Consider the following 262301-nt stretch of genomic DNA (forward strand, 5'->3'; position numbering starts at 1 on the left):
AAGCAGGTGCCATTAAATCAAGGAGGAGATGTTATGTTGTATGCATGTATGTGTAAATTACAGTGTGATTGAGGGCCCAGGCAGAGAGAGGTGTCTGAATTTAGTTTGCACGTGGGAGATGTTACTGGCCATTACATTCTTGTGCTGGTCCAGCCCCTTGAAATTCCTTTCTGTTTTAATATGCAACTTTACATTTACCTCCATAATTCAGTATTATTATTGCAAATATGTTAGAAATGTAGAGGTACTCAGCTCCATTTTCCAGTAAAGTGGGCAAATGGAAAACAAATAAGGGCTTAAAAATATGGAATGCTCCTTGATCCTCACAGAAGGAGTGAAATGGGGAGCCAAAGGATAATATCCCACCCCTGCTGTTATAACTGCCAGTAAATCTTTTGTACTTCTCCCATTCCTATTGTGTGGCACTCCTGTCTGTGCTACACTTGCCTCTGATTATGTTCTTGTGGAGAAATAATTCACAAATTATGTATGCAGCCAGTTTAAGGAGGAACAAAGTGGGGGTCCTAGGGGCTCCCATTACGCTGTTAGAAATGACGCAAATGTTCTGATGTGTGAGGGGAAACAAGAGGTCAAAGCTTCCCTCCTGCCTAGCATCCCCATAATATATCCTGCAATACACACTACCAGCATTTGTTCTGCTGTCTGGGCTCAGCCAGGGGATGCAAAAATGCAATCAACTTCAAAAAAACAAACAAAACCCCAAACACAAAGGAGCGTTCCTAGCATTCATTTAGTGTTTGCCACACGGTTAGGAGCGATCTATCAGCCCAGTGCTCTGACTGGCTGCAGGTCCCGCTGAGGACTCCCTTTCACCCTCCTCCTGCCTGGTCAGGGGGTACCATTACTCTTTCTGGAGCTGCCGAGAAGATGTGTTTCTTTTTCTGAGAGAAAGCTTCTGTTCTCCGTCACCCTCCATAATGCTTACTGGGGTTCCCCAGGAAGCAGAATTTGGAGTACAGATCTCTTTCTAGCCAGCGTTCCTCAGGGCTGCAGGAAGAAGCAGGGCCAGAGTGATACCTTGCCAGCTCTCAGTGGGGTTTGCAAGTTTGGAAATGAGCTGTGAGAAACTGAGAAGCAATAATGTGGTTCTCTCTGCCCATTCTCTTGGTGGCATGGAAGCTATACAGCAGATCTCAGGAACAGGCTTTGCCCTCAACCTTCTCTGATCTCTGCAAGCAAAAGGCAAGTGTTTTCCAAGCTGGCAGGAATGAATGTGACAGCAAAGGAGAGATGAGAAAGGAAAGAGAACAAAGGGCTCTGTACAGAGGTAACACCCTCGAGGGTAGAGCTGGCTAGCTGAGACCTTGGCCTGTTTGCAAAAGCATGTGCTATTTGTGAGTGGATGCAGGCAGCAGTCAGGCAGTAAAAAGGTTTTTAATTTAGGGTGCTGACACTTCATGAGAAAATGAGAAAAAGAGAGGTGCTAAAAGATAAATACATTGCTTTTCATTCTTTTGTCCTCTCACTTCTTCCTTAAATTTTATGGGATGAACTGGCTTAATTTAAGCACTTGTCAGCAAAGGTCTGACAGGACAATCAAGAGCCATCCACAGTGCCTGCTGGGAAAACCGCCTGGAGGCCAAGCACTGGCAGCTACCTCGGCACTGCCTAGGGTAGAGCGCTGCTCCTCTCTGCCTTCTTCCCTCTCTCTATGCATATCAAGCAGTGAACCAGGTGCATGACCTCCTGCACTGTCATTATCGAGTTCTGCAATCCCCCAGGTCCCAGGAGCACACTGTGTTCAGGAACAGATGAGCACATTACTAATAAATACATGGCTCAGATCTACCTCTGCAGAGAATTCAGGGGCTGGTGGAAATTAATTTGTTGTTACTGGCAAAATGGCAAAAAGGTGGCTCTGGGACTGTTTTAAACAAACTGAGACTATGCCACCTGGCAACATTTGTATCAACACTCCCTCTGTAGCCTTCACAGAAAGCTCTTGCAGATGTTAGACCGTCCCTGTTCATGGGTGAGCAATGACAGGCAGGTGGGTTGCAAGGTTTCCTGCAAGGTCATTCAGGACAGCACTATTACAGCTGGAAGAAAGAGGAAAGCCTGGCTGACAGCCCATCCTGAGACACAGCTTACCTCAGGGCATCTTCCTTCTCCAGAAACGTTTCAGCTTGACAGGTTTAGCTTGGGAGCACTCAGATCCAGCTTCAGACAATGTGGATCTCCACTCCTATCATGAATGTTTCCATGTCATCCTCCCTGGTGGGCTTCTCTTCAGGACTCAGACCCAGAGGAAAGATCTTGCCAATGGCAGAGCCTCCCAGCTGAGACAAAGAGCTGACATGATGCACCTTTGGCAGGAACATCAATGGCAGCTGTGAGGATGGGCAAAGGTGTGGCCCAGGACACAGAGCTGCTGCTGCCACCTGTGTCCACTACCTTGGCTGAGCCTCCTGGGAAAACTGCATCTTCATGGAAAAAGCTGAGGTCTGAACATAACATTTTTGGCTTGCTTTCCTAAGGAAGTGAAGATTCTGTCACCTCAAGTCTGCCCATCTGTCCCCATCAACCTTTGAATCTGCTGGCCCTTTGAAAATGAGTTTGATGGAGCATTAGAAGTCTCAAAAATATTTACATTTCCAATTATGAAAATTGGTAGCTGGGAAGAGATGAGAAGTGCAAGGTAATGCATGAATCTCCCTCTGACAGAAGGGAGGGAAGGAAGGACTCAGCAGTTACCCAATCTGTTCAAAAGCTCCTTATAAACACCAGCACAGGGTGCATCTTGCCACAAACATGGCAGGTAAAGAATTCCCAAAGGAAGTGAGCTAGGTTAAACGAAGCAGAAACTGCAGCTTGTCAGAGGCACCCCAAATGTGAAGCTGAAAAGTCAAGGCTTTGTTCAACATGTGAAGCAACTTTTTTCACTGCCAGCCTCCTTTTCGCTGACAGGTTTGCAGAAAGCCTGTACGGAAACATAATAGCAAAGGAGGAAATCTGCCTTGCTGTGAGGATGGATATTTGGGTTTGTTTCATGTTTTCACCTTCCAGTTGAGGGTGCCCATGTGTCTTCATGTGTCCATGCATAGATGTGCTCATTTAAAGTCTATTTAGCCATTAGAAGGCATTGAAATAACAAATGGTTTTCTGGGTGTAGTGGTTTCATATATATATAGCCAGCTACAAGTGCTGAGTGTTGCTATGAAGACTTTGCCTGTGTATTTTATTCCCTTCTCTCACCCTTTGGCTATCTCTGCTTTTCCAAATGACACACTCCTTATGGCAGAGTTTATTTCTCCCTTTATGTTCCTGGCATGCATTTTGGATATTGCTGTGAACAAAGCCAAAGCAAGATCCCTAATGCCTCCAGTTCTCCTATGTAATACCTTCCAAAATAGCCACTACCACCTTTGAGTGAAAGGGTTTTCTCTGAAGAGTGGAACAGGGGGGTGGATGATGGCCCAAAGCTTAGACTCTATCTCTGTATCTCCAGCTGCTGGCAGCACAGCTCTCACAGCACTGGCCTTCCCTTGGGCCACCAGCTCACTTCCTGGTAAACAGCCAATGGCCAACACAGGCTTAACTCTGAGCTGCAAGCTCCATTTGAGGTCCTTGTTCCTGGTGATGGGCATTTTGAATTTCAGAACTGAGAAGACCAAGGGTTTACCTGAGGATAGGAAAAAACAGCAGAGAATTAAGCATTCAAAGGGAAAGTGCAGTTTCTTACAAAGAAGTGGTCAGTGATCAACCTTTTCAAGTCAACAGCAGATGCGAGAGAGCAGAGGGAGGGTGGCTGAGGCATGCTGTGGACTCTGGAGCAAGCATGGGCCCTGAATGGTGACCTTTGGTGTGGCAGCAGCCTCTGCCACTCCTGTCTGGGGACAAGCTGGCTGCTCTGTCTGGCATAGGTTAGCAGATTGATAAAATTGTAGCTGAGCTGGCATAGTTCTAATACTTCTGCCTGATGCAGGTGAACAGGGACCACACTCCCTCTGAGTAGGGAGGGAGCGAAAATTTGAGTAAATGTAGCTTGTTAGGTGGTCTGGTTTTGGTCTCTGCAGGAAAAGAGCTCAGCTGTGACTCTTTAGAGGGCCCCTGGGGAAGAGCCCACTAATGTAGTGGAATAATGAATGTCAAGCTATGAAAGCATTTCATTACCAGCATCTTCACCCCATGCAGCCCCAGTCTGCTGCAGTTATCGTGCTTCTGACAAGAAAGGTCACCGTGAGACTATCCTGCCTCTGAAGTAGAGCAATTGCATTTCAGTTATAGGGTCTCTGCTCCTGTGTAGGACCAAAGCATTAGCAGATTCCCCAAAGCAAAGGGAAAGCTGCTCTTTGGGGTGCTGTTGAGGGGCAGAGCAAGGAATTTCACTGCTTTGAAGATCTGCAGTTGTTGCCTCCTATTCCTCCATTTAACCTGCTGAGGCCTTATGGTGTTGCAGAGGAAGGTGACAGGTGGATTTCTCTCTCTTAAACCTAATTCTCAAAATATTCACTACTTTGGTTGCTAAGTCAGTAGTTACTTCCCTTCACAACCAGGTGGAGTCTTGAATAGATGGAGGTATTTTTGAAGGCGATGGTGCTAATTTGAAGCAGGAGTTGGAGCATCAGAGTGCTCCTGATGAAATTTCCCAACTGAGATGCGAAGCAAGGGTGCACAACATGGAGGCAGTGTCTGTTTAAGGCTGCCTCAGCCCTTGCCTTTCCAACTGAGACAGCCTAAAATGGGCACAGCAAGACCCTGCTCTGCCACAGGTGGCTTGTGTGATGCTGAGCTATTCAAATCCTTCCCTTCTCCATTTTCTCTCTTGTGAGCTGCAGTTAATGAGTCTTCCCTTCTCTTTCTTGCTGCCTGCTTTGTCTACCTGCATGGAAGGCTCCTGTGTGGTGCTCAGCATTACCCAGTGTCTCCCTTCATGCCAAACAGCTGGACCCCAGAAAGTGAACAGCAGCCTGCAAAGTACCATGGAGCCTGCATCAGGAATGGGCAGCTCAGGTGCTGCAGGGAGCAAAAGTGCACTGGAAGGTTAAAATTCAACCCTCGCATGGCTAATGCAAACCTGGAGTTTTATGCACAAATCTTTCCTGAAGTCAGGCCACTCTTTCTCTGTAGTGCAGGCCCTTCCACAATGGCATTTCTATCTCACCCTTCAAGGAGCAGTCAGCTCCTTCAATTCATGTTCTTCCCCTTTCCCCGTACAAGGACTGAGTGGTTGAGCCCTCTGCCCTGGCAGCTATGCTCCTGAGGTTTTCCTCAGCATTGCTGCCACAAGAAAGGGCACCTGCTTTCTGCACTGCCACAAAGCAAGCCCTGAAGACTTCCATTTTTAGCACTGATGAATCACATTGCCTCAACTGATGGCAGAGAGCAAAGACCCGAGCAGTCCCTACCACCGGTATTGGCTGCTAAATCAGGGGGGGGTTCACTAAGCAGAAGAAGATGGCAGGGTGGACAGCTCTTCCTGTCAGCAGCGACAGGATTAGACAAGAAGAGGAAACTGTTAATTGAAATGGTTTTAATCCCCTGTGCTGCTGAACATGCCACTGTACAGCCTTCGTTCCCTTCAATTGCACTGGGTGGGGTTGGCAGCCTCTGCACTCCCTGGACAGCCCTTTCTTCCTCCTGCTCTCTGCATCATCCTGCAGACGTCATTCACAGGAGCAGGCAGGTCATAAGCATTGGTAGTGCAAGTGATTTCACTCAAGAAGTTGCAAAAATAGGCGCATTCTCCAAGTCCTGACTTTAGCATATCAGCAAATTTTCTCACTTCCTCAGTTATCAGTGACAAGGAAGAGGTCAAGGAATTTAAGCAAATACCAGTAAAGATTATGACAGAGAATTTCCTTTTATGCTCCTCAGGTCAGACCCTTCATTTGATTTGCTACTGTGGTTGATATTTTAGGCAGCAGGTGTCTGGGGGCAGGAAGGACTCCATCCTGTGAACTGCAGGACTGTGTTGTTGCTACAACCCAAAGTCTGTTGCTAAAAAACAGTTTAGGAAGAATCATCAGCTAGAAGAACTGTGCCACCTGCCAGGAGGCTTTTCATATTTGACTGTCAGATCTTGACAGGTACAACTGCTACATAAGGTAAAAACAGTCAGCACAGACAATTTAAATATTTAACATTATTCCCAACAAAATAAGCAAGGGTTTAAAAATACCTTGCCTGCATTTTTTGTAACAGTAGTTTTATGTTAATTAATTGCAAACTCTTTGATTAAAATATTTAGAAGGTGTGATTTTTCTCTTTGTTCTACTTTTTAGCTTTTCTTCTGCTGGGACAGTTGAAAGCATTTTTATCCATTCCCTTTCACTTCCATTTCTACATTTGGAGTATTTTTTATACCTTTACATTTGTTAGGAATAGCCTGATCCTTGGGTGTTCAGGCTGGAACACCTACAGCTTGACTCCAGTTGCACACTCAGAGATGTATAGAAAATATATGTCTCATTGTTGGCCTGAGGAAAGACGTGCAATGAGGAAGCACCAACATCAGCACAGCCTTGTGCCTGCCAGGTTTCCCAAGGCCTTTTCAGCTGAGCACTGAAGACCCAAAAGGCTGTATTTCATATTCAGCTTTGTTTGTTTATTTGCTGGAGGAAGGTAGGGGCTAAACTACTGCAATGCCTCTCTACAATTCAGTCAAATCACAGACTTCTACACATAAAGTGGCTCCAGAAAGAGATTAATGGTCTTGGAGTACATGCAGTTCTCAAGGTTCCAGCAGGAATCAATCCCTTCTGTGACAGGCAGAAAAACCGCCTCATAAATAGCCAGGCTGTGATACTGGTTGTGTTCCTCAGTGTAGGAAGGATGTTGACTTGCTGGAGCGTGTCCAGAGAAGGGCAACAAAGTTGCTGAGGGGCTTGGAACACAAGCCCTATGAGGAGAGACTGAGGGAGCTGGGGCTGCTTAGCCTGGAGAAGAGGAGCCTCAGGGGTGACCTTATTGCTCTCTACAACTACCTTAAGGGGGGTTGTAGACAGGCAGAGGTTGGTCTCTTCTCCCAGGCAACCAGTACCAGACCAAGAGGACACAGTCTCAGGCTGTGCCAGGGGAGGTTCAGGCTGGAGGTCAGGAGGAAATTTTACACAGAGAGAGTGATTGCCCATTGGAATGGGCTGCCCGAGGAGGTGGTGGAGTCACCATCAGTGGAGGTGTTCAGGAGGAGACTTGACAGGGTGCTTGGTGCCATGGGTTAGTTGATTAGGTGGTGTTGGATGATAGGTTGGACGTGATGATCTTGAAGGTGTCTTCCGACCTGGTCTTATTCTATTCTATTCTATTCTATTCTATTCTATTCTATTCTATTCTATTCTATTCTATTCTATTCTATTCTATTCTATTCTATTCTATTCTATTCTATTCTATTCTATTCTATTCTATTTGATTATATAGCCATCCAGTCATTATTTTTACTGGTTTTAAAAGAGCATTTCCAGTGTGCTATAGCTCAGAGGCCACCCACCTTCCAGTTCTGCTCTTTGTCCTTTGTCCTCAGCTGGGGATGGGGATGCTGAGAGCCATCCAGCCCCTCTCCTGACACAAGCAGACACAGCCACTTAAAACACACAACATGATTTCTTTTTTATTTGTTTAATCAGTTTACATTCCACAACTGACAGTTTACTTATTTATTTGTTTTTTTAATTTTCCATGAACAAGTTGTTTAGTTAGTTACCAGACAAGATTGTAATCGATGGAAATATAGTATTCTGTGCCAATCTGGAGGAAATAAAACTGAACAAAACCCAAACAAAACCAAACCAAAAACTAAAATTGTAAGATGTGGACATTTTTGTTCAGCAAAATCTTGCGACGCTTTCTGTGACTTTTGTCTTTCAGAGGTGCAGGGGTTTGCTCCTTCCCCCTGCTCTTTCCCTGATCTCAACCCTGCCAGTAAAACGATCCTCCCTTCGGGGCCATGTTCTTGCCAACATGAATACACGTACACAAACACCTGTGTGCCTGCAGATTAGCACCTTGGAGTAACAGAACAACACGTCTGAGTTTGTTTCATGTTTAAACAACTTCTGTTCACCTCTTCTGCAACAGATTACAGGAAGAAATGGAAAACTACAACACACTTAGAAGATGTCACATTGCTTGTGAAATTAGCCACCACACACATCTTACCAGAACGACCTAATGCAATAGTCAGTTGCTGTTGATGTATTGTTAGCACCAATGGCCACAGGAGATACTTTGCCTCTTTCAGCAGCACAGAGTTCTGAACCTCGCAGGATGTGCCACCCTTAATTGCTTCTGACAACTGGATGCTGCTACCTAAAACTCATTAAACTCTGTGCAGATTGGCTTGGTTGAGCAGCTGCAGGCTGATACACAGTTCAGACATCCTCGACAATGCCAGAAACGTGGTCAAAAGTTGACAAGTTTTCAGAGTTTCAAAATATGCAGAAGTTTAATCTATTTTAATGTAATTCCCACCCTAGCAGAGCAATTAGGCATGTGCCTAGCTTGAAGCATGGTGATGGCATCATTCATGGGACATTCATGCTTGAAATTAGGCAAGTGCTTACACGCTTTGTGGGATCAAAGCTCTGTAGCAGTGTTCTGATGAAGTCAGGATCCTGAGTGTCCTAATCCTGGCTTTCACATTCACAACCACTGCAGATTTAGATAAGCCAGCTACAGGCTGGATTTTCAAAAGTGCTGAAAACAGAAGGCTCCTCCTGCAGCTAGTTGCAAGTTGTGAGGGGGCACCAAAGCGCTAAATACCAGACTCTTGGCTTCCCATCTCTAAAATGGCTGTAATACCCCCCTGCCTCGGGCAGGTGTGATGTTGCTCATACTGTAAAATTTTCTGAGGATAAAATACACCAGGTAAATGCAATGTCACAATGCATTTCTCTGAATGTGCTGGAGCATTGTGGTATTCTCTGTCCTTTCTTAGTCAGCTTTGATACTCACATACTGCACTTAAAGGAAACATAAACATCTGGCCAAGATGCATCCACATAACAAATGTCTTGTACCAGGCACGTTGTTTTACTTGGGAGCATCCTGGAAAAGTGCTGACATACTTCAATTCACAGGCATTTAAGTGAATTATTATTCTAAGCATCCCAAACTGTCGATTAGAGACAGTGGTGATTGCAAAACTTTTGTCATCACCGCAGGATGCTTATGGGAGTTGTTTCATTCCTTCTGAGCAAAAAGATGCTTTTCTTAAGGGAAAAAAAAAAAAGATAAATGAGGGAGTCAAGGAAGGGGAACCCTTCCAAAACTTTTGGCCAGTGTGGTAGCTCATGGCTAGGGCAAATACTACTTGTGGCAGAAGAAATACTGAAGAAAAATGTATGCACCTACTGTGGACGAAGGAGATCCCAGCAAGTCTGATTTCTCACTGACACTTGTGCAAAACAATAGTGCCTTCACACAGGCATCTTTTGTCATACCTGCACGTATTTGCCACAGAAGTGTGTGATGGCACAAGTGTGAGACAGTGAGGAATTGGACCCACACTCTGAACTGGCTTGCAAGGCAAGGTGGTGCTTCTGCTCTATTGTGAAATGGCCCTGTGAGCTCTGCTTGTCCTCCTGCCTACCCCCTAGGACTGCCCCAGTGCCAGGCATTCCTGCTGCCCTAAGAGAGACTGTGCATTCGCTCCCTGCTGCAGGCTCACAGGGGTGGTTATGGCTTTTGTTTGGAGATGGGACAGGGTTTTTTAAGAGAAACTGGAAAATTATCCAAGAAGACAGTCCCAAGTGCAGCATAGGGTTGGGGGGCAGGCAGGCCCCTCATGGCAAGCTATACCCTCAGCAAAGTCAGCCCCAGAGGGAGGACAGTGAGCATGTCTGGACATGCAGGGTTATTGTAAAGAATGAGAGAGAAAGATAAACTGGGACAGAGTCATCCTTTAGAGCCTCCTCCCATGTGATGTTACACACTGGCTTTATCACCTTTTAAAAGGTTTCTTTTGACAGAAAAACTCTGAAAAGTCCACAAAATCCATGTGGGACACAGTGAGTCAACAGCTAAAAGAGCAACCTTTGATAGTCCCACATCCCAGGACTCTCCCCACCCCTATCACAGAGAGGGAGGGCAGGAGGGTGAGGATAAGAATTTAGGAACGTTCTGAAAAATCTTGCAGAAAATGGTGCTGCATCCTGGAATTTGATTTACTCTCAGGCTCTTCCTCATTTCCAGAGTTCACTCTTAAAGCCTTTATTTCTTTTTCACAGACATCTCAAATAACAAAACAGTCACATATGCAACAATTGGTATGGAATGGGATTTAGAGGAAAATGTCATTAAGGAAGCATCTCTACATTCTCACACAGTGGGAGGATAAGGAAGGCAAGTAGAGATTACATAGCTGACTCCTCAAAAAAGGGACAAGGAGAGCAGGAGAAGAATGTCAGGATGAAACAGAACACCTTGGTCAATGTGGCAACATGCTGAAAAGTAGGGTTTGATCCCTGGAACTTGGCATTACCTTTTACTTTCTAGCTCAAGTCCTTCTTAAGTACACAGTCTTGAATCCTTACTTTGCAAGTCTCTGCATGCCAGCTGAAGTCTCTCTTGTCATAACCTTAACAGAGATTTTAATATGAACTTGTTCAGAGAGGTGGGTGAAAATTGTCAATTCACTGACTTCAATTTAGCTGCATAAACAAACAGTTCCATACATTGGCATAACATCCAAAACTCACTTAGCCCTGGAATTTTCAGAAATCAATTTCATTCTCCCACTCCTCTGGCTGTGTTTGTTTTATTTGGGTAAAATCTGGGAATATGTAAGAGCTCCAAAGTTCTTCTATTGGATTAAATTGCTGGTCCTCCCAGAAAGATGCTGTCAATATGTGATTCCAAATCTGGGCTCTGAGATGCTCACTGTGAGATGGAGATATATGTTCAGCCTTGTCAGAACAGCTCTCTAAATAATACAGTCACAGTTCATTCTCGTGTTGAGTCCTCAGTTTAGTTTTTCTGAGGACAACTATAATCCCAACAATAAGGGATGAAATTGCAATCTCTCTAATCTCCATGTAAGATGTTTGTAAAGCTATTATTAACATTTTATTAAAAACCTATCCAAATTGTACCTTGCAGGAGAATTTTTTTGTTATCACTACCAGCTAGATTATTTTTTTCAGGGTAGTTTGAAGATGGAGCAAGAAAATAACCTTTGGACAGCTCAGCCATTCAAACATTTAGGATGCAAATTCACTCTTTGAACTGCTTCAGCAATGCCTGGAACTGGCAGAGAAAGGTGAAGAGTTCAGGCCAAAGATCTGTGACCTCCATCACTCTGATCACCCAGTAATCTGTGCCTGGAGATCATCATAAGGAACTCTCCTCAAATGCAATTTCCAAGAGTTAGGACAAGTCCTATCCTTTGCAGTCATTGCAGTTTGGAAGGGGAAGGCTGCCATGAATATCTCCTTTTGCTCCAGCAGTCTTCTACAGTTAACACCTGTGCTTTGCATAGCAAGCCAGGCCATGCACCTAAAGCACTAGGCCACGGCTGATCTCCGCATGCATGCTCTTCTGCACTAGGTCCCTGATTCCTCTTACTGGGATTTAAGATCTCTTAAGATCTTGAGACCACCCAAGATAGATGAGTGGTCACTTTATGGAGCAAGATGAATGTCTTAGATGTCAGCTTGACTGGTTCACCATCTAAAAGCTACTGTCTCTCTTCATCAATTATACAAGAAACCAAGGGAGATGAGCCTATTACCATATAGAGCCTGCTTAGTTGCCTAAGGTTTAGCTTGACTTCATCCACAAGACACTCCTCACAAACATACACCTAGGGCAGAAAAAGAGCAGCCATTCAAAGGGTCTCTTAATAAAGGAGAAGTTAACCTACTGGGAGAGCTACTGTGGAATAGAAATTCTGCCATGGCTTTTCCCTATTCCTTTCCCTTAAAAAAGCCCTTGAGACTCAGTCCTGTGATTGGATATACCTGTGTGGATGTGCATGCTGCTGCCTTTGGTGTGGTACCCCTCCTCAACTGGCACACTGGCAAAATGAGAATGTTCCTGGGAGATAGTACTGTTTTGCTTTAAATATGAGATACTTGAGGATTATGAGAAAGAAACCATCCTTTGCCTGAAATTCTGTACATCAGCTTCAGGTTATTTCAGGCAATCATGAAGCTATGGACACTTTTCATAAATTTACAAATATATATATATATATATACATATACATATATACACATATCTACATGTACAGGTGGGCATGCCTAGGGGCTAGGTTTACCACTGCGTTATCCCAGCCACACGCAACTACAAAAAGAGATTGGTATAAAGTTGGAATGACTTAGCAGTGACTATTCCTGTGTCTATGCAAAATATCCTTAAGTGGGCTGACATGTAAGCATGGCCCACTTACCCAAGTCCCTTCATCACATATATACATAAATAGGACCCAGCCTCCCAGGCGGTAATTTCCCATTGCTTCCAATGACCTGTAATCAGAGGGAATTTTACTTGAGAAAGAACTGAAAGTTCAAGTCCATTTCAGGCACAGTTTACAGCCTTGAAACTTGCAATGTCTGTCATACTAGGCCTCAAATTGCTTTAAAATAATTTAAGCTGCTGCAGAAAAACATCTTCAAAAGTCCCCAAATATGGTTCTCTGTGTAAGCAGGGGAAATTTTGTCCTGCAGAAGATCAAAGAACAAATATATGAATATAAACACTCTAAGTGATGGAAATTGCTGAGTGAAAATAGTAACAGTTTAAATTAGAAGTGTGTGATTGTTGGTGGTGCCCAGGAGTTATAAATAATTCAGTACACTCTAACTGAACCGTCAAAGGCTGCTCTCCTATTCTATTTTATTGTTCTGATTACTCTAACCTTTTCCTTATGATTGATATTGTTAACGAATAACCCCTCATAAAAAAATGCATCCTTATGCTCCCCAGTCAGATGAAAACTATTAATGAGATTAAATATCACCAGAACTTAAGAAAATTGGGAGTGTGTATTTTAAAAAATATATAAATGTAGACACCAAAGCCATTTAGTGTTTACTCCTGTTCGCTGTCTAAGGAGGAACTGCATGCTGAGGCTCTTTTTTATAGCTGGCCCCAGAAGACCAAGCCTTATCTGATTCATGCTCCTTAGTGTCTACATCACTTTAAAACTGGGCCAAAACTCAGAGGTCATCCAGCTTTTTGAACACTTGACTGTTTATCTCATCTACTGCAGAACTGCTGGTACTGTTTGGCTATTTCTGACCAGCTGGCAAAATAACAAAGCTACCTGGAGGAACTGCCTTTCCAGTGATTTTCCTGTGCTCTGCTGCCATAGGTAGGGCTCAGAGCCACAGGGAAGTGAAGCTCCCTGCTGTGCCAAGCAGCATTAACTGTGGTCTTTGTGCCACTTGTATGTATCACACGTAAGTGGTTAGTACCAGCGTCTGTGGCACTAGAATGTAACAAGGACTTGTTGAAGGCAAAATAGGCAGAAAGAAACATGTATATGTGCCTGCAATCAGGACAACATTGGGAGCTCTATCTCACATATCTGAATGTATTTTGATGGTGAATACCCTTTTTGTCCCAGTTGTGTTTCCCCATATCTCTTCTGCGTTATTTGCATGCACAACTTAACACAGATGCAGACAGCATCTGAATTGCATTGCAGCTCTGGAGTTCAGTGTAAAATAATGGGAAACAAACTGTTAAGCTGCCTTTTGCCATGTATTTTCTCTGTATCCTCATGTAATTCTACCAATGCTCATCGATTTTAACCTATAGCAACTGCTGTTAGGTTTCCTTTTTTCCACTCCTCCGCCTTCTCCTGGAGATAACCTATTTGAGCCCTCTGTTATTTCCATTGCGAGTCTTCTCTGAGCAAGGAAGGACAACTGATCTGTGATTCTGGAGTGCTTTACTAGAGATGACCTGCATTTCATTCCCCTCTTGGGGCCTACATTGAGGCAGTGGTCTAGGCTCCTTAAGCACATCAAATGCTCAACAGGTGCAAGACATACTGCGTTTAACTTGGCAACATAGCAGCAGGCTCCAGTTCTCCCACTGATGTCAACAGGGAGCTTCTCTGAGGCCCTTGGCCATCGACAGTAGGTCTTTTTATGTGTGTGTATTTTATTGTGGGTTTTGGTTGGTTTGGTTTGTTTGTGTTTTTTTGGTTGTTTTTTTTTTTTTTCTTTTTCTTTTTCTTTTTTTAAATAAAAAGTGTTTCAGTCCATACCTATGGCTCTGAAGAAGGCTGTAGGATTGGGGCATTGGTGGGCCAGACACAAGGGGAACCCTAAAACAAGGGAGGAAAGAAGTTAACATCTCACGACTGTTTCTTTCTAAAGCCAAAGATTAGATATTGTGAATGTGTAGGCACACATTCAGTGTTAACCAAGATAGAACTAATTTTTCTTCTATAGCACTTGATCCAAAACACACTGGAGCCAAGGGGAAGCTTTTTGTGGACTTCAACAGACTATGAAACAGGTACATTATATTCCTGACTGGAAACAGTGGGCTGCTTTGAGCTGAGCCCTGGTTTTATGTGCTTTCAGTCTAGGCTGGCAGAATCAAAATGTTATGGATCTGGCCTGGAGTTTGTAATCAAACTGTAGGGTGTTTTGAAGCTCAGTTCCTGACCTTGGAAATTCATCCATTACTAATCTTTACATGTCTTTGTGCTTCGTGCATACTTTTTACTCTTTGTCCCTCAGTGATGCCTTGCAGTTGTTCAGAGCTGTCTCAGTTTTTCACCTTGAGTCTTCCCTTGCTGGCTGGATGAGCACAGCAGTATGGGCCATGAAAGAGTGCAAAACCTGGGGGCAAGGCAATGCAGTGTTGGTTTGTGTGAATGTACCTGAGCACATAGCCCTTCTAGGTCTATGTAGAGACATAGAAGAAAGATCGTGGATAATGTATGTCTTTCTTTAAGCTATACTTGGTAACATATTATTTCCTCTCCATTTCACTGCTGGCAGTTAGCTTGGCACTCAAGAATTAAGGACAGATTACAGTGATTTTCTTCTGAGCTCTGCTTATCAGTGGGGCTCCAGGGATGAGCCTGATTTGGCAGCGCTGCATGGTGGGTAAATGGACAGCCATGGAGACAGAGTCTTGCAGGAACACTTGGGAATCTGAGATACTCCCTGCATATCAATCCCTTTCCTCACCAGCCATCCAGTGAACTGCACAGCTAATATGCCATAGCTAAAAGTGGTCCCAAATGACTCTCATCTACAAGAAAGCAGAATACCTACACTCTCATGGTTCTCTCCTGGGAGGATGAGTACCCTCTGTTTAGAGGACTCTGAGGCTTGGTGGTTTTTTTTTCCCCCTTCATTTGTTACTGCAGCTGGAATAACATTTTTTAAAGTAATGGCAATTTTTCAAAAGCAATATTTCAAAGAAATTGCAATGGTCACTGGTGGTTTGCAATCCACTTGCAACAGTCCCTGGGGTAGAATGAAAGGCAAAAAAGCCCAACTAGAAATATAACTGAAGGGACTGTACCATTCAGATCAGGGAATATCAGTTGTGTCTGTAGAGAGGGAGAAGAAAGAGATGATATATACAGGTGGCCAATATGAATCAGGAATTTTAACACACAAACAGCCTGGCTTGTAGAAGAAGGTGTCCTACACAGTACATAAGATACAGAGCACATGGACTCCTGCCATATAGCCCCCTCACATATACAGTGACCTCAGCAGGGACAGACAACAGAACTCCATGTAGCTAACTCACTGAGGTCGCAGAACAACTTCACTGTACAATAACTGAGAGTCACTATACACAAAACCTCAGCCTGCAGATCTCAGTGGGTTGAGCCACTTTGTCCTGCATCCCTAGGACCGGCATTTTGTGACACCTATGTTCACTGCAGTCAAGTTCCTCTGTGGTTTCTGGAGCATGAAGACATGTTGACCCAGCAGTGCAACATGAAAGATAATGTGCAGGAAAGAGCTACGGACCCCACCTGACCACCTTATGGAAAGGGGGACCAAATACCCACTGGTACATCAGGCTAGGACAACAGTGTCATTTTATCAACAAGGAGGGATAGAAGAAGAAGAACAGGGGCTGGACTCTGCAGGAGGCTGAACATCATCCAAGAAAACACATCCTTAACTTTAGGCATATGAATAGCCTAACAAGTTTAAGGGGATTAGTCACATGCTTTCAGTAAAGCACATGCTTAGGTGCTTCTACAGGGCAGATTGGAGGGATGTGGGCAAGCCCTTTAATGATGGCATCACAGCTAACAGATTTCTAATTAACTATTTCTTCAGTTAGAAAACCACACACTCGTGAAAAAGCTTCGATCTCTGTTTGGAAAGATATTTCAAAGCCTCCCAAAGATGCAGAAATTCAGACTAGATGGGAGTGTGCTTTGGCTCAGGATAGATGGAGTCACTAACCACAGCAAAATTGGATTTGGATATATTTTGAGCCAACCTTGCTTTAAAGATGAGTCTGAGCCAACAGAAAGTGTGGTGGGCCTGTAAGCCCCCTTCAAGTGTATCAAAGCACATAGGGCTCCTCCCAATTCTGTGAGAGCATGGAAGGAAATTCCCAATACCCCACAGGAGCTTTACTCTTATTTGAGGGAAAGATAAGAGAATTGGAGTGTCAAGCAATGGTCCCTTTGGGTATCTAGTTTGAGATTAAGGTTATATCACCATAATCTGCTTCACACACTACTAGTTTTAAGATCCTTTGTAGCTGCATAGCCCTTAGAGAGCCTAGGCTATAGTGAGAGGAAAGATAAAGAACTGGCCCAAAGATTCAGGGTTAATACTTTTCCATTGTAAATAATAACAATTGTAAACCTCTGCCACCATTGGCACACACAAACACACAGGCTTACATACAGCTTCTAAGCCAACACTGTCAGAGATACTTCATCAAGGCAGAACTCTTATCATGCTGTATGCAGAAAGAAAGGAAAGCTTTAAGAATCCATCAAAGAGCAGAATTATTTCAATTTCTTTAAATCTTACTTCTATACCTCTTTCAGAACTGTATCTGTAAAAGAATACACCCTGTGACCTGTCACAGGTCACACAAGACTGTACATCCTCACAGGAGCTGTGCCACAGGGCCTGGTGGTGGACTCCAGCTAGATATCTGTATCCTTCGCTTTACCTGGGACACTGTATTCACACGAAACCCTTCCTATATCTTACACAGCACTGAAGAGGAGGAAGAAAGTTTGCATTCAAAACTGTTTCTAAAACATTCATCTCTTAATGAAAACTTGTTTGATTTTTTTTCCTCAAAATTGTTCATACTGTGAAATATTTCACATTTTTTTTATAGGTCTCTTGGTTTTCACTTACTGATTTTTTTGCTTTCAGTTTTTATTTAGCTTTCCAAGAGGTGTATTCACTTTTAAATGTCCTTCTTCACTGCAACAGTAACACATCAGCCTTCTTACCTAGTAGGCACTTGCACAGTCAGACGGTTTCAAAGCTTTTCAAAACCACTCTAATCGAAAACCTTGCCAGAAAAAAAGGAATTAAACCAATCTACTTAAAAAGGAAATGTCTTCAAAAGGCATTTTCAATATGAATAAATAAGTATTTTCTCCAGGCAGATCTAATGGAGAATGAAATAGCAAAACTTCAGTTGCCAAGAATGGCACTTCAGTGGCAACACACTGGCTTGGCAGCTGGCATTGGCATGCTTGGAGCATTTGTAGACCAGAGAAAGCCAAAGATAGGTAGTTGAGCAAGAATGGAAGAAACCCATATCTACCCTACTCCAAAATACCCTCCAGAAACTTCATTGCCTTGGGCACTGGTAATAAAGCAATATAATCACAAAAGGTGTAATGAGAAGGGGAAACAGGGCTATGCAATTGCATTGCATAAGAATTATTTGTTGGTTAGATTTTTTTAACCAAGCAAAATACAGTATCTTGCCAGCTGTGTGCATGGCATGACCTGGAAATAAATGCCTTAATTTCTGTGCAGTGGGCACAGTTTCAACAGGTTGCCTCCTTCTTCTGGTGTTTTTATAAATGCAGGGGATTATTTAAGGACTGATGGCATGCAGCTATCATGTAAGAAAGGATTGCTGGTACTATCCCTGAATTAAGAGAATGTTGGGTTGGAACGGTTTTGGGGAGGCCTTCATTTCTTTGCCCTGTCTCCCTTTGTACTTTTGTCAGTGGTGCCCTCTCTCCTGCATATGGCCAGTCAGTCATCACCTCTTCAGACTCCATTTGGTTACATTCTTAGTCCTTCCTACCCACCTGCCCCTCAGACACTGTTCCCCTGCAAGTAACCACTGCCCTCACAGCCAAAATGCTTTGCTTCCCCTTGATGGCATTTGCTTGCCTCTCTAGACTTTGTTATTCATTTAGCTCTTCTAGAAGCTATGACCTGAATGATGGGAAGAGCAGACTGAAGGAAAAAGGAAACAATGGGAAGAGGAATAGCAGGAGAAAGAGAAAGACCAAGAAAGAGAGAGTTCCATTTTTGGATTCACAATTATATCATACAACACTTGAGCTCAGGAAAAATGAACCTCCTTTCTCTGCATCTGACCTTTTTGCTTCCATCTGTACACAGTTCTCCCAGATGAAGAGTGGAGATCTCCAGTGAATGGGGGCAGTTTCCAAAGACAAGATGTGAGAAGGTCTTATTTGGCATACAGGAACACAACAAGAGGCGTCTCTTACTTCTCCCTTACAAAAAATAGCTTCCTTTTTCTCCTTGGTAATGGCTTTTGCCCAGTTGTCTTAAACATCCAAAACAGAAACTCGATGAAATCCTACTGCAGCAAATACCTGGGAAGAACAAGTGCCAGGGCTTCCCTCACCTCCCTTCTCCCTGGCTTGGTCGTCCCTTGGATTCAACATCCTGAACTATCAGATGCTCTGTGAGAACAAAAAAACCACATTCCCAAATCCATCAGAGAAGACATGCTGTCTCAGACCTGATGGCTTTCTTCAGGCTTCTGCAGTTGCGGTGCCTCAGTCTCGGGCCACAAACACAGCAGGGATGGTTTAGGGGACAATCACACTGCAATGTTTTACATTTTTCTTTTTCTTAAAAAAAAAATAAATAAGAGGGAAGAAAAAAGTTATGCACACATGTATCACAGCATTTTCAACAGGCCTTCTGCTGCGTTTATGTTAGCAGTTCAGCCTCAGTTGTGAGCCTGGATGTAAGGCAGCTGGAAGATTAAAACCGCATTGTTGGCAAGTCCGCTGAGATGTCCTCCATGGAGCTGTTTGTTGTTGGGGGTTTTGTTATTTTGGGGGGAGGGTTGTTGGTTTTTTGTTGGGTTTGGTGTTTGTTGGTGGTTGTTGGGGTTTTTTTGTAGCTTTCTGTGGCTTTCTGGTTTTATTTTGTTACTTTTTTTTTTTGTATTTTCAGTTGCTTGCTTCTCTCTAAGATTTGACAGGCAAAAAGAAAAGGCTTCTCTGCTTTTCCCCACACGTTCTGTCCATTTTGGGGGGGTTGAGTTTTAAGGAAGGATAAAAAAAAACCAACCCAAAAAAACCAAGCCAAAATAAACCCCACAAAAACAAACCCAAAAAATACCCCAAATGCCAAACCAAATGACAGAGCAGGCTTCTGTCATTTTGTTTTAAGAAAGAAAAAGAAAGTGGGTCGGTTTCTGATAATGGCCTTGAGGAGGTGCATTGTAGAGTAGGCTCAAATGCTTGATTTGTTCCTTTGCTGTTTGCATTTTCCCTTCTGGCTGCAATGGACAGGCTTTTTATCCTCCCAACCCCAGCCTCCATGTCCTGTACAGATTATGGTTTCACACCCCCTCACAGACTCCCTGTTCCCCTTCCCAAATGGCAGTAGGTAGGTGCAACTGTATGTTCATTCAACCTGTAAGGTATGATGCTGAAGTTAAGAGCTGGATGGAAGAGCCACGTGAGAAAAAAGCTTTCCCATTGCTGTGAGAAAGAACGAAGCAACACAGAGTCCGGTGGAGATGTGAGTGCCATGTTGGACTCAGCTCTACCTTGGCACTGGCATTAATTTGAGATTATATATATATATATAAAATTATATATACATATATATGCATGTATGGGTATACATAGACATATATATATATATATGTATATGTGTGTGTGTATTAGTTTGCTGTTTGTTTTAGCATACTGTCCCATTCTCAGGTCTAGATTTGGGGCAGTTGGTCCTGGGGACAGGCTGGACAGAAGGAGCCAGAGTGCAGAAGAAGCCAGAGATAAGAGTGAGGCCCAGGCCTCCCCACGCACAGAACATGGACCAGCCATAGCCATGGCTGATGTCGTCAGGAAGTCCGTACAGGTAGCGGGGGTAGCGGGAGAGCTCAAAGTTGATTCCAGCCACACATGTGCACAGTGAAATGATGCAGAAGGTTCCTGGAGGAGAACGGGAAAGGGGAAAGGAAAGAGGAAAAAAAGAGAGAGAAGTTAGAAGAGTGATAGACACACCACTTTCCAAGTTGCCTGAAAACAGAAGGTGCAAGCAGTAAGGAAACACCTATGGGAAGATGTTTGCATAGAAACTGGCTTAGCCTAGTGGCTCGACAGGGAAAGAACTGTATGCCACCAGAGCCTTGAATATTGATGCTGAACAGAGCTGTACAGAGAAACTTGAACTGGAACAGCTGGGAACCAGCATGCTTCATGAAACCAGTGATTTTTCTGGAATTTTGCTTTAGACAAATACAGGGTGAATTATCATGTCTCTGTATTTGGGGGCAAGGGGGGGGAGTAAAGGAGCTTGACATTTTTGTTTCATTTCAATTTTTCCATGACAGGTTTTATAGAAGAAAAGATTACAAAATGCTGGACATATTCTGGCTCTGCTGAAACACACATTTTTTAAATACTTGGGAGATTTTTTTGCAGACTTTTCTTATATCAAAATCTAAAATATTTCATGGTCTACTCCCCCTTTAAATACCACTGTCAAAATCTTAAAATCCCTTGCAAAATTCAGATTCTACACTCTGCAGGATTCCAGTCCTAATCCAGATGTCTTCTTTGGTGTTGGGGAAATTTTCAGAATATCCTGTGCTTGTTTTCCATCCCTGCAGCAATATTTCATTGCTCCCTGAGAACACTGCAAGGACAGGCTTCATAACTCTGTCAGGTGGCAAGTTTTATGGACAGACATAAGTATCAAATGAGGCTGAACCTTAGCCCATCCGGATGAGTCTAATTTTGGTCTTTGGCCTCCAGCTTCATCTAAGCTAAACTCTGAGCTCCTGAAATATCACAGCTGCCACCCACACACACCAAATAATGGATAGCTACAGACACTGCATAGAATCCCTTACTTAAAGTTCAGGTTGTTTTATTAGAAACTACACATCCCTTTCCACGTTTTACCATGTCGCTTTGCTTAACCAGTAACATCAGTGTGTCTGCAAGAATGTACTTATGGCCTGTGTGACAATGCAACGTGACTAGTACATTATTGGACCTTATGTGGGAAAAAAGGGATCCAAGAGAGCCACTGTGCTCTGAGAATCAAGCTCCAGGGCTCATTTCAAATGGCTGTGGTTATAAAATGACACAAAAGGTCTTTCTTTACTAGTAAGAACATGATCATTTCAGTTCTCTTGAAGTGTAAGATTTTTAAGGAAGGTGGGTGGGAAAATCTGTGCGGCCAGACTGGAGCTGAATTTGCTAAGCAGAAAAGGAAGGGAAAGAACTTTGGTTTTCAAATATTCCCCGTACTTTCATGCTTTGTCTTGGCAGTTTTGATCACAGGTTCTTCAAGGCATGAGTGTTGCTTACTCTTTGTGCATGAGCAGTATATTGGCGCTCTACCTTGTCAGGGGTATTCTGCCCCATAACAAATGAACAACAAGGAAGAACAAGTAACAACAATAAAGAATAGAGCTTGAGACCTCTTTAAACTCATGAGCTTGAAACTTCTTTAAAAAAAGGCTGTCCTCACTCTGCTCCTTCACTGGAGATTGTGCTCTGTGATGACAAACAATGACTGCCAGGCACAATGTTAGGGGATGCATAGTACGGCCCTCAGCCAGTCACCTCCCTGTGTTTCTGCAGGATGTTTTGTACGGCACAGGTTTATCTGCCTCCATAGTGCTACTCATTACAGACACAAAAAATTGCCATTTTATAACACCTAGAGGAATCTTTATGGCCATTACACAAATCCTATATGTTGTTTGTATTCAGCCAAGCAAGGAAGATCCCACTTGTAGGTAATCTGGTCTCTTACCACAAGGGATACTGATGAAACAGTACCTCATGATTTTGGTGGATTTTGCTCATGAACTTGCAAACAAAACACAAAGGGTTATCACAGAATCACAGAAAACATGTGGTTGGAAGACACCACAAAGATCATCCAATCCAACCCTCAACCCAGTACTGAAGGATCAACACTAAACCATGTCTCTAGTGCACATGCTGCTTAAACACCTCCAGGGATAGTGATTCCACCACTCTCCTGGGAAGACCATTCCAATGTTTGATAACCCTCTCTGTGAAGAAATAGTTCCTAATGTCTAGCTCGAACCTCCCCTGGTGCAACTTGAAAGCATTTCCTCTATTCCTGTCACTTCACACAAAGGAGAAGATGCTGGACCCCTCCTCACTCCAACCTCCTTGCAAATTTCATGATTGTTGCATACTGAAAAAGTCATGAGTGGAAGGGATGCAGAGACGGAGCTTACACTTTCAAATGTAACCTCTACTATAGTGTCTGGGTAAGACACTGCACAGAGCAGAAGGGCTGCTGCCTATAGCACTGTCTGCCCTATGAGCACAGAGTGAGCATCCTCAACTCTGGGATTCTTTGTCTGCTCTGAAAAGAAAATGAACACTTACTCACTTCCTGGTAGTTTCTTGCCATCAGTGAGGTGTCACCCTACATGTGTGCACTAATGCCCCAGATCCCCAGGCAATACAAACTTCTTATTTGTGAAAAACATGTAACTCTGGACCAAGTAGAGGACAAAGAACTGAAGGCTTATGGTCCAGCTGCAGCACTAGCACACAGAATGTGAATGACAGGTGGTAATAAGAGCTCACTAGGGATGTGCTGTTACATGAGTTGGACAGGGGAGATTAAACACTTTCTCCTTCTGCAGCTGGGAAGAGCAGAAAGTTCTTTGTGCTGGGAATCCTAAGGAAAGTGCTGATGGATGAGACAAGACAACAGTACCACTTTTGACAAAGGAAATATATGTGTCACTGCAAAATGCTTCAGTCATGTGAGAGATGAATTTTCATGTAAAGCTACGTCTGACATGTAGTCAAACCTCCACCCTGACTCCTTATTAGACAGGTGCCCTTCCTTTTGGGCTGTTTTTGCCAGTGCCTGCTAACAGACTGATGATCAACAGCTGTTTGAGCTCCTGAGACATTCCTCATGACCATCTCAGGCTTTTCCTTCTTATATGTTACAGAAGAGAGTATTAGACCTTGAATGTCTCTTCCATTTAGCCTTTAAGTTTGTTTAGGACAGAGATTAACATATTTGCTATACATGTGTTTAAGATTGGGGTCCTGCAGATGCACCCAGGAGAGGGGTAGATGGGAAAGGTAATATCATTATTGATCAGAGCTTAATTTGATGTGGATTATGAGTCAGTGTGCTTTGCTGTAGCTGGTTTTAAGCATGATTATATTAATCAAAGCTGCTGGCAGGCCTGTGCTACTATGAATTGTTGTGGGCTTTTTGGTAAATATTCCTTTTCTTTCTTATCAGCTTGGTTGTGTAAGGGGCTGCAATGCCTCAGTTTTCCGTTTCAAAGCTCATCTCCATGGGAGAGAAGAACTGCTTGTTAAGTGAAACAACTTAGACACAAACAGGCTCAAACCATCCATGCCAAATATGTTTGAATTTTGCCTCACACCAGGGCTCCCTGAACCATGGCACAAGCCACATCCTTTAGCCACAGATTTGGCTTAATTTCTCCAGCTACAAAGCCACAGGGATTTCATAAGGGCTGTGGTGTTTTGTGAGACAAGAACTGCTGCATCTCTTAGATAGCCTCCAAATGAAGGTGAGCCTTCATGATGCTGGAGCACAAACAGACCCTGCTGCCAGAAATTACATCTTAAACACCCTTGTCCCTGGTATTTGGGACAAGGTGTCTGACTGCAGCTTGAAGGAGAAGTCAGAAGAAATCCCAAAAGCCAGTAATTAAAATGATCCAGGCACCAAGACCACTACCAATTATTTTTCTCAGATTCTTTGGAAAATGTTTCTTCTGTGTCTGATTGAATGATTCTTGCTCTCTCCCTCTCTCCCACAGCAGGCAGGAATGACTCATGAACTAACTGTGATGTCAGATGTACAAAGTAAACAAAGAGATAAACCCTGTTTCTTCCTTCTTCTTCTTTTTCTTCTTTGTCTTTTTTTTTTTTCCCCCTTTTTCTCTCTGAGATAGAAATGTCAAATACTGCTTAGAAACACTAGCAGATAAAAAGTAACACAAAGGTATGGACTTTAAGGTGTTCTCTGAAACCACACAGTTCTCAAATAAATGTGAATCTCTGCCTTTTAAAGTATTTCTAGCAGCTGCAATTCATGGCAACTTGTGGCCCCTAATGCCTTTGGAAGAAGTGCTGTTTATTTAATTATCATCACTCTTTTATTATGGAGTTATGGGGGGAAATCTCATAAGTGACACGTTATTTTCTCTTTGCCCTAGTAGCTTTTACGATTTTCAAGGTACATCAAACAAACAAATAAAATGAGGTCTGATCCAGAAGTGGAGTGTGTAGCATTAGCTATTTAAATTGTATTACAATCAAATGAAATTATTAAAGAAAAAAAATGAATTCCCTCCCAACACAGTGATGACAAAAGCCTTTTGGAGGGAGCAGCTCTGCAGTAAACTCCTTCTGTGCATGGATTAAACGCCTCAGCAGCACGCAGCTCTTGAGATCATTTTATTGCTCTGTGCATACATGCATAGAATATAAATTATTGCTTAATTATGTACTCTTCCAGCAGCAGCAGCAGCTTGCAGCATCACCAGTAGGTTGCAGAATAGCAAGGGGTTTACTGGAAAATTGCCCTTATATAAAAATCCAAAATGGAAGAAGTCTGATTGGGTGATGGAGATTTAGTGCAGTGTCCTTGGGAGAGTATATATCCACCTGGGTTGGAACCTCATGCACTTTTATTTTATTCCATGAGCCTGAGTAAACTGCAGAGTCTGTAGTGGTGCTATGGAATTGCATTATAGCCATTCTCAGAATGTGGTTTGCATTTGGCCTTTGGCCTCCTACCTTAGAATACACCAGTGGCATCCACACCAGAGCTGTATGCCTGCTGTGTGTTACTTCAGCAGCAGTCCTCTATTGAATTGATGCTGCACAAGCTGTAATATGTCATGACCCAGAGGACTATGTATTCTCTGTCACAACCACAAATCCTTAATGGTTACCAACCTTATGTAAATCAGCACAGTACACAGAACAACATTACAGTTATGGGGGGTGGCTGGGGGTGTGTGTGATCTCCAGTTTGCTCTGCTGATACAAATGGCAGTCAGTCTGTACTGCACATTATAGCACTCGGCAGATTTGCATATGGTGACAGTTCTGCTACCATATCCCATGGTCATGGGACTGTACTGGGAGTGGATATCCCTGCTGTCTGCTATGAAGATACAAACTGGCATGTGAGGCAAAAGGAACATTACACAGCCAAAAGCACATGATAGGATAAAATGGAGTAGGGAGAAATACCAAAGTTGATCAAAGATTGAGCTGAATAACACCTTGATACTTCAGCAATGCCTGTTGAAAATAACCTGCCAACAAAGTGACCTGACTACAGTCATGAAGCATGCTGAGGCAGCCAGAAGGTTTCTTTCATCCCTTGCACTGTGGCCCAGGGTGGCCCAGGCAGAGGCTAAAAGGTTAAATGGAAAGGGGCGCTGGTGTTCTGAGCAAACTCAAGTGACTCCATCAGATCTCAGATTTGTAAGATGACAAGACATGTGACTTCATTGCCAAACTACTTCAGCCAGGTGCTTTCCAGCCTAGACATTTGCCAGAGCTGAAGAGAAACTTGTGGGGTCAGGTTAGGTTTGCTTTTTCACAAGACATCTCCCACAGCATGGGGAATACATGCACCACATTGCATCTGTTCTTTTAGCAACCAGGTCGTTCTGCTGCTCTCCTTGTAACATCTTTTTCTTCCAGTCAAAAAAAATCTCACAACTCTTAGAAGGAGCCTTAGGAGGAGCCTCACAGAGTTTGTGGAATCTTTCTCTTGTAAGAAACCTTAAATTGCTGAAAAGTCTTCAGACAGATGTACTTCACTGAGACTGGAGAACAAATACAGCACAAACAGATTCAGTGTAGCCTTCTTTCACATTGGCTAGTATGTACCACTGAAAATAGAGGGAGAATACTTGAAGGGCTGAAAGGGTAGTGTTACTCATGTGCCTTTATATATAATCCTTTTGTTTGCTGAAGGCACTACTAAAGAAGCCATTGAGAGCTTTGGGTGATAGTAGTGGCACCTGATTCCTATATTTTCTGTCTTAGGATGCTAGAGAGAAGCCCATCCATTCCTTTTTTCAAGTGACCATGGACTTTTTGGTTGTACAACTTTTGTACTGAGTGTGAACTGAGGATTTTTGCAGCAAAAAGGCTCTGGACTCCATTACTGTTTCCCTAAGTTGACTCGCCAGGAAGAGAAAAATCCTTTCTGTATTTGTTAAGTGTTATAGTTAATGAGATATAATAGTCAGAAATCAAAATAAAATGCAGTTGTCTTGTCAACAAGGACTACTTAGTGCAGGCCATCCCTATTATGATTACATCACTTGCGTGAATGCTTGCAAGCAACAAACTACCCTGACCCTGTACTGCCTTAAGGGACAACACGATGAAATCTTCTTTCTTGTTGCAGAGGGAATAACTCTGCAGCCTCTGTAGCCCACACAAGGATATCAGCAGGACTCCCTCTCTATGCCCTGGAAGAGCTGGGTTGCAAAAAAAGCAAGGAAGGCCTCTCTCATCTAGTTTCTGACAAGTCCAGCTGCTTTTTCTGTGGAATTTCCATGGCCAGTTGGACTCTGTCCAGGCAGATTAGACAAAGCAAGCATAGCAGTGATTTGTCCACGGGGGATGATGTTTTTCTAAGCTGACAATCTGAGGAGCCAAGAAGGTGAATCTAAACCTTGCTTCACACTCTGCATATAACAATAGGATCTGCTACACAGAGAAATTTGCTCTCCTTGCTCTCTGTAAATACTTTTGGTTTAGCAAATCATGTTAGTATCACTCTTTCTTCTGTTGCATGTGCAGTCTTCTTTCCTCTTTGATGGCAGGCATGCAAACAACTCAGTAAACTTTTTTTACAAAAACCAAACCAGTAATAAATGCCACCTCTGTTTTCATTGTCTTCCTTTGGCCTTGAAGTGTCTTGCCATTGGAATTCAGAAGCCAGCAGCAGATCAAAGACCTGGTGACATTATTAAAGTATAAGGAACAACAGCAGAATTTTAAAATACACATAACTTGTTTTCCAGGGCTGTGGGTGTGAAAGTGTTTTGTATTTTCTATCAGATCTGTCTCCTCTACTTTGCTTCTACTTTATTTCACTCTCTGTCAGGCCCCCAAAGACCTACTGATATCCCTGCGAACCAAACCAGATTGCATGCTCTTCATAGACTATGCTATGTTTTCTGTTCTTGTAACTCTAGATGGTACTGATGCTTCTGCCAATACCTCCCATCCTGGAGGGAGAGAGTACCAGTCAGTATAGCTGACTTGAAATGAACGCACACAAGAATATGAGCAGCTCTTTTTCCTGAAAACCCTGAGTGAGCTGACTCTTTAATTTACCATACATCAAGTTCAGAAGGACTGATTTAAGATTGAAAAACAATTTTTTTTTTATAGGTGCATATACACCACTTTCCCTGTCTTTTGCTCCAGACTATAAGATCTCTACACCTCATTATGAAGCCTTTCCTCTCTTTCTCCTGAATACCAGTGCTCTTCTATGATCAGGTACAAGGTTGCCAGAATTGCTTGTGTTTGTATTGCTCCCCACAGCGTGCAAGTGCACATCTAGGAGCATCAGATACAGGCCACCAGAAAAGAATTCCAACATATTTGAAGGTTGACTTTAAAGTCAGTTGATAATACTTCCATGGAGATCAAATGCTATGGACTTGACAATGAATTCTCTTGTTGTGCTTTTCCTTCCAGGAAAACCCCCCAAACACCTCTAAATGACTACTCTGCAGTACAGCTCTGTTCATGGTTTGAAAAAAGCATTTCTATATCCCACCTCTATTTTCTTTTGGAGGTGTTAACTCTTACATCCCAGCTTTTCAGGAACAAGTCTGCCAGTATTGACCTAAAGAATCAGATAAATTCTGAGGCATTAAAAAAAAGCATCTAATGAAAATAGAAGGAGGACATAACTCTGATTTTCAAGTTATGCTGTAGGAGATGCAAAGACGTGTTAAGATTCTACTTGAAGAGTACTATAACATGAAATTCTAAAAGAGTATTTCAGTGGCTGGTACATAGTGACACACAGATGCCCATACAATGAAAGTAGGCAAGCCTCCTATCTCCCTTACAAAATGGGTGCCAGCATTAATAAATAAATGCAAAATGTGTTCTTGGTGCACTAGTAAGCATAGAGAAGTATTGGAAGTAATGATGCAATATGCTACTGTTGCTCTGCCTTTAAAACATAGTGTATTGTGAGCCTTGTGGTGCTGTCAGTTGAGCAACTGCTTTCTAGCTTGGAAACACTGAACAGGGCACCCTAGCATCATACCAAAACCCCAAAAGATGGCAAGGATGGCAAGGAAGTATATGTCTGTGTGAATGACACCCCCAGTCCTATCCACATGGGCAGAGTGGACCTATGTCCATATATATGTATCTGGACATGTATCTATTGGTGTTCAGGCTGTGAAATACCTAAGAAAAGAAGGTCCAGTCTTTAGGCCTGAGAAACAGTCTAAAATAGGGCCAAGAAACATGACCCAAAACCCCATAAATGAGATATACCACAAGCTTTGCAGGAGAGAGCTGTTTAAAAAGAGGGACCAATAATGAAAAAGGCCATTTAAAAAAATCAAGCTAATGTTTACTAAGTTATAATGCATGTGCCTGGCCTTGTTATGTTACTGCCTAATGGCCACTGAGGCACACAGCTTGTATGGCCGTTCTGAGCTCTGGGTCTCATCACAGGTCCATGAAGACCTTCAACAGCTCCTTTTCTGCCTTCCACACCACCATTGTAATGTATGTAATGAAGGTTTTAAATAATCCAGAGCCTTAGAGAGGTTTAAACATTTAAACATTTAAAACCTATTAAGACTGTACATTAACTCAAGTTCATTCCAATTTTGAGGCCTTAAATCAATTCAGAGCATAATGCAAAATTTAACCAAAAGCACAAGGAGGAACAAAAGTGTACACGTGTGGTGTGGGAGTCATGGCAGTAGGGGGACTGACCTTGTTGCACTGATGCTTGTTTCAAAGACTTTCAGAGCCAGTTTATGGGCTCTCTTGATGAAATCAAGCCTTTGTCTCCATCTGGGGGTTAATCCACATAAGTTTCTACAGCAGTCTGCTAGGAGTTCTGCTGAATTCTGAAGTTCCTCTGCACTCATCAGCTCAGATCACAGCCACTTATTGTTGCTTAAAATACGTATGCATGCACTTGTGCACACTCATGTGCATCTGCACTTGCCTTTCCATATGGAAAAAAGATTTTACATAAACTTTCTAACACTATTTCCCTTTGGGGAAAGAAGCAGAAGAAACTGGATTTTCAAGGAGTAAAGTTGTGGAAAATATCTTCCATCTTCAGTGTTGTTATGAATCCTGCCACCACATGTGAACATCCTGAAGAATGGGTAGAAACCTTGATTGTTAATGAAATATAGTAAACATAGGTGCCCTGTGAGACTGGTCATATTCCCAGATGAACTCAAAAAGAATGTCTTTGATTTTGTCTTTTTGATTATCTTTCTCTTTGTTTCCTCTTGGCAGCTGCTGTGAAGGTACTTCCTAACCGCCTGGGAGATGTCAGTCACAAAGCTTTGCCTTACACTTGCTGTATTAAATTGATCCATTTTTGTTTCTTAAATTATTCAGCAGCAGGATGATTATTTTGAGACTGTAGGACCACAGCTTTTGTAGAATAAACACTCTTATTTTCTACCACTAAGTGCTATTTTCAAAGTACAGTGAGTTAAATTTGGGACTCAAATGACTCAACAGCTGGTAACGATCCATGGCTGCAAACCCACAGATGTCTTAGTTATCATCTACTAACATATGCATAGCACAGGCAAAGAAAGCACAGCACACAGGCTTGGGAATTTTGAAGACTAGACTCTCCATGGAGGTGGGGAGTAAAAGAGGATACAGACACGCAGTGCATCTGTACTGACAGCTGTGCCACAGAGGCTCCCAAGGCCTGTATTTGAAGTGCCACTTTTTGATGGGGTTTGCATCGGCATCAGCCTGGTTGTCAGCTCCTGGACAGAGTACTGCTCTGGCAGCTGCTGGGCTCTAGCAGGCACTGACACAAAACCCTGAGCACATCTCCTGCACCTTGAGACAGAGCCATATAGAATGATAAATAGTTTTGGTTGGAGAAGACTTCTAAGATCATTGAGTCCAGCTGTCAACCTCACACTACCATGTCCATTCAACCATGTCCTGAAGTGCCACATCTACATGATTTTTTAACATCTTCAAGGACAGTGATTCTACCACCTCCTTGGGCAGCTTATTTCAATGCCTGACCACTCTTTCAGTAAAGCATAGCATGGCTGGGGCAAGAGAAGGTGACCTGGTGACCCAGTGTAAATGGTCAGTTCATCCTCTGGCTGTTGGGCTAATAAAACAGTTTGTTGACTTGACCCTGGGCTAAGGGAAGGAATATTTTGGAAATATTTTTGAAAAGGAAGGAGGATGGAAATGGCTTGTCCCTGGATTAGGATATAAAAGCAGAATAGATTAATACATTCACAATTGGGTTGTTCTTTATTTCTTTACTAAGCATCCTTTCTTGTGTGTCTGAAATAAAGCATTAAATTGTGCCAGCACACCTACCTAACTTTATTTTTCCTTTCTTCTCACGTATCTTTCCTGCTTGCTTATCTCTGCCACAGCAGCCAGCAGTGGAAAGAATAGATGTTCACCTCTGCTGTGAGAAAAGGTTTGAAGTTTTTATAACCCTGACCTAAGTCCTGTAAGCATGGATGGGCCACAAAGAGCAATGTCTTTGCAGCGCTCACAGGTGGGTCACAGAAACCCTAATCAGTGGCAGAAGTGAAGCTGGCAAATGGTGCTTGAATCCCCCCGACTGGCAAACCATCACTGGAGAGGAGGGAGGAGGAGAGGGAAGAAATTCCTGATGTTTCTGAAGGCAAATTCTAGGACAGAAAATTGGAAAGACTCCTTAGCACTACTGTATGTGTACAGCGAGACTCTCAGGCCTTTCCGTGCCAGTACAAAAGGGAATTTCAGACTCCCAAGCAGAGCCCCAAGCCTAGCAAAAATGTCAGCAGGCAAAGACAAGAAATGAGCTGCTGTGTGAGGCTACAGATCATTTTATTGCAGATCTGCATGGTGAAGCTAAATCACATGAATAAGGGCATTTAGCAGCTGGAATAATTTCCAAATAGACTAATTAGAGACTGAATTATTAATGTTAACATTTATAATTGGCTCAAAGCAAGGTTACAGCAAGAAACACACTTGACTTTGCAAAGAATAATGAATATTTGCAAGGCTAGTAAAATTTTATGCTTCTCTAAGGAAATTTTAGCAAATGGGGAAAAGACCCTGAAGTGATCCTGAAATACATGTGACAAGACAAAACTGACAGCAAGCATATAGGAGTGAACTGTAAACAAATGCAGAGATGACTTCTTTTATTTATTTGCAGTAAATTTGGAGCAGAATAAGACAATGCAGAAGTCTCCCCCTGAAGGGCTGCCTTGTTAGGCATGCAATAAAACCCCTAACTATTGCACTGAAACCTGTTCTCAGTGCAAATTGCAGACTTACATAAGGAAAACACATGAATGTGCAGCTGAAGGACAGAGTTGTGCTAAGGATGATAGAATGTCATTCTTTATGGATCTTTTAACACATTTACAAAGGCAAGTAATGTACATAGCTTTGATCAGGGCTGTAGTTTGTCCAGGGATATTTTTGTGCTAAAGTACCAGAACAAGACATTAGAAGTGCCATTTTATATTTCCAGCTAGGAAAAGGGACAGCATTTCAGCAGGGAGGTGCACTAGGTAGGGAATGGGAGGATGCAACCACTGCCAGAACACTGGAGTTTGCCATCATGGTGCAGCCCTGCCACCCCTCTTTCCCCATGGCAGGCACTGATAAAGAGACAGGTTTTGGAGCATTTAGGCACAAAGTTATCCCTGCCCTCAAAACTAGAAATGGAGCAAGCTATGTGATGTTTTAAACCAGCCAGCTGAAATTAAATCAGAGTGAACTGGGAAAACAATTAAGTGCCCAATATTGTCTTTAAAAGCTGCTTTTATAATAATAACCAGATGGTGTGTTGAGGTTGGGTTTTCATGGGTGTGAAAGGTCAATCAACATAGTAGATTCTGAGATGCTGAAACAAGAAAATTCTATGAATGAATGATCTGGAGAGCAGGTGGAAACCCCAAGAGTTAGATGGAGATATAGCTTGTCAGCTTATCATGATACAGAAATATTCATAAACAACTTGAAGAAGAACTGATAGGAGAGATTCCTGAAGATTGCTGCCTTTGCTCATCTGCCAGTGTGCCAGTTCATAGACCCTCACCTCTTTGGAGCTGGAAGTAAACCTAACATCGGACTTTGGCTTGGCAATAACATTAGCTACCCTTGAGAGCCTAAAGACAACAACCAAAATAATTGACAGATTGGCCATGATAATAAAAACAAGTCAGTCAAGGATTTGAATACATTCAAAAGGGCTTTTCAAAAGCCAGAAAATGAGTACTGCTTCCTGGGAACTGATGAGGGGATCATGTCTAGACTTCAAAAAGCAAAGGCATGGTTTTGGTGCAAGTAAATATGCTTTGGCCAAAGCACAATGTACAAAATGCCCCACATGCATTTCCTCAGGTAGCTATTTAACTGCATTCCTTTTAGAACTCTACTAGGTACTTGATGACCATGAAAGCTTATGGTTTGCCACAGGACATGGACATTTGGATTACAGATGCTCCTAAGGTTCCAGAAATTATTGTAAAATTACAGCATTACTGGATGACATGCCCAGTCATCCAGGAGCACAGATTTTCAATAATTTTCATGTAGAGAAAAGGCAAGGAGATGCAAGAGGATGTGCTTGGAGTCATGTATAATTTGAGTATGACCCACTTCTGTAATAGAACTAACCAGTTTCAAATAATATGCATAAAATGAACTAATCTTAGTGAAACTTAAGTGCATGATTCCAAATGGAGAAACCCTCAAAAAGAGAAACTCTCTCACCTTGTAGGACAAAATCATACTGACAATCCTGAAATAAAGCTACGACAGATAGTGCAACCCTGGGTACAGGAGGCTGTGTAACAGTACCGTCATGCAAAATGAGGTCAAAAATACTAAACACAATTTGCAGTTCCCATCTGGCTTTGTACAAGGCAAGTGACTGAAAAAAATAATCTTACTATGGTCAGCCAAATGCTGTTAAGATAAGGAATCCAAGTATAAATTCCACAATAAATACAGAAAATTATGCAGAAGAACTTCAGAAACCATAAGAGACCTGTGATTGCTGTTGATGCATTTGGACTACACAGAAAAGATGAATTATTATGCCTTTTTGACTTGTTTCAAAACATGGTGAATAACAGTGTAAAATACACACTAAATCACAGTTCCCACATCCTGGATTCCAGATGAGCTAATACCACATAGCAACCTGCATTTCACAAATGTCTTATTGCAGTAATTTGCTTGAGAAATTAGATCAAGCACTCTAAAGCAAGCCTATCCTTATTAGGCACTGCCACATGGGCTAGCAAGAAGACTGCACAGCAAATGCAATGAAGGTTCAAGGAAAACAAGTCTGGTCTTCTTAGATTGTCACAGTGCACTTCTCAATGCTCCACTGAGATTTCCTGTTCAAATAACTGTGGCCAGTAATGCCCCACAGACAGGGCAAGAGAGGAATATTTAAGCATTACAGAAGAGCTGTTTATCTGCAACTTAAACCAGAGCAAATACTACAAGTATAGCCGAGACAAGTGGCACTGCAAACAGAAAGAAAAGTTTTCAGGCTGATTATATAGCTATTAATTTAACAGTCTCCTTTCATCTGCAGTGAGGTCAGATGTCATAAGCTTCCCAAAGCATTTTCCCCATTATTGGATCAGAATAAAAAAACAGGCAAAACTAAAAGGCACTCTGTCCCCATGCATTTTGAGGACCAATAGGATGATAAATTGACAGCATTAACATCATGACAGAAGCAACCACAGACAGGTTCAAATTAAAAGATTCACTGCTGTAGAAGGAATGACTATGTAACATATGACACAGTCTGAAAACATTGGTAGGTATTGACATTTAGATTAGATGGCTCTAGTGGTGTATTAACTGCCTACTTCACTTTGTAGATGTCACTTTATGCACACTTGCTGTTATAAGAAATTGGGAAGAGTATAGCATTTGCCACTGACTTGTGCAAAACCAGAGAGAGAGTAACCTTTTGTAACACTGATCCATGTGTCTGTGCTGGAGCAGAAATCAGGTTTGATAGCCTCCCACCATATCTTTATTAAATTTATCACATATCTTGACAGAATTTGGCAGATAAAATAATCTGTTGCCTGTCATTTCAATTAGTTTCAGATTCCAGCTGCTGGATCTTGTTATTGTTTTGCCTATGCAGTCAAAGAACAGGCTACTATCAGATGAGTTCTTCTTGCACAGGTACTTCCATACTGTGTTCAAGTTAATGATAAATATTCTGTTAAGCAGTTTCAAGCAATTGCCTTCTTGTGGCATGATGTGTTTTTCTTGTTTTTTCAGATCCTGGATGAATCCTGTAGTTCTTCTGCAAACCTCTGCCAATCTTTCCATGTCATTCTTTAACGTGGACATCAGATTAGCATGTCCAAAAATAGGTTAGCTTTGTCCAGAGGTAACCCCATCTCATACTGTTATTGCATATTCCCATCAGAACTGGCACATTTAGCAGCTGCACTGCACTGAGTGCTCCTGTGTTAGCTGAATGATCCCAGCAACCGTGGTTCCAAAGACCTTTTCAGAGCTGTTTCTTTCTGAGAGGCAGCCTCTTGTTCTGTGAGGATGATTGACACTTTTTGTTCCCAGTTGCATGACTTTGGATCTATTTCCACCAAAATGCATATTATTTGAGCATTCCAAAAGATGGCTTTGTAAGCTATGATTGACCTATCCCATTATGCATGGTTATGCTGAGTAGTGTTTCACCTGAAACTCTCATCAGCCATCTTTCAAGTCAGTGACAAGCAAGCAACATTAAGTCAGTAAGTAATCTCTGCATCTGCACTGGAAACTCTCCCATACATAGTGATCATTTACAATTAGTAAATAAGATTTAGTGAGTTTCTAATAAAGTTTTCTGTATTTGTTCAGCATAGTCCTAATGTTTTAATCTGAATGTCATGCTGTAATAAGTTAAATACCACACAACTATCTGAGCATATTGCAACAAAATAACCCCCATGCAAATTCATCTTTTAATTATATAAGAAACAGCAAGCTAATTTGGCAGACCCATTGCCCACAAACTGTTGGTACCCACAACAAACCATTGCAGACAACCTCACTTAGACCTGTGCTTGCACAAGGTACTATCAGACTTCAAATATGTTTGTGGGCAAGGAGAGAGCTAAGGTCTGTGTCACCAGCACAAATAGCACTGGGATATAAATTCTTGTTAACTTAAACACCTAACTTCTCTTCTGGGACTACAGAAGCCTTATTTCACACGCTTAGCTGTGTCACAGCACAGTACAGATAAACAGGCAACCAAATACACTGAAGTGATGATCTGCCTGAGGGGGAAACTCCTAGTCACACAACAGCCACCAGCAGAGAAAACAAGAGAGAACAGAAGTAGTGCTATTCACTGAGAGATATTCACCCAGGGCTGTATCTGGGACTTGACTCTCACACCCTTCATTTCACTTAACTGTGTGCCATGAAACCTGCTGAGGACAGAAAGCTGGATGGCATCTGTAGTAAGAAAGAGTGGAACATTACATGGGAAATGCTGAATGACCTTGAGGGCTGGTGTAGTAGAAATGGGGAAAAGCTCAAAAGCACAGAGTGCCAGGTCACATACTGGGGAGTAATAAACAGAACTTGGGAGAGCATCAGCAGGAAATTACACAGGAGGAGAAAGGCCTAGATGTGTTATCCAACTGTGGGTCTTGAGTGTGACACAGCATGAAAAAGGCAAATAATACTTCAGGTGAAGGATTTCCATCAGAGAAAGGAAACCCTCACATCTCTGATATAAGGTATTTATCAGACCTTGTTTGGGAACAGTCTCTCTCTTCTGTATTTGAGAAAGGCAAATACACACAAAACAGGTGACAGAAAAGCCTGCTGGATTAATAATTAGTCTTAGAGAGAAAAGTATACAGGAAATAGCATATGTAGAGGGGGAAAAGGAAAACAGGATACAGTTGCTTGTCATAGGTACATCAGAGAAAGCAGACACATAAACTGAAGGTTATGTTTGACTCAAGAACAACTGATGAGGAGGAATAAATATAAATGAATACTTTGAGCACAGTTTCTAGTTATCAATGTGTCCCACTATGAAATAGGGTTGTGGTGGGAATAACATCCACATTTTCTTCAGATTTTTATAACTGAGCTTATTAAGATTCTTAAGAGTGGCAGCGTTACTTGCAACAATTGGACACTGGATTAAACGACTCAGAAGGCCATTTCCAGTTCTGTGACTTATGGATGCTGTTTTGTGAAATAAAATCTAGCTATGGTTGGGTTACCCTTGGTGTACATCAGAAGGAACTCAGACTGAAACCAAATTCACATCACTAAAACAACTCTGAAAGCACGTTTTAAGTGTGCCTTAGAAAAGGTGGAACACATGGAAAGGGGGAACAAGAAAACAAGGAAAACACATTTCTTCAAACAACAACATCCTTACCTCCCATGAGGAAGAGAAGCCCTGCCACATACTGCATAAGGCCTCGATCCCAACAGCACCCCAGCACCCCAATAATCCATCCAAAGAGGATGATGGCCACAGCCATGCCCATGAAGCCAGCTGTCATCCTGCGCAGATCTGCAGTGGGGAAGACAGAAAAACAGGCATGTGAACAGCGATAAATCTGTATCACCAGAAGTTCATAACAGTCTTAATCCAAAATGCTGCTGATATACAAGATCCTCAGTATGTGTTGCCTTAGGATGATCTTGAGTAAGGAGGGTTCAGAGGCAGGACAATACAATTTAAGATAGTGCCTTGGACTGGGAAGAAAGCAGGTGACCATATAATGAAGGTCAGTGCAGATGCACCCAAGTGCCTTGAGACAACAATTTGACCAGGAATTAGAAGCCGTTAAACAGTGCAATGCTGTGTCTACTAGCTCTAGTCTCTGGGTACTAAAACAATGTCTGTTTAAATCCTGCTTTTTCATGTCAGTCTGTTACTCCACTGGATTCACTGCTCAAAGTGATAGGCAAAGTGGTCTCTTTGCCTTACTCCAGTGCAAACATGACATGGGATTCACCTCACTTTTGACTTCCTGTGTGATCTTGGGCAAGGCACTGAGCTTCTCTGGGGTGCAGCTTCCCATGTGTAAGTTGGGCCATAGTGCCTTGCTGTTCATTTGGTGGCATGTGTGAAATTTGGTACCTCCAGGATGGTGAGACACACAGATATTCTGGTGTCATAATAATTAATGCAGTGCAGATACACAGCTGGGACATAGGACACTTTATTGCCTTCTCTTTTATCTATGTGGTGACCCTGCAGATGATTTTTGTTGAGGATGTTTTGTGAGTGCTCCATGGAACACTGAGAGTAGAAGGAAGACAGAGGGCTGGATTGAAGCATGGGGACTGATATGGGTGTCTGGGGTTGACCTGCATTTATTGCACAAATAAAAGAAAAAGATCCCTGAGACCTAATGTAAGGAACCCTTAAATTAAGACCTGGCTATATCACATATTTGCCTTCTGTAAGGCAAAGGATGGGACTACTGAAATCCATCCTGCTGCATATGCTGGGAGCAAAAATCTTCACAGCTGTTTTTGATGTGAAATCTGTACAGGAAGACCACCCTGGCAACTGAAATAGCAAGGACTATGAGAGCTAAAGAGCATCTTTACACCCTCAACAGTGGAACAGATGGGGGCATCTTCACTAACATTTGATTGTTCCCTGTCTCCCATCATGCATACATAGATAACTTAAAAACTGGTATGTCAAGAGTTTGTATGTGCAGGGGAAATTCTAGTCAAGTCAGCTCTCCAAACATTTGTTGAATTATTTATTTATTTGGCACAGGAATGATTTCACTTTCTTTCAAGAAACAGAATGCTTATGGCAGGGGGAGGAAGGTTTGAAAACTGTGAATCATCCACCATTCTTTATAGCAGCATCTCTCCTGGCTGGCCTTTGACTGTTATTTTCTCCTCTTTTCCCACAGTGGATCAGAAGAAGCGCCAATATCAGCAGTGCAGCCTGAGTGAAAATTGTGAACAGCCATAAATTAGCATCGTCAGAGCTTTATAAAACTCCCTATCCAGAATGCCAAGTGTCCCCAAGGTCTATAAGTGTGTTGGAACAGAATGATTTGATTCAGTGGAAGGCAGCTCACTCAGGGCTGTGTTCATTATACCAATTCTTATTGCAAGATTGAGATGCAGAATGCAAGCTATAACTGGTTCCTGTACATTGTCACTGTTTTTTGCCTTCGGCCCACTGGTGACCAGGGCACTTTAAACAAAATATACATCTTAAAATCACTATTTTGATCTTAGGTTTTGTAACTGTTCCACCAAAAACCTAAAGAAAATCTCCCCATGAAGCATTTGGGTATGTTCAAGGAGGTTTGCTGCAGAAGAAAAAAAAGCATTTCCTGCAGAAACTATTTCCTGTAGCAATGCTAGTCTCTGCGCCCTGGGAATTTCTCAGAGTTCTTTCTTAGACAAGCAGCAAATGTTAGCGAGCATCTTTGATAGCAAAATATCTTCATACTTCTCAGTTAAGGAAGGCCTGGGCTCAATTTGAAAGGCAGACAAAACCATAAAATGTTTTCTGTTCCCTCTGTCATCTTCAATAACATCACAACACATCTCTCAGAAGTGCTGCACAGCTGTCTGTGTCAGCTCTGCCAACCCCTTCCATTTGAACTTGTGACTGCTGACTCTGGGTAACAGCACTTGCTTGTCCTAATGGAAACATACCCTAACAACTTACTTCTAATGAGCTGAAATCAAATAGCTTTATTCAAACACAAATTTCCTGGCTGATGGAGCCAGTTTTCATAGGTCCCACAAGAATCTCATAAGCATCCCATAAGCATCCCTACATCCTATATACCAAAGCAAGGAATGGCTTTTACCCCTCTAAATCAGTGTGAGTTTTCCCATTGAATGGAAAGTTCAAGTAGCAGGACTAAGATTTCTAGGCCAAATGCTGAGGTTTGTTATACTTGACCTTCCTGATAGAACCTGAAATTCCCTTTCCAACAGCAAAATCCATCAGCATCTTAACACTGGACTTAAATCATCTCTTGAAAAAAAAACCACAAAGCTTCCTTTTCAGCCAGGCAACTTTCCAGCCAGTCTACCCCAAGCCCATAGCACTGCATTGGGTTGTTGTGACCCAAGTGCAGAACTGCCCTTGGCTTTGTAAAACCTCATACAAATGACCATGGCCCATTGATCCAGCCTGTGCAGATCCCTCTACAAAGACTTGTGAGCAGATCAACACCCCTGCTCAAGTTAGTGTCATCTGCATAATATCAAGCCCATAGCACTGCATTGGGTTGTTGTGACCCAAGTGCAGAACTGCCCTTGGCTTTGTTAAACCTCATACAAATGACCATGGCCAATTGATCCAGCCTGTGCAGATCCCTCTACAAAGACTTGTGAGCAGATCAACACCCCTGCTCAAGTTAGTGTCATCTGCATAATATAACTACAGGGTGCAAAGAGGGAAGGTACTACACTGCTTGCTTTGTAAGATCTACAATACAGAAGTTGATTCTCAATGTCTTTCTTGTACAAGCAGTAGTTTCAATGACTTACTACATGGACTTAGACCTCATCATCACTTATGGGTGAAAGTGTATTATATCTTCACTCACCTTTTAGAGACATCTTTTTTAAAAAGCATATATTAACAGACCAAAAGCTATGTGTGAATATCTTCCCTTTGGGAGACCTTTCCATGCTGAGCACTACTATAGATGCTGCTGCGTATAGTAGGAAGGGAACACAATCCTCACTCAAAACCAACATGGATCATCAGACAAGGAATACAGGCATCATGTTCATGTAGGCTGGAAACAACAAATGTCTTGACTGATAACATTAGAGAAGGAACAGGGAATGAAGTAATGCAGTTCCATAGCTGAAACTGAAATGGTAGATTTGAAAGCCACGAGCTTCGTGAATAACGATGAAAAGAGAAACATTGGTATTTTAGACAATCTCCTTAAAATAGAGACAGGGTCTCATAACAACAATGTGCATTTCCTAAAAGCATTTAGCCTTTTGCTGGAGCATAGTAACTACAGTTTTTTCTGAAGACAAAGAAAGGCAGAAGAGCTGATTAAGATCCCTTTTTCTTCCAAGCAGCATGTGGTGAAAGGGTTTATTCTGTCAGTTTGCAAATGTCCCTGCCCTTCATTTCACCCTGATATCTGTCCATCTGCATTTGTTATGAGCAAGAACATAATTCATGTTGGTTGTCACGTCGTGGAAGAAGTTTCACACCCCAGCAGCTGCAGACGTAACATGTTCTGAATCAGTCTTGCTTCTTGAAAATTTCAGCATGCCTTTCTGACTTCTGATGTTCTGTCCTCTTCCTTGAAATTGCAAGTCATCTTACTAAAGCTGGGGCTCAGTCTTCCTGTCATTATCTATCTTCTTTTCCACTGAGGAGTTTAATAATGCTTTCAAAATATTAGAGATTTCTTTACTCACAACACATAAGGAAAGGAAAATGTGAGCCTCTTGTCAAAGATCATAGAACCACAGAATGATTGAGTTGAAAGGAACCTTAGAGGTCATCTAGTTCCACCCCTCCTGCCATGGGCAGGGACACCTCACACTAGATCAGGTTGCTCAAGGCCTCATCCAACCTGGCCTTGAACACCTCTGGGGAAGGGGCATTCACAACCTCCCTGGGCAACCTGTTCCAGTGTCTCACCACCCTCACTGTAAACATTTCTAATATCTAATCTCAATCTACCCTCCTCAAGCTTAAATCCACTCCCTCTTGTCCTATCACTACCAGCTCTTGTAAGGAAGTCTCTCTCCAGCTTTCTTGTAGGCTCCCTTCAGGTACTGGAAGGCTGTTCTAAGCCTCTCAAGCCTGTCCAGTTCCCTCTGGATGGCATCCCTTCCCTCCAGCATGTCAACTGGACCACACAGCTTGGCGTCATCTGCAAAACTGCTGAAAGTGCACTCAGTTCCACTGTCCATATCAATGACAAAGATGTTTCACAGCACTGGTCCCAATACCAACCCCACAGGGATGCCACTTGTCACTGGTCTCCACTTGGACATTGAGCCATTGACCACAACTCTCTCTGAGTGTGGCCATCCAGCCAAATTCCTATCCAGTGAGTGGTCGAACCCTCAAGTCTGTGCTTTTCCAATTTAGTGACCAGAATGGCATGTGGGACAGTGTCAAATGCTTTACATAAATCCAGGTAGATGATGTCAGTTGCTCTTCCCTTACCCATTCATGCTGTAGCTCCATCATAAAAGGCTACCAAGTTTGCCAGGCATGATTTGCCCTTGGTTTACATTTGGTTAACATCAATCACCTCTTCTTGATTTTTTATAAGCCTTAGCAAAGCCTTCAGGAGGATCTGCTCCATGATCTTTGTTAGAATAAACCTTTATTAGAATAAACCAAACCAGGTTGGAAGAGACCTTCAAGATCATCGCGTCCAACCCATCAACCAATCCAACCCACCCAAACAGCTAACCCATGGCACCAAGCACCCCATCATCTTGCCAGGCAAGTGGTGAGACTGGTCTGTGGTTTCCATGGTTATGTCTTTTCCAGTCAGCAGGGACTTCACCAGATTGCCATGACATCTCAAATATAATTGATTGTGGTTTGGCAACAAGATGGAGAAACAAAGACGGAGAAACCAAGACAAGATGAGTTAATCAGCTGGCCTATGGCTACATGAAAGGTTTGTGAAGGACATATAACCCAGTCTGTATTATTGGGCTTTCTGCACAGCCCTTTAACTACACAGCACCACTTTTACTTTCAAAACTGCTCATTCTCAAGTGTTTGTTACTAGATCAACCTAGAGTGCATGTCATCAGACCATCAGAAAGTGTTACACTGCTTCAAGTAGTTTTTCAGATAGTCCACCCTACATCTTCTTTCTTCTCCCAATGGGGAAAGGTCCATACAGACTAAGGACCCTGAAGCCTGTAACTAGAATATCAATACCAGCTTAGAAGGCATTGTGGTTATAGTGCCGCTCTCCTCAGATGTTGCAACAGAGAGTGTGAAACTGAAATGGAAATCAGAATTGTATTTCTCCTCCGCTCCAGGACCAAGTGTCAGAATATAGTATCACCACATGCAGAAATTGACTGAGATTGCATAATTCTTTACCACTTCTATCTATACCTTTCTGCACTAGATGCATTCTCATTTGCCTAACCAGTGTGGGATTAAAAATATTTGTGCTTTAAAGGAATCTAAACCATTCCTTTTTCACTTTTCCCCAAACAAATACATGTGCTGGAAATGGTTAAAGAACTGCATGCAGCACAAGAGCAGAGTTTAGCAGGTTTCACCAAGCTTTGCTTGAATGACTTCTCTTACAAGGAATTAGCAGCACAGACACTTTCTCTCACAGCATCCTTCCTCTTTCCTCACCTCAAAACTACAGAGGGGGCAGGTTGTAAATGGACAGATGTGTCTTTTACTGAATGCCAGCCTTGGCAGCTCCCAGCTACAATGAACAAGTGAGTATTAATGTAGGTGATTTTGAGTGGCATCACGATTCTCACTGCACAGCTTCAGACTGTATTTTGGATAGGGTTGGCAAGTAGCGAGTGAGGTTTTAATCTTTTCTTTATGCTTCAAGTATGGAGAGATAAGAACAGAAGTATGTATTTGTTTACTTGAGACAGTTAAAATCATTGGGTGTCTTTTATTGAATCATGTGACAATGCAGTCTTCAGTGTAAAAATTACTTGAACTCAATCACAACAAGTACAACCCACTTCAGCAAATGGAACAGTGAATTATGTTTACATGTAAGTACTCTGCACCAGACAGCAACTTAGAAACGCTCATGCCTCTCAAAGCTGAAAGAGCAGCAGAAAGCCCTCACAAAAAGAGAAACTGGTATGCAGTGCCAGGTGAGCCTTGGTTGCACAAGAGATGTAATGGTGTTTAGAAGTTACATGCATAACTTGTCCTAATCCAGGAAATCCCATCACCTTCTCTTGACTAGAGTTTGCCAGTTGAGTGATGAAGTACTAAGTGATTGGTTGCCAGCATGCATGAACTTGCCTATACAGAAATGCTGATAGGATGCTTCACAAACTGGCTGTGGCCTGTGCTACTCAACGTGTCCCTCAGCATGGGGTATAGAATGGGCATCCTGAAACATTTGTACTTGTCAGGACAGACCATCTATCTGGATTTCCTCACTGAGAGTTCTTCAGTGTTCTTAGCAATTATTTAAAACAGAAACAAAAGGAAGGTGCCAGATGTGCACTGCTGGCAATTCGTCTGCCTTCCCTCATAAAAAATCTCCCAGCTTCAGAGTCAAGCGAGCAGTTCATCAGAGAAAGAATGAAGCCCTGTCTACTACAAAGTTTGGAGCCTTCAGAAGTTCATACTGACAAACAGAAAACTCTCCATGACACTGGAATTTCTTGTCTTTGGTGAACCTGCAGATAAAGCTCTAGAGAGGGAAGGAGCATTCCTGATCAAGTCACCCAGTGATGTCTTACTGCCTGAAAACAATTTCTCTGGTATTTGGGAAAATTACAGGGGCCTAGGAAATTCTGTAGTGGCTGAAAGTACCATCTGGAACTTGAATTTCAAGTCCTGATTTTACTCTTGCCTTTTGTACATGTAGAGCAGAAAGAAGACAAAAGAGAATCTCCACATAATAAGGGAGAGATTTAAGGAGGTAGTGAAGAATGAAGGAAACAAAAAGCTTGTTTAATGTAGGGGGCAAATGGCAAGAAAAAGTGTCTTGTGGGCCTGAAAATATAAATTTGTCTTCAAGAGACTTTATGATATGGATATTAGAGAGATTAATGCACAAAGGATGTATTTGCACACCAGAGATTTAATACATCAGATGCAGTTCTACTATAGAAGGCAGATATATTAGGTCTTGGGAGAAAGATAGCTGTGAACAGCATTCTGTGAAAGGATTCAGCCTTTTGTTCCAACCACACTTCTCCTTCTGCTGAAAAAGAAACTTTGACCAGAGAAGGAAAAGGATTTTTTATTATCATCTCTTGTATTGCTACTCAACTCTGACAGCAAACTAAGATGGAAGCAAAAGCTTAGCCCTTTACAGCCTCTGATGTGGTGGGCCAGAGTATCTGAGCTTATGCCAAAGCAGTATTCCACTGCAGTCTAGTCCAGGCTGCTCTATCCTACCCTCTGCTACTCCAAGCCATTCTCTCTCCTTCTCTCATTCGGGAGAGGAGATCTTTTTTCTCAGAAATTACCTGAAGTTCTACTTCACTGATGTTCAAGAACTGATCTTCAACAATCTTTCTCCAGATTTACTAAGTAGGCTCTTAGAATTGCAGTATATGATCATCTATGAACATTTCCCAGCTTTGGCCTCAGCAGAGTGCATTTGTAGCTTGCCCAGTCAAATCCCCTTCCTTTCTCATTCCCTAGAAACACAGAAGAAAATCTGAGTCACCTGCATTTTTGGCCACCTTTCTTCACATTCATAGCTTTAATCCTTCCTACTGCTGCTAAGTGAGGCCACACAAAGCAAACATTTCCCACTCGTAGCCATGCCAAAAGGCTTTTAGTTACACAGCTTGTGCAGATTATGCAGGTGTTGAAGAATTTGAGGCACAAAATAAAATGGCTTCTGCTCAATTTCAGTGTGAATTTTGGGACTTCATCAGATCAGAGCTGTACTTGTAAGGTTTTTTTCCCTTTCTGTTTACTTGAAGAACTCAGGGAGTACACATTTCTTTATGCTGGTCATCTTTTTAAGTGAATTCTCCTTTGAGCCACCACACAACAACCACAGTCTTGCTGAGAACACAGTCCCTCAGCACCACATTAGCCTGAGGGATCATTCCTGGGAATGTGAGGCACTATCTCCCTGGACCTAGCACCTTCAGCCCTGGCAGCAGTGGAAGAGGTGAAATGGAAAACACAGCTTTCTAAATGGAAGTTTCCCTGAATTCTCCAACCATCTGGAAGAAAGTTGTGATGGGCTCTGGGTTTCAGGCCAAAGGTGACACCCATTGTTGCAAAATGCTTTCAGTGCTGATGGGAAGTGCTGCTCTAACACCACTGAAGGCTGAACTACTTCATTTATTACACATACACACACAAGGTAGAGTGCACAGGAGGAAATACAGTACAGAGCAGCAGTTAATTTACAAAGTCTCCTTCCACAGTGAGCAGAATCTGTGCTGTTGCACACTGCTTTTTATCTGCCAGCTACTATCTTGGTATCTTCATATCCACTAAATACATGGACATTTATTAAAATTTAATGTTCAATTAGTAGCTCTTGAATGTCTTGCAAAGGTGGTCAGGGCTCATCAGGGCCAGAATAAAGCAGAAGGAAGAACAGGAACACATTTTCCCCTTCCATTTTGCTTTAAGTAAGAAGAGAGAACAAAAACAGATGGAGTATGGAAGAGAATGATGAGGAAAATTAAAGTTGACATTAAAGATAGAGTGTGACAGGAAGCAAGTACCATAATTGTATGTAAAACCCCACTATCAGGCAGCATTAAGGTTCTTTTGTAAAGTGCAGGTTTACTCTAAGCTCCTCCTGAAGATAAATGAAATGGAGGTATGCAGGAATGGACCATAGAAGGAGCAGGAGAAGTAATGAAGACTTGTTTCACCTTTTTCCCCTCTGCATTTGACTTCCCTTCTCTGCTGCCCAGCACCAAAGCCTTATTCACATTTCAAAACAACTAAAACATTATCCTAAAGGGTTTTTTTTTCCCCTTTCAGCTCCTGCCCCAACCACAGGTGCAGGATTATGCAGTACAAGCCTGAGAATCACATTGTCACAAAGCATTTAGAGTGGCAGCTTTGATAAACGGCCGGCATGAAAAAGGCTGGAGGCGGAGGGATGGTATCTCTGCTTTATCAGTGTCCCAGTGCTCTGCTCAAACATACTCACTGCACAGACCCCAGCAGTAAACATTTCAATTCAGGAACTCTGAAAGGTGTATTCTTATTTTTAAATAAAGACCATTTCATGCAAGGCAGGCTGGGGGCTGGAGGCTGGGGGCTGGGAAGAGAGGAAGGAGGATGGGAGAAAAGGAAGAAGGAAGTGCAGAAAGCTACTTGAAGGGATGAGAAAACACTCTCCTTTATGGAGAAGTTTTGATTTTGAAGTTTACTCTTTATTAGCATTTAAATTGAAAGGCCTTTCTTCCAAGCTCCACATAGGAAACCAGAAAATCTGCATTTAAATAGATACCATTTAAAAGTGGAGGAAAATATATATCAGCATTGAATGCTTCTCCATTTGTCTGCAAAGAACTTCTCTTATAGATGATGATTATTTTTTTTTCTTGTTTCTTTTTTTTTATTCTTTGTGTGTGCTAAAAAGAGAAATTGGAAGTACATTAAAATTCTGCTTGGCATGAGAGGGAGGCAGGAGTGGGAAGGGGGCAGGAGGTAGTGGTGGCTGCTTAATTGTCCAAAACCCAGGTTTTGAGCTCAGATATTGAGGGAGGGCCTCTGGAACCTGCAGGAGCTGGTCCTGTCTGCCCCCAGGGACAAAGACAGGAGGGCCTTCTCCTGCCTGGTCCTGATGCTGCAAGCCCTGTGCCCAGGGGCTGCACATTCCCAGTGAAACACTCACTTTGCTGGGGTCATCACCAGGGACCCCAGTCCCAGCTGGAGAATCAGACCTTCTGCAGTTTTTTTAGACACCTCTGTAACTTGAGGGCACCATCAAAGGAAACGGAGTACAGCTGTTATGTGTGGTGTTAACTGGGGTCTCATAGGAGGAGCATTCACAGACAAGGAGTCAGTGAAGATTCAGAAGGCTGTGCTCAGAGCGTTTGGAGAGAAGTCCTGAGGCAAAAAGAGATGTCCAGATGTTGAACCACATTTCACATCATGCTCTTGTCTTGTGCATTGGCACCTGGGGTTCTGCATAGCCCATCACAAACCCAGAAACCTCATATGAGATTTGATTCTGGTGGTTTGAGCAGTGCTACATCCTTTCCTGCAGCAAAAGTGGTGAGAATTAGACAGAGAAGAGGAGCCTCCTGAGTGAGGGAGAGATGAAATGCCCAATGCACACACACCAAGGTGGAAAGCTGGAAATTAAAAAAGGCAAGGTCTCCCTACCTCCTGCCCTCATGTACTCATCCCTGCCTCCTCTCTGCCTGAAGTCACCACTCTGAGCCTCAGCCTTGTCACGTGCCAGGACCCCACATTCCAGATGTTGGCTGGCAGCTTGCATATGGAAGGATGGGCAGGAGCATGGTGGGGAGCAGGGATGTTCCTGACCTGTGAGAGAGGGACCTCTCACTGGCTGTATCTGACACAGAGTCCCCATTTCCTGGTTGGGATTTGGTTTATTCTGTTTCCATTTTTGTTGTTGTTGTGAACTGTGAAACTAAATTTCATCTACCAGCAACATTCAGGAAGCAACAAAGAGACACCTGTGCATGGTGCTCACTCCAATTTCAGGGCACAATAGGCTTTGTCATCAGTGAAGAATCTCCAGGACAATCCAATTATTAATATTAATTCCCCCTTTTCCACCTCATTTTCAAGCTCATTCCTACAGAAAAGGTCAGACATGCACGACCCCCCAAGCAATACATTATCAGCCACCTCAAGGGCATTTTCTGCCATGTCAAACAGGGAATAATCAGGAGCAAAGGACAGCTGGTGCCCCAAAGGCTCAGTTCCGGACTCTGGTGGCTTTCACCTTTAGGTCACTGGTCTGAATCTAGGTCAGGCTGGCACTAGCTGCAAGCTACAGCTCAAAAGCTGAGCAGTGGCTCCTGTGAAATAGCAGCTCCACGCAAACCCGAAGGACAAGCACCTAACCATGTTTTGGTTCTTTTTAAAGAGTAACAACACAAACATATTCAACTTTTTGGCAGGGTCCAGGACCTTCTCCTCCACATTCCTCTCTAATGGATGACTCCAGTGTTTCCAGTTGGATATTAGGCTGACTTTAAAAAAAAGACAGTGGAAAAGCCAAAGGAAAAATGAGAAGCATGGTTCTGTGATCCAGGTACTAGGGGAGAGGCTCTAATGAAGCAGTTACTAATCTGCACTGTCTCACGGACTACAAAAAAAAGGTAGGTTTTCTGTGCCTCAGTTCTCTGACTTTTGACGATTAATACATTACAGTTTGTGAGCCATGTTCCCTGCACTGATGATACCAGAAGCCCTAAAAATCTCTTGCACAGCCAAAAACTTTGCAGTAGGGTAAGGAATACAGTGGTGACTTTGAATTTGATCTGATTAAATCTGAAAAAGCAGAGAGATGAAAATAAGCAAAATGGTAGCTTTCATCTGGGGAGTGCAACTGAATCTCATGACTATTTCTTGGGCCAAGATGAACTCAAGGATCCACTGTCTCCCAGTTTGGCACTGGGTCCCCATCAAACCCAATTTTTGCATCATGATCCTGTCTCTCATCATCAGGTTGATAAAGATGAACCTCTCCTGCCACTCATCACCTGAACAAATCTGACAGCTTGCTCCTATTGACCCTTCATCTCATCCTCACAGCTTGCTGTGATGTTACAAGGAACAGTCTCATTCTTTCTGGGGTCTCTAGATCATCTTTTCCCTTATGCAGATGGCAACCACTTTGTGAAAATATATACATGACAATGTTTAGCAGAAGAAGCAGGTGCCTGGAAAATGGATTCCCATTTGTCCTTCCCTCCTCCTCTCCAAAAGCCAATCATTTCCCTGTTAATAAGCTCGCTGACTACATTGTGGCACTAGCCTTTCCCAACTGATGCCAGTGACACTTTGACAGTTCCACATATGGGCCTGCCGAAAGCAGAAGGAATATAAATTTGCAGTTTGGTGAAAAAGCTGGGTAAGGAGCCAAAGCAGCTTGGGGAAAGGAGGAGAAAACCACCAACCAGCCAAACAAAAGCCCACTGCACAGATGTTAAGCACAGCAAAAAGGAAAAGCACATCCACAGCTGGATGTTCCCCAGCAAACATGCACTCAGAAAAAAAGCCTTAGGCACCCATTAAGCCCAGTCTAGCCTGAGATGCCTCCCAACAGAATCTTCTCATGTGCAAATTTAGGGAATGTTTAACATTTTTCACAGAAGGGAAAGAGGACAGGGCATCCAATCTGTACAAACTATCTGGTTAACCTCAGATGTGACAGGACTCAGCAGCTGCTCTAACAAGGAATCATCGATATTTCCACCGACGCGACCAGCCGTAGGGAAATGACTATTTTCTAGCACTGTTTTGTGGAGTGTCTTTGAATTTACTGTTCAAGATATCTCTGCCCAAAACACCACTGACAGTTTACAGATTGACTCAGCTACTTGGAAGGCACATCACGCACCACACCTCTTCCCCAAACTGCATCTATACTGAATCCCATAATATTCGGCTAAAAACGAAGTGCCAGAAAGTGGCCCGATCGTCATGTGACGAGATTTAGGCAGGAACAATGTGGCACTTAGCAGTTTGCTCAGGTGGTTAATTAACCCCCACTGTTAGAAAGACAATCCTGTTGGTTCATTTGACTATGCCTGGTTGCTGCTTCCAGGCAGGGTCATTGCTGTGTGGTGGTAAGCAGTGCTGTGATCGCTCTCTTTCCCATGCCCACTGAAATAGTTTGATTTTTCTTCTGAAATCAGTGGACTGTGGCTTTTACTCTGGTTTACTTGGTGCAAAATTGGCAGTGGAGTTGCTGCGTGTGAATAAGTAAATAATCATGTGTAGTACTGTTATAGCTGCACTAAATGGTTAACCAGTGATGCAAAATTATTGTTTACATATAATGATTTGTTTGAATCTTCTTTATGACAACATGGGTCCTCCAGGCAGATCAGGCAGGGAGGCAGTACAAGAGTCCAGATAAGCATACCCCAACTTGCGACTGAGAGGCAATAGGGCATGCTCTTCATATCTCCAGAAGCACAAAGCCCAAAAGAGCTCTAACAAACTCCAAAATGCTTCCTAAGTAAAGGTAGTGGGAACTACAGCTCAGCAACTGCTGACGGAGGTGAGCCGACACTGAAAGCACGACTCCGGAAAGCTGGGTCTTTGCCTAGGCTGGGAACAGCAAGCCTGATGAAAAGGTCAGCTTTATTATTTTTGAGATATTTTGCCTGAATTGTATTTTCACTGAATAAATAATAGTAGGGTAGCTGCTGGATCAGTGTACTAACCAAACTCACTTGGAGTGTGAAGCCCAAGAACTTTGTGAAGCCAAGTCCCTTGATATGCAGGGTGCTGTGGCCAAGGCTGGACCACGTGTGGGTGTTTCATGTGATTGCAGGATACAGATGACTGCTACCAGTATGATGTTTGTAAAGGGTTATGCTTGATGGGACTGGGAGGACAATGTGGGTTGGAAGTGCAGGGTGTCCAGTAGTCCAGTAGTCATTGCAGAGAGCACACTGGATTTCACCATGGCATGCTTGTCCAAAACCATTCACCTGTCAGGCTTCAGGAAATAGCATGAAATTGCTTCAAAGGCCAGTATACCATATTTAGCTCTGGCCACTTCTGGCAACACATTGCTTCATCTAAAGTAACTGGTAGGATCCAACTTGGCATGTGAGACTACCAAGTCTCATCAGAGAAAAACAGTGGGATTTAGTCATTATTTGGCCACAGCTCTGCAGGCAGGTAGGGCTTCCACACATGGCACAGGACAGAGCAAGCTCCCGCTTTGTTCTAGCAATGTAGGTGACACAGAATAGCCCATAGATGTTCATCTGAACATTTCCCTACAAGTCAGCTCATTTCCAGTTTTGCAGAAGACATCCTCCACATCCTCCCCCTCAGAGTGCCATTAACAAGCTGTGCTGATATTCAAGTTTTTCAGGAAAGACCTATCCTTGCACAGGCTCCTCTGAAGGCAGACACAGTGAAGCACCAGTTAGTGGCAGATTTTTCAACAGCAAGTGGTAGCACTCCTGCTGGTGCTATCATTACAAAAGCCTACAGCAAACTGCTGCAACTGTGAGAGATTCCTGAGAAATGACCTCATGCTAGTGGAGGGTGGCCAGTTTAAGCAGCCTCTGTGCACTGACTGACAGGGCAGGAGGATGAAGAGTCTTGCAGTTCTGTGTTCTCATAGGACGTGTTACCTTTTTGTGGAAAGCATCCCTCAAGCTTTGGCAAGGAAAACAGTGAGTGCTGCTAATGCAGCTGAGTCCTGCAGGCAGCACTCCGCCTATTGCTTTAGGGCCTGGCAGTGTTGTGAAGCCATGTGATGTAGCTTGAGGTCACTGGAGGGACTGATCCTTGCTGAATGAACAGGATAGGAAGGCCCTGATTCCTGAGGATGCCACTATATATTCTACAAGATTATCTATCATCTAAAACCAACAAACAACTCTCTTAACACCACCAACAGGCCCCAGTGGTGGAGTTTCACACTGTGTATTTTCCCACTGCCATCCCAAATGGTGCATTATTGTTGCTGCCACGTAACCACCAACAACAGACCCTGTGCACAAAGAAGTCTGCAGGCTGCACAGCAGCACAAGGACAAAAGGTGTTATCTGACTTTGCCCTCTCTGCCTCATCAATCAGCTGGGAGCAGGGCTGGTTATGTATTTGAAGATACACAAAAAGAGAGACAGGGAAAGAGGTGGCAGTTATAAACGTTTTGCAGCCTAGATGTGACATTAATATATGTATGCAGGGTGTTCACAACACTAGGTATTTGTTCACAACCCTAATAAAATACCACGTTTGACAGCAGTTTCACAAAACCACCCAGTGATCTAGAAGAACTTGCCACAAACCAGACTGACTCCAGTTTTACTCAGGGGAACAAAAAATAAGAGAATAAAAGAGAACTAGACCTGTACTTGGTGAAAACCGTGACTTAGAGCAGCTCCAACGAGCTCCATATAAAGCTCGATTACTCACAAGCATATTGAAATGACTGGATAGTTAAGTGATCAAAACCTGCTCCATAAAATGTGTTTGAATTCTGTGCCCCAGGAGAGACATTTAGTAAGCTTCCAAGTCTAGAAATACCAATATAGGACATAAGGAGTTGCAACATCTCCACCCAAGGGAACTCTTCTTTGTGGAAGGTACAGCTATCACGTTCCTCTCACTGGGTGATGGTCTGGTGGCTGCACTTGGAAGTCAGGAAACTCACCAATCTACCTGGATTTTTCTTTCTGCATTCACCTTAAGGACTGAGTCTCTGACACTGACATAGATCAGAGATATTTTTAATGCAAGTTGGAAGCTGACTGCCAAACTACCTTGACATTTTCCTCATACTGCTCAGGTGCTATGGTCCTGCATGTGGAGACATGCACATACATGCTATAGGTGGTCTGTTCCTTCCTGCACAGCTGGGAGGCTGTTTTTATTGATACAGGGCTCAGCCATAGCCCCAGGATGGTAACATGCAAGTCAGAATGGGCTGAAGCCAAATTGCCTATTTGGCCAGATGTAGCATCTACTGCACCTCATGACAAAAACTTTATTAAAAACTAGGGGAAGAAAAGGTTCTATGTTAAAGCCACATGACCAACTCAGAAACAGTCCAGCTGATGGGGGTGGTGAGCAGGGAGATGCTCACCAGGGCTCAGCCCTTGCCCTCATGAGCTGCTTTCACCAAGGGTGACAGCCCCAGCCCACAACTGCTATGGACTCTTCAGATTACAGCATGGCTTAGGCCTGGCCAAGGACAACTTAAATGTCACAGATTCACAGATTCCATCAGGCTGGAGGGGATTCTTAAAGGTCATCCAGTCCATCACCCCTGCAGTGAGCAGAGACACCTACAACTATATCAGGCTGCCCATGGCCACATCAAGTCAGATCATGAATCTTTCCAGAGACGGGCCTCAACCACATCCCTGGGCAACCTGTTCTAGTGTTTTACCACTCCCACTGTTGAGAACTTCCTCTTTATGTCTCAATGTCAGTCCAGGCTCTTCCTCTGACTTCCCAGCTGGGAACTTTCTGGCCACTGTAGGCCTGTTTGGATTCTGTCCTCCCTGATGGGCAGAGAGCCCCCATGGTTTCCTACCGGGTTTGATATGTTGCACAAGAGGGAAATTCAGAAATGCTGATGTGCTCCATATAAAACCCACAAATGTCTCATACATGCATTTTCTTATAACAGTACTTCTGACTTTCCATTTTAAACAGCAATTTTAAAAATTACACTTACATTAAAAAGCAAAAGGAGAAAATATTCAAAAGGGTTAAGTGATACAACTGAAGAATCTCAATTCAGACAAGATTTTCTTGGCTGCTCTAAAATAGATTGTCAGTCAGTTTGCCGCAAATCTTTTTCAGGCCACCTGCAGTTCTTCCACCATGCTGTTTTAGCCTTTCCAAACAGAAAGCCCTTTCAGCAGCTCTGTCCACCAGTGTGGTCCCTGAGGGCTAATAATATCACTGCCAAGAATGAGAAGGCTAAATTTGTAAGCCAAACTTTGACAGGCGCGTAAAACCGGAATAATTATCAACTATTTTGTTTCAGAGATGACATATGGTTTAATTTTTTGCCTATCTACAAGTGACTTAATTGATTTGGGATGTGAAATGCTTGTAGCACATTTGCTCACTTAGAAGAAGCTTTTAGTTCGCCTCTATTGGCTGCTTTGCTCACTTCCTAATGGGTCTCTCCAGATCTGATGCAGCGTTTGAAGCTATGATAGGTACATATGTGAAGGAGGGGGAACAAATGGAGGGAAAGGCCCACTGTGCATTACTCACAGTCACACATTTCTGAAAAGCTGTGGTTAGGAGATTCCTAATGCAGTTATCCTCTTTGATCTCATCATGCAGCATGAAATACTGAAAGGTAATGAAAAGATTGTAGGCCGGTCTGCTGCGTTTGCATATCAAAACACATTCCTCAGCTCAGTACAGAGCAGGAGACAGATGCACTAAGAACACTTGTGATAGGTGGAAAAAGCATGCTTTGAGTGAAAAAGAACAGCTTTCTTGCTGGTCATGTAGTGTTCATGCACGAGCAGTAAGAAAAACAACCCAGAAAAATCATGCTGTATCAGGAAGTGATGCATACTGAGGCCAGAATTCACTTCGGCTGCACTCCACTAGGCTCCAGGCACAATTTGTCTCCATTTCCTCTCAAGGCACATGTGCAGTGCATGCAAAGATCTGTATTTGAAGAAATTATATCCCCCTCTCCCTTACAGCTGCCAACCTGCCCCCTTCAGCTATCTCCCTGCCTTTCCTTCTATCTATCCCTCTATCCCCATCTCTGGTTCAGATCTCCTTTTCTCTACATGCTCTTCTCTGCCATGTAGTGCTCTGGTTTGTCATCATCTTTCAGCTCCTTTCCCTATCTAATGTTCCCCTATAAATGTCTTCTACCTCATAGAAATATAGAATGCCACGTTGGAAGGGACCCCAAGGATCATCTGGTCCAAGCTTTCTAGGTGATAGTGTAGATTAAATGAGACAGCCTAACACCCTGTCAAGCTGAGTCCTAAAACTCACCAGTGAGGGGAATCCAAAGGGGAATCCCTTTGGAAGACTATTCCAAAGTCTAACTGTTCTCATTGAGAAAAAAATTCCCCTGGATTCCAGTCAGAATCTCCCCAGGAGTAACTTGTACCCATTGCCCCTTGTGTTTTCCACGTGATTCCTCATAAAAAGGAAGTCTTCATTGTTCTGGTAGCCACCTCTACGTACTGGTATGTGGCAATCAGGTCTCCCTTGAGCCCTCTCTTTTCAAGGCTGAAAACCCCAATTCTCTCAGCCTTACCTCGTATGGCAGCTCTTCCAGTCCTCTGATCGTTCTTGTGGCCCTTCTCTGGACACTTTTCAGCTTGTCTGCATCTTGTTTGTATGGTGGGGACCACAACTGTGCACAGTACTCCAGGTGTGGTCTGACAAGTGCTGAGTACAGTGGGATAATGACTTCTTTATCTCTGCTGGTAAGGCCCTTGTTGATGCAACCCATCATGAGTCTATGATTCTCTCCCTTTCTAGGTTGACACATCTTAACACCCTCCCAGTGACTTTTAAGACATCTGAAAAGTTGCAGCCAGGTATCAGATTCCTTATCAGGTCAAAAGAAAATATGAGGGAAGTCAGTGGCCATATGCAATGATTACAGTTCAGTGCACACAAGAGTGGCATCAGTCTTTATGGTTCCAGATGAGATTTAAATTGTTGATAAAATGCAACATCATTGATTTTCCATGTTCTCCCTTTGTGGTATCTCTCCAGAGCTGAGGTAAGAAAGCCTGGGTGCCTTATCTCTGCATTTCTTATCTTAATGTAGTTACTTCCTCTTATGCATAAGTTCAGCTATGATTCTCCTGTATTCCTGCTGTTTGATATTGTCCTCTACTACTTTTTCTCATCAGTTACTGATACTCTTAACTGTCACAGCAGTTGATATTTCACTTAGCAATCTTCTTACCTGGCTTTTAAATTTGTTTATTATTGTTTTTTTAATCACAAACACCAAGCTCCATAGGAAAGCCAAAGAGAATCCTACCTTCTGATATTTCCAATATAACCTTTTTTTAGAACACCTTCACTCTGTTGCTGTGATGTCACACACATAAAGCACAGTAGTGACTTTGGCCCTTCACCTTCACTCACCATTTCTGGCTAGGGCCTCTATAAATGAGCCTAATAGTGAGGGGTGCAGAAGATGCTCAGCTGAGCCTCAGTGTCTCTGTATTCCCAGCTCCATTCTTGAAGCAGCCATGAGGCTCCATCCCCATGCCATGGTGGATTTCTGAGTCATGTCACACCTCTGCCAACAAGACCTCTTTCTTCAGGGGAGGGACACCCTTACTGCCATGAAGTCCCTGCAGCCCAAAGTCTTTCTGCATTCAACAACCCATAGAGGAAATGTAGTGACTGCTTGGGCTCCTTTGTCTGCACCTCCAAGTGACCTGAGTCTGGCATAGATCCTGATAACCACAGCATCTGGACAACTTAGCTTAATTACATCCTAATTTCTTTATGTAGAGTCTATGAGGAAGATTTCAAGATTAACTTTAACAACATATAAGTTTGATGTGTCTCTATCATTCCATCAAGACAATGTGGGTCAAGACAAAGATAAACATAGATGTTAAACGTTCTATAAAGTATGAGATGTTTAATTCATTTTTAATAAATTAATTATCCAGTTATTCATACAAGTTCATGAAATTTATTTTCTGGTCACCAAATATACTTTCTGTATGTTTGGGATAGGTTTGTTCTGTCTTTCAAACTAAACAGAGATCTTGAACCTCTTTTGATCTAACCTGATTTTCCCATGGAGTCATAATTAGCAATTCTTTTTATGAGAGCTTTGGAATCCTCACACTGAAGACCCATCTAAGTACAAAGTCCTATTAGGGTTTTCAGTGAACATTTTGTTAGCACATGAAGAGGTAAATAAGGTCTAGCTCAGGCTGTAGCCTGTTTGACTGAACCAAAACTCTCCTGGCTGGAAGTAACAGCTGGAAATATTCCAGACTCTTAAAATGAAGCCCCTTTAAAGTCAAGCTCTGCTATGGTGATTACAAAGCCACCACATCCCCAAGACAGGGTTGGAAGCTCTGCTGGCACAAAATTAAGTAGTTATTTTCAGGTGAAGAATGCCTTATGATAAAAGTGTAGAAGAGGATGCATCTTGAGTGGAGATTTGAGTTCACTTATTAATCAGGCAGCTCAGCTTCAGGAAATGCTGGGTCAAGGTTTGCTAGCCATTAAAGCTCCACTGTTTGCTGGCTTTCTCTAATTTTAAGCATGACTGCATAAGCAGCCAACAGTCTCCCACATACTGTAGCACTACCTGCCACCGTTCAGCTAGCAGCCAGGTTTGCTGGTCACAGAGCTCTTACTTGGAGAAATGTTAAGAGCTTGAGGGTGTCACCTTGTGGGTCCCACACAAGGACAGCTATTGCCCACACCTAGGGCAGTCTGATTGATTCCATGTGCATTTACATTTGCAGGGACGTTTCTCAAACCATGGACATGCCTGTTAGCCCCTGATATCTCTTCACAGATGGTCTTGAAAATGCCTGAAGGCTTTGCTCCAGACAAGTCAGACTTCCCTATACAGTGCATGGCAAATGCACTCATGCCACTGGGGTTGATGCACTGAGAAGCCCCATCCCTGAACCTTCTTCATCCCCTGAGACAGGCACTGTGATAGAGAGGAAGGACTGGGCTCTTGGGTCAGAGGCTGGGTGCTGCCTCACGGCAACCATGCTAGCTGCCATCCCTGTAATTAGTGCTGTTAGCAGGTTGCTATGGAAGTTTTTTCTCCCTGGAGAAGGTGTCAGGGCACAGCTCAGAGGAGAGAGGAAATTAAGGAGGAGGAAGGGAAAGTGCAGATGACTGAAGGAAAAATAACATTGCCCATCAAAACTCTCCCTGGAGCATTATCTCCTTGGCCAGAGCAGACCACACACTTTAAAATCAGGACTCATCAAATGTATATTTTATCTCCAGAGAAATGTTTGCCTTGGCATGACTAATACAGCAAGCAAACCCAGCACAGCAGAAATGTCACCAGAGTCCCTCTCACACAGGACCTGTGATTACCATAAGTGAGCACTCTTAACCTGCTTCATCTTTAACTGATAGCTTTAAAAAAACTGGAAAGGAGGAGAAAACTATGCTGAGTTTTGCTGATTTCTTGACTCTCAGTAAAAACATGGCTTCTGAAAAGAAGAAAATAACACCAGGCAAGATCAGTTCCCTTTGTGGTACTGATTCTCAGCTTCCAAGAGCCAGAGAGAAACAGAGCAAATCCCTTGCATGATCCTACCTCCTGATTCGGAGGAGAGTACAAACAAGACCGAGGGAGAGATTTAGTTCCCAGCCCACACCAAGTGCTGCACTGATAGGGAGAAGCAGCTGAGGGAAGACACTGGGAACTAAAAGACTTTAAATGCTTTTTGTTTCTCCAGAGTCGCAGGGGGCAGGAAGGCATAGTCTAGGTAAATCCGGATGTAAAATGAGCAGGGACCCAGCTGGAATCAGTTTAGTGATATAAAGACACATAGTCTTAATTAAGGGAATTGTGATTTGCCAATGAAATCCCAGCAGGACGTCTGTCTGCCTGATCAAAGACTCGACTTTCTGATGGAATCTTAAGTGCATGAGCCATGAAATTACTTTTTGAAAAGGGAACATGCAGCACAAAGTGGCAAAGCAAGAGCAGACGAGGGAGGGAGGGATAGGGAGTGAAGCAGAGCTCCAAGTGATGCTACTGGGAGCCTCTACTCCCTCCCTCCACACAACGCCAGAGTGGGGCAGGCTGAAGAAAAAACACTGCCAAAATGCCAGGAAAGTCAGCATCCAAAATCATTACCCAGCCCTCTGAATAAAGACACATCCCTAATTTGCTCTTCAAAGCTATTTTTCAAGTGCTTAGCAGAATTTTGGGGGGGGGGGGGGAAGGGGGGAAATTCATCCTTTTCTTTCTCAGTAAATTCTTTTTCCCACCCCCATGCCCCTCCTTGTTTGCCACAGACCAGACAGAAGCACCTGCTGTCTCTGCTCTGAGGCTGATTTTCTAACTACTTCCACTTTTCTTTTTAAAAAAAAGCTTTCTCAAAACATTTTTTTTTCAGCAGCACAACAGATTTTCCTCAATTTTCTTGCAAAGGAGTGAATCAATAAGAAATGCTTCAAACTATATGCTCCCAAAGATATCAAGCTTCTCAGTGTACACGGGAAGAGTTTTGGATCAAATCCCAAAGCAGGCCAATTCTGCACGATCTGGAATTATATATAATGCTGTGAGGCTCTAAAACATTGAAAGCTCTGTAAATCAAGACACAAAGCTGACAGAAGAGACACAATCTACAAGCTTCATTTATCATGTCTCTATTGCATGAGCATTCCCACAGCACTCAATAAACTTCTCAAACCCCATCTCCTCACGTAGCGGACTCAGCACAAAGCTACATGGGATTAACCAGCACAGCCTCAGCTCTGTTGCTGAAGGTCTGCTGAGGCATCCAGAGGTCATCACATTTCCAAACATTTTACACAGGTCTTCTCTTCCCTGGCATTTAAATGTGTGTTTTTTCAAAAAGCTCTCTCCTTGCCAGATTAAAAACCAATGTAGTGATTATGGAAACTCTTATAGCAGAAAAAGCCACCTCTCACCTTGCCGTGCCACTGTCCTCAAAGGTGACTAGATTAAGTACCTCAAATGAAGAAAAAAGCACCCATATGCACATGGGGCAAGATTCCATTTAATGGAGGAATATTCCCAAGCACACTGGGCTGTCTTACTGGTCAGGCAACAGTATGGACCTAATCAGGCTGGACGTGAGGAGGAGGTTCTTCACCATGAGAGTGGTGAAGCCCTGGAATGGGTTGACCAGGGAGGTGGTTGAGGCCATGTCCCTGGAGGTGTTTAAGACCAGGCTGGATGAGGCTCTGGCCAGCCTGATCTAGTGTGAGGTGTCCCTGCCCATGGCAGGGGGGTTGGAACTAGATGATCCTTGTGGTCCCTTCCAACTCTGACTGATTCTATGATACTATAATAAATCGCAATTATTGCACCGATGCCAGGCCAGGATTTAAAGTAAAGAAGAAACTAAACAACTGAGACCTATAAATTTCTAGCTGTGCTCAAAACATCTGGAGGAAAGCAATGGATGTGGTAAAATAAAAATAATAAACTAAAGACTAAACCAATGTGGGAAAACACTCCATTTTCAAGCGTTTCCAACAATTTTTGTAGCAAAAAGCCTAAGGGTTTCTGACAAGAGGCTGCACAGCTCAGAAAGCAGCTCTGATCCTAGCCAGTGGCATAAGGAACATGGTGCCTCCAACGCTTCCCTCTTTGATTGGTTCTTCCTAATGTTGCTAGATGTAAAAAGAAAACAAATCTCAGCATCATTCAGTGAGTCAGACATAAAGCTCTGCTTCAGGACAGTGTAGCTCTCGAACAAAGCTGCATGTTGAACAAACAAATAAGTGGGCCAGAGAACTCCAACATGTACCTTAACTACCCTATTGCGACATGTGGGTGTCCCCGCTTCACGCCACATTCCAGGAGTGTCAGTCACTGGATGTATTCAGTAGGCTATGGTTAGCTGTGCAAACAGCTGCACACTACCCACTTCTTGAACCTACTGAAGGCTCCCCTGAGTCAGAAGCAGGCCTGCTGGGCACAGATGCTTTGCTTTTGCTTGCAGTGGTGGAAGAACTTCTGAAAAATGCATTGGTGAAAGAAGTATTTTCCTCACTGCTTTTTCCCCCACAGCATCTGCTATCACCAGGCCCCTCTCTGCACAGCTTCACCACTGTGGGATGAAAAAGCCTGCTCCATAGCAGCTGTGGCCACCAGCTCCCTCTCACTCAACCACCTTCTCACTTCTCAATCCTTTCAGATTGCAGGGAAACAGATTTTCTCTCTTGCCTCTTTTCTCTCTCCCCTGCCACTCTTACTTCATGCTGGCTGTTCCTGTACTCTAAAATGTAGAAGTGCAAGTGTATATGAAAAACACAGCTTGAAGTATAAAGGAGGGTGTTTTCCAAAGGAGTGTAACAAAAATTGTGGGGGTTTTAAGGAGAATTAACAGCCGTTTCACATATGTGGCTTCTTCAAAACACTTTGCTTCTCACTATCAGAGCAGGCTTCACAGTGAAGCAGCAACTCATAAGCTCAGGTTTTCCAAGCAGGTTCTGCTATTGAGGGGCTAATTTGAAATACAAAACCACAGTATTAATTTGTGTATCTTGAAACATAAACTGCTGGATCTGCTGTTCACCCCCAAATATGTTTGATGTCTAGAGGAAAGTATCCCAATGTAACAACTCCACCAAGTTATTATCTCAGTTGCTCACACTTGGCTTTCCAAGTCAAAGAGCAGCAGGTGGCTGCTCAGTGTCAGGAGAAAATCTGAGTTTCAGGCTGCCTTGACAGAATTTTCTGTGCCTGGGACGTCACATCTTCTCAAGTTTTCTGACTCAGCAGCACCCAGCACCAGCTGTTGAGCCATCATATGGGCCAGGATGCTGCAAGTGACTGGCTAGACCCTGAGTAAAGACAGCATTCCACGGACTCAGCAGAGCCAGAGTGCTTCACTGCTGTGAAGCATCAGACCCATGACACACAGCTAGATATGTGTGCACATGTATGTGTACATAGCACCTGTGCACATATGGTTATTAAGGCTGAGACAGGAGGCTGCAGAGTGCCCAGTCTTTCAGAAGTTTCTTTTAAAGATTTCATTTGGGATACTCTTCTCCACTTCCCTGAATCTGATTGGCTGGAGTCTTGTAGTGCCATGCCAAGTGCCATCCATCACTGTAGGACCAGATCAGCAGGAGGATGGTTTTCTAGTTAAGGCAAGGCACAAATACTTGGGAGGGGTGAGCCCTGCTCCTGGACTTCAGGCCTCCACTCAGGAAAGTGCACTTCCCTCATTGCCTCCACCCATCCCTTCTTCTCTCCTTCCTTCCATCCTATAGTATGAAGCCTGTCTCTTTTTCAGATGCTACAGTTACACAAACCAAACCAAACCAAACCCAGGAATAAGGTGTTCCTGCCCTTCACAGTCTGAGGTTTGTTTTTTTCCTGTTTTCCCTGGCTATGTATTTCTGAGTGCTTCTATTTTCTCAAAACAACTCTATCAGTTCAGATTGCAACTTCTCTAAAGAAAAGGAGCTGCTTGTAAAGATGCGATCAGCCATTGCTCCCTAGCCATGCCTTCCATCTCTGCTGAGGTTCATACCTGTTTCTTTCATCTTTGGGGACCAACTGTGCTGCAGGTTCCCCCTTCCCTTCCTTATATAATGAAAAAGACTTAATCCATCCATTTCCTCAAACACTCTTCTTAAAATCTGTGCTCACTGTAGTTAGTCCCCAGCTCCCAAAGGGCATTAATTGCTTTGGGCTTCACCTCAGAGCTTCTGAATACTGATAATAACTGGTTTGCTTGGGCTTACTGCCTAAATAGCTGATAATTACAGACCAAGAACAGTAAGGTGCATGCTGCCTTTCTGCCACAGCTGCCTGTCTATCTGGTTTGCTGGGCATCTGTCCTCCTGTCTCTAGGCAATTGTTCCTGTTTCTACTTGACTTCCTTCTCCTTCTCCTTCTCCTCCTTCTCCTTCTCCTCTCTTCCTCTCTCATATCAATCTCTCTTATTTTCTTTTCCATAGCTCTGATGTATTTGATCTCTTGTTGACAGTGAACACAGTGTACTGGCTACACAACTCAGAGATCCAAACATTTTATCACCCCCCAGAAGCAGCTCAGGATGTGACAGGTGAAATGTCAGAAACAATTACAGAAAAAGAGAGGCTTTCCAGCCCCACAGGGGAACCATCCGGTCTGCATTCTGCACTTCACCTCCTGAGTCTGCAGGATTCTGAAAGCTGAGCTGCTGCAGCATCCATCTAAATGAATGGAAAGAAATACAAACATGCAAGCAAGATGTTGAAGCTTTCAGGGGGCTAAATGGGGGGTATCCTGCAAGTGAAACCAGCTGGAGCCTCATCTGGCTTCCTCTTTATCTGTGATAAGACGCAGACATCTCTGTGTATCCATGACAAATGTGTTCCCATCAGAGACAGTTTTCATAGAACCCTATTGTGCTATTGTGACCATCTGCTCAGCCACCCTTGTCATGCTCCCATAGGCTATGAGGATTACCATGCACTACCCAGAGTACCAGGGACTGAAACGGAAGCCAGAAGAACAATGCAGGAATTCTGTCTTTCCTGCATCTCACTACACTGGAAACCCAGAAGGGAAAAAAGAGCACAGGCAGCTATTGGGAAGGTGGGCCCAAACACAGGCTGATGTCGTGGTTTGCATATCATGGTAGGAGGCCCACAAAAGAGCAGTGGTGTGTGTAGTAGCATATATCAACAGTGCCTGAGGCCCCTATAGCTCACAAGAATAAAAGCACATGCAAAAATCAGTAGAGCCTCTGATGCCTCTACACTCTGCTGGTTACAGTTGAAAGAAAGGGTTGCCTTGACACAGCTGTCACAGGATCTGAAGAGTCACAGGCCACTTAGGACTGCTGGGATGAGTTATTCATCCAATCTGAAGGTCCCCGACTAGAACTGCCACATACTAGGGGATTTTCTAGCAAAGAAGTTTACAGAACTTTCCACCCCATCCTAGTTGCCCAAACAGTGCAGATGTGCATCAGGAGCCCTGAATGCTGTAGCTGCTGCCAGAGACATGTGTCTGTATGCTGTGAAACACAGGTAGTTTAGATGAGGAGCTGGATGGATTTTGAGGAGCCTTGGGTAGAAATCTCTCTCCCTTCCGTTATTAAGTCCCTCTTTGCAGGCCAAGAAGCTAGAGCCTGTCCCTGACAGCCCTTGCCGTTCTGCACTGCCTCCTGCCCCACTGCCTCTTCCACTGCCCTTCTGAATGCAGAGACCTTGGCAGTACTGGTATTTACTGAGGCAGTGTGTGGACTCAGCCTTGGTGTTAATGAGCAGCCTTGGGTGATAACAAGCACCCTTGACTTGAAATGTAAATAGCCCCAGGCAGATTCAACCTTGAAGGGCAGCTCTGCCTTGGATGAGGGAAGTAAACAACAACTCCGGGCAGAACATCCAGCAGTGGAAGGAGGACTCACAAGCAGGCTTCCTAATAGCTGGTGTTGTGCAGCTGCCTCAGCTCCAGAAGGATGGACAGAGACCCATTCAGGTCACCCTGTACCAAACTGGACCAAGCTATGCCCCAAAGGGTGACACTGCACAGAGGGCAAGATTAGCACTGTCCACACAGCAGAAGTGTAGTTGTACCGGTGCTTCATAACAGGGCACTGTGGGATACTGCATAACTCTGGAAGCATGATGCTGCTGCGATGCCACCCTGTCAGACTTCACCAGTGCAAGCAGAAGGGCTCCAGGCTGGGAACCTACAGGCACATCAGGGAAAGTGAAGCACCAATAGGGAGTCAGCCACCCACAGGAGTTGCACATGTTAGCTACCAAAGACCAGGAAACACAGGTATTCATTAAATGGACAAATATCAAAAGGGAAAAGCAGCTCAAATCTTCCAGAACTCTAAGAAAGTGGTCATTTAAATTCTCCAGGAAAGTTCAGCTTCTACATACTCTCCTTGCCTTTACCTCTCCCCTTCTTGCACAGCTTCTAAGTAGACAGCTGCTGGGTCCTGAAACAAGCAGCTCACCTCTGCCCTAGGAAATTGCTGCACCCAGCTCCTATTCTTGCCAATCATACTAAATGGTTTTCCTGCACCCTCTTTTCCCCTATCTTTTCCTCCAGCAAATAATCCTTTCGCTTCCTGACAAACAGCACTCTTTTCCTCCTGTGTGCATGCACACAGCCAGATGGCAGGGTGAAACAGCTATCTGCACAAGGAAATGTTCTGGCTCTCTAGGCATGGGAAAGAAGCCAAAAGGAAAAGGAAAAGCACTTTCAGATGATGTGCCTCCTGACACAGGCTGATGAAAATACAGGAGACTGGTAGTTCAGCCTCCTCGTGCTCGGCCCTCATTTATTTTTTTCCTGTGCTATGATGTATGGGAGTAGAGGCCTGCTAATCAATGGAGGCTGCAAAGGTAAAGGTCCAAGATCTTCTGAATGCACAACTAATGCCAGAGCAACATGTCTTCTGCTCTTTTCCAGCCCACAGCTGTTTTTAAAAGTGGCTGGGGGAACAGAGAGCTTTTCCCACTCTGGCTTGACAGGCCTTCTCTGTAAGTCATCCACCAATGTCCAGAGGTGTGATGAAAGCTGTGTCAGCCTGAATATTTGTTGCAGTATCATGAACAGTAACTCCTTTTCCCTAATGCCACTCAGGATATCTGGGACACGACAGATGTTTAATTACATTCTTGCCACAACACTGTGGTCCTTTGCTGCAGCTGTGATGACATAGATTGCGCTGGACTCAATGCTCTTAAAGGTCTTTTCCAATCTAAACAATTCTATGATTCTAGGTCTTCTGGTGCAAACAGCCCCAGCAGATTCTGTACCCCCATCCTATTTAATCTTACAGATTTTATTGCAGATTCAGACCTGGATCCACAGCTTGTGGGAACAGGAATTTAAGCTGATGCTGCTCAGTGTGTATACAGCAACATAACTGGTGTGGCCTAAGGGTGGGCACCTCAATAATATCCTCCCAGTGTCCTGATTTATCCAGTTCTCAGTCAGCCTGCAGGCAATATTCCATATTTTAGACCCACCTTTAAAAATAAAGTTACAGTCAGTGTATGTGTTCAGATATGACATTTCCCTGTCGTTACTAAAAGAAACTCAGCTTGAAAGTCCTCATCAGTTCACATTGTACTTAGGATGACAAGGGCAAGTTGCTTTGGAGTGCAGATCTTTGTATTCCTAGGCCATCTGGAGAATAAAAGAGCCTGGCATCTTAACATTTTGCATGATTCAACATTTAACAGCAGTGAATGCAAAACAAAATGAGCCTGACGCCATCTTCTCCAGTGCTGTGCCATGGCTTATTAGGAAGGGGTTATAAGCTGCTTTCCAGTGAACTTGTTCTCAGAGAGATAAGCTGACTAGTGGGAAATCAATCACTATGAATTTTGATAGCAGCGCCTGCTGAAGTAATTACTTGAAACATCAATAATTCTGCTCACCTGCCTGTGCAGTTTTCAGTCATGCTGAAGGTTAGATTAACGCCATGGAGCTCCTGGGGACTTTCTTTGCTTTGTTTTTGTTTTCCCTATCCTTTTCCATCTACTTCCTTAAATGATTATTTTTTTTCAAGCTGATGTAATTGAAATGTCATGTTGTCCATTCCTCTCTTTCTCTGCCTTCCCACACAAGTCATCAACACGAGTTTGCTCCTATCAGGGAAATTGTCTCTGCAATTCTGTGTGTGCAGGAGCTGCTGCTGATCCTTCCTGTCAGACTCAAAGCACTGAAAACTCATGTCACATCTCTCCTCAGCTGTTTGTGCCCATGTTTAAGTTAATATATATTTAGAGAGAAGGACAAAACAACTTTGGTGCCAAATGTTCTCGAATAGAAGACCCTCACAGTGCCCTCTGTATGGTGTGGTTTTAGTTCCCACACAGATGAGCATGCCAGTTTGGGTTTTGCCACATAGGCACAGTATCGCTAAGGTTGGAAGAGACCTCAAAGATCATCAAGTCCAACCTGTCACCCAAGACCTCATGACTAGACCATGGCACCAAATGGCATGTCCAATCCCCTCTTGAACACCTCCAGGGACGGTGACTCCACCACCTCCCTGGGCAGCCCATTCCAATGATGAATGACTCTCTCGGTTAAGAACTTTCTCACCTCGAGACTAAACTTCCCCTGGTGCAGCTTGAGACTGTGTCCTCTAGTACTGGTGCTGGTTGCCTGAGAGAAGAGACCAACTCCCTCCTGGCTATAATCCCCCTCCAGGCAGTTGTAGACAGCAATGAGGTCTCCCCCTGAGCCTCCTTTTCTCCAGGCTAAACAATCCCAGCTCCCTCAGCCTCTCCTCATAGAGCTTGTGCTCAAGGCCTCTCCCCAGCCTTGTTGCCCTTCTCTGGACACGTTCAAGTGTTTCAATGTCTTTCTTAAACTGAGGGGCCCAGAACTGGACACAGTACTCCAGGTGTGGCCTAACCAGGGCAGAGTACAGGGGTACAATGACTTCCCTAGTCAATACACACATGGGGTGCACAGGCATAATTTAAAGCACATCTCACAAATTTTTTCAAGGTGATAAAACATCAGCTAAAATGTCTCTGGCTCAATATTATTTCCCCTTGAAAGCAAAAAGAGAACTGTTGGTACATGTGTGTACATGCCTGCATGTTCAGTAGATGGTAAATTAAAGAGGTTATTACTCCACAGAGAGGCCAAATATTTCATCCAGTTACTAAACACCATGATAAATTATAACATTATCCAAAACATGTATCATTTTCATTTCAAATATAATGTATGAGCTGAGTTTTGGACTACTGTGCTTCACAGACTGCAACCTCCTCCATTTGCCACATCCCCTAAGTTCCTGAATACCTCCTGCTGCCTTATGCTAAATATGCTCCAGGTCTCCCACTGCTGCCCCTTTCATGCCCAAATTTCATGCAGCCCTAGCAGTTCTGCTCTCTCTGCTGGAGCAGCAACATATTTATTACTATATTATTATTGTATTTCAGCTCCCAGCTATAGTAAATTCCATCCTGCTGTAACCCCTACCTCCATCTACCATTAGATAGCCTGGCATTCCCACAGACTTTGCAAATTTGATAGATTTGTTTATCAGCTCATCAGAACTGATGCATGCATGGATTTACTGCCTGACTGCATTTGAAAGCTGGCAGAGATGTGCCAGAGTGTACTTTTCTCACTTTCCTTTCCTTATCTTTCTCCATCCTGTGTGGGAAGCAAACAATGGTGATATACCACAGACTATTTATTTGCATGCAGGTTCCATTCCCATAGACAGCCCACTCCTCTCAAATTAAACATTTTAAAGGTTCCTTCTCATGTCAGTTATACTGAACTGTGAGGCCTAGCTTATACACATGTCCTTTGTTTCTAACTGTGATTGACTGAATATGCATCATGGCTGTCAGCAGAGAAAGCCCTCCACAGACCCAATTTCAGACCCAAAAGGTGTCCTGCTGACAATTACCCACATAAATCCAAGCATGGAAAGAATGAAGGCTAAAAGCAAGTGCTTTCCTGTCTGAATGACAATTCACACTCCCAGCAAAGGATGACATTCATCACTCTAGCACCACTTAGCCGATCACTGCAGCTATGGTAGGAAGGAGAGGGCAGGGAAAAGCCCCATGGATCATCAGAACTTCTTCACACAGGCTTCTTACTCATTGCTTAGCTAAGGATAGCCATATGTGAGAATAAAAACTGCACATGTAGCTAAATTCTCTCAACTACCTTAATATGACTTTGTTGAAGTCAAGTAACCGAGAGCTGAATTTGGTCCATATTGTCCATAATGACAAATCAATATTTGATGACCTCCTGTGAGAATGCCTATTCAGTCTATTAACAGGAAAGTGCTCTTGGTCGATCTGACACTGTTTATCTCATTGTTATTAGAACTACTCTGAAATTTACAGTTAGGAGAAAACAGGACATCAATTCAAAGAAAAAATGAAGTGAAGAAGACAGAGGTTTTAAGTGGCTGAGGAGAAGGGGATTTTGGCACTACCCAGCAGAATGGTTCCTAACTGTGGGATTTAAAACATGGTTTACACTGCTCAGAAATAAATTTTGGAACCTTAAGCTTTTCCTTTTCTGTCTCTGAAGTTGCAATAACATTGCACAGCAAAAGAGCTCAGTTTTATGTTATTCATTTAGTGCTTTACATAAACATGCTTAGTAGAGTTCTACGAAGAGCAGTGAAGAGGGAGGTGGTTAAACCTTGAAACAATGTCATTCATTTCACTTAATGAAGGGCAAAGAAGATGGTGAAGAATTTCAACTGAGCCTGGTGGAAATACATCAATGAGCACAAAGGCAAGAAGTGAAACTCAGTGCTGAAAATTGCAAGGTACCAGAAGAATAAAACCTTTATTTAGAATAAACCAAACCAGGTTGGAAGAGACCTTCAAGATCATCGTGTCCAACCCATCAACCAATCCAACCCACCTAAACAACTAACCCATGGCACCAAGCACCCCATCAAGTCTCCTCCTGAACACCTCCAATGACGGCGACTCCACCACCTCCCCAGGCAGCCCATTCCAATGGGCAATCACTCTCTCTGTATAGAACTTTTTCCTAACATCCAACTTGAACCTCCCCTGGTGCAGCCTGAGACTGTGTCCTCTTGTTCTGAAGGAAACATTTGAACTCATTGCACATATTACTGGCTTCTAAATTATCTATGAACTCCATGGACAGTTCAGTGTGCAAAAAAGTCAATCTTCAGGCCAAATTAAATATCAAGGTACATGAAGAAAAGAGCAAAGACCACTTGAAATACTACAATTTCATTATAGTAATTTATTACATCCATGCATGGGGAAGAACTTGGTGGGAAAAAATTTTGAATGGCATGACTGGCAGAAAAAAATCAGGGGTTGGGGGGTGGATCAGTTACAGAAAGAGCAATTGTTAGAAGATTGGAAACACTGAGGGGGCAAAAAAGAGATTTTAAAGACTGAGCGAGTCTGTGCTGGGAAGAACAAACCCTGTCCCAGAGGGGAGAATAGGATGAAAACAAGAAATGATGACAAAATGTTAAATTAAGAGATTCCATTTCTCTCTTCTCCCTGTGAGAAGAATATGAATTAATCACTGGGTTGAAAAACTGACAGTTGCCTGGAAACCCACTGTCATGACCAGATTACAATCAATAAGGGCAACAAAAGGTCAGCTCCTACTAGTAATACTTATGTATACATACCCACACTCATACACATATGCCTACAAATTCTCTTGAGGCTTCAAGTGAAGGTATTGGAAGAAAATTGGAGTGAAACTGAGAGGGACCAAAAATTAGAGAGGTAACATGACTGAAAAATAGAAACATTTTATACAAGAAGAGTTAATTAACTAGTCAAAATGCTAGTCTCACAGTCAAGAAAGCTCATATCCTTGGATGAGAAAACAACACTCGATTTCATGGCAGATAAAGCAGTAATTACAAAGAAAAGCAACATATGGCAAAATATAAGGGAGCAGTTACAGGTAGCAGTCAGCAAAATTAAAGCTATGGGGCAAAAGGAACTGGTAAGGGAAGCTGGAGACATTAGGGTAAAATGCCTGACTGACAGAGTTAAGAATTACAAAATGTAGGTGTCTGAAAATACTCTGGGAACAAAAGAAATATGAAGAAAAGTGAAAATGTGCTGCTAGTTAAAAGTGGGAAAATTGTTACTGGCAAAGTAGCAAAATGCCCTATAACCATTGTGGTAGCTGTTTAAGATAACTGCTCTGAATAAGCGATTCCATTAGCAAATAATGAAGAGAGGGGAAGCAGGGACAAGGTCTGCAGGCCAGGCAGCCTATACCCACATTTTTTAAAAAGCTGGCTTGCAGAAATCCTTGGTCTCCTGATGTTTAATACATTGTAGAATATCAAGAGAGTCATTTGTCTTTGGAATGTGCTGCCCAGGGAGGTGGTGGAGTTGCCGTCCCTGGAGGTGTTCAAGAGGGGATTGGACATGGCGCTTGGTGCCATGGTCTAGTCATGAGGTCTGTGGTGACAGGTTGGATTTGATGATCTTTGAGGTCTCTTCCAACCTTAGTGATACTGTGATACTGTGATACTGAGAAACTTGATATGAGTGTGAAACTCCTAATGCTGAGTCAACATTTGCAAAAGGCAGAGAGGAAGAAGGAAGGGTCCTTAGTGTCACAATTCACCCAGGAAAGATCACAGAAACGCTGAGTCAGTATCAAATGCTTAAAGAATTAATTGGTGTCAATAAAATTCATGTCAAGACAAAGGATTATGGAGAAAAAGTAATTCAAAGACAATATGGTTTCATACTTAAATTACAAACTCAATTGACAAAGGTAAATTAACACCTACAAAAATTTGGGATTTTGTAGAGCTGATAACTTATTACCTCATAACACTGTGAGTTAAATTGCATCCCACATTAACAATAAAGTACCTATTCAATGGATTGAGGACTGTCTGAGGAATCTCAAAAAGGAACAAGGAACATGGAATCATCATTCAGTAGGAGGATTTGGATTGAGGTTTTACATCTCATTACTGCTGTGGAAATAAAAGAAAAATACTTGAGGTGATGTTTACAGAAATTGGTAGAGAGGCAGGCACATAAATCAAAGTGGATCGCTTTGGAATTATCCCTGTTCAAACGGAATATGTTTTAATTCAGCCAAATACAGAGCAATATGTCAAGGACCAGGAAACACAGACTACATCTACAAAGCAGGAGACAGCAAATGGGAAAGCAGGGACCTCAAAGAAGATTAAGGTTCACTGTGGAGAAGCAGAACTATGGGAAAATGTGTGTGTGCATGCCTGCAAAGCAAAGCAAAGCAAGATGTCTTCAAACTAGAAATGCAGGAAAAATTTCACTTCAAGTGTTTAACTACTAGAACAAACTACCAAGAGAAGCAGTAATCTTTCCATCTCTTGGTCTCCTCACATCATAGAATCATAGAATTGTTAGGGTTGGAAGATACCTCAAGGATCATCTAGTTCCAAGTACCCTGCCATGGGCAGGGACGCCTCACACTAGATCAGGTGGCTCAGAGCCACATCCAGCCTGGCCTTAAAAACCTCCAGGGATGGAGCTCCCACCACCTCCCTGGGCAACCTGTTCCAGTGTCTCACCACCCTCATGGTGAAGAACTTCTTAATATCCAATCTGAATCTACCCATTTCTATTTTTGCTCCATTCCTCCTAGTCCTATCATTGCCTGACACCCTAAGAAGTCCCTCACCAGCTTTCTTGTAGGCCCCCTTAAGATACTGGAAGGCCACAATAAGGTGTCCTAGGAGCCTTCTCTTCTCCAGACTGAACAGTCCCAACTCTCTCAGTCTGTCTCCATAGGAGAGGTGCTCCAGCCCTCTGCTCATCCTCGTGGCCCTTCTCTGGGCATGCTCCAGCACGTCCAGATCCTTCCTGTAATAGGGGTTCCAGAATTGGACACAGTACTCCAAGTGAGGTCTCACCAGAGCAGAGTAGAGGGGGAGAATCATCGCCCTTGACCCTGCTTCTCTTGATGCAGCCCAGGATGTGATTTGCTTTCTGGGCTGCAAGTGCACACTGGTGGCTCATGTTGAGCTTCTCATCCCCCAGCACTCCCAAGTCCTTTTCTTCAGGGCTGGTCTCAAGCCAGTCACTGCCCAGCCTATATCAGTGCATAGGATTGCCCCAACCCAGATGCAGAACCCTGCACTTGGTCTTGTTGAACCTCATGAGGTTGGCCTGTGCCCACCTCTCTAGCCTGTCAAGGTCACTCTGGATGGCCTCCCTTCCCTCCAGCGTGTCTGCTGCAGCACACAGCTTGGTGTCATCAGCAAACTTGCTGAGGGTGCACTCAATGCCACTGTCCATGTCGCCAACAGAGATGTTGAGCAAGACTGGTCCCAGTACTGATCCCTGAGGGACTCCACTTGTCACTAGCCTCCACTTGGACATGGACGCACTGACAGCCACCCTTTGGGTGTGGCCTTCAAGTCAGTTCTTTATCCACTGAATGGTCCATCCGTCAAACCCATACTGCACCAGCCTGGAGACCAGGATGTGATGTGGGACAGTATCAAGAGATGATGCCTTTTTGGAAGATGTGCTTTTACCAAACACAAATTATGAGCTGCCATGCAAGTGGAAGTCAATGAAACTGTGCTATACAGAAGGTCCCTCCATACAAAGTCCTGACTCTTCTGGCCCTGAGCACTTCGGCTCTGCAAAAGGAGGTTTTTCAATGAACTAAAAGGGTAGCAAATTAAAACATGCAAATAGGAGGAATTTTCAGACTCAGACTGTGGAAACCATTTTCCATGCATTCTTGCTCGATTGTAAGCTTCTGCTACCCTCAAAGTCAGCACTCCCCACAGTTCTGGTCTCTCTGTGGGCTTTCGGGAAACCTGCTGCTCTTTGCAAACCCTGACCCTCTGCAACCTGCTATGACTCAGGTCTTATGGCTGACATAATCCAAACTTTCTTGCCATATTATACCAGAGCTTGGGTTTGGTTTGGTTTTGTTTTGGTCAAGAAAGAAGTGCAGTGGGAAGGCACAGGAATAGCAGTGCCACTCTCACAACTGAATCAGTACCTTCACAGCAGCATGGCTTTTGGAAAGGTGCTGAGCACGTGGTCCACTTGAGGCAGATGAGTGGGAAACAGGAGCCTTGGGGCAGCTGTGAGAGCATATCTGTTCCCCAGCAGGAAGTTCACCATAGTTCCATAACCAGAGGAACTAATGGGACCTGGCCAGCAGTGGATGCCCCTAACAAAGTAAAGTGGCCAAGGAATGACCACAGATGTAATTTACTCTTAGAGTAAATGCCTAGAAACAGCATGTGTCTACTTACAATGAATACAATCACCTCAAATACAAATTAAGCTATCTACACACAGTTTTGACAAGTATAATTCAAGGAACAAGACACACAGAACTTCAACATGTATGCTAAAAGTATGCCTTAGTTACAGTACAGAGAATAGTTACCTCTGTTGATAGCTGTGAGGGTAAAGAAGAGGTTAATATGATGAGAGGTGGGCAAGAGGAAGGAGTGGGTCTACAGTGAATGTCTGAAGCTGGTATGGTTCATCCTGACAATTCACACTGCCCTGTCCTATTCTGCCAGATCCCTTTGACAACCTTTATGCTGCTACTGCATGCATCAGCATGGGGCAGCTGGATTTCAGGAGTGCTATCTCATGATGTTACTGCTGAGGTAGACTAAGCCATTCCCATGACTCCATCCTGCCAAATCATGGACAGTTTTTAAGCATGAAAGGACTGTCGTGAGAAGGCACTAGAGAAATGCAATCACATCTTTCAGTCTAAATCCCCACATCAAAGCAGGCAGCTCATCAGCTACTGTAAGAAGAGCACCCAGGCTTCATCTTATGCTGAAAGACAGATTAACTAGTACTGGTTTGGAATATTTTATATATATATATATATACACACATATAGAGAGAGGGAGAGGGAGAGGGAGAGGGAGAGGGAGAGGGAGAGGGAGAGGGAGAGGGAGAGGGAGAGGGAGAGGGAGAGATACACATACATTTAACATTATTATGATATGCACATATAAATACATTTTATCTATCTTTGTGTATATATAAATAAATGTAGGTGTGTGTACATCAGTGGGGCAGTGGCCATAGAAATTATCAGAGCAAGAAACTTTAATAGCTGGAGATGACAAGTCCAGGAAAAGAGCACACATGGTTAAGAAAGAGAAGTATGAGAATAAAAGGGAGTAAGTGAGAAAGGGAGACACTGATTATGTGCAGAGAGACTGTGATAATGAAAGGAGGCTATGTTAGGGGAAAAGGTTTGGAAAAGGGCTTTTGGCTGTAGCAGAACATGGGGAAACAGAGGTAAAAAAGAAATTACAGAAGGAGCTGAACACAAAGACATGCCAGGGAAGCCAGAGAAGTGAAACAACAAGTATCAGAGGGGAACAGTTGATGAAAACATAGAAAGAGGACATCTTTCCCTCTCTGCTCAGTGGTTATACATCTCCATTATATCTTGTCTTTTTTTCTCTCACATACACCTCCTTCTATTCTTACTAGTCCCTTATAGATGTTTCTTTTCAGAAGCATTAATCTGCACAGATTCCCTCACTGTGTGCCTGCCCCTCCACCTCTCTCCCACCCCAGCACACAAGCATGACAAGAAGAAAGACCTCTGACCTCTACCTGTCCCCAGTGTGAGCTTTTGTCAGCTTCTGGATCACTGCCAGGCACACGACACAGACAGAACAATTTACTTTCAAAGAGAAAGCCAAACCCAAAGTTTGTTTCCACCAGAAGATGTCCCCCAGGGGATGGAATTTAGCAAATCATACACAGTGTAATATTAATTTTTGTGTGTTATTTCAAGCTGACATGCTGTCTGTTAGATGACTGCCTTTTCCTAGCAGGACTATTCCATGGGGGTTAAAAATTAGCTCTCAACAAGCATTTCTCCTGTACTTTGTCAGGTTCACATTTTCTCTCTTCTTCAGTTTCCCATATGTACTCCCTCCATCTGCCCTCCTCATTCTCTTCCCTCATCTCTGTATCCCATTTCTGTCTCTCTTATTCCCACCTTTATTCTTTTTCTTCATGTCTCTTTTTTACTTTCTCCATCTATACTTTCCCTTCTTTTATTTTTCCCTTAGTCTTCTATTTTGCCATATCTGCCTGCTACCATGTCCTGCCTCACTCAGTCCACCCTCCACAACCTGCATCCAAAGAAGTGCTTGAGAATAATATTCAAGGTATTTCTACATCCACAGAGCCATAAAGGGAGCCAGCCAGCCTATTTAGAAACACAGCCAGCCCTATAGAGCCTCCAGTGTGGCACATTATTCTGCAGGCCAGTAATTTCAGTTCCCAGTCATAAGAGAACCAGAATAAAAAGCATCACCTTCTGGCACCTAATGTTCAGCATCTTTGGGGATCTAATGCAGGAATCTGACTGGGGCTACACAGTGCTCCAGGCTTTGAAATGGATGTGCAAAGGATAGATCGGTGCAGGATTCAATACCCCTAACTTTGGGTTGCTTTAGGATGGGTGAAGGCTCACTGCTGTACGTTTGTGCTATAGTCAAAGGGAAGACAGAGGGGAGCCTTCCAAAGTACATATTATTGCATAATAAATAGTTGTGTCACATGGGGTAGCTGTCAAGATAGCCTCAAACCCAGCTTAAATTAATAGCCTAGCTTCCAGCTAATGAAAGCAAGGTAGCATGAAACACCTGAGATAGAAGAGAAAATAGAAGGGGAAGTCTGTGTGATGGCAGAGAAATGGCAGAAACTGGAGGAAAAGCATGAAAGACGGGAAAGCTGTTGTGTTTACTAGTGGATAGACAAAAAAAACCCAAAACCAAACAACAAATATCTTTGCTAAACCAGCAGTACACTGAGGAGCAGAGCTGCAGACAAGCTGAAGCCCCACAGCTCCCATTGATTTCTCCCATGTTTTGGACTGCTCAGCATTTCTAGAAGCCGGAACACTTCTCCTGAGCTGGGGACTAATCTAACAGACTTGCCTTTTCACGGCTAATGCTCTGGACAAGTCACGCCCAAAATGCTGACTTCATTACATTTTGCACCTCACTGCTACCAAGGAAAACTCTGGAGTGAAAGAAGAGAGAATTAACACTAACAGGTCTCACAGGAAACTGGTCAATATCTGAGAGGTCTGTCTGAAGCTATTTCCCTCACACCATTTTCCAATAGTGTAATTTAATCTCCTGACAGCATGGAGTGCCAGGTCCCGGCAGGGCTGCCTGTGCACACACACGTGCCTGTGTATCTGTGTGCCTGTGTGCCTGCCTGCTGAAGCATCAGCGATTTAGCTCTGCAGAGATGTGCACAACAAACTGCCTCTTGCCAAAACTGGGAAGCAAAACATCCTTTTCTGGGGTGATTGGCGCTGCCTTCTGCAGCTGATGAGATCTGGCATCTCCGTGCACTTATCTAGTGCATATGAAGATATGGGATTTAAATCATCAAACATAGAGCAAAGCTGAGAGCAGTGCTACTTAACCAGTGGTACCAGGCAAGGTGCACAAGACATATCTAGGAGATGGGGTGACAGGCAGGAGGAGGCAAGCATAAACCTATAATATATGCTACCAACAATTCTGTGAATAGTGAAGGCTTTCTATGTGCAGCACATCCCAGAGCACTGCGAAATTGGTGGGTTTTATAAATGGTTTAAGACCAAAACTAGTGCATAGGAATGATTTGCACTTATTTTCACAGAATCACAGAATGGTAGGGATTACAAGGGACCTCTGGACATCGTCTAGTCCAAACCCCTTTCCAAAGCAGGCTTAGCTACAGCAGGCTACATAGAAATACATCCAGTTGGGTTTTGAAAGTTTCCAGAAAAGACTCTGGGCAGCCTGTTCTAGTGCTCTGTCACCCTCACAGTAAAGAAGTTCTTCCTCAAGTTGAGGTGGAATTTCCTGTGTTCCAGTTCGTACCCATTGCCCCTCATCCTGTCAATGGGCACCAGTGAAAAGAGACTAGCCCCATCTTCTTGACACCCAGCCTTAATGTAGTTGTAAACATTGCCTTCACTTTTCCAGGCTAAACAGCCCCAGGTCCCTCCACCTTTCTCATAAGAGAGGTGTTCTGTTCCCTTAATCATCCTAGTAACCCTCTGTTGGCCTCTTTCCAGTAGTTCTCTGTCTCTCTTGAACTGGGGAGCCCAGAACTGGACACAATATTCCACAGGTAGCCTCATTAGAGCAGGTAGAGGGGCAGGAGAACCTCCCTCAACCTGCTGGTTACACTCTTAATGCACCCCAGGATAGCATTGGCCTCCTTGGCCACGAGGGCACATTGTTCTCACTTTTTGAAAGTGAGGGATGAAAGACAGTGAGAGTATCATGGCATCAAAAATATTAACTCAGACTCAGAAACAGCATGCCTGCATGCTGACTGTGTCAAGCCTTTGGGATATGCACAAAATGCTTGGAGCTCATAGCCTTCAAAACTCCAGATCATAGCTTGAGGATGTCTAGGAGGAGAGCTGAATGGAGATACTCTCTTCACCTACAGAATCACAGAACCGTCAAGTCAGAAAAGACCCTCAGGATCACCAAGTCCAGCCTCTTCTGGTCTGCAGAGTGTTTGCTGCACAGTACCCAGAGTGTTAAGAATCAAACCTCTTATGAAGTACAACATGTATCTACAGAAAGAAAAGACAAGCAATTAACAGATGGAATGTTTTCAGGAAGGCCAAGGGATGTAAAGTGCAAAGGATAATTAATCAGCAGAGTGAGTGTTTGGGCTTGCTTTTTTTTTTTTTCTTTTTCACTTCACTTGTGCAAAGCAGCTGTGGGCTAGCAAATCAGTACAGCCCTTTGCCCAAGAGTGCTTTGATTTTGTTCCTGTGTTTAGCTTCTAAGTATGCTGCCTTTTTGCTGGTCTCTACAAGTGAGAATGTTAGGACTTTTAAGCTGATTTCTTTAGGACATAATTGGGGATACCTGGAGAGAGCATACCAACACCAGACCATCAGCCCTTGAGCTCATCTTCCTTGGCATTGCCCAACCTGACTTTGATCAGCATTCATTTGTATGATTTATAAGGGATTCTGGCAATCTGATTTTAGCATAATGAGGAGGTCGTTCCCATTTCTAGTACTGGCTGTTGCCTGTAGCTTTGAGCTATTCATATCACAGCCTTACTGATCAGAAACAAGTAACTTTTTTGTAGCTGTATATTAATCCCTGCTTGTGATATTATTATGGTCTCATGGGGTTCTGTCCATAAAAGAGATTTCATTAAAGATAGTTTAGAAAACAAAACAGCAAAATGAAACTATTGGAGAGTCATAGATGCCTCTAGTCTGTGCTCATATGCAGTCTGTTCAATTAACATGTAACTAACGTGGAACATTTACACATTTCCTTCTTTTAATTCAGTATTAATAAGCTTGTATAGGAAACAATAATCTTTGTTAAGAAGAACCAAGTGCCTGGAAAATATCTCAAAGGAAGGAATGAGGGTGGGACAGTAAACCTTTGCCTCATAAGCAGCGGACACATGCAAAAGCACACACACACAAGCCCAGAGACACACAGAATAATTTAGATTTGAAAAGACCATTAAGATCATCAAGTCTAGCCATTAACCTAACACTTGCCAAGTCCACCACTAAACCATGCCTCTCAGCACCACATATATATGTCTTCTAAATACCTCCAGGGATGACTCCACTACTTTGCTGGGCAGCCTGTTCCAATGCTTGACAACATTTTCAGAGAAGACCTTTTTCCTAATTACCAATTTAAACCTCCACTGGCACAACTTGAGGCTGTTTTCTTCTGTCCCAACACTTGCTGGGTAGGAAAACAGACTGACACCCATCTTGCTACCACCTCTTTCCAGATAGTTGTAGAGGGTAATGAGGTCTCCCCTCAGTCTCTTCTTCTCCAAGCTAAGCAGCACTGGTTCCCTGAGAGAGTCCCCACGAGACTTGCAAGACAACCATTCCAACTTTAACTTGTGTTTCAGAAGTAAAATAATACAAACATTAGCAGTGATTTCTCTATTAAGTGCACCTTTCTGAAAAAAAATTGGCATCAATGATGAGTAAGAATGAGAGGGAAGATCACCTTGTCAAGTGAAAGGAGCCAAACCAATTTGTAAGTGTAGATAATTCAGTGTTTCATAGCAATTTTTTCCCCCATTTTACCTTTTTTCCTCTCCATTTTAAGGTGAGGGGTGATGCATGCTCTAGCAGCTATGATGACAGACAAAGGTGGTGTCAGCAGCCAGAGAGACAAGCAAGCACCCACGCAGCCAGCAACTGCCTTCGCCGTGTCGTCACCCCTGTGCTCACCAGCCAGTTCCAGTAGATGGGGACAGCTTACTTCTACCATGTCAAGGGGCATGCTAGTTAATTAACTATGCATAATCTGTACTAGTCTGCTAATTAAAACACACCTCCATCATAACCTTTAAGAACAACATGACTCAACTCAGAACTAGCCAACTCTTGCCCTCCAACTCATCCCAGTCACCTCTAATGAAGAAGCAACACAGATCTACCGTCCCAAGTGATGTAATCTTTTTCCAGATTGGAGCTTCACAGAAGTGTTTCAGCAGCAGCAGAAGCCATCAACACAATTTTTCTTCCTTCCTCACCCATGTTGTATCCAAATATACATATACACACATGTGGTATATATAGGTAAGGGAGTAAGAGTCTCATCCCTCAAATTTCCCCACTTTGTACTCAATTATATTTCTCCTGGAGCAAAGGGAAAACAAAATGGTTACAGAACAAAGAACCCCAAAGGGCAGGGACTTTTTGATGCCTGACAGAAAGGTCAGGTGAAGGAGAGGAAAGTAGAGGTGGATGAGAAGCAGATGAGAGAGAAGGAAGCTGATTAGGTGACCCCAAGGGGCAGGAAGGAAGGATAGAGACAGGATGAAAAGAATGAAAAGCAGAGGAGAAAGCACTATTAATGGACAGGAAAACTGATGGATAAAGGAGGGCAAATAGAGAGAAAAGACAGAAAGCAACATTTGCAGGTGACTTTCAGGGGAAACACAGTGGAAGGCAGACATGGATTTACTTGGAAAAGCTGAAGGGACTGAAATCTCTTTGGTTCTACTTCCCTCTGTGCTTTTCTCTCCAGCTAAAACTAATGGTCATGGACCAGGCTCTCAAGCTTCTTGCTACAGGTGTACTGAGGTGGCTGAACAAGACCTCTCCCTGCCCTCATCCAGACTGGGGGAGGAATGTGAGGAGACAGAAAGGGAAGACACAGAAAATGTATCAGAGATGGGAAAAATGCAAAGATGGAAAACAGGAGGACAGAGTGACAAAGCTACTGTACTCAGATATAGAGCAATTCATTCTCCAGAAAGGAGGTAATTTTGGAATGTTTCATAGGATGATTAAGGAAAGAGAAGGACTATCACCCAACCTAATTTATTTAATAGGCAAACCAGAAAAATGCTATATAAGATGGCTACATAAGAAAAACCAAAAAGGCACATACATAAGATACCCTTTGTACAGCAGGATCACAGAAGATGCTAGTCAGGTAGCTAAAGGCCACTGTGCAAAATCATGAAACACAGACCTCAAAATGCTCTACACACAAGGTGACCACATAAAAAGCATGAAGGGAGTGCAAAAGGCAAGCAATGGCTGGTGGAGGATGAGAGAAATTCCCTGGGTCCCTGGGTTGACACAGCAGGTGTACTTCTGTCTGCATGGGGCTTTTATACCGAGTGCAGTTAGGCAAGTATTTAGGAACGATGAAAAAGAGCATAATAAAAGACATAGTGATTTCCATGGAAGCTGTTCTGACTCTGAAGCCTGTCTCTGACCCAGGCATGATCTCCCTTGCTTCAGTATGGATATTTAAGCTAGAATAAAGACTGCATTTGAGGAAACGAATCATGAAACATGTATTAGTTAAGGAAAAGACATGAGTGATCCACTGGCCCTTAGAGAGGAACCTCCTTGCTAGTTCAGCTCTGAGTGGCACTGTCTCCCTCTTCTCCCTCTTTCACACACAGGCTTGTGAATGATGTTGAGGCTATTAATCAGCACCAAGCCCCTGTACACCTCCTGCTCTGGAATGCCACTGATGAGCAGATGGGACTTTTGGCAAGAAGTGACCTGGCATAAAAATGAACAGAGAAGGAGAATATTAGAGGGGAGGGGAAGGGGAACTGCCTGAAGCTCACCATTTAGAAGAATGGAGAAAAAGAATTTTTTCTTCTCTGCTGATATCATGTTCCAACGTACAGGAATCTTCAGAAGCCACCTGTGCATGTCAGCACGAGCCAGTTTCTTTCCTTAAGAGGCTGGTTTATCTACATTTGTGTAGATGTATCTAACTTCACTTGGGTAATGCTAGCACCTACTCATAGTAGCTCAATATAGCTTACCTAAAAATGTTTATTCTGCTTCTTGGGTAGGCTTGCAGCTCACACTGATGTCCAGACAGATGCCATGCTAGGAAGACACCATCGAGCTATATTAAGTTAGTGTGGCCACATCTGTATGAACTGCAGCTGTAGCAGCCTAGAAAAGGAATCTGACCCAGTCTTTTGAAGCCTGTTGATCATTGCCCTTCCACATATCCTCTTGCTCAGAAGATAACAGACAGGCTTACCAGGATATTTCCAAATACAGGAGGTGTGAGCTCACAAATCTTTCAGTAATGAAATGGGCAAAACATCTCAAGAAATTTTTCCACATTAGAAATTACAGGACTTAGAGTCACGGTAGGTGTAAAGAAGATTCAGTTCTTACAGGTCAGTAGACATTCACTTTGAGCTCTGCAAATCTCACTGGCGGTAGTGGAATGTGGATGAGATACATGACAGGTTACAATCTCTACCTTTTGAGTGTTACAATGCTGAAAATCACTGTTATAGATCTTGGATTCATATGGGAATATAATACTTGAAGCAGCAACAAAGGCTATTTATCTTAGTCATATTTCTTCTTACATCTGGTTGCAGTTATCAAATTGAAAACAAAAGCAGAACATAGAGGTAGTGTGGCAACAGAACAATCTGTGTGCAGGTAGCCTAGAAGATGGAAATACTTCACCACCCCACTTCACACACATTTTGAGAGATGTGCTGCATTGTTTGATGATGCAGATGGCACAGTAATGCTTCTTTTCTAATGCTCACATCATACAAGGCTCACAGAACAGTTTACAAATAGTAGCAAATTAAGCTGTCTCTACAGCACCAGTGGTATCATCCCTCTTGGTTTTATCACATCTCACAACTTTACTTGCTCTACCTTGTTTTATGTGAAGCCCTAATTCTCAGAAGTCAACTGATATGCAAGATCTGTAGCTACATAACCAGGCAGAGACTGGCAAAAATCAAGCCTTCAGAGTAAAAAATCTGAAGGTAATTGAAAGATAGTTTCCACTTAAGTGTGTGTGTGGGGTTGGGGGGGAAAGGGTGGAAAAAGAGTTTTGCTTCTAAAGTAAATTCTCTTATTGCATGGTTGGCTTCTGACTTCTAATCCTTGGGCTGTTAAATGGGAATATTTCTCCATTAATGAGCATGGTCTCTTATCCCTAGCTGGCAGATCAGAAAATTACAAGGCAGCACTAAACCTGGCTACAGCATAAGTGAGTTTTCAATGCAGCTAAATTCCTGCTACATACTGCAGGGTTGAACTCTGCCTGTAAAAAGGGAAAACAATGCATTTAAGAACAAAGCATAGGAGAAGTCTAAGTAAAATCCAACTGTCTTACACTCAGTCCAGTGTCTCAGCTAGCAAGCATGCTTTTATCTAAACAAGGAATTTGGCAAGAGTCCTTCTATTTTTAAATAAAAATCTGCAAGTCCACCTGCAGAGTTATTTTAGGAGAGAAAAGCCTAGTGAAAAACACTGGAGTTTCTTATATCCAATTAGGGAGCTGAAGATGAAAAGGAGCACAATTTTAGAGCACTTTGAAGACATTGCCTCCTATTTAGATTGCAATAAACTAAGAACAATTTCCCAGCCTGAGCAAGAACAGCAACAGTTAGAGACCTTTCTGCTGTGAGCCAGTTCAAAGGACAGGGGCAGACGGCAGCAGGAGTAGGGAGCTGCCCAGGAGCTAAGGTATTAAGCAGATTTCATTCCAATTCATTGCACACCTTTGAAAAGTCCCTATAGACACATCTCTGGCATAACTGGGGCCTGGAGGCCTTTTGTTTAGCTTGCAGCATATGACACAAGATGGAGTCCATACCGTGTTGTCTAGTGCCCACTGAACAGGCTGATATGCACTGTTTCATGCAGTGTGAAGGCTGCACATCATTCCTGGGGAGTAGATGGCTACCAGCTCTTCACATACAGTGCCCTGCTGTACAAACAAAACAAGAATCTTACACACTCCCCTGCCTCGTCCTGCTGTTCGTCCCTGTCCCACCTTCCCCTGCATAGAACTGAAAGCTGGAGATCTGGAGGAACAGAGCAACTGGTTTATGTCATCTGAGCATGAAGGAAAAGAAACAGGAAGAAAAAAAAAAAGGGGGGGGGGGGGGGGGGGGGGGGGGATGGGAAGCAAATGCAAAGAATAAAGAAGCTTGCCCTAACAAAGTTTCCAAAGTAAAGAAGTTTTTGTAGGCAATTTAATTTCAACACCTATCTTTGGGGAGTAAGAGGAATGGATGGCATTAAGCTCCATAAAGCAGAATATAAGCAGTTACACAAGAGCAACACAATATATTGTAACATGCAACTTTATAGAGGCCTTCAAACAGAAATAAAACACTAGGTAGTTGGGTCTTTCTTCTATGCCTGCAAAAATCCAGGCTAGATTGCATCAGGAATTTATAAACTGCCAAGAAGAAAGAAGGCACAAAGGAGAAAGAGATAATAAACATTTTATTTGAAAATATCATTTTATTTGTGTCAAAATTATTTGCTGGGCTATTCCAATTTATTTCAGTGAGCTGTCTTCAAGTCATAGCTGTTAAGTAACAGTGAACACTGGCAGGAAAGAGGGAGGGATTTGAAAAAGCTAAACACGCTACAAAAATTAGTTACAAGCCATCTCCCAGATGTCTTCTTTTTTTCTTTCTAACCCTAGGGAAGCAAAGAGGTGAAGGAGATAAAGAAAACAGAAATTAAATTAGAACAATGTTTTGCCCTTCCTTGCATCTACCAAAACAGGAGTGAAAGTTTCTCTTTGAGGGTGAAGGTCAGGGGAGACAGCTACAACACACAGATTTGCAAATCCAGGAAGCTAGAGGTCTTCAGACTTCCCATGATGGAGGAGCTTGACCTTATGTACCCTGCATTGATCTGGTAGCTTTTTCACACATAAAAAATTATCAGACTGAAACCAGGCAAGCTCACCCAGGGGATCCATTCTCTAAGCCTCTTCTCTTTGCTCCCAGACTGGCAGGCAAGGTAAGCAAACTCTTCAGAGCCACAACACTGACTATGTATGGGCTCAATGCATATGACTCTTGAGCTTGCTGCTGTAGTGTCTATATAACTGGGATGTTCACAGATCTCACTTCCTCACAAACCAGGCCTGAACCCATGAGAACAAATGCTGAGTTTACACCAGATAAGTAGGACCTTGTAGAAAACGGTGTGAGCACAGAGTATCCCTCCCAAACAACCTATAGCTTACCGGGACATAACCATTATCAATCTATACTACACATCCTGGCCACTCAAAACTGTACAAAGTCACCGAGGACAGAACCCGTGCCCTTCTGATGCCAGAAGTAGCTTCTTGCAAACTGAGCTGAAGTAGTTTTCCCTAAGTGAGACCTGAAAACCACAGATAAGCAGTTTAGCCTCTCTGCAGTAGTTGGTGGCATCTACCAGCACTTCATTACAAGTGCATTACTGCCTATAAAACGGTGAGAGGCTGAGACAAGCACACACTGCTTTATTACACTGGGCTGCATGATGTTCCCATCACCAAAAGCATTAGAGAAAATGCAATGGGAGAGTCAAAAACTGGTGAGGATACAACAGGACTCCTACAACAAACAACACTATCCCCCATTGCTTCCTGAACTACTTCTTTTCCGGTTAGGTTAGTGGTGGCCACAGTGATGTGACATCAGGAGAGACCCCATCCCCACAGTGCTCCAGGAGGTGCACTGTTTGCCTTCTGGCTTTGTCTCCTCCGTGCAGTCCCAAACAGACCACTGGCATGGTGCTCAGGCTGCCCACCCTTCAGAGCAGGGGCCTTTTCTGATACCCATGTAAAGAGTCACATATGGCTATAGCACATAGATTCATAGAATGGTTTAGGTTGGAAGGGACCTTAAACATCATCTAATTCCAGCCCCACTGCAATAGGCAGGGACACCTCCCACTAGACCAGGTTGCTCAAGGCCTTATCCAACCCAGCCTTGAGCACCTCCAGGGAAGGAGCATCCACAACCTCCTTGGGAAACCTGTTCCAGTGTCTCACCACCCTCACTGTAAAGAATTTCTTCCTAATATCTAGTCTCAATCTACCCTCCTCAAGCTTAAAGCCATTCTGTCTCATCCTATTACTACAAGCCCTTGTGAAAAGTCCCTGCTGGCGTTCTTGTAGGCCCTTCCAGGTACTGAAAGGCAGTACCATGATGGTAACACTGACACTGGATGACTGGGAAAATACTAGAGACATAAAGTACTGTAACTGACTTCTGTTTGTGTGGTGCTTTCTCTCTGATGGAGTTTCATTACCTGAATATCCCAGTACTGCTGAGCTCTCCACTAGCATGGGAGAGACTGTGCAAAACTTTTCTTTCAGAACCTTTCAGGAGCAGAAACAGGAAAAGGGCATTATTTTCTAGAGGAAATGCTAACTCACACATACCTCTAAATGCAGTGAAGGAAACAAAATACAGGGCACTGACTGTGGCCATCTGGAGCATGTGAGCCAGGTTAAGAAGAGAACAGAAACCATTCATGCATACATGGATGCAAAATCTGTCCTGCAACTGAAAAGTTTAACAGAGTGAATCCTTTTTTGAGAAACTATCATTGCCCCTTCCCACAATGGGAAACAACAGTCTTTCTTCTCTCCTCTCTTGCTTTCAGCTTCTCTTTTTCCTCCTCATGAGTGGCTATTTGGTTCCCGTGTGGACCACATTCCTGTCTAGTGTAAAATCCTCTGACTGCAAAACAGAAGGCTGAAGCAGAAATACGACTGCCACTGAGTGCCAGTTCCCTCATTTCCTCCACTGTTTCTTTCTCTCCGTGAGTCAAGCTCTTGCTCCCTGCTTTCACACATGCACACAGCATGGCACAGCACACTTTTGCATAAAAGCAACACTTGGTTAAAGCAGGCTGAAATCTAAATCTGTTCCTGCTCAAGCTTTTACCCTAACACTGTTCTCTTGTCCCAAAACCTGTAGCTTTTCTCTAGGTAGTTCCAAAATGACAACACTTCCTAACTGCACCATATGGCTGACAGCCAGCCACAGGTCACACTCAGACAAATACCAGCAAAGGCTTAGTCTCTGCAAAGAAACACTTGAGAACCTTTGAACAATGCTATTTGCATTAAGCTATGAAGTCACAACTTCAAATAAAAGGAGGCATTTGCCAAGGAGGCAAAAGACAAGACCAGCAGCCCAGCTAAGGTCTAAATCCCTACTGTTTTATGGGGTTTTATGGAGCTTTATGACTTATGGTTTTGAAGCTTTCATGCTGCTTTTTTAACTAACTAGCTTTCTACACCTAGTAGCCCTGTTACTAAGATTAATTTTCCTTCTTTAATTTTAGCCACCCAGCTCAGTATTCCCAAATGCATTTATATAGGAAGAGGTAACTATGCAATGACAAATCTGTCCTTTGGTCGCTCGTGTCATTTCATCTTCCAAAGATGCCAGTCCTCGATATCATATGAAGGATAAATCATCATCTCCCAGGAGTCCATAAGAACAGAGCCAAGAAGCTTATTCACTTGAGACCTTGTTTATCTCCAGTTCTGATGATTAACACAGTGAGCAATGCATAGCAAGGAGCGACTGATGCAATCTAGGTTAAAACCAACATTCATTAGGTGACAGTAATGACCCTCACTCTTCAACAGAAGAGTACAGATGCTGTGGGTCAGAGTGCAGCTTTTCTCATGCCTTTTATTTCAGATGAGATAATGCAAGTGAAAAGTGCTATGCTGATAGCCTCAGGGATAGAAGCCCGCCATCTGCATATTACAGGTAATATAGGAAAGCAGTAGTGGAAGATCAAACATCTGTAAAATATGACTAAGAGAGTCAGAGTCGGAAGGGAATTCAGGGTGTTCATTCTCCAAGAAACTGAAAGGAGATACAGTGGTCTTCAGATGTAAAAGGTGACTGCAGAAAGACAAGCAACAATCAATTCTCCCTGTTCACAGGGGACAGGACAAGAAATGTTTGACTGTAGTGTGTGAGATGCAGGTTGGACCTTAGGAAACTGTTTCCAGTGAGAGCTCACCATGGGAACAGACTGTCTAGGCTGACTTCAGGGCTTTCAAGGCAGAATGAGTCATGCAAATGTATGGCAGAATATGTGTGAATGTGGCTGGTCCTGCCTACATGCAGGGCAATGGCCTGTGTGGCCAGTAGAGATCTGATGCAGGTCTTTTTCCTGTGACTCTCAGACACCAACGTTTATGGTCTGCCTGTGCCAGTCAGTCTCTGCCTATACTGCTCAAAGTGCTAGGAGAAATTCTAGCCAGTGCAATTTGCACTTTAGTGTGGTTGCCATCTGTCTATTTGCAAAAGAACTAAGATCAACTAATGCACAATATGGCAAGTGATCGTTAAAAAAGTCTGAACCAAACCACAAGGGAAAGGAAATACTTCCCCAAAATGGCTTATGATGCAACAAAGGACACTTGGACTCCAGGGACATTGAATCCACAGTCTGGCCCAACAAAATTGCTGGTCACAGCTGAAAGAGAGACTTGTCCAGAACTTCTCTACATTTCTCTATAGCCTTATCATAACCTTGGCATCTCCAGGTAGCTCTGAACTGCACTTGGTGGCTATGGACTGTAGTCCTTACCTTTTAGTTATGAACCCTATGCCTAACATACCTACAAGACATCAACTTAATCCCAGTTACTTGGTTACAAAATCTTGCTGTCTCCCTTTCCTCTGTGGATGTAGCTGGACAGACTTTGGTGATCACTTGCAGCTGGAGGAACAGTGGCTGGCCATGGGAAAACTGGATCCACTTGCCTATGCATTGTGGAGAACTGTAATGGAAAAAACCTGAGAGCACAAAAATCCCCAGTTTGATAGAGCTCCCATTTGATACCAGAAATGCTACCAGCCTTTATTTTCACTAGTGCCACCATCACCCCTGCTGTGACTGCCACTGGGACTAAGTGCTCCTGGAAGCAGAGTGGTAGGAATAATGTCTGTGATCTCTGCCCCAAATTTCTCTGGCTACTAGACACCACGTTCTGCCTTCTGACCATAATGTGTTGGGAGAAGCAGGAGGAAAACAGAAAAATGTTGGTGTCAGTGACAATGGTCTCTTTGCTGAGGATGATGAAAAATAAAGATGGCATTGACACATCATGACTACGGAGATGATTATATTGCCTGGAGTTAAACAGAAGAGAGAATAAATCAGTCTTCTGTCACTGACAGACATGACAAGAGGAGTTTGAAAAGCACGTGTACGTAGCACTCAATTTCCCATTTTGACTATTTCTCCTCTTCCAAGTTCCCCCACCTCTGAAGCTATCTTTGAGTGCAAAGACAAGTCATGCTCTCCACTCAAAGATAAGCTGACAGAGTTAATTTGATTTACTTGCTCCCAAATCCCTGATGCATCTGCTGCATCGTAAAAGACAGTTACTAAGCCACTGGTCCAACTAAGACGTTATTAAAGCAGAGTCTTTGGCATTGTGGTGCAAAGCAGCACAACGGCATCACACCCTGTGGGGGCATTAGAACAACTGCTTTTATCATTCTAGTTTAGGTCTTCAGAGATGGAAGCCTCTGAGAAAATGCTCTCAGAAGTCTCACTGAAGTTACTCTGCTGCGTCCTATTGGGATGAACCAAACTCCAAACACCAGATTTGTGATTTCCTTTAGATAATACTGAAAACATCCAGCATGTCCTAGTTCTCTTAATGCATTAACTCATTGACCTCGGTTTTGCAGTTCTGTCAATACATTCTATCACAAAATGATAAACTGGTTAGTTACAGTGACTTGTGTCTGCCAAAACCCCAGGAGGTAAGTGGCTGGTCCTGCACTTTTTAAACCGCCTCAAATGCAAACTGAAATTATTCTTCTACACAACTGCAAGAAAATATGTTTCTACTCAGCATCTTTTCAGTTGTTCAATGGCTATATATTATGCACACACCAGTCATCATTCATTTTTTTTGTTGCAAAGAGTAGGAATTCCCTCCTATGGGCTCATGAACGTGAGGATCCCTGCAATATAGTGAGACTGACTTACAGAACTACAGAATGATAGGGGCTGGAAGGGACCTCTGGGGATCATCTGGTCCAATCCTCTGGCTAAGGCAGGTCCATTGCACAGGAACGTGTCCAGAAGGGTTCTGAAAGTGTCTAGAGAAGGAGACTTCACAATCTCTCTGGGCAGCCTGTTACAGTGCTCTGTCACCCTTGAAGTAAATATGTGTTTCCTTATGTTTATGTGGAATTTGCTGTGTTCCAGTTTGTGCCTCTTGCCCCTTTTCCTATCACTGGCCAGCACTGAAAAGAGCCCAGCCCCATCCTCCTGACAACTGTCCTTTAGATATTTATGAACACTGATAAGATCTCCTCTCAGTCTTTTCAGGCCAAACAGCCTGGTCAAGCATAGGAGTTCACCCTGCAGGGTGAAGCCTGTCCTAATTGCTTTCCCAAGACTCACTATACTCTTTTAAACTAATTCTTCTAGTCTCACTGCTCTGGGGAGTCTTGCCCAGCAGCGGGATATCCACCAACAAGCATCCTGTTTCCCTAGGTCTGTGCATCCCTAAGCACTAGCTTGTCCCTGGGTAGCAAGTACTGAGCAGGGCAGACCAACAAGCTAGGTCAAAGACACCCAAGATTAGTCTTTTGAGAATGGAAACTTTAATATGGTCTGTGGTTTTCTGCATCTGGAATTCGTGCTAAACAAGACATTGGGGAGTTTTCAGTGTACACCTAGCACTGATGCATTGGTGCAATTAGTAGAGTAAGATTTCTGTATTGTTCCCCTGATTATTTTAGGTGTTTCCACTTCAAAACAGTTCTTTTTCAGGTCAGAACAATTCAAAGGAGAATCAGGCCCTTCAGTGTAGGGATTTCTCTTGAAGCTTGGCCCTTGTACCTTGCTGCGTTTAAGTGGTTAAGAATAGCAGCCACAGCATTTCTGACTCTAGCCTGGGGAGTCCCTTTCCAGCACTGTGCTCCACTTCTCAGTGCTAGAGTGAATATCATTTCTATTCTTGGCTTTTGAGTGAGTCTCCCAAAAATACTGAATTCCAGCTGTGACACTACCATACAGAGTGAAAAACTCAAGCACACAGATTCCCCAGAGATGTGCCACAAACCTTGCATGCCTTGCTGAGCATCAGTTCTCTGTTTGCAAAGAGCTGCCTGCTCATGGAGTGCATACACTCACACCCACTCCCCCATCTAAAAATACATTGTGAGCCCTCTTAAAATCACCCTTGGGTAGGCACTTGCTGCTGCTGTCACAAGGAAAGAATGCATTCTTCAGCATTTGAGGGAGCTTGGAAGGAGTAATCCCCAAGCCACTGTCTTTAAAATATGATTTACAGTTGTGAACAAAACTGTGAAGACATCCAGTGAGGTAGCTAAGAACTGGTCAATGCTATGAATTATAGGTAGTCCAAGATGATTAACAAGCCCTGCTGTAGCCCAGCTTAAGTGGAACACAACAGAACATGGATCACGAGCCTAAATGCCATTTCCACTCTGAGTGTTCGGATGAGAACATCATGCTGTGTGCTTTCTAAACTGGTAGGTAGGTGACACAAAGTCACTTTCATGCAGCTCCTCTGCTTTCCTTCTGCCTTCCATTTACGTAGCTGAAATACACTGTTTTCCTGGTTTGACTTAGCCAAAGAAACCAAGGGCAGTTCCAGCGGGCATGTATGGCTTGCAGCCCTAACAATTAGCCCCTAAAAGAGCTGAGAAGGCCAAGAGGCAGTATGCTCTGCCCCCTTTCTTCAGCTGTCCTGAAGATAGCCTGAGCACACCTCAGAAGCTTTCTTAAGGAACTACATCTCACAGAGTAGCAGCAGACTTACCATCCAATACTGCTAACATACCTCTGTAACCTAAAATCCGTGATCAAAACAACCAATCCTAGCCTGTGGTGTCAATTCTCCAGCTGCTGTAATGACAGCTCAGAATGAGCTGGCTCCACACACAGCCTTGAGAAGACGGTAGAATAAAATATGAGGTGTGAAGTGAGACTATCAAAAGGAAACATGAGAGGATGCTATGAAAGGCAAAGCTCTTTGAAAATATGCTGAAGGACTGTGTGTGAAATAAGAAAGGTTTTCAACTTCCCACTGTGAAACCTCTCTCTCCTGCCCTGCAATGGGGGCTCAGTAGGGACTGACCCAAGCTGGGTAATCTCCCTCCTATTGCTTGAACAGCTTTTTCCTAGAGTCTGAAAAATTATTTTTATGATAGCTTTTCAAAAACAAGGACTGATGAAAAACAACTGCAGCCCAGATGAAGCAGCAAAATGTTAATTCCTGCAAAGTGTAGTAGGCAGCACTAGCAGGGAAAAGGGCTTCGAAAAAGGGAGCCAAATAGAGGTCACAGGCAGAGAGCTGAATTAGGCATGTGAGTTGGGTGGAAAGAGCAAAGGAGAATGAAAATGAAGAAAAAAGAGCTGGGTAGGAGGCAGGAGAACCAGGGCAGGGCTGATATATATCCACACAGCCCAATTCACTTAAATTCTACACTGGCATAAACCTGAGCAGTAATGGAGTGGTGAGTCAGTTCCTTGTAAATAGCCCTAACTGGCAACATAGCTGAAGAAGGAGGGGGTAAAAATAGCAAAGCAAATTATGTCTTGTTTGCACTGATGCAAGTCCGTAATGCACACTTTAAAAATTCATCTTTTATCAGTGTTTTGTATAGGCAAAGGATGTTTTTATCCACAGGGAGAATCTTACAAGCTTACCATATTCCTTTTACAGTACAGCTATTTTGGGGGTTTCTATATTTCTTGTAGTATTGCAGAAGACATCACAAATATAAAGGAAGTTTTTTTCTCATGGCACAGCACAATCACTAAAAACAGTATCGAGATATTTTCCATTCAATACAACCTATTTACTTGACAATTTAAATGTTTCAATACAAGTTGGGAATAATACTTCTTTGAAGATAGATAGATTTTAGTGGGGAGCTTTTATGAACAGCTGTTTTACAGAAAAGAGATGGGCCGGTGAGTCAGGACACTGACCTCTGGGAACTTGAATTCACACTTGAACTGTGAACAACGAGTCTGATCATTTCATTCTCAGCCTAAGAGAACATCAATGCATCTCACAAACAGACATCCTTACCTAAGGTGAATGGCAGCTTCTCCTCGAGACCTAGGAGTGGAGCACAGAAGCAGGTACTGCAAGTGAAGTTGCCTGGCAGATTTGTTGCATTTGCAGTGGGGTCTTTCACCTGTCTGCCACATGGTAGCCTATCAGTGATACCACCTCTCTTCTCTAGCTAATTTAATGAGAACTAAATACAGTCATGATGTATTTGCCAAAGAGACACCTTTTATCCCTAATTGGTAATGAGGCCATTCAACATCTGTGATCCTTCATGGAAATTTAACAGTTAGTGTTCTTCTATCAGGAGTAACAGGGGAGATGTTGAGTTATCAAAGATAACACAAAATGACTCATATTAAATCACTCAGGACAATGATACAGACACAACCTGGGGTCTCTGTATGGAGGAAACTTAAATCCAAATAGGCTTACTAAGCTGAGGTGAACTTTATCCTTCCTGGACTAGATTACTTGCCAAACAGCCTCTGGGATGGGGTGTACCTCTGTCTTGGTTTGTAGTGTTCCTGGTGCCAGGAATCCTTCTGCCAGGCAGAGAATAGAGCCTCCCCACGCCTCCAGCAATGGCTGCATGTGCGGCCCGGCTGGAGCTTCTAAAACCAGATGGTCCTACAACTGGTCCATACAGAACTGCTCACCTGCCATTGCTCCCTTCTTTATTACCCCTAAGTCTAAGAACACCCTAGAAACACTCAAGCTATTGCACTCTTGATAGAGGCGATATGGCCCTGGATGTAACTCAGCTTCTTGCACACCACTACCATGTGCCTCACTTAATAACCTTCCTGGGTTGAGGCTGCCTCTACATCAAAATCATGGCTAACCAGCAAGTCAAGAAACACCTTCCTACATGTTCTGCCCTGCACCTTGCAGCAACAGAGGAAAGACTGGGCATTCCCAGCCACTGAACTCAAAAAGAGAAATGAGAACCTTCCAAAACCACTCCATGCATGCTTACAGACCCCAAACAACACCTGCCAACAGGCAAAGCTGAGCCCAAACTTCTCTCAAAAGTGGAAGAGAGAAGCAGAAATGAAGCTGAGGTAAAGGTGGAATTTATCTCTTGGAAAATGAAAAAAAATCAGCACAGTGTGTTCTTTGCTGTCAAGCTCATCAGTGCTGGGAATGTATCTGTTCCAGAGATGCTACCCAAAGGCATTCATCTCACAGCTATGAGTACAAGTCAGTAGCCTATCTCTGGATGACAGCTTTTTACAAAGTATGCCCCATCCTAGCAGAAGGTCAGAGGAGAGAAGTGAGGGGAAGAAAGGAATGGGAATAACAGAGCAAGGGAGGCAAATGAAGGGGCAAGGACAGGGAGCAGGAACTCATTGTTTCACTCCTCCCACACTCCACTCTTTTGTCCTTTCAAATGGGGAGGGAGGAGGTTTGGGGTTTGTTTTGTTTTGTTTTAAATTCTTCTATCTATTATTCTTTCTGATTAAAGCCTTCAAAATCAAAAATCAAAGGGGCTCAGTGGTGCAGGCCACCTGCTGAGCCCAAGAGCATCACACTAAACTGACCTCCAAATGTACAGGTTATTTACAAAGTAATGGAGGCAGCAAGCAATTCCACTGCTGCAAGGGCTCTTTCCAGTAAGAGGCAGAGCAGAAGACATTACAGGTTGATTTAAGAGTTCATCAAATGCTGGTGATTGAATTATCATGTTAGGCATCAATCTCACTCTTTGGTCAGTCTTTATTAGAGAAACAGTTATGGAAGGAACTCTGTGAAGAAGCCAGAGAAAAACCTGCATTTCAAAGTAGCAGGTGAGTCAAGGTGAAGGAATTATTCCTGTGATGTGCCAGAAAACTTCTTGCTTCACTTGGGAGGAACTACTGACCAATGGAGGCAGAAAAGGAGGCAAGAGAGTGTAGAGGGGAGCAGTCCTTAACTGCTCTTTGAGTATTTATCAGCGTCTAAATGATTTCCTTCTCCTTTGCTAAAGACCCAGCAGTATCTTTGGAAGGACTTGTAATGGTGTCTCCTGCTGGACAAAAGGGTAACTTAATTCCATTTGGAACTGGTCCTCTTTCTTTCTAATTCTCCTCATTAAAACAAGAACAGATGTCAATAACAAATGCATCTGTCTCTTAGAATTTTCTATTTCCTGCTTCAGCCCCAATCCTTGTAGACAGCAAATGTTCTCAATCACTACTGGACAGTGAAGCTCCAGGAATGGCCTTGTTGAGGATCAGACACCAAATGTCACCAGTGCTGATTATCCCCCCCTCCAACAACTGCTGCACAATGCTCACAGAGAGAAGGTTAGGACGGGGGTTCCTGGGGGTGGGTAGGAAAAGACAGATTAGGGAATGCAAAAACAAAGATCTCAAACAGATTAAGGAAATCTTTCCTCAACCCAAATACTGTATTTTGATAGGACTGCAGCTGGTCTCGTCAGAAACAGTGAAAGAAGAAAACTAGAGCCATTTGAGGGCCTGGGAAAACGGGAAACTTTAAAGACTTTGGTTTCTGGTCTATTATTTCACCTTCTTGTACAACAATTTTCTTGTCTCCTTGGTATTTTAGAGCCGGTGCTTACCAGGTGACTAAAATAATGTGCACTAATGCAGTATTAACTCTGTGCTACCAATCTGCTACCTGAAATACCCACTCAGAGATGCATAGGGTGTAGGGATCAAAAGAGGAGAAGTAGGATTTGGAGGAGTGCATTTGGCTGAAGCTGTGAGCAGGAAGACTGGGCCTGGCTCTCAGCAGAGTGCAACTGCAGGAGTGCTGAAGGCTGAGGCCATAAATCCTTTGCCACAGGATGCTGCATGCTGATAAAATGATGGCAAAGTGTGGTTCTTGTGGGGAGCCTGGTCACAAGTCAGTAACTGAGTCTTGCCATCCAGCCCTGGAATTCAAGCACAAAGGACCAACCTGGGATATTCTATGCCAAAAGAATAAATATAGAATGCCTTAACAGTATAGAAGCCTAAATGGAAAAAGAAAGCATAATTGTTACAAAACACTGAAAGGTCACTTTGCCCTTTCACCTGTTTTTGCAACTCCTACCCTGACAGCACAAGACAGAAGAGGGGTACATGAAAAATGCATGTGGTTTTAAAAGAAGCAAAACAAACCAAATTAGAACTTCTCTGGAATGACAGGAAATCCAGGATAAAGTTGAAGAAGAGACAAAGGATAAACACACTCACTACACTTCACCTCCCTCCTTCGTCTTCCCCCAAACACATCCGACAGGAAAAGGCAGGTAACAGACTTTGTCAGCTCCTGATCCACATACTCACTTTTGATGGCAAAGAGAAAAATTAGAAATTCAGGTCTCACCCACCTCCACCTACCCACTGGAGCTGAAAGCGATAGTTCCAATTAAGACGATGATATTTCCGTCCTGTCTCCAGGGGTGGGAGAGCTTTGGGGGTGGGAAGAGCAATTTCACACAGCCTTTTTTTCTTTTCTTTTTTTTTTTTCCCTTATGCACCAAGTGTGAGACAAAAAAAACAACAACAACCTGTACTTGTTTTGTTGGGTTGTGAATGATGTGGAAACAACCATTCCACAAGATAAGTAAAGAGCTGCTTCCCCCTTTCCATCAAAGCTACTGCACCCACAGCCCTTGAAGAGCAGAAACCAGCAGGAATTGGGTTATGGGAGTGCAAAGGGCAGGAATACCCTGTTTTTAATTCAGAAGTCGTGGTCTCTGGTAGTCTTTTGCCTCTCTTGTCTCTGCTGATCTCCATGGCAACAGCAGCACAGCAGAAGCATCCTTCTCTCGTTGGCTCCAACACAGACAAATGCAACACGGGGTCAAATGCAGTCCCTGCTTTCAGGAAATCAAGAAAATGTGCTGTCTTCCTACCTCCTCCTTTCCACTGCCCTCCTCTTTTCCAATTTGGTAGATTTTCTTTTGGTGCACTGGGGTAGGGGGCTAATCTACCACACTTGGTTTTCTTCAGAAAACGGCAGAGACAAACGCGGTTTCTTTCAGGCGTCTTTCCAGACAGCCTGATTGGCCATATTGCATGCACGTCAGGATGCTTCTCAGAGACACACACCAAGAGAAACCCAGACTGGGACAGTGGGCTCCAGCCTGGCTGCCAGGACACATGTGCCATGTGGCACGCTGTGGGAGGGCTGCCTAAGCAGCACCCACACTTCATTTATGAATAAAAGCGGGAGATGCACCTCCAAGCCATTAATAAGTGCTGCATTGTTATTTGCTGCTTTGTGATTTAAATATCGTATGAAAACCCAGGAAGCTCAACAGACTTTGTCTAAACTGACAACAGACATTTGTTATTCTCTAGTCTCTCTTTGCATTTCCTCCACTGAAAATGTTTCAGACACCCAGTCAAAGAACAAAAACATTACCAGAAGCCCATTCCAGGGGTGAGTCAGTCACAGAGCAGAGAGCAACAATCTTCATTGAGCAAAATGTCCCTCAGTACTTGGACAGTATTCAGAAAGAATTCATTAGCCATAATCAGAATCAGTTTGCAAGCATAAATTAACCATATTCATGGAATATTTTATCTGACACTAAAAATTCTCCCAGTGCTTTTTCTGATTTCTTTGTGTTTGAGAATAAGCTTTGCTTAAGACTGCAGAGACATAAAGATAAATAGTTAAAAGCCTCAGTGTCTTCTGAAAGCCTCTGTCACCATAGGGCACTCATGAATATAAATATATGGGAACAGCAGTAGTCCTGTGTCCAAAACACATGACCCTGTGCTGTTCAACATCTTGCTTTATCTAAAAGAGTCCTAGGAGAGATGAGGGTGGTTAAATTGCACCTTGCTTCTCTGCCCCTTCCCTCTCATTTCCCCGTTAGCTTTTATAAATTCACCAGCCCTCTAATCCCTACCAAAGCCTTTTGCAGTTTTGAGTTGGTGCTACAGAGAAGGCTTGAGCTAGAAGATGTGTCTAGGCCTGCCCTAGCTCCAAATTTGAGATGTTTTCTATCCCATTCTGGATCCTTGCAGGGGTGGGTAGGAAGAGCTGATGCTGCTGCCCAAAATCCTGAGAGCCTCAGGCCAACTAACTGTCACCCATCCGCATGACAGGGAACCACCCCCAGGCATCAGGAGACTAAAAACCGTAAAATAAACATTTTTAATGCTGTCATCACACATGATGCTGTGAGGCTCTGCTGCCAAGAAAACAGCATCCCATCCTGGTGTCTGGTTCTTTGCTGAAGAGCAAAGTATTTAAATACTTCTGAAGTGTCTGCACTCTCCCCTTTCTGGGCTGGGAGATGTCGCTAGCTGCCTTCCCTTATCATCTCATCACCAGATGTGCTCCAGAGATGACACTGCTGTCCCACCAAAAAGGGAAGAAAGCTGTCAGAAATACAAACATGGTGGTCTTCAATTGGTTGTGGACCCTAACCACTCTTACTCCATTCCCACTCATCCCACCTGTTCCAACTTGTTTTCACATGTCAAACCCACTCCTACTCTACTTCCACAGGTCCCACATAGTCTTTCTTAGCTTCCACCTGCCACCCCTTTGCTTCCTCTCTGTCTCCACTTGCCCGACCCACTCCTGTTCCACTTCCTTGCGTCATCACACTTCTGGGGTGCAGAAGGGTTGACAACTTCAATGCTGAGCTACTGCAGCCTCTCCCCGCTCCCCTCCCTTCACTTTCCTACCTTGCACATATCTATTTATATTGATGATACACTTAATCTCCCCTTAAGTACTGTCTTGATGGCCTGTTTCTCTAACAAGCATGCATAACTGATTTTGATTACCTGTCTGGTCTCTGCTTCACAAGCAACCATTATGGCAGAAACTTCGAGAACACTTTAGAGAAGTTTTAAGAGTCTTTATTTCCTTAGCCCAGAGGTCACTGCATGAAGCTCCAGGGCTACCTTTAGAGCATTCAAGACAACTCAAGAGCTAGCATGAGTTTTCAAGTTTTGGCTAAAAGCAGTGATGCTGCTTAGAAAGTAAAGTGTGAATGTTGCCCGACATCTGGCATGCCAGTTAGTAACCTCAAGAAGAGGAAAACCTTGGACATTTGGTCAGTACAACTTTCACTTCCAGGCATCTTCAAGCTGCAAGGGAAACAGATGTTAATTTATCTTGGAAAGTTTTGTTGTAATAGGCATTTGGGGATGTCCTGCAAGGGTGTGTTAAAAGACAGGAACACATAGAGTGTCACCTTTCACTTTTAAATAATCACAATGGTATGGTAGAGGTTTTTAATTGTCCTGCTGTTGAAGGGAGAGGTGAGCTGACTAGAATGAGGTTAACCCAGGACCTGAATTTAGAATTAGAAACCAAGATTAATATGTCTGTTCTTCTGATTTTGAAAGTTGAAAACAAGGTGGAGAATGAAGAAAGAGGTAGGCTGGAAGAGAAGTGGAGTATATAATTGCCTAATTAACAGGATTTTCTCCACTGATTATAATCACTTTCAAATTAAGGAGGGTTTAACTGCATCATAACTGATTTTTTTTCCTCATGATTTTCTGCATTAGAGAAATGCCAACAGTGTCACTAAGACCACTGTCAGGTTGGAGCTCCAGTGACAGAACTCTCATTAGTGACCTGGGGCCAAATTTTCACAGCTGGCCTAACTTGGCACAACTCCAGTGAAGTCAGCAGAGAAAATATGACCTCAAGACTCACTCACCTACAGTATTGTGGAAGAGAGAAAGTGGAAATGCAAATATTATCCGGGTTGTTTGGCAGCACCCATGAGCATTCCATCAAACTGCAGAAAACACTCTGCAATTGTATTGGGAAAAGATACCCAGTAAACCACAATTTGTTAAGCTGAGATGGAAGAAAGGAATCTGCTTTTCAAGGCAACAGCTCAAACTCATGAGATGAAAATTTCCTGTTATGCTTCCACTGCAGCATTTTCATGCATGTGCCTTTGCTGCAGCAAACAGGTATTTGGGCATCCAAACTCTGGGTTAATTTCACCATTTTATGCAAGTGAAAACATTCTCCAAATTTGCATGCATTACTTTTCAAGTCTAGTCTGATGTTGCTTGGTTTTATCAACCACAGGCAGGCAATACTGACAAGCCTCTTCAAAAGTATGTCTTCATGAAACTTCACCTTAATTTTGGAAAAAAAGTAAAGAGTGTTCCAAAAAACAGTCTGACATCTCTTTACACCAAATCTCTGAAGGTTTTCCAAGTGGAGAAGAGTCCTTTTGGATGCAGACAATACCCATAAGAGGGGCACTACACAAGGCTCTCTGCTTTCCCTGGTTCATTTTTTGCATATGATAGCCACAGAAAGATCCAATGCTAGCTCTTTTCCATCTGAGGAGAGGCACTGGGAACTTTAAATCAAAATCTTTATAGGTGAAATCAACTCTCATCATTTAGACGTGCAATGACCTTACGCTGCAAAATGAAGAGCCATCTTTAACTAAGCAAGTGAGGGCTCCCTGTGGAGAACACAATGCCATTCACTCTGCTACACCAGATCTCTTCCTTTGAGAAACTATCACAGACGTTATGAACTTCCCAGCAGAAAGAAAAATGAAAACCTTAGGAAAATACACGTCTCTATTTTACAGTAAAAATGTACATCTCTGTATAATGATATTTTTCCAGCTCCACAATAAATGGCATTGTGAGAAATACATGAAGACACATTAGAGTGCAATGCATAGTGTAAATAGCTATCTCCTGCATGCAACATTTTAACCCCTAACTCAGAAACCTACAAGCACAGGCTCAGATGTCTACACATCCATGACTAACATAGAACCTGTTTCTGAAATATATACCTTACTCTACCAATCGGTAAACATGACAGAAAACGTTCTGCATGCCTATACAATAACACACTGCACTCCTGTCTAACTCCTCACACACATCTCTAGCGCACCATGTTATGATGACCCTGCTGTAAGGCGAGAAAGCATCACTTTGCTGTGTGCTCCACAGCCACAAACAGACATACATGGCATTATGTTCCTACAACACCATGCAAGGATTCTATGCCCACTGCTAAAACATGCACATGCAAGCAATCCCCAGGGAGTAAAAGGAAAGTGTTACAAATAAGAAATCAATCCAGTTACCTAACCCATTCTCTACTGCTCTAGTATGACTTGTTCTAGATTACTTCCTACTTACATTGTAGAAGACCAACAGGCTCATCTGACCATACACAGAGACATGAAGCACTCCTGAGGAGCAATGGGAGCTCACAAACACCAAAAAGCCAAGAGCACCTATCAGAACTTACAGAAGGCGATATACCAAAGCACACCGCCTATTTCTCACATGCAGCATTCCCCCTGGAATAAAGACATATGATGAACACCTGACTGTGGTCTCCCTGGGGAGCTGAAATGACGTCTCTAGCTGGCCATTTAATGCCTCCGGTCCTTGACAGCATTGGCAAGGCCATCCATATTGCTGACATTTTTCTCCACCCTCCCCTCACTGCCACCCTTGCTTGCTATGGTCGGGTAGTCCTGCTAATGTTGCCATTTACAAGAACAGCTGAGACAGTAGTGCTGAGCAAGGGTTTCTACACCACCATTATCGATTCAACAGGCGTAGGAAAAGCCGAGGGGTGCTCACAATTTTTCTGTGTGCTTGCAAAATGAGGGAGAGTCACAGAGCACAGAGCAACCTCCCCCTGTGCCGATACGCCTGGCTCACTGCATCTCCTGAGCACGCACCATACCCAGACTCACCCTGGATGCTGAACACGTCTGCCAACCCCATCAGCAGCTTGGCCCTTTGCCATAAATCAATAAGATCTCTCTAGAATTCCACCTTCCAAAAATATTTACTGTACATAATTTAATATAATACTCTCCTGGATAAAGAGCTGACATGTTTAATTACCTGGCTCAAGAGTTTTCTTGCTACAGCATATTGTATGCCCAGCCAAGAACGTGGACAAACACAGAGAAGATTTTTAATCTTGGGGTGGGAGAAAATTTGGTCTAGAGACTTCTCTGACACTGTCCTCCCAGTCCACACCATCTCAAGCTGTGCCAGGGGAGGTTTTGGCTCGATGTTAGGAAGAAGTTCTTCATAGAGAGAGTGATTGCCCATTGGAATGGGCTGCCTGGGGAGGTGGTGGAGTCACCATCACTGGAGGTGTTTAGAAGGACAATTGATGGGGTGCTTGGTGCCATGGTTTAGTTGATTAGATGGTGCTGGATGATGGGTTGGACATGATGATCTCAAAGGTCTCTTCCAACCTGGTTTGGTCTATTTCTATTTCTATTTCTATTTCTATTTCTATTTCTATTTCTATTTCTATTTCTATTTCTATTTCTATTTCTATTTCTATTTCTATTTCTATTTCTATTCTAGCCCATACAGCTTCAATAGGCTCTGTCTTTGCCTTCCTGACACCTGAAGGATTTTTAGGAAAGGAGGAGGACCTGAAAAGAAAGCCCATGTCTTAACTAGCTCAGCAGATTACTGTTGCCATTGATTTTATGGTAGTACCACTTACCCTGGAGAGAGTTCTTGACCAAACAGCAGTGGCAGAGTTGTATCACCCACTACTGCTTTGTAGAGGCAAGTGTCCAGGACCTCTCTTCATACATCAACCTAACTATACAGAAGCAATTCACCACTTTTTTCCTCACAACTTTTAGACTACAGCTGTGTTTGAAAATAATTTTTGGTACCGAAACCCTCATTTACCCTCTGTTTTTATCTTCCATCTCAGTGTGTACATACTGCCATTTGTCAAATGAGCCATCCTTGCCAAATGCAATGCATCCCCTCCTGTACTTAGGACAACATCCACTCCTAACTGGGACTTTGCTTTGGCCTTTCTGCAATCTCTTTATGAATACGCAGCCCAGCCAGGGAGTTCTCATTTCAAGGTCAAGTTCTTGCATCACTTATTCCATGCTGCCTGCTTCAAATTGTATAATCTCAGTGAAAGATATGCTAGGAACCAGCTAGAGTGCTGAATACAGGTACATGAAGTGAAGGTGGCATGTGAACGTGAGGACACTCGTAGGAGTCTCAGTAAGTACAATTCATACAGATTTGTACAGACTTTGACTTTTGAATATTCCAGAGCTCTAAAACATAGAAAAATTAATCAGTGCACATGTAAACTAACTCACATTCAGATTTCTGGGAGTGAAAAGATCCCACTTTGCATACATTTCTAAGTGACTCCTGCCAATGATTTCCCTTTGATGACCAGATGAAATGGCAGCTCTGCACCTAAAGGCAGAACCAAAGTCAGCTGAAGTTTAGCCTAGGTATTTGAAAGAAATTGTCCTTTCTTCTCTGCATGAGATATGGTAGCAAAGTTTTCATGACACATGGTCTCACATTTTCACGAGGAGGCCTTAGTGATCAAGGAACATCACTGCCCTAGTTTTCATTTACAACAGCTGAAATATTTGTGGCTTTTTTAATGACAAAATATTTCTCTGAGGCTTATTAGTGTACTGAATAAGATTTTCTCTACAGTTGCCAAGAACTAGCAATCCAGGAGTACAAGCATTTGAAGTGAAAAGTTGACTGCAGATATTATCAAAGCTGTTCTTTTGTATGTTAATGACGCTTGTTTAGCAAGTCAGAATGGCAAAATATCCTGGATTGTTTGGGTTTTTTGAAAACACAGTCAATTTATTCCTTCAGCTAATCTGTTTGAAGCAGAAACCAAATTTCGTCTAGTTATCATAAGAACCCTTTTACCTAACCTTCAATGACTTCGGCTCTTACTCAGTTAAAGCCTGATAATCGCTTCCAAGTGCAAATCAAAACCTACTTCTAAAGAGGCAGATGTGTGCTTTGAGTAGAAAGGTATAAATTTAGACCCCAAAGGTTTTCACAGTAGGGGTTTTGTCAGGTTTTCAGACCTGAGAAATTTACTCATTCTCTCAATAATTCAGCAAAGTTTAATTATTTTGGTTTGGTTGCTTTAGGGTTTTTCACAGCAAGGCAGGTCTTGGTTGATCAGATTAGTCCCTAGCCTGAACATAGTCTAAACTGAATTGATAGTAAAAGTATCACAGTATCACAGTATCACCAAGGTTGGAGGAGACCTCAAGGATCATCGAGTCCAATCTGTCACCACAGACCTCATGACTGGACCAAGTCTCCCTACCTCCCTTATCTCTGAGGAAAGTAGGGTGTCTTGCACAGTACTGTGGTGGATCTGACACCTCACATGCAGCACTGTTTTGATGCTGCATTGGGTGCAATGCTGTTGTGCATGACAAGCCACGGTGATGGTAACATGTACGCCCCACAGCTCACAGTGCTGTGAATAGGAGTTGTTACTTAGCTCTTGAAATGTAAGAGATGTGGAAGAATCTGGAACTGATTCTGTTAAAAGCAGAAGTCTGAAAGATTCAGAATGGCACATCTCTGAAATGGATACAGAAGCTTACGTTACAAGCACCATACAATTTTTCTACATGTAACAGCAGCTCACTGCCAATGTACCTTAGTCTTCATCTGCACCATTTCCTGCTATTCTTGTCCCCAGTCTGTTTTACGCAGAGGCTGCCTATCACGCCAAATTTTCTGCTAGTGACAAACACCTCACAAGTAAAAATAGCCCTGAACCAAATATCCTTTCTTCTAACCAGCTCCACAGGGCTGAGAGAATACAGATTGAGAACATTTCGATTTTGCAGCTGAAGGTTAAAACAAATAAAAATGTAGATTCATATCTGTTGTCCCCAGACCATCTCCGATGATTGGGTCTACAGAGAAACTACAGATTTATTGTGCTACTGACCTACCAACCGTCACTGAAAGCAGAGTGCTTTCCTGCCATCTTCAGAGGTCTGAATCAGGCACTATATTGGATGATAAAACAGGTCTAAGATGTAGCCAATGTATTCACCACTCTGTATTCACATAATCTTGTCTCTAGTTCTTCTTTGTGAGTAGAGAGCATTGCTCCTCAGTGACGTGCTGCATACCTGCTCTGTGCTTTTCACACAGGCTAACTCCTACTCTCCCCAGGAATAGCTTATCAGAGTCGCCGGCATTGTTTAGCTGGCTATAAACCAGCAAGCAACTTCTGTCTCCATGGTGAATGATTCTTTGTCATTTTTTCCTCAAAGCTTTCTAATTAGACATCCTGTAATTTGCAGCTTTTCTGTAACATATTTGCTGTGGTCTGTATGTGCATGTGCGAGCGTGGAGAATAGAAATTGAAGTGTGGCAGTGAATCAGCAGTCTGTAAATAACTGCAATAAATAAACAAACAATTATTTTTTTTTAATGAGACATGAAGTGGATCTTCCTTTCAGGCAAGCAGCTGGTCATTTTATTGCTTCATCCTTAAATCCCCAAAGCGAAACTGCTCTACCAAAGAACCGCATCAGTTTCCACCTCTTCTCAACGTTATGGGATGACATGTCTGATTTTGGTGGTATGTCCCACAGTCTGTGGGTGGAGCAAAGAATGGATGTGGAGAAAGTGAGAGCACAATAAAATAACGTACCATTTCAGAAAAAAATTACCCCCAGTTGAGCACTTGTTCTCTAGTCAAGAGCTGAACAAAGTCTGTTAACATTCACTACACTTCTAGCATCCTTTGTGAAACGAGCTGGTTTCATCTGGTTCCTGCTGGACTGATATTTACCTCACAAAAGCAATCTTTACAGCAAGTATTACTTATCAGGCCATGGAGACATGCCAAAAATAAAAAATGAGCTAAAAAAAACCCCACTGAATGGGGGACTGGGGTGGTAGTGGGATGAAGGAGAAAAGGGAAAAACAGGACTAAGCAATTCAGATGACTGCTTTTCCTACAAAGGATCCAAACAACTAAACTGCTGATGGCTGTGTCCCTACCCTCCACACAGCTACTTGGCCACCCAAAACGTAGAGACCTGAACACAGGGGAAGTTTCCTATGATAGAGCTCCTCCAAGGGATTGAACTGTGCATGGTTTGTCATACTCCTTGTGAGTCTCCAAGCATGAAGCTACTTCAAAACCTAAACCTTCCTCATGGCAGACTCACTCCTCACAGAATGCTTTCTACTACCCAAATGAATGATTGAGGGGTATTCACCTCTTATTCAAAGCTCTCTACTCTTCCTTTCTGAGTTCCTCAGTAAAATATTCACATAAAAATAATTATTTTTTATACATTACATAGGCTTGTACATACATCAAATTTAACATTACTAAGAATACTATAAAAACACCTCAAATTTCATCAGTATCTTGCTCATTCCCTGGCTGAAGTTGTAAACCTCTGCTTCTAATAATGCGATCAGCTCCACAGAAATATTCTGTATTGTGACAAAGAGGGACTTACAATTTAAATTCAAGAATAATTAGATGTAACAGATGTGAATGTCAAGAGTATCTGTATCTGCAAATTCCTCCAATAATGCATCTGATGACCACAAAGTGTTTTATGAGGTTCAAGCGTCATCCACAGCTAATGGCTCCCAGTTAATAGAAGCAGCCAAAGGGCAAAGAAAGAAGAGAGGGGTGTTCATGAATATTTATGAAGTGAAACAAGCAGCAGAGATATTCCTTTTAACAGGCTTCATTACTTCTTCCACTCTCTGGCTGAAGCAACTGCGTTAAAATCCAAGCTCGTGCAAATTTCTCGCTCTGCCACTCATAGTCAGACTCCAAAAATCATTTGAATGTATATATAAATACATCTACAAATGGAAACAGGAAGAATCAGACATACTATTCTTTCTTTAACAATTTTGTTACTTCAGGACAGGGTAGATTGACAGACAAACCTCTTCTGTGCCTAAATCTGCAAGCTGCTGAGTGCCTCCTGAAAGCACTTGAGCCTTCTCAAAGCTATGAATGGAAGATGAGTGCATCGAGCCTCTCTGAAGAGATGTTCATCACTTTGCAAGATTGTTCTCTTCATCCTCAAGCTAAAGTCTGGGAAGGCTTTACCAACATGGCTCGTGTCTGTGCCTTTGGTCAGTGTGGCTAACTTCTAACAGGAGGGTAAGTCCTCACGAGCCTTGGTTGCTCCTTAACAGCTCTGATGAGAAACCATTCTCTGATGAGAGAACATTCTCTGATGAGAATGGACCTAAATGTCTTAGGCATGTAAAAACTTAGTAACATCGAGGCCTATCAACCCTTACTACATCTGTCTATCAATAGCATTGCCTTACTACTCCCAGCAGGTTAGAGTTGCCTGTAACTGTATTAATCTTCTTGGGGTAAGAAGTCAGCTAAACACCAGAAAACAATTCTATAGTTGGATTTTCTAAAGTTAGTCTGGTCCCTGAATGTCACAGGTTACAGGAGGACTCCTTCACCTAGGTAGGATGCCAGACAGCCATCAGCATGCTGGAAGGCAGAAAGTGATGGGTATTGAAGTAGACAGGCCCATTGTGTGATGGAGTTTCTGCACAGCACTGTCATACTTCACGACAGACTGCTGGCAGAAACTGGAAACGCATCAAATCAGGCATGAAGCTCTGAGTTCCTTCCCAGGTCTGCAATACTCACACTGCATCTCTTGCAGGCATGCCACAGATTGTCAGACAAGTGTAAATACAGAAACCATACTCCATACACCCCTACAAGACAGAGAAATGTCCCCAAATTTGAACCATAGCAGGCAGAGATTTGACATGATTGTAACTACAATGCACAGCTTTCCTCCCTACTGGTACTGATTGCATGGTCAGCAGAGGAGCAGCTCAGCAAAACCAAGCTTTTGCAAAATCTCAAAGAATAATGTTCATAAATGGTAATCAAAACAATGTGATACAGAGAACACTCTCTTGGCTGAGGCTGGCACTCAGTTACACCTACCAACTTGGTTCTGTGAAAAAAAAGGAAGAAATAAGACAGAAAAGGAGATAAAGACCATAGTATCTTGTCTATTGTCTATTTCTGTGTCTTGGTTACCATGTTGAAATCCAGGTGGGAATCAACATATTTATGCTCATTTCCCCAGAGACTACTGCCTAGGCTACGGTGTCAGTGATGCAGAAGGTTTGAAATAGCATTCTGAGAAGATGCTGATTTTCTCATAGCTTGGCAGCATATGCACACACTCTCTGCTGATACAGCCTGACAGCTCCCCCATACACCAAGCCTTCAAAAGCTCCCAAAACAATGGGGTCCCACAGACACAGTTTTTAGATCGAGGCAGAGCTCCTCACTGAGTTCTTTAGCCTTCAAGCTCTACAACATTGCAGGAGGCTGAAACATGTTTTGCTTGGGTTTTTTTTCCAATGGACACTTGTAATTACATAGCAGGGGAAAAAAAAATCTCATTAGAAACTTCTATGAGAAAATAAAGCTTAAAAATGTTTAGCTTTGGTTTAAATGCTTGTCTACATGTTTTTGCTTTGGGCTAATGACTTGTAAACATATATACATATATATATGTGCATATATTCTGGAAGCAAAACCAAAACCACAGTTTAAGGCAAAATCAAATTTGACATCAAAGAAAACCCTTGATAGAGTTTTGGGTTGTTTTTTTTTTTAGCCAGCTAGGATTTTGTGCAACAGATAAACATAGTAATAAACTGGTACATCTTTCCAACACTCCCAGGGCAGCTTCCAAGTGGGTTTCAGTGTCCACAGACATGTACCTGACTGCTCATACCTCCTGTTTGTTAATTTTTCAGACTTGATTGCTCCTAGTTTATCAGTGCATAAATGTACCCAGTACTTTACTTTTAACAGCTTCTTCACCTTTGGTCTTTACCAGCATGTGTAAAACACATTAATTCTAGAGATTTCTAGCAAAGAGTAGACTGTTAATGGATGTTTTTAATTGAGCATGGATCTGTAAGTCCTATGCCATTTTGGCCCCCTGTCATTAAATCTGCGATGCCTCGGCAGGGTGTGTACTGCCAAACACCCAACTGGAACATGCATGGTAGAACCTTTATTAGAATAAACCTTTATTAGAATAAACCAAACCAGGTTGGAAGAGACCTTCAAGATCATCCAGAAGTCTCTTTCTTGCAGCATGAAAGTGTCCCTCCCTTTAATACATCATATTTGCTAAATGGATATTTTTGATTGGAACAATGAATTTCACTTCATCTTGCATTAACATAATAGGCATGAGACTCCTGTGCTTTCCATATAGCTATTTTCAAGTTATTCTAGTAGAAAAGGCAACTAAGTTTTTCATCCTGCACTTATTTCCATACACAAGAGACTTTTTTTTCCACATATTCATCACTCCTGAAAGCCAGTTCAATTCTGAAAATCAGATTGTATCACTTATTTGTCTAACATGCAACTGTTTGCCAAGGTAGGAGGAACAAGTAGCAATCTTTGCTTCAGTATAAATGGGGATGGATTTGGCGTTCACGTACACATCTGTTACACCACATTCAATACTCCAATACTGCAAAATCTACATAAGTCATTAATCATAGAATCATAGAATCAATAAGGTTGGAAAAGACCTCAGAGATCATCAAGTCCAACCTGTCACCCAAGACCTCATGACTACTAAACCGTGGCACCAAGTGCCACATCCAATCCCCTCTTAAACACCTCCAGGGACGGTGAATGAATTCTGAAGTATATACACATGGACTACTAGAGTTCATCCATAAAGCTTTGTTCCCAATGGCTAGAAATGTTTGGAGTCAAGTACAGCTGAAGGTTATTAGTCATTTCAAAACTCTCAAACTGGAGAGTTAATTCTAGTCTACTCCCAGAAACACCAAGCTGCAAGCAGAAGCAGTTTCTCAAGTATTTGTGCAGTTGTATTGATGTAAAAAGCTGCCCAGAACCTGTTAAGTGCATTTTAAAACAGTCAAGTAAGTTCAAATGGGTGCTTTGTAAATTTTCAGTGTACAAAGAAAACATTTTGATTTCCTTGCAGTGGCATAACTATTGGGTTTTATCTACAGGTCATTCTGGAGCTTATTAGGAAACAAGCAATTTCCCAAATTAATAGTGCATTGGAAGTCACATTTCTTCTACATTGTCACTTCTGAAGGACTTCTACAATGCTCAAGCCCAACAGAACTGTTTCCATGGGGTTATATGTTAATTAAAAAAAAAGAAACACAATACTGGAGGCCTTTTAAATATAAACTAACAATCTGCTCTGGAGATTGCATCTCTGTGATGCTACACAAAATCTAAAATTGAAACCAAGCAGAAAATGGCTATACAGGCAGAAATGAAAATCACTAGCACCTCATTAACAGAGGAAACTGCATTGTGGCTAAACAATATGGGTACTGGCAAATTAAAACTATCACTTTAATCTTCAGTTTCAATCTTCTAAGGTTATTTTAAGTAACAAAGCACATACATATGTGTTATTATTACTTTTAAATACAGAGACAAATTATTTGCTGGAGCAGCTTGGTGGCACAGCAGTCGCCCCATGATTTTTACCCTTTTAACTTGCCTGCTTGCAGAGAAATTTTGTCCTTATTTTGACAGCACCCTGAAACTGTATGGGGGTTTGTGGGAGTCATGCTTGGGCATATTAAAAGCAAACCATTCTGAGTTTCAGAAACTGACTGTGAAAATTCTAAGGTCAGAAGTTTCTATCAGAGCTTACTAGATGACGAGCGCTCCCAAAAAACATGTCTGAATTTCCTTTGCGAACTTCTTTATGGGAGTTGGGTCCTCTTAGCTCCTTTAGAAGCCTGTGACATTTAGACAAACGTACAGAAGTATGTCCCTACTTAACTTTTAATTCAGAATTCCTTTTATAAACCTGGGCTGCCATATTTCAGCTCTGGAAGCTGGAAAGCATCATTGTAAGTACTTGTCATACTTCATGAAGAGGATCACAGCACCCAGAAATACTTCATGGATTAGGCCAGAGGACAGTGGCTAACCACAGATAACATTTGTGACCTCCTTCTAGCTGTGTGGGCATGGAGAAGGTATTAGATGTCTCTCCAAACAGAGATGGCTACCTGATTTAGCAACTGAAGAATCTTGTATTAACCATTAGGCAAGTGGACACTACAGAAAATACAATCCATATTAGTAAGCTTTCAAGCCACCCCTTTTCAGAGCTGAGAACCTGGCACAAGCTCACACTCATGTCAGGACACTAAGTGTTGTTTAGTCATATTTGGACCAATGCACAGGGCAAAGACAGAACCTGCTGCAGTGCAGGATGATCTCAAAGGTCTTTTCCAACCTGATCTATTCTATTCTATTCTATTCTATTCTATTCTATTCTACTCTACTCTATTACATATGAAGGGCAGGCAAAGTGCACCTCTATCCTTCTGGGTTACATTGTCCTGAGAGGCTGCAGATGTGTACAGGGCCATCCTTGAGGCAAAGTTTATAAAGAGATAATATCTTTTATTAGACCAGCTGATAAAGCTGGAAGAAATATAGAGACAACCTTTCAGCCTGAAAAACCTCTCTGTGTTTTTTTTCATCTGTAACAGTATCTAATAAAAGATATTCTCTCCCCACAAAATTTACCTTACTTATGTATTTTAGACAATCATGACCACAGAAATTCTACCAGTGTTTATTTTATCTGCTCCAAAATGGCTTAGGGTCCTTCATTACAGATCTAAACAAATAGGTACTATGGTTAATTTTTAATTCCACCTCCAACAGCCCCTTTGGGTCCATTCCTACCCAGGCTGCTAGTATTAGTAATGAAGTCATCCAGCATGAACTGTAGATTATTCCAAGCTGTATTACCTTCCTTATAATGAAAAGAAATACTATTGTTCCCACCTTTTCCAACACAGATGTAGGCTTGCAAAAGGAAGGAAACACATCAAAGACCTTTCTTCCTCTAACATTGCAAGTAGGCAAAGAGAGAGGATGCACTCCATACATCCTGCCCATGGATCACCCTGGCACTGAAAGGCCAAAGCCTCTATAGACTTATTTGACTACAGAGGGTTTGTGACCCTCAAGAACAGCAACACAGTGGTGCAGATGAGAGGCATAGTTTGAAGATACCTTTCCAAAGGAAAGTCATGCTCTGCAGAAGCTCACAGAATCAGGAAACAGGAGGATCTGCAAAGGGCAGGGGTGAAGAGCAGCAGAAGCCATCAACACAAGCAGTGATATGAGATCCTTAATTCACAGTGAAAGGAGAGCACTTGGGGCACAGGCTGGCACTTTGGCAGTGCCAGGAAAAAATTGAAACATGGAGAAGTGATGGCAGGTCCATCCATCATCTTTGGATTTCTAACTACTGCATTCAGAGTGGAGGGTGAAGGGGGCTTACCTTCCATTTTCAGGTAGAAATCTTCAATGACAATGTTCCTTACAACAGAAATTGCTGGTTCTTTCAGTCAGCATCACATCCTGACATGAAGATCAGTGAAGGGAGACACCACAGGAAAGAGTTAGTGGTTCCTTTCTAGGAAAGTTGTATAATGAACAGAGCACAGAAAGGATAGCAAGGGAAACCTCTCCAATAAAACTTTCCTGCTCCTGCCAGAACAGCTATAGGCTGGCTGTGTTTTTCAGGAATCCATTTAATCTGAATGAACTTAATGCAAATTGGCCAGATGCTCAGCTCAGCATAAACTGGTTCAGATCCCCTGACTTTTGAGTAGCCAAAGCTCTGAACAGGATATATCCAAAGTGCTAGACATTCATCATAACACATTGCTCCTTGCTGAAGTAAAGGTTTTGGCTTCAAGACCCACCCAACTACGGTACATTTATCCTTCCTTCTGTTCAGTTGTTTTCTGCTTCCTTGCAATTCCTGTGCAGATTTGTTAACCTATTGTTGTAATAACATATCCTTGCTTTATTTTGGGAGAAAATTTACACTTTGCTCATTTATCTCACAACAAACACAGACACTCAGAGTGTATACAATCAGTCTGTAAAATGTCCTGTGACCTAGCTGGCAGAAAAGTGTTCTACAAGTATCATAAATCATTCTTTATCCACCTTGGCTCTTTTTAAAAATAGCACATTTTGCCTTTGTATAGCTTAAAAGCTTTGTACCATTTCTTTTGTTTAGGGGGAAAAAACAGTGATAAGGATTTGTTTATTAACAAGGAGAGAAAGACAGGTATTCATAACTTTGTGCTGCAGCTGAAAGCATGGCCCCAACAGGGGCTGAATTTCCAATCTTTTGTGTAAAAGCCATCAACAACCTTCTTCACCAGGCTACCCAGAATGTTGTTTAAAGCTCAGTGCACACAATAAATTTCATGTAAATTAGCCACCTGAGGGTACCAACATGGACCCACGATTGTAATAGAAACCTATTGACATTGGCATAAAAAAAGGCTAATTAACAGTTTCCTTTCTGCCAGTTGCACACTAGAAGCATGCCATTGCTCAGCATCTCCTGGGCTGCTGCAAATATGTTGGCAAATACTCTTGTTGCATGGGGCTCAGCTCGATAGCTGCTTTAAAGGTCTGCACAGAAGCCTGCGGAAACAGCAATATGAAGGGATGAGTGCTCTGCAAGCAAAGGGATAGAGAGTTCAAAACGTATCCTGTTACTTCACATGGAGGAAAGCTCTCTTCATGCATACACCATTTCTGGAAAATCAGACTTGACTTCATATGATTTTCTTCCTCAGTACAAAAAGGCATTCAAATGCTGTAGTCCTATGCAGTATGTTTTGGGCTGATAAGAATAACAGCATGCAGGAAATTTAGTCCTTCATTTCACACAGAGGAAAACAGACTTGGTGGCACATTCTGGCTGAAAGACAACCCCAAAGAAGGATGTGAACTCACAGCTTTTAGACATTAAAGTCAGACAATTCATCCAGGGACTTGCACACTCTGATTAGAGGATCTTATGGTGTTAAGTAAAAACCTGTGCACTTCCATGAACACTGCTGAAATAAACTGCGAATTACTGAAGTAATTCTCAAGCAGTACAGGGCCTGATTGCCTGGTATAGTGATTTGCATCCACACATTTTGTGCATCAAGCAGGTGTAAAATGTCTGCAGTGAAGGAAAAGGGAATGCTAATTTAAGAGTATTTTATACAAACATTGCCCTGAACTTAATAGGTATGAAAGCATCTACAGGGTAAAGTAAAAAAAAATGACACTCAAGTAATTTGTGGCTACTAAGCCCTTTATACTTGCAGACGTCCTGATATTAATGTTTGCCCTTACAATGTACTAGTGAGAAGTTCACCCTATTCTAAGTTCCACAAGGAACCCATTCCTAGGCTTTGCTGTTCATCCCCATTTTTTCAGTTTATTATCTTTCCATTCTTTTGAATTTATTTATGCATTTATTTTCCTCTTCTGTTATACACAGCTGAAAATGAACTCACTCTCTGTATTTATCCTGGGACCATCCTGCATCCACAGCATCACCTCACACAAAGAAAACCACAGAGATGATGTAAGAATGAGTGACTGCACAAGTCAGGTGAGTGGTAATGGGACAGTAAGCCTTTTGGTCATCAGAAAGAATCCAAATTGTCTCAACATAACATGAAAGCAAAGTGCAAGCTGTTCCACTTCAGTGACTTTTTGGTCAACTGTGAGAAAGGAGTTAAGAATTTCATAACAGACTGAACTCCATGCCTCAGAGAATAAATACATAAAATACATAAACTGAAAACAGTGCAGTCATCTGATGCCAATGTTACCATCAATAATGAAATCAAGTGTGAAAACTAAACTAGTTTCTCACCTTTTATCTTCTAGTTGAGGATGGAGGTGCTCTGGCAGGGGGCAGAACCATGCATTTCTGCTGCCTGTGCTGTCCTCATTCTGAATAAAGCATCAGGCTCAGTGTCTGGGGATGTAAAGCCACCACTGAAGCAACCACAGAACAGGGGAAGAGACAAAGGGTGTGCAGAGTACCAGGCAGGAGCAGACAATGCTTCCCTGTAATATCAGGTCCTGCCTACTTAATATTTTCTCCCTTCCAGGTGGACATGCACAATTCTAGGGTAAAGCTCTTTACATGTCAGAGAGCACCAAAAGCCAAAAAGGGTAATTTATAAGCAGCCAGTGCCCCTACAAAGCTAGCTCATTTCACATTCTCCAAACTCATCTTAGAGATAACACTGGCTAGAAACTAAAACACCTCCCTTTTTCTCTCCCTTATATTTAATTGGTTTAATGAAAAAAGGACTTCAAGGAAGATGGATGCTGTGAGAAAATTCACACTGACAATGTGAAGAGTTAACAAAAGCACTGACTAGGAATAGGAGATAAGGTTAAGAGCACAAACCTATTTTTTCCTCCTGAAAATGTAGAAGAAAGGTTAGCTGTTCTACTAACCCTGCTCACCGTTATTTTTTGACTCCTCACAGTCCAAAGAAGGCTTCAAGGCAAAAATATTGCCTCAAATCTCATGGCCTATTTGAGGTGTGCATTCTTTGAGAAGCTCTTCCTTTCATCAGATACAAAGCAGCAGATGAATGAAGCCAGCTACCCCCCCCAGAAATGGAGAGAACACATGCACTCACTGTGCTTGGGGTGGTTGGAGCATACTGACAGCCATCAGCAATGATTAGGCAATTTATTTCTCTCCTTACATCCCTTCACGTTAACCACTGCATACCCAGTTGGACTGCTTTGAAGAAAAGGGCCAGTGCTTAATTTCATTAGCTATCACCAACTACAATTCCAATAAAAAAGGACAGGAGGATAATGCTGGAAGGCATACCAGTATGTCACTATCCTAAAAAAAATAAAGCTGTGGTTGACTACAAAATAGAAAAGGAAGCAAATCTCTCATGTGCCACTTCCCCTAGGCCTCCAGACTCATTGAGACTGGTGTGGTGTCTCTTAACTGTTTTATTAACAGCAGCAGTGACAATCCGCTTCCTGTCTCAGAGCTCTGCTTGATATTGGAGATCTGCTTTCAAACTGCAAACAGCTTTTGTGCAAGAGGCTTGCTTGCCTCTTTTCTTCTTAGATCTCTGTCTTTAAATGAAATTGTAAGCCTGGCAGGACTGGACTGAAAAAAAAAAAGAACCATTAAAGCTTGATAATTTTATGCTAGAAGAAACATTTAAGCCAAAACGACAGTTAGATCAGGAAAAAAAAACCCATCCACTTTGATAAGCTGGTAATTAAACAGCAAGCAAGCTGGTGAGGTAATGTGATCAGTCAACCATATTGGCCAAGATGTTACTGTCAAGTGGGACAGCAAGTTTCAAAGGCAAATTTTGCTTATCACCTTAAAAAGAAAAAGGCAGAACATGCCACAGATACTCCATTGCAGAGCAGAGGTCACGCACAGGAAAACAGGAAGGATTCTGGTCTTACAAAAGAGCCCAAAACACAAAGAACATGCCAAAGGAATAAGAAAATTGAGGCAGAGAAATGTTTTTAGTATTTTATTGACTTTGTCACATCTCTTGTGATGTGTGAGCTGAAGGGTAACTGACCTGAAATCCCTCAGTGTATTCAGTATTTCAAACATCCCAGGGCAATAAGTCATCAGCTGGAGTAATCACAAAGCTGAAGGTTTGGTAAAAGATGAGTTTACATGGTATATTTTGTAAGGACCACAACGGGTCCTGAAGGTCTGGAAGACTTGAAACTGATGTGTGCCAGAGGAGCTAAAGAAGAGGACAGTAAAGAAATCTATGCAAGTGAAAGGGGCTTAAATTGTATCAGTTCAGCCTGCGAAAACTAAGTAAAGGCAGGTGGAAGAGTCTGTAATATTCAGGCCTGTGAAAGCAACCACTGCACACTGGTGTTGTTTTGGCACACAGCCTGTTCAATCATGAAAGAGGCTGCCACAAAATCCTAGTGGAACAGAGGAAGAATACTGAAATCTAACCTTTCTTCTTTTTTACCTCTTTCTCTGCATGTCCAGCCCTTCCCTGCCCAAGAGAGACTATCAGAATGCACATCAAAGATTCCCTACTACTGGCAGTTTTGAGTGAAAACCAGGTGTGTGGCAATTGCAACTCCCATGACATTACAATTTCAGTATGTGGCTACCCAGATATCTCAGTCATCACCTGTCAGATAGATGGTGAGATCACCATCTTCAGCAAAAGAAAAGGACAATTTTTATGGCACAAGCTAAAAATACAAAATTCTATTCCCTATATTGGGGCTTACTAAGTCTATATGTGCAGCAAAGAGCACCACAACTGCTCTATTCTCTATTTAGTACAAGGCACAGAGGGTCCAGAACAGCTAGTTCAGAAAGTCCAAATGATGGGAAAAGTACAGAAAAAAACAGACATCCCCACACACAAACAAAACAACGAGCCCCACTGAAATCAGTAACAACATTCAGCAATGACCTCTGACATCATGGAAATTTATATTACCACCAATGGATGCTGGCTTGCAGTCTTGTAGAGTTATGTGAGTTAGTGAAAGTAAATAACTGATTTAGAGGTTTTATTTTGTTGTTGTTAATGTTATTGTTGTAAACAGACTAACTCCTGAAAATACGTTTCCCAGTCAATACTGATGGGCAAAGTTTCAGTGCCAACAAATCTGACCTAAGAAGTGCTTATTAAATGCCTTTCCTGGACAGCTGTTACACACTTATATGATTGATCATTTTATCCCCACAGAGCTGCCTCAGATCTCTCAACAAGATGAACATCAATGCTAAGTATAAACAAGAGTGTTTTAAAGACAGAAACGGAAGAGAGCGGAAAGTCTGTCATCCCTGAAGTCTGTCTACTGACAGATTGCATTGTTTTTCCATGTAAGAAAAAAAATTTGTCAACAGGTACCAAAATCATAATTGCAAGGGAAAAAAACCAAACTTGCAAAGCGTGGAAGAGGAATAAATACGAACTAAAAGAAACTTTGACAAGTTGTTCCTGAACTACCACTCAACTACTTCAGCTCATAAATTAGCAGCAACACACAAGAAAATAGCAAAGTATTTTTAAGAATATCCTTAAAATGTACCACATTTTATGCAGTACATACTTAGGGAAAGAGCATTTTAGAGTCTTTGGTCATTAACATAGCATGTTCTGATCCCTGTCATTCTAGGTTCTAACAGTTTTCCATAACAGTCAGGCAGACCTTTGCAATATCAGGGCATTAAATAGCATCCTCCCAGGTACAGTGGTGTCTCAACCAGAGTTCAAGACTGTAAAGAGAATGAAACACCAGAGAGAGTGTCTGAAAATGAAATTACAATCAGGAAAATGAAGGCTCATGACAAATCAGACAAAGCTCTCACATTCTCAGATATTAGAGTAGAAATTAATGGTGTTTGTGTGCAACCTGATGGAGGTGTACCTGTGATAGCAGGGGAGCTGGACTAGCTGGTCTCCAGAGGTCCCTTTCAAGCCCTACTATTTCATGATTCTATCATTCCATGTTCAGCTCCTCTTCCTTCATGATTTGTCATCTCTGGACAGGTAATTGGTTCCCTGAGCCTCACTGTTGAGCGATGTTTCAGACAAAGGCAATAGTTTACACATCCAACCAAAAATAAGCTGTGTTGTGGAATGGGAGCAAAAGGACATCCATACATGACCACAGTTCACAAAATAGATTAATTTGTCTCAGAGCCTTCTAACATACTTAGGTGAGACTCACCTAAGCAAATTCTCGGTGGAGAATGAGGATCAACCTAGATACCTGGTTCCCATCATCACTGTCAGTGCCCCTTTACATTTCACACATCACTAGCACAGTTTGCTACTGCGTGTCATCTGGGCTGTAACAATGGTAATTCTGACTAAGCATGGGAGCCAGGCAGTACCCAACAGTGGGGAAACAGCCTCATGAACTCCCTCTTAACATACTATCAGAAAGCCAAATGCTTTTCCAGAGCTCTTCTCAAACCTAACACAGTCCAGGACTATTGTGAGCTACACCAAACAGAGAGCAAAGCACATTACAAAGCCTGCTGCAGAACCATAGGAAAGGAAGTATCAATAGACAGGGGGTGACCTGTGTTGATGGGTGTGTGGGGCACAGGGGACAGGAAACATCTTTGCAAATGCATAAGGAAGCTTCAAAGCCCAGATTTTGGTCTCATCAAAATGCACTGGGTTTCGAATCTCTAAAATGTATCTTCAAAATCACAATCTAAACTTCTTGAAAACCTCCAAGGATTTTGAGATTTAAGGTTTGTATTTAGGCATATGAACTTCAAACTGGTAGAAGTTTCCTTGTTGCTCTGAATAGTCCAAAACATCAGCAACCACTAACGCTTTCATTATCACTACCACAATTTCTCCCTAAGCTGGGAGTAGTTTCTCATTCCTTGATCTTAGAAACCACATTGCTTCTTGAGCATTGGTTGCTAAACACTTGATTATTATACTGTGGGCTCCTTCCCACCCTACACTCACTGTGTAGCTGCACAGAAGTCAGGATATGTATTTTGCAGCTTGGTGTTCTAGCCCACAGCTCAGCATGCAGAATGCACACTCTCTAGTCTGACTGACAGGATTACCAGCACCAGGACATAGGTAAATAGCTAAGAAAATATTTATCACTGGATTTGGGTATGGGCACAGTGCTTTTAAAATCGTTTGGGTAGCTATTAAACAAACAAACACCCCAAACCCACGAAACTGACACACATCACCAAAAAACCACAAAACAAACAAACAAACAAAAACTCTCAACCATATCTAAATTATTTCTGTCTGGCTTCATCTTCACTGCAGGGAAGGTGTACTCTGAAGTGCCCCTGAAAGTTCTGGGGTCCACCTAAGTGGGGAAACCATTGCAGCCCTGTCATTCCCATCTGCCTGGGTTTGCTCCCCAAGCAAACAATGGGTTGGGAAATTATGTCAGCTGAGGCCCTGTCATGATAGTTTTAATATCTACAAAGCACTCACTGCAAAATCCTATGACAAGTTCTGGATCCTGCTGCTTAGATACATGGGACCATATCTTATCCTTTTATACTGAGCTTTTCATCTGCAGACCAGAGGCCTGAAAGCAGCCATTTCAAACTACCAACTGCACATCTTGACTCCAAAGATGCACAACTAAACACTTGAACACAGTACGTTGGAAAGCACAGGTGGAAAACAAAGGTGATAACCAGGTGTTAGGGTACACAGTGGCTGTACCACTCAAAGCTGCATCCTGATAAAAAGCCATCTCAATGTCTTTATTCCTAAACAGGAATTTACTGGCTCTTGCACTGAATTTGAGAATTTTTCATGCCCCACTGAGTAAATTTGCATGACACAGAACTAACATATTAAAGGCAGAGTGGTCCTACAGAGTATTTTCTCTTTGTGGTTTGTTTGTTATAAACCTTCTGAAGAGAGTGCAGAAACACATCACTTTCTAGACTGTGAGGCTTTTGAACTAAATTTCCATTTATTGCCACTGTGAACACTCAGACAAACACCAAGGGACAGCAGAACAGCTGTAGAGATCTTTTCAGGGTATCTAGTAGATCTAGATTGAGGGACATCTGGAAAGAACAGTTCCCAGGACAGCCCATGTTCACAGAGTGAGTGAGAAGCTAGAAAGTTCATGCTGGAAGTGCCTGCATCAGTGGGACCCACAGGTGCAGCAGCAGGGACATGGGGGCTTGAGGAATTTGTCTTCAGAAAGAGCTCTACCCAAACAGAGCCAGAGCAGAGAGCTGGCTTCTAAGAGCAAGAGATAAACAATGGCTTGGAGAAAGTCTGAAGGAACCACTTAGAGTGTCAGGGCAAGAAATTAAAACTGTGAGGAGACTGTGAAGTGATGAAAATTGCTGTGCCAGAGGCCATGTCATCAGCACCTTCTACCGCATCCCTGACAAGGAGGACTTGCCAGTGTGGGTGGGTGGCAGCGGTGGCAACTTAATCCATAGGGAGAGAGACCAAGGGAGAGGAGCCATCACTGCCTGGCACTCCTCTCTATCATAGTCAAGGCAGTGGTGCTGTCAGGGCTGTAACCAGCCCTCTGACACAAGAGCTCAGAACAGCTCTGCATTCCCAAAGGAGCTGCTGCTGCCAGTGCAGAGACAAGCCTGTGACGTGTTTAGTGAGACAGGGAACATTTTTCATACTGACACTGTCCCTACTTTTGAGCTTTTTGTCTTTTTGCTGCTGATTCCTGCCCTTGCTGAAACTAGAAGTCCCATGTTCATATAATGCTGGTTTCATTTTAGGATTTTTTAAGGGTGTTTAAATAATAAATAGTCAATAAATACCAAATCAAGAAAAATCTCCTTGAAAATGTCAAGAAGAGGTTTCAAGTCAGCAGAAGCCAATGACACATGAGCTCCCACTCAGAGTGCACTGGCCTGACAGCACCAGAACACTCAAGATTCTCTTGGCACTTCAGGATTTCTTTATGGTTTTTGTTTTGACTGCACTGTGAAGTTGATCCTTTAGCAAAACAATAAGGATAATAACAGAATCACAAATATACAAAAGGTATTTCATACTCACCCTCCACACACACACACATTCTGAGAGCATGTAGAAATAGCATGGAAGCCAATTCTTTGAACAACCAGTACTTCAGGGATGCACAGAATAAGGCAAGGCACTGCAAAGGCCAGGTTTTGCCCTATCACTACCAGTTCCTGACATGACTGTAGCACGGTAGGAGAGTTCAGGCTCTGCAGCTTGCCTGCAGGCTGTGCTCAAACTCTGCCGCCTTGAAATGGAAGTGGTCAGTACCGGACATCACTGAAAAACCGATAGCCGATGTCAAAGGATTGCCAAGTACATCATTCACTGCTGAAAGAAAAATCAGCACTTCCCATATTTCTCTGCCAGTCATGTTTAAGGTACCATGGTGCCTGCTCTTCACTGTGGCACTCTTATTGATATGGCAAAGCTACAAGCCCCTTTAAATTAGGACTTTTATTATTCATGCTATAATTGACACTTGGCTGCAGTTAGGTTTCTTTGAGAATGTCTGGGAGGCCTAGAAAGGAAAGATGCTGTATGGAAAGGTGTCACACCAGAGAAAGCTCTTCCATGAAGGCAGTTTCCTTGGCAGAAGAGTATGTTTAGCATGTAGCCTCAGCAAACTGCTGGAGATCCAAGGTGAGACACCAGTTACAGCTGCAGTCAGACCCAGTGTCGGGATGAGGAGACAGCAAAACACAAGCAAGGTCTGATTGAAACCCCAGAGGACTGACTTCAGAGGGCTTTGGCTCAGCCTGTTGCTTTGCAAACCCTTGTAGGTTTGATTTCCACATCAGCCAGGTCTGTGTGATTTAACACCGTTATGTAGCATAGCATATGAGTCAAAACACACAATAGCTGCCTAGAGGTGTTCTCTTAGGCGTCTGTAAAGCATCACATATTTAAACTGCACTCCCTAAATCATAAGCAAATAAATTTGTAAGACTTCCTGATTTATGTTCAAGGTGGGATTTTTAATGTGAAGGTCACCTTGAAAGCTGCAGTGTAAAGAGCTAAGTCATTTTATCTCTGGCGACACACTCCTGCCTCTGCAAAAGATCCTCACCACATGAAAAACTCATTTTTAACTCTTGTGCAATATTGACCCCTCACAGATTTTGAGCATGCAGCTATGATCAAAGAGCACCTGCCTGGCCACATCAAAGAGCCAGCTAGGTAGAAAAGTTCAAGATCACTTGGCAATTTGTATAATTCTGAAATTACTTTGGAGAAACAACATGGGTTTGGAGATATGGTAGTGGCCCTGGTATACCTGAGACCTGGATTCTATTTCTGGCTTTACCACTGACCCACCCAACGACTCAAGACAAATTACTTCAACCTAACTGCCAAGTTTCACAGAAAAAGTGAGAGACTTGCACTCTCACATGCCCTGCCCATCCCCACCCCCCAAGGTGTCCTTTCACACTACCTTCATCCCACATATACACAGCATAGTCATGGCCTCTCTTCATCGTCTGGATCCCTTGTACAAGCCCTCTCCTGACATGCCAGCCTCAGGTACAGCTCCAGAGCAGGAGGGAAGAAGGTGCAGTGCTACAAGACACGTTTTCCAGAAGCACCTACCTCAGCTCTGTCTCCATGCCTCAAGGCTCCACGTGTCCAGGAAGGCAATTCATTAACCATCATCAGCTGTGCTCACTCAGTATTCACCTGTGTATATCTTACAGAGATGTGGGAAGTCAAGAAATCCACTTCCATTTGTAGGCCTTCGTTTTCTCTTCTACCAGCTCCACTGACATGGAAAGTTACCTGTCATGGTAGGGCCAAACGGGCCCAGCACAAACCCAGACAGGTCCCAGTGTGCCTAGACATGGTCTGCCTCTCCCCCCTCCCTCCTGCAGGAGTCAGGGTAACACGGGAAAAGGGACAAAGGGACAGGACCTAACCTGTCTGATGAACAAGCCTGCTCCTGGGGCAAGAGCATGTGCATTGGCCACTGCTTCTTCCTGTCCGGGCCTACGTTTCTGCCTTTGATGGCCACAGCCTGGCAGAGTCCCTTTGCACTGGGTAACTGCTTGCTGGCTTCAATTGCCCTATTGGCCCAACTAAGTCTCAGGCAAGACATATACAGGCTGCTTTAATTTGCTTTGCCCTTGCCTGCTTTGGACCTGCAACAGAGGGACATATGGACTATGAATAGGAGTTACTAAGGGAGTCTCTGCTTAGCCTAGTATCAGCCTCTTCTCTGTAAACACAGACTGCCTGCAGCACACTGCTGTTTGTTTCCCTTTCACAATGGAGAGGTAGAACTCTAATGCAGCAGTTTCTTGAGTTTTCCACCAAAGGAAAAAAAAAAGAAAAAAAAAAGAGCTGTTACAAAGAAACAGAACTACCTGCACAATTTAAATCAGGCTTCTCCACAATTGACCAAAATCCAGCATTCTGGATGGGAGAGAAGAGATTCTCTCTTGCTTGGAGGGGAGAAAGTCCACAGTAAACAGTAAGATGACCAGCCCTTTCTGAAAGCAATTCCAGCCACTGCTAGCATGATACAGTAAGAGTGATATGTCTTCTTCTTAAAAATATATTTCAGTTTAAGTTACTTTATGCAACACCATAGAATCATAGAATGGTCTGGGTTGGAACAGACCTCCAAAGGTCATCTAGTCCAACCCCCTCTGCATTAATCAGTGGCATCCTCATCTAGATTAGGCTGCCCAGAGCCCTGTCGAGCCCCACTTTGAATATCTCCAGGGATGGGGCCCCAACCACCTCCCTGGGCAACCCAGGGAGATCCCCAGATTCCCCAGACCCCCAGATGGCAGCAAAATGGAGGAAAATGTGTTGCACCAGGTTATCAGCATTATAGATGGCAAAGAGTGGGTTGAAAGAACACACCTTGGGGGCAAGAAAAATCTCCATGGGAACATCAACTATCAGTGAAGAAACCCTCAGAGACTTCTCCCAGCAATATTTCTGTTTTACAAGTAATAACTGAGATGCCAGGAAAGGGAAGGATTTAACTGAGTGGGCACTATTCACGTGCAGAGAGCAAGGACAGTGAGCCTGAGAAGTCTGAAAACTACATGATGAAGAGACAAGAAAGGGAAATGGAAGGAAGGAGACATTTGACAGAAGAAAGACCGAGGCCAAGAGAACAGGTTCAACATCACAAAGGAAGCGTGCTTCAGAGGTAGGAGTTTGAGACCCAGAACAGTGCCCACTTCTAGACAGCACCCTGACACAGGAAGCACAGTGTGTCTCTGAGCATCCTGCACCAAGGGGGAAGCTGGGACAGACTGAGGAAAAAAGTTCCCTTGGTCTGTCCAAGATTGGAAACAAAGACAGCAGGAATTTTATTTCCTTTGAATGAAGGACATAATTTCAAACAAAGACTCTAAGACAAATATCTTGACAGAAAAAAAGCCAAAGAGCTATAATTGAGAGGTTGTATCAAGCACGTGCACAGGCTTCTCTTAAATCTCTGTGGAGTGATTTTTATCTCTGAGAGGAGAGAGGTTTATACCACATTTTTTACCATCTTGAATATTTTTGGTATTTGAAAATTAAAATATGTAGGTTTTGCCCCTTAGCTTTACAATAGCTAAGGGTCTATAAGAGTATTGAACAGAGACCTTTTCTCCCACTGATCTTTATTCACAGGGAAGCCAATAGCAAGAAAACAATCACCCAGGCCCAAGTCTGCTTCTTCAAGCTTGCATGCACATTTCTTTGGGAGGACTGCTCAGTCCATGCTCATGCCAGCCCAAGGAGCGAGCAGTTCCTCAAGACAAATCCTGAGGTCCCCCTCAAGCTTACTCTTACAGGAGAAGTTTGTGCCTCTGTCTGTGAAGTGTGTGTCAGCACAGATCCAGGAGCCGTTCTCAGCAGGCTCCCATCACTTACCAAGAGAATGGATCAACAGGAAAATGCCAGTCCTAGTTTCACAGCAGTCCAAGAGCTTGCAGATGAGGACCAACAAAGTGATGCTCTCCCTAGCATTCATTTAGGCATCCACACTGTTTAACCACTTCACATTCCATGTTCTTCTATTTCTATAATGCTGCAAATCCACACTCACTGCGGAATGTCCTCAGTGGACTTGAAGATTTATCTGGTGAAGCTTCTGGCTGCTCAGTGCACAAAGCTTAAACTCTGGCCTTGAGAAGGCAAAGTAGTGCCATCTTAACTCTGTCAATATTTCAGGTCACTAATATAACAGAGGTTGTGGTCTTCCTCTGGAGAGCACAGCCACAGAGCAGTGAGCGAAGGCTCCTCTAGATGGGTTACTTTGGAGGGTCAGGATACAATTATTTAGTTACAGATAAAGACTTGTAATTTGGTTAGGTGTGCACTCCTATGAGAAAAGGGAAGTGCAGGCTCCAAGGTCTAGAAAGCAAACATCATGTGTCTTTCCTAAGGAAAGCAGCATTTCCCCTGAGCAGTGAGCTCAAGGCTTCAGACTCCTTACTCAAAGGTGAGTAAAACACAAGCACTGAAGAGATGGGCATGATGGAAAGGAGAATGGAGGATTACCTGGCTCTAGCAAAGCCACAGGGAAGCCATCAGCTTGAAATATAAAATGAGTAGTTCACCAAAAAAATGTGCTGTGGATATAGGGTCTTGTTGTCAGCCCCTTCACTGCTAGCTATTGATTTTACAGTATTTGTAAGATTTATTCCCTTTTATTTTCACCAGGGGAAATTAGGCTGTCAGGATCTATTAACCCGAAACAAGCCATTATCCCTCTCATGATTATCGCCTTCCAGTGCTGGCTGCAAAGTGCCCCCAGGCTCTGTCTGGCAGGGAAGGAGACTGCCAGCTTTTACGTGCCTCTCAGCCATCCTGCCTGTCCCTCTCAGGCTGCAAGTGGATCCAGCTGACAAACCTGCAGAGGACAAAGCCATCAAGGTGTATCTGAGGAGACACAGGTGCCCCTTCCCCACTATTGCCTGATGCCAGCAATGGCACATCAAACAGCTCATGCCATCCCATCAAAAAGCACCTCCCTCTCATGTCCTTGTACCAAAGGGTGACACCCCTGGGGCAGCGTGTGTCCAAGTGACAGCAATCAGACCAGAGGTACAAGTGCATGTATGACTCAAGATGATGCATGCATTTGAACTCAAATGCAATATGTGTTTCTCCATTTACTCTCTTACACCATTTGTAACAGCTTTCTTTATAAGAAAGGAGAATATCAAAAGAGATAATCTTAAATCTGCAGGGATATAAAGCTCCAAAAATACAGAAACAAATTTGAAGAAGCCCAGAATGATGCTATTTCTCACCAAACCTTTCTAAAAAATATTTGCAGGATTGTTAGTGGCACTTCTGAGAAGATCAGGAACTTCAGTCTGCTTCTGACCTCAGCCAAGGCACTTTTGCAGAACACAGCCATCCTCAGGAGCTGTGCTAACATGCCTACTAAAACCTCTTCTCTGTGCACTCAGCATGGGATTTTCAAAACCCCTTAAACTGGTCAAATAACAATCAGTGGCCACTGGAACGGAGCCGTACACTATTCCTCAGTAGGAATTATTTCCATAATGAACAGCAGCTCTCAAATTCCAGCCACCTTGGCACCAGCCAGACACACTAAATAGGAGTTGTGGAGCACAGAAAATTATGAAGCACGGACCTGGAAATAGGATTCATGTCCTCTCAGCTCTAGAGCTGAGTGCATTTCCCCAGGCAATAGAGGCGTTTTCACTGGTGGAACAGCAGGCACTGTGAGACACAATTTTCTTACCTTAAATTTTTCAAGCCATGTGAAAAGCAGACTGTGCTTTTAAAGCCCTTTTGAGGCCTACCTAGTTGACTGCAAGAGCAAAGTTATTCACTCATGTACAGTGCCTTATTCCTGAGATGTACACTTAAGCCCAGGTAAAAGACTCTGCAGTGTGAGCTCAGTACGTGATTTTCACTGCTAATAGTGTGACAAGATCAAACCCAGCTTCCTCTGGAAAAAGGCCACACAGCTCACTTCAGTGAGGAACATTTCCACCTTAAATCAAACATCTGCTGAAAAACAGCTTAAGAAATCTACCAACACCTAAAAGATATGTTCCCCATCTTCCACTTTCATTTTCCTCAGAAGTAACTAAACTAACTTTGCTCTTATTTGAAAAGATGTGATAGCAAAAACACCAAATCACCACCACCACCAAGCAAAAAGAAAGTCAAGCTATATTTCAGACCAGAAACCAAATATGACAAACCTTTGCCAAACACTGGATACTTCCTATGGTCAAGTTTGGGAGAAAAGAAGAAGAAAAAAAAAGGTCTTTAAAATTTAAAGTACCTTGATAATCTTAAGTGTGGTTCTAACTGCACTAGCCCTTGCTACAAAACATTCATTCTCTATCATGTCTGTCACTTCAAACTCCCGTTAGAAGAAATGTGGGAAGTGCATTAAGGCATACATGTGTCAGCAAAAACCAGCCAGCTTCCTCCTAACAGCTGGCTACCAGACTTGGTGCTGCAGGCAAGAGCAGATCCAACTGGGGACTCAACCACTGCAGCCAGGCCATAACTCCTTGGGAAAGGCTGAGCTGCACCATCTGGGTTCATAAGGCCATCTGCATTCTTCTCAAGGTCAGCCTTGCTTTGCAGAGACACACACGGAGAAGTGAATACAGAGTCCTGTGGATGTGGTTTGGGTTTTCCCACCTGACAGCAAAGGGTGATTAGCCCAGGCACCCAGTACCAGAACAAGAGGACACAGTCTCAGGCTGCACCAGGGGAGGTTCAGGTTGGATGTTAGGAAGAAGTTCTATACGGAAAGAGTGATTGCGCTATGGAATGGGCTGCCCGGGGAGGTGGTGGAGTCGCCGTCATTGAAGGTATTCAGAAGGAGACTTGATGGGGTGCTTGGTGCCATGGGTTAGCTGTTTGGGTGGGTTGGATTGGTTGATGGGTTGGACACGATGATCTTGAAGGTCTCTTCCAACCTTGTTTGGTTTATTCTAATAAAGGTTTATTCTGTAAGTTCTGTCCAGGGGCAGGTATATTGCCAAGCAAGTCACTAAGACACAGTGCTTCCATGCATGTGATAGCAAGCAGTGGGGATTCTGGGTTAACAATGAAACTTCTAGAGCAAGCTCTCCTAATGCATTTGAGGCCCTGCAAGCTGTGAACATTATAGCCATGCTGATGATCAGAATTTGACTGCTTCTGCAAAGAAAATGGTGTCCTGAAGTCGCTTGTAATGAGGCACTCCCAGTGCAGCCCTAATGGCATGCATAGCATGTAAAAGCCCAGCTGAGAATCTCAGGGGTAGTCACCACCCCAAAGCTACTTTATCCTGGGGACATTTGAGCTAGGCCTAATGTACTGTGGAGTTTGTACCACTGAAGGGCTCTGGGGATACTGAAAAGGAGCTGTCTCTGACATACCATTTCTCATTTAATTCCCTCTGGAGTGGGACAGGACCAGAGCTGGCCAGAGTAATTAAGCACACCATCTGGGCCTCTGTGTCTCATGAACTCATAGAAGAAGCCCACGTCTTGTTAACCCTTCTGCACCCATAGTCATTCACTGAGATAAGTTATGCACTAGGATCAACAAACATTTGAAGCATAGGGACATGGCTGCACACCCTTCTGCAGGTCCACTCAGCACAGCTGAGTTGAGATAGACATTTTATAGTCTAGCCACAGGAAGGATCAAATGATACAAGGGTGATCTGGATGCAGTGTGAAAGGGATCAGCCACCATGTGAAAACAATGACTATAATCTTGCTGACTTGTCAGCAGAGGCAGTCAAGCCTTTTCATAGAGTGAAATTAAACCAAAAAACAACAGAAGAGACTGCATTAGCAAGAGCAGGAGACAGGCTAGATCACAGCTCGCTCTACTGAAGGGTTTCTCAGGTTCAAATGTTGCAAGTCAGGGCATAAACCAGTGTCCAGATGATGCACTGGAGATAGAACACAGTCAAAATCCTCACAAGAGAAATGCTGAGTGGAGTTAGTAAATAGGCCTCCTTAGGCACAGAGCTCATCAGAGGGAAAAACACTGGGGATTTATGATGAGGAAGCTTTGAAAACTCCCATTGTAATTTGTTTCATCCTAGCCAGAAAAAGATAATTTGTTTTAATTATCTTAAGTAGAACCTTGTTTACACCAAGACTCCTCTTGATTTATTTTACTGACTTCCCATCCTACTAGGAATAGAGTCTTAAAAGGTCAAACTTCTGGTAGCCAGTAGGAGTAGGATACCATCATGCAGATAACGCAGGTAGCCTTCATGAAAACCTCAGCTAAGAGAGCTCAGAGATGCTGGAAGTTTTATTAAAACAAATTCATTTGGTCTCACAGAAATGTTTCTGAGGTGTTCAGAATGACTGTCTGGATTCAAGAAAGGGGAGAAAGCAGTCAGAGGTGGTGTGGTTAGCAGATCACGTGAAGATTCAGGGCTGAGGATATGACAGGTCATGTTAAGAGACTATGGAAACAATGTGCTAAACTATACATAGGTAAACTATGTTATCTGTGTACTGAGTAATACATGGGTAGCACTCAGGGTTGACAAAGAAAGATTAAATTCTGGCAGAGCGCAATTTGTGTTGGACAATGTCCTTAAATGTTCAAGTACCACAGTTCATTCCAGCCATTACAGGCCAAGTCACAACAGTCTCAGGTAATAAAAATATCTCTTAAGCCTGCCTGAGTCAGGACAGCATTAAGGAACAGCCCTCTTCTTCACTATCAAAAATGCTTCACTGTAAAGTATGTAGAAGCATCTCAGCACTGCTGAAAAATACCCAAGTATCCCCGGGGAAAACAAGGTAGCACAAGATAATTACACAGAACACTTCACTAGCTGAGAAACACTGCTGTCCTTTCTGCTTGCCTTCAGACACACAGCAATGGACAGGCAGAGCAAAGGCAATCGACCAGCTAGGGGTGCCTTCATGACATCTCTAGGCTATGTCAGACAACCTCTTGGCTAATCAAATAGTCCTCAGTGATTCTGGAAAAGGAATTATAACAAAATATTGGGTTTACGTTCTGTTACCACCCCAGTAGGAAGTCAGGCAGCAGTTTCTTCCAAGATCTCCAGGAACACAGCCTCATACACGTGCAAAGGAGGTAGAACACTATCCTATTTCTTTCTACTGCATTTAATAATGCATTCCTTTATCTTAATAAGCCAAGAAGCTGCATCTTATTCCCTTAAACTCTTATTCCTTAATGTGTGCTCAGTTTTTGACATGCTTCAGTGCCTTGACAAAAGGGAAGAGTAAAGGAAGGAAACGTGGAGCTTTGAGCAATGGAACCAAGAAATGATGTGCAGTGACAGACACTGCTGAGGTTGCAAGGAAAAAGTACAGCCTAGTGGATAAAGCAAGCAGGTCAGAAATGTGCATCTTCCCAGCTTTGCTACTGGCTTATGATGTACTAATGGAGCATCCCACATTCTTCACCCATGAAAGGAGAACAACAATGCTAACTTAACACAGGAGAGCATAATGAGTGATTAGTCTTTGGAGAGTGCTTTGGGATCTTGAAATGGAAGTTATTATGAAACACAATGTCATTGTTTTCCACAGAAGATCATACAGCTGAATTTTAATGGGAACAGGTATGTATATTGCCTTTGTCTGGTACATCCATAGCATGCCAGGATCTGTTAGATCATTATTTTATCCCAGTAACATGAAAAGGGAGATTTAACAGTGGCAGCACACTAGGAACAAATTAAATCCCAAGGGCTTTTTACATTGCCAGATCTTCCCCTGAAATTCCTATTTGCATCTCCCCTGCAGCAACAAAACCACAGCAGCAGTAACTATTACTGTTCCAGTATACAAACCATATTAGTCAGCATTTACAATATTAGCTGTCAAATAATATCCTTCCCTCTACCATTCACTCCCCTTAGTATATATCCCCTGATGTGGGCATTGGGAAGGGGATACTATCTGTGGGGCATGTGAGAAAGAAACCTAGAATTGTAAACAAAAGATAAAAGGGCAAAACCTGGAGTATTTTGTGTGGAGATGACTGTGCTTTAATTTTCTGAAGTATTCTTCTGTCACACTGCTTACCAACTGCCTCTTTTAGATGATGTGGAAAGCTGTGATCTTTATTTGTATTCCTGCAAGAAAGTGAGTGCTCAATATACAGTTAAAACTTTCTTGGTTTGTTTTGCAACAAAACATACTTTTATTTACATAATAGTTTTCACCTCATCTCAAACCCATTTTCAAGTAGTAAGAAGAATTTGGCTTTAGTATCAGCACAATACAGCAAAAAGATGCAGTCCCTTTTTATCAAAAGGCCAACAGAGGCACAAAAATGTTGCGCTACTGGGTTACATGGTCACAGGATTAGTAATGGAATCAAAGTCTCCTGGCACCCAAAGCTGTGAAAAAAAATAGGACTGCATCCCACATGTGCCATGAGTTTAGCCCTAATCAATCAAATTCCCCAGCCCTGCCTGCTGCCACAAATATGCCAGCTCCATGACAGGCACAGTTCACCTTGGACATTCACACCTCAAAACATATCCCCAACTCCCCATATGCTTTCATGTACTGTGTGAACACACAGCTGCCTTTCCTCGTGCACAACCAGCTGCTGAGAGCTTCCCCATGACAACTCAATGCACAAAACAGCTACCACATCATCTGCATCAACAAGAGGGGGAAAAGACCACTTCTAGCCTTTCAGATCACACAATGAAGAAGTCTGTGAAGAAGGACTATGTGGCAAAAGAGAGACCAAGCTAGACCAATGGCCCCAGCACACTGTGGCTCTTACTGACTACTGAAAAGTGTGATCTGCGTTAATCAGCAGCTCTGCAAGCTGCAGAGCAATGCCTATGACTGAAGCCACATCTGAACACTGTTTTCTTTGGCTGGTTTCTTGTAAAGTCTCGTGGATCCCTGATGCCTTCACATGACAAAGCTTCTGCCTATGAACACACACACACAGACTCCTCCAGCTGTGCTGACAGCTTTATGCTCTTCCAAATTGCTTCTGCAAATGCAATTGCTCATCTTCTGTCAAAACACAAGAAAATGTTTGTTCTTTGGCGGCAGTATCTTAATGGGTGAGAGGGATTACCATCAGCCTTTAATACAAAATGAGGGTCCACTTCATCATCACAGTCAATTCCACCCAGGACCATGGGATCTAAGCAGCCACCTGCCTTCTGTCCATTGATCCAGTCCCTACATCTTAATGAAAAACTGAACCATGGAGGAGGAGCAGGTAGAAGGAGGGAAAGCAAAGGCATAAGGTCAGAATGTCACACAGATATTATTTCAGGGGACTCTTCCACTGTACTGACACACAAATGCCTGGGACAAGATGTTGTGGCTTAGACACAATAAGCTGGTTTGGCAACTGGAAAGCTGGTGCTGGTCCATAAAGCCTTTGTATAAGCCAGAGAGCAGAGGGAAGCACCTTGCCTTGGGTTCAAAAACTGAAGTTGGGCCTTAGGTGGCTGGTGCCATGATCCAGCCCTAGCATGGGCTGCAGATCACTCACTAATGATTCAGCTGTCTTCCCAAAAACTGGGCTTAAACTTGTTTTGTTAAAACAAATGGCTGGAACATGGCATAGGACTGTGCTTGAACCTAGACACAATAAAATGTCCTGCCTTTTAAATACAGACCTGCTTGAAGCTTTTTTCTTTTTTTCTTTTTTGTAATGTGTTCTTGCCAGTGACATCTAAAGTGGAGGGAGAGGGAAATAAGACATGAGGGTACAGCTAGAAGTCACAGCGTGGACATTGTTCCAGCCCTGGTGTGGTTACAGTCCTGGGTTGCTGAGTTTTAAGTATCTGCACTTTACATCTTCCTGGCAATAATTATTTTTATTACCTGTGTCTATTCTCCATCCCAGCAATCACAGAATCACAGAATCACCAAGATTGGAAGAGACCTCAAAGATCATCGAGTCCAACACGTCACCACAGACCTCATGACTAGACCATGGCACCAAATGCCACGTCCAGTCCCCTCTTGAACACCTCCAGGGATGGTGACTCCACCACCTCCCTGGGCAGCACATTCTAATGGCTAATGACTCGCTCAGTGAAGAACTTTCTCCTCACCTCGAGCATAAACTTCCCCTGGTGCAGCTTGAGACTGTGTCCTCTTGTTCTGGTGCTGGTTGCCTGGGAGAAGAGACCAACCCCCTCCTGGCCACATACAGAGCTTTACATCATAGCACAGCCAGCATAACAAGCCACACCAACTCCTCCCAGACAAATTCCTTGCTATTCTTTATTCCATGTACAATCCACAGATACCACAGTAATAAGTACTTTATAAAGGACAACAAATGGAATCTATGGACTTTGACACTTCCTAGCACAAAAGACACTTTTCAAAGATGAGGAACAGCAAAACATTCAGCAAATTGCCAGTATCCAAACACCTAATATAATTTTCCAAACCAGAACCTGATGTAAAAAAGACAAGGCACAGATTGTTGAGAGCCATTATCACCTGCAGATCCTTTATTGTGACCAAGAGAAAGATACTGGGCTAATGGATCTTTTACAAAATATTCTGTCACTAGCAGAATTTTTCTTGTGACAATTGCAAAGCCAGTGCAGACACATCAAAGTTGTTTCCAGAAATTACTAGTTGAGACTGAAAGACTCAATTCTTAAACTGAATTACTATTTAATAGTATTTTTAAGCACCACTGTCTCTTTGGTTAAGTACCAACAACAAAAAAGGTCAAATGCTTTATAAAATATTATAAATCTTGGAAAACCATACAACAAAAACATTTTGACTTAAGCAACAGTTAATGTCATTAAGTGACAATGAAGTATTTATTAATCCATAAAGCATGGATACCAGGGGCTGAACTTGGGACAAATGAGCAGTGATATTTTCTAAGGCATCACTCACCAAGTGTAATACTAATCTAACTTGGAACGAAACAGTCACATACTTGAGACAACAAAGCAAGAAAGCATCAGGCACAAATTATGCAGCTGCTCAAACTGCTTTCATACATGTTCTATCAGGCATCTCTTGGGAGAGATTCAGAGACAGGATTAAAATAAAGGATTATCTAAAACTGGCCTGTGAGTAGAAAAATACCTTTCTGGAGTACAAAGTGATCCTGATACAGCAGTTGAAATAAGTAACTGGCAGTCCTTGTTACAGAGGGAAAGAATAACAATGTCAGGAAAGCACCTGTTTCAGTATGCACATCCCTTCCCTGCACCACTGCACCACACACTGAGCAGCAGCACAGCAATTCATGATGTTATCACTGAAATTATAGTAACCAGACATGAGACTTGTAAGCTACCAAGTCAGCTCCTGACACGTTCACAAGCTATGGTTTCAGGCTGCATGCAGGCTCAGGTGGGTGCTGCTGACTCATTTTCATCCTTTTCTTCACAGGTAGGAAGATCAGTGACTTCCTTTTTAAAAAAAACAAAGGTGTGAAACAGGACAAATACAACCCAGCTCAATGCAAGCCCCAGGAAACACATAGCTAAGGAGCTCATAAATTGCATTGTGCCCATGCAATAAATACATTATTCTTATCAAGTGGGAAGAAAATACCTTTCATCACAGCTCAGCAACCCTGAAGGTGACCTGTAAAGGGACAACCAGTTTAGTTTGGAGACTTTTTTAATGCTTTATAAACTATGAGAAGATTTTTGTTTTTAAAATGCATTTGTATTTTACAAGGTATTTCCTTGCTGGCATATTGCATGTGAAACCTAGATATCTTCTGGATGATGAAATAATGGCTTGAAAAACTGTGAAACTTCAATTATCACAAGTCTAACACCAGGGAAGTTGTGAGAGTGATTAGTAGAAGATATTCTAATCAACCTATTTAAAAGTTTGGGGATTTGGGGGTTTGTGGTTATGATACTTGGGTTCAGATGTGCAAAGGAGGTTTCTTGCTTATTAACGTACTTCATAGCATCAGTTACATAGCATGTGAAGGAAAGCAAGCCAGTTTGAAAGATTCTGCGTGCTTCTCCATTCCGTCATATAAAACAGCTAGCACACTGCTGACCACTGGGTCACGTACGTGGTCCTGACACGGGCTGAACTCTGGACATGCACCGGTGTCTTTAGAGAAGATCAGAACTTATATTTCTCATATCTATATTTCTCACAACTGCACCAGACTACCACAGGTAAGCTTGAACACTGTTCTAAGTCAGATGAATTGCCAGAGATCCCAAAAGGTTATTAGGACAGTCAAAAAACAGCACTGCACAGGAAGAAGATGGTAACATCCATTGAGCATTTACCTCAATATTGCTGGCACCAGCAGAGATCAGAGAGGGGCTAAAAGGTTAGCATTGCTCAAGGCAACAGAGATTACGTTTTGTGCTGCAAAACTGGACTGGGTGGCAGAAGAAGCACATATGCTGAAGTATGTAATTTAGGTCATTACTACTTTTCAAATTCTTAATATTTCATAGTATCATAGTATCAGTCAGGGTTGGAAGAGACCACAAGGATTACCTAGTTCCAACCCCCCTGCCATGGGCAGGGACACCCCACACTAGATCAGGCTGGCCAGAGCCTCATCCAGTCTGGGCTTAAACACCTCCAGGGATGGGGCCCCAACCACCTCCCTGGACAACCTATTCCAGGGTTTCACCACTCTCATGGGGAAGAACCTCCTCCTCACATCCAGCCTGAATCTCCCCAACTCCAGCTTCATTCCATTCCCCCTAGTCCTATCACTACCTGAGATCCTGAGAAGTCCTTCCCCAGCCTTCCTGTAGGCCCCCTTCAGATACTGGAAGGCCACAATTAGGTCACCTCGGAGCCTTCTCTTCTGACTGAATAGCCCCAACTCCTTCAGTCTGTCCTCATAGGAGAGGTGCTCCAGCCCTCTGATCATCCTCGTGGCCCTTCTCTGGACATGTTCCAGCACCTCCATATCCCTCTTGTAATAGGGGCTATTTGTTTCCTTCTGAGCACCTACACTTTGTCTGCAATGCAGGAAACAATTTCTCAGCTCTTAACCAACTGAAGAAAGCTTTTTGGTTTCAATCTGTTTTGCACATCCAGCATTACAACCTTAGGCCTTTGCAAGGAAGAGGTTTTAAACAAAACTTGTATTTTCTAAACAGCAGTTTGCTAATGACCTTGCTTTCCCCACCAGAGACCTCACACATAGTTCAGAAGTTAGAAGAGGAAGTAAGTCCATGAGTAAAACTTTCTAAAAACCACAGCTCTGCAATATGAACCACAGAAACACAACACATAATAGAAACTATGATGAACAGGTCAGAGCTTGTTTAAAGGTCCTTGGCTTTGTAAGTAAAATTTAAATTATGAGCAGCAACAGAGCAGGTTGTGGCTTGGGGAGTGGGATGCAGTGGACAGCAGAGTAGTGAAGAGGGCAGAGAATGAGATGAAGACTCTCATGGTTGATTTAGGCAAGGAGAAGAAAAGAGCTTTAAAGGAGCTCCTTATTTGTATTCACTCTGCTCTTCCTCTTTAGCCCTCTCGTCCTAACCCCATTCTCTGGAGTACAGCACTTCCCTTAGTCTAACCTGAGACCCCTAAGGTGTTGCTTCCAATCCACTTCTGCAAAATAGTCTCCTCCTCCATTCTTTTTTCCCCACACAAAGCTCTTTTTACTGTCCCCTGCTTTGCTGGCTGCTAGCAAGGGCTTAAGAGGAGGAAAGGGCAGGGCTGCCTTCACTTCCACTCTTGTATGATACAGGGCATAGAAAAGGCAGGATCAGGCCAACAGGGTCCCCATAGAGCAGGGATTTCATGTCATGAGAGGGGCAAATGCAGATGTGGGGGCTGCAATTTTTTACAGTCAGGAGATCTGAATCTCACACCAGTTGTCAAACCCTCCCAACTCCACCTTTTCCCTTCCCTGGCAGTCTGAACAGCCTGGGCTCTGCTTAGGAGATGGCTTCCTACAGCAAAGGGGCTGCTTTACTTTAGGGCTGGTGGTGTATACTGCCAGGAGTGGGGCCAGCCTCATGACATCCTCTAGGATCTGTCACTGGAATAAAGCACAGCAAGGCAGGAGCTGGAAGTATGGGGCCAAGAAGAGCTCCTAAACGGCATTGCAATGCAGAGGCTGGGAAAGAATGGAAGAGCTCCTCACCATTTCTCCAGAAAACCAGCTCAGTTGCCACCTCAGCCAGCTGCCTACTTGTCTGCTGCCCTGGGTCAGCTCTGGAGAAGTTCAATATGGATTCCACAACACCGCAGCCTTGAGTGAATACCTGCTTCTGCAAAGTACCCCACAGTACCAAGTGGGATTGGTGCCAAGCACAGCTCACAATGTACACACCAACCACTGGGCTCAAGAAGCAACAAGTGAAAGCCTGACAAACAGAAGGCATCTCTACAATGGGGGCTACACAGTGCAGGAGATAGATGGGCATCGTATTAAAACAGAATAACTCAACTGCATCTTGACTACCAGGAACTTACTGGAAAACAGCTATTACCAGCTCTGATTGAGTCTGGCCACAGAGTGCTGTGAAGCAATCCCTTGAGGAACAGATGCTTACGCAGATAGAACTTGCTGTGAGAAATCAAAAGACAGCAAAGGGTAGACAGAAGACAGCCAGCTTTTCCAGAAGCTCCTCCAAGCTTTTTGTGTGGTGAGAGAGACAATCTCAAGTGCCATATTCCAGAGCTAGGAATCAACTGTCACCTTACCATCATCACAGAGAAGCTGGCATCAACCATCCAGTCACATTAGCTTTCAACTGCTTTTTCTTCTACCTCTACAATCAATCTGTTTTATGAGAGTGTGCAAAATGTCTAAACTATGTTACTGGGTTTCCCTAGCTCCAGAAAGCAAGGGGTTTGCTTCTCTTCTTCCATGGGTCTTTTTAATTAATGTTTGCAGACTACTTTGCAACATAAGTACTAAATACAAATATTCTTCAAGAGTAAACAAGAGAAAACCATTTTCACTGATGCTGAAATGGCATCTAAGTACTCAAGCAAAGAGACCCCTTTGAAGGCAGCCTGCTCCCCCATCTTTCCTCTAATGCATACATGTGGCAGCTTGAGCTCTGTTTGCTGCCCTTTGCTGCAGTTTCAGACTTCCTTCCATGCTCCTATTCCCAAAACAGGAAAATAGGCTAGGAAAAAAATAAAAATTCAGAGGAGATTCTCCAGTGCTCGTGGCCCAGAGGGGACCATGTCTGGGAAGGGAAATACACCCCAAAATTTAGTGGAAAAGGAGAAAGAAACCAAGAAAGCAGGAAAGAGTTAAGACAAGTGTGGAAAGACAAAAGAACTGTGAAGAGATCAAGAAATGGAACCCCATGTTCCAGGAAGAGGAAAAAGGGAGGAAAGAGATAACAGAAAAGGGAAGTTATCTACTGAACTGAGCAAGAGGATGGCAGTGTCAGTGCATTTGCTGTGTAATACGTGCAGGTCACTTTTAATATGGGTGGTATAGCCCTTAAAGGGATACACCTCTTAAAGGACTAAGCATAAGGCTTAAAAGGATTCACAGGTTCAGTACTAGTTCTCTGGATGCCCCTGAGTAAATGATAAGACTTTTGTACCTCAATCTTCAAATCCTTTGGAAGAAGTGAAGAAGATGGCATTAAGCTCACAAAAGCATAGTGAGCCCAAATTCAACTTTTTGTTTTCTGGGAACCTGAAGGTCAGTTCTTGGCTTTAAACTTCTTTCAGGACAGCGAAATTAGTTGATCTGTCCTAAAAATCATGGGCACCTACATTTCCCAGAACTAACACAGTTGTACCATTAGATGCCCTGAAAATTCAACAGATTAGCCCTAGGTAATACTAACAGATGGCATGGCAAGGAACACACATGGCAGAGCAGACAGGCCACCAGTTGGTCATCTCCCTGCTTTGCTGTTACACTTGTGGTGCTCCAGAGTTGTATCCAGCAATGGGCATTGTCCCAAGCTTGCTCCACTGTCAAAGTCATCTTCTTCAGAGAATAGGATGAAAACTGAAGCCCCGTGCTATTAAGCAAAAGAACACAGCTCAAAAGACAGTCTGGGACTCCTTGTCACAGTTTCTGCTAAAGGGGCTGTAAAGTGAAATCAATTAATATCAGAAGCAGCAAAGAAACTGTATGAAACAAGAAGCAATTAAAGATGCCAGTCAGAAAGAGGCAAGGGAGGAGAGAACAACCTGTCACCATTATAGGGCCACAAGCACACAAAGGAAAAGAGCACAAAGCACTTTTAAAAGGGGACTGCAGACAATTTTACAAGGCAAAACTTCTGCTACAATGACACTAGGCAGCCTTGGAAGAAGAGTGCTGGGGAAAGGAGCACCTTCTTTCTAGCCAGCACAACATGGTGGCCTGGACAACAAACTAATATTCAAAACAACCTTCACCACCTCCCAGTTTCCCTCTCCTTCTCTCCACTTGTATCCCAGCAAAACAACCTAGAAAATACAGTCTGCTAGGTGAGAGACTTGTTGCTAGCTTCCAGGGGAAGCAAGAAGATGGGCTTTCACTTGGCTCTAAACCAGTAATGCTGTGGAAAAGTCTATCAGCCCCACTACCTTGAGAGCAAAGTGCAGTGATTTTCCCTTCAGAAGAGGTTTTTGATTGTTGCCTGCAGCAGAACTAGTGCAGTGCCATCTCGTGGTACTTTTGAATGACTCATGCTAAGTAAAAAGGCAGTCAAAAGCTTCATAAACAGATGTCAAAATGGAGCTCATCACACTGCGTTTGTGCTGGGGCCTAAGCAGTAACACTCAGGACCTCAAGCAAAAAGCCAATGTGGGTGAACAGTGGGACAACCCCTGCCATCACCATGAGCAGTGGTAAGAGGCTGTGGAAACAGATGGTTTCACAAAGATCTCAACCCTCCTGTTCAGACAGCTCACCAGGCACACACCCAAGCAAATACAGCCTTCCGCTTCACACAGGGGTCCTTCAAGGACCAAGACCAACAACATGAATTCAGGCAATATCTGACAGCACAGGGCAGGCTGCATTTATTCCAGATAGTAAGCAATGCTCTGCTCACTGCCTATCTACCATAAAACTGAATGTGAACTGCCTTGTGGCACTGTGTTAAAGCTGCCTCTAATCATATATGATTACAGACAAGGAGCACATTCAAAGCCCAGAGCCCTAGAACTGCAACCACATCTGTGGAGAAACTTTTCAAAGATAGCACCTTCCTTCTCTGAGATTCTGAAGATCCAGAGTTAATATAAACCAGCAGCAAAGAGGGAACAAAGTACTAGCATATAATTATATCATCAGTACATAAAACAACAGCTGCCTAAAGAAGCAGCCTTGTACATCTTACTAAATTTCATGCAGCAAAAATTATTTTCTAGGATACAATAGTGATCCCAAAGACTTCCTAGTACTACTAGAAAGGGCAGGTCCTGCCTCACCAACCTGATCTCCTTCTAGGATCAGGTGACCCGCCTGGTGGATGTGGGGAAGGCTGTGGATGTAGTCTACCTGGACTTCAGCAAGGTCTTTGATACCACCCCCCACAGCAAACTCCTGGCCAAGCTGTCAGCCTGTGCCTTGGACAGCAGCACTCTGCACTGGGTTAGGAACTGGCTGGAGGGCCGAGCCCAGAGAGTGGCGGTGAATGGTGCCACATCCAGCTGGCAGCCAGGCACTAGTGATGTCCCCCAGGGATCAGTGCTGGGCCCCATCTGTTCAATATCTTTATTGATGATCTGGATGAGGGGATTGAGTCCATCATCAGTAAATTTGCAGATGACACCAAGCTGGGGCCAGGTGTTGATCTGTTAGAGGGTAGGAGAGCTCTGCAGAGGGACCTTGCTAGGCTGGACAGATGGGCAGAGTCCAAGGGCAGGAGGTTTAACACATCTAAGTGCCAGGTTCTACACATTAACCACAACAACCCCATGCAGTGCTACAGGCTGGGGTCAGAGTGGCTGGAGAGCAGCCAGGCAGAGAGGGACCTGGGGGTGTTGGTTGATGGTAGGCTGAACATGAGCCTGCAGTGTGCCCAGGCAGCCAAGAAGGCCAATGGCATCCTGGCCTGCATCAGGAGCAGTGTGGCCAGCAGGAGCAGGGAGGTCATTCTGCCCTTGTACACTGCACTGGTTGGGCCACACCTTGAGTACTGTGTCCAGTTCTGGGCCCCTCAGTTTAGGAAGGAGGTTGACTTGCTGGAATGTGTCCAGAGAAGGGCAACAAAGTTGGTGAGGGGCTTGGAACACAAGCCCTATGAGGAGAGGCTGAGGGAGCTGGGGTTGCTTAGCCTGGAGAAGAGGAGGCTCAAGGGAAACCTTATTGCTGTCTACAACTACCTGAAGGGAGGCTGTAGCCAGGTGGGGGTTGGTCTCTTCTCCCAGGCAACCACCAACAGAACAAGAGGACAGTCTCAGACTGTATCGGGGAGGTTTAGGCTGGATGTTAGGAAGAAGTTCTTCACAGAAAGAGTGATTGGCCATTGAAATGGGCTGCCCAGGGAGATGGTGGAGGCACCATCACTGGAGGTGTTTAAGAAGAGACTGGATGGGGCACTTAGTGGCATGGCTGAGTTGATTAGATGGTGTTGGGTGATAGGTTGGACTTGATGATCTCAAAGGTCTTTTCCAACTGAGTTAATTCTTTATTCTGTATACTTTTCCTCCTCAAAATCAACACCAGATGAATGGGTGCACAGGAACCAGGGTTGCACATATGCTTTGGTTATGCTCTGTTGTTTCAAGCTGCTGGAATGGTGCTGAATCCTAAATTAACACAGCCCTGGAGACTTCATTTCACCTTCACAGGGAAACCAGAATTCTGAATCTCACAAGTGAGACCCTCATAGACCTGTACACAACACCCAGTTCTGCTTCTGTGAAAATACATTTGCCCATCCAGCACTAATCTTTCTACCTTCATCCCTTTTTGTGGGTCAGCAGACTTCCCTGTGAAGGGGTGAACGTAACATTAATGGAAGTTCTATGATCAGTGAAGGCAGATGGTAAAGTCAGAGAAGCAGAAAAAGTTTCCCAGTAGCCTGAAATTAGGCTACTCTCCAGAAAATGACAAAGTGCATGAACTGTGTCCAAGCATTTCCTCCTCTTCCAGAATATGCCTACAAAATCTACCCTGAGCAGATGCTACTACTTTTTTTTTTGTCTATGCCTAGCACAAATATGGCTCCAAGTATGCTTTAGGGGGGGAAAGACTCTACAAAGGGCTGTATAGATGGACTGCTTCTCTCTTCTCCCTTTCAGGCACAGTACTCACTGCCAAATGTGTTGTTAATATATTCGCATACCTATTGTTTCAAGGTGTCACAAAAATCCACATGCTAGTAAAAGAGTGATCAGTCAAGATCTGTGTAAGTAACTCAGATATGAAAAAGCCAGAAAAAAACACAATAAACATGAAATAAATATGATAATTGTGGCACTGGCATAGGGTTAAAAATGAAATTTCTAAGCTAACATTTTGAAATGTTCTTCAGAAGGTCCTGCAAACTGCTCATGAATCATACAAAAGGGACAGAGGCAAGTGAGAGCACAAGACACATAATTACTGGAGGAATGGGATTGACAGAATGACCACAATGTGCATAAGAATACACCCAAACACATATACACTCTGTCAGGTGTCTGCACATGATCTCGAGTTTATCAGATCTTGCATACAGTAGGCTTCTAGGTAAGGATTCCCTGGATTTTGTGCTGGGAAGAGACACAGTCTTATGTACCTTAGGGGTACAAGAACTCAGGGGAAAAATACTTTAAAAAATTCCATACAGCCTCTGAGCCTCATCAGGCTTGCAGCCAGAGGAGGAATAAGAGAACATAGTAATGACTGTCATTATTCTCTTCCTTATATAAATACTAAAAAATACATACATACATATATACATATATATTTACACACACACATAATATATATATAAAAATCACCAAAGGAAGGATGAGGATGATGACAAAGACTGCACTCACAGAAGGTTCCTAAATCAGGCTCAGGACTCCTTCAGCTCTCAGTAACAGCTTAAAAATCTATAGAGTGCAACAGTAAATAAACCTCCCTTCTGAATGAACAACGCAATTAGACAGTGTTCCTCCATTTACATTAGCATACATGTACACCATATTAATGAATACCTGAAGTTCAGTCAGTTGAAGGTTATCTCACTGTCCCTCACCAGAAAAGAACCCCCCAGTTTCAATGACACCCTACAGTATTGAATATCTGTAGGTTTTGTCAGAAGTTTGTCCTAAGCACAGTTCAGATTTAGAGACCGAGTCTAGTGGAGATCCACAAGACACAACAATCTGGACACAAGGAACATACAGGATGGTGTCCCTCTGCTACAGCCTTAATCAGTCTTTTGCTCATGTCACAGAGGAAGGACACGATGCTGGAGTGAGTGCAGTACCTTGCCCTAGCAGGCTTTGTGATGTTGCCCCTTGTGAAGGTTGGAGAATATGGAGCAAAAAGCACCTCAAGTAAATATGAACCTACATATTTACTAGATACAAAGGAAAGCATGGAGTAGATATAGCTTCAAGGAGGAGATTAAATGAATTTGTTTGCCTGACTCAGGGTATAGAGAGACTAAACTGATTTTTTTTGTGTCCTACTGGCCCTTAGGGATGAAAGTAAATGTGTTCTTTTACTGGGAGTAAGTGGCTGTAATCCTTTACTGAAAGGGGTTCCATTATGTGAGCTCAAAGTTTCATTTAATTGAAAATGATGACATTCTGGATGGGTTTTTATACCTTCCCCTTGTTCATCTGATTACATAGCCCAGTGAAAAACAGCATGCAGATATTGCAGGACAATACTGATTCAGAGGTCAGTGTGCATGAGCAGCCCCCCTCTGATGCCACAAAGTCACTTCCCCCTGCTGTCATACCACTGCCCCATTGTACATCCCATGGGCTGTGGGTCTTTTGATATCATTTGAGCTGGGAAACTGACTCAGAAGAAAAATAAGCATTACCCCCCTGCCCCTTCTGGGTCCTTAAGAAGGAATATCAGCTTCCTAATCTAGATCACTGGACAGACACTCAAGGTTTTGCCCTGGCACCACTGAGAGACAGTATAGAGGAAGGAACAAGTAGACAGGAAACAGCATCTTCCTGACATAAATGTGCACATCAAAAGACTTCTGAAGTGACAGAACCATGAACTGTGCAGTGTCTCTATTCCCCATCAGTAGACTTCACAGCTTACTTCCAAAGCTTTATTCTATCATACATTGTCTATATGCTACATGTTAAAAAAGGTCTTTCTGGAACAATACAAAGAGCTTTTTATAGTGCTGCTAGGACTGGTAACTCATTTTTTCAGCTTGGGCACCAGGTGCCTTAGTTAAAACCGCCCAGCCACTGCTGGCTCAGAGGGAGCCATTAAAACTGGGGAAAAGAGATACATAAAAATAGCTTTCCTGTATCCCAAAATATCTTAACACATCCCAAATCTTGTGAAAGCTGTAGGAAAGAGTTTGTCCCACTGGGAAAAGAGGGTGACTTCCCTTCCCAGTGGCACAAAACTCTTGTCTTCAGCTCTCCGTGGCTTCAAGTTATCTGACTATGCCCAAAGGATCAAAGACAAAATTATGACCATTTTAATCCACGTTAGTAAGCTTGAAGGTAAGAAAATATGAGCTCTTAGCAGGAGAGGAAACACTATTTTGCCATGATGGTTACTTTTTCTTTAGTGTCAGATCTATTTTTTATTATTTTTTTAAGAAGCTGGAATGCAGTCAGCCAAACAGATTACTGAAAAGCAGCCAGCTGACATACAAGCTTAATTGGTCACATGATGTTTCAGTTTAATATCACCTCTACATCTGTGAGGTGACATCCACGGTATCTAAGACACAACTGCTGCCAAGACATATTGAAAGACTAATTTTCTCTGTTTATGGAGGTCCTACCTTGTGTTATCTTTTCCAGCTTCAAAACAAGCAGAGGAAGCATCTGTTAAGTGGGGGGGAGGGGGAATGTTCCCAGGGCAGAAAGGTGTTATCCAACATTGTGCAGGTGTTTCAATAATGTACAAAAGCCAGGTTAATTTTACACCTTTTAGGCTACGGAAAAGACTTCAAATGACACTTGCATAATGTGTCTCTATTCCACACAAACCTCAAGGCACAATGACAAAGGATGGAAATGTTATTTCTCTCCCTTGAGAAAGTTCACAAACATGAGAAAATATAGAGCCTGAAAAATAAAAAGCAAATAAATCTTCATTTTCATGCCAAAAATCTGACTCCACTTCATATTAGCTCTTCTATAGCTAGCTATACAGCTGTTTCCAAGCTCCTTTCACGTTCAAGAGACAGAATTTCACCAGTGCCCATAAAACTATTTAGAGTTTTTCTCTCTGGCTGTCCAGTCATAATCAGAAATTCAGTCTGAAGTGCTGCACTCTTGCCAGCACTGTGTATTATATTAATGCACGTAAGAAATCAGACTGAAGGATGTACTAGCAAATTACCACTGGGATTAAACTGACTCATTTCTGTTCTTTCAAGATTGTGTTGCTTGCAGGGGGGGGAAATAATAATAACAATTTTTAAAATGCCTCTAAAGGTTTTTTTCCTTTGAACACTTGGCAAACAGCTTTATTTCCCTGTTCTTCCAAAGCCTTCAATGACAAAGTAATTCCAGTTTGGTTTCTGCTGCGCCCATGTATAAGTACTACCAATTTAACTAGCTGCTCTTTGGACTTTCTGAAGTTCCCATGACAGTAAAAGGGCAATGAAAACTTAAAAATAACTGCTTTTTGCATTAGTTGGAGCCACTGATAGAAATACCAAGATGCAGTCAGGCACACAACTGCTTTTCCAAGCAGGAGATATGACCTCTTTCTAAAGATCATAGAATCATAGAATCAGTGAGGTTGGAAAAGACCTCAAAGATCATCGAGTCCAACCTGTCACCCAAGACCTCATGACTACTAGCCCATGGCACCAAGTGCCACGTCCAATCCCCTCTTGAACACTTCCAGGGATGGTGACTCCACCACCTCCCTGGGCAGCCCATTCCAATGCTTAACAACTCTCTCTGTGAAGAACTTTCTCCTCACCTCAAGCCTAAACTTCCCCTGGTGCAGCTTGAGACTGTGTCCTCTTGTTCTGGTGCTGGTTGCCTGGGAGAAGAGACCAACACCCTCCTGGCTACAACCACCCTTCAGGTAGTTGTAGGCAGCAATAAGGTCTCTCCTAAGTCTCCTCTTCTCCAGATCTTCCTCAAGACTCGATATTGCACACCTCTAATGTGTAAATCAGCATTATCAAGAGTATTTGAGTGCTGTTCATAGATTATACTCAGATCACCTTCACATAGGTCTGCCTATGGTTAAGCACTTGCTTCTTCCTTTACACTTGCAGCTAGATTTTTCCAGCTTCCCTTTCAGGAAGTTTTTACAATGAAATGGCAAGGCCCACAGTGAAACATCAAAGCAGCAACATTTGGATCTCTTATTGGCATACCAGTGGAAGCTTTCACAGGGGATGCTTCCCACTGTCACACTCCATGTACTGCATCTACATGACAGACTATGTTTATCTGTCACAGGTTTATAATCAGGTTCTAACTGCTGCAATACGTTGAACAACTGCAGATTGTCTCCAAAGTTTTGGCAGGCTTTGAGATCATACAGCTCACCCTTCAGCACAGAATGAGGCTTATCACAACCCACATCCACTTCATAAGCAGAAATGTAGCTTCAACTTGAAGTTGGTGCAGTCCTGGAAACTAGAGAGTACTTCAAGTTCTTCAGTGTTTGAGCCTGCTTACTTTTTAAATGCTATGTTTTAAAGTCTGCCACTATGAAAACCACAGTAAGTAGCAAATTCGGGTCTGCAGCTCCAATTCCCACCAACATCCCAGAGATCTGTGCTCATGCACCTGACAGCAGAATTTAGTCTCTCCAATTTAGAAGCAAGCCTGGATCAAAATGTAGGGTTTGAACCTAAGGCATACTCTTCAAGCTGTATGTCTTAAACAGTAATTCAAACGTCAGAAAATTAAACTGAAGCAACTAGGTAAATATTTCAAACGATTTAGTGCTAGAGATTTATGTCTAACCAACTGGCTCTACTCAGAAAATAAGTGCAGTTTATGGATCCAAATATAGATTCACTCAGCAGACCAAAATTCTCCTTCAGGTTGAACTTCTTTTCATTCTCCTCATCTTCCCCCAGTTACACTTCTGCATTATTTACAGGACCTTCATTTACATAGTGTTTAAGTACCTTATAATTTATAACATCAATCAGGGAAGCAACATTTATCCCAGTTTTACAGTTAAGAGCTGAGGTTCTGCAGTTACATGGCTTGTATGCAGCGACATCAGTAGGCATTAGTGATGAAATCTGGAACTGAAGACTAAAATCAAACCTGTGCACTGCCTCTCCTTCCAGTTCATTTCTAAGCAATTCTTTTTTTATGCTCCTAGTTCTCTACTTTCTATGCTGATTGTCAGAAAGTTATGCAATCAGCATGGTCTGAAATGCAGTGGATCTGACAGCAACAATATCTGTCCAAATTATCAAGTGGTAGTGATTGGCACACATTACCTATGTGCTGAACATAAGCTACAGACATAGAGATGTAAGTTCTTCATCCTTGAAAATGAAATATAAAGATAGCATCAGCTGCCAACCCTATTTTTCTGCTACATCACTATCTCCATTCATTAAAGGTCAAACCAACCCCAGTGAAAAATGAACAACAGGGACACTCTCCCAGAATGTCCAGATTGCTGCACTGGTTACCTGGAGCCATGAAAGAGAAACAAAGTAGTCCGAGGCTGACTCCCCGGTGCCAGACCATTGTCAGAGAAACCAAGCTGAAGTCCCATCGTAAGGAACGTGCAAGGAACATAAGGAGCTGCAGACAAGGTGGTCCCTGGGGTAAAAGAGATTCAGTAGCAGCAGAGCAGCTTCTAGGGCCACCCTAAATCCTGTCAGGCTACAAAATCATCCTCTCTGTTTGCTTTCTGGTTGAAGTTTGTGTGCTGCTGCAAGCTTCCAATTCATAGGTGACTTTGGCAGGAGAGGAGTTGGCCCCTGGCACCGTATCACCTATTTAGAGCAGCAGCAAACACAATGACCACAGATGACTGCAAAAGCTACAGCAGGGACATGGAAGTGCATGTTACCTCTTGCAGAGAGTGTTAATGAGCATGCACAGGGAGTGGGACTGCAGCAGAGCAGCAGAGTAAAATGAGATTTTGTCCAGAGAAATCCCCCAAGCCTCCACAGGTGTCAGTGTTGAAGGAAGTAGCTCAGAGGCATGAACCAAATCCCTTATGCCTCTCAGATGTGTAAACAGAGATGTGATGTGCAAGATGTAGGTTTTGGGGGCTTGTTGACAAACAAGTTAATCAAGCAACTCATTCTTACTTGCTTCCTAGCAGTGTTTCCAGTGCTTGCTGTATTTCCCCTTTTGGCATGGATGAGACTTCCTTTAGGCCCTGCATAATACTAGCATCTAGATGATGGGCATGCTAGGAGCTCAGCTTCAAGAGTGGAGAACCAAGAGAAGATGCAGGAACTGCTCCAGTACACAAGTGACAGCAGAACAGAGCCCTGTCTCTGATCAGAAATCAGGTTCGTTTCTTCACCATGTTTAAGCAGAGGCTTGTGTCGAACAGAGTAATTGCTGGCACTCCATCAGTCAAGTTTTACACTACTTTCAATACTGCCAGATAAGAGAGATAATAAACTCATTTTCTTCCTCTCCTCTTTATTCCCTGACTCACTCTCCCTTGCTTTCTGCACTTTGACATTCCATCCTTTGCAACCAATTTTCACTCCTTTCACTGATTATTTTTAGCTTGTGATACTGAATCTGTCCTTCCTTCTCTCTTCTTTTCATGCTCCCCTTTCCCCTCTGTCTCACTTCACATACTTACTGGCTTCTTCTCTGTCCTTTACTGTCCTTCCCTCCTCCTGTATCTGCTCATTCCTAAGACAGCAGCCAAGCCACCTGCCTAGAAAGCAGGGTCCTCACAGAGTTCTGGTAAATCTCTCCTTTGAAGCCAAAAGCAAGAATTTTGCTTCTGTTTCAGAACATTTCTTGCTTTGCATTATTAATAAGGTTTGGCATGGTACAGCCTTTAGGTAACTAATCCTCACAACCACTTCTCATCTCCAGCCTGTCAGGTAAGGAAGTGTGATTTCAATTTTAACATTACAGACATTCAGTCAGAGACAGTGACTGAGCTGGTGAAAACCACTGGAGGAGCAGTGTCAGTGTTGGGGGAGAAGCCTGGACTCCCTGCTTGCCAAAACCATTACTTCATCCAACTCACTGAGGAAGAGGGTGGCACTAAGAGCAACTTATTAGCATATATGGGGAGCTCAGTGGGAGGTATCACTTGCTATACTCGACTGGGGAAAGTCAAGGAGCTGACCTAGAAGAGGGATCTAAGGCCTTGACAGTCCTGATACATGGCAGTTTAGAAGCAGCCTAACTGTAGAAGACTTAAGGTAAATCCATGCCAGGGATGGAGAGACCCAAGCTGAATGTTCACATTAATCCCAGACAGAAATTCATGTAGAGCTGTGAAAGGCAGCAGGACACAAGCTAGGTCTGGGTGTTACTGGGCTCTTTAGCACAGGCATGGTGCCAAGAGGAGGAAGTTCTGCTGCCTGCAGGTGCAAGGCAATGCACTCACAGAGTTTTTCCACTGTGCTGCACCACCTGGAATTGGTATTGCTTGGGGGGCCTTCACCATAGCCCCAGCATGTGATGTACACATGATCTTGGATTCAGGTGGTACCTTGACCATCTTAAAACCAAAACCCAGGAAAAGGAGAAAAAAAACCTAAATGTGTCATCCTAACCAAAAATCTGTGCAGCCTCTGTTAGCTCTTCAGAACACCTGGTTGTTTATACATGTCGTTACAGCTTGCTGGAAAGCACTTGTCAACAAAAAATGTATTAAAATTGGGAGCCTTTTAACTCAATGTAAATCAGACATGGTAAAAAACAAAAATAAAAAAGAATCTGTTGAAACCTCTTTTCTCGACAGGCTGGACAGATGGGCAGAGTCCAAGGGCAGGAGATTCAACACATCCAAGCACCGGGTTCTGCACATCGGCCACAACAACCCCATGCAGTGCTACAGGCTGGGGTCAGAGTGGCTGGAGAGCAGCCAGGCAGAGAGGGACCTGGGGGTACTGGTCGATGGCAGGCTGAACATGAGCCTGCAGTGTGCCCAGGCAGCCAAGAGGGCCAATGGCATCCTGGCCTGCATCAGGAACAGTGTGGCCAGCAGGAGCAGGGAGGTCATTCTGCCCCTGTACACTGCACTGGTTAGGCCACACCTTGAGTACTGTGTCCAGTTCTGGGCCCCTCAGTTTAGGAAGGAGGTTGACTTGCTGGAATGTGTCCAGAGAAGGGCAACGAAGTTGGTGAGGGGTTTGGAACACAAGCACTATGAGGAGAGGCTGAGGGAGCTGGGGTTGCTTAGCCTGGAGAGGAGGAGACTCAGGGGAGACCTTATTGCTGTCTACAACTACCTGAAGGGAGGTTGTAGCCAGGTGGATGGTGTTCTCTTCTCCCAGGCAACCAGCACTAGAACAAGAGGACACAGTCTCAGGCTGCACCAGGGGAGGTTTTAGGCTGGATGTTAGGAAGAAGTTCTACACAGAGAGAGTGATTGTCCATTGGAATGGGCTGCCTGGGGAGGGGGGGGTGGAGTCACCATCATTGGAGGTGTTCAGGAGGAGACTTGATGGGGTGCCTGGTGCCATGGTTTAGTTGATTAGGTGGTGTTGGCTTACTTGATAGGTTGGACACAATGATCTTGAAGGTCTCTTCCAAACTGGTCTATTCTATTCTATTCTATTCTATTCTATTCTATTCTATTCTATTCTAGTCATTTTTGATAAAAAGAAATGTGGAAAGCACTCACTTTCCTTGGGGGAAAAATGGTCTTTGTTGGAGAAATAAATGTTAAAGACTTTTAGCATTTGTCTGAGGTTTGGAAGATTTTAACAGTTTTTAGTGAAAAAATGATCAAGACCAAATAAGATTTTGCCTGAAGACTACAAAAGTATCACTGGGAAACATCAACATTTTCCTCTCAAAATAAGTATTGGGGTTTGGTTTGGGTTTGGTTTTTGGGGTCTTTTTTGCCAGGACTTTTAATGAAAAAACCTTCACCGCTCACTCTTATTAATCATAGTTGGAGCAGCTGTAACTCAATTCATTTCAACAAGCAGCTCCAATTCATGTTTTCTCTTGTACATAATGTTATACTACCCACTTGTTTTATTCATGAAAACAAGTTTTGTTCTGCTACACTAGTAAAAATGAATAAAGTGAACTGTATTCTGCCTCACACATCAAAGTAACTATTAGCTAATCTCTTTCTGGTAACTCTCCTTCATGTCTTTCTGCAGAAAGCAAAAAAAACACCCACCTTATATTTCAGAAGAAAGGTTTGCTTTAAGATAAAATCCAGCTGCAAAAATCTTTAAGTAAATTCAATAGGAAAACCAGAGCAGGCAGGGAACACTGAGACTCTCCACAGATACTTTTCTCTTTACAGAATCCTCTTTACAGCTCTTTCATCCCCTATCTTGTTGTCAACAACTTGTAACTGAATAACCAAAGCCTGGAATCAGAATTTTATGAATAATGTGAGTTTGTTTTTAAAAAAGGTTGTTTCTGAGGTGCATTTCATACAAAATCACCTTAAATATGGAATTTTGAAAGCTATTGCAGGAGAATTTTTCTATTCCAGTGCATATATTACCAATTGTTTTTCCTCCTTGTTAGTGTAGTGCTACTGGAAGTTGTCAGATTGAAAGCTCTAGAGGCATAAGCCCTATTTATTCACAAAATAGGTCAAAAATAGTCACTGAAGCAAACACTTTCCCCCACACATGTCTCAGACAAGAAGGCACTGTAAGTGTGTGCAGATTCAGTGATGTCACTTTGCTGTGCTTAGCTGCTAGCAAATGTATTTGCTCTATTTAACTGTGCTATGGACATCTCAGCCCTGTGAACTGTATTTCCATGTCAAATCCTTAAAGAGGCATCACATTGTAAAAGCTTTTCATTAATTTATGACCTGGTTATGCACCTTGAGGGTTAGCTCCCCCAAGAAAGATGGAAGTTGTACCAGCCTTCCACCCCTAACAGTCAACTGCCAATCCATTTTTAGTTTCTGATTTGCTGGGGGTGCTGTACAAAACAGGTGCACATTCAAGAGAAGAAGATATCTTTCTGCTCCTTCTGGTGTACACCCCTTAAAAAGGCTGAAGGAATAGCATGGCCATCTATGACCCAGGGTCCTCTGCAAGAATTCCCAAGCATTAGTAACATGCTTAGTCTGCAGCTGACAACAGCGTCAAGCCTTTATTAGAAGACATTCACTTTAATCAGTCCTTAAAGCACATCTGGACCAACACAAAAATACCACACTCACCCCTCCTGCTTCTTTGTGTAACTTTTATAAGTATGTACTGACATTAAACAACTGTAAATCAGGCTTGGCTGTGAAATCACAGCAGGAAACATTAGAGTTGCAGTGGGAAAGAATTCTGCTCTGTGCTTAAAAAAGCCTATCTGGAAAAATAAAATAAAATCTACTGGCAATAAAGATATTAAAATGGAGTGATAGAATATCAGAAACTGGAACCCTTCACCAAAGAGTGTGACAAAAACAGAGGCACCTTCTCCACAAAGATTGTGTCAGTAACAAACATCCTCATCTGCACAAGACTCAAAATGCAAGGCAATGTTCTGCCTCCCATGAAACAACCTGGGCATCAACAAGCTTCCAGGTAGCGATGTAGGGATTACAGAGCAGCACACCACCACATACTACTCCTCTCCTTCTCCCCACATTTGGCAATCTGTGTCAATTATCAGATACTGGTGAAGAGAGAGAAGGATCTCCTATGTTATTACAGAAACAATTTGCAATGAATAGTCTTGAATGAGGCATGTAATTATTTATATATATATATATATAATTTCTTGCACATGCCTTTAACAGCACTAACTGGAATGCCTGCCAAAAACTTTCAGACAGATTAGATACCTTCTAGTTGCAAACAACCGGAAAGATGAATGATGCCTTCACGCCATGACAGTTTTATCTCTTAAGAAGTTCCTTCAATCCTGCTGACTCCTCATCATTTAAAAGCCTCAAAAACTGCAACCATTCCAGGATCCTGCACACAAGTATTCATGAGCCAAAGGCAATATGCATGGAGCACCCGTGCCGAAACCTCTTTTAACCAGCTGAATTGTACTTTTTAAAGATTACAAAACAAGGCACGTGGGGAAAAATAAACTTTTTTTACAAAATATCTATCATATGCCACATATATGTCACTTGGGGACTGTTTTATTACCAGTTCTGCTTCCCAGCTCCTGCTCTTAAACACTACAAAGAAAAATCCTCATGCTCCTGCAAACTGCTGTGGGACAAGATGGGGGACAGGTCATAGTTTCATAGTATCATAGTATCAGTCAGGGTTGGAAGGGACCACAAGGATCATCTAGTTCCAACCCCCTTGCCATGGGCAGGGACACCCCACACTAGATCAGCCTGGCCAGAACCTCATCCAGCCTGGGCTTAAACACCTCCAGGGACGGGGCCTCAACCACCTCCCTGGACAACCCATTCCAGGGTCTCACCACTCTCACAGTGAAGAACTTCCTCCTCACATCCAGCCTGAATCTCCCCACCTCCAGCTTAATTCCATTCCCCCTAGTCCTATCACTACCTGAGATCCTGAGAAGTCCTTCCCCAGCCTTCCTGTAGGCCCCCTTCAGATACTGGAAGGCCTCAATTAGGTCATCTCGGAGCCTTCTCTTCTGCAGACTGAGCAGCCCCAACTCCTTCAGTCTGTCCTCATAGGAGAGGTGCTCCAGCCCTCTGATCATCCTTGTGGCCCTTCTCTGGACACGTTCAGGTCAAATCCTAAAACATAAATCCTAGTTCAGTTCAAGTCTGCTCTCTGCATTTCAAGAGAAGGCTTAGGAACTCTTTTCAGAAGCCAGTTTCCAGGGTCCATCTCAAGCAAAGTTATCCCAAGCCCAGTCCCTCTCTCCCCATATATTAGAAGTCCATTCTTTATACAAGCCAGCAGAATGAAAGTAACCTCTCCTAGCAGCATAAATACCTGCAAAAAGTACAGGATGATGCCAAAGAACATTGTCAAGTAACTGCTACTTGTGAAGTTTAGCGTGGGTGAAATTTTGCCATACTGAAGTCCCCAGCTTATTCACACAGCAGAAGCAGCTCAGAGAGCGGCAGCTTGCAAGCACAGTTAAAAAGAACAAGAACTCATCTCAGCTGTGACCAGAAGGCAGCTTACCTGCCAGACTGAGACCAGCACAGTCTCTTGATTGATTCAGTTCTTGGCCTCTCTTCTGAGACTGCTACGAGGTGCCAGCTGCATAGGTAGTTGTGTGAAATGATTAGGGAGTTCATGAAAGAGAAGGGAAAGCTCCTGTCTCTCCACAATGAAGCCCTTGCTCTTTTTGTCTGAGCACAGGGTAACTCACAGATACTGTGCTCTCACTGACAGCATTTGTATATCAATATAAAGACACTCATTTTTAAGGGCAGTAAACCTTGAGAATGCTTACAGAAAACTTGCAAGGTATCAACAGACATATGACAAATGTTACAGATACTGCCAAGCTCTTGGACTCTCCAGTTGCATTGACTTCCAGTTTTTCAGGGCAAATAACAGAATGCACAGTTAGCATTTAGTAAAAGCATAACAACTGAATATTTCTACTCACCTCATGCACACACAGGGCATCCAGTCAACCTTAAGAGTTTGCTCTCAGTCACATATATATACACATATATATGCATGTCTATGGGTGTGCTACAGATGCAAGGGAGTAAGTAAGCAAGGATAACTGAAAAGAGGCACATTCTGTCAGGAATGAAAACTGAACGTTGCAGTGCTCAGGGGAGGCAATTTATCAGCCATACTTCAACTCAGGTGAACACAACACGTGGAAGGAAAAGTTGGAGCATTTTGAGGTCTTGCATGAAATGATAAAATACTATCGGCACAGTCCTGTGATGAGCAAAGCACTGGGGATTAAACACCAAGAATATTCATGGTGTGACTGTCATCTCTCAAACTAGAGAATATACAGGACTCAAGAGGACCTGAAACAGCAGAAATGCAGGAGGAAAGGCAGCTTCATTCTGCACAGACTAAGTGCAGTTGGAAAGACATACGTCTCCCCTGGAGATAAAATGAGATGTGAACTGTGAGGAGAAAAACCCAAGTGAATATCCTTAGATGTCAGTACAGTTCAGTTTCCACTGCACTGTGAGAAATCATGTTCAAATACTTGTAGAATGAAAAAGGACTACTGAAGAACAAAAAAAATGTTGAAAAAAAAAAATAAAACAAGGGGATGTTCTCCTGAAGAACATTTATGGGATAGGGAAAGCCAAACAATTGAAATAGAAGGCAATCACTGGACAATTAGGACATTCAGACACTGTAAGGCTCACTAGAAGCAGGGCAACATCAGTCCATACTCACAACCATTGAGACTGTAGCTAAAAATTTCTGACTGAAGAAACTAGAAATGCCTCAGCCAGACTGTTTTCAAGAACACTCAACCCCCACACACACTTCTGAACTCGAACTGCTGTCTGTGGATAAGGACCTATGCTTCTAAATTTACCTCTAGCCACTTACCTAATTCTAAATAAAACACCTTTGATATTTTGCGCAGGCAGCCTGCTTAAATCAAGTGTCCTGAAGAAACTCCTGACTAGAGATTAATCCCTTGGGTGCTCCTTGGCAAAGAGTTGATGATTCTTATGCTTATGCACTCTTCATGGATTTTTAATACAAAACAAGATCTGTCTTCATTTACCAAAGAGTTAACAAAAATTCCAATGATTAAATTAACAGCAATCAGCTAAAAAGCTCCCCAGTGCAAAGTCTAGTAAATACCAATTCCTTTTCCCCTTCAGGATAATGGGCCAGGCAAGAAAATTGCCAGCTGTCCCCTGCAGGGCTGTAGCTAACAGGCAGAAACATGCCCATGTATTACCCCATCTCTCTCCTTCCATCCACAGCATGGCTCTAGCTCCTTGTGGGAGATGTGACATTATATAAAATGGGCCAACTCACTTCTGTTTTTCCTGCTTTCTCCAAGGCTGAATCTGGACTTATATGACAGATTAAGCAAGTGATTTTTAGCCACTTGTTTTAAAAGACCCAAAATACACACTGATCCCAGAAAATTAGAACTTACAAGTGATCTAAGGAAAGCAGTGAGAACAGCTCTCAAAACCCTTCCAACTCCCTGACTTGTGTTTTCTTTTCACCATCCCCTCCAAGCAAAATCTCCTGGGACATACAGTCTCTCTCAAATGGTCAATGTTATTTCTAACTTACCAGAGAGCATCCCTCTCCTCTCCAGATGTTAAAAGGTTAGTTAAGACTCTTGAATGGACAATAACCACCACAAAGTTAATCAGCTACAGAAACTCCTCTTACACCCCTTGTTCTGATTCCCCTTGAAGGAGAGTTAGGTGAGAGACAGAGCTTTCAAGAGAGTCCCATCCATGACAAGAGCCCAGTGCAGTATGTACTGAAACACACTACCAAGATGCTCTTCAGCAAGAATTAAGGGACTTGTGCTGAATCCTAAACAACAACATCAGTCAAATGTATCACACTGCTTAGCATGGAGCAGGATGCAGCCCCAGAGGATGAGGGCAGCTGCTTCTTTCCCTGGAGAAGGAAATGTGGAATTTTTCCAACCAGGGATGCATCCATCACCTCACATCTGCTGAAGGCTTCCCAAAGACATACAACATCAGCAGGTTCACCCATCAGTTTGGTCCTGCTACTGCCCAGAATAGTCTTATTTGTGAGCAGCCAGAGCTGGAACCAAAGGTATTTGTGTGGCTTGTGCCATTATGTCTTAATCCTGGCAGCAAATAAAATCCTCACTGATTATGAAAATAATTTGCTCTTGTGATTTAAATGTATAAAGCACAGCACATGGCATTTGTTTAGTACTAGGGAGCATATTCTTGTTACTGAAAACACAAAGGTAAAAAATTATCTATTGATTTCAGCCTTTAGAAGTTGATTTGAGTTTTACATCCAATGTTTACTAAAGTGATTTTGAAATTTGCAGTACTCAATAGCAGCAATCAATACTACCAAAAAAACATCCCCCTTGCTATGTTCTTAAAGGATATTAAGAAAATGAAGCTTAAATTTGTCCCTAAGGGAGTGTGAGGTGACACACAACAGTAACAGCAAACTAACTTGGTCTTTATCATCAGTATTTTTAACTTAAGGTGAAAAAGACAAGCTTCTTTCAGTATTAGCTACATCAAAATGGAAGGGTAAGCAAAAAGAGTGAATTATCTGTGCATTACTGTTAATAAATCACTTCTGTTCACCATTAATAATAAGTCTGTTAATAACATTCAGTTCCTAATGCTGGTGTTTCTCAGATACTAGAACTATGTGACAGTTCTAGTTCCAAATTTTATTCTGGAAGTGATTGTACTACAATAATAACTAACTAGTTGGTTTTTTTTCTCTCTTTTGTAAGTAGGATCTAACAAAATACATCCCTGTGATATAACTAGCACAAGGTTAAGGAAATGACATCAAAAGATTACAAAAGGTAATTCCATCATGCAGATAACCTCCCCATTGCTAGACTTTGCAGCAAGCACATGTCAAAAGCTTTCTTTACAGTTAATGCACCTTTAAACCTAAGGTTCCCAAACTCAGGCAAATTTTGCTACACAAGAAATAACTTGTAAAAACTTCAAATCCCGATCACAGCTTGCTCTACCACTCCCTACACCATAAGCTGTTGTGGCACTGCAGTACTGGACTCTCTGCAGCAATAAAGATAGAACCGTGTGGACAGAGTCTGAGTGCTGCCAAAGCAGCGCATGAAGGACCTGAGCAATCCAGGGCAGAGGCACATGCAGAGTAACTGCTGCCCACAGGATCCTGAGGCTGAAAGCATGGGGACAGGGGCAGAATGCTGACATCGTATTGTGTGCAATTCCAGAGTCTGCTCAAAAACTTATCTTGTAATCAAACTGTTGAAGGACCAACCTGTCATAGGTGTGCTCTGGTGTTTGGCTAATAGGCAAGCAGAAAACCAAGTCATTTCTCAGCTCCAGTGCAGGCAAGCCACTGCCTGCCCAGCCGCAGTCACCACTACATAGCTCCTGCTACCTCTCAGAGACATCTCACCAAGGGCTCATGCCGAACAAATGCATTGACAGCAGCTCCTGGAAAATGTCCCAGCCTTCGTGCTGGAATCCTTATTAGCAAGGTGCTGGTTTGCCCTTCTACAGAGGACATGACATGGAGGGAGGACATAGGGGAAACACAGCAAAGTCACGCTATACAAACATGTTCCATCCACACATTACAAGAGGCTTTCAGGAACTGCCCTATTAAGTATTGTAGTATATTGCTGTCTCCCGTTGGGAAACTTATTCAGTAAAATACATGCCTATCTGACAGGTAAGTATCTGATAGCCAGAAGTCAGAGAGATGATGAAGTCAAGGAAAGCACAGGAATAGGGCTGACAGGAAGCATTATGAGAATCTAATAACGATAGTGACTATTATAGGAAGGATTCACAATGACTTTTTAAAGGAAGCATTTTAGAGTCTGGCTGCTCTGACTTTTGCATGGTAACTTCTAAATCCTATTAGGGAGTTACAGAGGAATTTGTTTCTTTAATTGCTATGGATTAGAATCCAATAATGGGGGGGGGGGGGCTGGAAATCACCACCACAACTCTAAGTACAAGCTCATGCTGCAGTTTGGAGAAGGACAACAGATGAGTATGGTTTCTTTTTTAAACACATACATTTGAAAATTCAACTCATTGCCAGTATGTGCTATTTTGTGTAATTATAGCCCTCAATCTTCTCCTGAAAGACAAGTTGTTTTTTCTATGTTTGGTCTACAGGCAGTTCTGAAAATAAGCAGTTATGTTTTTTCCAACAATTCTAGATTATCCCAGATTCCTCCAGCATGGCTTCATAAAAATGAAAGTCAGGAATTAGATTTTTATACAATAATGGTGTGATTTGGTGATGTTACTGTCAAACATCTTGCTAGGGCACATAAAACATCCATGTGAAGTCAAGAAAGTAAAGCCTGTGCTGCATGAATAAGTGAGATTTTGCCTGCAGGATAATCACATTCCATTTGGAACCAAACTGGAATGTAGCATTACTTACTAACCCACTCCACCATCTGAAACAGGCCTCTGCTGGTAATCACAGGGGGCTGGAAGAGACTGTTCCAGGTCTGAAAACAGGGAAAGCGGACAAAAGTATTGCACTTCCCAATAAGAAATACTGAAGTCTGTTAGTCCTTCTATACTTGCTAAGAGCTGTCAGCAGACAGCTGCTCCAGCAGAAACTGCTGCTACCAAGCATTCTACAGCCCCGCTAAGGGCCAAGCCTGCAGTGGGCAGTAGTGTCCTCCCTACTCTAGTCATGAGGTCTGTGGTGATGACAGGTTGGACTCGATGATCTTTGAGGTCTCTTCCAACCTTAGGAATACTGAATACTGAATATTCACCATTCTACTCAAAACTGTCCCTCAAATTCCTTTGTAAGATATGCCAGCAAGCAAATGAAGTAGGAACAATGTGTTCTCAGTTGAGCATTGCCTGCCCAGCTGCAGTTGGTAGTTAAAATTGCTCAGATGAAGAATTACCTAGAGCTCTACAGCCATTCATTCTGCTGTGAACTTCTCAGATCAAAGAAAGTAATTTCTCTATTCTTTGACTGTCACCACAGGCAGAGACAAAAAAATGAATCCAAGCATCTGAGAGACCATTATTCAAATAACTAAAAATTCTCTTATCAAGAGGTACCTGGCACCAGCCTCATTGTTTAATAAATAAATAAATAACTAAAGATCAGGTACCATTTGGGAAATCATCCTGTAGTTCCATACAGAAACAACAGGGATAAGCACACATGCACCAGATGATCTGAAGTGAGAAAGAATGTAAAATTGATGCACTTGGGAAAGAAGGAACAAAAAGGCAGAAAATGTGAAGAAACATAATTTAAAATGTTTGTTGGATGGTGGGAAGGAAAGGGAATTCTACCTAATGAATGATCCACTCCACCTCAAGCTCATACTGCAGGATCATTTTTTCAGATAGCATTGCTGAAAGAATCTTGAATTTAGCAATGAAAGTTACATAGCTAGTGGTAATGATAACTCCTCATCTCAAGACAGAAACTTAGTATTCAGGAGGTCCTTTGACTTCAGCTGCCATTTGTCACGTCTCCCAAAGCCAATTCACACCAGGACCCCCCAAGACAGCCTGCACACAGCAGTCTCTCTGCTGGTTCATATACACTAGAAACAAAATACAGCATTTTTTACATTTGCCTGTGTCTCTCAGAGTCATTTGGGATCTCAAGTAGTTCAAGTGCTTTTAGAAATCAGCACAGTATGGTAATGTATCCCAGAGTTCTCCTGCTTTTGGAACACCGACAGCTACTGTATGTGTGGAGGAAACTTTTCACACATAGCAAAAAATATTCGGTACTATGGCGCAGCTTTGCACACAGCCTTTTCTCTGCGAGTTGGTTCCTAGCCAAATTTCTCTGCTCCAGTGAGAGAGCAGCATCTTCACTGGAAATCTCAGGTCTAACATGGAAATAATAAATACAGCCAAATCTGCCGAAAGGACACCTCTTTTTGGGCATACTTCATGCCAGACATCAAAATCAGGTACTCTAATTCATTTGCCTCTGAAAAAAGGACATACTTCTCTCAGTAATTATCTCACATATGCTAAAACCATGCACCAGATACAGGACTGCTTTCTACCAAAGCTAACAGGGTAGCTTTCTCCATGAACTTTCTGGTGGCTGCCCAAAGGTCATGTTTTTCTCTACAGTCACTAATTGTGTATGTTCAACACAGGGTGTAAAACACACTTAGGAGATTTTTGTCTCTCATTTCTACATACAGGCTGGAATTCTAGTGCATGCACCTGCTCTTGGCACTGAAGAGTACAAAGGCATGGAGAAAAAATACTATCCTGCCTTCCCATTTCAAGGCCCAGAGTTTCACCAAAATGTCATGATTTAAAAACAGATGGAAAGCAAAGCCAGCACCACAGACAAAAGGATTTACAAAGGAATTCATAAACTGCTGTAATTTCCCTTGCCTCGGGATTTTTCTGGCTAAATTATTACTCTTTAAAGCAGTGCACTGTGAGTAAGCTCCCTGACTGCCATTAACATTAGTAGCAGTGGCATAGCATAAGCTTTATGTGCAAGTTCTGAGGATTAATCACAGAGTCATATCTATAGGGCACTCACTTTGAACTCAGCCAATCTGCAACAGAACAACTCTTTGTCAGACTCCTCTTTGAAGAAAAATCACAAGGAAGTGGGTGGGCTGCTGGCTAAACCTCTTCTTAACCCACCAATATTTCCTTGGTAACTCTAACAGAATAGTGAAGCAACAAGTGAAAACATTTTAACTAGCTCTCTCTTGCATCTCCAGTATTATTAGCCAAGATAGGGGAACAAAAAAGGATAATTATTTGGGAGCAGAAAGAAGAAAGGATAAAAGAAATCACACCAAAAAACATGCAATAAATGTGCCATCAATATGATACTGGGTGGGTTTTGCCCTTTTTTTTTAACATAGGATAAAAGCTGTAACACTTGAGAATAATTTGGAGATCTAAAAATAACATCTAATTTAAATGAAAAAAAAAGTAGACAACTGACCCCAGAATAAATGGTGATGAATACATTCAACAGCAAATTTTCTCTATTCTCTCTTCCCTTCTGTGCTTGCTGGCACCTTTCCCCCAGCCCACCCCTTACCATTTCCCAAAAGAGGGAGGAGAGGTAATCATTTCTGAGCAGACTCAGAGCATCTTTGGCAGATCAGGAGGCTTCACAGGAGGGCAGCTCTATCAGCTCAAGGCTTGTTATTCTTTGCCTGGGGTGCTGGAATTTTGTCTCACTTGATGCTACAGAGAGAAATTTCCACCTTCTGTGGTATCCAGGTGATGTTGATTCCATAAGTTTTTAGACCTCCATTTCTGCAGCATTTCTTTTGTTCTCCTCTGTCCAGCAGCAGTACATCACCCCAACACAGACTTTTGGTTTAGTAAAACCCCTAGAAGGACGCCACACAGGGGCACCACCAGTAAAAAGAGAATGGCAGAGATGTAGCTGGCTCTTCAACCTCAGTCTTCTCCTCCCAGAGGCTGGAGAAAGGCCCATGTCCCCTCTGCTCCACTTGAGCTGCACTGCAGCAGGACCTTCAGACCATTCCTCAGGAAGCTTTCATGCCTTCAGCTTACAGAATGCCCAGATCACTGACTCTAGCCCCATTTCTCCCACTTCACAACTGAATAACAGCTGACTAGTCCCTCCAGAGGGCTCTTCCTCTCCAATGAAATGTACCAGTGCAACAAGTTCTCAGGACCATGTCTGTCAGGCTCAGTTACAAGACACTTGCATCAAGGGCCAAACTGCTTCTGCCTAACTGTATGATGAGAAACACATAAATGCATCACAGACACTCTCTGCCCCAAAACTAGGGGCCGGATAAAGACAAGAACCTAAAGATTGACACTGTGAGTGGAACTCATACCCTACAAATGGATGCTAGTTTGAAGGATCTGAGCTCCTCCAGCAGAGCATGACACTGAAACCAGATGTGTTCTGACACGAGTGGCAGCCCCAGGAGAAGAGCTGCATGGCTACAGCTATGATAGTATTACATTTCAGGAAAGGCAGAATAATACTGCAGGGAAAGGCTCAAGACAGAGCAGCAAAGCTGTCTGAAGACAAGAGAGCCCACCACACCACCAAAACAAGGAATCAACTCTTGCTAGAACAACAGTTTGTACATGGTGATGAAGCACCCTGGTGTGGCTGCACTTGCCCGCAATATGCCTGGTTTTAGCTGGTGCTGTCAAGTCTCTCTTGCTCTAATACAGCATTTCAGCTTTCCCACACACACATGCGCCCAAAGATAAAAACTCACTGCAGGAGCCAATGTTCTGTTCCCACTGACTGCTCAGTCACACCAGTGGTCCACCAGAAGAGTTACACCCAGCCATGTTTCATTTACTTTTATTGATGATGCCAGCATTGTAGCACAGTAAACAAAACAACACATTGAATTTGGGACAACTGAAATCAGTTTTCTACTCCTTTGTAAAAGAGAATGAAGCATCAGCTATTGACACCTTCTAGCAGTAATATTCCATTTACACTACAAGTTCTCCTGTGTCACCTGCTCTATATCCATCCCAGCCATTTGCATGCAGGTGGGCATTAGGATGGGTACACACAGTGGTGCCTACAATAAGGTTTTTATAACTTGGAACCCAGTGACCCTGCCAGAACAATTAGTTTCTTGACAATACTCTGTGTTGACAGACCTTTTAAAACTACTTCACCAAGACCCGTGTTTCGACACTTGAACGCAACAGTGAGCAAGCCTCTCAGCACACAACACTTGGCCAGGAGTGCACTGGTGTGACTATGTGGTTGATTGAATGATCTAATGACACCTGAATAAACCAATCACCCCAATCCTAGACTTCATGTAAGTCAGTACACCAGCTGTGCTGTATTACTGGACAGCTACATGTGATCTGGTACCAATCTACATTATAGACGCTGCCTAACACTAAAGTACAGTTCCACCCTTGTGTCATCTGAAGCTCTGCCCTGCGTGTTGTGGTCTAGGACATATACATGCCCAAAGGCATGTGTCACTGTAGCCAGTGTCATGGGCCACTGGTAGATAAAATCACAAACCTAGTCCTAGTCAAACAGTTTGGCTAGGATCCCCCACACACATCTGAAAGCACAAGTACCTGTTACGTGACCTCCACATCTGTGCTAACATCATCTCTTTGAGGGGGGCAGTATCAATCAGATGCAGGCAAGGGTTTTCCTGTGTGTCCCTTGGTACTTTTCTGGGGAGCTGTCTGCTAGCAATTGGCATCAAACACACTTTTAATTGGTGTTTCTGTTTTGTCATTCAGTCAAAATGAAGAGATTGATCTCTATTGATCTGTGGAAAGGCTCACTTTGCTCAACCTTTCTGTTGCTTATCAGGGTTGTGCCAAAAGCTTGAAAAACAGACTGAGAAGTAAATTTCAGACAAAAATAATGAGTGAGTGATGGCAAACTCATACCAGTCTCATTAACTGTCAGGCTTTGCTGCAAAAGAAAAGTGACAGAGGCAACAGCTTCTGGTTATTGTCTCAACAGTGCCAGCAATGTCAGGATTTTTTTACTGTATTTTATTTTCACATTAATCTAATGCATCTACACTGATGCATGATAAACAGGGAAGAGGTTATCTCTATACACAGAAGAGCAGCTAGGTAGTGCATATTTATTTCCCCCAGCAACTTTGCCATTATTCTCTGGTGTTCTTTTTTGCTTCTTCCCAGGTGTTTACACACATTGCCTTGGCTTCTTTATTCATATTCTCAAAAGTGCTAGCAGCTCATCCTCAGAAGAAAAGGGGGAGGAGGGGGAAACAACAACAACAACCAGAAAAACAAACCACAACAACAAGAAAACAGTGTCCCAGACATACAAAGATTTCCTCTCCTCACTCACACTCCAAGGCTGCAAGAGGCCTGCTCCTATACCTGGGATTTTTCTCTACTCATGCCTATAATACAGGAATAAAAGACTTGGAAAGCAGCAATGTTCCTCCAGCTGCCAACCATGCTGCTAAACAGCAACCCAGCAGATGTCTTTCCCATTCTATCAACATCAAAATAAAGTCAGCTGTCAGAACAGGTGGCTTTCTGCCCCAAGCTAGTTCCCCCCAACCCCAACAAATGCTGTGTGGATCAGAGCCCTCTGCAGATAACTTGGGGCCACACCACCAACCTGCCTCTATCCTCTTTGGCTAAAGATCCTTCTGGCAACTTCATAGTGAAGTTTTGTAATTCTTATAGGCTATTGCTGCCTGGGGATTAGCTCTCCTGCTCCCCCACTCAGGTGAAACCCTTTCAGCTAGTGTGTGTCTTCTGGACACCATGCTTCCAGGGGATTAGCCATTACAAAGTATCTACTATGCCTTCTCTAAGCATTGTTTTTGTAAAGCAGCCTATCAGCTCTTCTGGTCTGTGAGAAAATGACAGCCAACATTCACCATGAAATCAAATAAGCTGAAAACAAAGGATCTCTCTTTTATGGCTAGTAAAGCACTGAGTATCTCCCCAGTAGTGAGTTTTCTTTCTTTTTTTATTTATTTATATCCTTAAATTGCATTTGGTGTCATCTAACTGCCATAAAACGGGGGCTCTTTCACCTTTCACTTAGATATGGGATACCTTCTCATGGAAAGCCAAGACCAGAACCATTTAATCCGAGAACTGAACTAACAACGCAAGATCTGCATCGAATGATCTAAACCATCTATGCATCACATGAATTTTCAGAGTGCTCCTATCTGTGCTACCCTTGGTCTGTCAAAAAGTTTCAGCCAGCAGAGCTGTCAAGTCAGCTGATTCCTCCTGGAAAACTTTGGGAGGATTACTCTGAAAAACTAACCCTATTGCAATATCAGGTAATTTGTTGCACTTCTCTGCCCTGTTACCTCAACAAAACCAAACAAAACCAAACCCTGTCTTCCTCTAAAAAAAACTTCCAGTGCCTTCCACATGAAAAATCTTGTCCTTCTGGGAAGTGATGATACCATGGACTTTTTCAGTTCAGAGGGCTAGCACTGACCTAAACAGTCAACACATGGGTCCTGATATGTCACATTCCATGAGGGATGAAGCTCCTCCTCAAAACAAGCTGAAGACCAGTTCAACTTCGGTTTGTGTTTGAATAAATCACAGGTAGCTCTAGCATACACTGGCAGTGGACAGTTAACAGCTCCTAATCATGATGCAGGACTACACTTGTCTATATACTATACACTGTGCTGTTTTGGAATGAGGTGCAGTGCTGGCTGTGGCCACTCTGCTGGCCAAAGAGCATTTGTCATACAGGACAGATTCTCCCCAGGCCATTTTGACATTTTCAGTGTGCATTTCTTTTTCCAGATTATTTTATGGTTCTGCAATAGGGTTGAACATTGTTTCTTCTCCAAACATACTAATTTGATTGCATTTCAGTTAAGCTAACTTGCAGGTAAAACTCCAAGCGCTGGTATGTGATTCTCGCTGCACGTATCAGCTGGCATGCCAGTCTGTGAGGACATTGGTGTAGAGCCTGATTCGTACATGCCATAAAATCCACAGAGCCTATACATTTTAAAGGAGATCATTTTTGAAGTTATTATTTATTCTAGTTGCTCACCCTCTGATCAATCTGCAAGGACAGTTTTCAGAATGCATTGAGGAATCCCATCTTTGTATACCTCGATTCACTTCCAACTTTTGAAGGCTCTTTTGCTGTTATTTCTAAGAGAAAATCACCACTAATGTGTATAGCAGATTCTGGGTTTGGCCAGTAACCTTTCACTTAAAAAATTAAAATCTTTAGAAAAAGAGCACTATCCTTGATAGAGGGTTGGGTTTGCAGTGGTCTTTTCTAAAGGATATACAACAAAATCTCCAGCGCTAGAGGAGGCAGCATTGTCTAGCACTCACAACGGTAGCAGTCCAAAGACCCGAGTTCTGTTTCTGGCACTGCCACTCACTCTCTGCATGACATTTAGCAAGTCAATTAACTTCTCTGTAACTCTTTCTGCATGTGAAATGGGTACACATGGGTTGTATTCCTCCTTCAGCACCCTGTCAGAAGGATACAGAGTGAAAACCATTGCCCAAGTGTTTCAAGGTGCTAGGACAGAAGGTGCACTACATGCCATCAGCAGCAGCACTAACAACCAAGTGTTACTGCAGAATTTGTTCATTTTCACTGCAATACCAAAAAGTTTAAAGTCTCAAGGAGCACTTTCATTTTTCTGAAATCTGTTGAGTATTTTGCACTCAGATATTGGTTTCATATGATGTTTCTCTCAGAATATCTATTCTTGTTTCGATAGAATTAGTATTCTGATATAAATATAAGCAAAATCAAACTGTAGAGTTCCCAGCCTTTTGCTCCCATTGAAATTAGGATCTTTATGCATTCATGCCACCACTGGCCTCCTTCTGATACCAGAAAAAAAAGAAAAAAAAGAAAGGATGAAGCCTTGGCCTCAGCAGTTTAACACTTTTCTTTCCATGGCAACACAATCATGCATGAGAATGAGTTCTATAGAATGGCACTACATCATGATCAAACATGCAAGTCTAACATGTGGCAGAAGGGATTCTACAAAGAAGACTGATTTTGTAGGTGCTGATGATGATAAGTGAAGAGCAGCTAGTTCCTAGCTAATGCATTGCTAATGCTTCTCTCAGGCAAAACCAGTAATTCAGCCACCTCCATGTCCCCTCACATAAAGTTTTAATAAACCTAATCTCATGGGAGGAAAGAAAAGATGGGGACCCGACTAAATTATTTACAGTCTTAGTTGTGTATGGCAAAGAAGCTCCTCCTAGGTCAGTAAGTGATATTGGCCCATCGATTTCCTTCTCTCTGAATATGTAGGTGAGAATCAAGTTTGGAGGAAAAATAACTAAAATTAAAAGGCACCCCAAATGAAACAGGGATGCAAAGGGCAAGCCAGGAAAGACAAAGCTGATGGAGGCAGAGATGAGAGAGAGTTTGCATTTCTGAAAGAAATATTGATCAATTGCACACACTAGCAGCAGACACTCAAATTAGCTGTCATAATTCCAGTGATGCAGAGGGACACGCAGGCTCAAGCTCCATTAAATGTAACCTACATCCAAAGGAACCAGATGAGATTTGCAAGACTGAACTCTGAAGTCCCACAGGAGATCCTGCAGTTGATTTATATTCCTGATTTCCTATTCCCTCATGAACTGTGCAATCAGTTCCTGGAGGTGGGCAGGGAATAATTGAACAGCTAAACTGTGATTCACCCTGCCAATTAAGGAGTCTTGGGAAGGGCCCAAAGACAAATCCTTCAGCTTCCTCCAGTCTTCCTGGGCCTCAACTACATTCAGTTCTAAAAATGTGGCCAAAATCATTCTGGCCCAGTTCACAATAAAATCACCTGAAGATACAAAGCTGCATTACAGTTCTCGCACATTAACATTCACACATTTTAGACCTTTCCAAAGCAGCAAGTTGGAGAATACCCCAGCTTTACATGAAGATCAAGTTTATTCTGCAATTCAGTGTACAAAGAGATCACTGGCAAAGCAGTAATTAAAATGGCAACCATTGCCTAGTTGCTATCAATGTACAAAAATCATCTACGTGTTTCAGCCTCAAGGTTCTGTTAGGGTCAAAGTCAGGTTGTTTGATTCAAAATTGGTTGGCACCTACCTCATGATGTGATGTTCTGTTGTGAATGGTGCATGGCTTTGTGAACAAATCACAACAATCTCATTTCCATAATGTTCCACTTAAGTCTTTCTTCTTCCACTGAAGCAAGGAAGCATTTACTTCTCCTTACTAACTCTGTGTGTGGCATGTGGCATGTAATCACCTTGGAATATTTAACTGGCTTTCATCTTGCTAACAGTGTGGAGTGGGGCATCAGACTGGGGTATTAATAAACTGGGATATAAATCATCATAAACCAGTCATTAAACTGGTATATAAATCAAAAATTATAGAAGTCAGTTGGAAGAGCTCCATTCAATCATCCTGTTTGTTCTTTCCTGTGTTCTCACCCTGAGAATGCACAAGGCATCACTCTTGATTAGCCACGAGACACAGAAAAACGCCCATCTCTCCCCATCTCCGTCTCTCAAGGAGAAGGGAAACAGAAAGCTCTGTGTGCATATTAATACAACCCTATTTTGACTGCTTGGATGACTAGAAATTATTAGCAATGGTATATTTTACCTGTCAACACATCCACACTACAACAGGCAAAAGGTCTTTAATATTCCTTTGCAAAAAAGTCACCAGTAAGCCTGAAGGGCTGCTGTTTCTCTCAGTTTTCCTGCACTAGGAAGGGCCCACTCTCCAAATACACCAAGACTCTTTTCAATGATGAAGATAAAAATACATTTTCCTCATCCCATTATAACAGTGGGAAATTACATTAAACATCAGCTAAGCTAAGGTGAATCTAAGTGGCTGCAGTAACAAGTATAACAAAACACAAAAGCAAACAAACAACCAAAATCTAAAACTCAAAACTTTCTGAAGGCTGCCAAGCCAAGCACACCAAAGTTAGGAAATACAAAATGTGAGGCTTTGAAAAGGTTGGTGTGAAACAGGAGGACACATTCAAGCCCTTTAGCAAAGAGCCAGGGCCCTCTAGCTCTAGTTAGAGCCGAGATCAGTCAGCTGACATACAGCTGCCCCTCCCTCTTGCACAAGCGCTTCCCTCCACACTTACCCCAGGAGACCTAGGTAGTAAATCAGTTATTCTAAAAAAGCATTTTAGAAGTGGTCCCTAGCCATGTTTTCCTCATTTACCTTGACACTGTGTGAGTTGGGTGACCATTCAAAGTCTGATTTGCAGGGTGTGGAGCACGTAGTAATTGCTCTGAAAGTTCATGGGAGCTGTGCTCTGAACGTACAAAAGATTAATGTTAAGTACTGTAAGCCCCAAGCCTTCTTCATCTCCAACTGGACACCCAAAAAACCCAAACCACTTAATTTTGATTGCCAGCCCTAAAAAGGAAATTAGGTATGTACAGCTCACCTCAGAAGGTTATTAGATATTAGTCTGTTTATCTTTACATGCCATGCTTCAGTACAATAATTGGAGATAATACAAAGTCATGAAGTGGTTAACTCTGTCTTTGGATTGTGTATTCTGCAATAAAACAGCCAGCAAGCATACATTAAGCAATGAAAAATAAATATTGCAGACATTGTTGAATGGAAACAGAATATCCCAAATGTATGGAATGAGGCAGGGGTCCTGTGGAAAACAAAGTACGTGATTACAGTAATTAAAAACTTGATACTGGGTATTCTCAGAGGAGATAAGTGAAGGCCACGTATACAGCCTGAACTGTGTCATCTCCTACCTTTTACATGTCTGTGTTTGCAACCTAAACCACACTCATCTGATTTGCAAGTTCTTAACTTTAAAACAAACAACAAACTGCAAAAGCAGGAATTCTAATGTTTGCTTCCTTACCAATTCAGAAATGTGGCAAATGGTTCATCAGCAAAATAAAACTTCTGATTCACCTCTGAGCTCCCTGCTACGTGAGCTGGAAGAAGAACCTTCTGCCTGAAGAAGCAGGATGAGAATTTCCCTCTGCCAGCATTTCACAGTGTGTTAGCAGTATTTGTACAGCAAGGCTCAGGACTTTGAGAAGGGCTTTAGAAAGGATCCTTCTCTGTTCATCCCCTGCCCTCCTGCAACTCAAACAAACACCAAAGAGCTTGGCCGTTTTTACACCGTCCCTTCCAAATTGTTCCGTGCACCACTTGATCCCTTATTCCATTCTCAATTGTCAGTAATATCTTGTCTCACCTCTCCCAACTTCCCAGTACAAAATCTCATCCCTTTCCTTGGCCTTATTTCCTCCCTTTCCAGATCTTGGCCATATTTCCTACTCAGACATCCCTGTCATCTCAGCACCAGGAGGCCTACTAACTTCATCCCTTACTCCTTCCCTGCTCTTTTGTCTCTAAGAAGCAAAGGTAGTACAGAAATAAAAAGTAGTATGCAGTTGGGAAAGCTGTTCACAGGTATAGGTATTAAGGTCACAGCCATATGAACAGATCCTACGATGAAGCCCAGCAAAAGGCAATAAAATCCCTCACAGATTTTAAAATAGGTCTTCGATTTTGATGCCAAAACCCCACATTTATGTCTTAGCTTGAAATAGCAGGATATGAAGAAAACCCTGCAGCAGAGAGGGAAATGAGGTCTGTCACTACCACCTGGTCATTAGCTATGGGAACAATGAATATGATGAAGATCCAACAACTGCAGACCTTCAGGCATGCGAGCACCTGCCGCCTAACCTTCAGGATGGCTGCCCTGTCTGCTTTAATAACCAATGCATTAAGGAATGACATCATATTGTCAGCCAAATGGCACTGACCAGCAAGATGGTGGCATACTTCAGGGGGTACGTATCTGGGGGTCAAGGTAGCTAATTAAAAATGAAACAGCATTTCCTTGTAGAGGAAGATAGGAAATTCAGAAAGACACCCAAGAGAGTATGGGAAAGAGAGAGTGAAAGAAAGAAGCAAGGAAAGTGGGATGGTGCCTATTTGTGTCAAACACTGCTTTCAGTGCTACCTAGAGGAAATGAAAAAAGAAAAAAAACAGGCAAGAATTCTCTCAGGTCAGCACTTAATACAGATACAACAATGAAATATTTATTATTGCTTATAAAAGCAGACAGAGCCAAGATCATGAGTCTACTGAAGTTACTAATGCTTTGTCAAACTATCAGCTGAGCTTCTTTGCAGATCTAAACATCTTTTTCCATGAAAGAGAAGGCTTGGGAACCTGTAGAAATTACAAGTGTGGACATCACACTCTACTGTCCACAGTACCATAACTGACCTTCACAAAAAGAAGACTTTTCCAGCATGCTCCCTGCCCCCCACTTGTAGTTATGGTGGTTATAAGGAGGTATTTGAGTGCTTTATAGTCTTAAATGGAGAAGCCTTAATCTCCTGCTAAGTTCAGACCATTAAGATTGATAAAATCCATTCAGCTTTCAGAATAGATGCTATATGAATTAAAATATTACCACTCTGCATCCTGTAGAAATCCTTCATTTCCTCCAGTACTTGCTCCTCTCAGAATGTGCTGGACTATTTCTTGTGCCTTTGCAATTCGTTTTTTATGCAAACAGCTTTCAGATCACCACAAGCATAGGATTATTGCTGGTTTCAACAGCACAGACAAACGCTATCATTCCAATTAACACAAGACATTACGGCTCCTCTTACACTGAAAATGCAGTTCCCCATGCAAATGCTCCAAGCCCATATCCTCTGGTCCCAGGTAAAACTGGGGCATTAGGAGACAGACAAAGGATGCCCCACAGTGCCAGACAAGGAGCATTTCCCAAAACCCCAGAAAATTCTAAACATTTTTAGGAAGCATCAGCTACCTATTTGTGAACTGGTTCTGTCTAAAGCTGCCTAGTGACAATTTCTAAGCTGTGCAGGAGAAGATCAGTTTCCATAGCAATTCCAGCCACTTGCTGCCCACACACAGCACTCTCCATGTTCCTGGACACAAAACACAGTGGCTGTGGAGGACAGGCCTAAGTAGCAACAGCAAGCTGGAGAAGAACAAACAGAAACTTCTCTTTTATGGCTGAATATAATTCAAAGCACAAATTCAGGTGTGTGATATATAGGAAGGAAGGGAGAGGAAAACACACACACACAAATAAAAAAAACCCAAACCAAAACCAACAACAACAAAAACAACACAACAGGCTTGAAGACCCAGCTCTGAGAGTCAGCAAAATAAAGTCTTTTGGAGAGAAGGAAGAATTTTGCATCTCCTTTCTGATGTGGAGACTTTCATGTGATATAGCACAAGCTACTGGGAGCTCTATCACACAACGGCCCCAAGCACCATGCAGTATTTGTTCCATTTCAGCTGCCAAGGCATGAGAAAGAGAAGAGGCAATGGTTTGACTTCTTCTCTGAGAGAAAGAGAAATCTCACTCCTGAAGAGCACAAGACAACTTACTTTTTTGCACCATTTTCAAACCGTAATACTTCCTTCATCTGCTTTGGAGAGAAGGTGGCCCTGGTGTGCCAAACCTCCTTGCACACTTCCCTTGTCAAGGACACAGGAAGACTGCAGAGTGACCTGCACGCGCCAGCCCTGTAAGGCTCCAGGCAGTTCTGAGCCCACAGCCCGCTAGCCCCCAATTGTTCTTGTTGAAATCATTCAAGGGATGAATACACAAAGAAATCTCAAGGCAAATACAAGTATGTTCAGAGGCGATATGAGAAAGCAAAAGGTCTAAACGAAAAAGCTGAAGGCAAAAATTAAACATCATGTTAGACTGGCTCTAAGAAAGTATGAAGACAACCTCTCTCCTCTTATCTGCACCTTCCTCCCTTTTCTGCACTATTTGGCTTCCTTAAAATAAATTTGTAATCCTAAGTCTCCCAACAAGACAATGAAATGTAGGTGTCTTAAGCATACTTAGGAATTTGTCTCTGCACTTTTCTTCTGTGTTGTCTGTTAAAGACACCAGCTGAAGATCAGTTTAGAACCTGAGTTGTTTATAACTTACCTTCTAAAAAGCAAACAAAAAATGATGACAACTACAGCAACAACAAAACAAAAAGCAATATGCCCCCAAAATCCACACACACCCCCAAAAAAAACCCAGAAAAACCCAACCCCATACACCCTAAACAACCCACTCAAACAGGAAAAACCTTACTCCAGTCCTTCTAAATGTATAAAACACCATCAACAGTGGCTGTTCTACTCCAAGGAGTAAGCCAGCAGACTAAATACAGGTCTTTGAGTGCCTTACCTCTCACAGTGGCTTTAGGGAACATCACTGTTGGCTCCTGAAAGATGCCAAAACAAATATAGTGCATCTGTTCATTGCATTGGTGGCAATATTTTCAAAACAAACACTGCCTTTCACCTTCTTTACCACCTAATGGTTTCACACAGTTTTTAGGACAAGAGACAAAAACCCCAACAACATAGCCTCCTTTTCATAGGCAACCTTCTTAAAGTACAAGAATCCAGTTAAAGTGCTTACTCCATCACTTGAAAATACCTTTCACCTATCCCAATGCCTGCAGCATATTCTGCAGCTCAAATCCCTGCCATGACCACTTTGCCCAAGTGTTGTGAAGACAAATCTGTAGTATACTGAAAGTGAAACCTACAAGAACAGCACAAAACACTCGGAACTGAGTCTGTTAATACATACAGACCTGTTCAAATTTTCTTGGATTTTTATTCAAATAATACAAACCTCCATGTCTCAAAGCATCAGTGATGCTGCTGGAGCTTTTCAGAAGCCAGAACTATGGATCAAGTTTCTGTGCACAAGGCTGGGGTCAGTATGTGACAGGGTAAATGCCTAATAGAGACTGAATCATATTATTCTGCTTCCATAAAGAGACAGTTACTCATGCTCAGAGCTGTCGAATGCAGCTTTCTCTTCCTTCTCCTTTCCCCTCCCAGCTCATATAGGCAATGTGTTTTGTCTAATTTGATGAACATTTATCTCCTGACAGGGCAAGAGCTGGCAATACTACAATCATCCTTCCCTCAATCTCTGTTTAACCAGAGATATTTGAGAGGAAGTGATTGCAGGGAAGCAGAGTCCTATTTCCCAGGCTCACGCTGCCATAGGCAATCAATTTGGAGCAAAGGTCCCATCTTGAAAACGTCAACCAGAATGAAAAAAAGATAAAATCAAAAATTATAAAGTCAGCTCCAAACATTCCTTCAGGTCCAGCTGCTCCCCTGGGTTCTTCTAGCATAGCTGACAGCACAGCTAGAAGAATATCTGCTTTCTGTGCTGACTGGTGCCATGGGGTCCTCAGCCTCAAATTAATTGCCCCTCATCCAGTCCTGCAATTCAAGAGAAACTGCTGGAGCATCAGTCCTGCCTCCCAGTCTGAAAAAATGCAGTCTGCTGAACATGGCTGGAGCCCTCTCTCCTCTGATCCCCCACCCAGCAAACAGGCAAAGAAACAGATTTCCTTGCCAGGCACCATGGTTTGCCCCGCTTGCACCAAGGAAGGAGAATAACCATTCCTGAAATACAAATATGGCAAAGGGCAGCAATAGCCTAAACCTGGAAGAAACGTTTTTATAGTACGACATGCTGACACCCTGGTTTCATCTCTCCATTTCCTCTGAAATTCTGCAGGATGACATTTTGCCCCAGAGTTTTATCAGGAAATATTTTTTTCCCCTCACCTCATGCTATAGATCTGAGAAATCACCCATGGCATGAGCAGGAAAAACAGTGGACCTGGGCCCTGCTCCTTTTGCTGTTTCTCACAACACTCAGCAATAGGGAAACTCTGAAAAGGAAATTGTTCTGAGGAAAATAATGGCCAGGTTGACGTGGAAACACTGTTCTACCTCAGGATGAACAGCAGTGAGCTGAAGTAACTGTGCCCTGCATGAAGCAAATACTACAGGGACTTTCTCAAGGCACTTAGTCTTGCCCCACTTTATGTCTCCACTCCACTGCAAAGGAACATCCTCCCGAAGCAAAGAACACTTTGAAAAAGGTTGCTGTTACCCTTCTCTTGAAACAGATGTTTTATAGAAAAACAGCAAAGGCACTGTTCCTATGCAGAAATAGCCATATAGGCTCAGTTCATTCTTAAGTGCAGTGACCCCTGGATCTTCCAGTGGCTAACCCCATACATCAAGCTTTCACTGCTGTGCCTAACTGCTGTGGAGATGTGAGCTTCAGCAAAAGCATTTCTCTCCTTCCCCATATTTAGATAGGGAGATTCAAAGTTCAGTTCTATCTACATCTACCTACACGTATCTTACTCATGAACTAGCAAGAAAATCTGGGTCAGAAATATGCATGCACACCCACACACTTAGTGTACCCTCCCCAGGGAGGGAACAGGCAGCCTTACCCTGAAAATGCCTCAGACTAGATCAGATATGTAAATGTGTGAGCACAATGTGTCTAGACTGCCACTATGGAGATTGATGAATGCCCTACTGAAGGCTCCCATCAGTTGTCAATACCACTAGGTTCAGACACTTGCTGATAACACAAAGGGATGTACATGCCAAATGCCTTACATGACTAAGTATTTTCATAACTATATTTAAGTTAGGGGAAAAAATACAAACCTAGCATCACAATAACCCTTTATTGAGCCATTGCTGAGATTAAAAAGAATCCTATAGTAAATAGTGAGATTCCCACTGGATGGTTGCATAAAGGTCATTGTTGCTCACAGCAGTGGCAAAAGCACGCACACACAAACAAAAGCCTAAACCAAAGACCCTTCTACTGCCCTATGAACCCTAATAGAAGATGTCTAATGTGAGGGGTACATTCCTTTTTGCCCACATGTTATCATAAAACTGACAGTAGCAAAGATAACAGGTGGTAGCAGAAAACCTGAAGGGAACTGAACTGCCTGATCATCTGATTTCAGAGACAAAAGAGCCCAGAACAGTGTTTTGCAAGACCAGCCCTCTTGGCAATCTTCTGAGAAGCATGAGTTCAATACTCCTTTTCTTCCTCATGTCCCAATAGAAGTATATATTTATCCACACAGATGCATTTGGATAGTTCCTCTAGAACTTCCTTAACCCTTTAACAGATTTGACCAGAAGGCCTATAAGCACCAGAGTATCAAACCAGGCCTGACCTTATCAATGCAGGAAATCAGCTATATCATTACACCTTTCCCAATGCTTTTAAAGGACCCTCTCAAGGCCACAGAAACGTAAGGCAGGAGCAAAACAGAGACTGAAAGCCCTGGGAACACCAGAGGTCTTGCACAGTTTTCAGACTGACAGTCTGGACAGTAGCTGCTCACTACCACCTTTCCAGGTTTTCAGTCAGAATCAAAATCCTTCAGTCATTTTCCAGAATCTTCAAGGAGCTGTTAACTGCCTCCACTGAGACAGAGAAGCTCAGGACATTCATCGGTCCCCATGACTATGCAGTAACAAGAGCAAGCTGCAGTGACATCCTTCCTTGTGAAATCCTACCTCATAAATTTTGTCAGTGAAAACTCTTTTCCACCTCCAATATGAGAAGAAGTAAAAGCTTTAAGGCCAGCCAATATATCCCAGGGCAATTCCATCCCTGTCAGATCTTGTTGCTTCAGCAAATGTTACAAGTTGGTGACCACTGGCTACAGTTATCACTGAGGGCTAAGCTCCTTCCCTGTGCCTTAAAGGGTGAAGGATTTCTCTTTCTAGATCTTCAAAGGAGAGTGATGCCACACTCACCTAGGAGTAGCTGGCAGCAGGACATATTCTACAATAAAAGCCAGCAATGAATTCTCCTGGAAGCAAGCAAGGCAGCAGCAGCATGAACTGCATGAGAATATGCTCACGTACAGAGCATTCTGCTGAATTAAAAAATAGGGCATTGATTTTGTTACTCATTTTTGTATTTAACTCAATATTAATCTCTGCATACAAATGCCTCTTCCCCACTGCCACTTTCTAATGCCTCAGCAGAATTTCTAGTCAGCAGCAAAAACAGAGATGTAGGTCCTAAGAGCAAATCGATTAATCTGCTACAAAGACAAACTGTATGTGAGAAGAGGGCTCTGAGCAGGTTGTCAGTCAAAGCCTCTGTTCCCATTCATCTGTGAGCATCTCCTTTAGGCCACACACAAAGGTGACGGAGAAGAAAGCCAGGAACACTTACGCAGGGCATGCCACTCATCCTGGCGGATTGTCTTGGTGATGTTGTACGTGAGGTTCTTGGGAATGGTCGCTGAGGAGTAGTGGTACTTGATGTACGTGCACCGCTCAATTGCTCCTGAGAAGGGCAAGATGCAGAAGAGAAAGTGTTATTAAATGAATGCAACATGTCCTCCCAGCTGTACACCTCATAGATTTGTCAACTAAGAGCAAAGGCCAGGAACAAAGCTATCCCATTGTGACAACCAATGCTATGTTTGGCCCATGACAAGCACAAACTACCTGTAGGGTAAGCAGACATCCAAACTTCTGACAGACCAAATGCCCTGCAGTAGCTGCCAGAGTGTCACCATGAGATAGATGTGCAGTAAATCACCTCTGCTTTTGTTTATTTTCTCTGAAGCATGAGCTAGCAGCAGGTATACAAGCACTTACTGTGCAGGAACTGTAAATTCACATCTTTGCTTATTGTGCACTAATGTGTTTCAGTGCCCATCCTCCAGGAGATACACAAACACCTTTGGTCTTTCCTTCAGTAATAAAAAACAACACAAAAATAATAGAGATATCCTGAACCCCTTCTACCCCACAGAAGCAAGACAAGCAGAGGGATACATGACAAGTTATGACATGTATCCTGAAGGCACTTGGATACTTTCATAGCAGGCTCAGAAACAGAATTTGTTGGTACCCCTGAATAATGAGCCTCAGAGGGTAGCATGAATGTCTGAAATGGGAGATTTTCCCCTGTAGTCAGGATTTCATCTCTGTTTCATGTAAAAAAAGCACCACGTGCTGCTTCTGTTTGCCTTCTGATCACGTTACTACATTCTCCTTTTACAGCCACTTCCCTTCCTCTACAATCATCACACCTCAGGCCCTGGTCTCCTGGCATCTTTCTGTGCAGTTAGTGTCCTTAAAGCAATAGGTCTGGCACAGCCTGATGCTTTCCATGAATTATAGCCTAGCCAAATTTTGCATCTAAGCAGGAACCTGTGATAGTACTACAAGTTTTGCACTGATGAAAAACAATGAGGTTTCCTACACCAGTTTTGCCAGCATCCTCAACTAACACTGGCTTAATAAGACTTTCTCACAGAGCTGTCAGATTCAAAGCTCGTGAAAGTAATTTTCCCATTAATATTATGGTGTTTTGGATCAGGCCTTGAATAACTAAATAAGCATCCTTAATGTGGTTAGCCACATTGCTGCTAACTACCACTGGTCAGAGAAGCAGCTATGCTGGAAATGCTTTTATGTATTAAAAATACATTAAGACAGGCACTCAATAGAAAAAATTAAATGGAGCAGTGAATTATATAAATAAGAAATAGTCCTATACTGAGAGGCAGCTAGAGGACACTTACTGTACTGAACTGAAAAGTCAGAATCATTAGCCTTATATCAACACCTCCAATGTGTTAAATACACTTTTATGCCACTAGAAACACAAGTTTCTACCTCAAGTTGCAAAAAAAAGTTATCAGATCATACACCATGAATTCACAGTATGAAGAAGAAAACTCATGAAATAAAATCATTAATTACATCACAGTCTACTAGCATCTTCCAAAGATAGTGCAACATAAACATTTGAGGTCCTCATTGTTTGCTCCTCTTAAGCATTCTCCACATTCTGCCTTTGACAGCAATTAGATTAGACAAAGCCAAATATTATAGGGGAAAAAGGCAAAATATTTACATATGCATCCGCCTGCCCTGACAGCGTGATGGGCTTCTGTGTGAGTCTGCACCATCTGGGCACCAAATGTACGCCCAGAATTAAAGTTTCAAACCAAGAACAGGGTTTTTAAAAAGATAGCTAGTGTGCAAAGAGCTTTAAAAAAGCCTCAGATCACAACCTTGCCTTCGTATAGGTTTTCCTACCCCCTTTTGTTCTGCTGCTCTTATGGATCAGAAGCGTTGGCAAGAACATGGAAACTGCTTATTTGTCAGAAAATAATCTTTAAGTTATCAGAGATCTGCCCAAGGAACAGATTTATATAGAATTGCAGAAAAGGACACAGAGCCAAGACTGAAAATAAAAGCATACAGAAGGAAGGAAGGAAAAAAATCCTGTTCCACTTGCTATAATTTCTGCTATAATAAGCAGAAAGCACCTCCTTCCTTGTACACCAGAGTTTAACTCCTAGCAAGGTCTATCTATTTATTCTTACTGCAGGTACTGTTATAAGTAATGCAGTAAGCTGTTCACTATGGTGTAGCACCAAACCTAAAGCAGAAAGAGGTCTGCTCTCAATTCAGGTCATCACTTCACTATATATATATAATTTGGGGCTTATGCTTACATCCCTTTGGTGTTAGTGACACTCAAGTACACATATCAAGACTGTCTAGAACTAAACACAACTGAAGTGGACATGGTTCAAAGGTAGCTGAAGTACAGGCAGATTTGAATGGTAAATTCCGTTATAATATCACAGTATCACAGTATCACAGTATCACTAAGGTTGGAAGAGACCTCGAGGATCATCGAGTCCAACCTGTCACCACAGACCTCATGACTAGACCATGGCACCAAGTGCCACGTCCAATCTCCTCATGAACACCTTGAAGGGTGGTGGCCCCACCACCTCCCCGGGCAGCACATTCCAATGACTAATGACTCTCTCAGTGAAGAACTTTCTCCTCACCTCGAGTCTAAACATCCCCTGGTGCAGCTTGAGACTGTGTCCCCTTGTTCTGGTACTGGTTGCCTGGGAGAAGAGACCAACCCCTTCCTGGCTACAACCATCTTTCAGGTAGTTGTAGAGGGCAATGAGGTCACCCCTGAGCCTCCTCTTCTCCAGGCTAAACAATCCCAGCTCCCTCAGCCTCTCCTCATAGGGCTTGTGCTCAAGGTCTCTCACCAGCCTTGTTGCCCTTCTCTGGACACGTTCAAGTGTCTCGATGTCCTTCTTAAACTGAGGGGCCCAGAACTGGACACAGTACTCAAGGTGCAGCCTAACCAATGCAGAGTACAGGGGCACAATGACCTCTCCTTTCCAGATACACAATGTATTTCAACAGTGTCCTCCACTCTAAATAATGTGCTGTTAGATAATAAACTTCACAACTCCAACCAAGAATGTGTAGGAACCAGAAGGTAAAGTGATCTTTAGCGTACATGGAAAGATATGTTCTCCTTTTTCCCTATACCTTTCTCTGTGACATCAGGGCTGGCCACCACATGCCCTCAATAGGGCTGAGCAGAGTACAGAGAATTCACCTGTACCTAGCAATTGTCCTGACTACTTGTCTTACACAGGGAAACAGATCCCCAGGTCAGACAGACAAGGATGCTGCTCCTGGATTTTCACCCTTCTCTGAAGTATTAAGTTCAGGTTCACTGCTAAAATAGGTAAGCCAAATTAATTTTTCGTTACAGGGTTCAAAATACATCAGTTACTGGGCTCAGTAAAGGGATAAACAGGTGAAATGTAATGGTCTGACATAGCAAAGGTCAGCTTGCGTGAGCTAATGGGGACTTTTGGCTTTAGGCTATTCAATTCTCCTGTAAATGCTGAGTTTAATACTCTCAGGAGAATGTAGCTTGGAGTATTTCAGAGCTGTCTTCTGTTAGCTTTCAGCACTTCAATTACTTCAGACTCCAGAACAGCAACCACTGGGGATAGCACACAGCCACCTTTCCCGGCGTGACCACTGCTCACAGGAGAGGCAGGCAGAATCTTACTTTTAACTTCAGGCTTTTATTGGCCCACAATGATAAAGTTTGTGATTGTTTGACATTTAAACATGAGCCATTTATCTAAACCTGCTCACACAGTTACAGATGAGTGACCCCACTGAGTTAATGCAACTGCTTCTGCATCTCTAGCTGGAAGTGAGAATTAGCTTTTGAAACTTGGAAAAAGGCTTTCACTTGCCAGGACCTGCCAATAAAATTAGGAAAAGGATGAGTTTATAGGTGGTTTCCAAGAATTTACACTGTCATTGCAATCACATAGTTTAGTCTTCTTCATAACACAGGCTAACTTGTCTGAGACCTGGCAACAGAAAGTAGTCCTGCAGATGGTGTTTCATGAAACTGATTACCTGTGAGAGCAGTTAGGTAATGTCAGTAAACAATCTGTGTCCTAGATACCTCTGGATGAAATGTTGGTAACACACAATTTTATTCCACAAAATTCACCTTTTGTGCCAACTCTAATCTTTACAAATCTGTTTGAGAATTACTACACAAACATTTCCTAGTAAAAGGAATCCCAGCCTCTGGCTTGCAAACTGCACTCACTACATGCATTTGCTATTCTTATGACCAAATGCCTTCTGTATGAGAGACTGCCTTCATCCCATATTGAGCCTACTGTTTCTTCACTGGGAAAATACATCCATATCAAACAGACAGAAGATGGAGATTGGTCATTTAGCCTCTAATTGTCTCCCATTATCTTCAGCTAAATCTGTAGGGCAAAGGAAATTTATAGTTTTTTCCTAGTATAACATTTCAGTAAGATTTCCAGGGGCTATAATCATAGGTAGGGCTAGGATCAGGTTACACCACCATTGCATGTGGCTCATCTATCTGTTAATGTCTTAGAAGTCTTGCCTCCCTTGGAAAGGTTCATTGTTAAATTGTGCTAACATTTCATGCAGGCTCCAAACCAGCCCTTGAGAATTACTGCTCTCAGCTGTATCTGCTGCCCTCAGTCTCCTGAGTCATTTTATATGAAGAATTCATCAGAACTTATCTGCAGGTACTTTAATTTAGGTAAGGTTGCTGCTGAAGTTTCAGCATGCGTTAGCTAGTCAAACTAAACCCCAGAGGAAAGTAGGAGAAATTAGGTTCTACTTTGACTAGCTGCTATGATAGAATTGCAATCAGATATGCTGACTAGTTAATGAGCTAAGTAAGTAGCTGTCTTCTTAATGAAGGCAGAGACTTCATTAGGAAGTATTGCAACACACTTAGCAGGATTATTTCATTACCTCTGGTGTAATACTAACCATGAAAGTACTGGTTATGTGTCTGTGCCCATCTGTAAATATATCAGTGCCAAAAACACAGGAACATAATTCTTCTGTATCATAGAATCATTTATGTTAGAAGGATCCTACAGACATCAACCAGCCCCATCCCCTGCTCAAAGTAAAAATGAAAGACAGTGTGTGTTGCTTAAGGCCTTGTTCACTCAAACTTTAAATGCTAGAAGAATGAAGTTGCACATCTTTGAGCACCTGTTCCAACATTTGACCACCTTCATTATGAATTTTTTTCTTCTAATGCCTAATCAGAATTTCCCTTGGTGCCACAAATAACTTGAATACTAGAATACCTAAGGGTAAAGGTCTATAAAATAAAGAATATGCAAATAACATCACCTTAATCAACATGCACAATGAATATTTATTAACTCATATGCATAAATAGAAGCCAATATTCTAATTAATGGAGCTCAAGATAGATTTTCAGCTGCAGTATGGGCCAAATTTTTAGAGCAGGAGATCAGATTTGTTCATGGCTGGCTCTGACATCATCCAGAACTGACATTCAGCTTGGTCAGCAGCAGGTTTTGTTGCTACTTGTCCTAGATAAAGTGTATCATCTTCTGGCACTGCTTGTTGCATGCTGTGGGCTGCAAGGAAATTGGGCTGATGCCTCCCTCGAGTTGGCATGCTGGAGTTTGTAAGTTGCTACCCTGTAGCTGCTACCTCTACAAGTAGGTAGACCTGCACTATCAGCTTCTATGTAGGATTTATGCAGAGGGAGGGATGTGATACAGTCCCCTTGCCCATTCACAGACCCACCCAAGGTCATTACCAGGAGACATAACAAATGTGTGCGCGGCAACACTTAGCACGTATCAGGAGTGTTCTTTTGCAAATGACCTCCTGATGGTCTCTAGTTACCCTGCTTTGGTTTGTAACTCCATGCACTGTAAGACTGTGCCAACTAAATTCTTCACAACCAAAACCAAATTGGAAGATGAGCTAAAGAGAATTCAACTACTGGTACAAGAGGGTAGTCAGTCCAAAGTAACATCCCCTCCCTGAAAATACAAAGGGAACATCAGGTCTAAAACACCAATTGTTTCTTACAAATCAGACTCCATGGTACCACACTGCTTACAAATGCAAATCTAACCTATGCTGTGCTGTGTTTCTGCAGTTAGAATCATCCTAGAAAGGACTGCTAAAGGAAGTTCAGCCCTTGGTGACCATAGCTGCAGGAAAGCTGCCTACAAGGATGCCTTACCTACCTAGATGGTTGATGTCCAGGTCTGGGGAAGCACATGGAACAGCCACCATGGCATGAACAGTACCACAGCAAAAAAACATAAGTCTGCAGCCAAATTCTGTAGAGCTGCAGCCATCACTGGTATGTTGACATGCATATGTTCCAAATATAGATGGGCAAATAGGTGGTGTTTTGTTTTCACAGGCCAACTAAAGTAATTGGGAGGGGTGGAGTAGGGAACACTGGCACATCCAGGAAACAAATAAACAAACCAGAATTTCAGATCAATTGGAAAGTTTGTACAGTCACACAACTGTATTCATCTGTAACTTATTTTGACACCTTTAGAGAGTAATTTAAAAGTTCAATTAAAAGTCTGCAGAAAGTTGGCTTTTTGTATTTAGATGCCTTTACTGGCCACCAGAAAATTTAATGAACATAGAACTTCAGCTAAAAATGCTCAGAAGTAACAGCATCCTCTGTTTTACCTGAAGGAAAAGCTTGCTTGTATTGACCAAGTTGGCAGCCACTGAAAGGATGAGACATTCATAAGATAAATATTCATCCCTGAAATGGCACACACCCAGCAAATACATTAAGAGAATGTACAGCTTAAAGATTTTCATTAGGAAAGTGAATAAAGGGTTTTTTCAGTGCAACAGGCAGAACCTTCCTGCTCTTTTTTCCTCCCATTTTTCATTTACAGTCCATCTCACTTGATTCCCAAACAAAGGTTCTCTCAGAGCCTCTAACTTAATAAAACTTGCTAGACAATGCTCAGTTGCTAAACAAGTCCTGTAAACCCCAGTGAAAACATAGCAGGGGAGATGACTGAAAGGATCCAACATAGTGTACTACACTGTATTATCCATACAAAGAGGTAGTAGATGACACTAAGCCATTCCCATTCTTCCCTGATCATCTGGGGTGAAAACCTGCCAGCTGACTTTCAGTGCTATGGAGAAATACAAATCACACATGCAATGGAAACAGTCCATGAAGCTTGTGGGTCTCCAGATGCCCACAACAGCTTTATCATGCATGGGCCACCAGATTCCACAAGACTGAAGCACTTACATTTCAATTTCAACTTATTTCCGTGACAAATTATCTAAATTTCCTTTTCAATCACTGTGTGAGTAAAGGTAGAGGGGCATCCAGACAACAACATTGGCAGAGCAGAGGAAGAAGAAAGTGCCTGAACAGCTTCTGCCAGGCCTCTTCCCCGCACGCTTTCTGGATATCCCAGTAAATAGCAGCTTGCTTAAAGCAACCAGCTGGCAGAAGATAAATATTCCACCCATGATAAGAAAAGAATCCAAGTATGAGACCAAAAGCCAAATTTGCATTGGAAAGTGATGAGCTCACACTTTCTCTCCAGGGACCAAGGGAAGGGGGCTGGCAAGGAAGCTGGAGCAAGAGGATGGTTATGAAACGCTTTTTACTTCAGCTATTAATAACAGTCTCCAAGCCACAGGGCACTTGAGAGGAGGAAGGCATCTCCTTGCTTCTATTAATCTTTTTGTCCACCTATTTGCATTGGGCTGGCCACAGGAGAGAGGCAAGCAGAGCACAAATGAAAAGTTAAGGAGGTTAAAAGGGCTGAAAAATATTTGCTCCCCCTTGTTTGGAGGCAGAAATTAAATGGTCAATAAAAAGTCACTGAGACAGCAATTACCAGTAAAAAGTCACTGATGACCCAATAGCTCATGGAACAAAGCATTATGTCAGCATTGCTGTCAAGCCAAAGAAAAAGCACAGAAAAGGCTATGCCATGGAATATATGAATGTACATCTTTTATATGAATGCACATCCTCTGATTCTCAGAGAGATACTCCCATGAAGCTTGGTATTTATAGAACCAGCTTTGAAGTCCATTACAAAGATGTCTGGGAAGCAGGGTCCCAGACTGTAAGGAAGAAAATAAGGATGAGTCCACTGATACCACTAATTCTGCTGAGGATCTGTCATCACATGCAGTGTAGTCTAAGAATGCCTGTCTCTCTACCTTGGAAAGCTTTATATGCTGCTTTACAACATAAATGTGCCTTTCTATACACATTTACTGCTCTTTACTTCTTAAAGTGAGAGGAACATAGAGAAGTGCTTATGTCTTTATACTTTTGAAATTGCTGAGCAGGAGAAAGCACTTAGTTTTCTTGTAGCACTTCAACCTCATGTTTAAACAGCAGAAGTGACAATGTGACAGAGAATCGGTCAGATGTGTTTCATCCTACATTAGGGAGCTTAAACAGAGACTTAACATAGAGTAATCTCCCAGAAAGTCCCACTTACAGGTTCAGCCTCATCCAGCACCTACAGCAGTCTCTTAAGAACATAAGTTAAATGAAAGGGCTTATATGGGTTATGGAACCTACCTGGCTCTTATTTATTTTGATCTAGGTTTTTTCCCCTTAATTGAGCTTAGGGGTGGGGAGAAGGTAAGTTTCACAGTTCTCACTTGGATATAAATTGCGGTGAGAAGAAGTAGAGAGAAGGAGAGAAGTTCTTGGCATCATATATTTGGGATTCACAGGAATCAAACTAAGGAGACCAAGTTTTAGAAGAATAACTATATTATTCCCCTATCTGAAGGACTGGCACAAAGTCAAAAAGCATTCAGTTTATATGCCAAAGTTAAGATGTGTTTTCCTAATTCACATGGTTACTTTAAGAGGTGAGTTAACTTGCTTTAAATTCTGGAAAGTACCACACCATTAGTATGGATGCTGTTTTTCACATTTTGAACAAACAGCAGGTCTAAGAAACCACAGGATTTGGAAGGATTGCAGTTCCAAAAAACTACCAGCAGGCAACCAGCCTATCAAACAAAGAAGTGAGGAAGGATTCCAGTGTCAGCTTTTCAGCCAGGCTGGGGTTTTTTCCCCCCAAAAGAAGACTACAGCATGGATAGACCAGAAAGGGTGCAACCTGCTATACCCACAAACTGTTTTCTCAATTTACTGTGCACTGAGCTTGTAACCTCCTTTCCTGATGAAAGACACTATCTCCGTGAATCAAGGACTCTACTGAGACTCTAAAACTATACAAACAGAAGACTCTGGACATAGTTTCTCTGAGGTGGAAAGATTCCCTTTTTTAATAAGAACACCCCATCTTCTGGATTCACAAAGATTTCTTTTGAGGTTCAACAAGACCAAGAGCAAGGTCTTGCATCTGGGTCAGGGCAATCCCAAGCACCGATATAGGCTGGGCAGCGACTGGCTTGAGACCAGCCCTGAAGAAAAGGACTTGGGGGTGCTGGGGGATGAGAAGCTCAGCATGAGCCACAAGTGTGCACTTGCAGCCCAAAAAGCCAATCACATCCTGGAATGCATCAAGAGAAGCACAGCCAGCAGCTGGTTGAGGGAGGTGATTCTCCCCCTCTACTCTGCTCTGGTGAGACCCCACCTGGAGTACTGTGTCCAGTTCTGGAACCCCTATTACAAGAAAGATCTGGACGTGCTGGACCATGTCCAGAAAAGGGCCATGAGGATAAGCAAAGGGCTGGAGCACCTCTCCTATGAGGACAGACAGAGAGTTGGGGCTATTCAGTCTGGAGAAGAGAAGGCTCTGAGGAGACCTTATTGTGGACTTCCAGTATCTTAAGGTGACCTATAAGAAAGATGGGGAGGAACTTTTTAGGGTGTCAGGTAATGGTAAGACTAGAGGGAATGGAGCAAAAATAGAAATGGGTAGATTCATATTGGATGTCAGGAAGAAGTTTTTCATCATGAGGGTGGTGAGACACTGGAACAGGTTGCCCAGGGAGGTCATAGAAGCCTCATCCCTGAAGGTTTTTAAGGCCAGGCTGGGTATGGCTCTGGGCAACCTGATCTAGTGTGAGGTGTCCCTGCCCATGACAGGGGGCTTGGAACTAGATGATCCTTGAGGTATTTTCCAACCCTAACAATTCTATGATTCTGTGCTGTCCCCATTCAGGTTATTTCAAATAACAAATGGGGTAGTGTGGTTGGAAGAAACAAAGCAAAGCACTTCCTAGATAAAAGTACCCTGCAGTTATTAAACATAAGTGCAGTATAGAGATGACAGACCAGACTACCCCTACACAAGCAGAGTTTCCCCTTCAATTTCCTAATGTCTCTTGCCCCATAAAGTTTACCAACTGAATATCTGCTAAGATCAAGCAGCCTAATGGACAAAAGCTACTAAAACTACCTTGAAATAAACCTTGGGACTATTTACTGGCCAGTAGAGACCACTAGATTAAAAAGATAGTGTGTATAAGGGCTCTCCAAAGTAAGGAATAGTTTCACATTTGACAACACTCTTTCCCTGTAAAGCCATTTCCTGGATTATCCTTGTTGAAATTATTCATTAACTGGTGAGTTATCATTATTAAATTACAAGGATACTCCATCTTCCTTTGTAAAGGGGTATGCATTTGGATGGACAAAAGATTTCACAGCTGACTGCCCTTTCCTTGCAAGGTGGTTTGCTGCACTATTGTAACTGGGTCTACTATCATACATGAAGGCTCTAATCCTATAAAGGCCTTAAGAAATTAACTGTCATATAGATATTTAAAAAGCACTCCTTGAACAGTAAAACTGAAAGACACAACTAAAGGGAAAGGGAGAAGATGATGAAGATGGTGGTAAGAAGATCAGACAACTGCACTGTGAAATCCAAAATGTGCTAAGCACAATTTGGTCATTCTAAAGCCTATGAAGTACAGATATAGTTAATCTCTCTGCAGCTATCTGAAATCATAAGTGGTTCCTCCCTTACAGGAGGAATGATTCTTGAAGCATTCAAAATAGGAAAGGCTGGTGGATGTCATAAATTATTTTTTTTTCCAATTGGCTGGACTGTGTCCTTCCTTAGCCACTCATGAGTTTTGCAATACCATCATATGGCCTCAGACATTGAGCATCATTTGAGGGTCACAGTGTGAAAATCAGGGCAAGCTGCTTGTCAAAAAGGACTCATAGCTTAAGAGACATGATTCAGTGGGCGCAGAGAACCATTAGTTATTGTAACTCTGCTGATGGCAGTGCCAAGCATTATCTAAAAGGTAAGCACCACACCTGTAAACACACTTGTCACCATCCATCTCATCCCACAACCCTATGCCTGAAAGGCCAGTAGAATCCCACTAGAGCTTATAGCCCTAAGTGTTGGTCAGCTCTCTACAACTCAAGAACCTGCTGTATGATTCTCATTCTGACAGAGAAGGTGTCAACCATATCCCAGAAGACCCACCACTATGCATGGGACCAGAGAAGAAAGCATTTCCTAGTGCCATTTGTAAGAATAGCCCTTAAGCTCCACATTGGAAGTTCACCAGTTTTGATCATTGCTTCACATTCAGAGGGATGTGACTATGGAAACAGACATTTACTCAGACACTGTCAGCTCAGCATTTATTTTCTTTTAGTCTTTACTCCTAGTCTGAGCTGTAATAAATGTCTGTGCTTCGGTAACATCTGACAACATCCAATGGGACAGAGATGCTCAAGGCAAAATGCTGTACAAATATAGTGAACAGAATCTGTACCCTGCTGTTCCTCTGGTTTGTACCTTCCTTTCCCAGCGAGTTACTAATTTTGTTCAATATGTAAAGATGAGTTTTGAAGTGTAATATTTGATTTTAGAAATTAACAACCCTGGTTCAGCATCCTATGTGCTTCTGGACTCATTTTCGTCTGTATGATTAACTGCAAATCCAAGTGTTATTATAGACTGTATATATGGACAGTACAATCAATCCCCTTGGCAACAGATCTAAATTCAGACTTTAATCTATCATCTATTAACTATAAATTAAGAGATGGCAGATCTCTATTCTCCCCTCCAAACATCTCAATTAAAAATTAAGGCAGTAAGAACATGGGCAGCAAGTCGTGATTGCTTGTCCCAAGGACCAACGTCTTATTGCAATGTGGAATTCTTCCTATGTAAAATTACAACATGGATTAAGAGAAGGGCTGGGCAGATGCTAACCTACCCCCCCTTATTTTCTTTCCTCTTATTTTGTCAGGGTCTATGTTCAGCCTCTCAGACTCCAAAAGCATGAGACTTCAGTCCACTGACTGCAGGATCAGGTGAAGAAGATTCAGGATGATTCTTAACATGCCTCTACTGGACTATCAGCCGCTCTGATGAAGGGCAAGAAGAGAGCATGTCAACTTAACAGAAAACACATTCTTTGGGAAACATCCAAACCTTTAAGAAAATATGTCATTAACTTTATTCTTATCCCTTAGGGTTCTGCAATATCAGGTTTAATTACAACAATTGTGACAAAAATCATAGTAAAGAGATATAGCTGCAAGCTGATCTTGCTCAGAGACCCCATCTACCAGAGTAAGAGCCAAATGCTGCAGTAGGAAGTGACTGCAGCAAAAGTTCAGTGGGCAAACTACATTCAAATTGCTTTCAGCAAAAATATTAAGTACAGCCTAACTCAAAGGGAACAAGAGATTAAGATGGCAGGTACATGGCTGAGATTCAGGGAAGCACTCCCAGGACAAGGAGACTAAGGAAGGAGAAGCAAAAAAGCTAGTCTCATACTGCAGTAGAAATGCAGTGACGGTTAGACAAGTGCCAGACTTGGTGGCAGAACAGACAATGCCTCAGACTGTCATACAATAGATTTTTCTTTGCTGGAATCAGCTAAGAAACACTAACATGGCTTCCTCCAGCAACTGATTAGCGGGATCATGCCTAGAGAAAAAAGCATTCAAGGTTACGTGGTTAACAGAATGTGTTACAGCACTTAGCTTGTAGCTACACAACCATGCAACAGGCTGCAACAAGCTACCAGCACAGAACACTAAAAGAAAAGGGGAGAAGAATAAGAGAGAATAGGCCAATTTCTGAAATTGGTAACATCATCCTACATTGCTGGAGTGTGGCCAGAGAAGGGCAACAGAGTTGGTGAGGGGCTTGGAACACAAGCCCTATGAGGAGAGGCTGAGGGAGCTGGGGTTGCTTAGCCTGGAGAAGAGGAGACTCAGGGGTGACCTTATTGCTCTCTACAACTACCTGAAGGGAGGTTGTAGACAGGCAGAGGTTGTTCTCTTCTCCCAGGCAACCAGCACTAGAACAAGAGGACACAGTCTCAGGCTGTGCCAGGGGAGGTTTAGGCTGGAGGTGAGGAGGAAGTTCTACACAGAGAGAGTGATTGCTCATTGGAATGGGCTGCCTGGGGAGGTGGTGAAGTCACCATCACTGGAGGTGTTCAGGAGAAGACTTGATGGGGTGCTTGGTTGCATGGTTTAGTTGATTAGGTGGTGTTGGATGATAGGTTGGACATGATGATCTTGAGGGTCTCTTCCAACCTGATCTATTCTATTCTATTCTATTCTATTCTATTCTATTCTATTCTATTCTATTCTATTCTATTCTATTCTATTCTATTCTATTCTATTCTATTCTATTCTATCTTTGTATAAATCATTTGCAAATGTGGTGGATTTTACACCTTAAGGATTAAACAGCTTTTCTAAAGATATCTACAGGAGCTGCAGGATGCAGGGATAGGCATCCTCACTACAGGGACATAGTTCTGACAAAATATTCCAGTCCTGGGATATCAGAAAGTGAACAGCTTGAACTTGCATGAATGCAACTTCATCCACACAAAAGGAAGTCTTTGCCAGGAGCAAGCACAGAGGTGAGACTGGATGTCAGCACCTCATAACAGATTGCATTAGAGAAGAGATACCTCATCAATACAGGATCCCAAAGGTTTAATAATTATTTTTCCAAAATGAGTGAGCTAGTGGCCTAGAAGTGTAGAATCCTCAGCAGGTAGGAAAAAAGACATTTCTAGGTAGTACTTCTCACCTTTTGGCAAGCATCTTACCTGCAGGTAAATAACCAAGTTACCTTAAGGAGTGAGAAATGACAGTATTCATCCATTCCCCACAGCCTTTCAGCTAGGGAAGAAGGATTTGGCTATGAACTCGCACAACGACAATTTAAAGACAAATGTGCAGCACTCCATGTCATATAGAAGATAATATTTAAGAACACTTAGGCTGTCATCATGAGGAGAGAACAAAAGAAAATATCTTTATTCTCCATTTAGGTTTCCTGCAGACTTAGTGACATTTGCTGTATTTCAGCAGCGCTGTGGCAGTAACCAGAAACCTCAGTCTTGGACCAGGTCCCAGTGAGGTCAAGCTCTGTGCAACCATAAAATTAAAACTGTCCCAGCTCCAATTCTTTTACCATTTTATAAAATTTCAAGTGCTTCTGAAGGTTTCCAATACCACATCTAATAAGCTGATTTTGTACTGGGGTGGGGAGATGTACTTTTTAAAAAGGTTAAAATAGTTGTATATATTATGGATGTTCAAGGTCACAGAGAAGACATATCCAGGTGGAACAGCTTCATCATGCTCAACCATACATCTCACCTACTCATACAGCCTCATTATGCTCAACTATATGTCTCACCTACTCACAAAAGTACTTCCCTGAGGACAAACCTATTATTTATTATTCATAGTATTTCAGGGCAGAAAACAGAGTCTGTAATAATTTGGGTTGTTTAGAAGACTCGGTGCCCCGTACCCCAAGAGTAAGTAATATGTAGACTGTTTAAGTGCCATGTGGAAATAGGATCTGGTCACATAAGCTGCAGATAGCCTCTGCAGCCATCTTTGAGACTCAACAGATGCATTTTGTATGATTAGGATCAATCAAGTCTGAAGGTTTGATCATTCTGTTAGCCTTTTTTGTGTGCCACAAAGTACAAAATCAGTAAGGAGGGTTACTGCAAATGATTGCACAAGACCCATGCCAATAGTATAACACTTAAAGCGTTTCAGCACTATGCAGCTCTGCAACTTCTCACCACTGATACTGTGGAACCAAAGACACAAATATGCTGCCCTGGCCATCAAGATGACCATGACTTCTCCTCTGCTATTACTCCTAATCCATAAGTAATATCATGGCCCTTTGTGCACAGTGACTGAAGGATGCCAGTCTCATTTCTAATAGGAGAAGAGCAGGCTCCTGCCACCACAGATACCCTTGACAGGAGATAGTCTGTTACTCATCTCTATCTGAAGAATGTCGCTGCCTGCTGGATCCTAAGCCTACTATTAAGAAGGACAGGGAGAATCATTAGAGTGCCTTGTCAAAAATGGGTAGACTCATCCTTGCTTGAATGTGCCTATGTGCAGATGTGCCACATCAAAGATGTAGTCAGGTAGTCCTAGGCAGGAAGATGAGAAATTCAAATATGAGCTGTACTGCTCTGCCACTTCATTTAGAAACAAGATGGGAAGTTCTGAGAGTATCTTTCATTTGAGTTAGTATCAGACACTGATCTGAACAAGCTGATGTCTTGAACGTTGTGTGAGGCAGTAGCCTTGCAGTTAGGGCAAGCATGTGCTTTGAGGTTACAACAAGGAACAAAATACACCAGCTCTGCAGGGTTTGGAATGCATAGAAGGATGGATGGCCCTTGCCAATTTTGCACATGTTCCACTGAGATAAGGAAGTTTGCAGTACACTGTGCAAAGGGTCTTCACAACCCCTGACTCAAGGGGTTAATGCTGCCCCCTTCATACATGCACACATCGGTAGGCACCACCTTCCAAAATTTTCCATACAAATTAGGAGATACCCCATGAAGCAACACCCCTTTTGCCAGGGAATAAAAAAGGCTTGAACACGTTGGCAGATATGTACCCACCACTGAGGACCCAAGGGATGGCCCAGAGGAGACATTGCTGGAATTCTGGATGGTGATCTGAATCTTCACCTACTTTATCTTGCTCTTCCCTCCACCTCTTTCTTTTATACACATCCTATATATACACATATAACTTGAGTTCAGGCAGTTAACAATTAAATCTCTTCTTGTATGGGCCTATGCTGCAAGTGTCCTTAATCTGACCCAAGCAAATAATTGAGTCACAGCACAGTTAGGGCTATGTTGCTCCCATCAGTCAGAAGAAAAGCAACAAGAAAAGTCTGAGCACTGACTTGTCAGAGACCCCATAATGTCTCTTGGTAGGCCGATCCAGTCTCCTGTGTCATCAATTACCTGATCAGAGGAAGCTGAGCTTGTTGCAAGATTAAAAACAAATAGCCCTTTCACTGGTTTGACCTTTGGTTCCTTAGCCCTGCAGTTCACCTCCCTGCACTACAAAAAACAATCAAAGCCATGAGTACTTAGGAAAGGCAAACAGTTTCTCCCTCTTCCAGGAAAGAATATTTTGTGTGAATTGCACTATTTAGCAGGAACCCACACCAGCTGATTATTAAATCAATTAACAATATTTTGTTTCATCTAAAAAACATATATAAAAGTCCTTTAAAAGATAAATAACCCGGGCTCCCAATTACCATTAAATTCAACTTCCATTGATGCTCTGCCAGTGCTGCTGAAGTAATGTTGCTTGCAGAAGCCAAGTAGATTGTTTGTGATTGACTAGTATCAATCAACACAAACTGTTGAGCTAGCTGCTTCATCTGGAGATCAAAGGGGATTGTTTTAAGGAGAGCAAGAAAAATGGAGCAGCACTAGGGGTTTCTCCTTCTGCATGTCTCTCCATTTCCAATACATAGTCTCTGGCATGACTAGGATTCTTCACCAAGCAGAACTCTCTATTTGAGTAATCACCAACCATAAAGACAAACCAAAAATCCCACCCTCGGAGAATTTAAAGCTCTCAATAGAGCAGCTCACAGACCACAGGCAACTGAAATGTTATATTACAAAGCTATCACACAACTAACTATGGCTGAGTGATGTTCAGATGAGTGGACACAGCCTGTGCTCGTTTCTTTCTCTGTGGCTCCCTGGCAGGAAGACAATCTCTTTTCAAGGTGGCTGTCTGTTTCTTTCATACATTTACAAGCAGTGCTATTGGGTCTTTCTCAGCCCTCTTCCTTGTCAAATATCAATTTGAGGTAGCAGGATGCTTATATTTTCTTCAGCTTATAGACCACCAAATATTTTTGATATCCAATGAGCTGCAGCTGGAGGTAGTCAAGCTGTGAGATAGTTGTGACAATGGTGAAGAAACACCAAGTAGGGAAAAATTATATGAGAGAATTCCAACTGCCACAGAAACTCACACAAATTCTCTCAGGACACTCCAAACACTCCTGTCAGTAGTCTAAACTGGAGCAAGTGTCTAGATAAACACTTCACAAACTATTCTAACCTTTGTGATTTGTGACCAGACATAATCTGTGTATTTTACCTTAGGCTCATGCAGGTCAGGGTGGGTACACAGGCTCCTTCTCTAGGCTTGGCATCACCAGAGTTTCTTTGTAGTGACTTCAAGTCCCTCAGTAACCAAATTTAAATAAAGGGTCTACCTCGAATACTAAATAGTCAAAGTCATTACAACACAATTTGAATGTGGGATGTTAACAAACACATCTACTATAGCCATTGTAAACAGGTTCACAAGATTGGTTACTATTAACGTCTTTATTACCACAAGAGTTATGCTTGAAGGGACTATATTGCTTAATACCAAAAGTGTATCCATTGCTTCTCTTTGTTCTTTAAGAGTAAAGAATGATCTACTCCAGTATCTGTAGCAAAACATGACTTCCTTTGGCTATAGCACGTTCTTCATGCTAAATTCCAAAATATCCTGTTGAGGCAAATAAGCAACAGCAGGTATGGAAAGGAGTTAAGGGACAGACAAAAGTACATTCTCTTCTGTGCTTTGAGATGAAGTGGAAAGTCAATGAGGCAGAAAAAGCTCATTCTGATGGCAAAGGAGAAAACTCACATCAATGGAGCAAGACTAGCAACTATGAAAAGACAGAAGGTTAAGAACGAGGTGAAACTTAAACACCACATGTGTGCAGTTCTGCATTTTAGTGGGAGAAAAAAAGGGGCAAAAATTCTACTTTTTCACATGTAGTTAAGACATTTATGTCTGGGATTATACAGAGCAGTTGCTTACAATAGCAGATAACTACATTGATTCAAGTAACTCTCCTTAGACCTACACAAGGATGTCAGGAGAAGGCAATAGGAATCATCTGGATTTCCTGGAAGTGAAGAGTGAAAACACATAAGTAACTAAACCTTTTCATTCTCCTGTGTATACTCTGGCACTATGACCACATCTACATTTTTTGATTATTTCTCAGCACAACTGCTACTCCATCACCAGACTGCTTGAAATGCAGTGCTGGTGGGGAAAAAAACCCACCAAACTTTAAACAAATTGCAGAGAATTTGCACTGCAGAGCACTACTACTTCCAGTGCTCAATCAGGAGTGCATAGAGGTATGTGTGCATATACATGTTTTAATTAAGCCTTATTAAGGTACTTATTCCATCTTCTCCCTATAATTACACATTTATACAGAAAAACAATCAAAAGTCTAGATGACTCAGGAGTTTGATAACAAGATATGAACTGCCAAATTTGGTCAATAATACCAACCTAGCTACCCATCTTAAACCAGTAATCTGGAGCAGAGTGAATAACTGAAATACAATTTTGACAAGTTTGGCCTTTTTCTCTCTGTTAATTGTTCACTAAGAGGCTGTAAAAACTCTGAGTTTTATTCATTAATCAAAATTATTCATAAACATCTTGACTGAACAACTCCTGGCCTACAAATATCCTAAGCTATGACTGTCATAACTAAGCATACAATTTGCAATTCATGGTGCAACTTATGTAATTAATTTCTTCACTTTATGTAACTAGTGTGAACAGTTTAAACAGCTGACAAACACATTTTTAACTGCATACTTGCAGTTAACAATTGGGTGGTTACAGGAATCACCCTCCCAGGAAACAAAGAACGCCATGTGGTTTAGGCTGCCAGCATAAAATCTGTCCTTTGAGGATGTGCTGCCCACACTCAATGAATTGTGCAAGCCTTGAGGCTATAAATGAGTTTTCCACATAGCCTTATGCTGTCATAGTAATCTTAAAAGAAAAACTTCTAATGAAGCATGATTTTCTCAAATTCAGAAAATTAGGCTTTTCTTTATTCCACCTTCCCTATAGTACTCCAGAAAATGCAAATTTACCTAGAAACTGTTGCCTGTTTCCACAAAGCAAGCACAACAAACCCTGCATCCAGTGCTGGGGTTACACTAGCATGCTGTCTTCCTGACACTGCACTCCACTTCAGAGATTTAAGACAAATACATGAAACTGCATTACAAAAGACAGATTTAAGCAGTTTCTCAAACAAATTAAGAGCTTCAGGGTACAAGGGTTTACTGTTTCTCTCAAAATCCAATTTCACATCTTATCACAACTCTGTCTTGTACTGAACTTTACATTTCAGTTCATTATTAATTACTTCCTCTATTTAGTTGCCCTAAACTTTCCTCTCACTGAAAGCTTGGGGAGCTTGATGATCTCCTGTCTTTCCCTCCAATTTTATGTCAAGATTTTGATACCATTAATCTGGCTTTCAAAAGTAACCCTTTCAACTGTGCATAAAGTCTGAGGAAGGGTGCTGACTTTAATGGGGCTACTACTTAACAGGAATAGAAACCCTGATATCTGGCTCTACTATTTAGCTTAGAAAAAATATTTAACTCCTAAGCCAATCATCCCAGTGCCCCAGTTTTCACTGCTCTTTGATTTCCCCCTATCATTATTCTATTGGCAGAGTGAAATATTGCTTTGCAGCCAGAGAATAGCTATCAACAGTTTTGGGGTACTCTGATGCCTTGCCCTCTTCTACACTTATAATACATTTTAAAATCCTGTCAGTTTAATATCTGTTCTCACAAAGGTTACAAATGTTCATGTTTTTATATTTTTTCACTAAAAAGAGCTATTCCCAGACAGGACTCCACCCACCAGCAACAAGAGCTTTACAGAGCCCAGGCTTGAAAGACCAAAGCCATGGTGAAGACTCTGGCTCTTTGCATCTGTGAAGCACTTCTGACCAACAAGTGTAGGATAGCGATGAATCAGATCCCAGGATCATTGTCCTTAATAAAGGTGGGTTTTACCTTGACTAAATTAGTCTTCCATATTATTTACTTCTGTTGCTTTCCATGACTATATACTTTTATGCAATTATTAGTGAAAATTTATATCTAACAATTAGGATTTCATTATAATAAATTTAAAGATTATGTGCAAATGTCACTGTAATGGAGGAAAGATGAAAGAAAATGAGCCCATTTTGAACTGCTGAAAAATCCTTACCTAAAAAGAGGAGGACTATCTTTCCAAAACTCTCTTCTCATGTTTCAGACAGCTCTCACCTCTGGGACTCCATCCACCCTGAAGATTTTTGGGTTTTTTTTGCCAATGGTAACACGTTCCTGATGATTTACCCTGACTTTATCAGCAGCCATATGTATGTTCCCCAACATACACACTTGCCTTTTGTTCCTTCCTGTCCATGCTCCACTGTGTTATTTTAGTCTCTCTCTTCTGTCTAGACAAATTTTACAGCTATTCATAATACTGCTTTTTCCTAATAAAAATAGCCCTATACAATCTGCAGTCACAGGAACAACTAAGCCATTTAAGATAAATTTAAACATCAAAAATAAAGCTGAAAAGGCACATGGGCCTTGTGTCTTTTGGATATGCATGATTATACAAATATGAAATCCAGAAGTAGGCTCCAATTCTTCAGAGCAAGCTTCATCAGATTCTTTTCTGAAGAAAAGAGTATGGATGATAGTCCCACCAACCCCAGGCAAAATGATCTTTTTTGGTAAGACCATCATACTCACAAAAAATAGCACCGAATTCTGTATTATGCCCCAACAGCAAAACAGTATCATAGTATCATAGTATCAGTCAGGGTTGGAAGGGACCACAAGGATCATCTAGTTCCAACCCCTCTGCCATGGGCAGGGACACCCCACACGAGTAGCTGGCCTTTGGCATTTTACTACTGCTTCCCACAATTTTTTGATTCTTAAAGTCTCAGCTCCAGGAATCTCACTATTATACTCACAGAGGACAGTAAAAAACATACTCAGAATACCTCACTATTGATCAATAATGAGACAAAAATAAAAACTAAGTCAATAGTTGTCAGTCAACTTTAAATATCCTCTTTTTTTTTCAGAGCTAGATTGACTTTTTTGCACATTTGAAGTCGATTTTGTCTAGTAATGGACAGAAATAAAATTCAGATGTGAACAAAAGTATTAAAACCTAGATGCTAGACATAAATCCCACATGAAAGAGGAGGCCTTTTTAATCCTCCCCCATTTATAATATTCCTCTCAGCAACATTCAGCATGAAGCAGCAGTTATCCCCCCAAATCTGATGCAATATGATGCATATTATAATAGGGTTCACTTAATAGTTTCACTTAAAATACATAAAATGTCAATTCAATTAGGCTGCTACTATTAAAGCTTCCTGGCGACAGTTTGCTCTACAGATGCATGACCTTAGTGCTCTTGCTATTTGTTACTCTGGGAAAAAAATGTGTTGCTATTGCATTATGTAACACACTATCAGAAGCTAAGAAAGCTCTTAGAGCCCTGAGTTTCAACCTACTTAAACTTGTGGACCTATAAAGCATCTCAAATAAGGTATGGATCCCTGGATAATTAATTTAAGCCTAATGACAACAGGCTCACTTTTCTCATTACCTTTCACAAACCCTTAGAAATAGTCCCTGGACCATTGGTCAAAGACCATTACTTTAGGGCAGTGAAGAATTACATGCTGACACATACAGTACTGCTGACCAAGTCATAAGCTGAGTAATTGCACATACTGCAGCAAAGCAGAAACTCCAGTGACTGACTATCCCTAGGCCCTGTGTCGGCATACAGCTACCTGTGTGAGCAACTGCCCCAGTAAGCAGAGTTAGAGCAATAAAGGAAACTACACAAAGGTGTTAAATTAAGAGAATGCAGAAGTGTTTGCTGAGAAAAGACCTAAACAAGGACGCAGAATAAGAACATTTCATTCCCACCTCCCTTGGCAAATCAGCAACAACATTCAAAATCCCCCAACTAGAAAAAGAACACATACCTAAAGAACAGGATCAGTCCCCACTTGAACCCATTTTTCCTGATCCATTTGGCCCCTGAACTAAGTGCCTTGGGACAGTGTTGGTAAATTCCTTGCTTGTCTAAATCTACTTCCACCTACTTATAAATTCATGTGTACCAGATACATAAAGCATTTTCCCCTCACTGCTCATTCAGCAGCTCCACTGGCCTAGCCATGCTGGTCCTTTGTCTCCTTCAGGCCCACAAGATTTGGGGCATTGGGGCCTGCCAGCAATAGGACAGCTGCAGTAGAAGTTTTCAGGCAGATCGAGACCCCATGCTACTGCATCCCCAGACTAAGAGCAAAAGAGTTTAAGAGCCAGCCTGCATGCAGACTACCTTCTGCCATCCCTGGCAACCTCAGGCACTCACTGGGCCTTGCCCACAGGCAGGCAGTTTCTTAACCGGGATCACACACAGCTACTCTACCAGACAAGGCAGTGCTTGTGCATCACACAGCACAAGCACCAGGCCTCCTCTGGAGGGCATTACCACATTAGGTGGCTTGAGTGCAGTGTTTCCTTTTTCCTCAAGAAAACTTCAAACTGAAAAAAGGCAAACAAATTCCCTGCCATTTCCTTGAGATTATTTGCAATGTTCACTTGGCAGAAGCAATTAACATATAGGGACCTTATGTATCCCACCAGCCAGTAGTAAACAGCCACTGAAATAAATGAATTGTCAAGCAAAGAGAAAAGTACCCACTATTTCCATCCCTGAAACAGTGTTTGGAGGATATGCACTTCTGTCTCTTGCTCACCTCATTCCTCCAGAAATCATCAGCACCCACAGCCAGCTAAGACATCCTCCTGCTCCTATCTTTGGCTTCTTGTCCTCACACTCACTTGCAACCCTGAGGCAGCACCCAAGCACATTTCACATCTGCTGAAAATGCTCTTGAAAATATTTAGCAAGCAATATTTAGAGCTGCTGTCTTCAGATGTATACAGCCTGTTGTGATGTAGGTGAACAAAATGAAAGCAATTTGAAGTTTATCTGAGAAGAAACCAAAATTAAAAGGAACGCAGATCTTGACCCTGAGTGCAAGGGGGCTCCTGCTAGATGCTGCTAGAGAGGAGCTGGATGTCAGGCAATGAAAAGATTTGTGATGTGACACAATGCAAGAGTTTCACCTATGAGGAAGAAGACAACCTTTGTTCTTCTTAATTGTGTGACAAGGCACATGATGGATTAATTCACTGGATTTTATTGGGTTTAGATAAAACATTTGCAGGATTGAACTTTGATAACAAGATTCCTGAAATATGTACATTCACTGGAATCATAATATGGAAGTCATTAACCATGTAGCGATAAATTAACATGGAAATTAGATGTGTTGGGTTAGAAGAGGACAGGTTGAATAAACAGTGCCTTTACAAATATGATGTTTTCAATATTTCTTGATCATCTTGTTCTGTTGGGCCAGAAGTTCACAAGTGTGACAGGGATAATACGCCCTTACAAGGTTCTTGGCATTAGACAGCTTCTTTGGTGGTAGTCCTGAAGAAGATGACTGCTACCGCTCTGACATTCCATTCTTATAGAACTGACTAGTATTGACCAGTCTCTATAATCTCATCTCTGATAGTCAACACTTTAGCCTGTTTTTGTTCAGCACAATATGTGAAAAAGAAACTTGATAGTGCCACAGAAACAAAATGTGGGGTAGATGGCAGTAGTCTCAGGCGAACGCAGGCTGACTCCATGCAGTATAGCCTCCAAAGCTTTACCTCCAGGGCCTGTTACCTACTTCTGTAGATACTTTATTGATAAAAAAAACTGAAAAGAAAGTTAGTACTATGTACTTTGACAGCAGAGAGTTTTTTGTAGTTTTCAGACTAATACATCATTTCCTTGTGTGTCATTTCTCGTGATATACCACTTTGAATCACACAAAGTAATTCTTCTCCTTTTGGCATTAATAACCACTAAATCAAGCCCCTAAATCAGTCCTGAAGCCATCCTGATAATTTCTGTTGCTCTTCTTAGAACTACTTTCAGTTCGTTGAAACACTGCTAGTACAATTTTGTGCAAGGCTGAATGTGATGGGTTTAGGTGTGAATGCATCAGAACTTGCAGAGGTAAAATCTATTACCATCTTGAGCTGCAATACTATGCTTCCACATATGCAGTCCAAACCATATTCCAAATTTTCTGCAAACATGCTACTTTGTAAACTAGCATGTAATGTCCAAATACAAGTCTCAAAGTTGATCTGCAGGCTTTTACTTCTTTATGAGTAGCATGAGTTCCAAATTATTTTTATATCTTGATTTTTGCATTCGTAGATAGATATAGAGAACATGTGTTCAGAAAATCTCAGTAGGAGTAGCATAAGAATACACTATACCAATCAGAAAAGAAGGCTTCAACACATTTTCCAAAGTCTCCATAGCATTTTGCCTTCAAAGGAAAAACTATTTTTGCTAAATCCTTGCTTATTTTCTGTGCACGCAGAGGTTTATTCCTGGGACAGCAAAGGACCACAAAATACCACAGACACGCAGTCCTGACCCCACCGTGGAGCAGCATCCATCACTATATACAATCTAGATAGCCTTGGATTACATATAACTGCATTACCATGGTGAAAAATGCTGTTGAGCCTCCAGTCATGAGACACATGGTACAAAAGCTTGCTGACAATAGACAGGAGGCTCAGAAGGAAATAGTGAGGAGGAAACAGTCTGGAGTGGAGAACTCATCCAACTCACACTTAGGACAAGTCAAAGAACACATGGAGGAGGATGACCCAGCCCTCTTTAAAACCCTTGTGTTGCTGGTAAGGTGCATGCTTCCTCTCTTACCCTGGACTGACTGACCACTCACTGTCCTGAGGCTCTTTGAGAAACCAGTTACCTGCACGTTTCTGCTGTGGGAAGCCAGGACTGCCACATGCTGGCCAGTTTTGGTTCTTCAAAGACAGAGAACCTTACAAGTTACACTATACAATTTGCATGGGAAGGTACAGGGACAATGCAAAATGGGCAGAGGATGAAGGCTGGATTAAATAGCAGGTTAACTTTAAAGGAAGAGCATAATAATAACAAAATGGGACTGGAGAAGGGGACAGAAAGGAAGGGAGCTGAGAAAAGCAGGACTAAAGGAGCATTTCAAACACTATTAACACAACATGAAGGAGCCCCAAACTGAGAAGCTATTAGATGTTTAGGTGTTTGAAGAAAATAGCCAACAGCCCTTTCTACTGAGATAAAACCTGGCCATGCATCTGTTCCAGAAGCCAACAAAATCCCATCTTTCTCCAGACAGAAACAGTAACTGCAATAGCATCGTGAACAGTAATATTCCATCCTTCAAGAGCACAGTCTTTACTAACAGATTTCAAAGCACCCTGCAAAGGAAGTATCTCCATCACCAGTAACATGTGAGCAGGTGGAGGCTCAGGGGATTGAAGCCATTTCCTAAGGCAGCAGACCAGGGAGTAGAGACCAGCCACTGTTCTACTCTAGTGTGCTAGCTGCATAGTGCTTCCTGTAAGCACTACTCTACTTACTCACCCCTCTCTACTTAACAGGGAAGACTTCTCTTTCAAACTGGAAAATACACTTCCTCTGGTTTCCTGTGGTTATACTGGTGAGAGGATAAAAGCCAGCTCTTCCCTTTAACATTCACCATCAGAAATAAGGAAAAGTAGGTGTGGTTAAGCAGAAGGACCAGAGCCCTCTCCAGTCGAGACATCCTGCATAACCTGCAGCAGCCCAGCTCTCTCCTCCTTGCCTGACTGATCAGCATGCTAAGTACATAACAAGTGGATTAAAATAACATTTAAGACAAGACTTAAAACTCATTATAAAGAGGTGAGATCTCACAGCAAGCTCAAACTGCATCCTTACCTCACCCTGAAGAGATGGAAGATGGCAGCTTGCCACACAGAATGCTGGCCGTTTCTGTCACAGCCCACGTCAGGCTGCCACACACATACATTAAATACACAAATGAACACATCAAGGAGCTCAGGAGGGTGCTCAGTGTCATTTGCCAAATGTCATGCTGTACTGTGCTCAACAAAGAGTCCTCCAGGGATGGAAAACCCAGAATCTGACAGCATCTTTTCTTGGTCAGCTGATCCCTTTGCAGAGCAGAGCCCCACATATTCCTCTCCTGTTCCCCATTTTTGATGCTACAAACTCATTTTGCTTTGGAAGCTAGCAGATGGGCACAAAGGTAGGAGGAAAGAAGAAGGGAAAAGAGATTTCTACCAGGCTTAGGATCACAGAGGCCCACCAGTCTGGGAAATGTTTTGCTAAAATGAAAAGCATTTGTAGTGGAGGAAAGTACTACATAAAAACAACTCCATCTTAGGACATCTGCTCTTCAGATCATCCTGTTCTGGCCCGCTTTACAGATAGCAGATATTTAACCAATTAATGAGAAGTCAGCCTAGCTATGGATGAATGGCTTGGATTAATCTTTTTTGTCTTGTGTATAATAAACACCAATTTGTCAGCTAAATCCTGTATGTAGACATTCTATTAAGGATGATTATACACGAGTCAAAAAGGACACAGCTTGGCTTTCAGATCCAAATTTGAGTTTAAGGGCTGGCTGGTTACAAACATCACCTTGAAAACTAAGCAAATTTGATCTGGATGCCACTGAAGAGACTAATACAGAGCTTGGTGATGTCATTTTTCTCCAGTCACTTTTACATCTACAGCAGAATTTTACCTTTATTTAAATGAAGACCTCCCTTTTGACTTTTCTTGTCTTACAATTTGACACTTGATAAACAATATAAGAAGAAAAAAGAAAGAGGGAAGAGAAGAAAAGAGAAGAAAAGAGAAGGAAAAGGAAAGGAAAAGGAAAAGGAAAAGGAAAGGAAAAGGAAAGGAAAAGGAAAGGAAAAGGAAAGGAAAAGGAAAGGAAAAGGAAAAGAAAAGGAAAGGAAAGGGAAGGAAGGGAAGGGAAGGAAGGGAAGGGAAGGGAAGGGAAGGGAAGGGAAGGGAAGGGAAGGAAGGGAAGGGAAGGGAAGGGAAGGGAAGGGAAGGGAAGGGAAGGGAAGGGAAGGGAAGGGAAGGGAAGGGAAGGGAAGGGAAGGGAAGGGAAGGGAAGGAAAGGAAAGGGAAGAAAGGAAAGGAAAGGAAAAAGGAAAGGAAAGGGAAAGGAAAGAAAGGAAAGGAAAGGAAAGAAAGGAAAGGAAAGGGAAAGGAAAGGAAAGAGGAAAGGAAAGAAAGGAAAGGAAAAGGAAAGGAAAGGAAAGGAAAGGAAAGGAAAAGGAAAGGAAAAGGAAAGGAAAGGAAAGAGAAAGGAAAGGAAAGGAAAAGGAAAGGAAAGGAAAGGAAAAGGAAAGGAAAGGAAAGGAAATTGAGATCTTTGTGCAATTACATTCTGTAGAGCTGCAGAGGACAGAAAAGAGATTTTTTGTTGAGAGAGAGATTAAGTTGAGTAGATAGAGGTCAAGATGTTTACCTGACCAGCTGCTACAGTCAATGGGCTGGAGGATATTTTAGAGGAACTAAAGTGAGCTGAAACCTAAAGTGAGCTGAAATATTTACAGAACCAGAAGGAAGTTGGCACATTATGAAAAATTAATGGCTTGAATTTTAGTATGTTTTTTTGCCTTTTTCTACATTCAAAAATATAAACTAGGAACTGTCGAACAAAAATATGTTTAATGCCTAAGTAAAAGATGTTTAATGCCAAAGTAAGTGTGCAAGCTAGCAAATGTGAAGAATGGTCCATCAGATGCAGCTGGCTAAATGGAAAAAAAAAATAAAACGAAAAATAGGGGAAAAAAAAGAGGAAAATGAAATTTTAATCAATACATCAATAAATCTTATGGGTGAAATGTTAAAATACAAAACTTCATTTCAGGCCACCCTAAAATTTTTTGGTCAAACCATGATGAAGTGCTCTGATTCCTCATATTTTGAACTGGATTCATTTTTCCTCAAGAAATATTCCCTAAAAAATGAAAGTATTTTAAGGATACTAAAAATTGTCCTGGTTTCCACAGTCACATTTTTCATGCTAATAAAAGAATTAACTTTTCACCCCATTGTTTCACTTGACCTTTTCTTACCTTCTAACAGTAGTGACTATTTTGTCCTAGTTCTTGATAAAATTTCACAAGAGTTTTTCACTCTCCCCTAAACTGATAAACTTATCTTTTATGAAAAAAGATATTTGACCAGCTTTGCAATCCCAGTAATTCGACATATCACAGAGCCATCATCCTTCCTCCTTCCATATGTCTGATTACAATGACCTGAGGCTTTAGTCAGGTTTATAATACTGGAGACAAGAGTCTGTATTTCTCTTCATTTCCTGGGTAGAATTATTGTGTTATTTAGGAAGCAAGGATGATTTTATAGCTAAGGCATAATAGTAGGAGTCAAGATACTGGAACACATTTCCAGCTTTAGCTCAGAGTTTTGGGCAGTTTTAGAGGAGGTATCCTAAGTTTCTAGATCTCATCAAAAATCTCAGTAATATCTCAGTATTTTTTCTCTGTTTAGATTTTATGCTTTGAGGCAGTCTTTCTCCTTACCACATAAGTCAATTCAAAATTAGATACACAGTCCTTATTGAGGACTAGGCCTTCTGCTGGGACCCCTTGTACAAATTGCATACAGTTCTAATGCCTCTGAGGTGTATTTGTTTTATTTTTGGTTCTGCTTTTCAAGGTGGAAGCTACATATTCCTCCCTACCAGCAGAGCCTACCATTATCTGGCAGCACCATCCTTGGCAACCTTTACTCCTCCAATTTGGTGATGCCTCTCTCACTTACAGAAACCACTGTCTGCTTCTCCTAAGCATCAGCTACCTGGATGAGCTGCACCTCAAAGGTTCACATCTGGCACCACATTCCAGTGTCATGTGGTCCATGTGCTGTCTGCAGACACTAATGGAGGGTTGCTGCTCCTGCAGGCTCTCCCAGTATGTCTATACCATGCTGCAGCTCCACTGAGGTCTGTCAAGACTCCTATCCACATTTTCTACTCCTTTTGGAGAATCCTTTTCAGTAAGCTACCATACCACTTCCCTTGCTGACTACCATGAAACTGATGGTCAGGGGACACAAACACCTCTGTGCAACCCATGTTCAGCTACAACAAAGACTGCCTCAGTCTGATAACCTAGCTAGTAAGAGCAGAAGAGCCATGTTGGCTTCTGCTCAGCATTGCCACACATGGAGCCACGTTAGGCATTTTGTACCCCAGATCAACCCAGTGAAAAGTATACAGAGCACTGGGCAGTGTTTGTACAAGGGTGACCAGACAGGAGGACCAAATTCATTCCCACAACTGCAGGGCTACATAAAGCTGCAGAAGTAGCCAGAGTGCAAGCATGGAGCAAAGCTTTCCCCCACTGTAAGGAGAGCTATAAAGACATGATTAAATAATGGCCTCCAAAAATGCACTTTCCACTGCCATTTTGTTATAGCTGTGTAGAGACATTTCAAGTATGTACAACTGTTGGGGCTTGGAGAGAGGGGAGTGGTGGAAGAGGGAAGGTTTTGAGGGAACTTGGGTTGTTTAGCCTGGAGAAAAGGAGGCTGAGGGAAGACTTCATTGCTCTCTACAACTACATGAAAGGAGGTTGTAGTGAGGTGGGTGTTGGTATCTTCTCCCAAGTAACAAGCAATAGTACAAGTGGAAATGACCTCAGGTTGCATCAGGGGAGGTTTAGATTGGACATTAGGAAAAATTTCTCTGCTGAAAGGGTTGTCAGGCACTGGATCAGGCTGCCCAGAGAAGTGGTAGAGTCACCACCCCTGGAGGTATTTGAAAGATGTGTAGCCATGATCCTAAAGGTCTTTTTCAACCTACACAATCCTATGATTCCATGATTGAGCAGCAGACAGCACATGATATCCAGGATAAATGAATAGATAAAGCAAAATTAAATACTTCAGTTACTAAATCAGAGGTTTCTCAGCTGATCCAAAATGAATGTCTACATCAGTGTTTTGGTCCTGAGAAAAATTAGCTATTTTGACTTTCCAGATCAGTTCTTGCAAGCCTTCTCCAGCTTGGAAATCTGCTGCCTGTAGCTTCAAGCAAAATGGCCCAACTGCTCTCCCTCCTCCTGAGCCATGGTTTTGGCTCTGTATCTCACCCCATCTGTACCCCAGTGAAGCCAAGAACCTCTGGGTAGTCATAGCATGTCTGTTGATGCTCTATGGCTTGGAAAGGCCTGGCAGACAACATCCTTATTTGTCCACAGTGTGATACTCTGTGCAGGCCAAGGCTGAGCATGTTGTCACATCAGCACAGTGGGCAAAAAAAACCAATGTGCTGCACACAGCCTAGACAGCTAGTCTCTGCCCTGCCTCAGCAGAGACAAGGCAGAGGCTGCCTGAAAGGCTTTATGCCACCTTTTTATCTTCTGAAAATGGAGACTGGCTGGGGAGTGGGACTATCCCATGCATAAGTCAGAGCAGCTCCAGAGACTGCTCCAATTTCTGCAGGCCTGTAAGAGCCTTTACAACTATTTTACAGCTTGTGCTATTTTCACTCTCTGGAAAGTGAATAAGCACAAAAATTCCAGTCTATTCTTCTTGCAGTTTGATTGAGATTTCAGTCCACCTGTCCTGACCCTGACTCTGCTTAAGACTTCCCAAAAAAAGAACTGTTTGTGATAGTGGTTTGGTAATGTAGACAACTGTCTGCTAATAATTGACTGAGACCAATATATTTCACATAAGCCACTTATGCTAATAACTTTTGGTCACTAGTGATGCAAGCAAGGTCAAATTAAAACCCATGGGTGAGACTACATAGTCTGCTCTGAGTCCTTAAGGACATCCGTTCTCCAGTGGTGAGAACTGAAATAGCAGGGTAGCTTGCTGAGAAAACTTAATTTGCAAGCAGGGGAATATCTTGGAGCTTCTGCAGAGCTGTCAGCAATGTGACTCTGCTGGGTTGGAAATATTCTGAGTGAATATGATAAGGTGAAATTGGCCAGCACCAAGGCCTCGATGCCATGTCACTCCCAGAGCTCTATTTTAAAGGTTTAAGAAAAATTTAAGTGGCACAGAAAGTTAATTTCTCCTCAGAGACAGAAACTGCCTACCCCAAAAGCAAAACAAACATTACATAATTTCAACTTCTTTTCCCCTTTTACCTGCCTCCTCTCCTTTTAATGGTTTACATACCTTGTTCACCATTCCAAATGAAATGAGGTCTGAACTGCATGTCCCATAATGTCAGTATAGTGGGACACAAAAATTGACCATCCATGACCTGAATTATGACTGAAAGACCCTAGACATAAAGCAAAAACTTCAGCTCACCTGCATTTAAGGGATTCTTCCACCCCTTTCACTTCTCACAAAGCACAACCATGACACTATCTTCTCCAGAGGCCAACAGTTCATAAGGCAACAGCCCAGAACCTGCTTCAGCAAAGGAGACGCAGGAGCCCAAAAGGGCTTGCAGGATCACAGGATGTTAGGAGTTGGAAGGGACCTCTGGAGATCTTCAAGTCCAGAGCAGGACCATATAATCTAGCACAGGTCACACAGGAATGCATCCAGACAGGTCCTGACACTCTCCAGAGGAGACTCCACAAGCTCTCTGGGGAGCCTGTTCCAGTGCTCTGTGGCCCTTACAGTAAAGAAGTTCTTCCTCATGTTGAGATGGAACTTCCTGCGTTGTAGTTTACATCCATTGCCCCTTGTGCTGTCACAGGAGAGGCTGGGCAGTTCATACTCCTGAAGTTCTGGCTATTAAGTGCTGATTCCCTGCAAATTGTATCCTGTGACTATCAGCAAGCTAAAGAGAGACATAAATTACGTTCTTGCTCTTTAATGGAAATACAGCAGATCTCTGGGTTTTTAGCAGTTCTCTTTGCCATATGGTATAACATCTATGTAGGAATTTTTAAGTGACATGATGCTGCATGTCTGTGTTTAAAATGATGATGATAACAATAATAATAAGCTTATCACAAGCCTGCAGAAAGCTGAGGGGTTCAGTGTTGGGTGAAACGTCACCCTTGCAGAGGATAGGTTGAGGAATTTGTGTGCAGTGGGAGCTTGTGAGCACAGGGGTTTAGGAGAGGGCTGCATTTCATGACCTACAAAAGAGAAAAAAATGAGATTTACATTCCAAATGTGCTGAGCAGCCCTTTCCCTTCAGTTATTAGAGGCACTCAGCATATAATTCATAATCGCCTAATGGCAGGGTGGTGGGGGGAGGTGCACCATGGCTGTTCAACATCAAAATCCCTCCAGGAACAGCAGTAACAGGGTTCTGTGCTTATTTATATTGTGACACTAAATAGCTGGCAGGAAGATACCAGCAAATATGAGAATAAATAATTCAGTAAGTGTAACGGAAGGTCATGGAGATGAACAAACATGTTTCTGTTTCCTCTCTTTTTCTCTCTTCCCATCTTTTATTTACATGCTCTTTTCCTTCTGGTCTCCCCCTCATGAATCTCCCTTTTTTGTGTAATACTTCTCCCTCCTTTTTTTCCTCATGTACACAAAAATATGGCTTCAATTGCAGCTTTCCTATTTTTTCTGCTGTCTAGCCTCCATCATGCTCCTGAAGTTTTTTCTCCATCTGTCCATCCTTGCTATTATTTCCTTGTATTCTTTTCTTTTATCACCTGCTCCTGTCATCACTCACCACACCCCTTCTTACGGGACACCCAGCAGTGTTGACTCGCCAAGGTAAACTCAGCTCTGAGTTATGCTACAGTAAAACGTTGCTGAAGTTAACAAAATTCTTCTCAACTTGATTTTGGATTCTTAGGTTAGTGCTCTGCTGCACCATCAAATCCATCCAGTTATCCAAGGTGTGGCAAGGATGTGTGCTGTGAAGCAGCTCTGCTTATCGCTTTGCATACTTACACACAAAAATTACTCCAAGTTTTGATCTACATCCAGGAAAGCCAGAAAACCCCTTGGCTGACACATAAAATTTGAAGTCTTGGTGTCAGCCACCCATTTTCCAGTGCCACAACTTCTGTGTAATGTTAAATCACCAATTAGGAGCCCAGAGGGCAACTCTGTGATCATTCACTCAGATACCCAGTAGAGCACAGCCCACAGGATGTTTCTGTGTGGAAGATAAAGTCTGAGTTTCCGAAGTGTTTTCAGTAGAGAATTTGCCATCTCTAAGAGCAAGCTGTTCCTGGGGTTAATGCCTTTCCTGCTAACTGGGGAAGACATTAACTATTGTTGGCCTCATATCTCATTTGAATTCAGGCTGGTTTAATCCCAGCCTTCTGTTCATGATGAACTCAGTATCTGCCTGCTAAATACTGAGTGCTCTCTGAGCAGGTTGTCTTTCCATATGCAGTTTTATAGCCTATGATACAGCCACCTCTCGATCTTCTCTTCGTTAAGACTGTCTGGTTGAGCTCTTTAAGCTTTGTGTTACAGAGCATGCCCTCCTTTAGAGCACTACCCCTTCTGCCTTGAACCCTGTCCTTTGCCTCAACCCTTATTGAGTGTGTGAGTGCCCAAAGCTACAAAACTTAACATCATAGTTTCATAGTTTCATAGTTTCATTCAGGGTTGGAAGGGACCACAAGGATCATCTAGTTCCAACCCCCCTGCCACGGGCAGGGACACCCCACACTAGATCAGGCTGGACAGAGCCTCATCCAGCCTGCTCTTAAACACCCCCAGGGACGGGGCCTCGACCACCTCCCTGGACAACCCATTCCAGGGCTTCACCACTCTCATGGTGAAGAACCTCCTCCTCACATCTAGCCTGAATCTCCCCACCTCCAGCTTCATTCCATTCCCCCTAGTCCTGTCACTACCTGAGATATTGAGAAGTCCTTCCCCAGCCTTCCTGTAGGCCCCCTTCAGATACTGGAAGGCCACAATTAGGTCACCTCGGAGCCTTCTCTTCTGCAGACTGAACAGTCCCAACTCCTTCAGTCTGTCCTCACAGGAGAGGTGCTCCAGCCCTCTAATCATCCTTGTGGCCCTTCTCTGGACACGTTCCAGCACCTCCACATCCCTCTTGTAATAGGGGCTCCAGAACTGGACACAGTACTCCAGGTGGGGTCTCACCAGGGCTGAGTAGAGGGGGAGGATCACCTCCCTCGACCTGCTAGCCACACTTCTCCTGATGCAGCCCAGGATCTGATTGGCTTTGCGGGCTGCAAGTGCACATTGAGAGCTCCTGTTGAGCTTTTTGTCCACCAGCACCCCCAAGTCTCTCTCCTCAGGGCTACTTTCCAGCCAGTCACTGCCCAGCCTGGATTTGTGCCTGGGATTGCCTCGACCCAGATGCAGGACCCTGCACTTGCTCTTGTTGAACTTCATGAGGTTGGCTTGTGCCCACCTCTCCAGCCTGTCAAGGTCCCTCTGGATGGCCTCCCTTCCCTCCAGCCTGTCTGCTGCACCACACAGCTTGGTGTCATCAGCAAACTTGCTGAGGGTGCACTCAATGCCACTGTCCATGTCACCCACAAAGATGTTGAATAAGACAGGTCCCAGGACTGATCCCTGAGGGACTCCGCTTGTCACTGGCCTCCACTGGGACATGGAGCCATTGACAGCCACACATGGAGCCATTGACAGCCACATCATTGCAAAATAAATATTATCAGCCCTATGAAGCCTTTGTAGGCCAGTGAAATGCTATGGGGGGATGAGGTCGAGTCCAACTGTACCCTGAGACATGCATCAGAGGCACAGATGAGGCACTTCACCTGCTTCCAGGATACACACTTGAATGGATCAGCTATAGCTATACCTATATGCCATCCTACTGGCCCAAACACAGGTACCTAAAGGACACATTATTTCTGCCCCCTGTACAAAGAGATCTAAACCATTTCCACAGAGTTACCTGGTTTTCATTACGATTTATCGCTCATCAAAATATTATTAGGGTATTTTATGGATCACTTCTTTTTATTTTTCCAGCTCTTTCATAAAAATGGTAACTAGCCTCATGCAAAAAGCTGCTACCTGCAAAACCTTGTGAAATCCATTTTATGTCTATAGAAAATTTCATTTTAAACTCTATAATTTAGCCAGCTTTCCCAGCCCCTAACCTTCTGTGATTCTCTGTGCATCTTGTTGCTTTCTGTAGCTTATTAAGCAAAGTGTCATCTGGTACCAAGTCAAGAGCCTAAGGGAAGAGAAGGAACCCAACGCTAGCACCTCTATCAGCAAAAAATAGTTTAATGAGATCTATTGTTATAAATCAATACTGATTAAGGTTAGTTAGCATGTCTGCATTTAATTCTTTGTTAACTTATTAATTGGTTGCATTAGCTGCTACATTACTTTTCCTGTTATGGCTATATTTACACTTTTCAAGGGTTTGAATAATATCAGCTTTCTTCTAGGTCTCTGATGTTTCCTGGCAAATTCTAGAAAATCACTATTTATATGAACTAAGTCTGCAAATGTCCTTAGCCAACTGCTTTAAAATTCTTGGTGTCAAATTGTTGAGATCTACTTAAATAAAATGACTGACTTCATTAACTGTGCTCTGCCAATCCAAAGTCCTGTTGGAGAAGAAAGTATTTTGTTGTCATAATATGGCAAGAATAACTCATGTCACTTTTTTTCCCAGAAGAAGAATTTAAATTATCATTAAACACATCCTTGGTTTCTACTTTTTGAAATAATTTCCATGTGGCAAAATACAAATACTACTGTTTGTATTTCTCTCATTAATATGCTTTGCCATTACAGAGTATATAACAATGATTGACTTCAAATGTGTGGTGTTTACAAGCTTTTGGAGCTTTGTTTCCTGCATTCACTCAGCTACACATAGTGTTCCCTTCTTTGACTTCTTTTCCTACTTAGCTTTTACTATTCCTAGTTTTTAATTGCCAGATATTTCATTATGTTGCACTTCTTCCTGCATGGGAGAACAGACACTTTCACAATTTTTATTTCCTGATACTTTTGCTTCCCCTTATAGTGAAGTTATTGTAGTTTTTAACAATATGGTCTTCTGTCTCATATACAGCACCATGGCTTTTTGCAGACAGAATGTTGCCAATAAGTTCCCAATTACCTCTTAAGATTGTTTAGATTTTATCTCCACATTAAACTGGTCCTTCATTATATTTAACTTTGTGAAATGCTTTACAGTTCTTTCTCCTTTTGCCTTCAAACTTCAGGGCTTGGTTTTCATTTGTATGCTTGCATAGTTTGGTGGGATCCATTTCTCAATAAGCAAGTACCTACAACCATTTGATGTTTGCCTGTCTGTATATGCAGTTGCAGACACACAGAGCAAGAAGATGCTCATGCAGAAGGGATAGGAAACATGCTGGATCTGCTCCTCCAGTGCTAGACCAGCAAGAAAAGACTTCACAGACCTGACTGTGCCATCATGTTACCATGCAGTCTGCCATCCCCACCCTGTGCCATTCACACTGCGCTGACCCTGACAATTGGCAGCCTGGCTCTAACTCCAATCGCCTGTACACAGCCACAGAGTCATCAAAGTACACTGAGAGCTAGGAATCTGCGCTGAAAGGAACAATTTAAGTGAGTTAAGCAGAACGATTTAAGTCACCCCTAGCTATGCAGTGCTTTGCCACCCATGGGTAAAGCAGGCAAGTTTTGTAAGCAAATCCTTTCCCAGCACACAGGCTTAGTCATCAGTGAAAGCTGCTGGCTCGCTCCCATCCCAGCTGTGGTTCAGCTACTGCTTGGAGGTCAGCTCTGCAGGCACTTGATAAAGCTTCAATTAAGTGCTCTTCTTGCAGCACTTGCTGATTTACACATCTCCTGCCCGCATCGGCCATTTTGCTGAATAAGGCTGCATAATGGCAGGGACCACACGCACGGGAGGGTCGCACTTTCCCTGCCTCCAGCAGGAACTAAGCTCCTCAAGCTTGGGCGTCATCAGGCAGCTTAAAATAAATAATAATAATCATATGAAGTTTTTAAAATAATGGGGGGGGGTGTAGAACTGCAGAGGGCATAGTACAAATATTACTCCAGCTCCTTCAGCTGGGTAATTAATAATACATGGCAGATCTATTCCAGACACTTTCCGAGCAGTATTTCCTTGTGGAGATGTGCATGTCTGCCTTTAGATGCTGCTGTCGGGATGAGATAAAAACTTCAGTGACAGGAATACCGTGGTATGCTTCTCTAGCCTGTGTAACAGGCTGGTAGATCAGCCCCTCCAAAGAGGGAACAGTTGAAAGCCCTGACCTTACCTGCTCATTCATGTGGGTCACACTTTAATACAGTGGGCAGCTCTTACTGGAGCCTTGCACCCGTGTTCAATTGCTTAGGCTACAAGTCAAAATGGAAAGTAGCTCATAATGAATGCAAATCCCTCTGGGAAAAATGAAAAAGTAACAAGCAGAAGACAATGGAAATGATTTTGTCATCATAACATGCATCAAGGAAGATCCACATTATTCATTTGTGAGTGACACTGTTCATTCGAAAGGGACTTTTTCCATTTGCAGCTTTCACAGAAGAAATGAGTCCTGCAGAGATAGCAATTGCATTAGAAGCATATTGCACTATTCAAGGAAAGACCCAACATTTTCATTTGCAAAGGTAATTATATGAATTGAGATAAAGTCTCAAGATAATTTTTTCCTTGGACTTTTTTGGGCAGCGGTTCAGATAAACAACCTTAAAAAGTCACTCAAAAATTTATCAGCCCAGGAACAAAATCTTTTTCCTTGCCAGGAGCATAGTAAAGAAACAAATGAACATCATTTTACTCCCTCCTCAGGAAAAACATATACATATCCCAGCCAACCAAGCAAGTGGAATTGGGCAAGACCGAACTGTTGACTTACTTTATTATACCAACAAATAAAATATTAACTGCAAGTGTTACACGGCACCTGCCTTGTAGCTAGGCCATTTTCCTTAGGCAAACCTGTTCAACTCAGTGAAATATTTCAAGGAACTCACATGGCAGTGAGCCTGTGCAAGGAGTGATTACTAAACCCCTGGGAGGTCTGATCCAGAACACCTTTATCCATTTTTTCTTCAAGTCTTTTCAGAAACAGAAATTAATGCTGGGCAAAACTTATGTTCCACTGAAGTCGAAGGCATGCTTACTTCCAACTTCAGCAAGACTGACTTTTCTCTTCTGGACTTAAAAGCAGTTTTACTTGAGCAAGAAGAGAGTAAAAGCTATGTGTGATCTTCAGCACATTGCCCTGGGCTAACTCCAGAGAACACCATCCTCTCAAAGCCCAGCTGCAGACATGAGAGCTTATTTAAGACTACTTTAAAATGCAAATTACTCCAGCATGCTCATCATATGGCTATGGATCCACTAACATGGAAATATACACAGTCCAGAAAAATTCATGATCTGAGTAGGCTCACCAGGGCTTGGATGCTGAGAGTTAGGAGTGAAAACTCCAGGTAAGGGTCCATCCTGAATTTACACAACAAAGAACAATCAGCATGATTTTCCTCTGATTTTTCATGCTATTCTTGATTTAAGTCTGCACACCTAACCTTGTTTTAATATGGAATTTCTACAGGATCACCAACAGAACAACTGACAGGCAGCCATGAATTGCATGGACATAAATACATCCAAGGGCTATGGTAGCCAGAGCTGGTACAATAAATGATTGCTCTAACAGATGACTTCTCAGTGCTGCATTTTATGGAAGCAATCTGATTGCTGATTATTCCAAGCAGCAAGGGGGAAAAAAAAGATACTGTGATTACTCTCACTTAATGATTTTGGCAACCTGAGCCTGTCCTGTCATGTCAGTGCTACCCGCAGCACTAAACCCACAGCAATGGTCCATGGCTTAGATGCAGGGCAGAGTTACTCAGGTCCTATGGAAACATCTGACAGCAAAGCAGGAGCAGCTGTCCCATGGGCACTGCACAGAGTCCCAAGACTCTGCACAGAGGTAGCAGTGCAGAGGATCCACACAAGAAGGGGTTGTGCTGCTGCTCCCCCACCATGTGCCACAGAACACAGGTACATGGCAGCACTAAGGAGAGCTGCCAAGCCAGTCTTTCTCCATAAATCACCCTGCAGCCATGACTGTGGAAGACCTGCATTGCCAAAGGTGAGGCTCCAAGGGCAAGGCTACGAAGGCAACTTTGGCAGGTGTTGGTGGTGCCTGGAGACTGTAACTTGTCTGTGTTTCTCTGTAATCCTGGCCATGCCTCATTTTGCCTTTCCCTCACTTCTTGGTGCAAGGTAAAGCTGCAGAAACTACAGTTTCCTGTAGGTCTTACCCCTGGCCTTAGCTGATTCGAAGGGGTTAATTCCAACAGACTCTTGCATCCTTTCACATACTGCTCTGTGTATGTGCCCCATGCTAGTCACAACATCCATGCAGAATTGTATGGCTTGATACAGGCTATACTCTGCCTGTAACAGCAGAAGGGACGTGTTTGGTGATGGAAACAAGCTGATCCATGCTGTACTTTCACAAGACCTGTATCCCCTCTAACATTAAATGTTGCTTGTAATAGCTGTTTTTCTTCCCCAAATAACTTTTGCAGCCCTGCTGCTGAAGTGATCTGAAACCACAAGACTGAAGTTTGAATGGCCCTGGATGTTATCAGTGAGCCGAGCCATTGCTCTGTGCCTCGGCCATCATTTTCCCTTTCCACTACTCACTGAGATGCACACACAGATCCAAAGGAAAAGACAGTCAAATGTGGTGAAGCTATCAGACATACTGCTCCTCATCCTTGAAGGAAGTCTTACTGAAGTCAGGTGAACATCTAGGTAACTGCAGCCAGTAGAGGGATTTAGGACCTCCGTGATGCATGACAAAGCTGTCATTAAAGCAATAAAGCAGTGCTGGCATCTTGAAAAATGCAAAGATAGCAACATAAACAGTAAGGAGGTTTTGCTTTATCATAAATTATTCCCAGCATATCACAGTTAGCTCTTGAGCCTCCTGAATTCCCTGTCATCTATGACATTCATATCCCCTTGGAGGAACTGTTGTGTTATCCAAAAGCTCTATTACACAAAGTAATTCAGAGTCCCATATTATGTTGGGTTACATGGCTTATGTTGTACACTGATTTGTCTTCTCCTCCCCCCTGCCCACCTCGAGGTTTTCTCTCCCATCTCCAGTACACTGGCATCCTGGATTGCAGAGGGAACTGTCTCAAGGTCATACCAAGATGCTTCAGCATGGCTCAGCGACAAAAAATGGATATAGCCAAAAATTTTGTTTAAAGGCAATAGACTGAAAACAGTGCCTGTGGCCTGAAGCAGCCTTGATTTATTTAGGATACAGAGGTATATATGCACACTTCTAAAAGCTGTCTGTACTTCACCAGCTAAAACAGCGAGAACACATGAGGCTGTGATCTGTCAAGTGATCCTTTGTCACTCCCAGCACAGCCCCATAATCCTTCGGTTGTGATTATGCAAAGGAATATTACATGGATCCTGTAAAATATCTCTGATTGGATCAATGCTATTTTCTCCCCCATTGACAAGGTCTTACCAGAGAATGACTGTAATTCCACTGCTAACACTGTCTTAGTGAAATCCCCCAATAAATCCTCCAAGCAGCACTGTTAGTAATACCTTTATTAGACTAACTAAACAAGATATTTATATGCAGGGCTTTCCAAAGGACTCTGGCTCCTGCTTCAGTTTCTGGAGGAAAACTTGATGAAAAGTGCTCTGCTGGAAGACTTGCCCCCAAGGAGGCTCTGAATGGATATAAATGGAAGGTAACGTTACCCTTTTAGGATTCACAGGGTTAGGCACAGATTTCCCCTTGTCCAGTCCACACTACAGCAAGGACCCAAGTGCATCTTTAGTAGAAAAATTTTATCCTGAGTCTGGTTCTCAGGCAGGATTGGAGTTCAGGCTCTCCCCACATATTCCACAAACATGCTGTCAGTACAACAGTTTGCTAACAGTCAAAGGAAAACATGATCTTTAAGCACATGCTATCATTTCAATATTTGTTCAAGGCTAAATCCTGGCCCTCATACTCAACAAAAGAGCTGCTCCCCTTCTAGCCACTGCTATCACAGCTCACCAGTGCTTCTGTTCTCCTCCTCTCTTACCCTTCTCTCTTTGTGTGACTCTCATCTAATCCTATTCCATTTCCTTTTCTCCAGGTTTTCATTTCCAGTGATTTTATTCCCACACTGACCTCCCCTTCATCAGTGAAGATCAATTGTCACCTTCTGGCTTCAAACATGATGCTCCAATCTGATGAAGAGCAGACTCCAGAGATCATCTTGCCAAGACATTTTTTTCAGGCTGCCTGAGTGCTCAGGTATCCACTGCATCTCTGCTTTCCCTTGGTTCATTTCAATGAAGTTACCTCTCAAGCCATGAGAGCTACAAACATAGCTACCCTCCTAAACCTTTAAACAGAACCATAAGAATCATCAAGTACTGTGTCTCACATAAAACTCAAGCACAGCCAAAAGACCACAGTGTGCACAGCTGTACAGCAATTAGCAGATGAAAAAGCTATGAAGACAATACATCAACAGAAAAACATCAAACAAAGCACAGCAGAAAATATGCCTTCTTAAATCCTTTGAAACCAGGCTGGCATTTGTGATGAGTAAACTCTGGCTCCTACATGTTTCATGGGAAAACTTTCTCCATATTCTTTACAGCAATCCACTGAAATGTCAGAGTCACTTCTCAGCACCCAGGCCCTTAGAAACAAAGGAAGAATAATTTATATATTAGCCTTTGAACAGGAATAGTCTGATGGTAAGAGAAACTGTTAATGATTACAGTGAGGACTTCTGACCTATTTCCTCCATCCACATCCCGTATTTTACATGTTGCCTCTACCTCCTGACTCAAACAGATGTGCACCAGATGCCTAAATTGTGATGTCAGCTTTGAAGGTCATTGCTGTGATGGATAGCAAAACTTTCTCAAATGAAAACTTAACCTCAGGAGCACTGCCCTGCCTTAAGGGGTAGACTGTGATAAATGCTATGGCTGTGAAATTGCCCCATATAGACAGCCCAGGTTATGGACCCCAATGACCTTGATTAATACATTTGCACATTGATGGGATGCAAGGTGCATGAGACAAGCTCAAGGAAAGGCACCAATTCATCAACCAGGATCCATCAAACCTCCCAGGAAGTTTCTGTGGCCTCTTCCAATGCCACACAGAATGCTGTGCTCCTGTTCTGGAGGAGAGATGCAGGTCAAACTGCATTTTAGCACAAATCTAAACCCTGGAAAGAAAGTACTGAAATGAATGGAGGAGTGCTCGTATCTGCTCCCTAAATGTCAAGACCAATCCTACCCTGGTGTAAATTACCACCAAGATAGATAAAAATGAGGCAATTTGTCCCCTCTGAGAGACAGACAATTCAATCATGTTTAAAAATGCGGGGCCTAAAGACATGTAGTGAAATATGCATCCTACAAACAGTCTGAAAAGTCTTAAGTACCCAGAGGAGGTATTTCAGTGCCTAACTCACATGCCCAAGATGAAATTCAAGCCGCCTAATTTTCATAGTGGCAGTTACAGTGTACCATCTCACCACAGCAATTAAGTGCAGGTCACCTCAAACTTCAAGTCCAGGAAGTTTCAAAATGCCATGAGCTATGTTCAAAGGGAGGAGAACTTTTCAAGAAGACATGTCCTTCCAGTTGTCCTAATGCTACCAGAGAAGAATTACACCCTGGCTGAAGTACAGCAACACTACCAAATAGATGCCATCACCTCTTGGTTCAAAGCAAGGTTGGCAGCAGGCGAAGAAAAGCTTAGGCCTGAAGACTTCCCCATGCCCCAACACTACAGGCAATCTTCTGCTAGAGAAATCCTGCATCTTTCTCTTTTCTCCCTCTTTGTACATTCACAGGAAAAGAAGACTCAGGTGCTGAAGAGTTTGTTTGCCCCTGCTGCTGCTTCTCCATTTGAAGGCATTGACAATGCAATTAGTTGCTATGTCACAGGCAAGATGCTAACAGTAATGGATGAAGAAGAGGGGGAAAGACATGCTACCAGTTTCTTATGTGGCAGAGAGTGCAGGGGACATGGGCAAGGACAGAACAGGGTTTTGGACTGCAGGGATAAGAGGGAAAGGTTGAGAGGGAAGAGAAAAGTCATCTTTGTAGTGCCATCATTGTCACTTTAAGGTCAGACCTTACTCTGACATACACCTCCCTCCAACCATTCAAGTAGACTCTGCCTCCTGTCCTTGAGGACATTTAAACAATACGCCCCACATTTCCACATGAAACCCCTTGTTTAAAGACCTCTGTCCCAGATTTGAAACAAATCCCTGGGGCCAAGATGATGCAAGAGTCACTTCATCCCTGGAAAGCATGGACTTTATGGAATAGTCAGTGTGACATGTTACTGTCGTGCTCCATCCCCACAAGGCTGAGATCACTGCTGGGAGTCTGTGGCTACCTTTCGCAGTTTCCCACCAGGATCAAAAAATTTGAGGGAGTAGCATTTGAAACCTGGAGGCTCCCCAGGTAGAAAAGACCTTTCCACCCTCTTGGATATAAAATGATATTTCAAAGAAAAAGATGCCTCAAATCTACATAAATTAACACAAAGCCCCATTTCTCTCTGCCCTTGTTACCAATCCTCAGCAGTATACAGCACCATGATCTTCTGCCATAGATATACACCTCCTAAAAAGCAGCTGCCTCACCTTCACACAGCTCAGGGAACAGGCAGAGAACCTCACATTTAGCTGCTCCTGCGTATGTGACATGCACAAGAGTCACCAGTCTCCCTCCCTCAGTCTCTGCCACCACCCTGTCTAGTTCCCCCAGAGCAGAACAGAGGCTGCTCTTTGTAAGGCTAAGGTCATTCCTCCACAAAAGTAGAAATCAAAAAATCTCTTTTCTGATCCACCTTAGATGTAACCCTGCTCCTCCAGGTACTCAACAGTTTCTTCAGTAACATAGACAGCAGGTTTGCTACTAGGAGTCTGAAGCAAGGCTTTCCAAATGTCCAGAAAAGCAAGGCATCCCACCTTATCTCTCTCCATCCTGACCGATGGAACCCTACTTCCACCTTTTCTGGGAGCTGAACTATAGCCCAAAAGGCTATGTCAGATGGTGTTTTCCTACTTCTAGTGCTGTGGAGCCCTTCTGTTGCCTGTAGGATCTTCTCCCAACACTTTTGTGAGAACTGTGGTCTGCTGGTGCACACACAACTGAACAAAACCCAGGGACTGGGTGACTTTAGCCTTCATAAGATTATGGATCCTGTGGCAAGATCCTAATGGCTATAAGGTAATTCATCCAGCATCACCAGCTAAATAGCCAAACATTATGTGAGCTGAAATACACATCCCATGGTAATTTAAATATGTGCAAATAAGAGTTTAATTCTGCTGCTGCCAGCCATCTTGAAGGCTTAAATATAGTACAGAAATTCTCTTTTATTTTATATAAAGTATTTTAATGAAGAAATTGAAGGCTCTGCACACTCCTGGTTTGTGAATACAAATGGCTGAGAATCTAACAGGCTTTTGCTGTCACTGAGTTAAGGCAACATGAAATGAAAGCACACAAAGGAGTGAAGAAACAAAAAACCTATTAACTGCATTATCTAAAGGAAAGTTAGGTAAAATGTGCATTAAGGCACAAAGTCCTCATCCCTAGTCCTTCCTAGATGTGTGGGATGTCACAAAAAGGAAATAAAGTGCAGCTCAGACCTAGGTGAAAGAGACAAAGCAGCTGGGATGGTGCAACTGGATTTGTCTTACATTGCTTCCCCTCTCACCAGTCACCTATGGCTGGTATCAGGCAGCCCAGTGACAAACACTCCTATGAGCAGGTCCTGCTTGATACACAGCTGAATATGCTCTTCCTTGGGGAAAAAGGAAAAAAAAAAAAGAAAGAGGAATTAATAGTAATAATAAATTAATCCTTCACAGTCCTATGGCATGTTTCACAAGGACACAGCACTAGGAAGGACCGTGCTCATTTTTCTTGTACAGCAGGTAAGTATATCACATATACTTCCTAAAGATATCTATCTTCATCCTTAAAATCTGTTAGAAGTACTGTGGCCTCATCACTCCTTCCAGAGCCCCACTTCAGCATAGCTTCCAGTCTACATGTACTCATGGCCCACACACACACTGCTGATGTTGTCCTCAAACAGATCTTCCTCCTCTCCTGTGTTTAACCCTGTTTCTTCTGGTTAACAATTATATTTGTAAAATAGATCTTTCCATGACTCTCCTCACAATAGTAACTCCACTCTGTACCCACTTTGAATTCATCTTTCTCAGAGGCAGTTGACATGATGAGCAAATACTATAATAGTGAAGACTTGATTAACACCTTGCCCATGACTTCAACATTTCTTTACTTGAAATATCTGGTCAGCTCTGTTCTTCAATCACACCTGTCTTTCTCCTGGTCAGTGCTCTACCACTGTCTGTCTGCACTTCAAGACAAGTCTACATTAATGAACCCCGTACCACCATGGAAGTGTATTCTGTGGTCACATTCCAACTGCATGCTGGGTGAGATTCAAGTATGCACTGTTCCCACTCTGAAAGGAAACACACTGCAGTACCTGAGCGGGGAGAAAGCCATCTGAGCCCAAATCTCCTCATAGCCTAGATGTCTAGAGGAACAGAATTCCAGCGTGCAAAACAGAGGGTATTTGTCCCACAACATAAACATATCCTCCAGGACCAAAAGTTCACATTAAAAGAAATGTCACATCTTTCCTACCACCCAGGCCTCAACATCACCTAGTTCTTAATATATAATATTCCAGGCCTTCTTTCCCTTGACAGTGTCTCATTTTTGTGGGAGCAGCAAATGTCTTAAGTTCACTCTTCTGTGTCTTGCCCAACGAGAGCTATCACCTGCTCCAATATAATTAATGACAGAATGGAATGGAATGGAATGGAATGGGTTGGAAGAGACCTTCAAGATCATCGCATCCAACCTATTATCCAACACCACCTAATCAACTAAACCATGCAACCAAGCACCCTATCAAGTCTCCTCCTAAACACCTCCAATGATGGTGACTCCACCACCTCCCCGAGCAGCCCATTCCAAGGGACAATCACTCTCTCTGTGTAGAATTTCTTCCTATGATCCAGCCTAAACCTCCCCTGGCACAGCTTGAGACTGTGCCCTCTTGTTCTGAATTAAACAAGGTTATAACCCTGTTATTAAACAAGGTTAGTCTCCTACTTCAGGAAATCTACTGTTGACCACCTTCTTGATACTCCCTTTCTCAGCACTTGTTGCTTTCCTTTGGTCAGTCCCTTAAGCACAGTGTAAACTGTGTACTAATTACCTTAATGCTGTTACAAAGCATTTCCTTAGGGGCAGAATATAAAATCTGTCACCAAGATCTTAATAATTTAGGTCTACAGAATGTCCTTGCCTCGAAACCCAGTAACCTTCCTGGCAAAATACATCAGAATAGTTTGACACACTTCAAACAGAAAAACATATGTTGTATGCTTATTCCATTTCCCCCTGTGCATTTTATTAATTAAAGTAAGTTCTGAGAACTTACTTTAAACTCTACTTAATATTATTATGATTAAACTAAAAGGTCCACTGTGGCCCAGACAACTTTTTCTCTTTTCTTTAAATATAGATTTGCTACAGCTCATTCCTAATGTGCTATCCTAATTAGACAGGTTTATTGAAAATCCTTTTTACTGGACTTGCAGTGTTACATATCACACCTTTCAGAAGTCTGAGATGGAAATTATCTAACTTCCCAATTTGAGCCCATTAAGCTATTTGAATTTTTCCATTTCCCCTGTTCCTGTTAGCTGTCTCCTTTGTCTCTCTGATCAGTGTAACATTTCCCCTCTCCTTAAGCATTATGGAATATCATATGGGCAGAACTGGGTGATCTTGAGGACTGGTGAATACAAAAGGGATGAAATTTAAAGCAAAATGCCAGCTCATGCAGTTAGGGACTAACAGTGAGAGATTACTTTCCAGTTGTCAGCTGGGCTGGCCACTAAGCAAGTGACAGATGCTCTCTATTAACCCTTCTCCCTTCCCAAAGGGGAAGAGAAAGGGAGAGAGACCTATGAGTTGGGAAACTAAACCAGCTTTAACTAAACTAGTAACAATAAAATTAAATGTATGCAATGTCCCCAGACTTCTGTGGAGAACCATGTTGACAATTCTGTACAGTTACACAGGATGAACTCACAGCATGAAGGTAGGGAAAAATTATAGGAGAGAGTCAGTAATGGTGACCTCTCTGTCCCTTAAGCTTTGTTTCAGTGTGTCCTCTGTTCAGCCTACAACCCTGTTTGATCCTGTCAGTCACCAAAAAGACAGAGCTTCACACTGGATCCTGTGTTCTCCCTCCATCTTCCTGCTCCAAGCCTGGACCATCCCTGTGACAATAAACATCAGCCACTACCTTAGCCATACTAAGCTTGCCTGGATTTTCTGCCACCTCCCATCATGAGTATTAGGAACTCCTTGTCTGCTTTCAATCTTTTATCACCCTCTTTATCATTTCTTTTTTCCTTTCCACATGCCAGTGTTATCCATGCTGCATTCTCTTATTCACAGACCTTTTGTCCTGCATTCCCCTCTCTATTCCTGCCTTGCTATCCCAAATCCCAGCTGACCCATACCAGTTTGTTTCTGCCATATCTCACATAGTAGAGCATTTCTAGCGGCCTGGCTAACTTTCTCCACTATAAACACACTGTTCCTCTATTCAGTGCTGCTCATTTCCTAGATGTACTACCCCAGTCCAACACAGTTAAGTCTCAGACTCATAGTCATAGCCAACTATTTCCCACATTTGACTTATTCCTCAGACCCTCCCACTTCCTTCAGCCCCCAATTCATCTGTTAAGCAGGATTTCACTCAGGACTTCCATGAGGAAAATGACAAAGTAACATTTTCATCTTGCAATAGTTTTGGGTTTTGTTTCTTCTTCCTTTCCTACAGCTCCTTCATTCTTCTCTCCCACTTACAAAAAACATCCTATGATCTGACACTGAGCCAGTCTTATTCTGTCTCCTAACTTTCCTTATGGCCATTCTTGTCCTCTCATTCTCTCATCTTAACCTCTTACACTCCTCTGTCTCTTTACTCGCATGATGCAATTGCTATTCAATCTCTTTCCTCTTAAAATAGTCTCATCTTAAAATATTTACTTTCCTCTCTAAATATGTTTTTTTCACTCCTCCATTTTCATCACCAATTTCTCTGAATATGACACCACCTGGAGTTTCCCCCACCAGTTCAGTGCAGCTCCCTCTCCATTCCAACTTCCGTTGCCCAAGTCTCTACATAACATACTGGACAGATTTCAGCATAGTCTGGATAGTCTGTTCTCATCTGCTGCAGCATGTTGGCTACCTTCAGTAGTCGCCTGTGCTGTTTCAACCTGAAATGGTGTCTGTCTTTATGACATCAATCACTTGTCTTGCACCACCTTTGAATCTGCCCCTTTTTCATGTCCTTCATGACACTCTTCTTCTCTCAGCTCTGCCAGAAGTTCATGGAGCTTTTCTCTTTCTGCATTTTACTCCTTGGTAATTTCTATCATGTAGTTTCCACTACTATCTCCATGCAGCAATTTTCAGATTCACCCCTCCAATACAAACTTGTCCCCCCAGGTCCATACCCATGGTCTCTCTAATACTCCCTCACAGACATACAGATACCAAACAGAGCTTATCATAGTTAAAAGAGAGTTCCTAACGTTCTTCTCTCTTCTTTACTATATGCTCTCTTCAGTAATTCCCCTCTTGATCATCACAGCCACGACTATTACTTTCCTTGTTTTTCTGGTCAACAATTGGAGCAACATCTTCATCTCATGTCTCTCACTACATCCATAGATCCAGGGGATGTCTAAATTTTGCACATCCTTTCTCCATCCAGGCTCTCATTATCTCATGTCTTTATTACTTCAATATTTCTTTTTCTGACCTTTACAAATGTGATCTAGCTCTCCATGTATCCATTCAGGATGTTGGTAGAAATATCATTATCCCAAAGACATCACTCTAACTGCATCATTTCTCTTAGCAGCTGTGGACAGCTGTCCCAGTATCTATCTCATTGATGCAATCTACTTGTCTTCATTAATGAAATGTTCCATTTTTCCTACAGTAAGCCAAAGAGGTCAATTCCCATCACCTTCTTAGTAATTTTTCAAGCAGATATGACCCATGACTTTTCTGGTGCCATCCTTCAATTTTTGGAAGACCATCTCATAAACACCTGCAACTCCTATTCATTAACCTTCTTTATAACTCTTCAAGGAATCCTGCATTTCATGGAGCTTACAGAAATGTGGTTAGCCTGATGATGTTTTAAAACCACTACTGGTCACACTGAACATAATTACCTTGTCATCTTGTATTCTCTCATAAGGCTGCATTATTCACCAATATTTCAAGTGCAGTAACATGTCAAAAGGATGGGGATGTTTTTCTAGTCCATGGTTTCTCATCCATGATTAAGGCTCATAAATCCCATGATAGAACTCTAACTGGTATTAATAATAATGAATGAAATCCCTATTATACTGCTACTGAACTAAGGTAGAAGAGATTAAGTCACTTGCCTCAGGTAATGAACAAAGACTATGGCAGAGCTTGGACTGAATTCTGGCTTTGTAAACCCTGTCCTAACTGCAGCACTACTCCTTCTTCCATCGCTTTTGGTAGTTACCTACAAAGGATTGCCATTTCAGCAGGCTCGTCTGGGCAGATCTGAATATTTATTTGTGGAAGAGTTAGGCTTTATGAGAAAGAAAACAGGGACATTCCCAATTTATAGTCTGATTTCTTTCCTGCAGAGAAAATATGTTAGTTTATATTCTTTTATTTTAAGTGAATTTTATTCTAAATGGCCTGTTAGGGGCATTTGGATTCTAGAATCCACATTCTTTACTTATTTATTCCTTAAAAACTAAGAAACATCATCTCATTTCCTTCTTTTGCTCTTAAAGAGGTGAATATGCACTCAGGGGTTCCAGCAACACTTTGTCAGCAGTGAGCCATTAAGTACCTTGCATTATAAATGATTGTCATTTTTGTTGCAGAACCTACAAGACATTAAGTCTTCTTCCTCATTCACTGGCTCTGCAATAGTTAATGAATTCATTACACTCTTGAAGTTATTCAGAATGCACTGAAAGACTTTTTTCTATAAGAAAAAAAAAAAAAAGGCAATATTGAGATGGATTTTTATTGCTGGAAATGACAAAATAGTTCAGATCATTTCATCTCTATTTAAGTAAAATAATCTTTCCTGGGTTTAGTTTTACAGCAAACAGAACACATCTGCACTCATATTAAATCTTTTTTCCACAATGCTTTAAAAGTTTTCAAGCCGTAGAGAGAAAGGATAAAAATGCTGAGATTTCTCAAAAGGATTTGGATGCTCAATTAAATGAACAGGAATTAAGCATGCAGTCCTGCAGGCAGCTCAGCAAATATCAGTTTCCCCTGAGAAGGGCATGATCCTGTCATTTTTACTCAGGCAAAATTTCCATTTGTCTTTGCTCGCAATTCTGCTTGAAAGCCAACAGCTTGATAGAAATTTGCTCTTTAGAACAGCAGGATTAAAAACAGTTGCAGCTCTGTTAAATTACATATACGTTATTATTTTTAGCAGATATATATTATCACACTAATTATCTCAGATGTGTCAGAGGAACATGTCAGGTTCTCATTACTTGTGGTAAAGATACCTTTTAATGAATTGCTATTTAAGTTTGATGCAATTAAAATATTAAAATTGCTTATTTAAAATACCATGGGGCAAATCCTCCTGGAACTCACATGCATGAAACACCACTGATTTCATCCTTCAAACTACTTGAGAAAATCTCTGAATGAGCAGATGCCTTTGCCATATCTTAGAAACATACATTTGTTTAGCTTCCAATCTACATCAACAGACTGAGAATAATTATGACATTAAAACCAGTGAAGGCTAAATACCTGGGAAGCCTAAGAGTCAACTCACAGACTGTCTACTGCTTAAATTTCACTGGATCCCTCCAGGTGGGACAGATGGGAGCATGGACCTTGCATTGGCCTTTCTACCCAGGGACAGTTTTAACCTCAAAGGAAACACTGAAGGCCTGAACTTGCTGCATCACCATGTGCAATAAAACATTTAGTATTGACTTCACTAGGATTAGAAGCAAGACATAAACAAAGTCCCTTGTTTAATGAACCTGGTTGAAAAACGGTTGGGATTTCAAGGCCACATTTTAAACAGAGCATTTGGATGCTCTGGCATCTGAGGGGTGCATGAGAAAACGGCTGTCCTAATTTACCTGGCAAAATCACTGCATTTCAAAAGTCCAACCTACGGCATTGTAAGGTATGGTTTATGAAAATAAATCTCTGTACTCTTAAGAATAGCTGCAAATAGCTCTCTTCAGACTTTTCAAATTGTGTAGAAGGACATTGAGACACTTGAACGTGTTCAGAGAAGGGCAATGAGGCTGGTGAGAGGCCTTGAGCACAAGCCCTATGAGGAGAGGCTGAGGGAGCTGGGATTGTTTAGCCTGGAGAAGAGGAGGCTCAGGGGAGACCTTATTGCTGTCTACAACTACCTGAAGGGTGGTTGTAGCCAGGAGGGAGTTGGTCTCTTCTCTCAAGCAACCAGCACTAGAACAAGAGGACACAGTCTCAAGCTGCACCAGGGGAAGTTCAGGCTCAAGGTGAGGAGAAAGTTCTTCACTGAGAGAGTCGTTCACCATTGGAATGGGCTGCCCGGGGAGGTGGTGGAGTCACCATCCCTGGAGGTGTTCAAGAGGGGATTGGACATGGCACTTGGTGCCATGGTTTAGTCATGAGGTCTGTGGTGACAGGTTGGACTTGATGATCTTTGAGGTCTCTTCCAAGCTTGGTGATGCTCTGTTTCTGTGTATAAATAATCCCTAGTGACGGCCAGAGTAGTCCTGGTAAGCCTTTCTTCCTCAGTTGTGCCGTGTATCTGACACACCAAAACAGAATGCTTTTATCCCACAAATCTTGCATATTATTTGGAGTGGAGGTAGCCTACACAGGAATTAGTTGTTTTGTTGTTTTGGGTTGGTTTTTTTTTCAGTAATGGCATGAGCTAAGTGTATTCACAATAAAATCTTTTTAAATAGGATCTACTATTACTTCCATTGATCTTCAGGGAAGAAAGTAGGTAAAAGGGGGACTGGAATAATGTCATTGTAATTTGGTTTGGTTTGGGAGTTTTTTGTTATAAAATTGGATTCCAATGGCAGGCAGTAGAGCCCCATCCAGACAGGTTTCACTGGCAGTCTTCCAAAAGCAAGATGAAAGGTCATCTGAGTAGTAATTGCTTAAATGGAACAGCCTCTGGTTATTGTGCAACTTCTTCATCTACTTTATTGTACCTTTATAATTAAATGATGTAATTCCTTTTTATCCTTTCTCATTTTCCTCTTGACTAGTGCAGGAAAGTATCTGAGCAGCTTGCCATAGGATGCAGACGAACTCTGGGGCTTCCAGGGTTTTTCTGGGTCACTACAAGTCATATATAGGGAGTCAGTGAGCTGCTGGTTGCCAAAGCAGGACATAAACTCTGTCTTCCCCCTGCCACAAATGGACACTTACCTGCATTTCAACTCACTGCTTGCTTATTGGTGGAGGTGGTTAGTTCACTGTTTTGTGGTAATGTGAGAGAATGCCACTTAAACTAGAAACTCAGTGGTAAACAGACAAACTGCTTCTAATAGGATACAGAGAACACTGTATTCAAAGGAATGTTAAGAAGAAGGGGTACTTGATTTATGGAGGAGACTAGACAGACACCTAAGAATCAGAAGAGCCTTAGAGTATTGTGCTGAACAAACCCAGAGCCAGCATTTCTTGACTCTGCGAGGCTTTAGGGATCAGGAATGAAAATCCATTCCTGAGATGCTAAAAGACTGGAGCAGATACAAAAGTAGAATCAGAGGACCAGCTTCATAAATTCCTTTTTACTGGTCCTTCTGTACAAGAGTACTTTCCCTCAGTCCAAATAGCCCATTCAAACACATCAAGGATAAGTCAGATGAGTAAAAGTTCGTAACTCTGGGCCCTGGGTTTGCACATGCAACCCCAATCATTTTTTTACTGTATTTTCTGTTGTTTCTGTTTTGATTTTTTTTTCATCCATGATAACAAAAAGAACAAATGAACTGCCTGATTTTGATGAAGCTTTAGAATATTCTTCAGGCCTTTGGTCTCATACCTGCCTGCCTCTCCCTGAGAGTGCTCACTTGCAACAATCTGTTTTAATTCACTGCCTATTTATCTAGCCTTATTATTTTGAAATATGCAACTGAGTTCTATGCAAATATAAAAAGGGGGATAAAAGAAATATAAACAGGGCTATTAGTGTCTGTCAATCTCCCAATAAGAAATCTGAAGTAACAGATCTACAGTTTTCCTAGGAAAACCTGACATAGACCTTTTGCTTTATTTGCCAGAAAGTAAAAAGTAATACATATAGAATTACAGAATTGACCCAGACTATTCTGAAACAACTGGCTTTTAAAACCACTAGTGTCAGAATATTGCCAATACCTTGGAACCTGATCCTGCTACAAGCCATTGTCTACAGCTTCTATTAATTTCAGCAGAGTTCATAAGCAGAATAACTGCAGGGTATTTGCAAATCTAGTTAAGCTCTTAATGACCATTTTTTGTTATCCTTTGATAGACAAACCTACCATTGTCAATACTGGAAGTTTTGCCTCGGGAAAAATGTAGGATCTGTCTCAAAAGACATGGATCACTTAGATCCTGTCCAGCTTAAGGAAAACAAAAAGCAAAAGCAAAAGGAATAAACAAGCAAACAAACAAACAAAACAAACCACCCAGAATTACCAACCCTCAGTAGTATTTACATTCAGTTACATATAGCACACACAACATTTGGGGCCAGAACCTGCTTTAGTTTATCCAGTTCCAGAAGAGATGTGCAGAATTAAGATAACAGCTGTCAGAAGACAGAATAAAAGGCCTATGTACCAATGACATCCTCTTTTATACAGTATTTGCCCTGGAGCTCATACAGAGAGAAGGAATGTGTACCCTAGTCAGGGTATTTGATTACTACAGGAAGAGAACATCTGCAGCTCTTCACACCTGCACAGGGCAAGCTCTGCCCTGGCATCCACGCCTGCAACCTCTAACATCAGACAAGCATAGAATTGAAACTGGAAAAGCAAAAATATACTGCCAGGATGGACCTAAAATACCTGCCTCATTTGGAACCCATAGCTGCTATCAACATTGGTCAGAGATGGCAAACTAATTTATTCCACTCTCATCATATAGCTGAGGATTGTAAAGAAACAGTCTAGTAGCTGGCCTTAGGTGGGATCAGGGATGCTAGCTGACTACCCATGTAAAGCTGCCTCCTTCTAATTCAGTAATTCCAGCACACTAAGATTTTTTACAAATTAGTATTTTACATCCCATTTTTGCTAAGGGGAGAGTAAAATCCACTAGTTCTTTTTGATTTAACAGAGCTTGAAGTGGACAAGTAATTCTGTAATACCTCCAGTTTTATTTGAGCAAGTCAAATACTTTATCAGATTTCCATTGTACTTGCTTTTCTATGTTTTAATCTGGAGATGCCAAAGGAACACACCTCTGTAGCATTAGTGCTAATGAATGTGACTCTTCATCATGGCTGAGAGTTATAGCACAGGCAGATCCTCACTCCAGAAAAACCACCAAAGGAACTATAATGTTGGTATTCAGAGTTACCAGTCTCCCTCCTCTAACATTTCCCTCAACATACAATGAAGTTTGTTGAATCTGTATCAAAAAACCTTTAGAGAAGGCAAGGTGTGACGTACACTGATATCTGCACATACCTCCCTTATGTGCACAATTTGCACTTCTGGCCTTGGGCAGCATCTCTGTGAAGTGGCTACCTGGCCATCTGCATTTATGTCCAGGAATATGTGCGCTGGAACGCACACTCTTCTCATCTCACACTCATCTCTTGCTACCAGCTAAATGCTCTATATTTAGAGTCAGTACACTGCACACACACACTCAACATACACACAAACACACAAAAATTACAGCAGGGTCTTTCAAAGAATTTCTTTTCCTGTGTTTATCCACCTCAGTTGAGTTGCCACATTCTTTATGGTTAGCAGCAGAGTTTCCATTACACATAATCCAGCACCAGGCAATTTAAGCAGTTTCTGGCTAGAGAAACAGACATTCTTGAGCCCAGGACATGGCAGCTGGTGAAAGAGGAACAAATCTTACTTATTTCAAGATGAAACACCTCTCTAATAACTGAAACTCCATTTGCCAAAGGTGAGCTCCAGTGACACTTTGGCCTGCTGTTAAGATTGAGTTTCTCTATCTATGCACGTGGCAGAGCAATCCAGCCCTCCACAGCCAGCCCAGCATGTCCACACCCTCACCTACATGGAGAAGTGGAATCCTTCCCTCAGCACTGAAACCAGCATCTGGGTACCAGGGTGCTGACAGGGTTTGGATGTGTTCATATATCCACTACAAATGAGACTAAAGTCACCAATGAATTTCACAAGAGGTCATTAAACAGCAGCTAGACATTAAGAGTCACTATAAACACAGGCTGGATCCCAACTAGTGATCTAAGTTCCCTGCTACTCCACTTGTTTGTACTATTTTAGTGCAACTCTATACCACGCTACTCAGCTCTACTGCTCACTTTTAAAACATATGGAACAAAATATATACATTGGCAAACACATGTGAGAGTATATCCCTCATGAATAATTAGCTTTAAGCAATAATTCTGCTTACAGTGTCTGAAGAGGGAATTAACACAGGCTATCAAGGGAGTTTGGGACAGAGAACACACTTAGAAAACAAGTCTTTTTGAAGATTGCACAGTGCACAAAGCAATGATTTCACTGTGATGGAAATAAACCACTGGGGAATCATCTAAATGCAGCAGAAGAATCATGGGAGGGAAATGTTATTTCATTGTATGGAGTAACCATGCAGTGGGGCAGCAAAGATGCTGACATCCTTTCCTCAAACCCTCAGAATCCTTCAAAAGCATGTATCTTTTATAGGTGGGTTTTGTGCATATCTCCCCTTCCTACACTTTGAGTCAAAGAAACATTTGAGGCAAGCTGACCATCACCTTGAACTGATACTTTAGGTGGAAAAAAAGGAGAAGAAGGACCGAAAGACAAGAAAAAACAGCACAAAAATGCTACAGGCAAACAGATGCATCTCCACCCCAAGAGAAAATTCCTTTCTAACACACCTAATAAATGTGTGTCATGTTTTGTAGACATGGAAAATACTCCAAAACATAGTTCAGTGTAAACAGTAAGCTGGGTTTCCTCCTGCTCTTGACCATTTCTCTTTGTTTACTCCATTTGAGGACAGAAAAACCCTACATTTGATCACTGCAAACAATGTATTTTGGGACTGATGGGCCATTTGGTATGGAAATTATGACATATAGACATATGTAGGCTTCAGTAAAATAATCTATACTTTGCCTGAGTCACTAGGGTCAAATAAAATTAGAAATAAATAAAGGAAATAAAACCCCAATGTCTGCTTTATTGATGCTTTTTATTTGTATGTAGAAAATAATCTACTACCATGGTGATGGGCTCACTATATTAAGCTTGGAGAGACAGAGACATGAAAGAGACATTCTGGGGTGTGTCTGTTCTCACCTCCACTGTCTTCTTGCTCTCAAACCCCTCACTTCAGCAGCAGAGTTCCCATGGGAAACTTCTCTGGCAGTGCTTTGAGAAGCAATGACCAGCAAGGCCAGTCCACCCATCACAAGGAGAGGTTAGAATCACCAGCTCCCATCTACGAGCACAAATGGCTCTGCTCAATCTCTGCCCAACTCAGGAGGGCCTGGCATGTTCATTTGGTAAAAAACAGCCCTTACCTTTAGCAATGAGCTCCTCCAGCTCTTGGTCAAATCCTTGTCGGTGGCATTTCCTCCAGAGCCCCATGTTGGTCGAGTTGTACTGTCTGTTGCACTCATCGACTGCACTCATAGCAAAGATCTGCCTCCTGTTCCGTGCCAAGAGGAGTTTCCCTTCCCAGCGGTCCAACCTAGACCTGCTGGCCCTGAGAGGCAGGTTGTTGTTGGAATTATAAATGAAGCCAGGATCATTTCTCTTAGTGGTGATGCTCTTGCACCTCTCTCTGTGCTTCCTGGCATCAGTTTCATACCAATGGTCTGAGCAGATAGCCACAGCCAGCATGCCCAGTGCACACAGAGCTAAAGAGAGGCCAGCATACAGCAGCAACCTTCCAGCAGCCATACCTCAGCTTCACAGAAACACCATGGGCATCTTCACAACAGGCAAAGCCCTTGAGTGTGAGACCACACAAAAATCTCTGGAACAGCTGCTAGGTGTCACTTGGTAGAGACCATCTCAAACATTCCCAACGCTGTGGCTCACATCAACACTGCAGAGGGATGCTGAGAGTGCTACAAAGTTCTGCCCCGGAGGCAGTCCAGGAGTCTCATCTGCCTCTTCTCCTCTGCAGAGGAGAGCTGGTGAGAGCCTCAAACACAATCCAGCCAATGATCCACCTATGCAAAGATGTCCTGCTCCCCTCACCAGGAGCACCCAGGGGCTGAAGAGATATATCCCCCTGAGGAGACCTGAAAGCTACGGTTGATCAGTCCATCAATCTCTTTTAATCTGGCCAGCTCGGAAATCCAGAAGACAGGGCTTTCACATCAGCAGGCTCACCACGGCATCATCACAGGACAGAAAAGTTCAACAGCTAGAGATCTCCCGCTTGCAAGCTGCCAGTTATCCCGCTTTCAGGAATGGGTGACTTGCCTTTTCTTTGTCAGTGGCTCAGCCAGAGCATCATCGTCTGGATGGTCGGTCGTTTGCTCGGGTTTAAAGCAGGGTCGAAAGGGAGGGAGCAAGACGCGGGAGGAATCTGTTGTTGTTGCTGTTGCTGCTGCTGCTGTTTCAAATCGTGGCTAAAATGTAACCTCCCGGGCTGGATGTGGAAACGCAGGCATGCACAGGTTTCTCCCTTAGCAGACTTGGCTGACAGTCACTGACATCTTGGCTTCGGAAACACCTCAGCTTCTCCTCGCAAGCCTTGCCATTCACTCGCCTGCTTTTGTCGTCTGCGCTGTCATCAAGGCAGCGTAATGCCACGATCCCTTCCCCCGGAGCGCCCTAGCAGCGCTTCGGCTGCCGGGCCGGGGAGAGGCAGCGAGGGCAGCCGCAGGCAGCCCCGGCAGCACCCGCCGCCGGCCGCGCACCTCCCGCTAGGCAGCACTGGAACCAGTCCTCGGCCCCAGCATCGTTTCTCCACACACACGCACCCCACCACCACCCCGCCCTCCGCTGGTATCCGACAAGCTTTCTCGGTGCCCGTCGCTGGGTCTGTGCTGTGCACAGTTTCGCTAACACGGCGGCACGTTAGCCATCTGCAAGATGAAGGCGGGCGGGCTGGGCTAGGGCTGACTGAGAGGATGCGAAGGAATGGGGAGGGGAGGGAGGTCGGAGGAAATCAAACCAAAACAAACCGGGGAGGGAGAGGAAGAGGAGCTACACACCTTACACGGGGAGAGGAAAGCAGCCCCTAACTGTTGTCAACAGCTTTCGGTCTGCACCATTTCTCTGCCATATGGCCTGATCTCCACGTTGGGTTTTAGCTCAGCAGCTTCATACGAATTGTATCCCCAGCATCAGCGGTTATATATTCAGACATTTTTTTTTTTCTCCTTAAATTTCCACTCCCTTTCTCTCTAGTGGGAATAACTCACCCATCTTGTAGAGATCAAGTGCAACAGAAGGCGAGCTGGAGTCCCCAAGCTTTAGAAATCTCATTTCACCGTTTTTAACCCAAATAAGAGCGAATCCAATCTTCTGTACACCTGGGAATCTTTCCTTGTTCAAACACCGAGCCCTGCAGCCTTGGCTAAAGCCTACAGATGGAGAATACAGAACGCTGAGCCAAAAGCCAGTGATGTCACCCATGCAACGTGAGACTCATTTCTTATTTCTCTAGCCTCCTTAAAGATAAACTGCACCACTTTCCAGGCAGGAAATGTCAAAGCCTTACTTTCTTCAGAGAGGAAAATGTAAAGCCTGGATTTAAATGGATCCTGTTCATTCTTGGTTACAAGCCCTTATATTGTGTCAACAAAATCCATGACAAGCAGAGCTGTTTGCTACTGCACCAAAAAATCCCAATCTACAATGTAACATAGAGTGTGAGCTTGAAAAAACCCTGGATTCATGACTTTCAGTGTGATCCAGAAAACTGAGGCCTCCATACTCTGAACTGTACTGCACAGCCATCTCCCTATGCATCAAATAGCTCTGGGCTCTTGAACATCCTGGTCTATGAGTACTACAGTCTTCTGAAGCTGACAGAGACCTAGTTAACCCCATCCACCATTTGGGTCACACAAACCAGTTATTCCACAGCATGAATAGCAAACTATGCAGCTGCTTCTGCTGCACCAAAAAGTCCATAGCCCAATGCCCCTACACAGACAAGGGCTGCATGCTGGATCCTTCTAGCTTTTGGCCCCTGAAGCCCAAGCTGTGTCATCTGTCTCCTCACTGGACCCACTAGATTGGCAATAGCCCTCGACCCCAAGAGAAGAGTACTGGGGTTTTGCTAGCTTTTAACCCTAGCCTTAAAACTTGCATTTGGTCCAGAGGGAAGAATGAACAGAGGATATAGCAGCTCTGCCTGCATCAAAAATACATACCAGGATTTGCTTGTGGAAAACAGCTGCATCAGAAAAAAAAACCCCACACATCTGGATCTTAACAGATTTTGGCCCCAAGGGCCATTAAACCACATTAAACCACTTCCCATTAAACCACTTTTGTTTTCAAACGTACTCTATTGTCTAACCCTCCTGCATGATCACAAAGCTCACAAAGGAAAGCTGACCATCCAAACCACAGGCATTGTGATCATGCACTAATATAGCTCTATGGCAAAATTCAAATCGTGTTATGGATATTAACTGTACCTGGAAAGCTCTAGAGAAAGTTAATTGATTTATTGAAACACAGTTTAATTTTTTTTTTTTCAGCAATAACTTCCCTTTGTTTCTCAGAATAAAGGCAAATATTAAAGGAGCTAAGACTATTTTAAAACAGTTAAGCACAGGCAGATCCACTTCTATAACTGGAGTTTGCAAGCAACTACATGACAGTACATAAAAAGAATTAAGTTTTATAGTGGGCTTGGAGCAGCCATACTTGTCATCTGTTTGGAGAGAAAATTTAGATGTCTATGATCAAAACGCTGCTGGCTCCTGCAGAAGATGGTGAACACGTTTCTTGCATTGCACCCACACATATATGCATTTTTAATTTTCTGCCTGTATTTGTAGCTTGATCAGCAGGCAATCTACATCCTCCCGCAAGTGACCTTAAATACATGAATGCAGGAGAAAGTGTTGGCTTTCAGATGAGCTCCACTTTAACACTTAGAAATAAATATTTCTCTCCCTCATCATCATTACCACAAAGGGGCAGAACACTGGTTGCTGCAGGGGTTAGGAACCTTTCCTCTGTCTCTTCCCAGGATTGTTACAGACAGCCCCTTCTCAGCGCAAACAGATCATCATTAAATTCTCTTCCTCCCCTCCCACCCCCGCCTCACCACAGGGGGTAAAAAACAATCCCTGTAGATCTTCAGAAGAATGTGAGCTGGGAGAAAGACATTTTAAAAATAGATACTCTGTGCACACCTGAGCACGTTACATGGAAACTGCTCCCCACAGTGAACTAAAGGCATCTTGGTAAAGGGAGGTAATTCATGGGTCTTATAAGAATTGGGGAGTGAAAATACAGGTTCAGTGAAGGATTGAAAGCTGAGGTTTTCCTTTCTGCAGGTTACGATTTCAGTGAACCAAGGGGAAAGCTAAAGCACATGGGTGCATAGAAAAAATGTCTGAAGGCATGGGACACAAAGGTGGAGCCTGGTGACTCTGTTCAGAGCAAATTCCCTGTGACAAGCCCCGTGCGCTGCCTGCTAGACCTCACCACGGATGCTGTCTTACAAATAGGGCCATTCTCCTTTCTGTTCCCTCCCAGGATTGTTTCCGCTTTCCCTAGCAACCTCCAGCTACCATCGCTCTCCGCCTTCCAAGAAGGCTTCAGATACAAAAGCAAAGGGAGCGCCTGTACCAAGGTACACACGGGGGAGCGATGGGCTAGAAGGGGGAAGGGCAGAGTTAATGGACAACCAATTGCAATTTGGTTTTCCTCGGTTGGGTTTTTTGGGGTGTTTTGTTGTTGTTGTTGTTGTTTTTACATCAAAATTACCTCCACCATATTTTTCTTCTTCCTCCTCCTGTTTTGTTGTTTTGTTGTGGGTTTTTTTTTTTATACATGTATTTTAAAGAAAGAGAGTTCAGTGCCATCTAGTGGGGGAGGGGATCGAGCACGTCAACGTGCTCCCTATTTCTAGGGATCTGTACCACTCAGTTATTCAACAGGAAGAGGATCTTCAGTTATTTCCCTTCTCTTTTTGTGATCTGCATTTCCCAAGGGGCGATGCTTAATTTATATGGGCTCCAGACTTCATTTGTTCTAATGAACCACCTGCTGAAGCCAAAGGAACTCATACTAGAGTTGTATATCTTGGGGTAGCACTGGCTCTGGAGGCAGTTTGCCATACTAATTACAGGCTTTCAAACACGAGACAGTAATCAAACCAAACACAGATATAACAAATTATATCTACTAATATTTTTTTATCATTCCAACACACCTTGGATAGTGGTGTGGGTGAATCCTCAGCATACCAGACCTTCTACTAACACAGACGTAAAAGATGCTGCCTATCCCAGAGAAGCATCCTACAATAACTTGTACAAACATTTCATCCACCAGTTAAACACTTTGGGGTGCTCAGATGACTCAGAACCAAGAAGAGGCTCTAACATCCTGTGATCTGGACCACAAAGCACCATACAACAGTTTGTCATCTAAAATCTGGGTATCTAAACCAGTTTTTAATTCTCCTTCTATTATGAAAGGCATTTTCAGAAGGAACTATCAGCCAGCTGCATGAACATGAGGTAGCCATACACGCACGCACATAGACACACAGAGATTAGGCAGACAGCTATGTACACACTGATGCTTAGCTGTGCACACAGTAGTATCTAGCTGCACACACCAGCACCTAGCTGGATGTCTTCTAGTGTCCTCCCTGCCAGCTCCCCAAAGGGATTTTTCTGCTCTAAGAAAAACCCCAACATTTGGATTGCAAAGTTAAGCGAATTGGTGAATGCCAGATTTAAGATCACCCATGCAACATTAATTCACCCCTTATGCAAACATATTATGATACAATCTTTAATTATGTTATTTTTGTTTCCACAGGTCTCCTGCCTTTTTCACAGCCAAGGATGGATGGTGCTCACTTAATGAACACTATTCAAATTTTCTCCTATCCTTATCATCCAATGTGTGGTGCATGTACTGTTTACTGCAGAGCATCCAGATCTTGCATTGAATACAGAGTGATTAATTTCCTCATGGGCTTTTCTGTAGTGGTGTTCTCACTGTGGTGTTTGAGGGTAGGGTGGTGTTTTTTTTATGGACATCAATGAATTTATCTTCACAGCTCCCTGCTGAGCAACAGAGATAAAAGCCAATATTTTCAAACATGTCAGTGTATTTTGGGTGCTCAATTAAAAAAGCTTAGAACCAAAACTTTCAGAGTGCATAGCACTTCCTCAGAGAACAGCTTTCAGTCACCTTGGCTCTAGACACAGTGGGCAGTGTTTTGACAAACTAGTGCAGGGGTGACTGAAACTCAATACACAGAAAATGGGGACCACGTGGACAGTAGTTGGGAAGAATGTCATCTGTTTGAGTCACCCAACTTCTTAACAGCAAATGTCACAAATAGTGAAACAAAATCCAATTTTCAATTTCAATTCAGTTGTCTTAACCATGTGACCATGATTGCTCCTACCTGCTAGGCTCACTACACAGCCTCCAAACTCCTCATCAAACAGCTGCCATTTCAGGACTGCAGAGTTCCAGGTCATCCATCACCTATCAGGAATGGAAATAAGAGTTTGTCTGAACAGAGAATTCAATCGTGTATTTTACTTCATTAAGACAAGACACAAGTGCATGGAAATTCATGGAAAATGTTTATTCTGCTTTTCTTGGAGTCTTGATTTAGTGACCTGAAGTTATGAAGAGCAAGAGAAGCACGCATGAGCTGAGACAGAATTAATCACGGGGTCAGGAGCTGAATGGAGTGTAGCATCAAAAGAACAGATTTGTTCGGAGAGGAAGGAAAATGCATTGCTGAGCAGAAAGTGGGAAGGCATGTAAGTAAGCAGTCCTATACCATCTTTTACAATAAAGCTGAGGGGAAGGCCAACACCAAATTGCCTTACAGTGAATGAAGTAAAAGACAATACCCAACTAAAAGGAACCAGAGCATGACATCCTTTTTCCAGAGATAAAACAACAACAAAAATCACTTGAGCCTTTCCACTAAAATGGCTTCCTCCTGTGAAAACTTCTCTTTATTGTTTACCTGTTAACTGTCAAAACCACATCACTGTTATCAACCTAAGGCTACACTGTGGACACAGTTAACTATGTATGATAACCACACTTAACTATGTATGATAACCACTGCTTCTCATCTGAACATCTCCAAGAATATTTTTAAGTATAGGCAAAACAAGGATGAACTTTCAAAATGTAAGTTAACCTATTCCCCAAACTGCCAAACGTAGACACCATGCCTAGAAAATATCAGCCCAAACTGTTTAAGTTTAGCAGAGCTATAAACTACTGAAACCAAGGAACTGGCAATCAAACAAGTCAACTGAAGACATTAATCCCTGCACCAGCTCCCTGCAGACTGAATGTTTACAGGCATCATGATAAACTGCAGAGAAAACTTGGAACCCATCACTCCCCCTTGAAAAGTGCAGTCATGAGTTCCAGCTTTTTCAAGCAGGTGGTAAGATCTAAATGTGTATCACGCTCACAGGTGAGCACTAAAGAGACTCAGGAAAGACAGCCTTGTCCCTGTCTCTCTTGAGTCCTGAGTAAATGCTCAAGATCTTGCAGTGTCAGAAGAGCATCAAGAAAATATTTAAGAAAAAGACCTAAGTTGCACTTGTCTAGGTTTCTTGATAAAGGGAGTTCTGCTGAGCTAGGAGAGAACTCAGGCAAAGCACACAGGCAAACTTTAACCCACAAGGCTATTTCAAGTTCTTCTTCCTACAACAGAAAACACATCTCAGACCCTGCTTTTCCAAGCAGAGGTTTAGCATCACTCTGGTGCTCCGTGTGACCACAGCAGCCACTCTGTTACGCATCTTATTGTCTTGCCAACTTGGGAGCCAGCATCTTCATATTCTACAGCTTCTTCTCCTCTGAGCTGGACTAGGTTTCACACGAAACCTGCAGACCTGCTCCTGCAGAACTGTTTCCCCAAATGCCTTGCTAAGATCACTACAGTTTCATACAAATCCCCCTGTGCTTTCCCCATTTACTTTACAGATACATCAGGGCCAGCCTGCCACCCTAATTCCTGCTGCAGGAAAACCCATTGCCTGCCGCAGTGATGAAGGTGACATTGCTGCAAATGCAGGAGTTATATAGCATGGTTACTTGCTGCCTAAAGCCAGCTACAAAAGGAAGATGGCTCTCTGACATCACCATCATTTGGCTCAGCTGAAAACAGGAGATATTACTTCTCATTAAAATTCATAGATCTTGCAACTTTTACAGAAATAGAAGAATAATCCAGGATGGCAGAGATGAGATATTAGGGCCAAAGAGTACTGCCTCAGAGCAAGTACTGCCTTCTGGCTGCCAATAATAAGCATATTTTGTAAGAAGTTACTTTCATTCTTAAAGCTACCTCTAACACACTGATCTTCAATACATTAAAGCTTGAATAATTCTGATTTTGCTGAAGTGCATCAATATTTAGTTCATATGGCCAGTCTTACATGAAGGTATAACTGTAGTACTGTTAGTCTGCTTGACATGGCAAATTGCACTGCACAATCTAAGATTCTGACAGATTTGAGAGCCCAGAGAGATTTCTGCACATGGGTTCTATCAATCAGCAGTGTTTTCTGAACTAATCCACTGAAAGACAGAGCCACAGTCTTTGCAGACCAATAACACAGTCTTTGGTAATGAATGTATCACTTCTGTGTTTGGCTCCAAGCTGCAAATTCAATTTGCTGCTTCTTTTAGTCACAAAAGAAGCATAAAGATTAGACAAAAATTGGAATTCATAGACCATAAGAACTCACCATAGAAGGGACTGGAAAGAAAACCAGTAAGCAAAACCAAAAATAGCACCTGCTCAGAAAAAAATTATGTTATCTAAAAACACTCCATTTTGGAACATGACTCAGAAATATGCCCACAGTTTTCATGTATTTCATTTGTCAGTGAAGTCCTAGCAGAACAGATCTGTTTAAAATAAAAATAAATTATATATATATATATATATATATATACATATTCTGCATCTCTCTATAAGAAGCTGACATCTGGTTAGACAGAAGTATGCTGTCATCTTCAACAGTATTGCATTTACCTGCTCCTTTACTATGACCAACAGTATTTGCATGAGAATGAAGTACGTGGTTCTTCAGAGTTCACTCAATCATTTGTGCAATTCATTTCCCCACATGAAATTTCAGCACTGCGATATTGCAGTTGGTTGTTGAGGAATTGATTAGACCACAGAGAGGATTAGAGCTCCAGGTGTAAAACATGCACCAGAAAGAGATGAATTCCTAAGCAAAAAGACCTAGTTTCCATGCTGTTGTCATTGGTTTGTTAGTCTTAACAAAGAATAAGAGGAGGAAAGAAAATCTATACATTTTGGCAGAACTGCTACCCATGCTCATTTTCTAAGAGATGGTAGCAGCCCCTGAAGGACTATTCTTTGTCAACACTGAGCTGAAATCACAACACCAGTTAGTTTCACATGCCATTGTTATGCTGCACTGGAAATTGCAATCCAATCTATTATACCACTAAATCTGAAACACCAAATGAGGCACTTAATAGAAACCTACGGCTTGATGCCTCCCTTCTAGAGCACCTTTCAGAAGCTGGGTGTCTCAAAGCACTTTACAGCAACTGTGTAGACGATTACAGTGCAGTGAATGGATGCAAACTATATAGGTACAATGTTGTTGGAGTGAAATTCCTGTTTGGAGAGTCCAGCCAGGATAATAAATTGCTTTGCTCCCCATGTATCTGACTTAAGGCCGGAGTGATCTCTGCAGTCCTGTATTCAAGAGGATTTATTGTTGGAGACCCCATGAAGCAGATGACCATTTGCCGGTGACTTGCATGACAGAAGCAGCAGCTACAATTGTGAAGACCTCATGGAAAGTTCAGTTCCCCAGGCACAGCCCCTTGTTGCCATCTTCAGAAATCCTATTCAGAGCAGAACTGACCCATTACTAGGGCAAACTGGGGCCACTGCAGCCAGGCAAGACACAGATGGGTTTTGAAGCTCCATGTAAGTTAGCTGCTTGTCTGCTTAACTGATGGAAGAGCACTTCAAGGCACCTCCAGAACTTCCAGGAAGCTCAGTGTAACAAAAACTCAGCAAGAGGATATCTCTAAGACCATGCCAACAAACTTAGCCCTGCCATGAATACTGTGTCACCCCTGAATACAACAGGGTCATTCACAGAGCAGAAGTAGGCCTCAACCACTCAGGGAAAGCAACTGACAACAAAACACCTTTGTACCTACAAAGCACAGTTTGTGCAGACTACCCACAACAGCAATGTGGGTAGTTTGACATGCTTTTGGTAATTATTTGGGATATTCACTCATCTGCAACATAGTAATTATGACTTACACTCTGAAGTTTTTTCAGTGAGAGCTGCTGTGCCATAAAAGACATTCTTTGATTCACCTTTACTGTGAAGGTCTCAAGTAAGTTCCCACCAAACAAGAATCAGTGGAGTACTAAGATTTAATGACCATACTCTGATTGTCCAACAGGTATGTTAAAAGAGGCAAGCCTGCAAGAAGCTAATTCTCTTGACTGTTTCCAGAGAAATGGACTAGGAACAAAATTTCCCAAGGACCAAAATGGGGAAAAAAAAGGAAATCTGGGACTCACAGCCATAAAATCTGAAGACATTTTTTGCAGGAAAAAGGGAACAGATGCCCATAGAGTACATGTAGGAGCTGAGTTCCTGAAGCCTGAGTACTGGCAAGGTCAGAGAGAATGAGCCGAATCAAAAAACCCTCTCTAGCTCAAAACACAAGGCTACAAGAAGATCCTGGATACTCTCCAAATCCTGCCTGCCACAGAAGAATGATCCTGCAGGCTGAAGAAACTGAGGCTAGGAAGTGTACACAAGACTGATTATGTTTCTCCAGACAGGTGAATTCTGAAGCAAAGGGCCAGGCAGGTTACTAGTGCTGTACAAGGTTGCTGTGTGTATCCTGAGGCTACCCTGACAATAAATGGCAGATTCATGTTACCCATCAAGACTGGGGCAAAAAACTACAAACTAAGACCAAAAAAAATTTAGCTGTTCCCATGGTTCTGCCTCCAAAAGACTACATGAGGAAAGGCTGAACAATGATGTTTAGGTCTAGTAAGAATACTGCTGAGATGAGTGGGTACCTGGGAGTCCAACCAGATCTTTGAAAACTTGCCAAAAAGCAATAAAGGCAGTCAGAGAGTATTTATCTTGAGTGCTCTCAAACCCCTAATGACTATCCTGTTGTCAGCACTGGCTGAGACAACCTAAGACATGAAAGGACCTAAATCAAGAAAACATGGAGAGAAATCTTGATTGGAATGCACCATTCAACAGGGATATACAGTATCAAAGTCTGCTGAAATTTAGGTGAGGCAACAGCTCATAAGCTCAAGAGGCCTATATCCAAGAGAGTATCTTGACAAGAGCTCAGGATGCAGAAACAGAAATGTGAACTCAAACAGCCCTCACAATCCCCACGGATCTGCTGATTAAGAGATTGATGACTTCCTGAAAATTTTGCTGCTGGAACATTCTTATTCGGTCTTCATTTCTACACTTGGTCAAACAGAGTTAGAGATGGACAGCTGTTTTGACCCCATCTGAAACCTTAGTGGATGTCACAGTATCACAGTATCACTTAGGTTGGAAAGGACCTCGGGGATCATCGAGTCCAACCTATCAACACAGACCCCATGACTAGACCATGGCACCAAGTGCCACGTCCAATCTCCCCTTGAACGCCTCCAGGGTCGATGACTCAACCACCTCCCTGGGCAACCCGTTCTAATGACGAATTACTCGCTCGGTGAAGAACTTCCTCCTCACCTGGAGTCTAAACCTCCCCTGGCGCAGCTTGAGACTATGTCCCCTTGTTCTGGTGCTGGTTGCCTGGGAGAAGAGGCCAACCCCTTCCTGGCTACAACCACCTTTCAGGTAGTTGTAGAGGGCAATGAGGTCACCCCTGAGCCTCCTCTTCTCCAGGCTAAACAATCCCAGCTCCCTCAGCCTCTCCTCATAGGGCCTTCCAGATGAGTTCTGCAAAGAACAATGGAAGAGAAACTACAAGAGCTTTTATCAACAGTGTGCCAGATGCCTCCCTTATTTCTTCTTTTTTTTCAACTGATTCTGTCATTTTAATGTTTTTCCTTTTTTCCCCCCTCTCCTCTGCAATACTTTGTTCCAGCCCAGAAAGATGCATCTTTCTTACTGTTGCCTTAAAATTTCATGTGCATGTTGCTGGTAAAGTAAAAGCAATCTTTTATTCCTGTAGTATGTTTTTTCTCTAGGAGAAGCTGAAGGATTTTCTAAGACTCAATTATTCTTCACAACCCATTTCTGAAGCAGACATTATTATCCCCAGTTTACAGAGGGATGAAATGGCAGATAGATTAATTAACTTGCTTAAGGTCATCCAGTGAGTTCGTAATGGAACTACAAAAAAACAAGATTCAACAATTCTCACTCCCAGTCCCTTGATCTAACCGCTAAGAAATATTCCTTCTCCTAAGTACTCCATTTAGATCACTGATCATTTGTTCTGACATATCCTTGAACTACAAATTAGTCAGTCTAAATGATAGGCATGTGATGTGTGGAGACCAACAGCATTCTACCCTCACTTGCCTGTTCAGCTTCATGCACCCCCTGCTACGCTGAACAGCTTGTCTGCCATTAAAAATGGACATGCTACAGTTCTGGAGACATGTCAATACCATTTCACACATCAGACAGAGGGCACAGTGGAAGACAGAAAGAGCACTTCCTGTCTTTCTCCAGGAGAGAAGGGTGCCTTAACAGCCCATCTCTCTGGGAAAGCAATAAGCTCAAGATGCCAACTGGCTCTGAAAAATAATTTATATCTTTCTCTTGTGCTGCATCCCCATCCCAAGTGTTTCTAGCATTAGACAGCTGCAGCAGCAGTATTTAACTGCTGCAACTTTGCAAATTTCACTGTGGCATTATTTTGATAAGTTATTTTAAAGTCAAAATACCCTTCAAATGGCCAGCCAAAGACTGTCAGTCTCTTAATACAACACATTCTCTCCAGAGGGCTTTGCACCGCTAGATATCTCCATAGCTCAATATGAATCGCTGAGCAACAAGATACAATTGAAGTTTGCTAATTAATCATGATCACATAAAATATTAGTACCAAATGTATCCTGAACTCATTATGTAGCTGATGCAGTTTTACCAAACGCTCAGAGGGTCCTTCTGCTTGACTCAAATGAAGATCATTTTGTTCCCGTGAGTAAATAATTGCAACAAGAAAATATTAGCAATTATCTTACAGCACAAGCTGATCGTTCTAAGCATAAGACTTAGGAGTGAAGTTGATTTCTGTGTCACACAGGAATTACTCAAGATTTCCAAGCTTAAATGAAACAAGTTCAGACTATTGTTTCCTCACAAGTGTCAACAAAAAAAAAAGCACCAATGAGCAAACTGGCATCCTGATCTTTTTTTTTTCTTTCTAGATAGATCTTTGCCTTCTCAGAACAAAGTCACAGTGGCTCAAGTGTTGCTTTGTCAAAACCCTAGCCTTAAGCTTATTCAACATTCAGTTACAACTAAAATGCATAGACAAGTGGAATGAAGCAGATAAGTAATTCCAGATCACTATTGATCAAATAAAATAATTCCAGATCCAACTACTCTTTGAAAAAGGTCTTCCTTGTACTGAGGTCTCTCTGTCATGGGGTCTCTCCCCCATTTTTTTTTTTTTTGGTTGCTCTGTGTGTGCTCCACGTTTGTTTCTTCTCTCCCTTGGTATTTTTCCTTCACAAGAGCCTTTGTGCAGACAAAGCCTATGTTGTCTCCCAGACCCACGTCAACTCACTTTCCTTTAGCTCCTTTTCAGGATTTTACCTTTTTCACTCACCCATCTGCCACTATTTTTCTTCTAAATAATTGCTGACAAATCCAAACACTTTGCTCTATGTACAACAAAAATCTCAGAAGGCTCTAACATGTCCATAGAATGCAGCTAATCACAAGCCTGTTCCTGTTGTCAGCCTCTATCACTTTCTTCTATTTCCTGTTATTATCATCCCTTAGCATGCCAAGACTAATTTGGACTGTCAAAACCTGAGTAGGGACATTCACTTTATCCAGCAAAAAGACTTCACACACACTTATAGCACTTCTTAAATAGCATTAAATTGGTCTGATTAGACAGGTGGCTCAGTGTAGAAGTCTAATGCAGACTTTTTCACATATGTACTTCTATCATACACACAAAAAGTCAAGCTGGAACCTGCAAAGTGTAGGCTGGGATCTCTGAAGAGAAATATTGTTTGTATTGTGACTCTTTCTCAGTGATCCAGACCTGTGAGGTGTAACTACAGATGAAGAAGTCAGTGTGCCTGCTGCCCTGAACAGGAACAGCCATAATTTTCACATCAGTCTAATCCAATAAACATTGGGGGCCTGAAAGTCGGCAGAGTAACTTTAAAAAATAAGACCCCAGGATGCTAATGTTGCAGAAAACCACAAATGGATCCAGAACCATGCGACTGGATCCATTTCTAGGTAAATCAATGCTCTGAGGGAAAGAGGAAGATGTTTTCCAGTGGTCTATACAAGTTTCTGAGTGTGGGGAACGTCCAAGAAGAATTGGTTATTTTCATTGATGAGGAGAAGTGAGATTAAACTGTCGTAATTACTGAAACAGGCAGGATAAAAGAAATCTGGACATGTGAGAAGGTAATAGATTTTTAACCATCACCATCACTACTCGAGAGATGCAGAGATAGTAACTTGTCATAATTCACCCTATTGAGGAGGGGTACAATGGAATGGAGATGGGTACAGACAATCAGACTTACTCCTCCAGTGTACAAGAAGTGTGCTCAGTTTGGAGCTGTACAAAACCTCAACTAGCCATCAGCCACATCTCACTAGATTTTGTGAAACTTATTTTCTGTGACAGAACTCGTTCCAGTCTATTCAGAGTAAGTATTTTGGAAACCATAATGTTTAAAAAATTTAATCATGGGACAAAACAATGTGGTGGCTCCTTAAGAGATGGCAATCACAACTTGATTCTAACAGTCCCAGCCAGGGAAATATTCTTCTACACACAGACCCTTCAGAAAGACTATCTCCATCAAGATGAGAGAAGTTATAAGGAAAATATGATTTGAAAATAGAGATATAAATGTAAATGAGAATTATTATGATCTTATTCCATAGGCCAAAAGTCATGGTTACATAATTAACAAAATTGTCAATTTTGGCTGTAGGACCCAGCAGGGTGAAGAAAATGCTCAGAAGTTAAAAGCACCATACAGAACAATGTAGAAAGGTAGAAGTATGAGGGGGAAAAAAATGTCAGGAAGATGCCAAAAGGTTAAGATTGCAGAAAATGCATGACTGGTGTGACTACAGACAGTAAAACGAGTAGTGCAGCAATGCTGAGGTGTACGACTACACAGGGATGGTAAAATAGCACACAAGTGACAGAAACGTTAAAAACTTCCATTTCCTCTTTAGAAAGATTAAGGAAGAGGGTAAACAAACAAACAAAGCCCAACAAAACACCACCAACAGCACTTTCCAGTCCATTAGCGAGTAATAAAGATGGTAAGCATCTACTAGACCATCATGCCTGTGTTCAAAAAGGGCAAGAGAGGTGGTGATGGTGCTTAGGCCACAAGGCTGGTCTGCCCCAGGGCGAGCATGGGAAAGGTGACAGCAATTTAACCAAGGCATAACTAAGGGTTCTTCAGCGGCAGTACACATTCGGCTTATAAACGTAATCACGCAATTTGTGATTTGCACACACGCTGATGTATCACCTCCTGGAATTCATTACGAATTAGTGTAAATCAAGCACCGGGAAGGCTCTGTGAAGTGGGCGGGTGCTGAGGGGGCTGCTTATAAGCGGCTGCGTGAAAACGTTACCGAGCCTCAGCGCCCGGCCTCACACCTCGCGGGTCATCCACAGCTGCCCGAGCCCGCCACGCCGGCCGAGATGGAGGGGCGGGAGAGTCAGAGAGCACAACGTACAAACAGAGGACCAGCAAACGCCAGCTTCCCTCACGCAGGCGGAGCTCGGCGGCGCCCACAGCCAAAGCACAGAGGACACCAGAACTCCCCAAGAGCAGCTCCGCCCCGCTCCTTACCGAGCCCGACGTCACCCGCCGCGACGCTTCGGTGGGGGAGTCGCTGCGCATGCGCCGCTGCCGACGCCGTGCCAGGTGCCGTGGGGCCCGCGGGTCAGCCCGGGGCGCTGCCAGGGGGCGAAGGGGTGATTGGCGCCTGGGGTTACGGCGGCAGCCACTCGCCTCCGGTTTGGGGGAGCAGGGCCTGGGTTTATGTGTAGGAGTGGGGAAAGGGGCTGCGGGTGCTTGCCGTGGGAAGTTTGGCCGAGCCTGTGCCGCCTCCCGGGCTCTAGGGTGGGAGCCCGGGCCCCGCTATTGCTGCCATGTGGGAGCGTAGGCCTCTGTCCAGGGGAGCCGCTGGCAGTGGTTACCCCGAGGTGCGACTGGAGCGTGCGGGTGAACTTCCGCCTTAGCGCTCCGTGGGAGAGCGGAGCTGAAGGCAGCAGAGCTTACTGAAGGCCAGTGTAGTGCCGTGCCTGGCTCGGGTGCCCCTCTGGCCAGGCAGTGACCTTGAGCAGCTTTCTCTTCCCCTGTGGTCATGGAAAAATCAGTTAGTAATTCTGGAAGCAGAAAGGCCTTCTGGCGTATGCTGAGTGGGAAGGAAGCAATCTGAGACAAGTTAGTAAAATGAGAAGGGAAAACCCAGCCTGGGATGGGAGGACAAAGATTTAAGTAGCAGTAACGAGTGGGCAGCAGGTGAAGAAGCAGTAGTACACAGCGGGTTTGCTTTTGGTTTAGATGTGTTGATTAGCAGTAGGTGATGCTGAAAATATCGTGACAAGAACGAAAGTGTTTACTCTTCACCACCTGCATTTTTTTAGTAGCATCTAGCAGGATTGGTGGTTGCTGTAAAATGAGCTTTGGATAGCTCTGGGTTCTTGAGAGTTAGTAGACTTTACCTTTCTTGTCTCTCAAATGTTCTTAGATGGGCAAGGATTAATGGGGGTCTCCAGCTTTGGCTTGGGCTATTTAGATTGCATTAGTGATTCTGAAGTTAAAAGCAGGTCCCTCAAGCCACTGGTTTGCATCATTGAGGAGTTAAAGGTGTTTTAACTTCAAGGTGTAGTGGGGAGAGGTTATACAAGGTCTAAGTTGAGGCTGGCGGTAGAGTGGTGATGTGGTGCAGAGGTTTGGGGACAATTTGTTGCTTTATCACTGAATGTGGAAATTGGGACTGGCTGCTCTGAAATGGATCACTTAACCAAGACTTTGTGATTATTTCCCCATGTAATGGATGCTCAGGATAAGCTGCTGCCCTGTGAAAATTGCTCTCTTCTTGCACTAGGCATGCTGCCTCGAGTCTCTGACACTTTGCCTTCCCTATTGTTACTCCTTTCATTGTTCTCTTTGATGCAGATTGCTTGTATTGTTTTCAAGCTTGATATTATTTTTTTCCTGCTTTGTTTCTGCTGCTTTTCTAACAGGAGTAAATCAAAGTGCATTGTGTTCCTCAGGCCCTCCAATGGGCAGACATATGTAAGTGAGGTTACAAATGCTGAATATTTGTGTTACTAAACAGCAGGTTCCCTGTTGCCATACTAGAATGGACTTAGCACAGTCTTGCTGATTACTCTTGTCCTTGCTTCATGCTCTTTAATTTTTTATGCTCATCTTCTGGGCTCAGCTGTGAAATACTACTTAAAACAAGAATTTTAAACTCATGTTAACATAAGTGTAGTGCACTTGAATGAACCCTATATAATGTCTCTGGGGACTTATGTCATTACTTATTCCAAAGGCATAGTACAGGCAACATACAGCTTCAGAGGATTATGGGACTGCTTGACTATTACATCCCATTCTGCAAAGAATGAATAAAGAAATGATACAAAGAAGAGAAAAGGCAGGGAGGAGGTAGGAGAGCTGAAAGGAAAACTTTCTGCATGCTTCTTTTAGAGACTGCAGATGTTGTCATCCTCTCTGGTGGCCTAATAATGATGGTTTTGTCCTCACAGCACTTTTGTTGCAGAGGTGTCTTTAGGTGGGAGACAAAGGAAGAGAATTGGAAACTGCTCATACGGGATTTCCCATGGGGAAAAAACATCTAGCATAGGGAAATTGTTTCTTTCCATGCTTAAAAAGAATAGATACCAGGAGAGACTGAAAAGATAATGGAAGGAAAGCTGACAGAAATTATCAAGGGAAGGGACTTGAGATGGGAAAGATGTGTTACTCATATGGAGAAGCAATTATTTTTACAGTTAATAGGCTGGTTCTAGTTGATGGGCTATAACAGTGTTCAGTCAGTGTTTCAAACAGCATGAGAAATTTTCATGAGAGTAACTTCCAGTCTTTGTCAATATGTTTAAATGGTGTCTTACTTTCTACTTTTGTAGAAGTCAGAGGCATCAGAGTGGGTGCTGCTTTTGGCAGTCACAATGTTATTGTAGTCTTAAGCAAGCTGAGTGGGATCTACTAATAAACTAACCATAGTAAATTGTAGTTCAGTGTAGGTACTTCTGTAGTCAATATTGCTGTTCTTAGTATTCTAGTTAGGCTGGTAATGTTACCAGAACTAGTGTGGCTATTCTTTATATGCAGGGTTATATTCAAAGACAGATTTCATGCAAGGAATGTGTGACTTCAAACATGGTTAGTGTAAGACTGTGTCCTGTTACCTCTGCTCTGGGCGTGCTTCTTGTCCCTGACATCTGGTCTGTGTTGCAGTGAGTCCAGAGGAGGGCCACAAAGATGATCCAAAGGCTAGACCACTTCTGTTGTGAGGACAGGCTGAGGGAGCTGGGGGTGGTTCAGCTTTGAGAAGAGAACACTGAGGGGACCTTAGAGCTGCCTTCCAGTACCTGAAGGGATCCTACAGGGAGGCTGCAGAGGGACTTTTCATGAGGGTGTCCAGAGACAGGATGAAGGGGGAAGGGTTTGAAGCTGATGTAGCGTAGGTTCAGACTGGATCTTGGGACTAAGTTCTTCAGTACAAGGGTGGTGGGACACTGGAATAGGCTGCCCATGGAGGCTGTGAATGCCTCCTTCCAGGGGGTATTCAAGGCCAGGTTGGAAGAGGCCTTGGGCAGCCAAATCTAGCTGAGAGGTGTCTGCTCATGGTAGAGAGGTTTGAGTAGGTGATCTCTGAGCTCCCTTCCAAGCTAAGCCATTCTGTGATTGCTTGTTCTGTTTGCCTTGATTCTGGGATAGCTTGCAATACTTGGTCATCTTAGAGTTGTGATTTCTGTGTTGTTTCTGCAGGAAGGTGCAATAGTCTGTGTGCCCACTCTTCCTTGAGAAATGTCCAATGTTTCCAGTTACGCCCTTCGAATGGCTCGGCTGAGTGCTCAGATATTTGGAGATGTTGTCAGGCCAACTGACTCAAAGTCGATGAAAGTAGTGAAGTTATTTAGTGAGCAGCCTTTGGCCAAGCGGAAGGAGGTCTACAACTGGTATCCTCCTCACAACACCTACTATGGCCTCATGAAGAAACTCCGTTACTTTGGTCTCTACAGGTAATCTCTGTGCTTACAGGGTGGGAGCAGGACTGGGGATAGGAACAAGGTGAGGGTGGCTTTTATTGCAGGTTTCTCTTCCACAGTGAGAAGAATATTAAAAAATATATTTACTTCAGAATATGGTGTGCCTGTGGAAATAAACACTTGTTGCACTGAGGGCAAGGAGAGTAAAACAAATTACTACTACCTAAGTAACTTTTACTCTAATTGGAACTTTCTGTGAGAAAGACTTCAGATGCAGCTATGGACAATCAGTTATATAAGAAATAGTTCTTGGCTTTGGCTTTGTGGGGAAGAGAGCTTTCATATAGACAAGAGATGAGTTTCTAGTTCTGAATATGGCAAATGCTACAAAAAGGTAACATTACCTTAACACAAAAATTGCACCAAGACAGTCTTGACACATATTCCCTAATCATTCATCTAGCTAATAAGTAAAATTTGGAAGACAAAGTCAGTCTGCATCAGGCTGGAGGGGCTTTTTATCCTCTAGATTGAAGTATAGGTTAAATAGCCTTGTTAATTCCAGCTTCATCTAAACCAGCTGTCTAAATTAATTTCTGCAGTCTTGAGTAGGAAAAACTGCACTGCTGAAATACATTAGCAGGAATCAAACACATTTCTTGGACTTAGTCAGGTAATGCTAAAGAAGTCCCTTAAAAGAGAGGCTGCTAACCCTGTGAAGTCAAAACAGATTGCAATACCAGCCATTCAAGGATTGCATCCAGGATGCTCTAGGTTTAGGTGGGTGGGCACATGCCCCTTTTAGGAGCACTTGTTGACACAGAAAACCTAATAACATGATACTCTTCTAATCTTAGATTGCTTCTCAAACTGGTCTATAGACAGAAATCTTGTAGAGGATCAGCTTAGCAGGTCAGAAATATGTAATGAAGAGTCCAACACTAATAGGGCCAGGCAAGCATTTTCTTTGTTATTTTAGCAAAGTTGTGTTTAAAATAGCAGTGCAGCAATCTTAGGCTACTTAGGATGTTGTTGTAACTTTTGAAAAATAGCTTCACACTGAAAATGCAGGGACAGAGATTAAATAGAATTTATTAGAACATTATTGTGATTCACTATCTCTGCCAGCCCCTTTTATCCTGTTTCATTCTCCTATTAAGATTCTACCAGTAGCTGATGCTTCCTTCATAACTCATTCTTGAAGTCACCTGAGAGCTATGTCATGTACTGTAATTACTGCTCAGCATGCCCCTGTTTTCTTAGAAGCTAATGACCTGAACTTAGTGTCTAGCACAGAAACACAATGTGCTATTGATAGACTGCTGAGCTGGATGAGAAGGGGGAAATTCTCATTCTTGTATCTTGCTGATTTTTGTTTTACTGCTCATTTAAACACAGTAGATCAATAAATGCAATGGAAAGAATATCTATGTGCACACCCCATTTGTTGCTGAAAAGGGCAACTCTGTTACTTCTGAAAGTACCAAAGGAAATCTTTCATGTTATTTAGTCCAAAATTACTGCTAGGAGTAACACTGAATACATTGCAGTGAGTTTCAATATGGACTTCACTGTTTAAAATCTATTTTAGTTGGGTTTGGGGTGGTGTTTGTTTGCATACAGTGCACAGAACCTTTCACATCTAGGTATTCCAAGACATGCATTTTTTTTTTCCTGCCCCATCTAGGGATGAGCATCAGGACTTTAAGGATGAGATGAGGCGATTGAAAAAACTCCGCGGGAAGGAAAAGCCAAAGAAGGGGGAAGGAAAGAGAGCTCTCAAGAAGAAATAGTGCTGCTTGGACAACAGAATGAACTACTCTGGAAATGCTGGACAACAGCTGTGACCCAGGCTTTCTGTTCCCATCAGGAGAGGGCCTGGCATGTGAGCTGCATGTGGGGCACAAGAAACTATGAAATGCTGGAGTCCACCTTGGGAGTACACTTGGGTTTTCATGGCCTTACTGGTTTTGAATTTCTGTCATTTAAATTCACTGCAGCGTGTTAATTTGTCAGAGACCTCTTGCCCAAGTAGTAAAAACAATATTAACAAAGTAAGTGCTCAGTGTTTTATTTGAAAACACCTGTTTCAGTTCTCAATCTGGAAAATTGCTTGGTTCTCATTGTCTGTTTTACTTTCTTGGATTAGTATCAACACTTTTGCATGTCACCAATGAAACAATAAGGTTTCCTGCTTCTGCTGCTGTTTGTCATGGCTATTATAAGGAGTTTCACTTCAGGTAGCTTTTAATGTTCTTTGTGGTTTTTTTAACTTGCTGTTAGAATCTATCATTCTGCATTTTGCACTGGACCTGGATTCATTGCCTGCCCACAGCACTGTCACTGTACCCTGAATATTTAGATACTGCAGCAGAAGAGTTTGAAATATGACAGCTCCAACTTTGCCAGCTTGAGAACCTCTACTAATTAAAAAATACTTAAGTTTACCAAAATAAAAGGATTTTATTTTTGTTGCCTGGAAATGGCAATGATTCTTTCCACCATTCAAACTGTTTTGTTAGATAATTCACTCTCTTTCTGAAGGTGAGTTAGCTCACTTCAAATGATGATTAGATGGATGTTTTAATGCTTGATTTGATAAACCTGGTTAGCTGATCTCTGAGGGACTGAGAGTAAAACTCCTAACCTATTCTCAATCTTTATTTAAACAGCTTTATTCCTTGCCACTGTCACCACCTTACACAATGCTTTAGCTATGTCTGTGTTTAATTATACTCTAGTCTAATACAGTCATGGCTGCTGAGTACTTGCCTTGATAATCATAAGTTATTTTCTTAGCAGGCTGACCTAGATGCTGTATAATCCTACAGGGAGTGCAGCTATAGCTAGAACCTCTTGCTACTGAAAGTCGGCAGACAGGCAGAAGTTCACTCATTTATGACCAGGCTTTGTAATGGTGAAAGGAAAAGAAAAAGCAGGCTTGCTTTTTGCCAAAAGTACCAGTGTGTTAAAACAGTGCTCTGCTCAGGAAAGTACTAACTTAAACTCTTTCCACGTTAGGAGAAACTTTCTTCATTATACTTAACACAGAGTTTACAGAGGTCTACAAAATGCACCTGGGTTACTGTGTGCTTTTAGACAAATGTTGTGTCTTGCTCATCTGTTTTCCAAAGAGCAAAGTTACCATAATGATCACTTGTGAGTAGTGTCATGAGGGTAAGCTGCTTCTAGGGTGGAAATCTGCCCCTGCAGAACTTGTGTAAAAGAGCATCTTGACCTGGCTGTGGTAGGGCTGGTACCTGCACAACTGTATTTCAGAAGGATGACTATGCAACAGCTGAGGAGATTTTTAACATATAAAATCAGCTGTGGTAAGTTTCAGTGTTCACTGCTCTGTGTTAGAGACTTCAAATACTGAAAAAAGAGAGAGCTGGTCAAGAAGTACACACTTTTAAAAAATCGTTTCTTAAATTGTTAATACTTTGGAAAATTTAAAGCATCTGTGCACATTCTTCTGCACTTTGAGTTTAAAGGCCATTCTAAGATCATTTTGAAAAGCAGCAATCAACAAAGTCCATCTGTTTTGGAAGAGCTTCATGAATTTGAAAGGCTGCTTTGATGGGGGAATGACTGTTTTGTATGTTCATTCTTTCTTTTAAAGCACAAAGGATAATATGCACAGCAAACAAGTGCTATGGGGATTTCTGTTTTATTCCTTTAAACTCCATTCTCCTCTGATTTGTTTGATGGAGACACTTCTTGTATAGTCTCTTGGGAGCAGATGCTTGGAACAAAATCCTTCAAGAGGATGCTCTCTTTACCATCTTTATGTTGAGACCTGTCTGAGAGCAGAAGCTCTTCCTGTTTAACCTCTTCTAAGGGTGGCATCATTAATTATGTCCAAACAACAATGGAAAACTTAAAAGCTCTTATGAGTAGTTTTGGGGTTGGGTTTTTTTAAAGGATGTATTAGTGTCTGATAAATATATAAGAGGAAGCAGAAATTAAAACAATACCCTTGTCATAAATCCTAGAGGTAAAAACTTCAATTCTAAGTATCTGGCCCACACACAACATTTATCTTTCTGTGCCTGGATAGCACAAAGAAAGGTTTTTGTCTTTTCTCTCTTTTTACTTTTCTGTGTCTTTTTCCCCCAAGTGTAATAATGTCTTGAGTGCACAGAGGAAGGAAAAGATGTAAAGACATCTGAAAGAATTTGCTTGTGAAGGCTCAGTGACAGCAGAGCACAGCTACAGTGTGTTGTAAGGGTGAGGAGCAGGACTGTAGACAGATTTTAGAGGGACATAACCACCACCATCACACTATTCCAGAAGTTACTTAGGGTTGTAGAAGGGAATAAATAGGAAATCAAGACAATGCTCATGACATCAAAGTGTCTTTATACATGCTATGTTGACTTTTTCTGGATGGAATACTGAGGAAAATTCCAGAAGTGAAATAGAAAAATTGAGAAGATTCTGAAGAAGTGAGTTTGGCTTCTGGTGTCTGAGTCAGGCAGAGCTAGGCTGAGCCAAGTGTTATAAAACAGAGCTCTGGGACCACTTCTCTCCTGGAAGAGGAGGAAGCAGACTGGATGACCTCATACATTTTTCTCCTATCATGGCTAGGTCTGTGAAGACAAATCTCACCAAAAGCTAAAAGAGGATTTTTATACCCATTAGGTTTTCTGTCTGTGCTTGAAAGTACTTTACTTCATCCCAGGGCTCCTAAGGCCATTTGTAAATATTTCATGGAGTTCAGAGGGTCTCTCCCCACTTGAGTTGTTGTTTCTGTAGGTCTGATGTTTGCCTTATGGGCAGTTTCAGTAAATAGGCTTTTAATGGTATTAGAGGCAAAAACCACCTGGGACCATAAAGGCTAAACAACATTCAACTGTCACATGCAGTGTTGTGTTGCTGCAAGTATACAATTGCAAATGCATCCCATCCTTCAGTTTCCACTAGTCTTGCCTGGATAAAAATGACTGGGGCCACTTGGCCCCCAGCTTTCAAAAGTAGAAGTGTGACTCCAGATTCAAGCACCTACAGAAGTGGTGTAACTTTAGTAGCTGTGTGAATATTGAGCATCTCTAACTGGTATCAATGGGACTTACCTCTCCGTAACAGCTAAGCAAATCATATGCCAGCATACAGGGTTGTGGTCTGCTTTAGCCTTTGATAGTCATCTCTTCAGGACAGTACTGATGCAGTAACATCTACGAATGCAATTGCTGCTTCCCCTGTGATATTCAGGGTTGATTAGTATAATATTAGGCTTTCTGGGTGCCACACATTAGTTTCTGTGGAGAAGAGAGCTGCAGGTGGCCTAAGGAAAGTCATATATACTAAGAGACTGGAGCAGTGCAGCTGAAGTGTGCTTTACAGACATCTGAGTGATGCTGTCCCATTCACAACCAGCAGCTACTATGGACAAGGTGCAATATTTCTGATTTTTATGCTTGCATACAAAGGAGCCTCTGTGTGACAGGCAACATCAAACTGCTACTCAGAATATTCTGGGGGGAGCAGTATGCAATGACAAAGCTGATCTGAAAGGTGTGAAGGTACTATGCTCCACACTGAGCTGACTAGATAACAGAGAAGTCATTATATATTTTTTATTTTTAAAATGATTTTGTAGATCACAGATGTCAGAGTTCATGCTGGCTTTTTATTTAGGTAAAAGAGATATGACTGATGTTTCAGCTGATGTGACTTAGCATTATATTGATGTTGTAGGCACAGAAGCATTTACACAAAGGCTCCAACCGAAGGCAGCATTCAGCTGGCTGCTCCAAACTAGCAATTTATATTGGAGAGGAGCCCATGAACAGGGCAATGCAGGTGCTGCCTAGAGAGACAATATTTCCTGCATAAGTGAATGGGAAGCAACTGGCTGGATGTGAGGCAGCATGTGCTAGAACCTGGCTGGCTGTCCCAGATCTTTTGAGTGCAACTGATATGCAAGTTCATGAGCTCCAAACTCCACAAAAGGTTTTGAATGAACAGCATAAACTGAAAAGTAATTAGGCTAAGGAATGTCAGGCTTGTTACTGACAACCAGGAAGTAAGTAACACTGCAGCCTTTTTTCTGCTTTATCACTTAGTCATTCTGCTTATATGCTGTGAGGTTTACCAGAATACTATTCCTTTGCCTGAGACCAATACAGCCAACAGTGTGATGTCTCTGTATTTTCAAACTCAAGGTGTTTGATAGCTTCATCAAGTTTGTTAATAAACATTCATGTCCTTTGAGGGCAGATAGGTAGTTTGCATGGCTAGTCAATGCTTTACTAAAAATAACTAAGATCTGAGCTGGTGCTTTGCAGTATTCCCCCAGAGGTGGGTAACAAAAATTGTGTTCATTTACCAAAACAAACGTGGCTTTTGGAGGGAGAAGTCATATTATATTTAAAAGGGATAACCACATCCAAAGGCCTTCAGCACAACCAGAAGCTTGAAGCTATCCACAGCATCAATACCCTTGCAAGGCCAGTGACCTCTGCACCAGAAATTTTGCCTTTGGCCAAGTGCATACTCACAGGAACAATGACAATATACCAGTGTGCTTTGGATACTGTCCTTATTCCCATGGGCCTCACAGGCAGCTTGCCTTTAGAGGAAAGACTAAATGTGGTGTTGTCTCTGGTAGTGAGGAGTAAAAGACAATGATGGATTATGAATGTGCTGCTGAGTCTGTCAGCAAAAGATGCTTATGTTTTGAATATATAAGATGTGAATGTGCATATTACAATACAAACATTCCTTTAAAAGGGTTATCCATCCTATTTGACTTCTGACTGAAGAATAAAAATGCTTAAAACTCCAGCAAGACAGGATACTGCCCTGAAAAAAACAATGACTGGTTACCAGATTCTCTCTGTTCCACATCAAAGCTGTAGTTTCTCTATTTGATTCATATTACTGATTTAGGCTTTTTGGACTCTTACAGTTTCCTTACTCCAGGTCCATACCAACCCTAATGGACTTACTCTGCTCAGTGAAGAGGCTAGAAAGCAACAGGTGTAGTTACTAAACTGTTACTAGATCAGAGATGTAGAGAGTTGCCAACCTGTGTGAAGTGCTGGAGAATCAAATTACAGCAGGCATTCAGGTCAGAAGCGCAGCAAGCCTGGATATTACGAAAGAAAATCCTAAGACTGGAACATAATTGGACAGTCATTTTCTGAACAGTAAAACAGCTTGTTTGAGATGGTATCCTTTCCTGCCCTTTCTTGGAACTCACCCAATCATGTTAATGGGTTTTTGTGCCTAAATGGGATAGTTCCGAGTTATAAAATGTGATTGTTCACGTTGGAATAATAGTGTGGGGAATCTAAAACTATTCAGTTCTTAAAGCAAATCAGCTTATCACTGTCCAACACAAAGGACTCAAAAATCAGGTATCCAAACAAGCTGAATGCATTAAAGCAATGACAAGGGATGCTAAAGTAACAGGAGGGTCTTGACTAATCTGAAACCTGAGACTTGGTCCCAGTTTCAGTAAAGTATATCAGGCAGGAAAATCAGTGCTCCTCATTCCTTTGTTTCCCTATTTTCATCTGCTTCCTGTTTCCTCAAGGAAAGCTGCACTTCTCATTCAGTATCCCCTTCTACTGCACTCTTTTGCTTCATCCCTACCCCTTGATTTCCACTGCCTGAAGCTTCTGTTCCATGTTAGTGGTTTCAGGGCTCATGCACTCTCTTAATGGTGCCTTATATGCCACACTTGTCAGTATTTACTATTCAATAGAATGTGTAGTTTTGTCAGTTTCCCCCTGTGCTGCTGCGTGTCAAGGCAGGAAGCCAGCAGAGAGGCAGAGCATTGTGATGCAGCATATACACTGTTGGACCCTGAAACCACCACTACCTAGATAAGGAAGGAAACAGGTTAGCATTTTGTTGTGATGATGAACAACATGCAGGGTAGGGGAGGACTGTATGCAAAGTCAGTCCTGTTTCCCAGTTGCATCATCTTTCCTGCTCCCTGCCTCCAAAGGAAAATGTTGGGGGTTTGGGCTTTCTTTTTCGCTTTTTACTTTCTGAAGGTTTGGGCTGTGGTTTAGGGAGAGAAAAGCAACAATTTTACAAATCATTACTCTAAAATAAATTCTGCTTGAATCAAATGAAAACTATGTAAATATTTCCAATATCATTACAAGAAAATCCAGAACATGCTGTTATTTATATATAAAAGAAAGCTTGTTAGGCCAACATTGCTTTTAATGGTAGAAAGAAAACTGAGTTAAGAACTTGGTGGCTTTACTTCTTTTTTACCTGTTTTTTCTCCTAGTCTCCATCAGTCCTCATCACTTGTGCTCATGCATTGAACTCTAAAGCAAAAAGCTATGAAGTCTCCATCAGCTGAAAAAAAAGTACAGATGAGATTGTCCAGCTGCCAAATTCAAATCATGACCTCAATATTACCTGATTTTTCACTGACGGTAGGAATGTTTCAGGCTCAGCAGTGTCACAGAATGGTAAATCTCCTGAACTAGATGGGGTGCTTGGTGCCATGGTTTAGTTGTTTAGGTGGGTTGGATTGGTTGATGGGTTGGACATGATGATCTTGAAGGTCTCTTCCAACCAGGTTTGGTTTATTCTAAATAAAGGTTCTTTCTATTCTAAAAGTAGGAGTTCTTAGTAAGGTACCAAAGGAAGAAATACATACTTTGAAGAAAAAAAAATACATACTTTGAAGAAAAAAAAAAAGGGGGGGGGGGGGGAGAAGCAGCCTTGCTTTCCCTATTGCCTCATACTGGAGCAATCAGACAGTGATCCCTAGAAATATGAGAAGACGTACAGTGTATCTTAAAGTGAGTGGGATAATAAACCTTACAGATGCTAAAGAGAAGCAGGAAAAAACACCCACCAAACTTGCATTCTTTCCTCAAAAAATATCTTGGACATTATTTGCCTGGAGCACAAACAACTAGTAATCAGAAACTGACTGAACTCTAGGTAACAGCCCATTTTTTGTTTGGCTTCACATTCTCTGGCCAAACCAAAAGGGAACATGAGTGTCATCATTAGTGTGTGTGAGTGTTCCATCAACATCTGTGTCTGTTAAGGGACTGAGTATTAATCTGATATGTAAAGGGTACCATTGCATTAGAATATAATAATAATAATAATAATAATAATAATAATAATAATAATAATAATAATAATAATAATAAAACAACCAGGTTGGAAGAGACCTTCAAGATCATCGCATCCAACCCATCAACCAATCCAAC

At 42.7% G+C, this 262301-nt stretch overlaps 2 protein-coding genes across 5 annotated transcripts; one reads left to right on the forward strand and one right to left on the reverse strand.

Annotated features, from left to right (window-relative positions):
- Window positions 1-7327: 7327 nt before the first annotated feature.
- Window positions 7328-235376, reverse strand: TMEM178B (transmembrane protein 178B). Of its 2 annotated transcripts, none has more exons than XM_068142186.1 (4): window positions 233979-235376; window positions 177028-177141; window positions 37089-37226; window positions 7328-7543 (listed from the first exon to the last, which is right to left on the reverse strand). In XM_068142186.1, the coding sequence occupies exons 1-4, from the start codon at window positions 234358-234360 to the stop codon at window positions 7407-7409; spliced, it is 771 nt and encodes a 256-aa protein (XP_067998287.1). In that variant the 5' UTR covers window positions 234361-235376; the 3' UTR covers window positions 7328-7406. The 2 variants fall into 2 exon arrangements, with proteins under 2 accessions (XP_067998287.1, XP_067998286.1); XM_068142185.1 differs by lacking the exon at window positions 7328-7543 and adding an exon at window positions 7545-20314.
- Window positions 235377-249682: 14306 nt separating this feature from the next.
- MRPS33 (mitochondrial ribosomal protein S33) lies at window positions 249683-255159 on the forward strand. 3 transcript variants are annotated; one of them, XM_068142187.1, is made up of 3 exons: window positions 249683-249775; window positions 252881-253134; window positions 254789-255159. In XM_068142187.1, exons 2-3 carry the CDS (start codon window positions 252920-252922, stop codon window positions 254892-254894), a joined length of 321 nt encoding a protein of 106 aa, XP_067998288.1. In that variant the 5' UTR covers window positions 249683-249775; window positions 252881-252919; the 3' UTR covers window positions 254895-255159. The 3 variants fall into 3 exon arrangements, with proteins under 3 accessions (XP_067998288.1, XP_067998289.1, XP_067998290.1); XM_068142188.1 differs by having other exon boundaries at window positions 249746-249793; XM_068142189.1 differs by lacking the exon at window positions 249683-249775 and adding an exon at window positions 251394-251533.
- Window positions 255160-262301: the final 7142 nt, after the last annotated feature.

The sequence above is a fragment of the Melanerpes formicivorus genome, unplaced genomic scaffold (assembly GCF_026170545.1).
Source record: "Melanerpes formicivorus ecotype bairdi unplaced genomic scaffold, bMelFor1.0.p_v2 SCAF_8, whole genome shotgun sequence".
NCBI classification, from domain to species: domain Eukaryota; kingdom Metazoa; phylum Chordata; class Aves; order Piciformes; family Picidae; genus Melanerpes; species Melanerpes formicivorus.

What these genes read in the sequence shown, in the direction of transcription:
- TMEM178B (XM_068142185.1), bottom strand. Translation starts at nt 234,360, where the DNA reads ATGGCTGCTGGAAGGTTGCTGCTGTATGCTGGCCTCTCTTTAGCTCTG. An exon ending in GGATGAGTGGCATGCCCTGC is followed by an intron (nt 37,227 to 177,027) that starts GTAAGTGTTCCT and finishes TCCCCACTGCAG; the next exon opens with ATCTGCGCAGGATGACAGCT. An exon ending in GCTTCTCTTCCTCATGGGAG is followed by an intron (nt 20,315 to 37,088) that starts GTAAGGATGTTG and finishes GTTCTCCTCCAG; the next exon opens with GAACCTTCTGCATCATTTCA.
- MRPS33 (XM_068142187.1), top strand. Translation starts at nt 252,920, where the DNA reads ATGTCCAATGTTTCCAGTTACGCCCTTCGAATGGCTCGGCTGAGTGCT. An exon ending in CGTTACTTTGGTCTCTACAG is followed by an intron (nt 253,135 to 254,788) that starts GTAATCTCTGTG and finishes TGCCCCATCTAG; the next exon opens with GGATGAGCATCAGGACTTTA.